This window comes from Talpa occidentalis, unplaced genomic scaffold (assembly GCF_014898055.3).
Source record: "Talpa occidentalis isolate TD23 unplaced genomic scaffold, MPIMG_talOcc4v2.1 talOcc4.3, whole genome shotgun sequence".
Classification (NCBI taxonomy): Eukaryota; Metazoa; Chordata; class Mammalia; order Eulipotyphla; family Talpidae; genus Talpa; species Talpa occidentalis.
In genome coordinates, this window is record NW_023603184.1 from 146636442 (window position 1) to 146918440 (window position 281999).

At 51.8% G+C, this 281999-nt stretch overlaps 6 protein-coding genes, 1 long non-coding RNA gene and 4 other non-coding genes across 22 annotated transcripts; 3 read left to right on the plus strand and 8 right to left on the minus strand.

Annotated features, from left to right (window-relative positions):
- The first annotated feature begins 5050 nt into the window (after positions 1-5050).
- Positions 5051-142034, plus strand: ARMC9 (armadillo repeat containing 9). 4 transcript variants are annotated; one of them, XM_037524215.2, is made up of 26 exons: positions 5238-5384; positions 5877-5958; positions 8065-8152; positions 9451-9576; positions 14278-14448; positions 15827-15982; positions 19872-19964; positions 23358-23382; positions 29595-29752; positions 36614-36712; positions 50717-50751; positions 54048-54159; positions 56444-56536; positions 59448-59538; positions 61071-61194; positions 62776-62915; positions 63998-64074; positions 66695-66769; positions 74351-74441; positions 79376-79431; positions 114038-114142; positions 125360-125475; positions 130764-130900; positions 134953-135142; positions 138040-138212; positions 139764-142034. In XM_037524215.2, the coding sequence occupies exons 3-26, from the start codon at positions 8102-8104 to the stop codon at positions 139784-139786; spliced, it is 2517 nt and encodes an 838-aa protein (XP_037380112.2). In that variant the 5' UTR covers positions 5238-5384; positions 5877-5958; positions 8065-8101; the 3' UTR covers positions 139787-142034. The 4 variants fall into 4 exon arrangements, with proteins under 4 accessions (XP_037380110.2, XP_054556130.1, XP_037380112.2 ...); XM_037524213.2 differs by lacking the exons at positions 5238-5384; positions 5877-5958 and adding an exon at positions 5051-5098; XM_054700155.1 differs by lacking the exons at positions 5238-5384; positions 5877-5958 and adding an exon at positions 5051-5098 and having other exon boundaries at positions 135013-135142; positions 139764-142033.
- Positions 26601-53661, minus strand: LOC119256299 (uncharacterized). 2 transcript variants are annotated; one of them, XR_005127694.2, is made up of 4 exons: positions 53520-53661; positions 49187-50140; positions 34422-34576; positions 26601-27119 (listed from the first exon to the last, which is right to left on the minus strand). It is a non-coding gene; the product is annotated as an uncharacterized LOC119256299 (long non-coding RNA). The 2 variants fall into 2 exon arrangements; XR_005127695.2 differs by lacking the exons at positions 26601-27119; positions 34422-34576 and adding an exon at positions 41642-41908.
- Positions 130640-137990, minus strand: LOC119256300 (proline-rich antigen-like). 7 transcript variants are annotated; one of them, XM_054700156.1, is made up of 6 exons: positions 137864-137990; positions 137586-137742; positions 135799-135859; positions 134184-134356; positions 131662-131696; positions 130640-131274 (listed from the first exon to the last, which is right to left on the minus strand). In XM_054700156.1, exons 1-6 carry the CDS (start codon positions 137922-137924, stop codon positions 131096-131098), a joined length of 666 nt encoding a protein of 221 aa, XP_054556131.1. In that variant the 5' UTR covers positions 137925-137990; the 3' UTR covers positions 130640-131095. The 7 variants fall into 7 exon arrangements, 6 of the variants coding, with proteins under 6 accessions (XP_054556131.1, XP_054556133.1, XP_054556135.1 ...); XM_054700161.1 differs by lacking the exons at positions 130640-131274; positions 131662-131696 and adding exons at positions 133902-134106; positions 137026-137090; XM_054700158.1 differs by lacking the exon at positions 131662-131696.
- An 8319-nt stretch (positions 142035-150353) lies between the features above and the next one.
- Positions 150354-150458, minus strand: LOC119256388 (U6 spliceosomal RNA). The gene has a single exon (XR_005127728.1). It is a non-coding gene; the product is annotated as a U6 spliceosomal RNA (small nuclear RNA).
- Positions 150459-159629: 9171 nt separating this feature from the next.
- B3GNT7 (UDP-GlcNAc:betaGal beta-1,3-N-acetylglucosaminyltransferase 7) lies at positions 159630-163922 on the plus strand. The gene is made up of 2 exons (XM_037524222.2): positions 159630-159661; positions 161278-163922. Exons 1-2 carry the CDS (start codon positions 159651-159653, stop codon positions 162470-162472), a joined length of 1206 nt encoding a protein of 401 aa, XP_037380119.1. The 5' UTR covers positions 159630-159650; the 3' UTR covers positions 162473-163922.
- Positions 163923-181549: 17627 nt separating this feature from the next.
- On the minus strand, positions 181550-191004 carry NCL (nucleolin). Of its 2 annotated transcripts, none has more exons than XM_037524223.2 (14): positions 190829-191004; positions 189720-189836; positions 188087-188567; positions 187601-187789; positions 187414-187500; positions 187075-187216; positions 186442-186566; positions 185479-185602; positions 184882-185039; positions 184432-184555; positions 184110-184243; positions 182753-182879; positions 182197-182423; positions 181550-182057 (listed from the first exon to the last, which is right to left on the minus strand). In XM_037524223.2, exons 1-14 carry the CDS (start codon positions 190844-190846, stop codon positions 181981-181983), a joined length of 2130 nt encoding a protein of 709 aa, XP_037380120.1. In that variant the 5' UTR covers positions 190847-191004; the 3' UTR covers positions 181550-181980. The 2 variants fall into 2 exon arrangements, with proteins under 2 accessions (XP_037380120.1, XP_054556137.1); XM_054700162.1 differs by lacking the exon at positions 190829-191004 and adding an exon at positions 190223-190267.
- Positions 182570-182704, minus strand: LOC119256424 (small nucleolar RNA SNORA75). The gene has a single exon (XR_005127759.1). It is a non-coding gene; the product is annotated as a small nucleolar RNA SNORA75 (small nucleolar RNA).
- Positions 183915-183994, minus strand: LOC119256437 (small nucleolar RNA SNORD20). Its single transcript, XR_005127770.1, has one exon. It is a non-coding gene; the product is annotated as a small nucleolar RNA SNORD20 (small nucleolar RNA).
- On the minus strand, positions 187305-187377 carry LOC119256436 (small nucleolar RNA SNORD82). Its single transcript, XR_005127769.1, has one exon. It is a non-coding gene; the product is annotated as a small nucleolar RNA SNORD82 (small nucleolar RNA).
- Positions 191005-236210: 45206 nt separating the features above from the next.
- On the minus strand, positions 236211-243201 carry NMUR1 (neuromedin U receptor 1). The gene is made up of 3 exons (XM_037522153.1): positions 243073-243201; positions 238879-239746; positions 236211-236599 (listed from the first exon to the last, which is right to left on the minus strand). Exons 1-3 carry the CDS (start codon positions 243199-243201, stop codon positions 236211-236213), a joined length of 1386 nt encoding a protein of 461 aa, XP_037378050.1.
- Positions 243202-271653: 28452 nt separating this feature from the next.
- On the plus strand, positions 271654-273875 carry TEX44 (testis expressed 44). Its single transcript, XM_037524224.1, has one exon. The coding sequence runs from the start codon at positions 271691-271693 to the stop codon at positions 273746-273748; it is 2058 nt and encodes a 685-aa protein (XP_037380121.1). The 5' UTR covers positions 271654-271690; the 3' UTR covers positions 273749-273875.
- Positions 273876-281999: the final 8124 nt, after the last annotated feature.

A 281999-nucleotide genomic window follows, 5' to 3' on the forward strand; every position in this document is an offset into this window, starting at 1 on the left:
CTTAACCCCTTGCGCCACCAGGGAGGCCCACATAGCCCATCTTTAGGTTTTGCTTTTGTTTCTAGTTGAACACCCACGGCAGAGTGGGCAGGTCTGGAGTCCAACTCCAGCAAGATGCGCCGACACACGGGTGATCCTGATACACACTCTTAAGGCCACAGGGGAGCACCATCCTACCCAAAGCTGCCTCCAGAAGGACCGAGTCCCCATGCTATTTAAGGGGGAGAGCGAGAGCCGCGGCATGTCTACAACAGCATCACCGCCAGCCCAAGCCCTCCAGAGGCAGGACCTGACTCCCCACAGAGGGGTGCACACCTGGAGACAGATGTGTTTGCCAAAGGAGTGGCCCCATGGGCAGATGCTGTCCTGTGGCCTTCGGGACATGTCTCCGTCCTACACATGACACCTGGCACTGGCCTGCTGGTTTCCTCATTCCAGACTTTCCCAACTCACAAGGCAATGGCTGTTCTCCATCAAAAAGGATTTTGGGTTTGTCGAACTCCCTTTGCAAGATGCTTCTGCTCTCTTTCCCGGGGTCCGGTGGTTGGCATCCCAAGAAGCCCAGAGCCTCAGAGAATCAACAGGGGCAGCCACCATGTACCCCTGACCCTGGGAAGTGACCCACCCTAGCCCCCCGTCAGAGGGTGACCCAGGGAAATCAGAAAACACTGATAACCCCCAGGCAGAGTGTGGGCAGGCGTCAGGCGGGCGCTCCTTTCCCAGGCTCAGCCCAGTGCCCCGGCAGGGCCTCTCCTCTTCCAGTGCTTTTCGGGGGAGCGGGGAGGGGGGGCTGCGCAGTCCATCCATCAGCTCCTCGGCCAATGCAGGGAAGGTGGGAAGGCTGCACTCTAGGTCAGGCAAGGCCAGGCGAACGGCGTGCCTGCTGGAGCCAGCAAAGCAGAGGCCCAGGACTAAATGATTTCATTTTTCTTAAAATAATTTGATCAACATATATTTGTAATTGAAATAGGCTTTATGGGGAAAATGAAGAAGTTGTTAGACATCCTTGCATATATTTATCTTATAGCTTAGAAGTGTATCTTTTTAATGGAGGCAAGGAGATGGGTGGGTGGAGGCGCCATCATCTTTGTCGTGCTTCGAAGTCTATAGCGGTCCTGATCCACCCCAAAAAGGGACCCGTGATCTGCGCTCAGGCCAACATCCTTGAGCCACTGGTTCAACACAAAGTCAGCTCTGGCTGGTGAAGCTGAATCTAATGGGCAACATGGAAAAGCGCCCGAGGGTAAGTCAATCAGTGGGACCCACCTCCTCCTCCCCCCAGCAGACCTGGCCCCCACGTGCTGTCCAGGCCTCAACCCTACAAGGTCATGTGAGAGCTCAGCAGCCAGAGAAAACAAATGGGCTCCCAGCTGGTGCCTGCAGCTCTCTCAGCTGCCCAGAGCAGAGCGTGGGGGTGTCAGAGGGCGGGGGCTCCTCCCAGAGTGTGGGCTCCACTGCACCCCCTGGAGCCAGTCAGCCTTTCAAATGTGAGCCAGGGACATTGCCTGTCCACAACTCCTGTTATTTCTCTTCAGACAGGTCCACACACTTCCACGGGCAGATGGATCTAGAAAATGTGAGTCAGGGCAGACATCGGCCTGAGGCCCGAGACGTCCAGATGGATCTAGAAAATGTGAGTCAGGGCAGACCATCGGCCCGAGGCCCGAGACGGCCAGTCGGGAGGGCATCTGTTCTTAGTCTTGACTCCTTCCTTAGACCTGTGTCCTGGGTGTGGAGCAGCTAGCAGAGCTGGCCAAAGGCTTTTCCCATGTGGTCGTGTGGTCACAGCCGACTTGCCTGAGACCTGGCCTTACAAAGGCCTGGACAGCTTCAATGCGGGGGTGAGAGGGTTGGGGTCAGACCGGGTCCTGGACACTTTGGGGGCAGGGCAGCCCTAGCATACTACCACCCAGGGGACCTGGGTGCAGCGGTGGGTCAGCCAGCAGCACTGCTGTCTGGAGGGTCACTTCCTAGAGCCCTTTGGCACTTCCTGTGGCTCCGGGGAGAAGGCTGATGGGGAGCGACCCTGCCCCTCTTTCACAGGTGTTCTGGAACCGAAAATGTTAATTTCCCAGCCTTTGGGTGGTTTCTCCCGGGAGGGACATTCACAGGCAGGTTGAGAGGAAATGGAGGTGCAAGGCAGGGCAAGATTCACCCCAGTTTGTCCCATGCCTCCCTGCTCAGTCCTGCTGTGTGTCACAGCGGCCTGGCTCCCAGGAGCCAGTGGGGCACCTGCAGAGGATGCGGCCCTGAGTCCCAGAGAAACTGGGAACTGTGGTTTGTCAAACTCCCTTTGCAAGATGCTTCTGCTCTCTTTCCCGGGGTACGGTGGTTAGCATCCCAAGGAGCCCAGAGCCTCAGAGAATCAGCAGGGGCAGCCACATGCACCCCTGACCCTGGGAAGTGACCTGCCTGCTTTGCTGGCTCCAGCAGGCACGCCGTCCGCCTGGCCTTGCCTTGCCTGACCTAGAGTGCAGCCTTCCCACCTTCCCTGCATTGGCGGAGGAGCTCATGGATGGACTGCACAGCCCACCCCCCTCCCCCGCCCCCCGAAAAGCACTGGAAGAGGAGAGGCCCCGCCGGGGCACTGGACTGAGCCTGTGGACCTTTGCTGGACAACCTCCGGGACCTCACATCAATTAGACAAGGACAGATGTGCCAGGCAGGGTCAGGCTACCAGCATCATGCCTCCAGTTCTGACGCAGGGCCGCGGCTTGTACCCCCAGGTCAGCTGGTCTGTGTGGCCCACAGGGTGTGGCCTGTAGCATTTCCCCCAGGCTGTGGGGGTGACCCAGTTTGTGATAATTTGTTGTGGTGGCCCCAGCAAACAGACACAACTAGCAGGCATGGGTGCCTTTCCCAAGGTCACCTTAAGGTCCCCTGTGGTGTCTGTGCCTCACACAACCCACCTGCATCCCAGGCATCAGGGTGAAGAAAGCAAAGAAGGTGCATGGGCCCCTAGAAGGGCCCTTCCCTGAGCTCCTACTCCTCATGTCTGCTTTCACCCTGCTACCAATCACTGTGGCCAGAAGGATGGAGGGAGTTGAGTCCAGTCTGGGCTGGGTATATTATCAGATGGAAGAGGGATGCTAGGTGGATAAAAATAATACCCACCACGATGGCCGTAATCCTGGCAGTCAGGCAACGCGCTTGAAGGGAAAGCAAAGCAGGAATGATTATTGTAGGTAAGAGCCCAGAGTTCACAGGCACAAGGACCTGGGTTCAGTGCTCGTTCCACAGCTCCCCAGCTGTGTGACCTTTAAGTTGTTAACCTCTCTGTGGCTCAAGTTATTTAGCTTATCAAAGACAAAACCTGGACAAGTAACAGACGATTTTATGGGGACTATCGCAATAGGGAGTGCTCTCCAGATTATACACCAACATGTGCATTACCTCAGGTAATGTACATTGTTCATCTGTAAAAGGCTGAAAATATCCATCTTATAAAGGTGTGAATAACCTATGTAAGTAGCACAATGCTGGGCACACACAGGGTTGCCCTACTTAGCAAACAAAAATGCAGGACAATTTAACCTCCCGTGTAAACAGTAGATAAGATGATCTGTAGAATATACGTATATGAAAAATTCACCTGAAGTTCCAATTTAACCAAGCACCCTGTATTTTGCCTGGTAACATTTGGCACACAGTAAGTTGACAAGCGTTAGTATATTAAGTGGGGAGATTTACCCCCACTTAATATACGGGGGTAAATGATGTCTCTTCCTGCTAAACAGCGCTTTTCTTTGAAGACCATCTCTGATCTCACAAGAGCACGGGCACAGCTGGGGGCGGGGCAGATGGTGACCACAGACACCACCCAGGGCTTCTGCAAAGACAAGTTCACCTGTGTTCTCCAGCCCTTTTGTTAGGGGGAGAGGCTGTCCTAAAGCTAATTCCATACAGGCTTTGTGGACTCCACCCCCACCCCAGGCCAAAGCCACAGACACTGGGAACTCCACATCCCATCACCACCCAAGGGAAGGTGGCTGGGACCTGAGGGTGGGGTTAAGCAGCCCGGTGGGGATAAAGCCAGACACGTTGGTTTTGGGGGGTCCCCCATTTTGACTCCCCGCCAGCTCGCAGCGTCTGGCCAGCTCTGAGAGTGCCTTTGGGTTTCCAGGTCGGCGGATCGGGTAGGACGCATGAAAGACTTTATTTCCCTATTTTCTCCCTGAGTTGTACATTTTCCTTATTAACTTTTCCCTTGTAAATAAACCTTTTATGAACCTTCTGTGTGTGCCTGTAGTGGAGTATTCATAAGTCCCTTGTAAGCGCGGGTGAGGACCCACAGCCAGGAACCCGTTCAATATCGGGGCTGCCCTCTAACACTCTCTCAGAACCTCACCGGCTGGAAGGGGGGCCTTTTCCCCACCTGTAACCCCGCGTCCAGGGCGGTGAAGGTCACCTCAGAACCGAGTGAGGCGATGCACATGTAGTTGTATCGTCTGCAGCGCGCGCCCTGTTGCAACAGTCCCAGTAAAACCAGCCTGTTCCTGGTGCGGGTTTTGTCTCTGAGGAGTTAAGTCACTTGGGCGCAGAGAGGGCAGGAAACCACTCGCTCGGTTTGGACCTGAGCGTCACACGCTCCCGTTTTATTTCGAGAAACCCAACATTCACGCAGGCGGAGGGACGGGTTCTCGAAAATCCCTGGAAGCCGCTGCTGTGAGGTGGAGCCCCGGAGTCTGGCGCTTTGAAACGGATCTCGGGCGACGCTTTTATTTGCGGGGGGCGCGCCCGTGAACGGGGTAACAGCGCCCCTGTTCCAACCGCACGGCCCTGTCACCTCGAAGCGGGTTTTGTTTCCCGGTGAGGAAACGAACTCGCCCCCCGGGCCGGCGGGCCCGGCGCAAGGCTGGCGGGAAGGCGCTGGGAGCTCGGGGGACCGCGGGGTACCCCGGGGGGCCGGCTCCGCGCCCGCACTTCACTTCCGCCAGCAGGCGGGCGGCCTTTCCTCCCGGGATGCCCCGCGCCCGCCGCGCCCGCTGATTGGCTGCGCCGCCCCACGTGACGCGGCTGGCGGCGGCGGTTGCCGGGGTGACGACGGGAGCGGCGGCGGTCGGCCGGCCAGGCGCGGTTGCCCGCGGCGGCGCTGCAGGTAAGGCGTCTCCCGCCGCCGCGACTGCGCCCCTGAGGCGATCGGGACCCCCGAGCTCGCGTCCCCGGGCGCGAGGAGCCGCGGGGGCCGCCGCCGACGCTGCTGAGCGTGCGCCGGGAGGACAGTCCGGGGGCGCCAGCGCGGCGCCGGGTGCCCCCGCCTCTCGCCGGCGACCCAGGCCCCTAACTCCGACTTCCGTTAAGGACATCCCAAGGTCACCCCGCAGGCAGCCCCTCGTCTTGGCCTCTTCGGGCCAAACTTGGAGGGTCCCGCGTCGTCCAGTTGGGTAATGGCGGCTCCAGCGAACGGCCGGGGGCGTGTGGACCCGTCCCGGGCTTCTCCCCGCCCCTCGCCCTTCTCGCGGGCGCCGCGGGCCGGACTTCGTGTCACCTCAGCACGCCCCGGACGCCTGCGGAACACTGTCCTCCTCCGGACGGCCCCCATGTTTCCCCTTTACTATGCAGCTTGTAGGCCCCAAACTCCTTTCATAGACCTTAAGAAGAGGCCGCTGCAACTCGCAGGAAACTGGAGAGTCTCCCCCAGTTTCTGCGCGAGGTGGAGCCGGGGCCTGAGTGGCCTGGAGCCGCCCTGAGCGGTCCTGAGACGGTCGCCGTCTCTCTCGTGGCTCCCTGCAGACCTGGCGAGCCTGGAGCTGGCGGGCCGCGGGGTCCTCGCTGCTCCTCCAACACCCCCAGCGCCTTAGACGTGGGCGGCATAGGTTTGGAGCAGGGAGAGACTACTGCGTTCAGTCTTCCTGACCAGTGTTCACATAATTCAGATCAAGTGCACTGTGATGAGTGGACAAAATGTCAAGTGCCGGATTCTGGGATTCTTAGAATTGGAAGAAATCTGATAAACTGGTGAGAAGAGTTGCAGTGATTTGGCCCAGGTCAGGGGTCCATGTATGGCATATTAGTCTTTAAATTCCTGTGGGGTCAGAGCTGGGGAGTGGCCCAGAGAATGGCTGCTTCTGCGACCTCTGGGGTGTGTTTGGGGGTGGGGGTGGGGGGCCGCGGGAAGAGTAGAAAGAAGTACTTAAAAGAAAAACAGGTTTATGAGTTTTGCAGTGTTTCATTTAAACATTTTGGAAATGTAAAGAAGATGTTGGCCATTTTTTTTTTAAGATTTATTTATTTATGCGTACAAGAGCTGGGGCACAGTCAGAGGTGGTGGGAGGGAGGGATGAGAGGACCCACCAGAGACAGAACTCTGCATCGAACTCTGCTGCAGTGGCTGCGGATGGTTTAACAGTGCTGTGCTTAATCCCTTGCACCACCAGGGAAGCCCGATGTTGGCCTTTTTTTTTTTTAATTTTTTCAAAGATTTATTTATTTTTATACAAGAGCTGGGGTACAGGCCAGAGGCGCAGGAGAGTGAGAGAATTCACCAGAGACAGCGGGGAGCAGAACAAGCAGACGGACTGAAATACACTGCTGAGGGGAGCAGCGGGGAGACAGGAGAGGTCTACCGCGCCATTTGGGCAGCTCCTTGGCCAGGGCTCAAACTCGTGCTGTGGTGGCTGCAGATAGCTTCATAGGCTGTGTCTTAACCCCTTATGCCACCAGGGAGACCCTGGATTTTTCTTTTTAAGATTTATTTTATACGTACAAGAACTGAGGTGTAGGCCAGAGGTGTGGGGGCTGGGTGGTGAGAGGATTCATCTGAGACTGATTGGGGAGCAGATCAGGTGGATCTACTGAAATACCTTGCTAAGGGCAGCAGTGAGCGAGACAGCAGAGGTCTGCTGTGCCATATGTGGGTCAGCTCCTTGGCCGGGATTGAACTCACGCTGCTGTGGCTGGCGATAGCTTCATAATGCTGAGACTTTTAACCCCTGCTCCACCAGGGAGGCCCCCCTTTTTGTGAATTTTTAATATTTCTTACTTAGAGGCAGAATGAGAGACTGGTGATTTTGTCTGTTTACATCAGATTCATTCTAATGTGTATCCTTCCTTAAAGTAGCTGAATTAGGCCCTCCTCTGGTGGTGCGGGGTTGAGTCAGCGCTGTCACCCCAATGGCCTGACTGATCCTGGACCAGAGGGCTAGCCCACATATGGTACAGCAGACCTCCCTTGTCTTTCCTGCTGCTCCCCTCAGCAGTGTATTTCAGTAGATCCACCTGTTCTGCTTCCCACTCTGTCTCTGGTGAATCCTCTCAACCTCTCGTACCTCTGGCCTACACCCCAATTCTTCTATGCATAAATAAATAAATCTTTTAAAAAAAGAAATCAACGGAATTAACCAGCTCATTACTCCACTTTGTTTAAATGTACATTGTCAACTTGCTTATGTGAATTATTCATCATCGTGGTACTTTAGGAAACCCCAAATAAGAAAACTTATCTCCCACACTTTCACCAGCGGTCCTTGACTATCTCGTTTTCACCGTCCTCTCGTCCTGTCTGCGTGACCGTCCTGCTGTAGTTGTCCTGGAAGAACAAATTACTTTTGACGTTGGCCCCTGTATTTCCCGGCACTGCTGTAATCAGTGAGCGTAGACTCAGCAGCGCAGATGTACTGTCTCAGTGCTCTGCAGGTGAGGGGATGAGATTCCTTTCACTGGACCAAAATCAGGGCGTTGGCAGGATTTGTTCCTTTCTGGATGCCCCAGAGGAGAATTTCTTCCTTCCCTGATGCCTGGTCCTCCGCTTCTGACCAGCCCTTCGTCTTCAAGGCCACAGGGGCCTGTGGAGGCTTACACAGCAACCCTCTGACCCCTGCCTTCTTGCTGTGCTCTTCCCTTGAACGCTTGTGATCACGTTGGGCCCACAAAATAATCCAGGATAATCTCCCATTTTGAATTCAGCAAGATTAGCGTCCTTAACCCCCCCTGGCACAGTCTGACATATCCAAGGCGTGGGGCTCAGGACGTGGCCATCTTGGAGGGTAACTGTTCTGTCCCCACAGACAGACCCTTCATGATAGTTGAAATGAAAGCTTTTATCTTATTATTTTTGCCTTGTAGAGATTTTTGCTGTGAGAATTAACAGCGACGGTTCGATATGGGAGATATTCTGGCTCATGAATCGGAATTGCTTGGGCTAGTGAAGGAGGTAGGTGTACACACAAGAGGCCGCAGAGAGAGAGACCTCGGAAGTGTGGGAAGTGGGCGTTTCACAATGCAACAGGCTGTGTGGTCCCTTAGGCTGTTTTCTGTATCCTTACATTAGAGTTCTCTGTTTCCATTGTATCATTTTCCATGTGTTTATATTTTGTTTTCATCACTAAACGAAAATCTTAAAACTACTTTTGAAAAATCTTCTAAAGACTCTCATAAAAGCATCACACATAAAAAGCGAACGTCCTGGCTCGCGGAGTGACCACCATGAATGGTTTCGTGTGTGGTCTTTCCAGACCTTTTTCTACGAATATTCATAATATATTCACATGTCCGTAGTGTGTTTCCCAAAGTGGGGTGACAGTGCTGTTGTGTGGCGCCTGTCACCTGTCAGCAGTAACCATGCGGCGACACATGTGCTCTGCCTCGTACTTTTCAGTGCTGCTGGCATCTCACCGCGTGGCTGTGTCCTGACTCATTTCTTGCCTCTCACTGGACATATCGGCTTCCCGTACTGAAAGCTCTAAAAGGCTGGCACCCACATCTTGTGCCTTTTGGTCTTGGGGCCTGCACGTTCCTGGTGCTCATGAAGCAGTTGCTCCTTTTCCTGTGTGACTCAAGTGATCACTGGGCAGCGAGACACATGGCACAGGGGCCGGGGTGGGCACACACCCTGGAGCTGCAGCTCTGTGGTTTGTTAGTTGTCACAGCAGGGGGCGGTGCCCTGGACCAGGGGAAATGGCCTGGTGGGGGGAGGGGGGAGAGAATGGTGGGGCAGCCTGAGAAGGAGCCTGCAGCTGTGTGAAGAGCAGCCATGGAGCAGGGGTTCTAGAACCCCAGGCAGGGCTCTTTTCAAGATGCGGCTGAGCCTAGTGCTGTGCTTGGAGGTCGCTGGTGACATGCCCGTCTTTAGCTTCTGTTTGTAGGAACAAGCGTTATTTCTAGTCCCTCCATGACAAGGAGCAAATTCCCAGAGACCTGCTAGGCCCAGAGTCCTCAGGCCTTCTGCTGACCGCTTGCCTTGTTCAGATCACCGCACACAGTTAATGTTCTGCTATTCTAATGAAGCAGGCAGACCGCTCACCTTTTCCTTCTGAAAGCAATTTCTTTTCTGGAAATATTTCTTTGATTCCGTCTTTCTAGGCTTTTAGTATGAATATTGATAAGTAAATCATGGATTTGGGTGCCCAATTACCTCTCCCTTTATAAAGTGATTATAATATTGAGCTTGTGCAGTTACTTTGTTGATGTCGAAACATACAGCTATGTATACATTGATGTTCTTTTTTATAGTATTTAGATTTTGCGGAATTTGAAGACACCTTGAAAATATTTTCAAGAGAATGTAAAATAAAAGGAAAACCGTTATCTAAAACAGCAGGTGGCCCCTTAAGGGACTCCAGATCATTGATCATCCAGGTAATATTTTGCTTTTTTTAAAAATCTGTGTAAACAAGATGCTCCCAACTTGTGAAACTTGCTGCCAGTAGAGAATGTTGAAGTTTTTTTCTGGGGATCTGGTCAGAGTGCCTTGCAGCCTGCACAGGTGATTAGGCATGCACTAGTAATGTCATCTGCAAATCTCTGCTCTTCCTAGGAAATGGGTGGTCACGTAAGGTCTTTCTGTACATTTATAGAAAAGAAGAAAAAAGAGGAATCCCTACAGTGCTAGGAAAGAGACAAATGTGATCCTCAATTGGGTGATCTTTAAGTGTTGATTCTGGGCACTAGGAAACAGTGGTGAACAAAACCCAACCTAGCCCAACCCAACTCAACTCAACTCAGTCCAACCCATCTCAACCCAACTCAACCCAACCCAACCCAACCCAACCCAACCCAACCCAACTCAACTCAACTCAACCCAACCCAACCCAATGTCTGCACTCATGGTGCTTGCTTTCTAGCTTGGGGTGCTTGGAGGGGCAGAGAATGTGAGACTGACATGGCAGTGTCCTGTCAAAGGAAGGTCTGAGCAGCTTGGGAACAGCAGTGGGCTGAATGGCCTCACTTCTCAGTCTTAGGAAGGCCTTTCAGAATCCTCCTCTCATTGTCAGATGTCTCCACTTCAGGCAAGTGATTGGTTCACTGTGAGAACTTCCAATGACAAGAGAACCAACATGTTGTTTCAGCTTTGCCTGATTTCATTATTTTTTAATAAATGTATTATGTATGTATGATGTATTTCAACCTAGCACCTACTTCCATAAACAAATTGGGACTTGATTTGCGAGCTTCACCCGAGGAGCCAAAAGTCAGGCCCATCTGCTTGGGGCCCCTGACTCCCAGGGGCAGGCACAGGGCACCGTTGGGAGGGACACTGTCCCAGTGGCCTGTGGGGCTGCGCCCTCTGCCCTGCTAGGCCTCAGGCACCTGGACACTGAGTTGCCACCGCTTCAGACCCAGGCACCTCTGTCTGTGCTGCCCCAGGCAGCCCTGTGGACACCTCCCAAGCCCAGAGCAAACTTTCCAGACCAGGAAGCAAAGATGTAGTTATTTCTAGAGACGGAAGCAGGGGCTGTTCTTAGTCTGCATGAAGCTTGGTATTCAGAAAATCAGCCTCACTCCCAGACACTGACAGCAGCTGGTGTCCCAGGTCCCTTTAGCGTGGATGGCACCTACATTTAACCTCGAGTTGGGGAATATGTAAGCATCTCTCAGTGAAGGTAACATTGGAGGGAATACAGCAAATCCTCAGTAGCTGACTAGTGAACATTCAGCATCTTTTGTAATGCTCACACTAACCAGATTGTGTGACCTTATTGGATAAGGTCAAAGAACTCTGTGTCCAGAAGCTTCCGCATCTATGTGCTGTCTCCAACATTGGTGGCTGTGTACATTTTGCACTAGGTTTGACATCACATTTCAGTTGTAGCTGTGTCTGAAAACAAATACCTCTTTGGGTCTTTGTTTTTTTCCTAAAATGTCATTTTAAAAAAGCATGTAAATTTTACCATTTTAACTATTTTCAGAGGTACAGTCAGTAGTGCTAAGTATATTCACATTGTTGTGAAACCAACCTCCAGAACCTTCTCATCTTGCAAATCCAAAACTCTGCTCCCATTAGGCAGCAACCCCCAGCTCTTGCTCCCCCAGCCTGGGGAAACCACCATTCTGAGTTCTGTTTCATGGATTTGACTCCTCGAGACACCTCTTGCAAGTGGAGCCAGTGTCTTTTTTGTGACTTGCTTGTTTTACTTAGTGTAATGGCCTCCAGTTTCATCCATGTCGTAGCCTGTGCGGGAATTTTCTTCTTTTTGGGGGGTGTATGATATTCCACCGTGTGTCTAGACCACATTGTGCTTATCCACTCATCAATGGACACTTGGGTTGCTTCTGCCTCTTGGCTGTTTTGAATAGCGCTGCTCTGAACATGGATGTACAACTGTCTGTGACCTTCTGTAGAATTCTCCAGGGCACATGCTAGAGTGGGAATGCTGGATCAAGTGGAAAATGTATTTTTAAATTTTTTGAGGAATTTCCATATTGTTTTCCACAGCACTTGCACCATTTTTCATTTCCACTAATGGTGCCCGAGGTTGCAGTTTCTTTCCAGCACTTGTTATTTTATGTTTATTTGTTTATTTTGCTTTGATTGCGGCCATCCTGGAGGGTGAGAGGCGACATCTCATTGGGGACTTGGCTTGCATATCTCTGATGTCTCTGAGCCCATTTCAATAGAACTTGAAAGAGCTGGAAACTTCCCGATTGGCACAAGCATGTCTACTCTGCTCATCCCCACCAGCTGGGCCCCACCCTGAAAAGTTTCCCAAACAGGAGTACCTGGAGCAGGGGCTTAGCAAACTCTGTGACGTGTCAGTGGGGCTCAGCAGATGGGGCATTTCCCTAAGCTCAGTCCCACAGAAGAGTGTGTGTGTCTGAGCGTGGAGATTCTGGCTGTGGTCACAGATTACACAGTTTAAGATCGTTACTATCTGTGATCACATGAGCTGTGGCTCTGGATTGCTTTCGACATAGATACTCTTTTAAACCATTTCCAGGAACAGGATATGAATCATAAGTTAGGATGGATGAGAGATGTGATAATAATGACATAGCACGATTTATCGTCCCAGGTCTGCACTATAGAATTTAGAACAAGCTGTCCGTGGGCCCTTCGCAGTCACACCGCAGACACCAAGAGTCTGCGCCCCGTTCATACAGTCGGAGGGCGCTTGTCACGGGCCCTCCCTGGGAGGACACCTCCCCCAGAGCGGCCGCAGGGTCTGTTCGGCGCTCAGCAGGGGATATAGGGCTGGGCTCCCCATCACCTTTGTGTCAGTCAGTAACAAAGCAGGGGTCCTCAGGCCGGGTGTCCCCAAATTCTCCAGAGGTGACATGCGGGGCTGCCTGTGCTTTGCTGTGGCAGCCCCCTGTCCACGTGGATGCCAGGCTGTCCTTTCCCATGTCCAAGGCCCACAAAGGGAAAGAGGCCTTTGTTAAGGAGGACAAAGCTCATCCGCGTGCTGCCTTTGCAAAATCGGGAGTTTTGTGAAATGTATGCCAGTTCTTCTAGAATAAGGATCTTCAGAGTCGGATGATCTTGCTCACATGACATTGAGATATGACATCACCTGACATTACTGTGATGTTGTCACATCTGAAGTTTCCTTATTAAAGAATGTCTTTGGCTTAAGTATCATAACACCTTGCACATTGTTCTCCGTGCTCTTGTTTTTATTCTTATGCTCATTTTGGGGGAACACAGCAGTGCCCCATGGTTTACATACAGCTACTGTTGTAACAGACTCTGATGATTCACAAAGTCTACGGTATTTATCACCTGGCCCTCCTGGAGGAGGTGTGCTGACCCCTGAGGACGCAGGTCTGTACACATGGTACCTGCCCCAGCCAACTGCAGGGAGCGTCGGAGTCCAGGGAAACAGCACACTAACCTGCGCTTCCATCTGTTTCTTCAGCACGGAGTGTCTTTAGGAGTTTGAAGATCGGTCGGCAGCATCGGTCTTCGAGAATAATGCAGACAGGCGTCTTTTATAAATCAGCTTCGCTGTGTTTTGTTGTTTTGTTTAGTAAGCGCGAGCCCTTAGCAGTGTTCCCAGCCTGAACACTGGCGTGTCGGGAGAAACACATGCGCATCATATAGATAAACAAGACTCTTCGGGTTTTCCTACTGCCTGTATTCAGCCGATGCATGTATCTAACTAAACTGGATTCCTTCTTAGGCAAACGTTTTTTGCATGTGCTGCCTTCTCTCTCTTTCTGAGCCTTTGTCTTTTGTTTGACTTTCCGTAATTCTGCCTGGATCGCTTGATCTGTCTTGTCTCCTGAGCTTCCTTAAGGTCTGTGGTGTTTGTGCTCTCTTCGCCCACGCATTCCTTGAGCTCGGCGCTGCAGTGCCTTGGTATTTGATGGGTCTCTTTCAGGAGCCTCCAAACGACAGTCGCTGCCTGCCAACTCCGCTCACAAGGCCCAAGATCCAGCATGCGGCTTAGAGCTGCAGGCTGCAGCCAGGCTTACTCTGCTTTGTCAGTAACAGCCCTTGGCCCTTCCACCCACCTTCACACTTGTGGATATTGTTTAGTGTCCATCAACAGTTCTGCGATTTGGAAAAAAATATTTCTGATTTTTTTTTTAATGGCTTCTCTGTTAATAAAGTTATATCTGCATCTTTTAGATCATATCTGCACAGGGATGTGGTGGCTGCCCTCCTGGCCAGTTTCCACCTGTGTGAGGCATGTCCTGCTGAGGCCTGGTGGGGTTCTTGGTCTGGCCCGTTGTTACCATTTCATGCTGAGGGTCAGTGGGTGACATCCAGGGGGTGATGTCAGTGTGTTTATATACTCATGAGTTAGTGGCCTCAAGTGTGATTTCTTCCAGTTCAGAGGCCTTATGTGCCTCGTCTGTTGTTTATAATGCCAGCACCTGGTATTACAAAGGGGTAGGGAACCGGGGTCGGTCTGAGGGAGCCCATTCTAAGAAGCTTGAAGCTCTCTGGTCTCCCTTTTCCTGCCCTTTATTTCCAAAAAAGGCACTTGGTTTTCCCCACACAGGAGCCAGGGAGTTTATGGGATACACAGTGTATTAGGGGGTTGTAAGAATTTGGGGTGTTGGGAGAAGGGATGTCCCTTATGACTGGGGTTCAGCCTGGTGTCTTCTCCACAGAAAGACCTCGTTGCTGCATTTGACAGCGGAGACCAGAAGGTGTTCTTCGACTTGTGGGAGGAGAACATTCCTGGCTCCGTCCGAAACGGAGACTCCTTTGCCCAGAAGCTGGAATTCTATCTTCACATCCATTTTGCCATCTATCTTCTGAAACACTCCGTGGGGAGACCAGTAGGTTCACCTGGGGATTGGGTCTGTCCAGATGATTTAAGGAGTGTGTTAGCTGGTTGCTTCCCAGACGAGCATCGACCTGGTCTTGTGGCCATTTTATCACACCCCCTCCCGGAAGGAGGTGTCTCTTGATTTTCTACCTCGTTCCCAGCAGTTTCTTTTTTTTTTTCCCAAGGTTTATTTATGCATACAAGAACTGGGGCACAGGCCAGAGGTATGGTGGGGGGGTGAGAGGATTCACCAGAGACAGAGTGGGGAACAGAAGAGGCAGATTGACTGAAATACACTGCTGAGGGGAGCAGCAGGCAAGTCAGGAGAGGTCTGCTGTGCCATGTGGGTAGCTCCCTGGCTGGGGATTGAACTCGTGCTGCAGAGGCTGCGGACAGCTTCATAGATTGTATCTTTAACCTCTTGTGCCACCAGGGAGGCCTCCCCCAGCAGTTTATTTTCTAGCTTATTTGGAGCTTCAGTCATTTCTGTAACAGAAGCGCCATTATTTTCTTGAATGCCTCATGTTTTTGGAAACTCAGCACTTCTCTGGGGAACAGCAGCTGTGAGCCGAGTGGCCATTCTCGCAGGCTGCTCACGTCTCGCACCCACGTGGGTGAGATCATGGAAACTTTTCATTTTCCTTTTGTTCCTGTTTTCTCATTTTTCCATTTGACCTAAGATTTAAGAAAAATCAAAGTTGTATCGTTTTTAAGTTTGGTGGTCAGAAGAGGGCTAACAGCGCAGGTGAGGTGAGGTGTATTGCAAGAGCATGCTTCTTCCAGGGCCAAGGGTGTGAGGGAGATACCTGGTGAGGCCAGAGGCTTCGGAGAGGGAAGAACCAGCTTCCAGGCTGAGCAGCTCACAGAAGCCCCATGAGGGCATCTGCCCAGCCGCAAAGGTGGCGAAGCGGGCAGATCCGGCCTCGGTTAGCTAGACAGCAGGCTGGCGGGATGGAAGCTTCTGTTTCCAAAAAATAGGAAGGTTCCACTCACCTGCAGAACCCTCTCCTAAGGGACCCTCAAATGCAATCCCATATTCATTTGTGATGTAGCTCACCCTGGGGACCTGCTTCAGTAAGTCAGGACAGACCCACAAGAGGAGGTTTTGTCCTGCCCTTCAAAACGATGTTACGAAGAAGGTTAAGGACGTGAGGAAATGGTAATAATACAGTGAAGAAGCAGCCTAATGAGCAATATGTCTAGTTCTCTGAGCTTCCTGACAAAGTTCATCAAGGGGTGAAACAGGGTGATGCTAGGTTGGCTGGACAGTGGGTCTGCTGGGCTGTGTGGGCCAGATGGAGGAGGCTGCCCTGCGTCTGCAGAGATGGGGTCAAGGGGCTGCTGGTGGTAGCCAGAGGCCTCAGACGAGTGTCTGTCCTTCCTCCTAGGACAAAGAGGACCTGGATGAAAGGATTTCTTATTTCAAAACCTACCTGGAGACCAAAGGGGCCGCCTTGAGCCAGACCACGGAGTTCCTCCCTTTCTACGCCCTGCCTTTTGTCCCTAACCCTCGGGCACACCCCTCGTTTAAAGAGCTCTTCCAGGTAAGCCAGGGCCTCTGAATCCTACCCAGACCCTGCGGGTTCACCTTAAATGTGCCCTCGGTGTCTGAGTGATATGGTAAAAGCTTAAATCTGCTGACTTTTGTATCTATAGCTGCTGTCTTTTATATTTTAAAAGAGTGTTCTGCCAATTTGCTTTAACAAACTTATCTTGGGCCATCAAGTATGATATTTGGGTGGCACTAAGACTTTGTTAACCACAACTACCATAAATATTTTTAAAGGTAAATGCCGCTTAAGCCATTCTGTGTGTACTTTTTTAGCTACACCAAGAATTAGTAGCCTGAAAAGTAACTAGGGGACTTTACGCAATTACTGGTCGTGCATATTTTAATTTGTATTAAAATTTCATTCACCTGGTGTGTATGTGATCATCTGAGTGTACACTATTATTTCCACCAGGTTATTTGACTGTAGCTCTTTGAATTCTTATATTTCAACTCAGTTGGCATTCCAGCATAACATTCATTATTATTAACGAGCTTTATCCATGGTCGAAATGATTGTTTACTTGCTAAAATTAAGATGTCCTGCTGAGAGGTTTATTGAAATGTCTTTAGAGACTGAGATGCTTTGGTGTAATTAGATTGCTTTTTCTAACAAGTGCACACTGTTTAAAAAGATCTATTGGGTTGTTGGAAAAGTCATTATGTATTTTTTTTCCTATGTTTTTCAAACAAAAATGCGTCATGGCTTGTCTGACAACGCAATATATGGAGCTTACTCACCTGCCGCTGAAGAACAGACACAGTTCTTGCCCACAGCCAGTTCCATTATAACCCGGGAGCACTGCCTCACCGCTCCTGAGTCTGCACTGCTACGCCGATTTGACGTCAGCAGAGCAGGCATATGGAAGGGTAGCCTGAGTAGAGTTCCGTGTTTGTTTGTTTTTTCCCTGAAATTTAGTTTTACTCCCTTCTTCTCCTAGAAGGTTGAAAATATAAGACAGGAAGGTGATGAGACTTGAAAAGGGACATTAGATTCTTTCGCAGCAAAGTCTTCTGTTGTGAACATTGTGACAGAGCAGTGTGTGTGGCTGCAGCAGAGTTGGGGCGGGGAAGGCTGCACAGTCAGGGAGGGTCGGCCGAGGCTGCACAGGCAGCTTGGCCCACTCAGGATTGGCATTCCAGCATAGTCCAGGGTCTCCAGAGTCCAGGGATTTAGTAACCATCAGGAATCATGGGGAGTCATTTTATTTCATTTCACCCCTTTGACTATTCTTGAGGTAGGTTCATTTAATGGTCACCGTGGATACTTTTGTATGTAAACACGAGAAAGTCTGAGTTTAGTGTCTTGCAAAGGCCTGAGGGTACATTAACCTCATTCATCCCCTTCCCAGTCATCTGCTGCCATTGCAGGTGTGTCACTGCCATGCTTTAACCCTGTCAATGAAAGATTTGTCCTGTGGTATGCAGTCCGTGTGGGGCCAGATTTCTCCTTCTGTTTGCTGGTATTTCCACTTCCTCTTCCATCTTGCCTGGGAGACCTTCCTTCTGGGATCATTTTCTCCTTGGCTTTAAGAACATTCTTTTAAGGAGATCTTTCAGTTCTTGTTTGTCGAATGGAGTGTAGAGAATAAGGCTTATTACAGTTGCGTCCCTTAGACCTACGGTTGCCATCTTGGTGTTGCTGTCTATTTGGTTGCTGGCCCCTGTGGGTGGCCTGTGGTTTTTCTTCTGGCCTTTAGCATTGTATGACTTCACAACAGGGAGTCTACAGAGATTTATGTCTTTTTTTTTTTCTAAAGATTTATTTTTATTTATGCATACAAGAGCTGGGGTACAGGCCAGAGGTGTGGGGGGTGAGAGGATCCACCAGAGACAGAGTGGGGAACAGAACAGGCAGATTCACTGAAATACACTGCTGAGGGGCACAGTGAGTGAGTCAGAAGAAGTCTGCTGCGCCATGTGGGTTGCTCTCTGGCCGGGGATCGAACTCATGCTGCAGTGGCTGCTGATAGCTTCATATGTTGTGTCTTAACCCCTTGCGCCACCAGGGAGGCCCTCTTTTTGTTTTTTATTCAAACTTGCTGGATCATTTTTGTCATCTCTTATTCCTGGCTCATGTTTCCAGGCCTCTCTATTTCTTTGACGTGTCAAATGTATTTGTTTTATATTCTCTGTTAGCTTCAGCATCAGAAGTCTGTAGACTTCATCCTGCTGTGTTTTCTCTCATTCGTGGTACTTTTGGTTTTTCAGGTTTTTAAATTCTTAATAGTGATTTTGTTTTACTTGTGACTTGTGGGAGGTTTTTTTTTTGTTTGTTTATTTTAAGGCCTGAGTGGAGTTTGATTCTTCCAGAGAAGGTCTGCATTTCATCTCTTGGTCACCTAGGGCATTTCCAACTCAGGGCCATTTTAAATTCAATTGTTTGCTCGAGGTCTGGGAACTACACAGATAGTGTCAGGAAAGGCCCCAATCTTTTATGAGACAGGTTTATGCTTGTGAAGTCCCACGTGAGGTTTTCTCTCGCTCCCACCCAGTGCCCAAGTCCAGAGAGATGTTCTGCCTGACTGTTCCCTTCTGTGCGGTGGATTTGTTTGTCTCTAACTTTTTTCTGATGGCTTAGGGGCCCCTCTGGGGTTCCTGTTTTTTGTTGAGTTCTCCTACTGGCTACTTCACCACAGAGTATCCCCTGTCTTCTGTGTTCTGTCCCTGTGATGGCTCTCAGCAATGAAGGTTTTTTTTGTTTGTTTTTTTTTTTTTTTCTTTCAAGATTTATTTATTTATTTATACAAGAGCTGGGGTACAGGCCAGATGCGCGGGAGGGTGAGAGGATTCACCAGAGACAGAGCAGGAAACAAAACAGGCAGATTGACAAAATACACTCAGCAGTGAAGTTTAAGGTCTTCACAAATCTGCTGTTACCCTGAGGGCCCAGCTCCAATGTTTGGTCTCTGTAGTTCTTTTCTTCTCCCTCAGGGAGGCACTAAAAAGATGGTCTCTATTTTGTACAGCTTTTAGTTGTTTTCCTTGCTTTTTCAGGTTATCCCTTCTGCCCTGCCACAGGAAGGAAATCCTTTGTGGATATTATGATGAGCTCTTTTCAGCAGACTCTGTTTGCTAGTGAGAACCTTCTAAGTAGAAATACTTAGACAGCACAGGTGGGAAAGGTCCACTGATGTACATTTTTAAACTTCTTTTCTGTGGAACTTCTTGGTTCAAGTAGTAGGTATTTTTGTGTGAAGATTATAAGGAAAATTATCCTGAAAAAGATTGTTGCTTTTTTCTTTTTTATTACTAAGTCATTATTTTTACCTGCTCAATGAGTATTATTTGAGGTAAATAATTTATCTTTAAGGAAAACATCAACCTGAAAGTGTATCATAGTTCTTGATATCATGGTTTTTGAGGCAGATAACAGCATGTGTCTTTTTTTCTTCTCTAGATGAGGATTATGGGAATGAGGCTCTGTCTTCTGGAGACTTTCAGTGACTTAGTGATAATTCCTGCCAAGGCTGTGTGTGCCTGAACTGCCCTGAGCTTTTTGGGTTCAACCTGATAAGGTTACCTGTCAGGCTTGTGTTTAAATCACATGAAGTAACACATCATGTTTTTTTCCCACTGTTGATGAAAGAGCTCTATTCTTTCCTTCTGCGAGCAGTTACTTGCATCCTTTATAGTGAGTCGCCAGATGTCCTAATGCTACTTTTCACACCATCACAACCCTGGCAAGACTCCTTGCTGCTGACATCATAGGTGCAGGGCATAGTTTCACGTGAAGGCCACAGCCTGACAATCCCGTTGGCCTCTCGCGACCCAGCACTTTTGCTTTTCTTCCTTCCAGGGGGATCCAACAGAAGAGTTGCCCAGGGAACCCACGGCGTTGTGAGAAATAACATTTTTCTCTGTCTTTTGTTTTTTTCTTTCAGGATACGTGGACTCCAGAATTAAAGTCGAAGTTGGAAAAGTTTCTGGCTCTAATTTTTAAAGCCAGTAATACACCAAAGCTTTTCACATTATATGTATCCTTCTAAGGCCAGGAACCCACTGGCGGTTTCAGCCAGATTTTATGTGGGGGCCCGCCTCCTCTTGGGGGTAATTGTCGGTGTTGCTTTCATACTCACATGGTGAATAGAGCATTTGTGGGGAGTATGCCCAGACCTGGGAAGGGTGGACTTCTGTGGCCTTAGTCTCTGAGACAGGGCTAGGGTCTTCTCTTTACCTCATGAGCCTAGAAGCTGTCTCAGTTGGGAAAAAAAAAAAAGGTCTGTCTCTTTGGAAAAGAACTCCTTGGAGTAATTGTCCCTCTGCGGAATAGCAGTATTGATCTTTCTGGCCAGAGGCAGAGCAAGGCCTCATGGACCGAGTGGTCGTCTAACTTGTCCTTTAAGTGGGACTTTGCCGGAAACTTTATTGAGGTGGAATTGTACACCGTAGCATTCACCCATTGTAAGTGCACAGTTTGATGATTCTAGCAAAGGTACGGAGTTGTATGGGCATCATCACTCTCCAAATTGGGGTGCTCTTGAGAGTGAAAGGGGCAGAATGCCGGGTGGCAGATGCAGAAGGAGGCCCTGGGCAGCTGATCCCAAGAGCTGGCTGCTCTTTAAGGATCTTGTCTCCTTTTATTCTGAACGTGACTGTATGAGAAGTTATTTCATAACGAGAGTGTGCCATTTTGCATTATAAAGTCGGTATTTGTTTTGTTGGATGTAATGACAGATTTAGGCCACTCTGTCGCATGATTCCTTCTGCTTCCTTCCTGTCTCGGGAGGTTGGGCTCCCTAAGTGAACTCTTGTCCTGGAGATTCCGTGACACACTTCCCTCGGCTTCCTGAGCCTTCACAGGCTCCCTGGTGCCTGCTCAGCCCCCTGGTCTCACATGGAGACTGTCCACAGCCGGCCCGAACCACAGCCTTTCTCTCTGCTTTACCTCCTGGAGGCTTCTGTTCAGATCCTTCCTCCACCACATACCAGGCTCGCCCAGCCCATCCTCTGCCTCTCAGTTGCACATAAAATGAGTTTTAGTAAAAATAGGACTTGGCCAACTTGGCTTATGATTATTTTAATAATGCTTTAAAAAACATTTCTCAGCTTAAACATAATGGATGCCATTATGTTAAGAATTTAGAAGAAATTATTTGCATAATAAGTGAGGTTATGGTAACATTAGTGCCACTTTTAGGGGGATTTTATGAGGATTCAGTTAATACATGAAGCTTGTTTAAAACAGTTGCCACATGCTGAAGACTCTTCTCAAGGAGGGCTCTTAGCTCTTAGTATTGTAATTTGCTTGTACTTGTCACCTTTCATCCCTTTCAACGTGCTTTGAAGCAAAGAGACTAAAATAGAGCAGGATACATAAACATTATTCCTTTCCTTGTTCCATGGAAATATTTCAGCCAGTTCAACCCACCTATTAAGTTGAATATTGAATTAGGGCTATGAAGTAAGGCCAAGACATAGTTCCCTTAGCCAAGTTGGAGTTTTGAGTGATAAGATGGGAGTCTGTGAGGCAGACAGAATGAGGAATAGGGATTCCAGGTAAAGGGAACAGTTTGTGCAAAAACAGTGAGACGCTTTGTTTGGGGAATGGCAAAGAATTCAGCATTGCCGGAGTAAGGGCCAGGGCACAAAGGTCTGAGTGAGGGCTCATAAGTCTCAAGGAGCATTGGAAGTTTTTTAAGCAGGAGAATACCATGGCCATGTTACATTTTTCCAAGAATCTCATTTTTATTCCCGATCATAAAATTGATCCTATTCCTTATAGAAGCCCTGGGAGGCACAGAAATGCATCTGAACACATAGGCTTCAAAGCATGTAATGTTTGCAGTAAATATGGATGCCTGTACCTCTGTGTGTTTCTTAATATTATCAGATGAAGAGGGCGCTTCCCCATACCACTGACTATTCAAAACTGGATCATATATCATCAGAGGTTTAACATAGTTACCACAGGACCCAGCAATTCCTCTCCTGGCTGTGTACCTGGGAGAAATGCAAGTCTGCCTACATGATAGCTGTTGCACAAAGGCTCCTGGCAGCCTTTCTTAAAATAGCCTGAAAGTACAAACAGCTTAGATACCTGTCAGCAAGAGATGGATATGCAGGAGGTTATGTATTGCTCGGTGGACTAGTCTTTGGTGAATGAAGTATTGAGGCTGTCACCTTGTCAAACATTTGCCGAGTGGAAGAAACCAGGCCCAAAAGTCACAGGTTGTGTGGTTCCATTTGTAGGAAAGTTCCAGAATAGGCAAATCTAGAGAGACAGTAAATGAGAGGCTCCCTTGGGCCTGGAGGCCTAGGGAGAATGGGAAGGATTGATAGTGGGTAGAGTTTCCTTTTTGGGTGATGAAAATGTTCTAAAAAATGACTGTTTACACAACTCTGTGAATATACTGAAAACTGTGAAAACGTGCACTTTAAGTGGGTGAATCATAACATGGGAATTACATCTCAATAAAGCTCCGCCAGAAGAACTAAGAAAACTCAACTCCAGCAGGTGAGGTACCTGATCTTCATTCCTGCAGCCATGGGGAGTGAGGCTCAGGCCTCACAACCTGGCTCCAGAGCCTGCTCGTAGCTACTAGCTACCTTGCGAGCTATTTCCATCCCAATCTCTAATTCCTTGGGATAAAGTGTTAGCACTGACATTGTGAACTTAGAGGATAGGAGCTCAGATTTGCATTTTTAGTTGAATGTTTTGGTAGCAGTGAGAAATATCTTTCGAGGGGGGCAGAGGCCAGTTAGGGGCTGTTGAAATACATAGTCTCCCCTCATCCATGGAGGGCATGTTCCAAGACCCCCAGAGGATGCTGGAAACCACAGCTAGTAAAAAAGGGCTCTCAGAACAGTGAGGGCCGCTTCTTACTGATGCTCTAACTAGCTAAGACACCTAGTTCTCAAATTGGATGACACACTCTCATAAAAATCCCCTTGTCTTCATCTCAGTCACTGAACCTGTTGTGCCCATTTTCCCTGTGCATACACCCCTACGAGAAAGCTTAATTTATACATTAGGCACAGTCAGGGTAATAGAAGTAATAACTAAGTAGAACAATTATAGCAATACACCATAATAAAAATTATGGGAATATGGCCTCTCTTCTCAAAGAACCTTATTGTATGTAATAATTTCAGTTACTGGGTAACAGCCCACCCACGGGTCACTGAGCTGGGACGCTCCTGGGAGGACACAGTGATTGAGAAGAAGACAAGGGGATTTTTAGGAGTGTGTCATCCCACTTTGAGAACTGGGTGTCTTAGCTAGTTAGAGCATCAGTAAGAAGCGGCCCTCACTGTCCTGAGAGCCCTTTTTTCCCAGGCTGATGTGCCCTCTCAGGTGGCCACACGGTGGGAGATTTGCTGGGATCTGTATCCTGAATGACTTTTCCTGAACGGTTTCCTCATCCCAGAAGGAGAATGGTCAAAATAACAAAGGTAAATCATCAAGATTAAAAAATGTTTTCCATTGAAGTAACAGGTTAGCAGCACCGGGTGTATGATTTGGGGGGTAGGCTCACACCCCTCCTGATGTATATTAGAAATTTTTGAATAACGACTTTGTCAAGTTTCAAGTAGTGAGACAGGGACAGATTTGGAGATGATTCCACAGGTTTGGCAAACGAGGGCTCTGACAGTCTAGACGTTTATGAAATGCTCTGCACTCATTTTTAGCAGCGATTCCTGGAGGCCCGTGTTTCAGGTTGGCCGGGCCTGTTACCTTGCCAGGACCCGGGCAGGCAGGCCGGGAAAGCAGGAGAATCCGGCGCCCCAGACGGCACCCTCGGGTGGGGACGGTGCCCGTGGCTTTGCCCTTGGACCAGCGCCGGGTCCCGGCAGCAGGGAGGCCGCGCGTCCTTATGGAGCGCTTCCCTTTTTCACACTCAAGATAAGAATTATAATCTGAAGTTTTTAGCATAAAATGATAGTTTTCCATCCCCCGTGACTGTTACCGGATCTGTCTGTTTTTCAGAAAGGCGAGCGAGGCTCAGTGACCCAAACTCTTGGCTTCGCCGCCCGCGGGGGGCGCCTGGGCCGGGCGCCCGAGGGGGCTGGTGGCAAAACCTTCCTGGCATGTTTTTCCAGGCTGCTTTGTAGAGCGTTCGGGTCGTTTTAAGGAAAGGAGCCCGTTCGCCAGTGCCTCGGCCGGGCCGGGAGGGCTGCTCAGGGGCTGCCAACCCCCACAGCCGCGCCCTCCGGCTGGGTCTGCACAGGGCAGGGGCCATGGCTGGCTGCGGGGTGAACCTGGGCTGCCCTGAGGGCCTCCAGGCTGCACCCCGGAGCTCCCGCTCTGGCGCCACCCCCTCCCCCCCCACCCCGCACCCCCCAGAGCTCTCCGGGGCTCGGCCGTGTCCGCACAGCCGGCAGAGTGGGTCTTCCCTGCCGCCTGACCCCTGAACATGCAGCTTCCCCCCCACCCCCCCTTTTCCTTTTCTGCTGCTGCCTGGCACACCGCCTGGCACACCACCTGGCACACCACCTGGCACACGGCCTGGGGCTTCCATAGCCGGAAACAATGTCTGCTGCTATGTGGTAATACTGCCGTGGTCATTACCATCACCGCTGTCCTGTCTGGTCTGATGGCCGTGGGCCGAGTTAGGCAGCTCTCCCCAGGGGCTCCACAGTCCATGGAGACAGTGGGGCCATCTCCAAGGCCCCCTCCCTGTCTGGTGGCCGATGCTGGCTGGGATCCAGCGGACGCCCTCCCCGGGACACATGAGTGGCCTCTGTGTGGCCGAGCTTCCTCAGGGTGTGGTGACTGGGTTCCCAAGGTGAAGGTCTGCAGAGAGAACTGGGTGACTTGTCACCTTCCCAGCCTCTCAAGTAGCTCCGTGTCATTTCTGCTGAGGACAGTCAAGCATCAAGTCGGTGGCCTCCATTCTGGCAGGCTCAGCGTGTGTCTGCAGCTGGGCAGACCACCCAGTGCTGCAGAGGTCGGAGGTTAGCACCCCAGGTTATGCGTCCCAGAGACTTGGACCCCGGTGTCATACCACTGCCCCCTCCTCCCAGACTGGCTGCGGTGATCACCAGGCACAGACATGCGCCCAGTTTAATTCTAGACTCAGATGTTGAGTCTAGAATGTTCTTTAAATTGAATGCTTGGGTAATACTACTCCATGTTCCTTGATGGGAAGGTTCCATGCATAAAGTAGGATTTCCTCAAGTGTTAAAGAAGGCAAAAAAGGTGCTTGCTGAGGAAAACTCTCTCAAAAGGAATTGCATCACAAATGGCGGTCAGAATAAAAACTTAGTTTGCCGATACAGCCTATGGCTTTATTATTTCACCTCTCCATTTAAAAAGGATATAGAAAGAGTATCTCTCAGCCCCTCTAACCTGAATTGATTCAGGCCCTTCAGAACATGAGCAGCTCATTGTTTTTCTAGAGTTCAGACCCTTAACAGTATTTTTTTTAAATGGTGACCTATGTTCAAGTTATAAGTCATAACTCTTTTCACCCAGTGTTTGTGGATTAGCAACATAGCAAGGAGTGATTCATGTCTGAATACACAGAAGAAAGAGCACATCAAACTGTAAAGAGAGTGATTGATTTTAGGGGTTTTTAAAATTAGGTTAGAAAAATAATTCTACACATTTTAAATATATATCATTTTATCTTGAGAAGACACAGAGTTTCTAAAATTAAATCTCATCTACTCTTAAAAAAAGGCTGTGTACCCAAATGAAGTAGGAATGTTAACAAGAGAAACTTGACTGTTGGCTGTTGGGGGCGGGGAGGGGGGAGCACCATCCCTCTTGTTATTGTTTCATCTCATGCTGGAATTACAGGAAATTTTTCTATGATCTTAACTGACCTTCCTTTAGTTGTATATATCACTTGTTTAAAACTTGGGATGCAGTTCTTTGGACTCTTGTACAAATTATGTCAGTAGTTTTGATATATGAAGTCTCAGCAAATCTCACCAGCTCAACTAAGATCTTATCATTAAAACAGCATGGAATTTCTAATAAGCCATCGCCATTAAAAGTTGAGATCTTGCATGGCAAGGCACCTTGGCTCAGTTGTCCTTATCTCATGAAACTATTTTAAGGAAGAGTCCCCAATGTGATGCTCAGACATAAAGTTGATACCTTTGAGCTGTGACCCAGACACTTGGCAGCAAAGACCAGGTCCTGTCTGGAGCCCCCCAGCTGTCCACAAGGGGATGTCTCTGGATAGCAGAGGCTGTTCTGCTAAATGATGTGTTTGAACCAGTCACAGGGTGTCAGCGTGTTGGAGGCAGCCCCCTGCGTAGTGAGCAGAAGGGCCTTGACCCGAGTCCCTAAGGCATGTGAAAACACATGCATCTCAGAGGAAAACCCCTAAGTGACAGGACTTGGTGTTGAGAGCCTGGAAAGTGACCTGCGTGGAGTCAGGCTTCTACATCTCAACAGTCAGAATAACAAAATGGAGAGACCCTGCGCAGTGAGCAGAAGGGCCTTGACCCGAGTCCCTAAGGCATGTGAAAACACATGCGTCTCGGAGGAAAACCTCTGGGTGACAGGACTTGGTGTGGAGAGCCTGGAAGGGACCTGCGTACATCTCCACAGATTGACAACAACAAAATAATGAGCGAACTTCCCAGGCTCAGGCTAGGAGGCGATAAGATTATGTGTGTGAGAACTAACCACCTGGTACCCTACTGTCTGAGGTAAATAGATAATAGTAAGAAAATAGACTAATCACTCATGCATGTTATCATTATGTGGTATGCTTTGATGTTACACCTGCTGCAATTAAAATAGTGTATAATGAGCACTAAGACAATAAAGATTTACTGCATGGTGGACATGACAGTCCCCCATGTCTGATTTCCCTCACCATTGTGTCCCAGGTCTCGGACTCACTAGAAGTCCACATCAGCCCAGTCCCCACTTCTTGCAGGTTGCTGGCGGTCAGGTCTCTCCCCTCGGGCATACCTTACAGTGAAATGTGCTAAGTCCTGAAGCTGGTTTCCCAAAGCCAAAGTCCCACAGGTAGTGCCTTCAGTTCATGACACAGTGGGGTTCCGAGGGAAGAGGGCCTTCTTGCAGCCCCCTTTAGGGCAGGACGACTTTGGTGACATCATCACTGGTGATTTGGGAGCTCACTGGACCCAGCTTGTGGGCTTTGGTAGTTCAGTCCGCATCCGCCGTGGTCCATGCTGAGAAAGTTCTCAGGTACCCGTATTCATTACTGTGAAAACAGGATTATGAATATTCTGTAGAATTTTCATTGTTGGATGTTCTCGTTTTTGTTAACTTTAAATTTGTACATAAGACAAAGCTTTAGGGCCTCCCCAGTAGTGCAGCAGTTAAGCGCTGGGTTGCGAAGCTGCCCGCAGCCTCTGCAGCGCCGGTTCGATCCCCAGCTGCTCCCCAGCCACCGGCGGAGGTTCCCACATGGCGCGCAGACCCCTCCTGCCGCCCGCTGCTCCCCTCAGCAGTGTGCTTCGGTCCTTCTGCCTGCTCTGCTCCCCGCTCTGGCTCTGGTGAATTCTCTCACCCTTCCGCACTTCTGACTGTACCCAGTGCTTGTATAAATAAATAAATAAATAAAAATCTTAAAAAAAAAAAAAAAGACAAAGCTTTAATAGTACCTAGTGTAGGAAGAAGATAATGACTCCTTCTTCCTAATAAGACTTAAGGAGAAGCTTAATGGTTTCCAGGGATGATTCCAGCAATTGGAGTCCTAAGTGTAAATTCCCCCCAGATGACTTTTTAGAGGTAGTTTTTCAATACTGACATTCGATGGGTGCTGAATAATAATATTTAAGTTCATTATGGGATTTTTGGGTTTTCACAGTTAGACTGTTTTTGCTTAAACTGTTAAACTGTACATCAACAGTTGTGAAACTTAAAAAGTTTTTGAAGTGCAGTTGGAATGTGAATGATCCTCATAGCTGTTTGCCTTCTCAGAGTCATGAATACATGGCCCACACGCCACAAAATCCATCTGTGAAAGTGAGGCTTGATCATCTTGGTTTTCGGGTATATTTACAAATTTGCATTCCACTGCTTTAGCATGTAAGCTCTGCCCCTTTGTCAGGGTCTCTGTTCACATAGAAATACGTGTAGGTGGGCCTCCCCTGGTGGTGCAGCGGTTGAGCGCTGGGCTGTGAAGCTGCCCCCTGCCTCTGCAGCGCCGGTTCGATCCCCCGCCACCAGTGAGGATCCCACATGGCACGACAGACCTCTCCTGCCGCACCTGCTGCTCCCCTCAGCAGTGTATTTTAGTCAGTCTGCCTGTTCTGTTCCCCGCTCTGGCTCTGGTGAATTCTCTCACCCTCCCGCGCTTCTGACTGTACCCAGTGCTTGTATAAATAAATAAATAAATAAATTTTTTAAAGATTTATTTATTTATACAGTCATTTATTTATACAATCAGAGGTGCAGGAGGGTGAGAGAATTCACCAGAGCTAGAGTGGGGAACAGAACAGGCAGACTGACGAAGTACACTGCTCAGGGGAGCAGCGGGCGGCAGGAGAGGTCTGCGCGCCATGTGGGACCCTCGCCCAGTGTCCGGGGATCGAACCGGCGCTGCAGAGGCTGTGGGCAGCTTCACAGCCCAGCGTTCAACCGCTGCACCACCGGGGAGGCCCAATAAATAAATCTTTAAAAAAAAGAAAGAAAGAAAGAAAGAAATACTTGTAGGGAAGCTCTCCATGCAATAAAGTCGTAATTATAGCTGCTGTTTACTCTGTACCAGCATTGCTAAAATACTTTAAGCATTTTTGTTATTCCTCATTACCAGAACTCTTCATGGTACTTACTATTATTCTCATTTTATAGGTTAAATGGAAATAAAAGAAATTATATGTTACCCCAGGTTACCCAGCAAGAAAGTGTTAGAGTGGGGATTTTAGCCCAGGTCTTTAATTTTAAAATCTCTCTGCATACATGAAATGTGCTCTAAAATGGAGGCTACCAGTGTCACCCAGGGCCGGTTGGGACAGTGCAAGTTAAGGCGGGTTTGGAAGTAGCATTTCCTTCCTGCCAAAATATAGCCTTCAGGGGAAGGGGAAAGATGGGACAGGGCAAGGGATGTTGACAGCTGGGAAGTGCTGCCTGTCCCACCTGTGCCCAGGGAACATGACCGGAGGGGGAGGTGATTCCAAGAACAGAGCCCTAGAACCTGCCCTGCTGGCTCCAAGGCCTGGTGGGGTGGCTTCTGTGTATTCATCTCTTGAATCTACCCTCGCTCTGGATTCTAGCTTTCTCCAGCATCAGCCCCGCAGCCCTAGCTTCTACCCAGATGAAGCGCTGCCCTGCAGATAGGAATGTCCCCCTTGGAGCTCTGCAGGGTGAAAACAGACGAGACCTAGGTTGGTTCAAGTGGTTTGTGAGCTGAGCAGAGCAGAGAAAGGAAGGTGGAGTTTGTTTAGTGTACAGAGAGAGCAGAACTAAAAGAAAGCCACTGGGCTCAGTCACTGAAATGGAATCCATTGGGAAGCCAGCGATGATTCTTTTGGACCCGGGTGATTAAAGAGCACCTGTAATTAAATGTGGCACGAGGTAGGCTTTTCACACAAAGCATGTCAAGGGCGTGGTTCCAGCAGAATATTCTGACTGCAGCCACAGTAGTTGCTTGAATAGAATGTAATTTTGTGTGTGTCTGTGAATTTACCACTTTTTTGTCACTATTCTGTTTCACTCTAAATTGCTCCCCTAGAGGTGCTGCAGCAGCTCCACCAGCAGCTGCTCGAGGCCGAGCGGAGGTCCATGACTTACCTGAAGCGCTACAACAAGATCCAGGCTGACTACCACAACCTCATCGGCGTCACGGCGGAGCTGGTGGATTCTCTGGAGGCCACCGTCAGTGGCAAGATGGTAAGGAAGCCCCACAGTGGTTCCCGTGTCTGTTTTGAGATGAAGGGTGACAGGCACGGGCTGCCAGGCCTTCTGGGCACTCCCAGCCAGTGACACCCCCATAAGCACCAAAGGGCCAGGCTGGCAGGTCACCCCACTATCTGCAGTAGTTCATCCACATGCCCCACCCCCCTAGGTCTTCATTCCCCCACTTTATTCTTTTTTTTTTTTTAATTAATAAATTTTATTTTTATATTCCCCATACAATTGCAATCCCCCCATTCTGACCCCAATCCCTCCCCTCCCGCCCCCCACCCCCAAAAAAGTGTCTCTGGTTCATAGTTTTTGTTGATTTTGATTTTCACTTTCTTATAGTTATTCATTTTCCTGGTCCCTTATTTAAGTTTTCTAGATTCCTGCTATGAGTGAGACCATCCGGTATTTTTCTTTTTCTTTTTGGCTTATTTCGCTGAGCATGATCCCTTCCAGCGTCATCCATGTTGCTGCAAATTGCATGTGTTTATCTTTTTTGAATGCTGAGTAATATTCCATGGTGTATATGGACCACATCTTCTTGATCCAGTCATCTATTTTTGGGCATTTGGGCTGTTTCCAAAGCTTAGCTATTGTAAACAGTGCTGCTATAAACATAGGGGTGCAGGTGTTCTTTGGAATTGATGTTTCTGTGTTCTTTGGGTAAATACCTAGGAGTGGAATTGCTGGATCCTGTGGAAGCTCTATGTTTAGTAGGTCCAGAAATCTCCACACAGCTCTCCATAGTGGTTGGACCAGTTTGCACTCCCACCAACAGTGCAGAAGAGTTCCTTTTTCTCCACACCCTCGCCAACATTTGTTGTTGCTAGTTTTTTTAATATGTGCCATTCTCACTGGTGTAAGATGGTATCTCATGGTAGTTTTGATTTGCATTTCCCTGATTGCAAGTGATGTTGAACATTTTTTCATATGCCTGTTGGCCATTTGCATTTCCTCTTCAGAGAAGTTTCTTTTTAGTTCCTCTGTCCATTTTTTGACTGGATTATTTTCTTTGTTGTTGTTGAGTCTCATCAGCTCTTTGCAGATTTTTGTGATCAGTCCTTTATCATTAGTGTTGGGTGCAAAAATTTTCTCCCAGTTGGTGGGGTTTCTCTTTGTTTTTGTTATTGTCTCTTTTGCTGTGCAGAAGCTCTTTAATTTGATGTAGTCCCAGCTGTTTATCTTTGCCTTCACTATCACTGCTTTGGGTGATGCGTCTGCAAAGATGTCTTTGATATGCAAATCACGTAGTGTTTCGCCTATATTTCCTTCTATGTATTTTATGGTTTCAGGTCTTATGTCTAGTTCTTTAATCCATTTTGAGTTGATTTTTGTTCTTAATGGGAGCAGAAATTAAATTGTCAACAGATAAAGTTACCATTTGGTGGCCTAAGAATGAGGGGATCCCCGGGGCATCCAGGAGAGCTGCAAGTTTGCATGTATTGATCTTGAATCAGTCTCCTTTATCATCTGTTTCTAGAGTGTTTTGTTTTTTGTTTTTGTTTTGGGTTTTTTTTTAAATATTTATTTATTTATACAAGCACTGGGTACAGTCAGAAGTGCTGGAGGGTGAGAGGATTCACCAGAGCCAGAGCGGGGAACAGAACAGGCAGACTGACGAAGAAATACACTGCTGAGGGGAGCAGCGGGCGGCAGGAGGGGTCTGCACGCCATGTGGGACCCTCACTGGCAGCCAGGGCTCGAACCAGCGCTGCAGAGGCTGTGGTCAACTTCGCAGCCCAGCGTGCAACCGCTGCGCCACCAGGGGAGACCCTGAGTCATGCATTCTTGACAGAACATTAAATATCCTTCTGCTTCACCCTTCGAGCTATGGAGTTTTCCACCATGTGGCAGGGCCTTGCTTTTGCAAGTCAGGTCCCTGTTGGTGGAGGTTTAAGTTGTTTCCAGTTTCACGAATTATAATACAGTGGAAGGTATCCTTGGAGATGAGTCTGTTATGTTTTTTAAGGTTGATATTCCAGATTGAAATCTGTGCTGAGTTCCTCCAGGATGGTGCCGCTAATCTGATTTGAGGGTGTAAGTTCATTTCTTACACTCTTGCAGATCCTGTGCTTCCTCATTAAAATGTTTATATTTTGCAAATTTGACTAATTCCATATGAAACTGAATGTTTTTATATGCTCCTCTTATTCATTTAACAGATGCTTGTTGAGTGATAACTAGTGCTAGGCCTGTTCTAGGCATTTACGTTCATCTGGCAAAAATAGATACCATGAACTCACGGGGAGCTCATTCCAGTCAGGGGAGAGGCGACAGGCAGTAGACATAAACATAATAGATAAGTAAATTATGATAGAAAATGGTAAGTGCTGTCAGAAAAAGAAAGTGCAGCCAAGCAAAGGGGATCAGAGCTTGGGGGAGTCCATGGAGAGGGTGGTGTTCAGTGGGTGGTCAGGGTGTGCTTCCTTGGTGATGGACATTTGAGTAAACCCTTGAAAGAGGCAAGGGAATTCGTTACGCTGTTTTCTGGGACTGACCCAGGACTCAAAGCCAAAGAAACAGTCAACACCAAGGCTCGAAGGTGGGAGTTTTTGAGGAGCGATAAGAGGAGCCTCCTGTATGGGGAGCTCAGGGAGAAGTGGGGAGCGGGACCCAGCAGGCCCAGGGGCCTGGCAGTGATAGTGAGGAGGTGGGGGTGAAGGGATCGGTGGCCATTGTTAGTCCAGAGATCGTTTGGGGAACACTTGGAGGGGAGACCGTGGTGGAGGCAGCAGCTGAAGTGGGAAGTGCTTGCTGGGAAGCGTCGTGAGGCAGAGCCAGCTGTGTTGAGAGAGCGAGAGAGAGATCAAGGATCCAAAGTTGTATCCCAGCTTCGCACGTTGCTGTTTAGACACAGCCCTTTACTCATAATTCATCTTTTATAAATATTTTCCTCAGTTTGCTGCTTTTTTCCAATTTAGCAAAATTTGCTTTTGTCCGGAGTCAAACCTATCCATTTTCCCCTTTATCATTCTGCCTTTTCATAGTGTTATTAAAGAAGCTTTTCCCACTGAAGAAACCAAAATAAATTCTCACCCAAATTTTCTTCCACTGTGTTTTTTCTTTTTACTTCCACCTTTTAATTAAAACTTAACACTAAAGTCAAATATAATGTTGAACTTGAAAACTCTAAGAGGGAGCAGTCCAATATTGAGAACACTTCAACGACAAGGAATATCAACAATTATTTGCCTATAAGCACTCAAAATTGAATTATGTTTTTTCTTCTAATTCAATTACCTTCCTAACTTCTTTCCACTAATAGTTTCAAATGTGTTTTAATATGTTAGCATATATTTATAATGTAAAATGAGCTGACTGTTTACTATTTATGACCAAGGTTTCCAAAATATTGAGAATGATAACATTTTCCAAAATACAGCATTTTCTAAGATTATAAGAAGATGATCATGAGAAGATTTTTGAGAGCATATACCTCATTGGTCCACCCATCATATTTTTTCATTTTGTTCTGACATCTTTCCACAGTTAATATGCCCAGGAAATAAAACAATTTTTACATAATAACTGTATTTCACAAACAGTAACATCTGTCACAACAATAACATCTGTCAATTCTTTTTTTTGTGGGACCCTCGCTGGCAGCCAGGGAATGAACCGGCGCTGCAGAGGCTGCGGGCAACCTCGCAGCCCAGCGCTCAACCGCTGCGCCACCAGGGGAGGCCCAACATCTGTCAATTCTCTTGAGCTCCTGTCAGTGCTAAATTTATCTACACTTTGAGACAAAACCAAACATAAAAATGGTTGCTTACACAGCCAGAGGTTTTTTTTCCCAATTCAGTATATTTACTAAACGTTGTGCCAGGTTCTGCGGTGGCCCTTGAGGGGTTTTGCTCTGGTAGCCCCTGGAACTCAAACTATGCCACAAGACAGAAGACATACTCCGGAGGAGAGAGACAGACAGTTCTACGGGAATGTGGTGGAGGGAAGCGAGAGTCCAAGTCAGGGCGAGCTCCGCGTGGGGGAGTTTCAGGTCTGTTTGGAGAGCTGTTTTATGTGTTTCATACGATGTTGAGATGAAAGAAAGCATTTGGTCATAACCACCTCATCCCTCTCCCCCTAGTCTGCCGGACTACCTGTGGCTATGGCTTTCATCTTGCCTTTATTCTTCACCTATCCAATGACTCCAAAGACTAAATCAGGACTGTGGACTTCCCACTGCAGACGTCCCTCGGAGATCACCACGTCTCAATAAACAGCACCGCCAGCTGTACAGTGACCTAAAAATCTAGGCACGAGGCTGGGCCCTTTCCTCCTGCCCGGCCATCTCTCATGTCAGCTGTCACCTCCAAAACATGCCCAGAATCCACCTGTTTCTGTTCCCAGCACTGGTAGATGCGGCCTCTCTGCTGGATGGCTGACGTGACCTCTTCATTGGTTTCCCCCCTTCTACTCTCGCTCTCTGCAATCCGTGCTTCACCGAGCAGGGGAAAAAATGATCTTTTAAAGATATAAATCAGAGCCTGTCATTTCTGCAGCTTAAAATTCTTGCCTAGCGGCCCCTTCCACAAACTTTCACTCCGAGCTCTTGACGTTGGCCACAAAGCCATGATGACGTCCTGCTTCTGACCTCATCTCCACTTCGGCCCTCGCTAAGCTTATTTGTGTTCCTTGAACAAACTGAGCTTCTCCTTACCTGAAGGTCTTTGTAGGATCTGTTTTCTCCTGTTTTCCTGGGTCTTCCTCACCTCTGAAGTGCAGCCCCAGTGTCCTCTCCACAGAGACACTTTCCTATCCACACATGCAGGCCATTCTCTGTCCCAGCACGCCCTGCTGGTTCTCTGCATCTCCCTGTCACCAAAAATTTTTATTTATTTAGTAAATTGAAACTAAAATAGGAATAAACTAGATACTGAAATGATATCACCATAAAGTTAAGGGAGGAGAGAGATTTAAGGGGAACTTAAATTAGCAGTTTTCAGTGCTCTGCAGACACTGAAGATGGTGGCAGTGGCGGGGACAGCTAACTTTGTGACTGTGAAGCTGGCATTCTGCGGGCATTATCTAATTTAGCCCTATGTCCCTGTGCGCAGGAAATGTTAGTCCTATTTTTAAAATTAATTTATTTTTAACTGAGGTGATATTGGGGTACCACCATCAATTATCACCACCAGAGTGCACCCACGGCCCACTCATCCATAGTCCAACACCACAGGCCAGTGTGCTTCCGTCCCTCTTTCTCCTGGTGGTTTTGTTTGTTTGTTTGTTTGTTTGTTTAAAGATTCATTGATTTATGCATACAAGAACGGGGGTACAGGGCAGAGGTACAGGTGGTAAGAGGATCCACCAGAGACAGTGGGGAACAGAACAGGCAGATTGACTGAAATACACTGCTGAGAGGAGCAGCGGGCGAGTCAGGAGAGGTCTTCTGTGCCATGTGGGTTGCTCCCTGGCCGGGGATTGAACTTGTGCTGCGGTGGCTGCTCTTTGCTTCATAGGTTGCATCTTAACCCCATGCGCCAGGGAGGCCCTTGTTTGTTTTTAATGTTTCATTTTACTTTGAATCTTTGATCCATGTGGAAGTTCTGTTGGTAGGTGATGGAAGGAAGAAATCTACTAAAATCATTTGAATCAAAACCATTTACTTCTTTCTTTCTTCCTTTATTTGATGGCCGCCTTTACGTGCAGTGGATTTTAAAGTCTCCATTGACCTCAAGTCATGCCTTATAGGGGTAGGGAGATCAAGGGGAGAGGGAGCAGCCCATTAACATCACCATGTGGAGGGAGGTCACCCCAGGAATCTCCAGGCTGGGGAAGAGTGTGTGCTTCTCCAACAACCAGGTACGTGTAGAGAGACATCTGGAAGGATGCAAAGTTGTTAAAGGCAGTGACCTTTCGGGGTTGGTTTGGGTAGGGTGACGGATGGTCTTGGGGTGAAGTTGTGGCCTCTGTGCATTTTTTAAAAAAAAATTTAAAAAGATTTTTAAAAATTTATGTATACAAGAACTGGGGTGCAGGCTAGAGGTATGGGGGGCGGTGAGCGGATTCACCAGAGACAGAGTGGGGAGCAAAACAGGCAGATTGAGTGAAATACACTGAGGGGAGCAGTGGGGAGACAAGAGAGGTCTGCCATGCAGCACGGGTCAGCTCCCTGGCCAGGGATGCCGCAGTGGTTGGCGATAGCTTGATAGCGCTGAGACCTTAACCCCTGTGCCACCCGGGAGGCCCCCTCTGTGCATTTTAAACAAGCATGAATTATTTTGATAAAATGAAAAGAGGAAATATCACACATTATGACACCTAAATCACAGTAGCTTGTGGGAGAAGAAGGAAAGACTGAAGAAGAAGCCACTGTAGAGAGCAGGGAGGGGCGGGCACTCAACCTCATGTTGTCAGGCCCTCGGTGATGGATGACAGCCCCTGTCACCCCACCAGAAGCATTTCCCCAGCAACCTGTCACGTAGGAGACGTCCCCCTGTCCCCTGCCCGCCGTGACCTGGATGGGGTAGCCGTTCCCCCCTCACTGGACTGATCAGGAGAGCAGGAGGCAGAGCTGTGGTTTTCTCGAGTCACACACAAGAGCCACACGTGCAGATTTGAAGCCCAGCGTTCTTCCCAGCGCGTTGCAGGCACCCAGCGGCTTTATTGCTTGAATTCACAGAAAACAGTCGAGTTTGTTTCACATAGCAAGGGAACCACGTAGAATCACACAGCGGGTGCTGTTCGGTGATCAGAGCTAGGGTCGGTCAGCATTTTCCATGTCCGCTCAACACTGTCACCCCAGAGCCCCTGGGAGAGCAAAACTACCCCCTATTTCTTGAGAGGCCAAGCCCGCCTGGTCCCGCTGAGCTGGCTGTGTCCTCACGGCCCGCTGTGCTCTCTCTGCAGATCACTCCCGAGTACCTCCAGAGCGTCTGCGTCCGCCTCTTCAGCAACCAGATGCGGCAGAGCCTGGCGCGCAGCGTGGACTTCACCAGGCCCGGCACGGTGAGGCCCTGGCCCTGTCTGCCCCCAGAGTAGACAGGCCGCTAGGCCCGCGTAAAAGTACCCTTGGGAGGCTGCGTAACAGCTTGGCTTTGGGGGTCGCTCAGCTCCTAGAAGGAAAAGCTGTTTGTGAGACGGAGCAGCTAAAGAAGCCCCGGGGTGGGGGACAGGCCTGTGTGCCTCGCCGGGTGAGGCCCCCAGATGGGGCTGGGGCTGGGACATCAGCAACAGATCAGTCGGCGCAGAAGGAAACTAGTTTCTTTTTAAAATGACTGCCCTGTGGGAAGTTGTACGGTCTAAGACAGGAACTCTGTGTTTTCTTTTTCTTTTTTAGCTTTTTCTTGGAATAATCACAAATTTACAGAAAAGTTACAAAAATAGGACAAACATTACTCATATACCCCCCAAACGTTACTCATATACCCCCCCAAATTCATGGACTGTTGGCGTGTACCCATTTATTTACTTCCTCACCCTGCACAGTCTGTCTTGTAAGCCATTTGCGGAGAAGTCACATGTGCCCTGCCCTTTCCTCCTGAATACTTCAGCACGGCGTGGATTTCTTACTAGGAATATTCTCTCTCTCTCTCTTTTTTAAAAAATTTATTTATTTATGCATACAAGAGCTGGGGTACAGGCCAGAGATGCGGGAGGATGAGCGGATTCACCAGAGACAATGGAGAACAGAACAGGCAGAGTGACCGGAGTACACTGCTGAGGGGAGCAGCGGGCGAGACAGGAGAGGTCTGCTGCGCCATGTGGGTTGCTCCCTGGCCAGCCGGGGATTGGACTCGTGCTGCAGAGGCTGCGGATTGCTTCACAGTGCAGCACTTAACTCCTTGTGCCACCAGGGAGGTCCTGGAATATTCTCTTATTATAAATATGGATTCCAGGCTAATTTACATTTTCCATTTTGTCACTTGCACCGTCACTGGCCTATGTGCCACACCTCCCCGCCGACTGTCAGGTGGTGCATGGAGCTGACAAGTCCTTTAACCTCCTTGAATCTTAAACACGTGTCAGTCTTTCTTTGCCTTTCAAGACATGGGCCTGAGGAGAATATAGTCCACCCTCCCCTTTAAAAATAGAGCAGCTAACAGCTGAAAGAGTCACTAAAAGCTGCCCTCATGCTTGACGTTTCCTTGTGATTAGCTTCAGGTCTGCATCGCGCACCACAGGGTGACGCAGGTGATGATGTGTCCTTCTTGGAACATGGGGGACATGGTGTGGAGTTGGGGTTTGCCACCAGGGGCATAAGGACACCAGTATCTCCCGAGGGAGTTTTCACACTTGCCAAACCCATGCCCCTGATGCCATATCAGCCCGCTACCCGGTCCAAAGGCTGAGCAGGTGACAGGTGCATCTGACAGGGTATGGGGGCCAGGTGACCCTGAGGCTTGCGGGACCACAGCACGGCTTACTTAAGGTTGCGTCTTCATGTTAGGGGCTTCACAGGGGCCTTTTCAGTATTAAAAAAAAGTATACCCTCCCTCATTCTCAAATAGATTTGAATAACCTCATGATTACAATATGAGAAAACACACACCTGAGAAATGGAAAAATAAAAACTAAAAAGAAAGAAACTGGTTAGATCACGGAGGAGCAGGAAGTAGATGGTGATCGTGGGGCCAGGGCGAGGGGTGCAGGCCTCCATTTGTGAGAAGGACAGGCTCAGGGGTGCAGGCACAGCTTCTGACTGTTGTCGGCAACCATGCTGTGTGCTCAGGCTGCTGAGAGTCCATCCCGAAGGTTCTCACCACACATAAGAAAGACGGCTCCGTGTGGTATGGGTGTGTTACCCGCCTGGCTGTGTGGTGCTCCCCCAGTGCTGCGTGTCGGCATCACCCCAGTGACACTGGGGCGGGGAGGGAAAGCTTGTGGCTAAAGGAAATGAGAGGAGGAGAAATAAAAGTCAGCCGGGGCTCAGTGTTCACTTGGAGAGGGAAGCCCAGTTTGGTTCCGAAATTCCCAGCAGCCTGTGAGGGAGGGATGTGTGAGCAGCTGCTTGGTGCTCTTGTGAGGACAGAGAGGGAACTTATAGCAGTTTCCTGCAGCTAAGACAAGGGCGCTACATTTGCAAGCTAGGAAGTGCAGGGGCAGGAGGACCCCCCAGGAGACAACCCCCACTCCATAGCCACGTTTCAGTGCCCTGATGTTCCCTAGCTGACCCCGTCATTCTCTGGATATTTTCCAGGTTGGCATGGCACCCATTTAAATACATGCCTTAAGAGACTGGGTGGTAAATGACGGTCACATGCTAAAAAGGTGGGGTGGGGCGCTCCTCTCGCAGATCTTTATAGAAAGGATGGGATAATGGGGCGAAGAGGAGTGTGTGGAGTCACCGGACTGGGAGGTTTCCTTTTAGATGCATCCAGATTTGGGGACTGAGCCTCCTTTCGTCATCGACTCCAAGTGGCGGCCTTGGAGATACAAGTCCAGATGCTTCCGGGGTGGCGGCATTAAATATGCTAAAGGCCCAAGACTTGCAGTCAGCCTTCTTGTGAGCAGTAAAAACCTGGGGGGAGAGGGATTGGTTGGTAGTCAAGGCCTTGTTCAGGATAGCCACGGGCAATTGTTCAGGAAGCGTTGCTGTGGTGTGTCTTCCTGCTGGGGAGGATTCTTCTAGAAGCTTCCTCATGTGAGGACTATGGCTCTGGCTCCAAGTTCCACGTTTTCAACCCTTGCTTTCGCCCTGATGTGGCTTTCTTAAGTCTTGGCAAGGGGCCTTCCCTTTACCCTCATTTCCACTGCCTTCCCAGAGCCTTTCTGGGCCCAATGCCCTGGGAAGGCGGGGGAGTTGCTCACCAGGCCCCTCTCCCAGGACACCATGCACCAACGCCTGTCACCTGCCTGACTGACCCTGGTGATGCGAGCCTTGACATCTTAGGCCTCAGCCGGCTGGCAGAGCTGCAGTTGGCAGAGGGCGCTGTGCCTTCCGCCCAGGCCTTCCCCTGAGCTCCACACCTGAGGGCTGGGCCTTCCCCCATGAGTATCTTACAGACGCACCACCTTCTCTGGGGCCACACCTAGGCCGTCTTTCCCTCCAAACAGATGGTCTCAACTCCTGTACTTGGACTCTGTGAAAGACTCATCCCAGCACTGGGAGCCCCCCAGGGGGCTTGTTGAGGCCCTGTGCTCAGCAGTCATTGGTTTCCTCCCTCCCTGCCCCCATCTCTGTGGCTTTGTGTTTTCTTAGCCTCTCCTCGCTCTGTCCTGGCGCAAGTGAGATTCCCTAACCCAGCTCCGTCTCCAAGCTCTCGCCTTTGGCTGGCTCCTTCACATGGGAGCTGGAGTGACCCTTCTGGCGGTGGTGTACCTGTTTATGCCTCAGGTTGCAGGAAGAATCGAAGTTATGTACACAAGTGTCCGATCATGTGCTCCCTGGCCTAATGCCTGTCGTGGCCTCAGGTCCAGAGCACTCCGCGGGGAGCCACAGCCCTTGCTCCGATGCCTCTCCGGGCTGAGCACCCTTTCCTCTGCAGCCTCCCCAACTGTGTTACACCCCTGCTTGTGGCGTGCACTACCCCTTTCTCTGCCAGACTGGGCCACGGCTCCCTCCTCCGCCATGTGGCTCTTCAGTGGGTGACTGAGGCTCGTCCTTGCATCTCCCGCTGTGGCTATTTAACCTTGTGAGATAATCGTCTCCTCCATATGCCGATGCCTCGTCCAGGGGCCGGCTTCCGCTGTCGCTCACTCCTGCACAGCACAAGTCCACACACTCAGTGTCATACCCATGGGTACAGGGCTGGCCTAAGAGGGGCCCAGCCCAAGACGGTGCCCTCCTGCCCCCCGGGGCCTCAGCAGCCACTGTGGGGTCCCTTCTCTGTTCTTTCTTTCTTAGCGTCCCTGGGCTGACCCACCGGCTGCCACACGCAGAGCAGCATTTCCAAAGAGTGGGCCAGGGGCCCTGATCCCACAGGATTTCCATCCCCTGTTGAACTGCCGATTGAGTAGGGTAGACCCAGGTTATTCACTCACCTCTGCTCAAGAGACTCTGGAGACACCCCACGGCCAGGGCTGCTCACCCCAGCTTCCCCAGCCAGTCTCCGAGCACCTCCTGACCTCACATGTATTAGCAAAGCCTTTGGCCTGCTGTGCTCACCAAGAGTGTCCATGGTCCTCGTGGACCATGACGCTCTATGGTCGGCCCATCCTGTGCACTGCAGGACGGCTTGTGGCCTGCCAGGCTTGCACCCATTCCATACCCAGTAGCACCCATAGTGGTGACAACCAGATGGTCTCCAGACTGTGCTGGGGCCCTCTGGGGGCAAACTCTGGTCAAGAACCACTAGGGAGAAGGAGAAATAGCATCACACAATGTCAGAACGCAGTGGAGGCTGCCCAGGGCTGGGAGAGGAAGGTGAGGTGAAGGCTGAGGCTGGGAGGGGGCGCCCGGGACTGTCTGAGCTGAGCCTTTTGGGATGGGCAGTTAAGGAGACTGGAGGGTGGGCCCAGGCCCAGAGAGCGAGGGCTGTGGGCAGGGCATCCACCCCCACGGGGCGTGTCTGAGGAGATGAGTGGGCCTGGGGCAGGGGCAGGAGCAGACTTGGCCCCTTGGCTGGATATGGAGGGAGCTCAGAGCCCGAAGCCCTGGGGTGGAGCAGGGCAAAGAGTGGGCTTTGGAGCCAACTGCCTGGTTTGACTCCTGGGCCAGGGCATGACCCTTAGCCTCTGTTTCCTCATCTGAAAATGAGAGTAACAGTGGCTGACAGGGCTAGGGCTAGGGCTAGGGGTACATGCAGAGCTCCGAGGGCAGTGTGCCTGGCAGGAAACACTTGGTCACTGTGATTTCTGTCACTGAAGTCTTTTTTTTTTTTTTTGGAGATGTGTTGGGTTCGGAGGGCGGGGTCCTTGGGTTCACTCTGGGAAAAGCTTCCCCAAAGCTCCCCGTTCAGCGGCACGGAGCAAGTTTCCCAGGTGAGCTTCTCCACGAGACGGAGACGTTAGTTGTATCCAAAAGAGCAGGTTTATTATGAAAAGGGGGAGAAGGAAAGGACACTTGCACGGACACAAGCAGCAGCAGGAGCTGCCCCCAAAGGGACAGGCTTGCTACGAGAGACCTGCGTGGGCACAGCCTGGCCGCCTTGGGAGAAGAGCAGCCTCTGCTGAGGGAGGTCAGGGAAGGGACACACCAGCAGGGTCACAGGTCACAGGCAGGCAGGAAGGCAGCTGCCCTGCAGAGGGAGCGAGTCGGGGGCTCTGCAAAAGGAGAAGGTTGGTGCAGAGAAGCGCCTGCGTAGGCACAGGCGGGCAGAAGGGCGGCTGCCGCTAGCCAGAGCAGAGATGGCACCGGTACCATCTTCCTCCACTCCTTGTGGAGTGGTTTATTTTTGTTGATTTCGAACAACTATGTAGAATTTGAAATGGACCAGAGAGTCTACAATGGCCCCCCGCACCTCCCCGCGCCCGCAGGTGGTGGGCAGTGATGAAGGCCTCCTGGCTCCTTCACAGCGAGGGGCCCATTCCCTCAGCGCAGCTCCGCTGTTTTTGTAACTTGTTGCATAAAAATCTCAATCATGAGGGCGGAGCAACATGGCGGCGAGGAGACGCTGCGAGTAAGATCTCCCATTAAAAAAAGTGAATAGGGAGGAAAAGCGGCAGGTCCCAGTGAGAAGTGGGACACGGAAGATAAACGGGTGACGCCAGCGAACTGCCCGAAGAAGAAAGTGGCCATAAAAGAGGACTAGAGGGGAGGGAAGCGCAGAACCCTGCTCCCCTCCCCCGCCCACAGAGGCGGCACTCTCCGACCGGCAGAGGGGAGGAAACAACAAACCAAAACGGCCAACAAGAAAAATGGACGCAGCAAGCGGGACTGTGAGTGGAAAGGAACTATTTCAGCCACCACACCCCGTGAACGGGAGCTGTGGAGAACCCTGCAGGATCCGCCGCGGCGGTGAGGGAACGGCTCCGGGCGCCATTAGAGAAGAACAAAGACCCCGGGAGACGCACACAGCCCTGGCTGCCGGTAAGCTTGCGCGGATAGCGGCGCGCTCGGCGCGCTTGAAAAGCAAGTGCAGACCAGGATCGTGGCTGCCCAGGTCCCCGAGCCTGCGACCTAGGCTTGGGAGACGACCTAGGCTTGGGGGGAGGCGCGGAGGTCCTCACTGAGGTGAAGGTCCCTCCCTGAGTGAGCAGGAACCAGGCGCCCAGGCACGGGAGCGGTGCAAAAGGCGCCATTCCCGCACCACTGAACTGGGCTACAGCCCGCGTCCTGGAACTGAGGGCTTTGGAACTGAGACCCGGGGCACGAAATTAGGGGCGTGGGTTCCCCACGACGGTGGGGCACAAGGCAGACACAGCACCCCAAAGCCGTTGAGGTGTACCCTACCATCCCCGCTTTGCTCCCTGTCCCACGGCGTGGAAAATCAGCTCCCCAAGGGCTCTAGGAGAGATCTTTGGCGCCACCTAGCGACTTGAAGCCAGCACAGGCTCCTGAAGGAACTAGTGGCCAGCTGGGGAGTTAGCCCACACCCAGCCCCTTCCGAACAAGTAGTCTGAGCCCACAGGGAGAGCGAGCACCCACAGCCAGGGCAGACCAGGCACGCAGAAGAGTGTGCCTGACACCGGACGCGCAGGGAGTGTGTCCCGCATCACCATTTTAGAACAGGGACATTTCTTCAGTAAAGACTACCTGCAGAAGGCTTCCTCAGGAGCCAGAGGTGAGCGGGGGAAGTTCGCCCACACCAGACCCCCTCTGGCCTGCAGTCCAAGCCCAGAGGGGGAGCAGGAACCCACCGCCGGGGCAGACCAGGCGCACAGGGGAGTGTGTCCCCACATCGACATTTTAGGACAGGGACCTTTCTCCAATAAAGACTGCTTGAAACTGACAGATGACTCCAGGAGGAACCAGAGGGGAGAAGAGAAGCCCACCCAAGATGCCAGCCAGTCCCAACAACACAGTGTCCCAACGCATACGGCAAATTAGAAAACAGACAGTAGGGAGGAGAAGAACCACACGCAACCTAGCAACTCTCCAGAGAAAAAGCACACCACAAAAAGAAAACCAGCCCCCAGATTGCAACGACAGTAACTTGGAAGAACTTCTGAGCCTTCCAGAAAGAGAATTTAAAATTGCCGTGATTAAAAAACTGACAGAAGTCATAAAGGAAAACAATGATAAGGGAAAAATAATCAACGATCAGAAGAATGAAATTGAGTCCCTAAAGAGGGAAGTAAAAGAAATGCAGGAGATCAAAGAATTAGTGGAAGAACTAAAGAATTCTGGGAAAAGCAATGAAAGCAGAATTGATGAAATGGAAGAACGAATAAGTGCTCTTGAAGACACAGAAATAAAAAGAACCAAAACAGAAAAGGAAAGAGAAGTACGAAGGAAAAAGAATGAAGAAAGACTTCGGGAACTATCTGACTCCATGAGGAAAGGAAATATAAGAGTTATAGGAATACCAGAAGGAGAGGAGAGAGAAGTAGGAACAGAGAAAATATTCAAAGAGATAATTGAAGAGAACTTCCCAAATGTGAAGAAGGAGCTGAAAATTGATATACAAGAAGCAAGAAGAACACCAAACTTCCACGACGAAAGAAAAAATACAGCAAGACACATAATAGTAAAGCTCCCAAGAATCCAGGACAAGGAAAAAATAATGAAGCTGGCAAGAGGGAAGAAACAGATAACATTCAAAGGAAAGCCAATCAGGCTGACATCAGACTTCTCCGAAGAAACACTACGGGCAAGGAGAGAGTGGACAGTCAACAGACTCCAAGAAAACAGATGCCAACCAAGAATACTCTATCCCGCAAAGCTCTCCTTCCTCTTTGAAGAAAGAATATGGACCTTCCCAGACAAAGAGAAACTCCGGAATTTCATTGCAACTAAACCCCCACTCCAAAAAATACTACAAGGAGTCCTAAAGCCAGAACCTCAGAGGGACGAATAACAATGAAAGAAGGCCAAAAAAAAAAAGTTATTAAAAGAATAAATAAATAAAATCAAAGGAAAGACAAACACAATGGCAAATACAGATGTTAACATATCAATATTAACTCTAAATGTAAATGGACTAAACTCTTCAATAAAAAGACACAGAGTTGCAGCCTGGATTAAGAAACAAAACCCAACCTTTTGCTGTCTCCAGGAAACACATTTAGCTACAAAAGATAAAATAGGCTCAAAGTCAAAGGATGGAAAACAATCCTACAAGCAATGGCCAAAAAAGAAAGCAGGAACAGCTATACTTATATCAGATAAAACAGATTTCAAACTCAAAAAGATAAAAAGAGACCCCAATGGTCACTACATTATGATCAGGGGACAATACTTCAAGAAGAAATAACACTCATTAACATATACTCACCAAACGAAGGAGCACCAAAATATATCAGACAACTGTTGTCTTCTCTGAAAACAGACATCAGAGAAAACACATACGTAGTGGGAGACTTCAACACACCACTATCAACAATGGATAGATCAACAAGACAAAAAATAAGTAAAGAAACCAAAGCTCTAAATAAGGACCTAGAGCAATTGGGCTTAACAGACATCTATAGAACACTAAACCCCAAAAAAAACGGAGTACACATTTTCTCAAGCGCACACGGATCATTTCTCCAGGATCGATCACATACTGGGGCACAAGACAAACATCAACAGATACACCAAGATTGAAATCATACCAACCATCTTTTCTGACCATGAAGGCATCAAACTAGAACTAAACCATAAAAAGAAGGCAAGGAACTTTCCTACCTCATGGAGATTAAAAACCACACTACTGGAAGACCACTGGACTAATGAGGAGATCAAAGAAGAAATTAAAAAAATTTTTGAATTGAACGACAAGGAGGACACCAATATAAATGTATGGGATGCAGCAAAAGCAGTAATAAGAGGAAAATATATAGCAATAGAAGCTCACATCAAGAAACAAGAAAGAACTCAAAGAAACACCTATCTCGAAGCTCAAAGATCTAGAAAAAAAAGAACAACAAAAAAACCCCAAAACCAGTAGAAGAAAAGAAATAATAAAAACCAAAGCAGAAATAAATGAAATTGAAACTAAAAAAACAATCCAAAAGATCAATGAAACCAAGAGCTGGTTCTTTGAAAAAATCAATAAAATAGACAAACCCCTAGCCAGGCTCACAAAGGAAAAAAGGGAGAAAGCACAAATAAACAGGATCATCAATGAAAGAGGAGAAATCACAACGGACACAGCAGAAATCAAAAGAATAATCAGTAACTACTATGAACAGTTATATGGAAATAAGTTTAATAATCTAGAGGAGATGGACAAATTCCTACAACTCTACAATCACCCAAAGCTAGATAAAGAAGAAATAGAACACCTAAACAGACCAATTACAATTAGCGAAATTGAAATGGTAATCAAAAACCTCCCCAAAAACAAAAAGCCCAGGACCTGATGGATTTACAAATGAATTCTACCAAACATTCAGAGACGAATTAGTGCCTATCCTTCACAAACTCTTCCAAAAAATTGAGAAGGAAGGGACAATACCAAACACGTTCTATGAAGCCAATATTACACTAATACCAAAACCGAACAAGGACAACACTAAAAAGGAAAACTATAGGCCAATCTCCCTAATGAACACTGATGCAAAAATCCTCAATAAAATTTTAGCCATCAGAATCCAACAATGTATCCATAAGATAATTCACCACGACCAAGTAGGATTCATTCCAGGGGCACAAGGATGGTTTAACATCCGAAAATCAATCAACGTTATCCAACACATCAACAAAAAGAAATATAAAAACCATATGATAATATCAATAGATGCTGAGAAAGCTTTCGACAAAGTGCAACACCCATTCATGATAAAAGCCCTTGAAATTCTTGGGATACAAGGAACATACCTCAACATCATAAAGGCCATCTATGACAAGCCAACAGCCAGCATCATTCTCAATGGTGAAAAGCTGAAAGCAATTCCATTAAGATCTGGAACAAGACAAGGATGTCCACTCTCACCACTGCTTTTCAATATAATACTGGAAGTCCTAGCCAGGGCAATAAGACAAGAGAAAGACATCCAAGGAATCCAAATAGGAAAAGAAGAAGTCAAACTATCACTATTTGCAGACGATATGATATTATACATAGAGAACCCCAAAAACTCCACAGAAAAGCTAGTTCAACTCATCAATCAGTTCAGTAAAGTGGCAGGATACAAAATCAACATGCAAAAATCAGTAGCCTTCCTATACACAAACAATAAATCTGAAGAAGAAGAAATCAAAAAAACCATCCCTTTTGTTATTGAAACAAAAAAAATCAAATATTTGGGAATAAATCTAACAAAAGAGATAAAGGACCTATACAAAGAAAACTATAAAACACTGTTAAAAGAAATAGAAGAAGACACAAAGAAATGGAGAGACATCCCCTGCTCGTGGATTGGAAGAATAAACATTATTAAAATGGCCATCCTTCCAAAAGCAATATACAGATTCAATGCTATTCCAATCAAAATTTCAATGTCATTCTTCAAAGAAATAGAACAATTATTGATGAAATTCATATGGAATCACCAAAACCCCGAATAGCCAAAGCTCTCCTGAAAAAAAAAAAGGGAATGGAGGCATTACACTCCCAGACTTCAAACTATACTACAAAGCCATAATCATCAAAACTGCATGGTATTGGAACAAGAACAGACATACAGACCAATGGAATCGAATAGAAAATCCAGAAATAAATCCACAGATTTATGGTCAACTAATCTTTGACAAAGGAGCAAAGACTATGCATTGGAGCAAAGAAAGTTTGTTCAATAAATGGTGCTGGGAAAACTGGGTCGCTACATGCAAAAGAATGAAGCTTGACCACTACCTCACACCATACACAAAAATCAACTCAAAATGGATTAAAGAACTAGACATAAGACCTGAAACCATAAAATATATAGAAGGAAATATAGGCGAAACACTACGTGATCTGCACATCAAAGACATCTTTACAGACACATCACCCAAAGCAGTGATAGTGAAGGCAAAGATAAACAGCTGGGACTACATCAAATTAAAGAGCTTCTGCACAGCAAAAGAGACAATAACAAAAACAAAGAGAAACCCCACCAACTGGGAGAACATTTTTGCACCCAACACTAATGATAAAGGACTGATCACAAAAATCTGCAAAGAGCTGATGAGACTCAGCAACAACAAAGAAAATAATCCAGTCAAAAAATGGGCAGAAGAGCTAAAAAGAAACTTCTCTGAAGAGGAAATGCAAATGGCCAACAGGCATATGAAAAAATGTTCAACATCACTTGCCATCAGGGAAATGCAAATCAAAACTACCATGAGATACCATCTTACACCAGTGAGAATGGCACATATTAAAAAAACTAGCAACAACAAATGCTGGCGAGGGTGTGGAGAAAAAGGAACTCTTCTGCACTGTTGGTGGGAGTGCAAACTGGTCCAACCACTGTGGAGAGCTGTGTGGAGATTTCTGGACCTACTAAACATAGAGCTTCCATATGATCCAGCAATTCCACTCCTAGGTATTTACCCAAAGGACACAGAAACATCAATTCCAAAGAACACCTGCACCCCTATGTTTATAGCAGCACTGTTTACAATAGCTAAGCTTTGGAAACAACCCAAATGCCCAAAATAGATGACTGGATCAAGAAGATGTGGTACATATATACCATGGAATATTACTCAGCATTCAAAAAGATAAACACATGCAATTTGCAGCAACATGGATGGCGCTGGAAGGGATCATGCTCAGCGAAATAAGCCAAAAGAAAAAGAAAAATACCGGATGGTCTCACTCATAGCAGGAATCTAGAAAACTTAAATAAGGGACCAGGAAAATGAATAACTATAAGAAAGTGAAAATCAAAATCAACAAAAAACTATGAACCAGAGACACTTTTAGGCGGGCGGGGGCGGGAGGGGAGGGATTGGGGTCAGAATGGGGGGCTGCAATTGTATGGGGAATATAACAATAAAATTTATAAAAAAAAAAAACAAAAAACAAATAAAACAACATGTTATCAGAAAAAAAAAAATAAAATGCTAAATTTTCTGGGAGGGAAAAAAGGAAAAAAAAAAAAAAAAAAAATCTCAATCATGTTGAACGTGCTGGCTCTTCTCATGCGAGGGCCAGTTACTGCTTTTCAGTTAATTCCTTCACTGGGCCAATAAAACGATGTAGTTGATTAACAAAAGAGAATTAGAATTTTGAAAGAGAAAACAATTTTAACTATGAAAAAGGGAGTTTTGGTGGATTTTCTTTGTGGCAATATGAGTTTGCCAAGATCACTGACTTAAAAATAATCTCTGTTGATGTCTCTCTTATGTTAATAATTCAACAGAGCCATGTCTTCCTTTGCCTCACCTTGTCTTCTTAATGTTGTAATTGAGATGACATTTCAAACTTACGTGCTGAACTCCTTACTACTTAGTGTCAGTCGGAGGAATGGAGAGGTAATTCCCTTAATTAAGAAAATCAAGAGTTAAAAAAAATAAAGGCATACCTGGTCACGAGCCGTTTGAAAGCGAAGGGAGTGTCTTTGTGGTTTGTGAGTACCGCAGGGGACAGCCATAGCGGACGAGGCCTCTGCCAGGGCAGGCGTATTATGTTTACTTATCAAACCGGTCAAGGATTCTGAAGTGACCTCGTCTGGAAGTCAGTCTTCATTCATTCAACAAATGTTGCTGGAGGGCCTCCTGTGTCCAGGCGCTGTGCCAGGTGCTGGGCCCGAGGGCTCTCAGCCTCTGGACCTCAGTGTCTGATGCAGGAGAAAGGCAGAAATAATTGTAAAATGCTGCCGTGCCCCATTTGATTGCAGATGGTGCAGATTTTGCACACAAGGGACCTGTGGCAGCCTGTGTCTCTTGGTGCCGTTTCTAACCTTGTGGGCTCACGTGTCCCTGTGTCGTGTCCGGCATCATGCACTTCATAGACTGCAGTGTGAACATGACCCCGACACGCACTGGGAAACCAGTCTGAGCGACCGTTGGCGGCCTGGAGCTAAACCCGCTGTGTCTCTGAGATAGGCCTCTGTCACCGTAGCTTAATACGATACAGTTGTGGATGACGTTCTGTGTGAGGACGTGGTGACGTGGGAGGGACAGGACCACTGCAGGAACCTTCTCCACAGATGCTGAGATTCCCTCTCTTCTCTGCTTACTTTATTCTCATGGAATTTTTGAAACTGATCCCAAACATTTTATTTTACAGATAAATAATCCAATCTATATCTCTAACAGATTAGGGCTTTGAAAAACAAACAAAAACTAATCACACGGCAGGGACAGGTAACACTGATTCCTTCGCATCGTGTAATAAAATCGGTGCGGCCCAAAGTCACACTTCCCTGATTTTCTCAAACGATGGTTTTACGGTTGGTGTGAGTTGTCAAAATAGGTGGCACACGTGTGTTTGGCTGTTGTTTCTCAAGTCCATTTTATGCTTTCTACAGCATTGCCTGTAGTAGGAAAAAAAATTGAATAACTGGGACAATAGTCATGTCCATTAAGTAGGCAATGGGTTGGTCTATCACCAGGATTAAAGGGGAACGGGTGGGAGGGGTTGTTCATTTCTCCATCAACACCCCTATAGTCGTTGACTTGTACAAAGCAAGTGTTATTTTTATACCCAGAGAGAAACTCTGAATGAAGATGGAGCCAGGATAACTGAACCGCTTCCACTGCTGTGCTCCTCGTGAGGTCTTTGATGAGGCAGCTTTGCATAGGCAGTTCCCCTGGGAATTTGGTCAGGATCCCCCCCCTGTTTTTTTTTTTTTTTAATAGAGTCTTACTTGGTATGGGGTAGCAGTGAGCCGGGGCGGGGGGTGGGGGGGTGGCCTGGAAAGTGCATCAGGGGTTATTGCCTAACATCTTGGGCCAGTTTCTGAATCATGCACGACTATGGCTGGAGAATCCTGGTCCGTCCCAAACTGGGCACAGATCTGTTGGTTCTGTGCTGTGTTGGTGACGTGGGACTGAGCATCACTGTCTGCGTGTAACACGGTCTGTTTTCTTCTGTCCCCCTCTCCCCGCAGGCTTCGACCATGCTAAGAGCCTCATTGGCACCCGTGTAAGTAATTGCTCTTAGGAATCACTGCTCAGGAGAATTCCAAGCAGCTCCAGTCAGCGCGCCTCTTAGCAGCCTAGCTTGAGGGAATGCCTCTGAGCACCTAGAGCTCGGTGTGGCTATTGGAGAAAATAACACCAATTTTATTTTTATTTATTTATTTATTTTTTTAAGGTTTATTTATTTATTTATACAAGCACTGGGTACAGTCAGAAGCGTGGGAGGGCGAGAGAACTCACCAGAGCCAGAGCGGGGAGCAGAGCAGGCAGAAGGACCAAAGCACACTGCTGAGGGGAGCAGCAGGCGGCAGGAGAGGTCTGTGCGCCATGTGGGACCCTCCTCCGATGGCTGGGGAGGAGCCAGGGATCGAACTGGCACTACAGAGGCTGCGGGCAGCTTTGCAACCCAGTGCTCAACCGCTGCGCCACCGGGAAGGCCCTCCAATTTTAAGTAATGTTGCTCAGCTAGAAGTATCTTTTAACATTTACTCGATTTTGGAGAGGTGGCATCAAATGGAAAAAGCTGTTGAATTGTTCCTGTGCTACTCTAGAGAAATCATTTTAATCCGTTGTCCCCGAGCACAACACAGCACTGCAGAGGCCTAATTTTATGCTCCCTGCTGGTCCACATGGGGACCAGGACCACAGGCAGCTTTTGTACACCTAAGCATTCCTGTCCAGATTTGAGGGGTGTCACCCAGGAGGGCACCCAGGGCACGGGAAACTCATCAGGTGTGAGGTTGCAGAAGCAAGGAAGTTGAGAACCTTTGTTTGGACCAGAGGACTTGGGTGGGTTCTGGGAGCCTCTGAGCCAGCCATGATGGGGAAGGATTTGCTATGAGAATATTCAGAACCAAGAGAGATGCCACACCCTTCCCTCTGCTCCACCTGCGTCCGACGCTGGCCCGCACTTCATTCTCTCCCGGGGCTCTGTGAGGTAACACTCTCGAGCCCAGACTGCCCAGGTTAAAATCCCACCTCTGACACTGGCTCTCGCACCCTGGACATCTTTGATAGCCTCTCTGTGCCTCAGTTTCCTCACTTGTAAAGTGAGAATAGTCATAGTAGCTTGACTGCTAGATTATTGTGGGGACAAAAAGAGTTAATATGTAGAAAGCACTTAGTACAGTGTCTCGCACTTCAACTGTTGGGAAGTTTGTCATTGTCCTTCCCAGTGACAGAAGAGGCGGGGTCACTGCAGAGAGTAAAAGGGCCAGGGGAGGACGGAGTAGATGGTGTGATAGTCTCCTGGGCAGCGGGAGAGTGGATGGACCACACACAGGGGTTGCAGAGCAACTTAGATGGTGATATTGCCACTGTTGGAGAGGGTAATGGCCCAAATCTGGCATTTTCCTCCTCTTCAGTAGAAGATTATCAGAACATTATCAAATTTGGCTTTACAGTTGGAACTTATTTTTTAATCTAGAGCAAGAGCTTGTTTAAATTTTAAATTATTTTTTTATTTTGAAATAATTTGAGTTGCAAAAATAGTACAAAGAACTCCCCATATCCTTCGCCCAAGATCCCCCAGTGTTAATATTTTATGCAAGGCAAGTAGAATCATTAAACTCAAAATCCTAGTGTCTATACAGTTATCTGATCTGCAGACCCGATTCCTGCTTTCCCGACTGGCTCTGCTCCGGCAGGCAGCCCAGAACCACGCACAGCCTGAGTGTCAGCCCCCAATCTCCTCTGATCCACCTCTCCCGGTCTTTCATGGCCTCGACATTTTTAAAGAATACCGGCCAGTTATTAATATGGGGTTGTCAGAAAAGCCATGGCGCGATTTTTCAAAGAATAAACATGTCATGACTTTTCCGACGACCCAATAATTGGCAATTTAGTGTCTGCCTCAGGAGGAAACACTCAAAGGAAGTGGGTTTATCATTGGTGTAAAAAACACATGAAAACAGGAGATTTCATCTGTTGCCATCTTTTCTTGCCATTTCTTCCAGACCCTCTAAAAGGATCTCATTTTGTCTTTTAAAACCAACATTAAAAATAGTTTGTAATTTTTTTACTACATCATAGGAGCTCATTACAGAAAAGTTAACGCTGAGAAACATAAGGAGAAAATGTAAGCTACACCTCGGAGGTGTTATCGCAGTTTCCACCCCACCCTAAAAACAAGCCAAACCTCCTATCTTTCATCTTTTCACCTAACACTTCATAAAATCCCATTTACTGTTGTGCAGGGACTATTACTTGGTCAAGATTATTTCCAAGTAAGGTAACCAAGAGCAAAAACATGCTCCTTCTCATATCGTGCAGGTCAAGAGGGGGGGTGTCCCTGTGAGGCAGGTGTAGCTCAACGTGCAAATCTCCTCAGGGGGCTCCCCCACTCTTGACCTGCACAGTATTAGAAGGAGCATGTTTTTGCTCTTGGTTTTCTTATTTTGAAATAATTACAGATTTGCAGGTGGTTAGGCTGCAGCCTCCTCACTGGTGGCGTCTCCACACTGGAACCAACAATGACACAGTGCCATGAACAGGCCGCGGAGCTCACAGCTCCCCACATGCGCCCGTCTCCTCCCCTACAAAGCAACAAAACCAAGCGGGAAGGCCTTTGATTTAGCGACAGGAATCTGAGGAGGCGCCTTTGTTTCTGACTGACCAAGGGCAGGTGTTGGCCCTTCGCACTGGGTCGAGCTCTCAGCAGAGGCCTCTCTTAGCTGGAATGACATCCCCGAGGCCTGTGACTGGGCGTCCCCTGAGGAGGGTTTGCAGGGCGGGCTATACCTGCCTCACAGGGACCCCCCCCCAACTCCTTACCTTGGAGGGTTGTGTGCCGCACCTTGGCCCCAGGCCTGTCCCTCACATGCCCCCAATCAGGTCCCCAGGCTCGGAGGCTCAGTGGCTTCACATTGTTAGGTAGACCTCTCCCTTGGGGCCTCCCGAGGCTAGCAGTCCCTGGGCTTTGTGCAGCATTCTAAATAGAACTCAGGAAGTCACAGTGGCTCCAAGTGACCTCGTCCCTGTCATATGGAGCCCTGGCCTTATGTGAATGCAGCGCGTCCAGCCCTGTTTAGGGAAAGACCCTCAGCTGAGGAAAAATGTCATGAAAAGCCCTCATATGTACAACCCAAGTGGCAGGGCTTTGCCCCGAAGCTGCAGCGGGGAGCCCGGAACCCAGCCCTGACTATGGAAGCCTTGAGTGCACTCCAGAGCACAGAGGAAACAGCTGGGCCCCTGCTGGTCATTCAGTCAGGGCAGCTCCGGGTAGGGCCTCGCTCCTCAGGAGGCTTAGTGAGCGTGCCCTTCTGCCCTCTCCTTTCTCTTTGAACTTGTGTTGCTGAGCAGGAAGCTGAAGGATGTGCCATTACTGCCCTCCTTGGATTATGAGAAGCTGAAGAAGGATCTGCTCTCCGGGAGTGACCGCTTGAAAGCCTTCCTGTTGCAGGCTCTGCGCTGGGTACGTGCCTTACCCTCCACCTTCAGAAGTCAGCCGTGCTGGCTTTCCTGGCTGGCTGCCATGCGGGTACCTTCTCACTCACCTCCTAAATATCTTTCCTCCTCCTGCTGCTGACACCAAGAGCTGAAGTTAAAACAGCTTTTGCAGATCCCCCGCGGCACCCTCATCCTTGCCATTGGCTTTGCTCGGTAGCTGGATAACTGGACACATGCAGCGTCCAAGCCCAGGCCATGCTGATCACCTGGTCTTTGCAGGCCATGGGCCGCGCTGGCTCCTGGCCAGCAGGGCACCTCTAGGGGGACACGAAGACCCTATGTCCTGCCACAGGGCAGACAGCAAGGGTGAAACCTGTCAGCCAGGCTTTAAGGCAAATGGCGCTCAGTTGTCGCTTTTCTGACCATGTCCACAGTTTAAACCACTCACAGTTTAAATCAGTGGTTCTCAGGCTTTTTAGCCTCAGACCCCTTCGTTCTCTCAACCTGAGGACCCCAAAGAGCTTTAGTTTCTGTGAATTTTTTTCTGTCTGTTTACAGTATTAGAAATGAAAACTGAGAACACTTTACATACACATTTTAACTATATAAAATATAATTTAATATATCACAGATGATAATAACATGAAAATGTAAGTATCTGTTTAACTCATTTGAGATGAGCAATGCTAAACCCAGCACATAACACAGATCACATTTTTATAAGAAATAACTATTTTCCAAACTCTCGAAAAACATGAGAAGAATGCCGTTGCTTTTCGTTTTTGCAAATTTCTGTCAAGTCTGGCTTACTGGACGAAGCTGGGGCTCCTACCTGCTTCTGCGTTCCCTGTCACGCCATCACACTTCCCATAGCCTCTGGGATGGGTCGTGAAAATAAGAGTGACCCAGCAGATCCCCTGAAAGAATTCTGGGGTTCCCCAGGCAGCACGTGGAGAACTGCTGGCCTACGCCAACAGTGGGTGACTCTTTAACTTTCACCCCTTCACGATCCCAGAATTTCAGGTATCTAGGCGTCCAAATGCCTTTCAGCACTTTCCCCATCTCTGGATAGAGAAAGGAGTCCCCCCGTACTTCCGAAGGCCCTAGGCCTTCCTGGAACCTGGTTTTGAGCGGTTTTGAGGAGCGCTCAGAGATGGCATCCAGGTTCAGCAGAGGCCTGGGTCCTTTGTGAGGCAGCTCTGTCTTGTTTGAGCTGCATGTTGGGCTGAGTGGGGCAGCCACCCTCCCGCTCCCGTCAGCAGACCAAGCTCTTCCTCTCAGTGCAGGCGACTGAGCCGTTTGGAGAGAGACGTGTTCCTGTACAGATTGGGTGACATCGTCAGAATAACCAGGAAAAACAAGTTTCCTATGATTTTGTCTGTCCCCGTCCAGCGCCCCAGCCTCTCCCCTCCACCCTACTCTGTGCCTGCCCTGGCCTCAGTGTGCACGACAGAAAGTGGCAGCTGCCAGATGAGACCCTCCTGGCACCACCACCTCTCGTGTACCCTCTTCCTTGTCAGCAACGCCTGCTCGGGAGACCCCTCCCTTGCAGTTCTGGGGGTCTGCTGTGCTCCCATCTCCCTACACTGCTCTGTACACCGACGCTGCTCTTCAGCAGGGCCTGCACGCTTGGCCCTTTGTCTAGTCAGATTTTCCCAGAAGAGCAAGGACATTTACTCAAGTTAATTACACAGCTTTCAGGTGGCGTAACTCAGGCTGCACAGCATGTGCTGACGCAGGCTCCCACTCGATTTTCTTCTAGCCCCGTGGATGTCAACTAGATTCTTAACAGACCTATGGCTTGTCAAAACCTATAGACTCTGCCCCAACCACCTCTTACACACACGGGTGCAGACACACACACACACACACACACACACACACACATACACATACACAGTGTTGCTGAGCCCGTCCTTGTTGGAGAAAGTCTCATCTGTTGGCACGGCCCTCCTTCAGGGCCCGCTCCTGTCTACCCTGTGCCTCCCTGAGCTGGGCCCTCCTCCACCCCACACACCCAGGCCTCTGCTCCTCCTCCAAGGGCCAAGTCTTGAGCCCCAGGCACTGGAGAACGCCCCCTTCTGCACTCACTACCCAGGCGTTTGGTCATTTCCCTGCTCTGGTGACTTCGTAAGTTGACTCCAGCCTCCCCTCTGTCCCTTGAGGAGGCACACTGGCAGTTCCTGGTCAGCTGACTGGTTGGCTGGTGTAACCAGGTCTGTTAAATGGGTAGTCGTGGAACTGCCGTTTCAAACAACCCCACTGTGCTAAGACTTCGGTCTGATCACTCTTGTTTTCCTTCATCCCAGCGCTTGACCACGTCCCACCCCGGAGAGCAGCGGGAGACGGTGCTGCAGGCCTACATCAGCAATGACCTCTTGGACTGTCAGAGCCACAGCCAGGTGGGTGGGACGCGGTCGGGGCGCAGCGGGGCCTTCATTCCCAAGGAATGAGCTTGGCCGGCCCGGCGGCTTCTACGTGTATTCTCAGCACAGTGACCGTATGTCAGCCTGGAGCTTGTGTGAGCTAGTGAGGTCTGCTTTCACCCACCTCTCACTTCCAGTAAAGTGCCCTGGCCTGGCCAGTTGGGATGGGTGGGCTCCACGCTGCAGCCCTCTCTGCCCTTTTCATTTTTCTCAGATTTCCAGCTCTTTCCCTCACCCCACACTCACCACGAGTCCTGAAACACCAAGCGTGACTCATGAGGAGCAAAGTCGGTAGCAAGCCTGTTCACAGCTTCATCTGGGCCTGACTTAAAATGCTTTTCCAGGAATTTGTGAGAGCTGAGGACCAGGCAGGCCTGCGATGCAGTGGGAAAAGTGAGGGTTTTGGGGGGAGATGGTGGTGGCACGCCCCTCCCTGCCACCACGGCCAGGTGGCCTTGAGCAGGGCCTCCTGAGCTGTGGGCTGACTGTAGGCAGCCGAGCCAGGACCTCACTTTAGTCACGATCTACACCAAAAAACTTGAATCAAATTAGATCAAGTTGCAGTGAACTGAATTTTCATTTTTAACTGGTCGTTTGGACATCTTGGAGCTACTGTGATGTCGTTTTCCACATTTCACACCTTTACCGGTCTCATACACACACACATTTATGCAAAGACACGACTCCTTATATCTAAGGAATTTTGTTTTATTGTCCAGAGTAGATTTTAGTTATGAAATACGTGATTCACACAGATGAGTGTAGAAAACAGGAATATTTTAAAGAATAATTATAAACAGATCGCTGATGTTATGAAAAAATAGAGACCAGGAACTTGGAAGCTTCTAGATTATACCCCCTTTCCTTTTAGCAAGAGGTAACCACCCTCCTGACTTACTTTTAAACTGTGGTAAAATACACAGAACATAAAATGTACCGTCTTCACCATCTTTAAGGGTTTGGTTTTAGTGGTATTCATCACACTTAGCATTGTTGTGCATCCCGTCTCCAGAACTCTGTCCTGCAAGACTGAAACTCTGTACCCATTAACTGAGTACTCTCATTGCCCCTTCCCCACCCCTGCCACCACCCTGCTTTCTGTCCCTGAATCTGGCTGCCCCGGGTACCTCATGTCCATGGAATCATACAGCGTTAGTCTTTTGGTGACTTGTTATGCTTAGCACAGCGTCCTCAAGGTTCATCCGCGTTGCAGTGCGCGTCAGAGGTGGAATGTTTCTTTGGGTGTGTGGACCACATCTGGGCCCCCAGTCATTCGTCAGTGGCCGCTGGGATGCTTCTGCCTCTTGGCTGCTGTGAATAGTGCCGTGTTGAATGTGGTGGACACATCCCGGCCTGTGTTAGTCATCCCCTGTGTTTCCCCATCTGTGTGTGTGCCCGAAATAATAAAGGGCTTGATTTTGTGCTCGCTGAACTGCGGGCACAGACCCTGCCCTGCAAGGAAGGGACTCTGTTCCCGTGACAGAGGACGACACCCAGGAGAGAAGGACGTGAAATCCCAAGTCATAGCCAGACGCAGCCGCCTGCACGCTCGCTCCTCTCCGGAGCAGTGGTGGTGAAGGTGGAAGAACCCGGCAGAGTATATGGCATGTGCAGGGCCGAAGGGTCAGTCAGGTTGCAGAATCTGTGGCCAAGGGCACCGGCAACTGCTGTTGCTGGAGGGAAAGGGGGTGTAATCTAGAAGCTTCCAAGTTCCTGGTCTCTATTTCTTCACAATATCAGCAATCTGCTTATTTTAGCTTTTAGACTCACCTGGTCTCGTTCTCAGGCGCTGATCACTTGAGACACTTCTATGGGGGCAAGAAACTGTCTACAGGCAATCCTCACAGCAGGACGGAAGGGGGCTCCGGAATTTTATCAGTACAAGGTCAAGGCTGTCCCAGCACAGACGAGAGTTGGGCTCACCTTTCCCCTGTGTGTTGAATTCTGTTCAAAAATATGTGTGTGTGTGAGGGTAGGGCCTGTAGACCTAGCAACGCACCCTGGGGGGCCCAGGTGGCCTTCTGCTAGGGACCTCTGATTTCAGAATCCCCAGTTCTCTCCCCTCCCGACTATCCTTTCCCTCTGAGGAGCACCCTCCAGTCTGCCTCAAGAGTGAGGGGCCGGCTGCAGTGTGCTGAGCCTGGTAGGGGCAGAGGACGGGGTGCTCTCTGCTCAGCGTTCATCTCCCCTCTTGCTGTAGCACTGCACTCACCTGGCCCCCGTCCTTTGTGACCCTTAGTGTTACCCACAGAAGAGAACACCCCAGACGTGTGGGTGGTTCCAAGAGGATGGTGCTGAGGCGCCTGAGGGGGACCCAGCTGCGTCTGTAACCACGCGCACTCATTCTTCTTTGTTCTTGCCAATTCACCAGCCTTTTGAGGCCAGTGATATAACCTGGATCCCTCATCGCCATTGCTGCCTTGGGATCTGGCTTTTTTGAGTCGGCTGCATCTGTTAGCATCTGCATCGCTGACTGCGAGATTGAGTTGTTCCAGTTGCTTGTCTGTCCTCTGTCCTGGGGGGCGTACGCGGGGCTCAGACACCCACTGCCTGTAGCCGCAGGATGCCGGGAGGCAGCAGTTTCAGGTGTGCGGGTTGGATGTTGTTCTAAGCTGGGAAAACAGCAGCAGCAGCAAACAGCGCTGCTGCTTCTGTGTGAGTCGCCTTCCCAGGGCCCATGTCACCGAGTCTCTTAAAAGTCCGAATAACTCTTCTGGCCAATCTCGTAAAACACCCACTGGAAATCAAGCTCTCCACACAGTTCCCTTGGCTGTTGTCTGTCTCTGTCACTTGTAATGAATTCAGAAGAGATCACCAGGCCACAGAGGGGATGTTTCTCTCTCGCTCCCCTGAGCCTCACTGGTTTCCCTTTTGCTGTCCCCCACAGAAGAGCGTGCTCCAGCTGCTGCACTCCAAGAGCGAGGTGGTGCGGCAGTACATGGCCCGGCTCCTCAACGCCTTCGCGTCCCTGGCGGAAGGTAAGATGGCAGCTTCCTTCCAGGGAGGAGCTGGGTCTGCCGATGTGATTTTTTTCCCCCTCTGAAAATGGACATTCCTCTCCCAGCTTCTTAGAAATGATATGTGTGTCCACCATTTATTAATGTCTCTAGGTCCTTTGTGAAAATTATTGTCGTATTTCTGTAGTTTACATCAGGGTGATTGTGTATGGTTTGGAGTCTTTTTTTTTTTTTTAAATATGTATTTATTTGTGCATACAAGAACTGGGGTATAGGCCAGAGGTGTGGGGTGGGGGTGAGAGGATCCACAGAGACAGAGTGGGGAAGAGAACAGGCAGACTGACTGAAATCCACTGCTGAGGGGAGCAGCGGGGAGACAGGAGAGGTCTGCTACGCCGTGTGGGTCAGCTCCCCGACCGGGGATTGAACTCATGCTGCAGCGGCTATGGATAGCTTCATAGTGCTGCGTCTTAACCCCTTGTGCCACCAGGGAGGCAAGCCTCCTGGTTTTGTAAGTTGGGATTGCTTTCAGGTATGTAACTGGTGATGCCTTTCTTGAGCTTTCTATTTCAGGTAAAATAAGATCAGCAAAACAATTGAAGCTGATCTCAACAAGCATTGCCCCATTTCCTCGACAGTCTGTAACTCCTTAAATTAAGAGGATTTGAAAATTGCAAAGATAGCCTGCCGTCATAACTGAAAGAAATCAAGATGAATTCACAAAGTGCCGTTTTAGTCCATAGGTTCTCATTAGCTTGAGCTCATTTTTTCCCAAGTTGAGATATAGTTGACATTTAACATTTGTTTCAATTTACAGGGTGATTTAGTTTGTATATATTGTGAAAGGATCCCCACAGTAGGGCTATTTCACATCGCCCCACTGAGCTTTGTCACATGACTAGAGAGAGTTTTCAGATTAAGAATATATGCTAGTCCCAAAGTTTGTTGATTCGCTCATCTGCTCATTCCATGTAGCTGCATCGAAGTAACTGGCATTTATTAAGCCAGGGGGCGTGCCCGGAACCATTCATATAATTCTATGGAAATTTATGGCTGCATCAGTTTTGTCTGTATCAAGACACAAGGCCACAATAGCCCAGTTACGATTTGAGGCTTGTTATAGGCTCCCAGGAATGGCTGCCAACTTCATCTCCCGGCCGTGGGCTTGTCTAGAAGGAGAAGGAAGGAGGCCAGAGAGCGTTACTTGGCTGCCTCTATTGTAAACTCTGAGAGGCTTAACCCATGGATTCCCCTCCCCCTCTCCTTGCAGATGTGACTTAGGGGTTCAAGATTGCAGGTAAACAAAAGATACCATTCCCCACAAGAACACAGCAAGGAGTTCAGTTGAGATGACAAGAAGAGTGGGCTTCGTTCATTAAATAGATGATTGAATAAAACCAAGTTTGCAGAAGAAAATAGCTCTTAAGACTTTTAAAACATAAAATTACCCAGATGCTGCATGTGTTACATGCGAAGTCTTCATGGAAAGTGGCTTTGAAGTATGAACTTAACTCAGATGAATCTTTGACGCGCTCATCTCTGCGTGTTTCCAGGTCGCCTCTACCTCGCTCAGGACGCTAAGGTGCTGCGGATGCTGGAGGAGAGGCTGAAGGAGGAGGACAAGGACGTGGTCACCCGGGAGAACGTCCTTGGGGCCTTGCAGAAGTTCAGCCTCAGGTGCGGTGTAGAGGCGCTTGGTCCCTCCGTGCTGCCAGACGGCGCTCCATCCCGCGGCGGGCCCCCGCTTTGCTGTCCACTCGCTTGTCAGTTAGGAATATTTGGGGTGTTGCCCCTTTTCGGCTACTATGAACGATGGGGCCAGCAACACTCGTGTCCAAGTCTGTGTGTGGACGTCCGTCTTCCTGCTTCCCGGGCGGTGTCTGGGACGCTCGCGGCCACCCACCCTCTCTCTGACTTAGTGAGAATTCCAGTGCTTCGGGCCTTCGGCTCCTTCTCACTGTCCCCCACGGCTGACACTTTCCTCCTGTCGGCTGTGGTCGCCATTTCACCAGTCTCCTTAGTAACCTGACGCCCGCGCGTGACACATTCCGAGCGTGTGTGCTTAGTGGGGAGAGTGCTGGGCCCTGAGTTCCTACTATTGCCAGGTCCCTGTTGGTGGAAATTTCTTGTTCTAACGTATGAGCGGAAGGGAACTGTACGTAATCTCTACAGTTAACACTTCCTCGGGTGGCCTGAACGCACCATTTCTGTTTATCATGGCAACTCAGTTTGATGCGGACTGTATTTGGAAATGTTTTAGAAATTCGGTAACTGTAATTAAGGAACAGAGATAAGATATGGTGAAGAAACACTTCTTTCTGGAAAGGTGGCTGTTTCTGCCAGTTTTTTCTTTTCTTCCAAACGGTGATTTAATCTCTTCTCTTCTGGGAACCTGCTTAATGTGTTTCCCAGGGTCCTGCGCTGAATTGGAAGCAGCCAGGTTTGCCAAGAAAGCAGTGTCAGTGGTGTTCTCCTAAGTTCTAGTGCGGTCGGGTGGGTGCAGCACCTCAGAGCAGCATGGCAGGCTCAGTCTGGGGGTCTCTGTCGCCTGCTAATTGGGGGGTGTGCAGCAGTGATTCCTCCATGGGGTCTGGGTTTTCAGATAACTTCTTGTGGTGATGCCACCCGAGTCCATCCGCTCCCTAGGGCATCACGATGCCCCGCGCCAGAGCGCACTGATGAGGCACTGGATTTCTGACATTTATACCTGGGCTTCAGGAATAAAATAATTCCATGTAAATAATTCCATATAAATTGTATTACCCAGGTCATTAAGCTACCCTTAATTTGTAGGGAGCTGAATCATAATTAGGAGTGGATTGTTTGCTTTTGTTTCTCTTGATTTCTGTACAGTTCAATGTACCTAAGCTGGATTATATAGATTAGAATTTAGTAAAAATCTGCTTTCCCATGAACTATTCTGTGGCTGCTTCCTGGGCTCAGTAGCCTAAGAACTATCAAACAATATTTGTTAAATATTTAAAGTAACATTTTACTTACTGCTTATTTTGAATATTGACAAGGAAACATTCAAAGTGGGCAGCCTTCTTACTGCCTTGTCCTTTCTTAAGCCCTTAATAATATCCCCGAAAGGAAAGAATTTGTGGTTGTAGTTTATGGTCTAACAATTAACTACTCCTCAAGCCTGCGTCTTCTGTGCAGTGTAGCCGTGCTCACATGCTTCCCCATTGCTGTGGCCCCTGCGCGAGCCGTTGCTGGCCAGCGCTCGTTTACCTGCGGGCTGTCATTGCGTCCCAGGCGCCCGCTGCAGACGGCGATGATCCAAGACGGCCTTATCTTCTGGCTGATCGATCTCCTGAAGGAGCCTGACTGCCTGTCCGACTACACGCTGGAGTACGCCGTGGCCTTACTCATGAACCTCTGCCTCCGGGGCGCAGGTGCGGTCTTCTCAGCTCTGACCCCCCCCACCCCCAGGTGCTGTGGGGGAGGGGAGAGCCCGCCCCTCCTCTGGCTGTGCAAGGAGCCTGGTGTGGCCTCCTTTAGTGTCCCTCTGGGAAAGCTGCAGACAGAAGGAGAGTGTCGAGCATTTCCAAGTACAGTTAAAGCTGTTGAATCACTGACACCAAAATACCATTCTGGCCTCAGAAAGAATATTTTATGTACACGTAGTGCTCACATCAAGAGGAAATGCGTTTACACTCTTCTTCCTCTTCACGGCATTGGTGGAAGATAGGAAGTTGGGCAGGCTGAAGATTCAATGGGACTAGGCTGGTGGCAGGGCAAGGATATTAAACTACGCTCCCTGCTCTCAGTCACTGCGTCTCCCCATCTCCCTTCCACCTGCAGATCAGGGTTCTCACAGGGGCTCACAAGTCCCTGGTCTCCTTGACCTTTAAAGGTGTGATTTTAGCACTTCTGCAGCTTCCGTCCCACTTCTGTGACCTGTTACCTGTGTGAGGGAAGTGTCTTTAGAAGGGGTGCCGGTTCAGCCTGTGGCTCCCTTGATCTAAGAGGCCTGTTGGTGTTGGGAAGAAGCAGCACCTGGACATGTAGCTCAGGGGTATCTCTTCGAAGCTTCTTCACCCTCAGATGCTTAGTCACATTGACAGGAAATAGCTATTCTTTGAGTCTTCTCTTTTCACAAGCAGCACATGCAGAAGCATCTATCAGATTATAATCCACTTTTCTTAATTCCACGGTCTGCTGGAATCTCCACCAGAGTGTCTGGTTTCTAGGACGGTGCCGCATGCACCTGCATGGCGAGCTCTTTCCCCATCTCGAGGAGTTCTAGGCCTGCCCCATGCCCAGCTCTCAGTGCCAGGCTATTCCGAGCTAAATCCGCATCTCCCTTGGAGGCAGGTGTTAGGAATCCCCATTATAAAGAGGCAGAAACGGGTTCAGTGATTCACCAAGTTCACAGCTCCTAAGTAGAGGAACCCAGATCTCTCTCCCTGTCTGCACAACTTGAGGCTGCTGAGTTAGACATGTCATGCTTTGTTTTACTGTTTCTGTCCTACAGGGAAGAACATGTGTGCCAAGGTGGCAGGCCTCGTGCTGAAAGTTCTTTCGGATCTGCTTGGTCATGAGAACCACGAGGTACTCAGCACCGCTGGCCCTGGGCGGGGTGGAAGCTGGAAGCTGCTTCCACTCTTTTCTGATTTCGGTCCTGGAGCTCAGAAGCAGGGTTTGTCCTCCGCTCCCCGCCGACCAGCCCTCCGCCATCACTGGCCTGTGCCGGGCTGCTTTTCTCCTCCTCCTCTGCCCCTCCTCAAGCCTCTCCCCAGTGACATCCTCTGTGTCTTTCCTATATGTCTGTGGTCGTGCATGTTGCCTGGAAACATGCATCAGTGTGAGTGTTTAATTTTTAGGCAACATTGCACCCCAGGTCCCATTCTTTTATGGTCATTTTCCACAGTGTTTTTAGGACCTTTCTCTGTCCTTCTACCTCATTAATTTTCACGACTTCAAAGCGTCCCCTCATGTGCCCCTCCCTGTCTATTTACCCAGACCTCCAGGGATGTCCACTCTGGTGTCTCAACTCTCTGCTGCCCCAGGGGTCTGTGGTGCAATGGCGGCGTCTGACCCATGGGGCCCATGTGCAGCTTCCCTGGGGCGCCCCGCGCTCAGCACTGCCCCCTCACCCCACGTCAGCTGTGGGTCTTGCCAAGTGGCCACAACGACTTATGCCCTCATGAGAGTCCACCCCAACACTAGTGTGATTTTCTAAGTTTTCTAGCCCTTTTTTAAGTAGAGGCTTGGATGAACTCAGTAACCAAAACTCACACACAGAATGATATTGCCTCTCCTGCCTTCTGCAGATGCCTTTGCAGCAACCACGGCATTGCTTTGCATCTGAAGTCAAAACCTCGACAGAAATCCAACCTCTTTAACCAGATGAGGTATAGGGCGTCTTAGCAGGACAGGACCGAGCACCTGGGGTGAAAATGAAGCACTGGTCTCCCATGTCCCCATGTCAGTCAGACAGAAGGAGTGTCAAGCATTTCCAAGTAGGAATAAAGCGAATTGCTTTCACCCCTTCCGTTCCTGCGGCCCGTCCACCCCCATGCGGGCTGCTTGAGCCAGTGACCTGAACAAGGTCCTTCTCTGTTTTATTCAACCCAAGCACAGGAAGCCTGCAGGAAATACACTCTTTTGACTAATGGTGAGGGCTGGCTGCAAGGCTGGATCTCCTGTGCTGGGCCTGAAACTGAATAGGCCAAGCCTTCAACTCATGCCATTAGGTGTTGCCAGTGCTTTTGTTTTGAGAATGAGCGTGATGATCTACCTACATATATACTTCAGAGATGTATTTACTGTGCAAGCACATACTGCCTGCGTGTGTCCAGTACAACAGTGTGGCTTTGAGAGATGAGGCCCAAAAACCATAAAGAAAAAGAAGGGTATATTTGGCTATATGAGCATAACTGTTTTGTAGAGAAGAAGAGGCCATCATCGAAGCAAGAAGACAATGAATGACATGGCAGAAGTTTAGCATCCCTAATATATGAAGAATGCTTTTAATTGATAAATAAAAGTCAAACCAAAAAACATGGATAAAGGACAATTTACAGAATAGTAGATCTTGGTGGCCTATAAACATGAAAAGATGTTCCACCTTGCTAGTAGTCACGGAAATGAAAATAAACACAAGTTATGAATTATAGTTTGCTTCCCCCCCCCCACCTTTTTTTTAACTTATTTTTTAAAACTCAGTAGGTTGGCAAAAATTAAAACCCAGGGAGATGAGCCCCTGGGTGGAGAGGCTGCAGCACACAGCCCATCACGGGGGCTGGCATTTACCAGATACTGCATGTCCCGTATGCCATGCTGGCTTGAGAGCGGGGTTACTGTTGTGAGTAAAACAGTGGTCCTGTCTTCAGAGAGCTCAGAATGGGGCAAGCAGAAGTAGAAGTCTGAAGTGACGCTGCATCCAGGGGGGTGGGGGTAGAGGCCGGAGGGGATGGTGATGTCTAAGAGGTGGAGCACAGAGCCCGCTGGCTGGTCAGGAGAGGCCCCAGGGGGTTCCTCTGAGCTGAGTTTTTAAGGATGGACAGCGTGTCCAGATAGACGGGGGGGGGGAGCCCTCCCAGCAAAGGGACCTGCAGGAACCAGGCCCCAGTGTGTCTGTGTGGCGGGAGGATGGCCACTCCCTGGCCAGGCTCTGTGCTGTGCTGTGCTGGGCTGCTGGGGCTTTCCAGGTGGGCTCCATTGAGGTTTCCCAGGTAGAGAGAGGGCTGAGTGGGCACATGGTGTGGAATTTTGGCCACAGTATGATGGTTGAAGTGTGAACAGGGAAGGCAGGGGGCTGCGTCAGGAGATAGCTATAGCCTAGATCCTGGACAGCAGTGTCTGAACAAGGACAGGAGGGTTCTAGATGGCTCCGAGACTTATCTGGGAGAGGGAGAGAGAAGCAGAGCTGGTGCCCCCACAGGGCCTGGCCTGAATGAGCGCAGGGCTAAATGAAGATGCAAGTTAAGCAATGAAGCACGGCAGGACCAGGCCTGGGAGGGGAGGGTGGATTCAATTTCGAACTCTTCGTTGTCACTGGGAGGTGCAAATCGAGTGTCCCTGGAAATGCACCCGGAGCTCAGGAGCGCTGAGAAGAGGGCGGCTCCACGCTGCTGCTCAGCCAGCTTGCTGTCAGGTGTGGTGGTTGATAACTGAGGTGCACAGTATTTGAGAACCTGCAAATGACTGTTTTTTTCTGCCCTTAAAGATACAGCCGTATGTGAACGGAGCCCTCTACAGCATCCTCTCCATCCCGTCCATCCGTGAGGAGGCAAGAGCCATGGTAAGGAAATGTGCCTGAGATGTTTCAAAGCTTTTCTTAGTGCCAAACACAGAGACTGTTAGATAAGGGGCTGCAGGGAAGGGCTTCAGATAGTTTATAGACTCCCTGGAATTGTCTGCCAAGTTTTCTGAGGAGAGAGTCTGTTGCTTTTATCAGCTTTAAAAGGACCCTTTCGCTCCCACATGATTTCAAACCACAGTGTCAGAAAGTTCCCAGCAGGGAATTTTTGAAAAAAAGTAGACTCTTTTTTTTTTTTTTTTTTAATTTAGTTTAAATGACTCATTTTGATTTGGGCCTTTGGGGATGCTTAGGGATTTTCAAAGCTTAACAGGAAAATGAAGCAATGGAGTAAATCTCCACTCAGTGTCCCCTCCAGGTTCCTGGACGAATGGCGGCCACAGTGAGGATGGGCACAAACAAGCAAAGCACTGGAGCCACAGACATATGGTAGTGACCATGCGGGACAGAAAAGCTGGTCAAGATGACAGAACTACCTGGTGTTTGGTTAGGTTGGTAGTGAATTCACGTTAAATACAGCTCGTTAAGACACGTATTTAAAGTATAAAGCCTCAGGTGATCGACCTCACCTGTTTCGATGAAAAACGTTTGCACATCTAATCAGCAAACCCACAAAAGTTGCCCTTTTCCTCCCCTCTGAAGCCAGGTTAGCAGAGTGTGCGTGTGAGTCATGCTGCAATGCAAAGGTCGTGTATGTTTGTGAAGCCAAAACACAAGCTGAATTCACTTTGAGACCCACAAAACATGTTCTTCCAGTCGCTTTTGTTTGTTTGGAAGAATTACTAAATCTTCTAATTGGTTTAATTGGTCATCTATGGTTACACCAGATAATACTGGCTTAAGAACCATTTTGTGTGGTCACAGTAAACAGTGGAGCTTAATTGTTACTGCTTTTAAATAAGAACTCTGCTTTTTCAATACAGAACAGAGGAGAATAAACTTGATTAAGTTCCCCATTGTGATTCAGGTGAAAGAGGGATGGTCAGCCAAGTCAGAGAATAAAGAAGGGAACATATAGACCGACGAGAAAGAGTGGAGGCAATACGGAGTCAGAGTGGAAGGCAGCCTGGAGGACAGACATACGGGGCAGAGGGACGGAGGTGGCAGGAGGAAAGGGCAGTAAAGGGGCAGGGGCTCAGTGGGGCAGCACAAGAGCACGACATCCTTAGAGCCCCTCCAAGCCAGGAGAAAAGATGGAAGAAAGGCTGAGCCTCAGAGACCTGTGCCGCAGTAACGAGAGGCCCAATACATGTGTAACTGGAGTCCCAGGAGGGGTGGAATGAGATCAGCCACAGAAAGAGGGCTGAATCAATGACGGTAAAATTTATTGACAAAGAGAAACATAATAATGAGGCTTCTAGGAAATTCCCAGTGTTTGGAAATCAGACCACATACCTGTAATAGCTACCTGCTGCTGCATAACAAACGACCCCACAGCTTAGTGGCTGAAAAAAAAATTTAATATCTCGTAGTCTCTGGGACAGAAGTTGGAGAGCAAATTAAACTGGATGGTCCTGCTAAGAGTGTGTCCTTAGACTATAATCAAGATGCCCACCAGGACAACTGAGGCTTCACTAGGGCTGGAGACTCCGCTTCCAAGCTCACTCACATAGCTGCCTGTGGGTGGGGGACCTTTCTGCCTTGACACATGGGCCTCTCCATTCAGATGCTCCAGACATAAGCCCAGGCTTCCCCCTCTCCCAGTGAGTGATTCCAGAGAGACAGAAAGTAAGAAGATGGAAGCCTCAGCATCCTTTATGCCCTAATCTCAGTAGTGTCACCCAGTCACTGTCATTCTGTCAGTTACATGGACCAACCTGGCACAGTGTGGGAGGCGACCACGCAGGAACGTGAATTCCAGGAGGTGTGGGGAATCTTTGGGGGCCTTCTTGGAGGCAGGTTCCCACAAACTCCTGTCACACAGGGGTCAAACAAGGAAATTAGGGGTTCTTAATCTGTTGACATATAAATCAAGTATTTACTGGTAAGTATTTACTAAAACTTTCATTTGTTTTTGTTTTTTTTATTATGGTTTTTTGGGGTCATATGGCAGCTTTAATAATTGTCAAATCTGCTAACATTTTCCTGGCCTAAGTTTCTAGACAGCCTCCAATTGTTGATAAAGTATAAGTAGCACAACCCTCCCTCTGACATTTTAACAGGGATCAAAGATAAGCTAATGAAGGAGCTTTTGGATGTTCACCAAAGCTGTTGCCTATTTCTTTATAAAGCGGGGCCTCTAGGGGAGGCTGCAGCCTCAGTAGTTCTTAAACCCTGAGATTTCCTTGTTTCGCTCTTCCCCTTGAGGAGTTTTTTAGATCGACAAAGGTGTGGCATTCTTCTGCATATAAACAATAATGAAGGAACCCAGGCATGAGGAAGATGTCCTCCACTCGGGGTGCATGCAGAGCTGGGTCTGACCCTGTGGTGCAGCCTTCCAGAAGGCAGTCAGGCTGCACATGAGAAAAACCATTGAAACCTCCTCTTTCCAGATTCTTCCTTTTCCCCTGGTTGTTAATGTGGAGCAGAGCCCTGTCATGAAGTTACTCATTTCAACATTTTATAATAGCAAAAGAACAGAACACAAATGTCTGGTACTAGTGGAATTGCTAATGAAATTATGGCTCTTTTGCCCCAAATATTAATAGCTATTGAAGATGGTAATTAGGAAAAGCAGTATGGAAATTTTTTTATTGTATAATGAGGGATAAAAGCAGATTATGACATAAGAACTGTGGAAAACATTTGCATGCTTGTGGAAAATGACAAAGAAGACAAAATTATATTAGTACCAAATGCTTTCATGGTGGCCTTAAAATAATACCAAGAAAATAAGATAAATGAGGACCCTGAGGCCAGCCAAGGTCTGGTCTGGAGAGCAGATCCCAAGGGTGCCCCATGCCCATCAAGCCTCCCATGTCCAGGGCTGGAGTAGATGTTGGCCATGGAGCTCCTCCCAGGGCCCTAAAGCCCAACATCCCCCCCAGACTGGATCAGACCAGAAGCTCTGTCAGTACTGATGGCTCCTAAGTCCCTGGGAGAGCCAGGAGCTAGGATCAGCAGCCACACGGCCAGGAGGGATGCCCCACAGCCCACTCCAGTGTTGCCGGATATCCTGTCTCTGCTGTCCCTAAGTGTCAGATGCCACTGCCACCCGCCTGCCCAAAAGACGTGTGTCCCCATGTGAGGATTCTTCGCAGCGCCCATTGTCAGGTCTATCACAGATGGGTATGTTTGGCAGGACCTGGGCCATGTTACTGCACCCTAGCTGCAAGGGAGGCTGGGAAAGCTAATATTCTGGCTGCTGCTTAAAAAATGGGCACAAAGTTGGCCTATGATTTTAAATACATAATTTGTTCCTATAAATTGTCAGTAAAAGTAATAAATCAAAAAAAAAAAATTGGGCACAAGGGACAGAAGCTGTTAAAATGTGTTTGCCAGCTACAGTCCAGCAAGGGCCCTACCACTGGTGAGCCTGTTTGCTGGATTCCATGGCATACATTCTGGGGCACCTTTCAAGATTAGTGTGGAAACCTTACCAAGAGGATTATAAATTGGTGTAGCTTTTTTTTTTTTTTTTTGACATGTTTAGCAATGTGTATAATAAGCCTCAAAAATATTCACAGTTTTGGCCCCGTATTTCTGCTGCTCATGGTCCATACAAAATATGCACAGAGGTTTATGCACCAGGATGTTTATTACAGCATTACTGAGCATAGTGGAACATAGGAAATGACCTAGACATCACACATTAGGGGAATGAGGGATGAAGTCAGGTCGGGGGAAGGGAGACATGGGGAAAGGCAGGGCTCTGAGCCTGAGGCCACTTTTGACTGTTGCCTCTAGGTCTTCCCAGTCCTGTGTCACTGGGCCACTGACTTAAGCTCTCAGTGTCCACAGTTTTCATGTGTAGGATGGGGAGGATCGTAACACCAAACTCATAAAGTTATTTTGAGAATAAAATAGCTAATGCATACAAAATGTTTAAAATTGTGCCTAATACATAGTCAGCATCGAAAAACATTAGCTATTACTACAGTTATTAGTATATTATTTGTAAAGTTTATATTGACACATGGAAATGACCATAAAGTTGAAAAATAATGAGGAGCATTACATTAGCAATAGGATCTTAGCTATGTAAAGTGATAATGAACTATCTGGAATGTTCCCAATGATCTCTGAGTGTAGGAGCTTGTAATTTTTCTTCTTTTTTTTGATATACTTACAAGATTTTCTACAGCGAACCTGTGTAGCTTTCATAACTAACTGAATACCTACTTGAAACAGATACTTCCATTTCAAGGGGGAAATTTCCTTGAGGACCTTTCATGATATAAATCTAGACTGTTCAGGCTGGTAGAGCGCTGGCTTGCTGGGGGTGGAGCAGTGAGTTATGAATTAGCTGGACTGTTGGTGTATGGTAGGCTCTGTGGAAGGTGCTTTATCTCATTTAATCCTCCCAAAGCCTCCCTCCTGGCCTCCCCTCCACCAAGGAGTGATGTGGTTGGTCCATTCTGCTGCTGAGGAAATGAGGCCTAGACCCCAACTCCTTGGCGGAGTCACCTGGCCGCCCTGACTGCCCAGCCCAGCAGCTGCTCCAGAGCACCCCACCCATGCCAGGGGGCGGCTGCAGACTCTGGCCGGCATCCCCTGGGCATGCACCTGCCGGGAAATCTGGACGCTACCACTCATTTCTCTCCTTCACCGCGACAATGCAAACATTCTTCTGTATGACCATCTTTATGACGGTCTTTATCCTCGGCGAGCTGGCGGGAGCACCACTTCCTTATTTGCTTTGGCTGGCTGTCCACCTTCCTGTGCACACGCGGGCCTGGCGCAGCCACCTGACACCCTTCGCATCTGCCTTGGTGCTTTCATTTGACCTGGCTTATCTGAAGTGACAGCTTATTACCTTCGTGATAAAATGTTATTTTAACGACTCATTATTCCTATGATTACACTTCAGATGAAACCTTTTCTAGTATGGATGGCTTTTTAAAAAATGTGTGAACCATCTCACTGGGGAATTTTCTCTTAAGAAATCTTCCCCCAAGAAATGCAAATCAAAACTACCTTGAGATACCATCTCACACCAGTGAGAATGGCACATATTAAAAAAACTAGCAACAACAAATGTTGGCGAGGATGTGGAGAAAAAGGAACTCTTGTGCACTGTTGGTGGGAGTGCAAACTGGTCCAACCACTATGGAGAGCTGTGTGGAGATTTCTGGACCTACTAAACATAGAGCTTCCATATGATCCAGCAATTCCACTCCTAGGTATTTACCCAAAGGACACAGAAACATCAATTCCAAAGAGCACCTGCACTCCTATGTTTATAGCAGCACTGTTTACAATAGCTAAGCTTTGGAAACAACCCAAATGCCCAAAAATAGATGACTGGATCAAGAAGATGTGGTACATAGATACCATGGAATATTACTCAGCAATCAAAAAAGATAAACACATGCAATTTGCAGCAACATGGATGGCACTGGAAGGGATCATGCTCAGCGAAATAAGCCAAAAAGAAAAAGAAAAATACCGGATGGTCTCACTCATAGCAGGAATCTAGAAAACTTAAATAAGGGACCAGGAAAATGAATATAAGAAAGTGAAAATCAAAATCAACAAAAAACCATGAACCAGAGACACTTTTTGGGGGGTGGGGGGCGGGAGGGGAAGGATTGGGGTCAGAATGGGGCGTTTGCAATTGTATGGGGGAATATAAAAATAAAATTTAATATTAAAAAAAAAAAAAAAAGAAATCTTCCCCCAAGCAATACTTCTAATTACAGAGAAGGATTCCCCCCCAATTCCACCCCAGTATATAGTAATTGAGCGAGAGATGCATAAAAGAGAGCAAATGAGAATAACAAGATCTTTATCTGAGCAAGTCAATCATTTGCACAAGTAGCCTCTGGGAAGAAAGTGCCAGAGGAGGGCCTGACTAAATTGTTTGTCTTGCTCCACTGGTGACAGTGGTAAGATATCCACCGTGATCCTGACAGTTGGCAGTTTGCATTAGCAAATGGCGTTCACTTGCTGGTGATAGTGTTCTGTCCTGCCTGGCCTTTATTTGGCCGGGGATGGAGAACATGGGAGGACATCAGCTGATGAGGTAGAGACATGAAATTCAGCTTTCCTGAGATTGGAGGGCCTGTTTCCTCAGTCAGACAAACCCGGGTGTCTAGTTGTACAGGAGCCCCTGCCCCTGCTGGCCACGACCTCTCTGAAAGGCCCCCCACTGGACACAAGGGCCTCCGAGGCCACTCTTCACCCTCCCCTCTGAGGGCTAACCTGTCTCTGCGTGACAGTGAAACATTATTTTTCTCTAAGGCTCTGTTACCTCTGCAGTCACCAGGGCACCTGCTTATTTCCTTGCCTTTGGTTCCCAAAGCTGTTTTCTGAGCCACCAGCCCCTTCCAGACACAGCAGGGACAGTGTTGCCCATTATTAAGCATCTAGCCAGTGCCATTCGGTTAGATGCTGGTTTTCTAGGTGTAACTAATGAACAGTAAAATACTCAGGCTTTACAATTCAATGCATTTGACATATGTGTACAGCTGTATAACCAGTACCCAATGACATACTTTATCTTTTATTGTATTGTCATCCTCATTTGATAATTGAGGAAACAGGCTGGGAAGAGTTACTTGACCCCAGTCACCATTAACTCATGGGGGAGTGAGGTGATGAGAGCTCACCATGTTCAAAACTGCACTTGGCACATCTGCTCTGATTCAGTTAGAGCTTTGATTCCAAACTGAAAAGCCCAGGGATAGGCTTCAGGCACAGCTTGATCAGGATTCACACTGACCATTCTTTTGCCAGTACTTTTGGACTCTGTTTTCTCTGCTTTGCGCTCATTATTTGATACTTTCAAATACGGTAGCAAGAAGCCTTATCAGCTCCAGCCACGGTTCACATTCCACAGGAGGAAGGAGAGCAAATAGACTCTTGTGCTTAAGTTAGTATCTTACTTCTACAGTTCCCTGGAATTGTGTTTGTCAGTGTTGATAATTCTGTCAGAATTTTGTAATACAGAAATAATGTATACTCTACTGACAGAGTTCTTTTGCTAGAAAAGGAATGCTGGCCATTTAAAAAGAGGTTCTGTTGTTTACTTACTTCTCTGAACAGACGGTTTTACATTTCAAAGACTGTATTTGGTCCCGAAATCCAGAAGGCAGTGTATAAAAATCTAGGGGACACACAGCAAAGAAATCACCTCCCCACACAATATACTGCTGAAACTGAAGGGAACACTTACAAGGTAAAATTTTACAACAGTTTGGTTTTTTGTTAAATATGCTGTAATTAGGTCAGATAGTTAACCAATAAAAAAGTCATTTCACTGTGAATTATAAAAAGAACAAAAAAATGTTTAGTACTGAGTAGAGGAATTTTCATTGTATACATCCCTTCTCCCCAAGAAAAAAGAAAGGTTTTTTGATTAGACGAAATTTAATGAAATTACCACATTGAAGAGTAATCCTTCCCTCCCCCCCCAAAAAAAAACCCCAAAATGTTAACTATTATGCTCTCCAATGCATCTAGGGAATGGAAGACATCCTTCGCTGCTTCATCAAGGAAGGTAACGCTGAAATGATCCGCCAGATCGAATTTATCATCAAGCAGCTCAATTCAGGTTTGTTGAATGCAAAAAAATCTATGCTCTATCTTTTGAATTTTCACATATGCCAGAAAGATACATGGGATTTTTTCGAGGCACTTGTCGTATCTTGGAATTCATTCAGGTGAGCCCAAGTGAACCCACACACAAAAGTTGGACGAGGTGGTCAAGGCCAGGTAGTCCCGAGTTCAACAATCTCTCAGCATACTTTACGCTCACAGTCAGAAAAAGAATTTCGAGCCATTCTAGAATACACATTCGCTCTGATTCTCTAAGTCTCTCCCCTCCTCGTGACAGTGCCTTCCCCAGACACCTGGGATCAGATCATGAAAACAGATTCTGGTTTTTCCAGCACCCACGTGGACAGTGTCCTGATCTCCCCACATCCATTCACTCCAGACAAAAGCAGATTGCCAACTAAGAGGAGGCAATGAGAACCCCTGCTCTCCAGCTTCCTCCGTGACCATAACAACCCACATTCCATACCGAGCATGAAAGGAAGTTGAGGGAAGCCTTGGGCAGCACAGGTTGGTGGGGAAGCTCTTTCTGTGAACTGACACCTTGGTCCTGACCCGCAAACATGCCGGGGGCACCTGGCACTGCCAGCATCTGGGGCCAAGTTTGCCACTTGCAGCTCCCTCCCGACACCCAGCAGGTAAATCCAGGTAAATCTGTGCACATAAATCCAGGTGCACAGACGCTGCCCAGCATGAGGAAAGTAGCCAGTGAGGCTCCTGACCTGTACTCTGCACTTGACAGCTGGAGCAAGGCCAAGCAGAAGGGAGCCAGCCGCCTGTAGCCCTCATGTCCCGGGAGGAGGCCTGCGGGTGGCTCTTCAAACCCATGTTCACAGCCGGCTGCACAGGGCAGTCGCCTGGGGGATTTGAACCCCTCCCCCCCCAGCCCGCAAATTAAACCAGAATCTCTGGGAACGACCCAGGTGCGAATAGTCTTTACAGTCCCAGGGGACACCAACAGGCAACCGAGGGGACACATCCTGCCTCAGCCCAAGCAGAAAGGGGGAGACGATGTTGGAGGGGGTCCTGCTCCCCCGGAGGCCGTGGGTGCAGCGGCCTGTGTGGGCTCCCTGTCGTCACGGGCCACCCCCTCTGTGGCTCACGGAGCAGGTCTGCTTTGACCCAAGTTCCGGTGGGCGAGGAACAGAGCTTTATTTTCTACGACTTTGTCTCTAACTTCGAGCCCCATCCCGCTGGCCTGCATGATAAAAACAATGAATGGAAATAAGCCCTTAACCGCAGCCCTGGCTGAGGTGGCTCCCTAACCTCTCTGCGTGGGCCAGGCTTTGGGAGGCAGCGGGATGTGGGGAGAAGCTGTTCCCTGTCTGCACCGGGCCGCTGACTGTCCTGAGACCTCCCCCGGGCCAGGGCCCTGCAGCTTCAGGGTCACGTTTGGGCTGGGCGTTTGCTTCAAGCCGACCCTGTTCGCCCCGTGGAGACACACCACACACGTGTCCTTGCCAGTCTCCCTCCTTCCTGGCAGCCACAAAGCAGAGCGAGAACACCTTTGCTCTCCAGCCAAAAGCCAAAAAACTGCTCTTTTTTTTACCTAAGGCTGGTCCTCAGACCAGTGAGCTGAAGAATGTGAAGTCAGTTTACCATTTGGTCAGGGACATGCCTTGGCAAGTTCTTGTGGGCAGAGCTAACGCTTAACCACTTGTGTATTCAGGTAAGGCCCAGCTCAGTGGGTGCCAGTAACCAGAGTGCCTAAGGTTTGGGCTTCGTCATCGCAAACATCTGTATCCACAGGTCGTGGCAGGACCCCAGGGGCCGTTGCCCAGGAGTCTGCTGCTATGACCCCAAACTAGAAAGTCATTGAGCAGTGGGTGGGGGCGGGGGGTGGCCCAGATGCACACACACCTCCCTCATGCTGCGCCATCCACGTCAGGTCAGATGGAGTCAGTCAGTGCAGTGCTGAGACCTGGAGGAAGGGGTTCCCATCCCATCGAGTCTTCTCAGTGGGAATCAGCGGCAGAGTGTGAAGCTGTAGTGGTTTATTAGTCAAGGCTGGAAAGACATCGCCATCATCTGTGTTTAGAGCATTGACTTTCTTGTTTCAATTTAGTGAACATAAAACATGTGTTTGGGTTTTTGTACATTCAAGGTCAACCTCAATCCCCTAGAGCTATTTTCCCAAGGCAGTTTTAAAGTCTTCAAGTATAAAAATCCCAGGTGAGGTACCTGGAGCCACAGGGAGGAAGGACTGCTCTGAGGAAACCTGAGGCCCCAGGGGGCACAGGACAGGCAGAGGGGAGCCGCTGACACTGACCGGCCACCAGAGGGGACAGGGAGACCTTAGAGGTCACGGGGCAGGAGCAAGGTGGCAGGTCCCACAAGCAAGGACTACCCTTGGCCCATGCCTGTTAGGTGTTGGATTGAGGGCACCTCATGGGGTGCTACAACCCAGGCAGCAGTGTGGAAGCAGGGGTGGTGTCCCCATCATCCCAGAGAGCAGGGGCTGAGGAGCTACTTCAGGTATCAGCCCTGGAATGTTCTGGGGAGCTGGGTGGGTCTGGACCAGCAGGCTTAGTGGAGAGGATGTGGCTGGTCTGGCCTGTGGCCTCGTGAAATGTTTGAGATGCATTTTAAAAAAGGGTTTTTTGGCCTCCCCGGTGGCGCAGCGGTTGAGTGCTGGCTGGATTGCGAAGCTGCCCGCAGCCTCTGCAGCGCCGGTTCGATCCCCGGCTGCTCCCCGGCCACTGGAGGAGGGTCCCACATGGCGCACAGACCTCTCCTGCTGCCCGCTGCTCCCCTCAGCAGTGTACTTCGGTCCTTCTGCCTGCTCTGCTCCCCGCTCTGGCTCTGGTGAATTCTCTCACCCTCCCGCGCTTCTGACTGTATCAGTGCTTGTATAAATAAATAAATAAATCTTTGGGGGGGGGTATAAATAAATAAATAAGGGAGTTTTCTAATATGAAAATGAGAGGTTTTGGTTGGCGAGTATAGCAGCCACACCGTTTCGAAAGCCAGTCACTGAGAGTGAAATGGTGGCTGTGTCGGGCAGGCCGGGAGTAGAAGCTTGGCAATTACGCATCAACCCAAAGGCAGAGGACGTCACATCACCATCTGCAAAGTGGCATTTGTAACTAAATAACATTCCAGGAAAATGGCACAGCCCACAAGAGGCGTGGAGGTGTCCCCAGAGAGTGGGGACAAGTTAGTGACCTGCTGGCCTTGGTCCAGCGAAGTCATTTCCTTGAGAATAAAAGTCTCCACAGAGGTCAACGGGTGTTCTGGGCCTTCTGCATACTCCCTTCTAGGACATGCTTTGGGTGCTTGAGTCAGTGAGTGACTGCTGCCTTCTTGAGTGTGCCAGGCAATCCCAAGAAGGGCCTTGGGACCTTCTTCCCACTTTCTGTTTGACTTTCTTTCCTGCTCTCTCAGACTTTCTTCACTTTGATGTCACCCATTCAAGAAGTGAGTGATAAAGAAGAGATGAGGAGGGTACCAGTAATTCAGGTGTCCCTGGGGACTCCCAGCCCAGCGCGGTGGGGGAGAGGCCCAGCCTGGCCAGCCTCGTTCACTCGGCAGCGGACGCGCCCGTCATCAAAATCGCTGCACACGCTCAGAGTGTTCTGGATAAAACGCTGAGCATGTTCAGGGAAAAGGAGACCTGCCAGTGAGGGGATCAGGGAAGCCTCATGGAGGAGGAAGGAGCCACCGTCTGGGTGAGGCGTGCTGTGTGCCTGCCCCGGGGCCAGGGGGGCTGAGTTCAGCGTGTTGTCAAGGCCCCCCGACCGCCCTGGGACGCAGCCTGGGTAGTAGCCACTTTACACAGAGCCTCATTTGTTCTCTGAGCCCTCGGTGCTTCCAGTGTGTCCCTCCTCTGTGGGATCCACCTTTGTAAGGTCTACCAGTGAACCATGACCCCCGCCGTCACCACTACCCCTGGCCTCTGTAGGAACATCATGGGACTTAGAAATAGACTCAGGGGGCCTCCCCGGTGGCGCAGCGGTTGAGCGCTGGGTTGCGAAGCTGCCCGCGGCCTCTGCGACACCGGCTCGATCCCCGGCTGCTCCCCGGCCACCAGAGGAGGGTCCCACATGGCGCGCAGACCTCTCCTGCCGCCCGCTGCTCCCCTCAGCAGTGTGCTTCGGTCCTTCTGCCTGCTCTGCTCCCTGCTCTGGCTCTGGTGAATTCTCTCACCCTCCCGGCTTCTGACTGTACCCAGTGCTTGCATAAATAAATAAATAAATCTTTAAAAAAAAAAAAAAAAAAAAAAAAGAAATAGACTCAGGTTGAATGTCTGGCCCGTCTCCCACTGGGAGTGTGGTCATAATCCAGCTCATTACCCTTGTTACCCTCTCTGTGCTTCCGTTCACATCTATAAAAGGCAGAGAAGAGTCAACAAACCTTTGTGAGGGTGCAGTGAAGTAGCACGTGTGGTGACCTCCAGCAGCTCTGAGCTCTGATTCCAGTTTACTTGCTTCCCTTGAATTCCTTTCAAATTATACATTGGTTTTAATTTTTCTCACACTGCTATAAATGTGTCCTCATAGAATTAGGGAGATTTGTTTAAAATTGCTTAGCATGAACTCTTTTTTTTAAAGATTTGTTTGTTTATGCATACAAGAGCTGGGGTGCAGGCCAGAGGTGTGGGGGGTGAGAGGATTCACCAGAGACAGAGCGGGGAACAGAACCGGTGGCTCTACTGAAATCCTCTGCTGAGGGGAGCAGCGGGGAGACAGGAGAGGTCTGCTGCGCCATGGGGGTAGCTCCCTGGCCAGCAGGGATCGAACTCATGCAGCAGTGGCTGCGGACAGCTTCACAGTGCTGTAGCACGATTTTAAACTCTGGAAAGGCACCAGGGACACAACAGTTTGCTGTCCCGAGGTCTCGGGTGGGGCTTGCACGTGTCAAGAGAGGCTAAAGGACTTCTTTGACGAGGCTCCCACGGTGTCACAATTATCTCTTGATTTTTTTTCTTTGTAGAAGAGCTACTGGAGGATGCTCTTGAATCTGATGACGACGAAGATGAAGATGATGAAGTAAGTTGGAAGTTCCCCACACACACACCAAATCTTTTCTGAATGTCCTCCCTACCTTGAAAAATGAGTCCGGAAAAGCGGGTTTTTAATCCGGCTGCACAATTTCCCACAATTCTGCCAGTGAGCCAGCATTCAGCTGGGTGGTTTTTCTGCTGGTGCCTGTCCGAGCTGGCTTCACCACCTCCGCGTGACCTCTGATCATTCAGTGGTCTGGCCTGGACTTCCTTCGAGGCTGGCAGCTGGGCTCTGAGAGGGAAGAAGTGAAGCTTCCCGTCCTCTTCTGGGTTCAGCAGTCCCACAGCTGCGTCTGCTCAGGGCACATCATGGGGCCAGCCCAGACTCCACCTGCAGGAGGGCTCAGGAGCAGGGCTGGCCGATGCCATGACTGAAGACCACACGTTTGGGCGGGGGTGGGGGGGGGGGCTTGTGGTCAGCAAAGAGAAGCAGCACATTTGGGGCTACGGGAGGCTGAGAGATAAGTTGTTCACCTGAGCCTCCTTGAGGGCCTGAGCCTCTGCCAGCTCTCGCAGGCAGGAATGTTGTGCGTGGAGGCTCCAGGTGAGAATCTCTGCTGTAGGATGAGTCCTGGGCTGGGTTCAGAACCCGTAAAACCGAACACTTTACTCTGTTGTTTCCACTTTTCTGGTATGGGTTTCCTCAGCTGTGAAAAATCTGCTCACCTGGTTTTTAGAGCGTGAAGATTCAGAAGTAATGTGCTGGGTCCTGTAAAATGGCAGAGAGAATGGCCACTGACCGGCTGTGGAGGGGTTTTCGGATGATGAACCTCTGACCGTTTTCCCGGCCTGGGAAATGCTCGCAGGCCGACCTGTAAGAACAGACCCTGGTTCTCTGTGCTGACACGTGACTTCGTTCTGTGGGGAGACTGGGGGCAGTTGCTGCTGAAGTGAGTGCTCGAAAGTGGATGCCTATTTGGGGCTGTGGTCTGTCAGCTCAAAGTTGCGTAAAAGCCAGGTTTTTCCTCACTGGCGGCATCTCTGTTAGGAGCCTCCTCCCCCCTCAAAGATCTGCAGGTGCGGCTCCGTGCCTGCTCTTTTCTCTGCGACCTGAAGGTGGCGGCAGCGGGTGTTCCTGCTCCCGGGGCCTCGTCGGGGCCTGGCGGGTGGGCCACCTTCTCCCAGCCGGTCCTGCCCAGAGGGGACCCCAAAGGGAACAGCCTGCGCTCACACAGAGAGCTGGTGCAGTAAAATCCGGTTTACAACCGGGGTCAGCAGACTTTTCTGTAAAGTGGAAGACATTTTTGGTTTCGTGGGCCACATAATCTGTTGTAGCACAGAGTAGCTTTGGGCAGCCCATAGCTGGGAGACCCCAGCTGTGCGTCCTTAGGACTTTCCTTATGGACACTAAAATTTTAATTTCATGTGATTTTTCTGCTTTGACCCCACTTTGTGCCTGGCCCTTCAGTACTGATTTAAGTTATATATATTTTTTGTTTGTTTGTTTGATTTTAAAGATTTATTTATGCATACAAGAGCTGGGGTACAGGCCAGAGGTGTGGGGGTAGAGGATTCACCAGAGACAGTGGGGAACAGAACAGGCAGACGGACTGAAATCCACTGCTGAGGGGAGCAGTGGGCGAGTCAGGAGAGGTCTGCCTCGCCATGTGGGCAGCTCCCTGGCCAGCCGGGAATCAAACTCATGCTGCTGCAGAGGCTGCGATTTTTTCATAGGTTTTGTCTTAACCCTTGCGCCACCAGGGAGGCCCTTAAGTTATATTTTGGGTTAGCATCTTTTTATTTAATTTCAGTAACTTCTTGTCATGGTGTCCAAAAATTCCTCTTAGTTATTTCCCCTTCCTGTGTTATTCTTTTGGGGTTTTAGTTTTGTTTGTCTGTTGTATTGCTATTATCCCTTTGTTTTGTATTTCAAGTGTTCAACCATTCTGCTAAATGCAGGGAATTCAACTTTTGGAAATTTTCCTGTGGTAAAATAGTATCGTGGTAAAATGGAAAAACCTACAGGTTTTCTCTGCAGTGTAGGGAAAAACCCAGTTCTTTCCTACTGTGCATGTCTCCCCTGTGAGTCTCCTTTACCTCACACACAAAACATTTCCCTCTGGTCACCGAACGTGTAGAAGTTTGTCCCACCCCGAGCAATTGGCTGCAGCACCAGCCAGGGGTCCCCCAGTTTAACTCAGTGCTGGCTCTGGCACCCCGCCCTTGGGTTCACAGCCCAGGGAAGCACTGGTTTGCCCGCTCATCATCGAGGACGTGATGAAGGGTGCGGGTGAATACTGAGGTGGAAAAGGTGCACAGGGAGGGCTTGTGGGGAGGCCCGGGGGGCTTCACACCTTCTCCTGTCTTGCCCCCACCCCTCCATGTGCTCACCCGCCTGGAGGCTCTTGCAACCCTGTACTTGGGGGCTCTTAGGGAGGCTTCACCCCATAAGCATGAGCTCCACTTTCAGCCCTTCTCCCTTCATGAGAGAATGGGCAGGGGGAGCTGAAAAGTACAGGCTTCCCACCATGGCTTGGTCTTTCCAATGACCGGCTCCACCAGGAGCCCCCCGCCATTCCCCCCTGGCCGCCACCCTGGACACCCCCCACACTGCCACCACCCAGGACAGGACCAGGACTGCAGGAGAACTGTGTCAGGGACAGAGGCCAAAGATCCAATGTCAGAACAAAAGACGACCTTGGTGATCTTATCACCCAGGACAGGGCAAGGGTTTTACGAGTTCTCCGCCAGGAGGAAGGCGTCACTTAACAAACCTTCCGGCAAGGGCAGGCTGCACACGCGAGGGTGACCCCCGGCAGCGCTGCACAGCCCCGAGCGCGGCGCGCTGTGCGTCCTGTGTGTGTGTGATCGCAGCCTGTGACGCTCGCACAGTGACACAGCAGCGAGGAGCTCGCCCCCGCGGCGGAGCAGTGCATGACTGTGTGGTTCTTATCACACATCCAGCATCTCAGTAATCTTCTGTAGGTGGAGGAGTATAGGATCCTTTCCTTTTGGGAATTTTTGCTACTCCACAGATTTTTTTCTTTAAGAGAGTGGTGTTTTTAAATGTTGTGATACCTAGAATCCAGAAGATTCCTAGAAGGGGTTGCATTAGGAAATCATAAGGAAAGGATCTGCCATTCAGGGTCCAGACTTGACTCTTTGTGATGAACTTGGATCACAGATCCCTGAATCTCCCCCATCACCATCCCGCTCAGGCACTGCAGGCCTCAGGGAGGGGCTGGCAAAGACGGAGGTCACCCAGTTTTCACCCAGGGCAGGTGTTACTTTTTAAATTAGAAAGAAAAAAAGTGACAGACTAAAGGAAATTTTCCAAAGATTATTTGAGCAAATTGCATGGTCATTGGAAATGCGGCTGCCACCTCCCAAGGTGACAGCCATGAAGGAGAAGGCAAAATCATTCCAGGGCCTTAGAGTTATTCGTCACCTTGCTTAGCAATGTAAAATGTTTCTAAAAATTAATATTTAGATCCAAAACAAAGATAATGGAGCCACTGTTTAGAGTTAGCTGCCGAGGGCCCCTAAGGATAAAATAGGGTGGGTCCAGAGGCCAGGATGGATTTTGCTCCTGGGCCTCACACTGAGCTGAAACCTGTGCCTTGAAACGCGGGCCCCTGGGCCTGATGCCCCAGAAATTTCTCAAGATTCCCCCACAAATGCAAGCTCTTATTTTTCTAATTTTTTAAAATGCAATTGCTAGTTCTGGTGTGTTATGTGTTGAACATACGTGTATTTATATGCAAAAAGAAGATTTTTTCCTGACTTGTAGACTGTCTAGGATGCTGTCAAATGGAGAAAGGGAAGTTGCAGAGTAACAGGAGCAAATTGGTTCTGTATGGGGAAAAACAAACATATAAACACATACCTTTTGAGTTACAGATGTGCTCATGTACACATACCTCAGTAAGGTGTGGAAAATTACATCCTCTCTGTTGACATCAGAGACTTCCGGCAGGGACTAGGGCTGAGGAAATGAGAGTGAGATGAGGAGAGGCTCGGCCGATAGGGCTGAGAGCTGCAGACTGTCTCAGGAGTGAGAAGTGAAGATGGGGGCAGTGGCCAGCGGGCAGTGACTGTACTGTCCACTGAGAGGAAAACAGCCACCTGGGCCTTAGGAGTGGGTGGGAAGCGAGAGATGGCGAGTCTTTCCTGCCCGTCCCACAAACTTGGCCTTGAGCCAGAGAACAGAGTTGGATGGTGGCTAAGGGGGCATTTTTGTTTTATTTTGGGACAAACCTAAACCTGCTCAGGGAGGATCCAGCTGAGGGGGAGAGGTTGGCATCAGAAGGATGGGTGTTTTCATTATTTTTTTATTTTATTTTATTTATTTTTGTGTAGAACTGGGATGTAGGCCAGCGGTGCCGGGCGGGGGGAGGGGGCGCAGGGAGGCGGGGGAGAGGTGAGAGGATTCAACAGAGATAGAACAGGCGGATCCACTGCGATACACTGCTGAGGGGAGCAGCGGACAAGACAGGAGAGGCCTGCTGCGCCATGTGGATCAGCTCCCTGGCTGGAGATCAAACTCAGGCTCTTGAGGTGACAGCACTGACTTAAGTTCTGCGCCACCAGGGAGGCCCCGTTATTTTCTAAATCTCTTCTTATGCTCTCTCAGCCCACAAGACCCCTGACCCATTTAAACTCCCAGGTAATAAAGCCATCACTAGACACGCTTAGTGGTACACACCAGACACACGCAAGAGAGCGGCAGCTGAAGCCCAGTCCCATCCAGTGCTTCGGAGAGACTTATTACCTAACACAATGTATTTTTATATTAAACATATGTAATATGTTACACAAAGACCTGTGGTAAATCCCAAGGCTCAGGGGCCCTGGGCTTCGTGCTCCAGCACCAGCAGCTCTTGTTTCCTCATTGCAGTTTAAGGCGCGGTTCCTTGCGGCCAGCTCATAAATAGCTTTGTAAGTGGAGACGACAGACCGTCCCATGCTATTCTATTCTGATTTCAAGACAAATATTCTCTCTTCTTAACAAAATAGGTGTAGGTTCCCCAGGGAGGCCGGCCGTGGCCTTGGCTTGCTGGTGGCCTCACAACTGACCGCCCTCGGCTCAGCAGCTTCCTTCTCTACAGACTCCTCAAATCTGAGTCATTCGTTTATTTAATCAACAAATATTTGACACTCTTGAAATAGAATTATTCTAGGAAGTAAGAGAGAAGGGATGCAAATGAAGCAGGACGGAGGTAGAGGTAGTGACCATCCTCTGCTGTGTGGCTTCACGCCCCGCTGGGCTCTGCCCTGGCACCTGACGTGGGGTCACACGTCCCTCCCCGCAGCAGCCCCGAGGTGGGTCCCGTTGCTACCCCACTCCACAGATGGGGAGATGGAGAAAACTCTTCACTTACCAAGTCCACGCAGCTAGTAAGTAAGCAACGGAGCTGAAGACTGTGCACGCCGGAACCCCTGACCAATCTTGTTTCTTTTGAGACATATGTAAACATTTGGTAAATGATAGAAAATAAACAAATGAATATAGATTCATAAATGTGATAGAAACAGGAAGTGCTACGGAAATTCCAAGCACTCAGAAAATTCTGGAAGATGGTTGTCTCAGCAGGACTTTCTTTGCTGGTTTAAGGGTAGGGGTCAGTGGGATGGACTGAAGAGGGGGCTGATGGGGAAGGCAGGAGAGGCAGCTTCCAGGGGAGGCAGTGCCGGCGTATCCGCTGCCTTTCCTGGGATCCACATCGCCACCCCAGAAACCCCTGTTAACAACCTAACAAGTATATTTACTTTTAGACTTTTCTTTTTTTTTTTTTTAAATTTATCTATTCATGCATACAAGAACTGGGACACGGGCCAGAAGTGGGGGGGGGGGCAGGGGGACGAGAGGATTCACCAGAGACAGAGCGGGGAACAGAACAGGCAGACTGACCGAAATACACTGCTGAGGGGAGCAGCGGGCAAGACAGCAGAGGTCAGCTGTGCCATGTGGGTTGCTCCCTTGCGGGCCAGGGATAGAACTCGTGCTGCAGAGGCTGTGGACAGCGTCATAGGTTGCATCGTAACCCCTTGCACCACCAGGGAGGCCCCAGACTTTTCTTATTAGATATACTCACACAGTGCACACACATATGTGTATTTTAGAAAACCAGAGAACATAGATACAGATATAGGCAGGCATGTTTGTAATGTTGCTTTTTTCTCTTGTTAATATTTCCTGGAGATACGTCTAAGTCAGCCAGGATAACAAATTGGTTCTTTTTAATGCTGTCAATGTACAGTTTTCCAGATTTTTGCCTCTTCAAACAGTGCTGCAGAAAATGGCATTGTAAATAGATCCTTATGTACTGCTGCTTTTATTCACATGGGCTTCTGTTGCTGCGTTCAAGTTGTTGTGTGCTTTTAATTGTAATAGATTTTGCCAGATTTCTTTTCAAAAAGGCTGTAATAAATCAGATTTCACTCACATTTCCACCCGCAGTAGGTGCTGTTATTCTTTTTATGTTTTATCAATCTAATCATGGCAAAGTGTGATTTCATTGTTGTTTTAACTTGGCATCTCCATTGACTAGTGAATTTGAGTGTCTTTGTTTATTTGATTGGACGTTTGGATTTGCCATGCAGTTGTTTCCTGTCCATATCCTTTCTCTATTTTTAAAATTGTCCTTCCATGTCAGTTCATATGAATTTTATTTATATTATATATTGAACCTTTCTTGCAAATATTTTAAAGATATATTTGAAGATATATCTTTTACTTATTGACCTATTTTTATAATGCTTTTTGGCATAAATCTTTTAAAAAATCTTTTTTATGATAAATATATTGGCGTTTCTTTTATAGCCCCTGGGTTTGCTGTCCTGATAAAGGTTTCCCTTAACCTTTATTTGTAAAGATAGTCTCCTAGATTTTCTTCTAAGACCACTGCTTCATTTGAATTTTAATTATTAAATATTTTATCTGTGGAAAAGCAAATGTAGGTAATGCTTATGTGAGGTTTGAAGTAACTGTTCTCAAAGTTCTCATTTTATGATACTTACACTCATAATTATTGAAGACTTTTTGTTTATGTATATTGCTTGTAGTTACTTGCTGAATTAGAAAGAATTTAAAACTGATAAAACGTTCAGGTTAGAGAATAGTTGTATTCTCATATCTGTGTTGTATTCTCATATCAAATAGCATGTTTGAAGGATATAAAGAAAATCCAGCCTAATGCATGTTTGTTCTTAGGGATATTTTAATGGCCTTTTCAATAGAGATTTTTTTTAAGATTTATTTATTTATGCATACAAGAACCGGGGTACAGGTCAGAGGGGTGGGGGTGGGGGTGAAAGTATTTACCAGAGACAGAGCGGGGAACAGAACAGGTAGACTGACTGAAACACACTGCTGAGGGGAGCAGCAGGCAAGACAGGAGAGGTCTGCTGCGTAATGTGGATAGCTCCCTGGCCGGGGATGGAACTCGTTCTGAGTGGCTGCAGACAGCTTCATAGGTTGCGTCCTAACCCCTTCCACCACCAGGGAGAGCCCGACAAGTGATAGTTTAATAAAGGATATTTGCAGTGTGGCACCAGAAACTGTATCAACAAACCTTTTGCATTCCGCTATTTAAAATCAGTTCTTCTAACTTGCATATTGTTTATTTGATTTATTGCCTGTTCATTGTTAGTGTGTAGAAATACAATTGATTTTAGTATATTGATCTTGTATCCTACAACCTTACTATTAGCCCTAAGAGTTTTTGTTTGTTTTATTTTGTGAATTCCCTAGGATTTACTGTATGTAACACTGTGTCATCTGTGGTTAGAGCAAATTTCTTCCTTTCCAGTCTAGATGTTTGTTTGTTTGTTTGTTTTCCCCAGTTCCTCCATGTGCTCAGATGTCTGACAAGATGGTAGCAGGTTCTGTGTAAATTAGACATTTTAATATTTTCTTACTTTTCATAGGCTTTTTAAAAAATATTTATTTTTTGAAGTTTGATTTATTTATGCATACAATAACTGGGGTACAGGCCAGAGGTGCGGGAAGTAAGAGGATTCACCAGAGACAGAGTGGGAAACAGAACAGGCTGACTGCCCAGTCTAGATGTTCTTTAATATCTTTTCTTACCTTAATTGTTTTGGGTAGAACTCCCAGTTCAACAGTAAATAGAAATAGGGAAAGTTGACACCTCTGTTTCTTTCCTCATCTTAGGGAGAATGTTTTCAGTCTTTCACTGTCTAGTATGACCTTAGCTATCGGTTCTTCATAGAAGCTCATTATCGGGTTAAGAGAATTCCCTTCTATTCCTAGTTTGCATTTTGTCAAATGATTTTTCTGCATCAGTTGAAATGATCACATAGGGTATGTTTGCTTTTGTTCTATTACTATAGTATACTTTGTTGATTAATTTCCATATGTTGAACCATCCTTGAATTCCAAAGATAAATCTCACTTCATTGTGCTTTATTAATCCCTTTTGTACATTGCTGGATTTGGTTTACTAATCAAATCTTGTTGAGGATTTTTTTAACTTTATTCATAAGGGCTGTATTTTTAACTCTCATGATATTTTTGTCTAGTTTTGATATCTGGGTAATATTTAGCTATCTGGATAATACTGGTCTCATAATGAGTTGGGAAATTTTACCTCCTCTTCAGCTCTTTGGGGGAGTTTGCAAAGGGCTGATTTTAATTCACCATTCATTCAGTTAAATGTTTGGAAGGATTCACCAATGAAGACTTCTGGATCTGGACTTTTCTTTCTAGGAAGTATTTTAAATTACTGACTTGATCTCATTACTTTTAGGTTTATCTTTTCAGATTTTTTACTTCTCTTGAATTAGTTTCCATAATTTGTTTCTTTTTCCATAACTTGCTGTTTTATAGTTGTTTATCAAATTCTCATATGATCCTTTTTATTTCTATAAGGTCAGTAGTGTCCCATCTTTTATTTCTGATTTTAGTAATTTGTGTCATCTCTTTTTCTTGGTCAGTGAATATTGACTGAACTTTGTGTCCCCTACCATTCATATGTTGAAGCCCTATCCTCCAGTGTGACTATATTTGGAACTAAGATAGGACCTATAAGGAGATAATTAAGGTTAAATGAGATCCGAGAGCTAGAACCCTGATCTGATATGTCCAGTATCCTTAAAAGAGGGGACACTACAGAGAAATCTCTCTCACCACCTCTTGAAAACATAGTGAGAAGGTGTCTGTTTGCAAACCAGAAAGAGAGCTCTCATTTGGAAGCAGATCAGTCCACATCTTGCACTTCCCAGCCTCCAGAACTGTGAGAAATAAATTTCTGTTGGGTAAGCCTCCAACCTATGGTATGCTATTATGGCAACCCCAACTGACTGAATACAGTCAATCTAGCTAAAGACTTGCCCATTTAGTTACTCTTTCTAAAAACCACTTTTGTGTTTGTTAATTTTCTCTATTTTGTTTTTCTATTCTCATTTATCTTTTTTATTTTCTTCCTTGTGCTCATCTTTTTCTGGGTCCTTAAAGTGTACAATCAGGTTATTAATTTAGAGATCTTTTTAATTTTTATCTTTTAGATTGTTCTCCTTTTCCCCATTATTTTCTATGCCCAACAATTTTTTTAGTAATTCAAAAGTAATTACTAAGGTTATTCAATTATAATTACTATACTGAACAATCATAGGTTCCTTGCCTACCACTACCTTCTCTGATATCTCCTTGTCCCTTTCTCTCCCCCCTCCTTCTTAACCTCAGAACCCTCATGGGCACTGATTAATATCCGCTAGTTTTCATAAGTATTTTACTTTGTTGAATCATCTACTATGTAAATGTCCAGTATTTGTTTTTATCATTCTGACATACTTTATTACAATAATTTTCTCTTTTTTTTTTAAAGATTTATTTATTTATGCATACAAGAGCTGGGGTGCAGGCCAGAGATGCAGGGGGTGAGAGGACTCACCAGAGACAGAGTGAGGAACAGTACAGGCAGACTGACTGAAATACAGCAGCAGGCGAGACAAGAGAGGTTTGCTGCGCCGTGTGGGTTGCTCCCTGGCCGGCCAGGGGTCGAACTCGCGTTGCAAAGGCTGTGGATTGCTTCATAGTGCAGTGCTTAACCCCTTGTGCCACCAGGGAGGGCTCTGCAATAATTTTCTTTTTTTTTTTTTTTTTTTTTTTTTACTGATACAAACACTGGGTACAGTCGGAAGTGCGGGAGGGTGAGAGAATTCACCAGAGCCAGAGCGGGGAGCAGAGCAGGTAGAAGGACCGAAGTACACTGCTGAGAGGAGCAGCGGGCGGCAGGAGAGGTCTGCGCGCCATGCGGGACCCTCCTCCGGTGGCTGGGGAGCAGCTGGGGATCGAACTGGTGCTGCAGAGGCTGCGAGCAGCATCGCAACCCAGCGCTCAACCGCTGTGCCACCGGGGAGGCCCTGCAATAATTTTCTTAATCTTCCTCCGTTTTGCTGAAAATGACTGTCCTAATAAAATGGACTGAATTGTCTTCCATAACGTGACAGACCACATCTTCTTGATCCACTCATCCATTGCTGGACATTTAGGCTGCGTCCATGCCCCAGCTATTGTAAATAATGCTGCTATGAACATTGTGGAATAAGTGTTTTTTTGTGTTGATGTTTTCATATTCTTTCATTAGATGCTCAGAAGTAAGATTTCTGAGTCCTATGTTATTTCTTTCTTAGTTTTTTTTAAGTTTAATCCAGGTGATTTTCCACATTGGCTGTACTAGTTCACATTCCCACCAACAGTTTAAGTGTTCCTCTTTCTCTGACTTCTCTCCAGCACTTGCTGGAGGTGTCTATAAATTTCTCTCTGTGTACTGCTTTTGCTGTATCCTGTATGTTTTAAAATTATATTTTCATCTTCGTTCATCTCAAAATATTTTTCTCATTATTTTTCTTTGACCCATTGGTCAGAGAGTGTGTTTTCATCAAAGCCACTAAGAACAAGGCTGTTGACACTGAGCAAACTCTCAGGCCAATAAAGACTGGCCCTGTGAGAGGAGTTTCCGAGGAACTGCCGGGCAGGTCAAATAATGACCATTATCTGGGGATGGTGCTCAAAACCTGTGCTGTTTTCGCCAGTAACTGCCTGTCTGCTGGTTTTCATTTTGGTTGCAGGGCTGGTGGGTTCTTTTTTTTTTTTAAGATTTATTTATTTATGCATACAAGAAGTGGGGTACAGGTCAGAGGTGTGGGGGTGGTGGTGAGAGAATTCACCAGCGACAGAGTGGGGAACAGAACAGGTAGACTGACTGAAATACACTGCTGAGGGGAGCAGCGGGGAGTCAGGAGAGGTCTGCTGTACCATGTGGATAGGTCTCTGGCCGGGCATCAAACTTATGCTGCAGTGGCTGCGGATAGCTTCATAGGGTGCATCTTAACCCCTTGCACCACCAGGGAGGCCCAGGGCTGGTGGTTTTTAAGGAAACAAAGAGTAAGGGGGCCGGGGAGGAATACAACAAGAGAAAGAGGGCAAATTTAAATGCCACCTTTGCCTTTACCACTGAGAACCATCCTTTTTCTTGAATAAACACTCCTCAGATTGTTATAAACCTTTGGTTAATTTCCAGAAGTCCAAAAAAATTGATTTTGGCGATTTTTGCCAGTGCTCTCCTTGCTTTTCTGGAGGAGTGGAGTTTTGGAAGTTGCTACTTCACAGTTCCTGTTGGGGAGCTGCCTATTTTGCACTGTCAGTAGCTCTTTTACCTGTGCATGATTTTGTATCATCATATACTGGTCATTTGGAAAATATGGTTTATCAGGTTTTGCAGTGCTTCCAAATGTTGATATATTTCATTATAAACCACACCCCCAAATTGCAGTAGTTAATATTGTCACCCATCTCATTAGAAAAGTCTTTCACTAATGATAATAGATATTAGCCATTATTTTTCTTGAAATGACAGGCTCACCTCATTAATTTTTGAGAAAACATCTGTCTGAATAACCATAATTTGTGTGTCATTCTTTCAAGTAAAAATTGGTGTTCCTTAAAAAATAGTACGTAGTTGAGATTGCAGCTCAATTTTACAGAGGTTTTTCCTCAAAATAACTATCACATCCATCCCATTTTGTTACAGAATGTTAGAAAGATGGACCACAGGAGTTGAGATTTAATAAAAGTAATTCCTGCTGCTTCATCAGACATTCTTAAATGAAACTCTATCTTTCTATTACCTTCCGACCATCTATCATCTTTCTGTTATCTTTTTATCTAACATCTGTCATCTGCCACCTATCATCTATCTGTCATCTATCCTCTCTGTCCCTTCCCACCCTTCCCCTGCCCCTCCCCTCTTTAAGTCAATGCTCCATCCTTAAAATATATAAGATAAAATACATAAATGAATTTTCTTTTATTTCAAACAAATGAGTCTTAAATTTTTTAATAATAATGGTGTTAGAAAAAACACTTTAAATTAGAAATTTTTGGAAAAATTATAAAAGTACTTTTGCAAAGTAAGATTACTGCTAGCTTATGTCTGTATAGGAACAAGAAAGACTTCAACATTCCAAAATAATGATATATTGGATGGTAATGAATAGTTTTATTTAGTTCTGGCAGGTATAGTCAAAGGTAGCCAGTAGAAGTACTGAGAACAAACTTAGTTCTGAAAATGCACATACCCTGAACTGCAGAAATTTCTAGAAAATAGTAGAATATGCAAGCATGCCTTCTGCCTTCTGCTAGTGATATCACATTTCAGGTAGCCTCTATAAAACATACCATAAGCAAATGAGTGAAAAAAGCAGGTATTATTACTATTAATACCCTCCCAACACCTGGGAACTTTGGATTCAGACACAAGGACCAGAGCTACTGCACAGTTTCCCCAGGTAGTTCTGGGTTTGCCACTACCCTCCCAACACCTATTATTACTATTAAAACAATTATATATTCTTTTACATTTTATAAATTATAATTTAAGCATATTATATGTATAATAATAACATAACAATAATTGTTGTGAACATAGTTTAGATTTCCCAGGCCTCCCAAAGGAGTCTTGACTCTCTGAAGCGTCCCCAGACAACCCACGTGTCTGGGCAACTGGCTTATAGTTTTGTAAAATCTTAATGTATTTGAATATCAACAAATACTTGACTTCTTGAAACAATTCAGGAAGTTTTCCTCTTTTCCTAGGGTCAGTAATTTGTTCTGTCTTTACAGTTCTTCTGCCCCCTCCCATCCCACCTGATCCAATTGCACGGACATGTGACCCCCTGAGGAAATGGAGCTGCCAGGTATAGGAAGGAAGGTGCTGGGAGTGCGGTTGCCTGCCAGGCGGCCGCACTGAACTCAGACCCAGTGGCCATCTGGTGTGGTTCCTAAACCATTAATGTAGAAGGCAGAAAATTTTGCCTTGTTTCTTTAAAAAAAGATTTTTATACCACTAAGGTAAACCTTAATGTGATACTCTCTCTGGGTGTATTTTGCCAACACAGGACCCCAGGGGCTAAACATTGTGTGTATCCAAAGGCCAGGCCCAGGCCATAGAAGCGAAGCAGTGGCTTTTCTAACAGCCCAGTGTATTCTGACATCACTAAGGGATAAAGAGCAGGAAAGCATCTGGTGCAGTTCCTGGGACACTTGCACCCACTGAATGTTAGCTCCAGTATCATGATGGTAACTGATCATTACCATCAGTGTCGCCACTGTCATCAGTTCCAGCACCATCCTGGCGGTGGAGAACCACAGCAAGGACTGTTCTGCACCTGGCAGGCCCATCTGGGATGCTGGTGGAGGGACGGGCACCATACAGAGAGCGTCAGGCAACGATATGGCCTCAGGTGTTTTCAAACATAGTGCGTCAGTAGAAAATTTAAAGTTCAGCAGGGGTAACAGATCAGAGGCAAGTGTCTTTGAACAGTATTTGTTACATTTCTCAAGAGGTGGGGCACCCGGTGATGGATAGAGGGGTATAAAGGGACACACCAGGGACAGCTAAGAGGCAGGAAGATAGAAGGGAAATGTGGCCAAGGGCCTTGACTATGGTTCCCATGGGAAGGGACAGGTGAGGCGGGGAAGCAAGTTTAGGGTTGGCTAGTTTAGATAATTTCAGTGCACCCTGGACGGTAGGACTGCCCCGCGCTGTCCGGGCTGAGGGCAGGGTGCTGTTCTGCAGGAAGCCCCGTCAGGTAGAACCGTCAGGTAGAACCGGAAGGTCTAGGTAACAGCGTGTCAGTCGGAACCGGAGGCTGGTAACTGTGTACCCTAGTAGCTGGGAACATGGTAATCCTTTAACAAAACCGGGAACGGAGGCTTGGGATCGGGAGCCTTTCCTGGGTGGGGTGGAACTTGACTGTATAATGGGGAAGCATGTTTCATTTTCTGGCTAGAACAGAAAATGCTGGGGCCGCGAGCCAGACTGTTCTGACCAGGCTTCCCGCAAGAGACCTAGCATGCCGCAGACATGCCATTCAGCGCTGGGCCACAGCCTCCTTTTTCTCCAGCCACCTTGACACATAACCGTCCAGACGGCTGACTCGCCTGCACTGCTGCAGGGGGGCGCATCCACACAGCCCAGGGCAAACTGCCCTCCATGAATCACCTCTCATGGGCACCCCCCGAACCCCCGGGGTTAGCTTGCTTGGTATTGGTGCAGTATACGCTCATTAGCAAGGAAACATCTGGCTCATGTCTGCATTACTTGCAGGGCCTTTCCATTATTTAACCAAGTCAATAAAGAAACCAGTGTTCCCCAGCTACCGCCTGGGCTTTTCTCTGGTTCTAAATTCGTTTATTTCTCTAACATGGCTCCTGTGCTCTCAGACCTTGGCTGAAATGAGCCGCCGGGCGCGCTGACTCATGGCTCGTGGCCTCATTTCCACTCTGGTTTCTATGGTGATAGACACGAGGTGGCTCAAAACAAGGTGTGTGCTCAGAGACCCCTCCTGATTCTGAAGCATTTACCAACCTATTTGTCCACCCTCTGTTTCCATGGAAACAGATACAGAAAAGGTCAACCAAGGCTCCCCAGTAAACATTTTTCTCTTATCGAATTTTTTGCAAATACCAAAGCAGTGCACGTCTTTCCCCTTTTACCTTCGGTTTAGGGAGTAATAGTTCATTTTATGTAGTGAGGCGTGTACATTTCTAGTGTCTAAGTATCCTTAGGCTGAAGTTCATCCTCCATTATTCATTTAAACATTTTTATTTAACGAATGAATTTGTTCCTGCTTACCCGATCAGAGCCCCATTCCTTGACACTCATAGGCCAGTCGCTTGGGTCTTAGGTCAGGGAATCTGGGACCTTTGGATTCAGACACAAGGACCAGAGCTACTGCACAGTTTCCCCAGGTAGTTCAGGGTTAGCGACTACCTTCCCAGCACCTAGGGGAGCCACGATCTGGGGCCTGCAGGTGAGGGTGCCTGCAGGCCTCACACTTTACCAGGGCGGGATAAAAGGCCCAGGAAGACATAGAGGCTTTAAAAAAAAATAAAGATGAATCAATCCTTGTGTTCCAGCTTTGGAACCCAGGCCTCAGTGCTCCGGCAGCTGCCGAGGGCCTTGCTGCATCCTTGTGACTTGGTGGGAAGGACTTGGGTTCCATTTACTCAAACTAGCCCATGGGTATCTAAATTCAGTGTGCGGTCGATAAAATATTGACTGTCTGCTCTTTAAAATGTAGGAATAGGGCCTCCCCAGTGGCGCAGCGGTTGAGCGCTGGGTTGCGAAGCTGCCCGCAGCCTCTGCAGTGCTGGTTCGATCCTCGGCTGCTCCCCGGCCACCGGAGGAGGGTCCCACATGGCGCGCAGACCTCTCCTGCCGCCTGCTGCTCCCCTCAGCAGTGTACTTCGGTCCTTCTGCCTGCTCTGCTCCCTGCTCTGGCTCTGGTGAATTCTCTCACCCTCCCGCGCTTCTGACTGTACCCAGTGCATGTATAAACAAAACAAACAAACAAATAAACAAATAAATAAATAAAAACATGCTCTATAAAAAAAAAATCTTTAAAATGTAGGAATAGAAGCGACATTCTCTTTGCAAGCAAGTGAACAACCGCCCACACTCGATTCTGTAGAATGACAAGAGCTACAGCAGTGACAGGCCCCTGTGCTCTGCAGCACGGTGTATGGTATACTCAGGGTAGGCTCTGAGCCGCCACCCCGGGAGTGAGATGGCTGCAAGTCAGACTTTCAAGGGAAAAGCAGAGAGAGGTGACTTGACAGAGAAAACCAGAAGCAACGTGAGAGTTGGCGTCGCCGTGCGGCAGACGCACCACAGTCATCACGCCCCTCTCCGAGTGTGTGCGGCCTTTTGCCATATTTCAGTATATTTTCTCTTTCACTATTGATTCATCCTTTTTTTTTTAAGCCCCTATATCTTCCTGGGCCTTTTACCCCACCCTGGTGAAGTGTGAGGCCTGCAGGCACCCCCACCTTCTCCCCAGGCTGTGGCTCCCCTAAGTGTTGGGAGGGGAGTCACTAACCCCGAACTACCTGGGGAAACTGTGCAGTAGCTCTGGTCCTTGTGTCTGTAGGATTCTTCCAGAGAGCTGGAACCGGGCAGATTCCCCACATCCAGCCCCCTAGGGCCACATCTCAGGAGCCCCTGAGTGGCACCTTGGAACCAGGCAGCATGATGTACTCTGTGTTGAGCTCATTCACTCAGTGTTACATCTACGCTTACCCCAAGCCTTTGCTAACTGGAGCAGGCCACCCCAACACCAGTGGCTTAGAAAAACAAGTCTTTTTCTTCCGCTTCTGTAGGGGCTGGCAGGGCCTCAGGCTTCCACTGGGACTCCCTCCGCTGCATTTAACTGGGGGGCCTGCGCTGGAAGGCCCGGGGCCCTCACTCAAGGTCTGGCAGTTGGTGCTGCTGGCAGCAGGGCCTGTCCTTCTCCAAGTGACCTCTCTCCGTTGGGGGTATCCTGGGGGGTCTTCACTGCCTGGTGTCACCAAGTTTCAAGCGGGGGAAGGCTGAACTCTCAGGGCCTCACTTCTGTCTCATCCTGCAGGTCAAAGTTGCAGGGCCAGCCCAGACGTGTGAGGAGTGAGGGAAGAGTACTCTCCGCATGGCGCAGAGGGTGGGGGTGGGGTGGGGGGCATGCTGCATGGAAGTGATGCTGGGCAATAAGGGGCAGTAAAAAGTGGCCAAGAACAGTGCCCACATAGTTTACCAATCGCTGTCTAAGTTCTTCACCCACTTGCACAATTGCAAGACCACTCAGGTTCAGCGTATAACAGTAATGGTATCTATTTAACAACAAGGGAAAACAAAGAGTCACTGAGGCCATAAATGATCGGTTTTCTCACCCCAAATAGTGTCCAGTGTTCTGAAGTCCTAAACAAAAGGCGCCCAAGATGGCGTCTTCCCGCCATGAAGACCTGGAACACGCATTCCAAACAGGGTCAGGATGGCGTCTTACCACCACTGAGAGGCTAGGGTGCTGGGCACGTAGCAGCCAGACAATAGGCCGAGATCCAACTCACAGCAACAACAGACGATGCAACAGGAGATGCTCACCGGAGCTGCCGAGATGCACCAGCAAAGTGTCAAACAAGCAACACTAGAAATGGCAGCAGGCAAACAACCTGACAAACGCCCACACACACACTTCAGCGAGGCCCTCAGTGCCAAGTCTTCACCTTCCCCTCCAGGCTGTAATAGCAGCAAAGCTGGGAACAGGTTCAGTTGCTTGGAAGCCTGCAAATTCTCTCAACTTTTCTCCTCTGAGGTTAGCAGCCGGAAGCTTCTCCACATCCTTTAGAGGCCCACAACAGCCTTCTGGAAGATCGGCGTGGTAGGTGCGGGAATGGCTAAGGATCCGGGGGCTGCTTCTGCAGTCCCTTATGTTTCCTATCAGTCTGCACTGCCACTGGTTCTTTTTTGTGCGGACATATTTTGCCTGGGGCTATTCATCCTCACCTGTACCCGCTCCAGGGGCTGCATCCTGTAATAGCCTTTGGCTTCAGCCCCTGGTTATGGAAGGAGTTGGTGGCTGTTAATCTACACAGAGAGATTCATCTCAGAACAAACCTTTTTAAGATAGCCTTTGTATACAAAACAAAATAATGAGGGCCTCCCTGGTGGCGCAATGGGTTAAGCACCGCACTATGAAGCAATCCACAGCCTCTGCAGCACAAGTTTGATCCCCGGCGGGCCAGGGAGCTACCCACATGGCGCAGCAGACCTCTCCTGTCTCGCCCGCTGCTCCCGTCAGCAGTGGATTTCAGTCAGTCTGCCTGTTCTGTCCCCCACTCTGTCTCTGGTTAGTCCCCTCACCCCCCACATCTCTGACCTGTACCCCAGCTCTTGTATGCATAAATAAATAAATAAATAAATCTTTTTAAAAATAATAATTTAAAAATTATTTTATTGTGGTAACGTTAGTTTATAACACACTATATGATTTAGAGATATAGGTTCACACTCCTTTTTTTTTTTTTTTTGAAGATTTATTTATTTAAGGATACAAGAGCTGGGATGCAGGCCAGAGGTGTGTGGGGGTGTATGTGAGAGGATTCACCAGAGACACAGTGGGGAACAGAACAGGCAGACTGACTGAAATATACTGCTAAGGGGAGCAGTGGAGAGACAGGAGAGGTCTGCTGTGCCATGTGGGCAGCTCCCTGGCCAAGGATCGAACTCGTGCTGCAGTGGCTGCCGATAGCTTCATAGTCCTGAGACTTGCCCCCTTGCACCACCAGGGAGGCCCAATACATTCCTTTAGATGTATGTTACACCCACCACCAAAGGCTGCCCCCTCCCCGTAATCATCCACCACAGTCCATTGGGCCCCCTGCCCCCTACTCTCTCTCCCTGCCCTCCCCCCCTCTCTGGTAGCCTCAGTTCTGCAATCAAATTTCTGGGGTTTGTTTTGGTTTAGTTTTATCTTTTCCTTTGCTTGGTTTCTTTAACTCCATTTCTGAGTGAAATCATCTGCTGTTTTCTCCTTCTTACTTATTTCACATGACATCATCCCTGCCAGGTCCAGATATGTTGTTGCAAATGGCAAAATTTCATCTTTTTTTTTTTTTTATAGCTGAGTAGGATTCCATAAAACCAAATAACCTTTGTGGCTTCATGCACACATACAAACCACTATTTTGGGGTGTGTGTGTGTGTGTGTGTGTGTGTGTGTTTGACAAAAAAGTAAGAAAAAGTTCTTTCCAACTGAAGTTGACTTTCGGTGATTTAAATTGACATCTGCTATCATATTACACCTCACCAAATGGGAGAAGCCAGCTGCCCCGTCTCGTACTATTGTAGCCTGACGGGATCTATTCTCAGTTCTTAATTTCAGAAACTTAATTTTTTTCCTAACAACCAGATGGCAGCATTATGAGGAGTGAGTAACCAGCACCAAGTCTGACCAGAGTGTCTGGTGTGGGCCAAGCTCCTGTGCCCTCCTACTTCACCCACGTTGACTAAACCTGGCATCCTTATAAAAACTGACTTAGCAGAACTTCATCTACTTAGCAAACATTTATGGAACACCTTTTATATGCCAGGAACAATTTATTTCCTTCCTGATTTTTCTCTCTACTTGTTCTACCAGTTACTGAGAAAATATAGACGTCATAGAATATGATCTCCGCTTATAATTGTAGCTATGCCTGTTTTCCCTTCCAATTCTGTCCATTTTTACTTTATCTATCTTGGAGTTCATTTGTTTAATGCATATCTAATTATAAGTATTACATCATCCCAAAGTGTTGAGCCCTTCTTCATCATGAAATATTCTCTTTGTCTCTAGAAATGCTCCTTATATATGTTGATATTGATGGAGCCATTCCAGTTCCCGTACACTTACTGCTTACGTGGTATAAATGTCTCCACTCTTTTACTTTCAGCCTATCTGAATCTTTGAATTTAAACTGCCTCTCCTGTGGACAGTATCAAGCTGGATTCTGTTCTTTTAGTCTAATCCGACCTATTCTGCCTTTGATTGTAGTGTTTATTTAGTGCATTCACATTTTTAATTTGAGATGTAATGTATGTACCATACAATTGATTTGTTTTAAACGTATAATTCAATGATTTTTAGTAAATTTACTGAATTGTGCAATTATCCCCACTATTCTGTTTTAGAATTTTCCATCAGCCCAGAAAGGTCCTTTATACTCATTTGCAATCAAGCTGTGTCTGCTTAAGGCTATCCCCTCAAGCGCCAAGCAGCCACTGATCTGCTTTCTCTCTCATAGATTTGCCTTTTCTGGACATTTCATAGAGTGCGTAGTTTTTTGCATTTGGGGGCTCTCATGTTGTATAATGTTCTTGAGGTTGTAGCATGTGGTGGTCAGTCCTTGTCATCACTGAATACTACTCCATTGTGTGGCTTGACCACCTTTTGTTTATCCATTCACTAGTTGATAGATACTTGCATTGTTTCCACTTTTTTTGGCTATCTCAAATCATACTGCTCGAGCACCATGTTCAAGGCTTTGTCTGGTCATGTTTTTTCATTTCTCCTGGGTAGTTACGCAGGAGTAGAATTCCTGGGACCTATGGCAAATTTAATGTTTAACTTTTCTCAAAAATCGTCAAACCAGTTTCCAAAGGGGTTGTGCCCATTTTCACATTCCCACCAGCAATGTATGCAAGTTCCAATTCCTCCACATCTTCAGCAATGTTTGTTAATGTCTGTCCTTTTCATTGTGGCCACCCTGGTTGGGTGTGAAGTAATATTACATTGTTTCCCTAACGACAAGTGAGGTTGAACTTCTTTTCATGTGAATATTCTATCTGCATTAGCTTCCTAGGGCTCCATAGCAAAGTGCCACAAGCTGGGTAGCTTCAAACAACAGAAATGTATTATCTGACTGTCTGGAAACTAGAAGTCAAGTCCAAAATTACAGCATTGGCAGAACTGTCCTCTCTCAAGGCTCAAGGGAAGAAGCTGTTCCTTGCCTTCCTCTGAGCTCCTGGTGTTGCTGGAGGTCCTTGGCAGACCTTGCCACGGGCATTCTTCCCTGGTGTGTCTTGGCATCATCTCATAAGGGCATCAGTCATCCTGGATTAAGGGCCACCAACTCCATTGTAATCTCATTTTAACTGATTACATCTGCATCAACCCTATTTCTAATTAAGGTCACATACCAGAGGGCTGGGGGATAGGACTTCAACTTATCTTTTGGGAAGACTCAATTCATTCCCTCACACCAGCCATTCATATATCATCTCCGATGAAAAGGCTAATCAAATCTTTTAAAATGTGGGTTGTTTGTCTTTTTCTTAAGTTGTGAGAGTTCTTTATATAGTCCTTATACAAATCCTTTATCAGATAAATGACTTGCAGATTTTTTCTCCCAATAATGGAATGTCTTTTCATTTTCTTACGGAATTTTTTGAAGCACACATTTTTTTTTCATTTTGATGAAATCTAATTTTTTTTTTCTTTTGTGGTTTATGCTTTTGCTGTTCTATCTATACGAACCCTGTTCCCAGGTTAGTTCATCAGCCTTGACATTGTCCATATTTTGGGTCAGATAATTCTCAGTGGTGGGGCTGAGCTAGGCATTCTAGGCTGTTTGACAGCATCCCTGACCTCTGCCCATTAGATGCCTGTTGACAACTAAAAATACTTCCAGATGTTGCTAAATGCCCCCTAAAACAAAATCACTCCCAGTTGAAAAACACTCACCTGAACCAACTTTGCAAAGATGTTCTCCGTGTTACCCTCTGAGTTTTAAACCTTTAGCACTAACGTTTAGATCTAAGATCACTGTAAATTTTTCTGTAGGGTGTGAGGGAAAGATCTCAACTTATCTTTTTGCATTTGAATATCTAGTTGCCCTAGTTTCATTGTTGAGAAGACTATGCTTTGACCTACTGAATTACTTTGTCAAATTGCGTATGTAGAAAAATGAATTGTGGGGCCTCCCCGGTGGCGCAGCGGTTGAGCGCTGGGTTGCGAAGCTGCCTGCAGCCTCTGCAGCGCCGGTTCGATCCCCGGCTGCTCCCCGGCCACCAGAGGAGGGTCCCACATGGCGCGCAGACCTCTCCTGCCGCCCGCTGCTCCCCTCAGCAGTGTACTTCGGTCCTTCTGCCTGCTCTGCTCCCTGCTCTGGCTCTGGTGAATTCTCTCACCCTCCCGCCCTTCTGACTGTGCCCAGTGCTTGTATAAATAAATAAATAAATAAATAAATAAATAAATAAATAAATAAATAAATCTTTAAAAAAAAAAGTGCTGTAAAAAAAAACAAAGGGAAAAAAAATGAATTGTATCACTTAGCATTTATTTCTGGACTCTCAGTTCTGTTCATTTGATCACTGTGTCTGTCTTTCTGTTGGTGCCACATGATCTTAAATTGCTGTGGCTTGATATAGTAGGTTAGAAATATGAGCCTCCAACTTTTCCTTTTTCAAAATTGTTTTGATTAATATTCCTTCACCTTTAATGTGATTACTGATGTGGTCTGGTTTAATTCTGTCATTTTGCTTTTTCTATTTATCTCATCTATTTGTTCCTCTGTTCTGCCTTCTTTTGTATTAAAAAAATGATTGCCCTCTTTCATATTAAACAAATATTTTCAGTATGCCAACTCAAACACTGTTGTTGGCTTTTTGGTTGTATTTCTTTTTTCTAAGTTGAATTTAAGCATTACAATTTGCATCTTTTGCTTATCACCGTCAACTCACTATGAGTTAATATTGATTTGTTTCTGGCTAAGTAGGACTTTGTACCAGTATCGCTCATTTCTGGTCGTCATTTGTACCCCAGTTCACATATCCCCATCTCTATTCTTTACCAACCCAGTTTCAAAGTCTGCTTTCAATAATCAAGTATCTTAGAAGTACTGGGGGAAAGATCGTGCCTGCATCTCTACCCACATGCCCCCACTCCAGCGTCCTCATCCCTTGGAGAAGTCCAAGAAGCACATTGCATTAAGCATTTCAGATATTTCAGGTCTTTTTTTTTTTTTTTAAGATTGATTGGTTTATACGAGAACCAGAGTACAGGCCAGATGTGCGGGAGGGTGAGAGGATTCACCAGAGACAGAGCGGGGAACAGAACAGGCAGACTGACGGAAATACACTGCTGAGGGGAGCAGCGGGCAAAACAGGAGAGATCTGCAGCGCCATGTGGGTTTCTCCCCGGCAGACCGGGATCGAACCTGTGCTGCAGAGGCTGTGGACAGCTTCACAGTGTGGCGCTCAACCACCTGCGCCACCAGGGAGGCCCCTATTTCAGGTCTTAATAAATTACATCTGCATCACCCCTATTTCTAATGTGCTTAGACTCCAAGATTGTCTTTATTTCACCTCCATTCTCGAAGGACACTGTCACTGCATATCTGCCTGTTGGTCCGTGGGTTTTCCTCTATCACTTCAAATATGTCATTCAAGTGTTTGCTGGCTCCCATTGTTTCCGATGCAAAGCCAGCAAGTAATTGTACCACTTATCATTGTTTCCCATCGGACATGAGTGGTTTCCCTTGCAGCTGAAGATTTGTTCTTTCATTTTAACCCTCAGCAATTTGACTATGGTACGTCCAACTGTTATTTTCTTAATACTTTTTAGGGTTTCTGGAGTTTCTTGAATCTCCAAGTGACCAAATTTGGGAAGTGTCCAGCCATAATTTCTTCAAGTACTTTTTTTCTGCCCTCCTAGAAATCCAGTGACACACACATTAGAGTCCTTGGGGGCTTTCTTCATTCTCCTTCGGTGTTTTTTCTCTCTGTTCTTTGAGCCGGGCCCTTCCTATTGTTTCATCTTCCAGTTAACTGACTCTGCAGTTGGGGCCACCCTCTGCATTTTTCATTCAGTTATTGTCCTTTTCCCCTCTAGAATTCCCATTGGGTTCCTTTTTATAGTGTCCATTTCCCTGCTGAGATTTCCTGTTTTTCATTCATTTTTAAAGTGTATTTCCTTTAACTCTCGAGCACATTTTCATTCTCTGGACGTTTTTACGATCATTGCTTTGAAGTCTTTGTCTCTAAATCCAACATCTGGGTCCAGTCAGCGTTCGGCCCGCCATCTGCTCTGGGTCACACTTTCTGCTTCTAGTCTTGTCTAGCCGCTGGTTGAAAACCAGCCTTGGCAGATAATGTTGTGGTGATGCTGGATACTGTTTTGCTCCTGAGTATTGTTTTGTTTGTCTTAGCAGCCAGTCTCTACTACGAGATCTCTCTCCTCTGAGGTGTGCCGTCACTGGTGTCTCTGGTTATTATTTCCCCTACGCTCACTTTAACTATTCATCGGAGATTTGGACAGAGATTATGTTTATGCACCTCAAGCCAGTAAGGTTTCCACATCCTACCACTTGAGCTATGTGGAGGTTGAGAAATGCATTGAGTAGTCCAAAAACATTTGCAAGCGTCCCCCAGCTTTTGCCTTTCTCTGGGCTCCCTGGGATTTTCTGCATGCCTCTGCATGTAGATTAGCAGGCTGGAGTCTGTTATCTCCATTTTTTTATGGCTCTCCTGCTTCCAGAAACCGCTCCACCCCTTCTCTTCCTGGCCGCACCACCCCTTGCCCACTACCAAGTCCACACCTTCAGCCCATAGAGCTGTGGTTTTTACTGTCTGAAACAGAAACTCCCACAGGCGCGCCTGCCGTGAGGTGCCTTGCCTGATAGCGGTAGCACTGACCTTAAGAGCAGACGCTTCTCAAGCCCCTGCCTTTTGGTCATTTCTGGGGTCCCGAAATGACTGTTTTTAATACTTTGCTTAACTTTGGACTTGATTTGTGGGGTGGGGAATTACCTGCCTGACCTACTCATGTGTCTATTGCCAGAAGCCATCAGGCACTGTTGTGACAGAGCCGTGAGCAAGAGACAGTCTATCGGGAGAAAGCTGACCTTCCACAAAACGGCAAATAGAAATGTAAGCCCAGGGTGGGACGTGTCTTTAAAATTAGTGAGGCAGGAAGGGCATGGCAGCGGGGTCAACAAATGTGGAGGTCCTGAGGTAGGAGCACATTTGGGGAGTTCCTGGCTCAGCAAGAAGTGGTGAGCGAATAGGACATGGGGTCAGAGAAGGTAGGGCCTTAGGGAGGACGCTGCTTTATTCTGAGTGCAGAGGGAGCTGTTACAAAGTGTGGCATGGGAAGCAGTCACTCCCCTTGCAGGTGATCACTCAGAGGCCAGGTCACAGCCTCACAATGAAGACATGACACCAGCAGAGGATCCCGTAAGTCAGCCACAGGGCCTGCTGCCTGGACTTCCGGGAGCTTTGAGGCCCACTTGAGGTGACCCATTTGAGCTTAGCCAGACATCCCCCGTCATAGCGTCAGGGACTCTCAAGGGGTTCCTGATCAGCCACCACATCTGCTTCCTCTGAGCGGGCCTTTCCCAGGTATGGGAATGGGGGTGCTGCTGAGCCCCAGGGCTGACACTTCTAATACTGGTGACCTGTATTCAGGAGGCGGGTCTGAAGCCCTTGCAGACCTGAACCAGAACCAGTGCTGTCCCAGTGACCGGTGTAAGTGTCTGGCGAGGGTTCCTGCTCACACTGGGTCATCTCCCAGACAGGGCGGCCCGTCGTTCTGAAAGTCACTTTCAGCTCCCCTTTCATTTCCTTTTCTGCTCCGCATCCTGGCTGAGGCCTCTTCTCGCCTCGCTACTACTCACAGCCACAGCCTCTTCCCCTCCCAGCCTGACCTGCCTGTGACACCAGCTGCCCTTCCTGAAGCTTGGCGTGGGTCATAAGGGGACGGGATCACTTCATTTTTGTTGGGGAATAATTTAAACTTTGCATGAAGTACAGAAAATATGATACCAGACACCTGTAGGCCTGTTCCTTTAGCCCTTCCCCCCACCCTCCCCAGAATTCACCACCATCCTGAAGCAGGTGCACAGGATTCCACAGAGCAGCCTGTGCTTTTGTAACATCTTTATGTTTCCCTAAACTGTGGACTTCTAGTGAGTCCGAACCTGAACTGCGACGGTGAGGGAAATCAGACATGGGGGACTGTCATGTCCAGCATGCAGCAAATCTTTATTGTCTTAGTGCTCATTATATACTATTTTAATTGCAGCAGGTGTAACATCAAAGCATACCACATAATGATAACATGCATGAGTGATTAGTCTATTTTCTTACTATTATCCATTTACCTCAGACAGTAGGGTACCAGGTGGTTAGTTCTCACACACATAATCTTATCGCCTCCTAGCCTGAGCCTGGGAAGTTCGCTCATTATTTTGTTGTTGTCAATCTGTGGAGATGTACGCAGTTCACTTCCAGGCTCTCCACACCAAGTCCTGTCACCCAGAGGTTTTCCTCAGAGACGCATGTGTTTTCACATGCCTTAGGGACTCGGGTCAAGGCCCTTCTGCTCACTGCGCAGGGTCTCTCCATTTTGTTATTCTCAGACTGTGGAGATGTAGAAGCCTGACTCCACGCAGGTCACTTTCCAGGCTCTCAACCAAGTCCTGTCACTCAGAGGTTTTCCTCCGAGACGCATGTGTTTTCACATGCCTTAGGGTCAAGGCCCTTCTGCTCACTACGCAGGGTGGCTGCCTCCAACACTAAACAATACACACTTTTGTTTTATGGTCTTTAATTTTACATAAATGGCAGACTAGTATTATGAATCATTTACCAACTTGCTTTTTTCATTAACTGTTACGTGTTAGAGATTTACTTACATCAATACACGCAGTCCTGGCTCATCCTTTTGACTACTCAGTAATATTCCACAAAGTCTCACCCACCACAGTGTATCCCTTCCTTCCTGCGGACAGCAAGTTGCTCCTTGTACTCCATAGTGCAGCAAAGAGCTGACAAGGCCGCCCTTCCTCCAGCACACGTGGAGCCTGTGCCTGGAGTGACACCTCCAACCTGAGGGCTAAGCCACGGCTCTCGTCTTTACTAGGTACTCACAGACGGCTTCCAACGTGGTCACCCCATTTATACATTTATACACGATCCCTTTGAAAAAACATGTCTGTTCCCCATCACCTAATAAAAGTAGGGCGCTAACAGTGGAATCCACAGCCCCTGAAGGAGACCCCAGCCCACGTTACTAGCTTTGTTTCCTCACCTATAAAAATAAGGATCGTCATTTTTGAACTGTGAGATCAGTGAGTAAATCCACACATGATGGGCACACACACATTTAAGAGTTTCCTTCCTATCTATCCACACCGCATCTGCTTGCTCCTTCTTCTGGAGCGGTGCAGAAAAGCCTAATCCAGAAACACTAGCAGGTGGGGCCGGGTCAAAGCTCAGGCTAAAATGTTATCCTGATCCCAGGTAGAGATGCCTTAACGCATTATTGTGTGCACCGGGTCATGTTGTGCGTGGGGTCATATTGGTGTGGGAACGGAGGGTCGAAGGGAGGGAGGCTGGAGCTAGGCCCTGCCAGTGCAGACTTCTGGGATCCGCTGGCCTGTGAGGTTTTCCTGAGAAACCAAAATCAGGCCTCCCCGGTGGCGCAGCGGTTGAGCGCGGGGTTGCGAAGCTGCCCGCGGCCTCTGCGGTGCCGGTTCGATCCCCGGCTGCTCCCCGGCCACTGGAGGAGGGTCCCACATGGCGCGCAGACCTCCCCTGCCGCCCGCTGCTCCCCTCAGCAGTGTACTTCGGTCCTTCTGCCTGCTCTGCTCCCCACTCTGGCTCTGGTGAATTCTCTCACCCTCCCGCGCTTCTGACTGTACCCAGTGCTTGTATAAACAAAACAAACAAACAAACCAGCAAACAAATAAATAAAGCATGCCTCTATCAAAAAAAAAAAAAAAAAAGAAACCAAAATCAGATTCCTGCTTCCTCCATCTCCTACTCTGGAGCTTTAGAAATGCTGATAGAGTCTGATGTTTCAAATCTCCTTCATCTAGATTCTACGAGGACTTTGGGGTTCATCAGAACATAATTTCAGAACGTGCGCAGTTTATTGAATACTAGTTTTTCCTTGTGACGGTCTTGCTGACGTGGAGGAAAGTGCCTTCCGTGTGTCAGGATGTGTTTCCAGTTCTGGGGTGGTGGTTTCATGTGATCTGACCCCACCCCTACACGTTCCTGGGGACTTGGGGGCACAGGGCACCTGGATCTGTCTCCTGAGCATGCTCATAAGGCTTCTATTCAGAAGGAACTGAGATCCAGCCCTGCCTGGTGCTCTTGCCTATGTGATAACATGACTGTGGCGTTCACTTCTGCTCCCTCTGTCTTTTCCTTCCATTCCCGTTGGGCCTGTCCATCTCCTCCCGTCTGTATATTATGGGGCCGGTTTGCTGTCATCTCTCCCTATCTGTTCTCACTTAGACATTAAGCAAGCAAATTGAGCAGCTAAGGCCTTGGATTAGAACTACCAGGGAAGCAGGGGTGTGGGGGTTTCTCAGGTTTCCATCTTAGACAGCCTTTGTTAACCCAGAAGCACTTTGCATTCGAATGAGGAAGTTCCTGCCTAGAACAGCTTGGCACATCCCCGTGGGCCCTCCGGGATCCAGAACCTACATCCACCCGAACTTCAGGGCGCACAGCAGGAAGGAAGCTGCAGAAAAGGGGGGGGGGGCCCTCCCACTGGTCACCTTGGCCCACCCACCCCTCCCAGGTGAAGTGTTCTCCCCTATTTTCACAAAGAGTGAGATTTACAATTCAGTCTTCCGCGAATGTGTCTCAAATTTAAACTGCTGGTAGAAGTCTTGTAATTATTTCAAGTGGAAAACACACTCGATACCTTCGCTTGTCGTATGTGAAACCACTTGAATGAATTCTGCTCTCTGCATTATAGCTGGAAGAATCAAATGCATTTAGTGGTCGACCTCAGTTTTGTGTTCGGGTCAATTGCTTCCAATCTGGTTTGTCTGGAGTATTATGTATCTAATGCCTCCAGTTCAGAATCCTGGCGGGTCAAAGATCCAGGGCCGCAGCGGGGAAGCCTCGCATTAGAACCTCTCCGTTTATCTCAGCTCAAGGTCCTTTTGTAAGGGGCATTCTTAATTTCTTTAATTAATCTGTTATCGCAGAGCCCCACCTTTGGTAATCTGATGCCTGCTGCCAGCTGGAGTGCGGGAAGGGCAGTCATTTTAGCAAAATTCCTTCCAACAAAGGTATTTAACCCCGCCCTCCTGAGACGTTTGTTCCTGAGGCGTTTTCTTGCCCATCACACGTTGCTGCCGGGAGGAGATTCCGCCTGAGCCTCCCCTGGAGTTGGGGCCCTGCGCCTCGCGAGTCGGGGGCGGGGAGGGCCCTGCGGCTGCGGCTGCGGCCCTCGTGGGCGCGGGACACCCGCCGCCTCCACGTCCACGCCGGGCCTGTCGCCGGGCACCCCCCTGAGGGAGGTGCTCGCGCGAGGCCGTGGGGGCATAGGGCGCGGCGCCCCCGACCGGTGCCGCTGGGGGCCCCTGTGGCCGCCGCTCCCGCGCGGGGGGCTCGCGCTCGGGGGTGGCTGAGGGCGGCTGAGCGTCCCCGGGCGTCGCCCCCGTCGCGCGTCCTTTCCGCCTCCGCCGCGGCCTGCTCGCCCCCCGCCCGCCGCCCCCTGAGAGGCGCCCCCAGCCCGCGGGCGCCCCGAGCGCGGTGCCGGGGTGCCGGACAGTGGACCTCGCAAGGCCGTGATGGAGGAAGCGCCGGGGTCGGCGGGTCCCGAAGGCGCGAGAACAGGCGCCATAGGAACCCGCCGGAGTCCCGGTTCCAAACTCTCCCGCCCGAGACGATCGGTCGCTCCCGTGACTCCCGGGATGATTCTCGGGCGGGTTTTCCGCCCCCCCCACCCCCCGCGCAGTTCACGGTCACGCCACAGCCTCGCGCGCGGGCGCGTGGGGGGGGCGGCGCCCCACACACACCCCCCCCAGCTCCCCTCGAGCTCGCACCGCGGGAGCAGCCTCGGGTGCCGGAGCCCGGGCGGCCTGTCAGCTGTCAGTGAGCTTCACTGTCCCGAGCTTTTAATTTAAAGGAAAAAAAAAAAAGCTTGTTTTCAATAAAAAAACAATTGAGGCAGCGCTTCAGCGACTCTCCGGCTCCTGGCTTCGCGCTCGGCGGGCGGCGGGGGACGGGCCGGCGCGGCCCGCACATGCAGGTGCCGTCCCGGCCCAGAAGAGCCTCCGCCGGCCGTGCCCGCCGTGCCTGAGGTGACCGCTGGCCGTTTCTTCCTCGGGTCAGGGGAATGTGGACGTTTGTTTTGCTGTTAAGGTTGCCCGTGTCCTGCTGGCAGGGAGCGCTGTGCCTCGGGTCCTCCGGGAGCGGCGTGTGTGTGTGTGTGTGTGTGTGTGTGTGTGTGTGTGTGTGTGTGTGTGTGTGTGTGTGTGTGTGGCTTCCAGGGGCGCCTCCAGGCTGCGGTTCCTGGAAGAGATGAAATACCACCCCGCCGCACCCAGCTCCCTGCCGCTCTGGGTGCTGGTTCCCGGGGATCAGTCATTTCCCCAAAATAATCACCTCATGTCCACAGTTTGATCACCAAAATGTAAAGTGAACTCAAGCCAAGTGGCTGCAGGGATCCTACCCGGCCCCTCCAAAGCTGACCTTGGAGCAGGGCCTCAGGTAGGATTCCCTTTAAGGAACCCGGGGTGTAATTTCAGCATGGTGGGGACCCCAGCCTTTGGCAGAGCTGCTGACTCAGGAGAAGTAGCAGAAGAGGCGGCTGCCCCTGGCGCAGAGAATGAGTCGGGAGGAAGGGCCAGATCGCCCGGGCACCTGGCAGTCCATGTGGGACAGTGGATTCGCCGCCGTTTGGGATCAGATGGGGCGGGAAGAGCAAGGGGTGAGACTGTGGACTGACTCCAGAAGGCCACACAGCCCTCCTCTTCCCACGGTGCCCACCATGCTCAGCCTCGCAGGAGCCCGGGGCCCAAGAGACCCGTCAGTCCAGCCCGGCCTCCTCAGAAGCAGGCTTCTCCGCGGCGCCCACATGGCCAAGGCTGGATGATCTGGGTGGAAAGGGGCTGCCCAAGCTCCAAGGCCAGGCTCTCCCTGTGAACTCGTCACCTCTCTTAGACTGTTTCCACCTCAGAAAAATAGGTGAGGTGTAATGAAGAGAATCCCCGCGGTGTCATTGTGAGAGGTGAGGTGGACCGAGCTGTGGGAACGGAGGTGCTTCTCAGTGGTGCAGGGCGTCTGATCAACAGCCACCGTCAGCCCCGGGAAGACAGCTGCCGTGCCTGGAGAGGCCTCCGGGTGGGCCTTGAACCTGCCTAGCTCGGGCCTGCTTTTGGACCATCCAAAATAGATCAGGCCTCCTTTTCTCGAGATAGCCCACCCCGGGGTAACACTGCCTGGTGATAGCAAGTGGTACTGACCGAACTCAAGAAAGAGGGAGCTGCTCCCCCTGCAGCAGCCCTCCCAGAGGCAGCCTCCAGGAACTGAACCTGCCCTTCCTGTGAAACAGACTGGGTTAAATCGAAATTCACAAAAGAGGGGGTGTCCAGAATGACTAAAAATTAGTTTGAAGATGAGGACAGAGTCGAGGTCTTCCTGTTGGCAAGGATTGGTTAGATGACCTCAGGAACCACTGTGGCCAAGTCCTGAGGGCCCAGGGCACCCCCCACCCCAGATGGGACCAGCACGTGAACTGCCAGTTTCTGCCAGGGAACTCCCTCCTCTTCCTCACTTCCGTAGCACATCACCTCCTGCAGGCGACACATTCTCTCCTTACTTACTGCCCCAGGCGGGGAAGGTCAGTTGTGTATTGATCTTCAGCATTTGCCTGCAGAGGACAGTGGGGCTGCAGTCCCGGCAGTGGGCAGGAAAGGGCCGAGGGCGGTGCCAGTGGATTTGATCACACACGGGCTTGTCACATCTCCTGCAGGCCGCCATCCGTTTCACGGCGCTCTTCTCTTCGCTGTCGCATTTGAACACTTTGTTTTGAGATAATTACAGATTGGCTTGCGATTGTCGGAAATGATACAGAAAACTCCCGTGTCCCCTTGACCCAGTTCCAAGGGTTCCTTCTTGCAAGACTTTAGCATAACATCACAAGCACCCAACTTACAATTTTTTTTTCATTAAAAAATGACCTTTATGGAGGCCTCCCTGGTGGCGCACGGGGTTAAACACCGCACTGTGAAGCAATCCGCAGCCTCTGTAGCACAAGTTCGATCCCCAGCTGGCCAGGGAGCAACCGACATGGCACAGCAGACCTCTCCTGTCTCACCCACTGCTCCCCTCAGCAGTGTATTTCAGGCAGTCTGCCTGTTTTGCTACCCACTCTGTCTCTGGTGAATCCTCTGGCCTACACCCCAGTTCTTGTATGCAAAAAATAAAATAAATAAAAAACCTTACAATAAAGGAGTAATTATTTTTTTAAAAAAGCACATATTTGGGGCCTCCCTGGTGGCGCAGCGGGTTGAGCGCCGCACTGTGAAGCTGTCCGCAGCCTCTGCAGCACTGGTTCTCTCCCGGCCTGCCGGCAAGGGTCCCACATGGCACAGCAGACCTCTCCTGTCTCGCCCACTGCTCCCCTCAGCAGTGGATTTCAGTCAACCTGCCTGTTCTGCTCCCCACTCTGTCTCTGGTGAATCCTCTCACCCTCCAGCACATCTGGCCTGTACCCCAGTTCTTGTATAAATAAATAAATCTTTAAAAAAAAGCACATATTTGGGGGTATATTGTATAGGTTTCTTCTGCTCCGATGAGCTATTTGTCTGTCGTCTCCACCCTTAGCATAGTCATAATTCCTATATCTAGACCGTAAGCCTTGAAATCAGGTAGACAGATTGCTCCTACCTTCTTTTTCAAAATTGTCTTGTTATTCTAATTCCTTTGCCTTTTCCATATAAATTTTAGAGCCGTCTTGTATGTATCTACAAAAGGCTCTTGGCCCTGACAACCCTATTCCCCATGTGGCGCCGTGGCCTCCCTTTCTCTTCCAGTTCCAGCACTTGGGCTGCAGTGCAGACAGGGCCAGTCTAGGAACCACGCACAGCCCATCCCGGAAATGGTACCAAGAAACCCCAGTCAGGATGATTGGAATTTCTTACAGAGGTGCGTCCCAAATTCCTGAGGAACATGCGCTTTGCCAAGAAGCACAGTAAGAAGGGCCTGAAGAAGATGAATCAATGCCGAGGCCATGGGCGACCTTGGCAGGCCTCAGGAGGTTGAGCCTAAGATCCCAGGGCGGGGCCGCAAGCTCAATCCATGGGCCTGCATCACTCTCCCCAAGCTTGGGAAACGGGCCTGGACTCACATGACCTGTGGTCTCAACCTCTGCCAGCCAAAGGCCCAGGCTCAAACCAAGGCCCAGGCTGGGACAGCATCCAGAGGTACCCAGCCCCCAAGAAGATTCTAGAATAGTGAGGACAAAAGCACTGGTATGGCCCCCGGCTTCTTTTCAAAGAGCCAGCCTTTTGGTTCATCCATTTTTTTTTTTTTTTTAAGATTTATTTATTTTATTTATACAAGCACTGGGTACAGTCGGAAGCGCGGGAGGGTGAGAGAATTCACCAGAGCCAGAGCGGAGAGTAGAACAGGCAGACTGACTAAGTACACTGCTGAGGGGAGCAGCGGGCGGCAGGAGAGGTCTGCACGCCGTGTGGGACCCTTGCCCGGCAGCCAGGGATCGAACCGGCGCTGCAGAGGCTGCAGGCAGCTTCGCAACCCAGCGCTCAACCACCGCGCCACCGGGGAGGCCCTCATCCATTTCTTTCTATTGTTTTCCTTGTCATTGATTTCTGCTCTTTTCCATTTCCTTCCTTTTGCTTGCTTTGGGTTAATTTTGTTGTTTTTCTATGTTCTTGAGAGTTTCTGTTTTTTAATTTGTTTCAAGAATGTTTATAATTGTTTGCTGAAGCAGTTTTATGGTGGCGACTTTAGAATCTAGGTCAGATAATTCGAGCTTCTCTGTTCCCTTCTGTTGATGTCTAGATTGTCTCTCTCTGGTCAGTTTGAGACCTCCCAGTTCTTGATGTAATGAGGGATTTTTTTTTTAACCGTGATGTTTTAGCTATTGTGTTGTAAGACTTTGGATCTTATTTAGTCCCTGTATTTTAGCTGCTGCTTCTAACACAGTGGGAGCAGGGGCTCCTCATTATGGCCAGGTTTGGTTAGAAGTGCAGGTTCCACCCAGCAGCCATGGGGGAGAGGGGACCCTTTTCATTACCCCAGGGCAGAGTAGGCGTTCTGGGCCCCTCCCAGGTCTGCACTGGTGCCTCGCTCACTGGACAGGGGCAGAATGCCTGGTTACTGTGTCCCACGAGACTTCTCTGAAACCACAAGAATGTGGCGGGCAGCAGCCTTAACTCTCCACCAGGCTCCTCTGACACCCTCCCATCAGGGAGGGGGTACGTCTTGCCACTGCTGAGAGAGCATGGAAGTGCAGGCTCTCCCCTCAGGGTTGGGGCCCTCATTACTATCCCACAGGGATAAAACTCCTAGCCCAAATTGGGGTGTTGGGTGCCTCATGGCAGCCTGTTGAGGCTAGAAGTCTCAGTGCCTGAGGCCCTCACTGGTGTGGCTGGGGTAGGTCACAGTGTTGTTTGTGGTGTCAGGTGCTTCATGGTTCTTTGAAGACTGACAATTTCCTGCTCACATGGCGCCTTGACTTCACTGAGAGAAAAATTCTGTAAACTTGGACTGGGAGACTGTTGAGGGCCATCTTGAGCCTCTTCACACCCACAGCCCTGGAGGTGCTCCCCAGAGGCCCAGGATCCTGGAGTGACTGGCTGGCATTTTCCCTTTTATCCCCTGGAGAAGTTACGAGTCCAGGCCAGGCGGGCCCTGAGCTCCTTGGAAATGTAAACCCACTTTGCTGGAGTTGAGCCAGGGCCTTCTCTCCATGGCAGCTGCACACTGGGGGCCTCCTCTCTGGGAACTGGTGGCTGGGCATCCAGAGCACTCACCCTCATGTCTCCTTGGAAACAGGAGGACCATGATACTATGGAAGCTGATCTGGACAAAGACGAACTGATCCAGCCCCAGCTTGGAGAGCTCTCGGGCGAGAAGCTTCTGACCACGGAGTACCTGGGAGTAAGTGCCCATGAAGGGGGCGGGTCTGGAGTAGCAAGGAGCCGTGGGCCTGAGATGAGTCGACTTGCGAGTCCAGTGACACTGGATTAGGCGGGTTTGTTGTGAGGGTGAGCAGGTCTGTGACGTGCGCCGTGGCCCTGCTGCCTGTCACCATGGACCTGCTGGTGAAGAGAAGAGGGATTAGGATGTAACTCAGAGGAGCCTTCCTAGAAGGGGCCAGGCACCTCCCTAACACCCGAAGTGTTAGAAAGTGAGCTGCTCAGTGGCATCTACCCATGCAGCTTCTTAATCCCGTGTCCGCCATCCTCGGAAGGGGAGGCTGCGGTCCACGTGCAAGTCATCCCCACACGTGGTGGCTGAAGCCATCAGGGCGGAGAGTGGAGAGGGGCAGAGCGAGGCCCCGAGGACGCAGGTAAGGAAAGGGAGAGAGGAAGGGCCCCGGAAGGGATAGAAGGTGAACAGAGGCCGTGGAGGGCCATGTGGGTGCAGAGCCACGGAAAACAGGCAGGGGTGTCACAGGGCGGTCAAGGGGTCGTCAGCATCCAGAGGCCTGTGCGGCCACATCTCTGTGATGGGCCATAATCTGAACTCCAGGAGCTCCCGATGCCGCTGACGCTCAGCCAGCCCTGGGAGCCATGGTCACAACCCACTGGCCAACAGGGAAGCCGGGGGGCAGCCAGGACGAGCTGCCCATCAGCCCGGGAAGGACGGCCCGCAGGTCCTGGGAAACCTGGATGAGAGCCTGTGGGGTGAGCAGCTGCTTGAAGGGGGCCGCAGCTGTGAGGGACGAGGGCCTGTCGAGCCAGAAGCCAGCCGCACATACGGGGTGAGGCCACTGGCATTAGAAGCAGCTCCAGGAACTCTGACTCGGTCGGTTCCAAGGACCTTAGAGTCTCTCTGGTGAGGCGGTCGCTGTTGGGGCAGAAGGCTGGGAGCCAGTTCTCAACAGCTGGCTGACTGAGGGAGGGAAAAGATGGTGGGTGCAGGTGGCATGAGCCTTTCCAGGAGCGGATAGAAGCAGAGAGGGCCTGTCCATTCCTACTGCTGCCCTCAGCCCAGGCCCTTCTCATCTCCCCCTGGACACTGGTCTCCCTGGTCGCTGGCCCTGGTCTTCCTTTCATTCAAGGAGTTCCCGGGGCCCCGGCCTAGCGCTCAGTATGTGCAGGTGGAATCTGAGGTGGAGGTCAGCCAAAGGCCCAGTGTGGCAGGGCTGAGGGGTTTCACCGTACCGAGCTGGGAAATGACTGGAGTGTCAAGAGCAGGGGTGACTGTTTGACTTATGCCTCATCTCTCCACTCTGCCTCCCCTCTGGCTGCTTCGTGGAGACTGGACTATGGCTACCAAGTGTGAAAGAGGGGAAGGAGGCTGTGGGCAGGCTCACCACCACACCCCCAGTCACAGACGGGCCACTTGGAACCCATCACTGTGCTTAGAAGGTCTGGACGGTCAGAGGAATCTCACCGTTAGGGAGTCTCTGTTTACCTTAGGTCAAGGGGGGGCTGGGGGGCTGGTGAAAGGTCAGGAGTGAGGCTGTCTGGCCTTGAGTCCTTGGTGGAAGTATTGGGCCCAATTGGGCCTTAGTTCCTTCTGGAAGAACACTGGCTTTGTCCGTTTGATAGGACACGAACTTTTAAAAGCAAGACACTCCCGCTTTATGAGCAGGAAAACAGGCGGCTGAGTGTCTTGGAGGCCTGCCCATCCACACAAGCCCACGGGCCTGTGGGTGTCAGCTAGGACACTCCTGTGCCTGGCCTCCCAGAACTTGGTGGCCCCAGCTCTCTGCCTCCTGCTCCTCCACACTGGGAGTGCTGTGAGATCCCGTGTTGGCAGGCGACGGTTCTTAGCAAGCACAAAGCCAAGTGCAGAGCATGTGGTTGGTGGGTGCATTAGAGACACAAAAGGACAGCCTCTGTCTGACTCGATCAACAGCCAGGTGAGTGGCTCCCAGAAGTGGGGTCATTCCCCGCACAGCGCGCAGGTCTCAGCCTCCTGAGCAGAGGTGTCAGTCCTTTGCTAGGGGTGGGGGGGGGGGTTCTGAGTCCACGGAAAGGCTCGGTGTCCACTCCTCTCCCTTTGGTGGAGATGTGAGTAGTGAGAGTGAAGTCCAGAAAGGATTCACTCTCTCGTTGTGAAGGCCCCGGCTACTTGCTTTTTCGGGCTACAGTAACAATTTACTGTAAACTTCAAGCAACAGAACTGATCCCTCACTGCTCTGGGAGCCAGAAGTCCAGCGTCAGAGGTCAGCGCAGCCTGTGCCCTCCTGAGGTGCAGGGAGAGCCTGTCCTGCCCTCCCAGCTCTGGTGGCTCCAGAACTCCAGACTCTGCCTCCACCTGGCCTTCTCCCCTTCTCTGTGTGTTCTCCTTTGTCTCGTATAAGGACACCGCCCTTGTCTCTAGGAATCTAGAATCGTCTCTTCATCTCAGGATCCTTGACCTCTCTACATCTGCAGAGACTCTTTCCAAATATTCACTGGTTCTAGGGGGCCTATCTGTCTGTTTGGGGGTGCCACCATTCAACCCACTACCCCAGGTAGAATCTCATGGCAGAAACATTTTTAAGTTTTCTTAGTAAATTTACTGTGGAGCAGTAATCTCTGAGGTTAGCGGGTGCTCCTCGTTTTGCTGCCTTTGATCATTAGGCATCCTCTGCTGCCCTCAGTCACCCTGTTTGATTTGAAATTGACAGCATGCCACTGTGTGTGCTGGGTCCGGGATTTCAGAAGAGGGTCTTCCCTGCAGCGCCTGTGGCTCCTGTGGTGCCACAAAAGGATCTTAGCTCTTGTCTTCATAACTGTACCAAAGGAAGGAAGGAACCGGCCACAAGAAGCCGTCTTGCTGGGGCCACATGACCGGAGCCGTGATTCACACCTCCCCTTTGGACGTGCTAGATCCGTCAAAAGAGGTTGACTTTTTGAAACATCATGTCAGAAAATTGCATTCAAAAAGTTTTTATTGAACCTGTGCCTTTTGCCTAACACACAGCAGCATGCTGAAAAGACCCAGCCATTATCTTCAAGAAGTTTACAAAAGTCACAGACAGAGCAGAAAAACTCTTCTGTTGAAGAAGGATGCAGATAACAAAGAGCAGGGCCAGGGCTGGCGGGCTTGACCCCGTGACTGTGAGCGCAGAGCTGGCCCACCCTTTCACAGTGTGGGCTGAAGACAGTGTCTAGGACCCACCCGAGCCCCTTGCTATAATGACTTAGAAACTTGGGGGTGAGGGTGGAGGTGCCCTGGGGTGCCCGCCAGGTGTTCAGGATGCAGGATGGAGGCCCTTCCCAGGAGCCCTGCCCGTTGCTGGGCGTTGGCAGCCACTTCCTTTCTGCAAAGCCACCTGCCGGCCCTGCCCTCCCGAGAGCTAGCCCAAGGCCCCGGGGGCAGTGAGCGGGGCATCGCTGCCGACAGGAAACACGGCCAGCCGGCTGCGGTGCAGGCCGCCCCTCCCAGCTTGCATGGCAGTGGTCACGTCACATGCACTGCTGGTCACTCGGGAAGCCGCCCACGTGTTTCCTCTGGGCTGTGAGTGTCAGCAGCGCGAGAATGAGGACTTCTACTTTCTCCTTCCTCAGGGGCCGGTGGATTTTTTAGCTCAGCCATTCTATGCTGAATAACGTGTCCCTCCTTCCTAAAAGAATGCCTGGGGCGTAAATACCCCATCACCTGGTTAGAGGGGTGCAGACCTTCATGACAGGACCCTAGAATCCCAGTTGTGTTGTGGCTGTTTGATTTGGAAGCTTGAACTCATTGTTCACCTGCCACTTGCGACAGTCACGGCATGTGCTACAAGCAGCCCTGGGCTGCCCGGCTCGCCCGGCTGACTCGTCCCATGTCATCCCCCAGCCGCCTTCTGGGGCGAGCTCCGCTCCCACCGCGGCGCAGATGAGCTGAGGCGGCGGCGGTTAAGCAGTGTTCTGGGGTGTTCTGGATCTTCTTGATCTTAACCGCTGGGCTGGCCGCCGCCCTCCTGGAAGGCTTTGGTTTCTCTGGGAAGCCTGGTCTACTGTGTTTTAAAGTTCTGAGAACCAGCTGCAGCATTGTCGCGGTTGCTGTGTGGTTGCTTCTGAAACAGCGGGTGGGGCTGGGGTGGCCATGCAGAGGCTGACTGTTGTGTCTGTCCTTCCCCCTCCGCAGTGCACACCCACATTCACTCAGCTCCCCAGACAAGGTCCCGGCACCTCAGACAGCCTGTGTGTGCGGAGGTGGCCCGGGGAATCTGCGTCTTTGTTACTCAGCTTGGGGCTTCTGAGGCCGGAGTTTGACCCATGGAGATGCTGCCACTTGGGCAGAACTCGGGTTTATGTGCTTCTGCAGGGAGAGTAGGGGTGGGGGGCGGAGGGGCCGGGGGCAACAGGGCACAGCGGGGGGCCTCCCCGCCCCCTGGAGACAGGAGGCCTAGGACCCTGCCACCCACCATCCCTCGGAGCCTGTTCTACTCACAAGAGAAGCCAAAACCAGAGAAGGAAAGGCCTCAGTTTCCAGTTTTTGCTTTTAGATTTTTTTTCTTCCAAATGTGTTTCCACTTGGGGCCTTTTTCTGATCACTTTTCAATCAGTGATTCCTGCTCTGCCTACTAGCTTAAGGGAGGGTGCCCTCCTCATGGCAAGGGATTCTCTCACCGTGCATGGAGACAAGCAGGGGGGAAATCCCAAACACCCAAATAGTCTACATTGTTTTCTTTTGCAGTTTGTGTCTTGTATTCTTTCTGTTAGTTATAAGAGAAATATCTGCAGATGACCGAAAAGTCAAGCGTAAACAGTGTAAACAGTACCCGGCGACAGCCAGCTACCTTCACCCTCGTTTCATCTGTTGTCTTCCTTTATCAGTTAGGAGCCCTCCCCTCCCCCCCCACCCCTTGGCAGAGAGAGAATCCAGCTTTGTCAGCCCTGCCCGGAACACTGGGGCAGTCAGACTGTTATAGGACAGGGAGAGGGGCAGCCCAAACCCCGCAAACCTGCCTATTGTCTATTCTAAATGGGTTCTGCCATCCGCCGCATCAACACAAAACATAGGACACTTTAATGGGAAGGAACTTTAATAAAACTAGGAAACAATACAGGAAAGGCAAAGAAACTAGTTTCTAAATCAAGCACCCAAAGTCACCCGTCCCCTCGTGGGTAAAAGTCCATCCATATGGGATCGGCCCAGAGCAAGGCCCCAAAGCCTGCCCCAAGTCCAAAGCATCTTCCAGTGGGGACCCACAGAAAAGGGTCACAAACAACCGGACAAGCCCGGAAGGAAAAGAGCAAAATCAACATCAAGACAAAAGCTGCCATGGTCACCTCCCCACGGGTCTCACCCACATCTGTGTCACCCAGTCCACGACCAACAAAAGACAAGCGCAGTTTCTTCACGTGTCTCTAGGCTCCATGCGCCTCCTCCAGGTCTCCTGGCTCCATCCTGCTTCCTTCCTCCGTCTCTTCTGCAGCTTCTCCTCTTCCTGCTCAGCAACACCCTCCCTTGGGTGGGGCAGGGAACCTCCCCCTTTCCTGGGGACCACCCTGTTACAAGACCCCGACTCTCCTCATGGCCTTCCTTCCCCTGCCTCTGGAGCAATCTCTAGCTTACAGGGCTTGGGGTCCTTCTTCCAAATTAAGGAATTCAAAGTGAGCTATAAAAGCAAACGCTTGAGAATGAGAACATAAATCACCGTCTAATTCAATGTTTAAGATCTGACAGACACCACAAACAGAAATGATGACCTCAGAGTTTTATCCCAAAAATATTTTTTGCTTTACACCTTTGCTGGCTTCTATATTGTGACAAGTTTGTAATGTTTTCTGCAGAGACAGAGAAGACTGTTACATGTTTGATTAACTTTTGTTTCTCATCATGGACTAGAAATCTTGAACATGTTTAGTTTTTCTTTTTTTAAATTTATTTATTTATGCATACAAGAGCTGGGGTACAGGCCAGAGATGTGGGGGGGTTGAGAGGAGTCACCGGAGACAGAGTGGGGAACAAAACAGGCAGACAGACTGAAAGCACTACTGAGGGGAGCAGCGGGCGAGACAGGAGAGGTCTGCCGTGCCATGTGGTTTCTCCCTGGCCGGCTGGGGATCGAACTTGAGCTGCAGAGGCTGTGGATCACTTCATAGTGCGGCGCTTAACCCCTTGCGCCACCAAGGAGGCCATGTTTAGTTTTTCTTAACACCAATTTTTTAGAATTGTTATTCAATTTAAGAAAACCTTCCTCTCATCAATAAATTGTAACATTTGGGGGCATTTTAAGTTTTCTTGTGCGCTGATTATGTTGTAGAGCAAGCCCGATACAAAACGGGGTGCCTGACTGTGGGTCCTCACCCGCGCGCTTAAAAGGACTTATCCATGCTCTACTGCAGGCACACGCGAAAGGTTCATAAAAGGTTTATTTACAAGGGAAGGGGAAATGAGGAAATGTACAGCTCAGGGAGAAAAGTGGGAGACAAAGTTTTCAATGAGTCCTACCCGATCCGCCGATCAGGAATCCCAAAATGGCGCTCTGAGAGCTGGCCGCCAGCCAGGAGCCGTGAAGCCAGGAGGAGAGCGACAGTGAGCCAGCCCAAGGCCCACGTGTTTGGTTTTTATACCCAACCTGGCTGCCCAACTCCACCCTCAGGTCCCAGCCACCCTCCCTTTGGTGGTGATGGGATTTGTCTTTCCCAGAGTCCTGATGGCTTTAGTCTGGAGTGGGGGTGGGGTCCACAAAGCCTGCATGGGGTTAGCTCAGGACATCCTTTCCCCCTAACAATTACTCACAAATACTCTGACAACACTGGGAATTCCTAGCAGCTATTCCTTCCTGCAGTTCAAAATTGCTTGGCTGTGCGCAGAGGTGACTGGGATCATGTCAGTGTGTCCCTCTAAACCCAAATTAAATGTCATCGGAACTCAGCCAGCATCCTTATCTAAATCCCTAACTGAATTCCTAATTCCCTTAACTAAATTGCCCTTGGCCATTCTGATACCATGCGGCCAAGGGGAAGTGTAATAGGGAAGTCGGAGTGGGAAGAAATAGCAGAAGGGAAGTGGGATTAGGAAGGAACAGCAGTATTAAGTGCTTGCAGTTAAAATAGCCCACCTTTGCACATTTTACAGAACCAGATGACCAAGGGACCAGGGGCTGGGCCCCCACGGGGTGTGAGAACTCGGGCTCTGCAGGCCCCGAGGTGGCTCTGCCTCTGTGAGTGGCCCTTCACACAGGCTCACTGCCTCCCGGGCTTCAGACGGCAGATGCAGCTCCCGCACGGCTCCGGGAGAGCAGGGAGAAGGCCGAACACCAGGCCTGCAAGTCTGCTCCATCTGGTAGCTCTTCTTGCCTCTTCCTGGTCAGATCCGGTCACATGGCCCTTGGCTGCAAGGGAGTCTGGGGAGGCGAACATTTTTCAGTAGACACATTTCTGTGCCAACAAAATCAGAGTTCTGTGGGTCACGAAGGAGAGAATGTGGCTACCGAGTCAGCAGGCCTGCTTCCGTTCCCAGGTTACTTTTTACTGGGAGACAGGTATCTTATGGGCCCGTCCTTTCTAAGGAAAATTCATGCGACTTCATAACTTGTCATCATTTTGTTAAGTGATTCAACCAATACTCAGTAGCTTATAAAGGGGAAATGTGTTCTCTACCTCGAGTGGCATATGTTGACCACCTTTTACCAGTTTACTGAGTAAATTGCATTCAGCTAAATCATATGCTGCCCCTTTTATTTTTTACTGTGCTTAAATATGCTGCATATTTTAGTAGCAGAACGCTCTTTCAAAGAAAATTTCCATCTGTAACCGATGAAAGCTGACTTCCTCTGGAATGAGCAAGGCAGGTGCCACGAAACTACCTCTGTTCTCTCCCAGCAACCCCTGAGCTTTTCTGCAGAACTTAGTGTAAACACAGATTGTTGAACTGGATGCCTGTAAGAGCTTTCCATCCCCCAAAAGGCTCTTTTGCAGCTGAGGGGCCAGAAAGGGGCCTGGAGGCCTTGTGGCCCCTACGGCTCAGCATGCGCACAGCAGGCTATGGGGTAAGCAGGAAACAGGCCTCAGGAGCACAGCTGCACTCAGAGGCTGGGCCCTGCACACTTCACCCTCCCCACCAAGGTCCTTCCTCAGGCCCTCTGATAGCACACTGGGCAGCTCTGACTCAGCACCCTCCCGCACTGGGGAGGAAAAATACCCCCACCCACCTACAATTACTTGAAGGCTTCTGACGTCTCAGGAGATGTGAGGCTGACTGGCTTTTGCAGAGTCTGAAGCCCCTCAAATATAAGGGATGTCCTCTGGGAAGGACTTGGGGGTGAGCTGGGAGGACAGTGGGGCGAGGAGGAGGCAGAGGGCTGGCAGTGGACTGGAAAGGGCCACATGCTGTCTCTGCTTCCCCAGCAGCCTAAGCCAGGCTGCATGGCCCTCAGTGGAGAGATCCAAGTTTCGGTCACATTCGTCGCCCTCAGGCACCACTGGAAGGTGTACTCACAGCATTGGGAAAGTACAGTTAAAACACCCTGCTTCCCAGAACTTCACAAGGAACGTGAAGGTGTTGTAGAGCAACTCCGATACAAAACGGGGTACCTGACTGTGGGTCCTCACCCGCGCGCTTGAAAGGACTTATCCATGCTCTACTGCAGGCACACGCGAAAGGTTCATAAAAGGTTTATTTACAAGGGAAGGGGAAATGAGGAAATGTACACCTCTGGGAGAAAAGTGGGAGACAAAGTTTTCAATGAGTCCTACCCGATCCGCCGATCAGGAATCCCAAAATGGCGCTCTCAGAGTTGGCCGCCAGCCAGGAGCGGTGAAGCCAGGAGGCGAGCGATCGCGAGCCAGCGAGAGAGCCCAAGGCCCACGTGTTTGGTTTTTATACCCAACCTGGCTGCCCAACTCCACCCTCAGGTCCCAGCCACCTTCCCCTTGGTGGTGACCGGATTTGTCTTTTCCAGTGTCTTGATGGCTTTAGTCTGGAGTGGGGGTGGGGTCCACAAAGCCTGCATGGGGTTATCTCAGGACATCATTTCCCCCTAACAAAGGGAGTGGAGACTACATGTTAGTTCTTACTTGGGAAACTTAATTGTGCTCTATTTCCTTCAAGAGGGCCAAGGCTACCCACCTTCTCTCCTCCTGCCTTTTCCCTTCACACTCCCTTCCATCCAGCCCAGCCCCCCTTACCTGTGCTGGTTGGGCCCTACCTGTCCCCTCCAGCCTGGGGCTATACCCTCAGCACAGGTGAAGCCCACTGGCTCCCTCCCATACCTCAAACAGGAGATAGATCCAAATAACTTCTCAGCAAAAACCAAGAAATTAAAGATATATTTCCATATAAGCTGGGGGGAAACCCTACTTTGAAAGAATTATCGATCCAGAGGAAGTTGAAAAGGCAGTACAGAGGAGTCCCGCACCCCCTGGAAAGTTTCCAGGTGACCGCCCAGAGCAAGGTCTGCAGCAGGACCTGGAAACAGAAGTCGGTGCTATCCACAGACTGCTCCAACCTCACCTGTTTACAGCGACTTCCTTTTTTAAAGATTTATTCTTTTATTTACTTATGCATACAAGAACTGGGGTACAGGCCAGAGGTGGGGGGGCGAGTGAGAGGATTCACCAGAGACAGTGGGGAACAGAACATGCAGATTGACTGAAGTACACTGCTGAGGGGAGCAGCGGGCGAGTCAGGAGAGGTCTGCTGCGCCATGTGGGTAGCTCCCTGGCCAGGGATCCAACTCATGCCACGGTGGCTGGTGATAGCTTGGTTAGGCTGAGACTTAACCCTTGCGCCACCAGGGAGGCCCCTCAGCAACTTCTTTTGCAAATACTTTTTCCTAACTATTAACATACTACAGCCATATTACAGAAAACTTGGAAAATAGGGAGGAGAGAAAGGATTCTGGGTTCTGCTATTTTGTGTGGTCACCGCAGTCAGAGGGTTCATTTCCTTCCAGTCTTTGTGGGTGCTTTTAGGATAATTGAAAGCACCATACATGTACAATATTATAACCCCATTTGTAGTTAGTGTTTTAAATAAACATCATCATAAGCTCTCCTTTATCATTGTAAATGGCCATATGATACTTCAAATGACTCTGCCCTCTTTTACATAATTATTCCCCTATTACCAGACACTTAGGTGGTTCCAGTTTTACTCTATACTAATTTTGTAACATTTGTTAATTATTTCCATTTTTTTTTTTTTAAAGATTTATTTATTTATGCATGCAAGAGCTGTGGTACAGGCCAGAGGTGCAGGGGCTGGGGAAGGGGGGAGCGGGGGAGGGGGGGAGAGAAGAGTCACCAGAGACAGAGTGGGGAGCAGAACAGGCAGACGGACTGAAACACACTGCTGAGGGGAGCAGCGGGGAGACAGGAGAGGTCTGCTGTGCCACGTGGGCTGCTCCCTTGCCGGCCAGGGATCGAACTCGTGCTGCAGAGGCTGTGGATTGCTTCATTGTGTTGTGCTTAACCCCTTGTGCCACCAGGGAGGCCCTATTTGTTAATTATTTAACATTTTCCGTATTTTGGATTCTTCACTAAGATTTATATCCAGGACTATGAACATTTTTAGGATTCCTGCTATAAAATGCCAAATTACTTTCCAAACGAGCTGTGTCAGATTTCGTGCCACTAACATTTTAAACTCTTGCCAGTGGTGTATGAGATCGTTTCTTTAATTGTCTCTCATTTAATAGTTGAAAACTGATAATGTCTGTGTAAAGTTGTGGATTCGAACTGTCAGAAAAGTTGGTTTTCTCTTGTTTACTGGTGATATTTTCTATTCCATGTCTTACTTGATTTGTAAGAGCTCTTTATTAATGAAAATGTTAACCTTTAATCTGTTAAAGTTGCTACAAATATTCCCAGTTTGTTGTTTGCCCATTGATTTGATTTAAATTTATATATACCATGTATGAGAATATGTTGATTTTTTTTAATGCAACCTTATCTCTCCTTCCCTTTTCTGCTTTTCACTTTCCATTTTCAAAACTCAGTCCTCTCCAGAAGATTCAGCAGCTTTCTGTATTCAACTGCTTCTCCTTTTTCCATGGTTTGATTTTTTTTTTTTTAATTTATAACTGTTAAGTGGTATAATATACAAACCAGAAGGAGATTTCCCCGAAAATTTCTGTTGGTGGATAATCTGTACCATGATCCTTCCTCGCTTATCTGCAAAACCTCTTGTTAATCTAGTTTAAGGAAGTGTTAAATTCTACCTCTGTCAACTCTCAAGTAGATGATTTCTAGAGCCCTGTTCCCTCTTCCCTCCCCCCAGATCATGACCAACACGGGGAAGATGAGGCGGAAGGGCCTGGCCAGTGTGCAGTGGAGCCGGGACGAGCCCCTGCGCCGGCCCGTCACCCCCAGCGGCCACAGGACGGGGTGCCCAGTGTAAGTCGGGCGTTTGGAGGTGGGGTTGAGTTTCTTGAGCTTTGTTCTGGTTGACTGCAGTGTAAGACGCGTGTATCTTAAAATCCTAAATAAAACATTAATAGTGAAAAGCATTTATCTCTTCATTGTTTATCATTTGAGGATTTTTAGAGGGAAAGAGGTTGAGTCTCCCTTCCCCCTCCAAGTGAAGTGGTTGGACTCAGGGTCTCCAGGGCCACTTCCGGCCTCTGACTAGGAGAAGCCAAGTATTGGCCAATGTCATTCCGAAAGAAAAGACTCTTACTCTTTTCTGCAGCCTCTCCTGGTGGCACCAGGCACTTTTTTTTTTTAAAGATTTATTTATTTATTTATTTATTTACACAAGCACTGGGTACAGTCAGAAGCGCGGGAGGGTGAGAGAATTCACCAGAGCCAGAGCGGGGAGCAGAACAGGGAGAGGGACCAAAGTACACTGCTGAGGGGAGCAGCGGGCGGCAGGAGAGGTCTGCGCGCCATGTGGGACCCTCGCCCGGCGGCCGGGGATCGAACCGGCACTGCAGAGGCTGCAGGCAGCTTCGCAGGCCAGCACTCAACCGCCACGCCACCAGGGAGGCCCGGCACCAGGCACTTTGTTGGGATTGGGGTGTCAGTTTAAGATGCCAAGTCAACATTTTTAGATGAGTATTTCAAGAAATTATGTGCATTTTGAGCTATTCTGCCTTATTCATCCTTCATAACTTTGCTCTACGCTTCTTACATATACAGAACTGGAGTCTGGTTACCCACAGCCTCTGGTCTCCCTGGGCACCTGGGCCCAAGCAGCTCTGTGGTTCCTGAGGGAGTCCCAGGCTGGGCAGGCCAGGCCAGAAGCCTCTTCTGTGGCTGGGGGGCGGCGGTGGGGGGAGGTTCCTCTCTTTTCCTGTCTAGAAAGATCACTGGAGAGAGAGAGGTGCAAACCAGGGAGTAAAGATTACAGGCAAAAAACCTACAGCTAGTCACTCAACAAATACTGGCCATAATATATTTCAAGTGGATCGACCTATTTTACTTAGTTATCCCCTTCACCTGGGCGATTTGGTTGTTTCCAGTTTTACTCTATGATAATTTGGACATGAACAGCCAGTCGCTGGAGATAGAGCAACCAACAAAGGGAAATACCCAAAGAAATGGTGGAGATGTACCCCAAGGCAGGGGACGACAGAGCCCCCACACCCAGCTCCTGCCTCGTCCTGTCACCCCTCTGGGACCTGACCAATGACATGGATTTATATTTAGAGACTGAGTCATGGACTTCAGCGCTGGGAGTGTTTGACTTGATTTCAGAGCTCATCATCCCATGCTTCATATTTCAGGGCTTTTAGTCTTACTGTTTTCTTAATGTATGCGTACAAAAGCTGGGGTGTAGACCAGAGGTGCAGGGGGTGAGAGGATTCACCAGAGACAGAGTGGGGAACAGAACAAGTGAACTGGCTGAGATCCACTGCTGAGGGGAGCAGCGGGGAGACAGGAGAGGTCTGCTGCGCTGTGTGGGTTGCTCCCTGGCGGGGGATCGTGCTGCAGTGGCTGCCGATAGCTTCGTAGTGCTGAGACTTAACCCCTGTGCCACCAGGAAGGCCCTGGCTTTTAGTTTTAATTACTAATATACAAACTGAGAACATATCTTTACCCCCTAAACCTACAGAAAAGTTTTTAATCTACAGAAAAGTTGAAATCTGTTGCAATGAAGAGCTTCCCTTAATGTCTTGCCACACTTGCGCCCTTTCTCACTGTGTGAGTGATGCAATTACACACATAAGCGTTTGTTTCTGCTGAGCTGCCTGAATAAAAGTTGCAGAGTGAAATATTACAGTGGTTATAACTAGACAGCAGCCACTAGAAAGCGTGTCTATAAATAGCCTTCTGAATGGAAGTACTAACAGGAGTCAATAAAATTCATCTTGCTTGAAATGAGAACGAGGACACCAAATGGTGATTTTAAAAGATTATTTTAAGATTCTATCTTAAAATTGTTCAAACCCTGGCTTCACAGAGAGGCAATAATGACCTGAGGATGTTTGATCGGAAATAAAGACAAAGGACTCTGATAAATATGAAATCTAACCTGTGGGCACAGCTCCTCCTTGGGCCAGACCTTCTGCGTTGTAGCGAGAACAGACATGTTCCACGCCTGGGTGGGGGGGCTGTCCCCCAACTACAGCAAGTGGTCCTCGCAGGGAGGGCGGCACCTCTTTCTTCTGAGGCTATGGGTGTTCCCGCTCTGACGAAGCCATTGCCCATCCCAGCCCCTTCCACTGAGGCAGTTCAGCAAGTTCCGCCCCCGCGGTGGGCTGGGTCCTAGGATGCGGAATAAAGCAAGTCACGCTTCTCCACGCACGCTGGGCAAGTCGCTGGGAGGGGAGGGACACGGTCATCCAATGCGCGTGGGTGATGGAGGGTCCAGGGGCGCTTGGGGCAGCCTCTTAAAGACCTTTCTATGACTCTCCATTCGCAACAGCGCCTCATAACCCAGAGTTGCGAGTGGCTGAATCGGGAATCTCCGTGGCCTTGGAGACACCGACGGCGTCACACACCCAAGATCCTAGTGCTTTTGGGATCAGTCATTCCACCTCTGCTAGGGTCGTAGTCTGAGAAGTTTCCCGGGCAGCCATACAGGGGTATTTATTTCTGCAATATTTATGAAAGGAGAAATCATCTAAAGGCCCAAAGCCGGGGGCTGGTTACATAATTATATATCCACACACGCGCCATCGGGAATGATGTTTTAGAGGAACAGTGACTGCTTGGAAAGAGCCTCGGGATATATTGCTTAGAGAAAGAGTAAATTATAGAACAATGTGGACCCAGGCCACTTAGGGTGACCCCGGGCTGTAGGTTTGTTTCAAGCATATATTTGCATTTCAGAGAAGAGGGAAAAACTATCACGTGTTGGTAGTGGTTGAGTCCAGGTATGGGGAGGGCAGAACACTCTCTAAATTCTATACATCGTCCAGATTTTTCATGATAAACACTGGTTTTATAGTCAAGAAGAGAAAGGTTGAAAATAAAACGTACAGTCGCCCCCATGCAATGCAGGGATCCCCTCACCCCAGCCTCAGATGCCTCCCCCCCCCACCTCCCCTCTGCCCAAGCCTCCCCCACTGTGGGATCTCACCCCCTCGCCTCCCATCTCTGTGTGAACTTGCTCTATCTCTTGCTGCCTCCTCTGCTCTGTCTTTGCCCTCCCTGCCTCCTGCCTTCCTTCTGGGCCTTTTCACCCTCCAGCCTCCTCACCCTCCAGCCTCTCTGGCTACTTCCCTCCCTATCTGCCTCTCCCATCGTAGCCCACATGGTCTGGTGGAAACCGTAAGGATAGAGCAGCCGTTTTAAGAGCTTAACGGACAGTGAGGCTGCAATTCCTGGAATCCGAGATTCTGAGAACCGGCGTCTGTAGCCATTAGATTCCCCCAACAGTCGGATTCCTAGAATCCACATCTGAAGCTGTCAGGTTACCCAAGGGGCCTGTTCTGTAGGCCTATTTAAACTGCTTAATCTTAGTGCTCGGGGTCCAACCCTGTCTGGGCGCGGCCGCTGTGTCGGTTCCACTCCGGGGGTTCGGACCCTAGCTCGGGCTAGCTAATAAAGGCCTCCTTTGCTTTTGCATCCAACTTGGGTCTCGGTCGTTCTTGGACTCGGCGCCGGTGTGCTCTAACGGAAACCTCAAGGTATTGCTGCCTTGGCCGGGGTGACCTTGGAGTGTCTGACCCTAGAGGACATCAGCATCTCTCCAGGTCGCTGTGGGGGCCGCCCTCCTCCGGGGACTCCCCCGCCATGTCCACTGCCACACGCGGACAGGCCTGGCAGAACACAGCGTCTTTTTAGGAGGAAGCCCTCTTCCTCCTAAGACGCTGTGTTCTGCCAGGCCTGTCCTGTGTGTTCTCCGGTTTCCAGTGCACCATATCCCAAGTGCCAGAGGCGTCCCCACAGCACCCCCCAATTCAGCATTTCCTAGATGGACACCTTTGCCTTCTGAGCCACTGTTTCAGGGAATGGTGTAAGGCCCCTGGACGCCTGACCTGGAATTGCACCCCATGACCTCAGGTCCCCGCTTTCCCACCTGTTCTAGCTCTGCCCCTTTTCCCCGGCCGCCTCTGGAGCATTTTTCTCCCGGAGCCCTGAGAGAGACCCCATACTCGTTCCCCTGCTGCCCCCACCCTCCCCAGCCACTGACAGGGCAGTGGGCCTAGCCCACCGCGAATTGTGACCAGTTTCCCCTAGGGGACGAGAGTCTAACCAAATCCCCCTCGCCGCCCCTCAGCCCTGGGGTCCCAGGGCTTTAATTTTTCAGTGACAAAGTGATGTACTTTTCTGCCTCTCCCCTGGCTCCTGGTGTGGGCTCTGCTGGAAACGTCCCCTTTGGGCCCAGGTGGCCCCAGCCCAGAGCTCAGGGCTTGCCCAGAGCCACATTTCCACCCCAGCCTTTCCTGGCCCCTCAGGGGGCGAAGTGCCCCTCTGGCACTAACATTAGGGGGCAGGTTTGCCTTGCACTGTCCCCCCCAGGCCCTGGCTGGAGCAGGCGGCCGGTGCCTCCTCGTTGAAGGGAGAGCCAGAACTTTCCTCGGGATCAGTTGTAAAAACTGGACAGGGCCACTTCCCACCCCCAGGGCTATGCACTGGCCTGGGGCCCCTGCGCCTTCTCTTAGATGATGGAGTCTCCGGCCCCGGCCCCACCCCCCAGGTGCACACATGAGAAATACGTGTGCCATGTTGGTTCACAGGGAGTAAGCTCCTCCTGGTCCTGTCTCTGTCTAACGCTTGCTGTGGCTGACCTGCCCTGGCCTGTCTCTTCTGACTTATTCTCCTTCACCGCCCTTGGAGACGAAACCAGGAGATTTGTTTGGTTGCAATGTCAAGCTCCCGGGTCACCGCAAGCTAAAAGATGCCATTGCCGTTGTGTGTCACAAAGACGCAGAACCAGGTATCGTGGCAGTGTATAGGCAGTAACACCGGTGAGGTAAGGCGCTTCCCAGCCGCTGCCCAGGCCCTTAAAAAGATTTAAAAGCTGGGCCTCCCCTGGTGGCGCAGCTGTTGAGCCCTGGGTTGCGAGGCTGCCTGCAGCCTCCGCAGCACCAGTTCAATCCCCGGCCACCGGCAAGGGTCCCAAAAAAAAAAAAAAAGAAAGAAAGAAAAAGATTTAAAAGCTGCCAATATCATTTAGCAAAAGCATTTCAGGTGTTTCCACTTCCTGTATTTGTATTGGATGCTACTTGGTCATCAGTCGCCAACTGTCTCCTCCTATCTGTATTTATTGCTGTTTTCATGTTTCCTTCCAGGCCGGAAGACCATCCCTTCTCTCTCCAGATGACTGGACATGCCAGGAACGGCTACCTCTCGTGCCTGTCCAATGCCCACCTTCCTGCCTCCAAGGGGGCCGAGCCTGGCGTGTCTGAGCCTCGCGGCTCCTCTTCAGGTAAGAACGTGGGCAGCCGAGGGGGTCCGCTCTGGGGCTGGTGAGGCCCAAAATGTAGTGAGCAGGAGTTCCCCACTCAGAGAGGCCTCACCTGCCCATTGTCGGCCTGGAGCCCTGACCTGAGCTGGGCTTGGGGCTTAGAGGCCTGGGGCCTGCCGAACACGGCCTGGGGAAAGCCATGATCAGTGGGAGGTTTCAGAGTAGGCGTCTCAGAACAATGTCACTCCACGACCAAAGCTTCCCGACGTCAGATTCTGGGATGAGGTGGTGAGCCGCAGGCGAGAGGCCGATGGAGTCCAAAGTGCGTGACCAGGGGCAAAAACAACTCTGGAATCCTAACGTGTGCCCAAGCCGCCAGTTGAGTTCGCCAGAGACTGGTGGAGGACATAAGTTATATTGGTTTTTTTTTTTTTTTTTTTCAGATAGGAAAAATTTTATATGTTTTCAACAGAAAGTATTTTTTTTTTTTTTCAAGAGGAAATGAAAGGGATGTGAGCAGGCCGGATAAGACTCTAATCTCCATTCAAATAGGAAAAAGCAAGAGAGGAGCAGGTCAGATTCCAGGATGAGACACAACCTAGAGCCTTAACAACCTGCGCACGGTTGGGTTCCGAGGCTCCCGGCCCCGCGATGGGGGGAGTGGAAAACAGGGTCACTTGGGGCTGGGGGTGAGGGTCTCTGGATAAACAGTGCAGAGTCTTGCCAGCTTTGATCATCTCTTACTTTACATGTGTCTTATAAGAGCTGGAAACACGATGTACCTTCCAGGGGTGCTAACAGTTTCTGCCAACTTGACCTGTTGCCATGGAGATAAAAATGATTTGGAGTTCTGTAAGCCTGGACTTGCATAAAGTTGTATTCAGGGTCCCATGTGTTAGCAACATGCTTGTTTTACCCCCATGGCAGCCCTCTGGCTTGTCCTGGCAGTGGGCCTCGCCCTGTCTTGGGGTGAGCCTTGAGCTTGTCCTGAATAGTCACTGCTGAGTAGCAGCTGTTGCTGCCTATGTTGATGTTACAGTTATTTTCTAGAACAACTGATTTTCAACCTGACCAAGTCAAGGCCTTAGGAAATTCTGGTTCCTCTCAGAGCACTAAGAGTGGGTGCCCACCAGGGGACTCAGCCTGGCGGTCACCAGTGCCTCTTCCTCAGAGGCGGCAGCTGCACCCCAGCCCTCCAGGATGACCTGGTGCCTCGTCACACTGTCAGGTACATCCCGCCAGTCTGCTCCCGGTCGAGGCCACAGTCCTCGTGTCCCCGTGTGCATCCTGGTGGGGGCCCCAACTCCCACTCTGCCCATCAGCTCGCCTGTGGCCTCGGTGGACTCCAGAACACTGACTACTCAGCCCTCACTGCTCCTGCTAGAGACCCACATAGTACCTGCTGTCCCCCACCTGCCAGGCTTTTGTCAGCCACGGGTCAGCACCCTCGTATCCCCTTTAAATCCTATCGCCACCCAGTTTGAGAAGGGACCTCGTTCTTGGCTTGGCCGGGAAAGAACTCAAAGCCATTTCCAAGCAAAGCAAAGTGTGATTTAGCGACTCGGCATGGTCCGAGCAGGCACAGTCCAGAGTGCACAGGCAGAGTGGCGGGGGACGCCTGCAGGCATCTGCTCACTCAGTCTCTTTCTGGGGTGTACTGCGCAGGTTTTCCCAGGGTGGTCTTTTGTCAGTCTTGGCAGGTTGGGGTGGGGGCTACCTCCCCCCACTAGGCACTTCTCCCTCTCCCCAGGCTTTATAGCCCCTTCAGGTTTTTCCTGGCGCCCTGGACACAGTTGGCCATTGATTTTCTGTAGGCGCCGCTCTCCTGCCCTAACAGCCTAAGACCTCTGCTTGGCAAACTGTCCTCCCCGTGGAGAAGCCAGGCCTCCAGGCAAGCGCCGATTCTCCTTCTGGTGCCAACGTGGTTCTTCCTCCTACCTCTGTCAGACTTGCCCAGCTGCAGCCCCTGGCCCCTCGTCTCCTCTGCAGGCCCGCCAGCTCCCCAGTGTTCCCCCACCTCCGTCTCATCCTCTTCTCACCCGCCCTCCACACGAGGGATGGACACAGGCTTCGGGATTTGTGCCTGGAGGGCTGTGTGGACGCGTTCTGAGGCTCAGCACTCAGAGTGGATGAGCAGGAGGCGGAGAGGAGCCGGGGCTGTGGGGTGTCGGGGGGAGGTGCGGGGGGCACCCTGATGCTCTCTGTCTGCTGTTTCACTCCTTCCCTGCTCAAGGGCCTGACCCCGCTGCCTCTTTGTCCTTCCACCCTAGAGTCTTGCTTCTTCAGCCCTTTCTTCCCCCATGTGCCCCCTGCTCACCGTCTCCCCGTCCCCATCCGGCCACATCCAGCTGCACCCCACAGGCCCCCTCGCAGCCGGCCTTACTACTGAGGTCGGCTCCTGGCTTCACTCATGCTGGGAGCAAATGCCCCTGCAGACCCGTGGGAGGCGCCGCCACGGCCCACCCAGCGGTCCAGGGAGCCCCTCACACCTGCACATTCAGTGGTGCTAAGGGTAGGACCTCGGGTGGGGGCCCCGGGATCCTCCAGCAGCTTGAGAGGCTGGATTGAGGGAAAGTAATCTCAGCGCCACAGACCCAGACGGAAATCGTTCCCGAGGGAAAAAACCAAGACCATTACTTAGAATTTTGCAAGACCTTGGCCCAAGGGAAGTTATTCTCATTTCACCTTGGCCAGACTCTCTGGGATTTCAAAATCACATGCCTTGTCAGTGGACCCAGGAGGTTCAGGGCACAGCCCTGTCCAAAGCAGGCCGGCAGGTGGAAAGCAGTGTCCGGGGAAGCCTCAGGCGCCTGCCCGCTGTCCTTCTCCGCCCAGCTCCCGGTGCTTCCTGAGGCTGATTTCTGGTGCCATTTCTGAGTATCCGGGGTGGCAGAGGAGGAAGCGGGGAACAGGGGTGGTAACTGCTGTTAGGTCTCAAGGAGCTCAGCTTAGTTGCCCCCATCGGCACCCGGAGGACCGTCCCACCTGCCCGGGAAAGCTACAGATGCTTGAAGGCGGCCAACTCTCCCCCCGCCCCCCGCCATCATGGTGACGCCATCACGTGCTGGGCCTCTCCCCTGTGTAGCCCTGCGCTGTGTGTGGTTCCGCTCAGCTGTCATCTCCTGCACCCAAGTTTTGTCTCCTGGGCCGTATATAAGCCAGCTGGGCAGAGCGCACAGGCAAGTTGTCCACTGAAGGATGACACGAAGATCTGGTCTTGGTGGACACTGGTGTGGATTGTAAATAAAGCCATCCGTGGGTTCTGAACCCAAAATAACTGCCTTGTTTGGGTTAAAAGAGTTACCTGGAAGCGGCAGTGGTGCAATGCTGCAGACACCGGCAGGGGAGAGTCTTTCCGAGAGGAAGCAGAGGTGATGTGGCAGAGGGCTGCAGAGATTCTTTAATGAAATTGCTGAAGGAGGTTGGGTTAAGAAGCGGGGAAGTCAGTGTAGCCCGGCAGTGCCCCAGGCCCCTGGGCTGTAGGTGAAGAGGAGGAGAAGACAGTGGAGCCTGGGCGGAGGGGTTACCGCATTTGAAACAGACTAGATCAACCCCCCCCCACCCCCCCCCACCCCCCCCACCCCCCGCAAGCACTCCTCTGTGGTGTCGTCTGGGGTTCCTGTCACTTCCCGGAAGCTCCCCGGGGTGACTGCAATGCCCAGGGCTGGCCATGCATGTCAGCACAAGCTCTGCTAGTTGGGAGGAAGGGCAGGCTGAGAGACTCAGGCCTGAGGGAGTGGGGCAGATCCAGGTGAGGAGCGCCCAGCCTGGGGTTGTCACGTTTAGAAAACAGAGGCACCCAGCTAAGTTTGAATTTTAGATAACAAATGATATCTCCGTGGGCTCCTGTGCAGCGCTGCCAAGCAGCAGCCCTGGGACAGTCCTCTCTGTTTCAGCTCTTTGCAGAGAGGCCTTGGGGCCAAAATCTGTGCTCCCCTGGGCTGCGCCTGTCCCAGCTGCAGCCAGCCGGGCCTCTGGGTCATAAGGACAGCCAGGCTGCCTGGGAAGCTCCCAGCTATTCCAGGGACAAGTCCCAGAAAGGCCCAGTTGGTGCTTTCTTTGCCTTTGTCCAGCCAAGAGCACCTGCAAAGGGTTCCAGAGCAGAAGTCGACTGGGCTCTCTCTCCTCCCCAGCTGCTGTCCTCACCAAGCCTGGAGCGTGGTTGCCAGTGGGACGTCACGGGGAGCCACACCTGCCCGCCTCGGGGCCCCACATCCAGCAGAGGGAGGTGCCCCGACCCCCAGGCAGTGGAGAGACCACCAGGTGGGTATGGGCAAGTGTCCTGAGGCCTCATCTGCTGCTGCAACAGCGGCCTCCAGGCCTCAGAGCACAGAGGCAGAGTGTCCAGGGGACCTGGGGGCGCCACTTGGAGGCCTGCCTCTGACACGGAGTATTTCCACAGGCCTGGTAACCCTGTGTCAGCACAGGGAGGGGCCTCCGTGCAGGCCTTTCTGACAGAAAAGGCAAGTGCATTCGTCATGCCTGCTGTTGAGCTGGGAGTGGCAGGTTCACACCTCAGCTGAGGGCACAGCTGGCCTCGGCCAGACCAGGGTTCATCAACAGCAGGACAGTGGGGATCAGATGAGACAGTGGGAAAGTGCGGCCTAAAGCCACCCGCCCCTGCAGACACGCCCCTCCACTGTGTAGCAGGTCGGGGCACCCTCCTGAAATGGGAGGTTCGCGTGGAAGCTCTCAGGGGTGGCCCAGAGCTGAGCCTGGGCCCCTACTGCCTTCACGCCTGCTGCCCACATCTCCACCAGGCCAAACATGCCCTCCGGGCCAGCGCCATTTCCTTTTTCTCCCTGCAAATGCCACTAGGAACAATCTCCCTCCAGAAATCCTAATAAGGACCCCCAAAGACTCTCTTCTTAGAAGAGAAGTGGGGTTGCCCCTCTAAGTCAAACCATGAGTGACCTCACCTTAATGCCAATGGCTTCAATTCCACTCTTGGGGGTGGGGGTGGGGAAGCCCCGGGGGGCTCTATTTGAGGAAAAGAAGGATAGAAAAAAAGGGAAAATTATTTCCCCCCACAACTCCCCCACTGGCTAGCTGACCTTTGCCTAGAATATTCCTTCCCCACCCCACGTCTCAGCTCAGCATCATTTCCTCCCGCTGACCCCAAAGTCCTGGCCGCACTGCGGCCACAGCACCCTCACACAGCACCGAGGCCTGTGAAGCCACGAGGCCCATGACTGTCTCCCACTGTCTTCAAAGAGGGCACCATGTGTAAGGGGCTCGGTCTGTCCCTGTGACCCTGCATCTGGCCCAGAGCGGGCCCTGGTGATTCTTGTTTCGCCCCCTAGCTCCCTGCTCTTGGCCTCCAGGGTGAGGACAGACCTTTGTCCCAGAGCCTGTGGTTTGGGTAAATGACAGGCTGGGCCGATATTACTCGCTGCGAAACTGACTTGGAAATGGTTTCAAGATAATTGCAGGCCCAGCGCCAACCCAGTGACTACCAGCTGCTAGTCTTGCTGTGAAATTTCCTCCCCAGAAATCAGGGAGCAAAAGGTTCATACCCCATCATCCTACTGCCCCCTCCCCCACTGCACCCAATGCCAAGTTCTCCTTTATCTTTTTTCAGTCTGCTTCTTAGAAGCCTTAGCATTGAGTAGCTGGGGAGAGATACTATTAACCAGGCTTAAAAATTCATTTACTTAAAGAAGAAACAAAATAAACAGCATTTATCCTTTAAAAAGCCAAGGTGAGGGCCTCCCTGGTGGTGCAGGGGGTTAAGTGTCAGCACAGTGAAGCTATCACCAGCCACTGAAGCACAAATTAAATCCCCAGCCAGGGGTTAGCCAGGGAGCTACCCACATGGCACAGCAGACCTCTCCTGCCTCACCAGCTGCTCCCCTCAGCAGTGTGTTTCAGTCGATCCACCTGTTCTGCTCCCCACTGTGTCTCTGGTGAATCCTCCCACCCCCCACACCTCTGGCCTGCACGCCAACTCTTGTATGCATAAATAAATAAATCTTTTTTTTTAATAAATAAACAAAAAGCCAAGGTGCCCCGCCCCACACCCCACGAATTCAGGCAGTCCCGACTCAAGGGCTGACTGCCTCTTGGACCAGGCAGGGCCTGGATTCCAGGCGTGGCTCCAGGAAGGTTCAGGTCACACTGCCCAGCCCAGCCTACAGGCCACGTACCGTCTGCCGGTGGGCCCTGGGCGTGGCCGCCCGGAGGAGCCCAGCTGGCTGGAGAGGGCATCTGCCTGGAAGACAATCAAGGAAATGGGTCTCGCCCGCACACAGTCCCCTGCTGGGGCCAGTGGCACATGGGTCATGGTGCCCATCCTGCCACAGACAGGAAGCAGGACTCTGCTGGAAGCCTTGTGGCTTCTGAGAAAATAAGGAAGAGATTTAACATCTCTGTGCATATATGCTTCCCTCCCGCCATACTCATCCCACATGACAGACACAGCGCGTTCAGCTAAAAAAGCTACAAACTTTGACAGAAAAACAGAAAGAAGCTTCAAACTGAGAACAAGGAGGCCGGGGAGGTGGCACGGATAAGGGGTGAACGCACCCCGGCGTGTGGCCGGGGCCAGCTTTGCCTGGCAGGCTCTTCTTCCTCGGCCCGGGCCCAGCCCCTCTCTGGCTTGGTTGCAGCCAAGACGAAGGGCACCCACGACGACAAGAGGCGTAGGAGCCCCCGGGAGCGCCTAAGGGACCCCCCTTAGGGAGCCCCTGAGCACCTCTGTCTGTACCTTAATACAAGTGGTGGCTCCGAAGAGCCGCGGGACCCCGGAGCCTCTGCTGCGGGGCCTGTCCGCTGGGGATTATGACTCAGCAGCCAGGCTGGCAGCAGTAAAGACTGAGTATCTCCAGGGCCTTTTATTGCGCTTCCTTTCCCAAGCAATGTTCCTGTTGATAAGCAGAGATACTATAAGCTACTGGTGCTTTCCCCGTCAGTAACTTCCTGTCTCATTGGCCACCTCCCGTTTTGCACCTACACTGAGATTGACCCATTTTCTCACCCCAGCACCTGGCGTGCCTACGGCAGATTGCTTTCCTAGGTCATCAGTGAGGCCGCCCTGATCTTTCATCCCACGTTCTTGCCAGGACAGTGCCCGTGGGCACCCATCAGGCTTGAAAGGGGTGTCATCCTCCTGTGCCCCGACCCTACCCTACTGTGACGTCAGCGTGCGCATTCTGTTCCAGGGAATGTTCAGCTGCCCTCGCCTGCAAGCCACGGGCGCTCCGCACCCCGGAAATCCTGGACCTGAACACACCCAAGGCCAAGGCGTCGGCTCTCACCCCTCAGTTCTCGTCCTATGGCCCTCAGCCAGCCAGCCGCCCCGGCTCCACAGCGTCCTCCACGAGGGGCCTGCATAGTAAGTCCTGGCGAGAAAGCTTCCCACTCGGACCCCCGCTCCTCCTGTGCCCGCCAGGCCCACGGGAAAGGCCTGCTCCCCTTCCCTGAAGGACCAGCCCCTTGCTGGCAGTTTGCTTTGGCCTAGGGGCCAGTTCTTGGTTAATCCTTCTATTTTTAAATTGCCCTTGGCCTCAGTAGCCCATACACAAGCTGCTGGAGTGAGACCCTCCAGGCAGGGCCTTTCTGAGATAAGATCCCCTCTGTGGGGCCACCGGGGTCAGCCCTGAAGCTGTGTCCCTACTCTCCCTACTGGGCCCAGCAGCTGCTCAGGCCTCCGAAGAACCAGACAGAAGCAGGTTCCTCCTTCAGGCAGGGTGGAGGGGTAGAGGGATGACGGTGGGTAGGCCCTGGGGGCCCACTCTGTTCCTAGGGCTCCCCTCCAGCCCTCTAGCTCACTGTAAAGACCACGCCTCCCCCATTCGGTCCCGTCCCAGCCTCCACCATTGACCAGCCCCCCGCCACTCCCCAGCTGAGCCTGGGTCTTTCTAAAGGGCTTTACTAAAAATAAGGGAAAATAAAAGAGAAGCAGAACAAAAGAACGTCAAACGGCCGGTGTCACACTCAGGATACAGCATCTCTTTTTTTTCTTTTTTGTTTTTTTTAAAAGATTTATTTATTTATTTATACAAGCACTGGGTACAGTCAGAAGCGCGGGAGGGTGAGAGAATTCACCAGAGCCAGAGCGGGGAGCAGAGCAGGCAGAAGGACCGAAGGACACTGCTGAGGGGAGCAGCGGGCGGCAGGAGGGGTCTGCGCGCCATGTGGGACCCTCCTCCGGTGGCCGGGGAGCAGCCGGGGATCGAACCGGCGCTGCAGAGGCTGCTGGCAGCTTCACAACCCAGCGCTCAACCGCTGCGCCACCGGGGAGGCCCAGGATACAGCATTTCTGTGACTCCAGGGCCCCCAGCCCTCCCTGCCCGTCCTTCCCTATTGGCTCACTGGGGACCCCCAGCCCTGGCAGTGTGGTTAATGGGCCCTGCCTTATCTCCCCCCTTCCCCACTAGGGGCAACACCCTGGCAGCCCCAGCCCCATCTCCCCACCTCCCCCAGGTCAAAGTTTCCCCACGAGCCCAGAGGCGGTGCCAGCAGCGAGGGACTGCTGGGCCAGGAGAGGCAGGCAGGCCTCTGTGACCCGCAGGCTTCCAGGCCCGGCTAACAGGAGTCACGGCAGTAGCAGCCGTGGCTGAGGAGCTGACCTGGACACGCAGCCGGTGACCCTGGCCGGCCTGAACAGCTCCTGAGCAGCGGGTTTATGTCCTGTGGACTCAACAAACACATGAGCTATTGCCAGCGAAACTCGCTGAGCTCCCAAGCCAAGCAGCCTGCTTCCTGTGAGGAAAGCCTGGCCCAGTGAGTGATGGCCCTGGGCACAGAGCAGGTGACCCGGGGAGGGAAGGTTCTCTCTTCTGCGTGCACAGAGCCAGCTGAAAGGCGGGATTGTGTGGGACAGAGGGGTTCTGTACCGAGACCGCCTCGGCCCTGGCAGCCCACTCTGGCCTTCTTTCTCCAGGCAGCCAGTCGTACAGGAAGTGAGGACGGCTCTTGCTCAGTGTCGCCGTGCCGCTGCCCGAGGACCAGCCAGCTTCCGGGTCTTCGCCAGCTGCAGGCAACAGACGTGAAGAGACAATGTCGGCGAGTCGCCGGTGGCCAGGGCGCTGCGGAGAGGCAGCCCCAGGACACGGGCCCAGAGGACGACCCCTCTCCCCGGCTCCCGACTGCGTGGACAGTGCCTGCCCAGGCAGGGAGCTGGACCTTCTTGGGAGCACTTGGGGGCCTGGCGGGGGGGCAGAGGGCTTAGCCGCAGGGGAGACCCTGGCCTTGGGGCACCCAGCTCTCCTTGCTCAGACCAACTAGGAGGAAACAGAGGGCCGGAGTCAGGGAAGCCAGTCCTCGCTCGTGGACCTGAGCAGCAGTTCTCAGCTTCTTTAAAATCTGGTCAGAAAATGGCGAATCCCCACGCAGGTTCAAAGCAGGTGCGCTCTGCCAGGCGGGCCTGTTCCCCTCGCTCCACAGAGACCTTAAAGGCGAACAGCGCTGCCACTGCCACCGGCAAAGCGACCGGTCTCCACGGGGGGATGCCTGGGCTCCCTCCTCGGAGGGCAACACCCTTAGGAAGGACAAAGGAAGGACACTCCCGGCAGAGCCAGCAGGACTCAGGTGTCCTACATGTTTCCCGAGCTGGCAGCAGGGTCTGGCCTCCCCTAAAACAGGAGCACCTGAAATAAAAGGAATCAGTATTTAGATGGTTCGTGTGTGCGGCCACAGCATGTGTGAGTGCCAGGCACTCCGGCCACCCGCTGTGCCCGGTGGGCCTCTGTGCCCCCCTGGGCACACTGGAGGATAAGCTTTGTGCTTCTCAGCGGGTTCTGAGCCTCAGGAGCGCGGGCAGAGAATGAGGCGCTTGGGAGCAGGCGAGGTCGAGGTTCCCCACAAGAGGCACGCGCCCCCATCGACCCTAGGGGCGTCTCCTGAGCTCCTGGCAGCGGTGAAGGCTGGCACGGCTGGACCCTGGCCCACGGCACATGTCCATGCTCTGGATGCCCCTCTCTGTCCCTGGGGAAGCCCTTCTTGGGCACGTCCACCCCTTGGCACTCTCTGAACTCCTAACTTAACCTGGGAGGGAGAAAGGGAAAGAGGAAATGCGTGTCCAGTGTTGCCAATGCGTGCAGACAGGAAGCGGAGACTGGGGCCCGGAAACGGAGTCACCCCAGTGGCTGCAGACCCAGAGCAGAAAAACAGGATAGAAAAAATCTCTCCTTTTCTCCCCAGTAAATCCACTCCTCCTCAGATTCCTGAGATGCCACCAGCAGGCCCTCAGTCCAGGGGAGGGAGCAGCCCCGACTCCAGGAGGCCAGAGGGAATGGGAGCCTCACCCCATGTTATCGCTTTTTGGAGGTGCCCAGGTGAGAGGGCACCTGCTCTTTCTTCCGGGAGCCCGTGGATGAAGTAAGGTCTGGCTTGTAAATGTCTGGCCATTTTGAGAACGAAATGAGGGGGGCCTCTGAGTAATGAGGGGAGGATCCCAGCGTGGCCAGGCTGCACGGAGGTCAGCAGGTGCGGTCAGGGTGGTTCTCCGGGGAAGTAAATACCTCCTGACCTCAGCCACACCCAGAGACTCTGTAAAATACCAGCAGCTTATTCACAAATACTCCAGCTACCTGGGGCCTCGCTGGGTCGCTGGGGCTGGGTACGAACATGATCCTTGGGAGAAAATCAAATACAGAAATAAACCCAAAGGCTTCCCAGGGCCTCTGGAGATGCTCTCAGATTTGCTCCGAGGCTTTGCAGGGGCGCCAGGGTGAGGGACTGGGCTTCCGGAAGATCACAGCTCCTCCACCCACTTACGCTCACCCCGTCTCTCTGGCTAGGCCCCCGCCTTTTCTCCTGACTGGGAATTGATCCCATTTGCTTCACTCACAGCAACATGTAAATGTCTGGCAAGAGCTGAAATTATGGCGGGCATGTAATAGGCAGGTAGACATTTAAGATCTAGTAGCTTAAGAAGGAGCTAAATAAAAAGCAAAAACACAGATTAATGAAAAAAAATCCATGACAAACAAAATACTGAACTGGTTAATAAACACAGGCCCCTTCCCTGCGCTTGGCTGGGCCTCCCTTTCACTCAGGGCCCTCGTCCCAGCCGAGGCCAATGAAACACCAATGAAACAAAGGCTGGGCAGCCGCCCCACCCAGCTACAGTCTGCAGGCTTGGTTTTTTTAATATTGCATTAAAATACGACTTATCTTGGTTACCGAGCTTTGTACCCTGGTATTTTGTGTGCAAGGTGACTGCCTCACCAGCCTCACCCACGTGCCCACAGGCGGAGGGTCCCCCTGCCCTCCTGTGTGCTGGTGGCACAGCCTCAGGGCGGGCAGCAGGACCCTCCTGCCTGACCATCTTCACCCTGCAGGCACCAGGAGAGCTGTGCGAAGGAGGGTCCAGTTTGCTTTTGCACGTAACAGACTATCCCCCGAGACCTGGCAGCTTCCACCAGCTCACTAGCTTTGAAACCTGCGGCTCAGGCGGGCAGTTCTGGGGGTTGGCTGGGCCGGGTGTGCCTTCAAGTTCAGAGGGCGATCAGGCACCCTGTGTCTGGCCGTCACCATGGGGTTCCCTCCGTGAGGCCTCTGGCGCCCCGGCCAGCAGCGGGCTCCGGCGCAGGTGACGTGACTGCCAGGCGCCGCTCAGGATTCCTCTCCCGTCAGGCCTGGTAGGCCGCACCGCGGGCTGAAGTGTGAGGAGGCAGGAGGATGCGGGGAGACTGAACAACGGGCACGACCTCCACACTCTACCGCCTAGCTGGTGTTCAGACCCGAACCTTTCAGGCTTGCCCTGTGGTGCAACCTCAGGTCAGTTCAGTTTCAATTCAGTTGTGTGCCGGGATGTTGTGTTGAGGTTTTGTTAATGCTGTGACGTGGAGCCAGGGCAGAAGACCACAAGGGAAAGTGAACAGGGAGGTTCCTTTTCCACGGGGCCTGGAGGGCAGGGCGCGGGCCGGGAGAGACAGGACCCGCGGCCCTACCTCTTGGGGGCTTCAGGCCCGGTTGATAAATAAGGCAGGGGCTCTAGTAAGCTCCCTCGGGGTCTTATCTGAGGGGCCCACCAGGGGAAGTTCTTGGGACACAGGACAAGAACTGGTGACCATCAGGACAACTGTCCATCAGCAGGGGCTTGGGGCAGTCACATCGGGAACTCGACCTGGGGCCAGCAGTTGTGGGAGGCCAGTGCAGGTCCGGGGCCCAGCACACCACTTGCCACACAAGATGGCGGAGCAGTTTAGCTAAACTCTCAGCGGAAAGCCATTTCCTCTGTCCGTCCGCGAGGGAGACGCCTGGCCCTTGCCGATGGCCATAGTTCAGGGCAGGGCACCAGCCCAAAGCCCTGCACAGACTTCCCAGAGGCTGTGGAACTGGGAGGAGCAGGAGGAGGGCCAGGAGCACCCCAAGGAGTCATTGCTTCAAGATGGAAGTTGAAGTGTGGGCGTGGAAGGGGCTAAAGAAATGAGAAACTGAAGGAGATAGAAGAGGCTAGGGCAGGAGACACTCCCCGGGGGAAGGTTCTGGCACCTGGAGGAAAACAGTGCATGGAGGGCACTCGCCCTCGTCAGAGCTGAGTGGGGGAGATAGAGGAGGAGATGGGCCACCTGGAGCCCGTTCAAGAGAGCTGTGCCCCAGGGTGTTGTGCCAGAGGTCTGCCTGGCACTGGGAAAAGCTGAAGTCATGAGTGGATGCCAAAGGCAGGGAGGTGGGGAAGGTCTTGGGTAAGGAAGAGGGGCCAGGTTGACGGCGTGAGCTCTAAGAAGGGAGGTTGGAGAAATAACCCGGAGCAGTGATCTTGCGGGGTACTTAGGAGTGGGGTGGGGGGCACCTGAACATGGGCAGAGGAGTGGCTGGATCCACTTGTACCTGATGCTGCATTTTCAGGAATTCTTTATTTTTTTTTTAAAGATTTATTTATTTATACAAGCACTGGGTACAGTCAGAAGCGCGGGAGGGTGAGAGAATTCACCAGAGCCAGAGCGGGGAGCAGAACAGGCAGAAGGACCGAAGTACACTGCTGAGGGGAGCAGCGGGCGGCAGGAGAGGTCTGCGCGCCATGCGGGACCCTCCTCTAGTGGCCGGGGAGCAGCCAGGGAGCAGCCGGGGATCAGCCAGGGATCGAACTGGTGCTGCAGAGGCTGCGGGCAGCTTCGCAACCCAGCGCTCAACCGCTGCGCCACCGGGGAAGCCCCATTTTCAGGAATTCTCTGAGCCGGTGTTAGCCATAGTCATTACCAAAACTTAAATTATTTAAACTTACAATTAAATGTATTCTGCTAGAGCAAGGTAATAAGTGCTCAAGCATCACCCCTTCTAATTATTTTGCATTTACCATTGCCTGTGTCCAGCAGGACATTTTTTACATTGGTTCTATCCCGAAGGGGGAAATACCCCATAATGACGCTTACTTGACACCATTTTGGTAACTTGAAATCTGGTAACTTGTAATCAGCTGAGCTGGAGATAATGGAACCAGAGAAATTGGCAAAGGCCACACCCCAGGGCTCCCTGCTACCCCCACCCCCACCCCGGAGAGCTGGTTGTCAGACATTCCCCAGCATAACACTGGGGGTGCAGCTGGAATGGTGGGTGCCATGCTGGGCAAATTGGGAGGTCAGTGTGTCCCCGGAAGGGCCCAAAGGGCGGGTGTGGGATGGGCAAGTGGCAGCTGCCATGGGATGCTCCCCTGCGACTATTTCTTTTTTTTTTAAAGATTTCTTTATGCATACAAGAGATGGGGTGCAGGCCAGAGGGGTGGGAGGTCATAGGATTCACCAGAGACAGAGTGGGGAGCAAAACAGGCGGATCTACTGAAATCCACTGCTGAGGGGAGCAGCAGGGAGACAGGAGGGGTCTGCTAGCCCCCTGCACCTTTTCTACACAGTCCCGATCTCCGACCCCCGCCACAAGTGCCAGCAACATTTCATGTCCAGGCCTTCACCTCACGGGAACTAGCCTGGGCCTTTCTACCCTGATTGCCTGAGGATTTGGTCAGTGAACCTGCATGCTCCCCACACACCTTCCATGTGGCACACACCTGTGTTATTTCTCTGAACGTGCCAGAAGCACCTGCCCACGTCCTCTGGGGTGAGGCACTGCCCACCAGCCACATGGCCACTCCCGCTTCTGGGAGGTGGGGCGAGCTCCCTGGGTACACAGTTGACCTCCTACGACTCTGGGTTCTGGTTCTTAAACCGCCAATGGCAGGGCACTGACTGGGCCAAAAATGAGGTGAGTTGGGGTGCCCCCCTCTCACTAGAGGGCCCTGCTGCACCAGGCCAGGCTTGTAGGCACAGGTCCTGGCCTTTACCTGTCCCAAGGGCAGGGCCTGCTGGCCTGGGCTTACTGGTGGGAGGTGGGGCAAGGAGGTAGATGAAGTGCCAAAGGGAAGGAAAGTGGGGCCAAGAAGGGCCTGGGCATGAGGTTGGGATGCCAGCACATTCCCAGCCCAGGCCAGGCTTCAGAGGCCTCACATGGGAGCAGCGCGGGTAAAGGGTTTGAGGGACCCCAGGGAAGCCACCCTGGCTCCATGGAATAGGGGGGATTTAAGAGGGTGTGGCCTGAGGATAGACTAATGGCCTCGTGGGGAGTGTCCAACTGGAGCCTCCTGGTGGGCCATCTGCAGGGGCACCACAGACACCTGATCACCGTGGGCCCAGGGCAAAGGGCCGGAGGCTGGAAGAGTGTCAGGGGCCGGCCCTGTCAGGAAACAGCATTGTCCAGACCTGGGGTCCCTGCTGATTCTCTAGCAGCAAACACCTCTCACCTGCTGTCTAAACATCTCCATCCTTCACCCCCTGAAGGCAGGTCTCTCCACCTCATTGTTATTTCAAAATGGCGAGAGGCGTCTCTGACATGTGTAAACGCAAGACAAGGAAGCTGACCGCAAGGCCAGCTGGCTGGGGATCAGCCATGAGAGAGGTGGGCCTGCTTGTGAGGGTTCCTCTGAGGAATCTGAGGTCACCAGGAGACAGGAGCAGCAACAGCCTGGACAAACTGGCTCAAAAATCATAGTTGGGGGCCTCCCTGGTAGCACAGGGGTTAGTCTCAGCACTGTCAAGCCATCACCAACCACTGAGACCTGAGTTTGCTCCCCGGCCAGGGAGCCGACCTCCATGGCGCGGCAGACCTCTCCTCAGCAGTGGATTTCAGTAGATCTGCCTGTTCTGTTCCCCACTCTAGTGAATCCTCTACCCACCACACCTCTGGCCTACACTCAAGTTCTTATATGCATAAATAAATAAAAATAAATCTTTAAAAAAAGATCATAGTTGCAGTTCAGCACCATTTCTCAGAAACTCAGTCTGGCCCAGAGATGAAATATGCCGCCATTTCTGTCCTGCAGGTGGTTTGGCTGACGCAGAAGTTTACTGTGGGAATGCCAGTCTCCTTGGGTGGGGACGGGCAGGGATGTCCCCCACTGGGAGGTCTAAAGAGGTTAGATGCCAAAGCACATCCCCTTCACCAGGCGGTGAGACATAAAGCCTCACAGCCTGGTTCCCTCACCAAGTTCTCTCGGTCACCAGGGGCCCCCAATCTCAGGGGTCCTTGGCAGCTGTAGCACCAGCCAGAACTGACTGCTCACTCCTCCTTTGTGGGTTCTCAGACATCTGAAGTGGCCCTGCCCACACTGTAGTGACCCTCCACATTAAAGACCCTGGGTCCCCTGCTCTGAACATGCCCTCATCTGTCCCCGCCCTCATCCCCTGCCCTCACTGACCCGCTGGCCTCCTGTCTCCACTGGTCTCCCAGCTCAGGCTCCAGCTCCAGCCAGGGGACAGCTGGGGAAGGGAGGGCACCAGGGGCTGGCAAGAGGGCCTAAGTAGAGAGGAGGGGGCCTCCCAACTGGTCCTCCTTCCTTTGTCCCGGGGCCTCTGGCTCCGTGAACTCTCAGAAGCAAGATGGCGTCATGGGTCTACAACCAGCCCCAAGCCAAGACTGAACTTGGATTCAGTGATAGGCTGTGATTGGGTGAGATTGGCCCGAGTTGCAAATCCCAGAGAGGAGGCTTCCAGAGAAGAAAGGAGCTGCTCAGGGTCTCCCCTCCCCATTTTGAAGGGAAGGTCAGGACTGGGTAGAGGGTGGGCGGGGAGCTGCACTCAGAAGTGAAGGGGGTCCCTTGAGGCTGTGGCTTCCCTCAGCCCCAAGGCTGCTTCTCTGGAATTGGGCTCAGCTCACCACAGGGAGCCCTTGGCTGTTCACAGGGGGCCGTGCATGGAATGTCCACTCTCCAGGTGGCCTCACCACTCCATGGCCTGGCCTCCAGATGGGCAGCAGCCTGCAGGCTTCCTGGCATACAGCGGTGGCGGCATCACTTGGTCAGAGCCCAGCTCTCAGCCAAGCGGGAGGTGTGGTGGAAGAGTCGCCGCCACCACCCTCCAGCCTCAGCTTCAGTTCCTGCCTCCATCTCCCTGGCTGACTTCCCAGCTGTGCCTGCTTGTCCTTCCCCAACCACCCCACTCCCTCTTCAGGCCTTTGCTGGGACATCAGCCCCAGAGAGACCCTTCCTGCCTCCAGCTCCCCCAGGTCTTAGTGTCCTCTCACAGCACAGACACAGTGGGGCCCTCACCCTGAATTCACAAAGGGCAGGAAGGGGCAGGGACGAGTCCAGTCCAACTGGAATGTGCGTGAGTCACGCCCACGCCAAGGGGGGCCTGGCATCTGCATTGAAAGAGCCCCCACCACACCCTGAGGATCAGTATCCAGGGCCTGTCCTGAGCGCCCCACATTCTGGAGCTGCTCCTGGCTGCGGCCTCCACTGGGCCACGATTCTGAATTCCCCACAAACCACAGCCTCCCCTGGGGAGACTGTCTCATAGAAGTCTTCTTGTTCTTAACAGATTTATTGAGGTGTATTTGACATAAAATCTACTGTATGTGTCCGGGGCTGGCAAGAGGGTCTAAGTAGAGAGGAGGGGCCTCCCAACTGGTGCTCCTTCCTGGTGAATTTGATACATGTAAATCTGATATATGTAAGCAGCCACCACACGGCACCGCAGTCAGCAGAGTGGACACTCCTGTCACCCCAACCACCTAGTCGAGTCCTCTTGGGAGGTCTCCCTCTCCCTTCCTGCCCACCTCCCTTGTCTCTAGGCAACTGGCTTTTCTGTCATCATAGATTTGTTTGCATTTTCTACCATTTCATTTTTGTAATATAATCACACCAAGTGTATTCTTTTAGTCTGGCTTCTTTCACTCAGCATAATTACTTTGAGATTTAGTCCTGTTGTGGTGTTCCTTTTAATGGTTGAGTAATATTTAGTCATTTTAATGGTTGCATAATATTCTATCATAGAGCTATCACTGCAAATAAAGCTGCTGGGGACAGTCACATGCAAGTCTTTGTAGGAACATGCCTTTGTCTCTCTTTAGTAAATACTGAGGAGTGGAATGGCTAGGCCAGGTGGTAACTATGTATTTAACTTATTAAGAAATTGTCTCACTGTCTTCCACAGTTGTCCAAACCCAGGTTTCCAGTTTCCAGTTTCCCTGCCCTCCAGCAGTGTTGTCTGAGGGTTCCAGTTGTCCATCACTGTTTTGGTCAGATGTCCCGATCCATGTGTGTGGGCTGTCCGCCCCATGCCCCCACTTCTGTTAATTAATAAGTCTCAGCAGTAGTTAGAGCAGGAGATTATCAGATAATCAAAGTTTCTAACCTGGCAATCAGTTCAACAGATTTTACTCTGTGAGAGCTGTTCCAATAAGCACAAGTTGGAATTTAGCTTGTATAGGTAGGAACGTTAAGAATGTCTTTATTCTTGATAGGAGGAGCTTCTGGTAGATTGTTCAGACCTAAAGATATGCTGGTGCTGGAGGAAAGCTGTACAGGATTTCACTTTTTTCCTTGAACACACAACAGACCTGCCAAGGCTGGGTACCCATTGTTAATTTTTATTTTTTCTGAAAAGATTCAGGCAGCAGGTTCCTGGATGCAGGATGGAGCCTGTGCCGATGACTTTGCCCTCTAGGAAGGCAGCTGGACCAGGGGCAGGGTCCCCAGAAAATGTCACAGTATATTTATAGATATTTAAACTGTGTATCATTGTGATTTGCTGTCCATATGTATTGTGAAAGAGCTCCCCTCTCATACGTCATCTCACATATTTATCTTTTTTTTTTTTTTAAAGATTTCTTTCTGTATTTATACAAGCACTGGCTACAGTCAGAAGCACGGGAGGGTGAGAGGATTCACCAGAGCCAGAGCTGGGAACAGAACAGGCAGACTGACGAAACACACTGCTGAGGGGAGCAGTGGGCGGTAGGAGAGGTCTGTGCGCCACGTGGGACCCTCGCCGGTGGCCAGGGATTGAACCACCGGCGCTGCAGAGGCTGCGGGTAGCTTTGCAGCCCAGCGCTCAACCACTGCGCCACCGGGGAGGCCCTCACATATTTATCTTTTTCCTTTTTTGTGACAACATTTAAGTTCTACTCTTAGCACATTTCAATGACTCGCTGCGCTGCCATCAACTGTAGTCACCACAGTTCACTTTAGCTCCTCAGACCTTATTCATCTTATAGCTGCAAGTTTGTCACCTTTTACCAACCTCTCTGTTTCCCCCAGCCCCGGCAGCCTCTTTTTATTTTCTCTTTCTATGAGTTTGACTTTTATCATTTTTTTCTTCATTTTTTAAAATTCCACTTAGAATGAATACCATGCAGTATTTATCTTTCTGTTTGACTTGTTTCACTTAGAATAATGCCCTCACTGCCTACCCATGTTTTCACACATGGCAGAATTCTCTTCTTTCTCATGACTATTATTCCATGGTGTAGGTGTGTGTACATATATGTACATATGTGTGTATTATGTGCATATGTATCACATGTTTTTATCACCCTTCCATTGATGGGCACCTAGGTTGTTTCCATATCTTTGCTGTTGTGAATAATGAACATGGGGGTGCAGCAATGAACGCAGGGGTACAGATAGCTCTTTGCTATCCTGATTTCAATTCCTTTGGACGGACACCCATAAGTGGAATTGCTGAATCATATGGTAGTTCTAGCTTTAATTTTCTAAGGCTCTCCCATACTGTTTTCCGTGGTGGCTGTTTTCCATGGCACCAATTCACATTTCTTGCACACAGAGTAGAGCTCCCTTTTCTCCACATCTGCCCCAACATTTGTTTTCTTGTGTCTTTTTGAGAATAGCCTTTCCAACAGGTGTGAGGTGATATCTCATTGTGGTTTTCTTTTTTTTTTTAATTTATGAATTATTTTATTTTATATAATTCTTACATCATTTTTCATTTTTGCATAATGTATGCATTTTCATTTTGGTTATATTCCCCATACAATTTCCACCCCCTTTTTCTGACCCTAATCCTTCTTCTCCTCCCACTACCCCCCCACTGTACGGTGTCTCTGGTCTATAGTTGCTGGTTGATTTTGATTTTTACTTTATTGCAATTAGTCTTTTTTCTGGTCCCTTATTTAGGTTTTCTAAATTCCTGCTATGAGTGAGACCATCCGGGATTTTTCTTTTTCTTTCTGGCTTATTTTGCTGAGCATGATCCCTTCCAGCGCCATCCATGTTGCTGCAAATTGCATGTGTTTATCTAAAAATATAGAACGCTTTACAATTTTGCGTGTCGTCCTTGTGCAGGGGCCGTGCTGATCTTCTCTATCGTTCCAATTTTAGTATATGTGCTGCCGAAGTGAGCGCTCGCATTGTGATTTTCATTTGCATTTTCCTGATATTAATCATTCAAGTGTTTGATCCATTTTGAATTAATCTGGGATATGATGTAAGATAGGAATCCAATTTCATTCTTTTGCATGTGGAAGTCCAATTTTTCTAACACCATTTATTAAAAAATGGGTTTTTTTCTCCATTGCATATTATTGGCTCCTTTATTGTAAATTAATTAACCATATATACATGGGTTTATTTCTGGGCTCTCTGTTCTGTTTCATTGCTTTATGTGTCTATTTTTTCCTAGTACAATGCTGTTTTGATTACTATAGCTTTGTAAGAGACTTGAAGCCAAGAGGTATTATGTCTCTAGCTTTGTTCTTCTTCCTCAGAATCGCCTTGGCTGCTCAGGGTGTTTTGTTGTTCTTAGGGTTGTTCCATTTCTACAGAAAATGCTATTAGAATTTGCTAGTAGAGCCCCAGGGGGAGAGCAAGTTTAGAACTATTTCTTTGTTTGCTAGTCTGATGGGTTTCATCGATGGAAGCCCCATATATAAAGTCTTCTAGGGGTAAGTATCCTGGGGACCCTTCCCTCGGGTGGAAATCTTAAAAGTTGGAGCACCAGAGGTTGGGTCAAAACTCTTCACTCCTCAAGAAGTCGTGAGTTGTAGTTCTCTCTGAATAGTTGAATATATCTCAGTCTCTCCTACCTTTCCCACCCTTATGAAGTGGGTATTTTCTCATTTCCTGATGTGTAGGAGTTACTCAGCTACTTTCCGGAGTTCTTTCAGAGGGAATTGCTCTGTGTATGTCTGTAGATCCTGTGTGTTCATGGGAGGAGGTGAGTTCCACAGCCTCCTGTGCCACCATCTTGGATCAGAATCCCCTTGGATCGGACGCTGCCAACCTTTACCACAACAGAAACTTCCCAACAAGTCACCCCTCCCTGGCTTGTCAGCACTGGCCCTCTCCCTACTGACCTCATCCCTGCTGGAAGGAAGAAAAGGATCCAACTTAATCAGGAAGGGGCGGAGCTGGGCCCTAGAACTGCCTCAAACTTTTGAAGGCTCTGAGGTCTGAGAGGGCCTGTCCCTCCCACATCCTTTGTTGGTCCCACCAGGTGACTGCCCAAGTTCTAGGTGCCCATCTCCTACCACCAGTGAGGGCAGGCTGACGGAAAGAGAAGGCAATGACAGCACCAGTCAGGGTCGTAATTGCGGGTGACAAAACACCAACAAAAAATGATTGGGTCCTGTTAACCTATCATGGGAGGCAGACTGCATTGGTCCTCGAGGCCCATGTCATCTTCCTAATGCTGCTATAACAAATTACCACAGACTTTGTGGCATAAGACAACTGAACTACATTCTCTCATACTTGCCACGAATCCAGGTTGAGTTGGCTAGTTTCTGTGCTCAGAATTTTTCTAGGCCAAAAATCATCGTTTTGGCCAGCTGTGTTCTTACTGCGAAGTTTCATGAAGAATCTGCTCCTGAGCTCATTCGGGTTGTGGGCACAATCCCATTCCTTGTAGACTGAGGTCCCCATTCCTCACTGGCCATCAGCTTGGGGGGCCACCCTGAGCTCCCAGAGGCCTCTCTCTCTCCAGTCTCGGGGCTGCAAGTGGGTACCTCTATTTCAGAACCAACAGATACACGCCAAATCCTTCTCGCTCCTGGCATCTCCGTCCGTTCTGCTACATCTCCTCTGCTTTCAGCCAGAGATGGGTCCACCCACATCATCCAGGCTCATGCCCTTTTTCCAGGTCTGTAACCTTCATCCCATCTGCATCCCCTTTGCCTGTAGTCCCAGGCTCTGGGGATTAGGGTGTGGGCATCTTTGAGGGGGCTGACCTCAGGGACTCCGGAGCCACAGTCCTGGCTTGTTAAGAGCTTGGTGTTTTGTTCTCTCCCACTGTAATGAAGGGGACCTGGGTAGCAGGTGGCACAACATTTCCCCAATTTGTACCCTTAAATGCCCCATGATCAGGAAAGAACAGGGAGTACCCTACCAGGTCCCCTTTGAAACTGCCCAGGCAGAGCCCAGATTGGCCCAGCCCAGGTCACAGGCCCACCTTGGCTCAAAGGGGGGAGGGGAGGCTACCTAGACTACCTTGGCCTGGTCAGAGCCCACCCCTGCAATGAGCCCAGCACTGAGTCTGTGAGATCGCCCCGTGGTGCCCACTGCAGACCCTTCTACCAGGTGGCTGGCACCACCGTCCCACCAGGCCTACCATATCATAGCCCCTCTTGACAGAGGCCGGCCCCAGCTCACGGCAGGCTGGCCTTCCCCTGGGCCTCAGCTGTCTCCTGACTACAATGGGGAAAATAGTCCAGGCCTGCCGGCTACTCAGCACGCCGGGAAGCAGACCGAGGGAGCAGGAGGAGGAGGCTGTGGGTGTGAGGAGGTCTCTGACCAGGTCTGGGAGGGGAACTGAGGCTGACTCGGGCCGGTCCCCCCTCATGCCCACACTAGAGTGGTACTGACTCCTGGGGCCACAGCTCCCCAGTGGGCCCTGGTGGGAGCAGGGCTGCCCAGAACGCACCTGGCCAGGCTCTGGGCCCTAAAAGGCCAGCCATTCAAGACAGGCTTGGACAGGAGCCGGTGAAGACAGACAGGGAGCCTGTGCTCAGAGAGGAAGGAGGCCTCCGGGCGGCCTCCCCTCGGGCTGAGCTGCCAGGCTGGGAGAGCCAGGGGCTCATGGGGAGGGGGAGGCGCCCGGAGGGAAGACTAAGCCAGTGTTAGAGACCCAGGGGCTGAAAGGAGGCTGTGTGTGTCCAGGGGCCGCCTGGCCTGGCAGGCGGGGATGTGAGTCATTGGTGGCCTGGGGGAGGGGGCAGCCCAGCTGGCCAGGACGAAGGGGTACAATGCCCACCCTCAAGCGTGTGAATGCAGGTCAGTGTAAGTTTGAACGTGTGGGAAGGTTCTGCAAACCAGTTGGGGCCGCCCAAGCCTCCCTGGCGTGGCACACCCTGTCACCTTCCGACGATGGATGGCTGAGGCCGCTCCTCCCGGCCAGGGTCTCCACCCGGCTGCCATGCAGGCCGGCCATTCCCCGCTCACTCATCGGCAGGCGTCCATGCCTTGCTCCTCTGTGCTGCCAGGAGGAGAGGAAGGCCTGTCCCTGCTCTCAGTTGTGCCCAGTGTGGTGGGAAGTAGAGGACAGACAGACGTGATCTGGCCAAGGGAGGGAGCACTGCTTCAAGGGAGGGTTTTAAAAGATTCAGAAAGGGGAGCAAAGTTGAGCAGAGGAAGCTGAGATGGTGGTGAACAGGAGAAGGTCAGGGTGGCTCATACTGGGGCGGGGGTGACTCAGGGCACCTGCGGCAGGGCTGGAGGCTCCTGGAGGCGGGGGTGAGCACAAGCTGGATGACCTGGGCTGTTCGTCACTGTAGCAGGAACTGCCTGGCCCTGGGCCCCTTCCCAGGGGCCTGCCAGAGGGTCTCACCAGTAGCAGATGAGCTGCGGGGAGGTGGGGGAGGCCCCCCGACCCGGGAAAGGCCATGGGCATGTGTGTTTATGTGTGTCTCCGTGTGTGATGAGTATCTGGGGGTGTGTGTGCATCTCTCTCTAAAAATGTGTACGCTGTGGGTATATGAGCATATATTTCTTATGGGGTGTGAATGCACCCCATAACTGTGAGTGTGTACACATATAATGTATGTCTCTCTCCAAAGGTGCATGCTCCTGTATGGATGAGTATGTGTCTGACCTACATGTATGTCTCTGAACATGTGTGTTCCTGTGCATCTGTGTGTGTCCCTGTGTCTGTGTGTCCCTGTGTGTTGCTGTGTGTGTCTGTTTTCCCATGTACATATGTCCCTGTGTGTCTGTTGGATCTGTGTTGCTCATAGGCCTGTGTGTCTGCGTGTGTCCATGTGTGCCCATGTGCCTGTGTCCACGTGCATGCATGCCTGCTCTGTGTTGTTTAGAGGCCCATGTGGCTCTGTGTGAGTCTGGTGTGTTTGCCTGCCTGTGTGTCCGTACGAGGGATTGTGTGTCAATGTGAGTGTGTTCACCCACGCCCGACTGGCAGGAGCCTGGGTGGGGCCCAGCTGGCCTGCATCTAGACAAGCCTGTGACAGTGCCTGCCCCTTCCTGCCAGGTCCTTTCCACCCAGCTCTTCCAGGTGCCCAGACCCTGGTTTCTGGGCTTCCTCTTCACGTCCAGTTCCATCCCCACCTGCCTGGCTCCGCACCAGTCAAGCCAGCTGTTGGCCAGCCAGCTTTCACCCAGCTGAGTTTCATTAGCAGCAGTGCACTCGGGGAGGGGCAGAGCCAAGGGAAGAACAACTGCACCAAATGGCAGGGAATTCCTGGCTTAACTGGGGTGTCGGGCTGCCACTCTGTCTTTTTCTGGGGTTTACTGGGCAGGTGCACCTGGGGCGTACTTTTATTAGCCCCCACAGGAGGTGGAGGGTTGGGGGTCTGCCATCCCCCCTGGTACCTCTGGACTTTCCTGTAGATCGGGGTAGGGATCCTTTAGGGTCATCACACACACACTCTCGGAGTGCTAGCCTGTCTGCCTTAGGAAGGGCTTTCTCCCCTCGATCAAGCAAGTGCATCCGGGTGCTTGTTTGTTTTTTTTTAATTAATTTATTTATTAATACAAGGACTGGGGTACAGGCCAGATGCGCGGGAGGGTGAGCGGATTCACCAGAGACAGAACGGGGAACAGAACAGGCAGACTGATGAAACACACTGCTGAGGGGAGCAGCAGGCGAGGCAGGAGCGGTCTGAGGCGCCATGTGGGACTCTCGCCGGCCGGCAGGGATTGAACCAGCACTGCAGAGGCTGCGGACAGCTTCACAGCGCGGTTCTCAACCGCCTGCGCCACCAGGGGAGCCCCGGGTGCTTGTTTACACGCCCGAGGCAGGTTGGGTGGGTGTCTGCCTTCCCAGGCGTTCCCAGGTGTTGGGGTTTTTTTATTATAACTGCATGTTCTTGGCATCCTGGGGGCAGCTGGCCATTAGCCATCTTTAGGCACTGCTGCCCCTGCCCTAACTGCCACAGAGCCAGGTGGCCATCAGCCCCAGAGGGGCTGTGTCCACCCTCCGCCGGCCAGGCTACAGCCGCCCCGCCTGGAGAGTAGGGCTTCTCCCTCCATCCTTTCTTCTTCCTTCTTGCCCTCCTGGTCTTAGGGGCTGGTCCTGGAGTGTGACTAACAGGCTTGGCGTGAGTGGGACGGCCAACCGGCGCGTCTCTCTTGGTAACTGTGGCTTCCTCTGAGGGGTCTGCCACCTCCAGGCTGTCCTGTGGGGCTGCCCATCCCAGGACCCTGCCCTGACCAAGCAGAGAACACATGACCCAGTCCGTCCAGTCACCGCACCCAGGCCCCTGACGTGGACACCGGGCCAGGCTGGGCACGGGGCTGACGTGAGCCCAGCGGGAGCCCCTCCCTGGAATTTTGTACGTGGAGGTTGTGAGGAAAATTACTCTATCCCCGGGGTCCTCAAGGCGGGGGTCCACTCCTGAGGCCGTCTGCAGACCTGCCTATGTCCCACTCCGCACGGGGGAAGCTGTGGCCGAGACAGGTGGACATGGGTGGGGGCCCGAAAGGGGGCGTCCTGTCATGTGAGCGAATTCCTTGCGCTTGCGCCTCACTGAGCTGGGATTCTGTCACTCGCACCCAGAAGAGCCCTGGACCACCTGGCCCGGCCCCGAACGCCCCTCCTGTCTGCTCTGGCTTTCTCAGACCCCGCGCAGAGGCCGCCCTCACCCGTCCCACTCTCCCCAAGCTCCTAGGCCACCGCTGCTTCTTCAGCTGCCACTGACCTCCACAGGGAGAGGGAATTCCTCCCCGTCTCCCTCCCTGCCCCCGAGTCCCTCCCTAGCTTCCCTCTCCCCAGCCTCACTGAGGTGGAGGCCATGTCCCTCCCCTGACCCTCCACCCTCCTCCGCCCCACCGCTGACCAAGGCAGCTGGAACTGGAGGACTCAGCGCCAGTGGTTCCCAAGCCTGCCTGCACCTGGGGCTCATCTGGGAAGCCTGGAGAAAGCAGTTCCCAGCTTCCCTCAGAGTCTGCAGAAGGCTCTGCCATCAGGACCTGAAGCATCTTCACTGCCTTCTTGGTGGTGGTCTGGCCTTTGCTGGATCAGGACCGGGCCGTGGACGGGCATCCCCACATGGAGGGTCGGTCCCCTCAGAAAACCCCTCGCGAGGGCGCCTCCAGGCCGGGTGTGTACAGCTTACTGGGCTGGTCAGGTTCTCTTCGGGGGACACAGAGGTCCCCCTGCCCCCAGGGCCAGAGGCAGGTGAGGACATGGACACCCTTGACACGGAAATGCAGCGCATTCTGCCACCACAGTACCAGTCAACAGGCCGCTGGCGCCAGCATAGGTGCCGCCCTCGATGGCCCTGGGTGGCCGCTGTGGCCTGGGGCCTTGAGCACCAAAGCAAATCCCCACGCGGAAGTGGTTTCCCAGGGCGCTCCACGCCGCAGGCCCTGCCCAGCTCCCGGCACCAGCTCCGTCCTGGCCCCCAGCGGCCTCGCTCTAACAAGCCCCGGTGGACCAGGGCTGACCCAGGCACTTCCCAAACCCAACTCCACGGGGGTCTGGGGGTTGGGATAAAAGACAGGGGTGGGGGTGGGGACAGGGACAGGGGAATGTGGGGGAGGAGCGGGAGCAGAGGGAGAGGTGGAGGAGGGAGGGGGAGAACAGAAAAGGGGGTGGGGTCCTGAGAGACAGACAAGGCGCTTTTTGGGGTTCTCTCCCAGGACTCACCAAGTTCCCTCTTCCAGGGCACAGCACCGCTGAGGGGGCCAGAGGACAGCCGTGCAGCAGGGACCCACCTCTGCCACTGCCCGGGTCTCCAGCAGTCTACCCGTTCGCTCCTGTTTCCCCCCTGCCTCCAGGGCCAGACACTCCCACCCCACCGGAGCTGGGTCTGCAGGTCCAGCCTGGACTCCTTCAGCTGGGGCCACGGGGCGGGAGGAAGGGCCAACCTGCAGACCCACCCTGACCTCCGCAGAGGCCTTGTTCCACCGCCCAGCAGGGAGTCTGCACAGCGTGCTTGAGGCTGGGCTTTGCAGGCAGGGCCAACACAGGGGGAGCGGACAGGGCTACGGGCGCCCAGGGCACTCCCTGAGAGGAACAGGCCACTCAGCCCCCAGGGGCGACGGTCGGACTGGCAGTGTCAGCTGACCAGGACCTGGCCCTGCTCTCCCACCCTCCGCCCCACCCCACCTTCTGGAACTGACTGTTCAACTGTCATCCTTTCCCCAGTCTGAACTGGGCACAGGCACAGATCAAATGAATCCCTGATGACAAGCCGTTCCTCTCAATGGACCAGGTTCCCCGGGCAAACCCTCAGCTGGCCTGGGGCAGCTCTACCCTTTACCCCTCCTCCAACCCCATGGCTCCAGGCCTGCTGGGTGGGGTCAACTATTAAGTGTTAACAGTAACAGCAGCGGGCCTGGAGTAATGTGCCGGTAGGGGTGTGCCCCGCACTTCATTCACACGCATCACACGCGCTGCACACACATCACCTGTGCTGGCAGCACCCTGGTGGCAGCGGGAGCTACAGGGCCCTGAGCACACAGGGCGGTCTGGCTCCCAAACCTGGGCTCAAACCCCCTCCCAGGGCACAGTGTGCCCACCCCTCCCCCAGGCACCCAAGACCCCACAACTTCCAGGTGAGAGGTCAGTGTGCTGGCCACAGGGTGGGGGGGCCACTAGCCCTCCCTCCAGGCTGCCATGCTTGCGGACAAAGGGGACCCAGAAGCCGGGACGGTGGAGTGGGACAGGTGACCGGGGCCAAGCTGGGGGAAGGCGCCAGGGGTCTGTGTGTGGCCCTCCGCGTAGGCAGCCAGGCCCTCCTCCAGGTACGCTCCCCAAAAGTGCCCCGACAGGGCAAGACCCCAGGGCTGGCATATGGACTTCTGCCGGGAAGGCCCTTCCTTTTCCCTGATAAAAGCTTGTGATAACCAGAAACTCCTACTGCCTTTGGGTGTCTCCTCCCCTTCCAGAGGTCCTTGAGCCTCGAGGAAACCTTGATTTCGAGTCTCAGGGGCTGGGACCTGGCTGGGCAATAGCACCCTCCTGAGGCTCCTTCCCACCAGCCTCTCGCCACACCTGAGCGCCTCTGGTCCAGCGGCAGGGAGAGGCTGGGGCTGGCCTCGGAGAGACGCGGGCCTCCTGGGTGTGCCTCTTACCGTGAGGCCTCAGGGCACTTCATGTCCGTCTTTGTAAAGCGGAACGAGGCTTAGAGGAGTGGTTAGTGGTTCGCAGGCCTGGAGCGGCTCTGGGCGTCTTACACCTGCCCGACCAACACCAGCTGGCCCGTGGAAGACCTGCGAGGCTTCCTTTCAGCGCGAGCGGCGCTTTGGAGCTCCTGCTGTGTGCGCGGGCCTGGGGCTGCCGTCCGCGAGAGGATTCGCGGTCCCCGGGGGGTGGGGGGGTGGGGAGCCCGTCCCCCAGGCCCGGCCTGGCTCGGGAGGCCACGTCTCTGGGGGCCCCGCCTGCAGGGAGCCCGCTGCGCGCCGCGGCCGACGACGGGAGGCCGGGGCCGGGGCCAGGCAGGGCTTGGAGCCTGCGAGGCGCGGATGGAGAGAACGGCGGCTGGACCCGGCGGCCCGGCCTTCCCGGGGGCGGGGGGCCTCGGGCGGGCGGAGGGGCCGCCGGGCAGCGCAGAGACGCCTCCTGCCGCCCCCTTCGGGGTTTCGGTTCTGCCCCCGGCCCGGCCCGGCCCAGCGCGCCCCTCTCCCGCGCACGCACCCGGGGGGCCCGGCCGAGGCGCAGGCGGCCCGCGGAGACGGCGGGGGGCGGGGGGGACCCCTCTCTGCCTCTGCCACCCCGACAAGGAAACGTCCGAACCGGCCGGAGGGAAATGGCGGGGCCTCGGGGCGCCCGGGGGCGGGGGGGCGGGGAGGCGAGCGCGCCCGCGGACTCGAGCCGGGCGACCCCCTCGCGCCCCGAGGGCCCGACGACGCGGCCGCCCGCGGCGGGGCCGGGCGACCGGGGCGGCCTCAGGTTCCGCCTCCGAGAAATGGGCGGCGCCGGGCCGGGCGCGACCCCGGGCGGCGGGGCGCGAAGGGTTAAGGCACCTGGCCCGGGCGGCCCCTCCTCCGGCCGCGGGGAGGTCTCGGCGGGGGCGCGGCCGGCCCCCGCCCCCCGCCCCGGCCCCGCCCCGGCCCCCGCCCCGGCCTCCGCCCCCGCCCGCGTCCCCGCCGCGCCAGACTGCGACCCGCGCGCCCCGCTCCGCCGCCCCGGCCCGGGCCGCCATGTCTCAGTGGTGAGTGGGGACCCGGGGGCGCGGGCGGGCACGCGGGACCCCGGCTCCCCTGCTCCCCCCGGCCGGGGCGCCCTGGGCCGGCCTCAGCCTCGGGGACCGCGGGGCGCCCGCGCGGCGGGGATGCCGGGTCCGCGCGCCCGCGCCGGCTGGCGGCGCCCCGCGCCCGGGGGCCCCCCCAGCCAGACCCGCACCCCAGCCCCAGGGCTTCCTGCGTCCTGGGCGACTCCGGCCGCTCTCGCCTCTCTCCCCCCGGGGTGGCGGGGTCTCCCTCCCCTGCAGCCTGGGGCGCACGCGCCTCTCCCCGCTCCTCCCCGCCCCCCAGTCCCCTGCGAGCCTTTTGCCTAGAGTTGGGGGGGGGCGTGCAGGTGGAATGGGGCCGCCCTTCACCCTCCTCCCCTGGGGTGCCCTGGCAGCACCTCCACCAGCCCTGGCCTCGGGGAAGAACCCCTAAGGCAGGAAAACCAGCCCGAGGCTCGGGGGCCCGGGCTTGGGTCACCCTCCGCGGGCTTTTCCCCTGCTGCCTGCACAGGAACCTCGGGGCCCCCTGGAAACGTCGCCCCGTGGCGCTCAGCCCGCTGCACCCGGGCCACCCCATCCTTCAACCACCAGCTCTGCAGCGCCCCCTCCGCGCCCCCCCCCCCCCCCCCCCCCCGCCCCCAGGCTTCTCCAGAGCCCCGGCCTCCCTGTACTGCAGTCAGCCCCGTTGACCTGGGCCCTGAGGCCCGGCTGTTCTGCCTTCTTTGGAACCCTCAGCCCTAGTCGCCATTGCAGAGGCCACAGCAGGCGGCCTGGCCACCCCTAGAGTGTGGGCTCAAGGCAGAGGGTCCTGGGGTCCAGGGGCGCTATCTTCCCAGCCCAAGTCTGGCCAGCACCCCTGGCAAAAAGCTCTCATTTCTGCTTCTGAAATGGGTGTGGTGGGGCTGCCTGGGTAGGGAGGGTGTGTCCCCCCCAGGACAGTAGAGCTGGAGGACTTCGGGTTACCTAGTGGGGGTCAGAGGACAGTGGCCATGGTAGGAGGAGGCCATTTTCAGGCCCGAGGATGGGGTAGATCAATCTTCAGGTCTCACAGTAGAGCCTGCTCCCCAGTGTCCCCCCAATTACTGAGCTCCCAGGCTCAGAGCAGGTGCCACCTCTGCCCCTCCCAAAGGTTCACTGGGTTTACACAGGGAAATGAAGACAAACGGGGTTCCTCGCCTCCCTTTTCGGGGGTCAGAGAACAGCAGAGTTTCAGACATTGATGACCCAGCCCTGGGTTATTGCCCTCATTTCCGGGAAGAGGACAATATAATAATATGCCCTGGAGAGAATATGCCCTGGAGATAACATGCCCTGGAGGTAATATGCCCTGGAGGTAATATGCCCTGGAGAGAATATGCCCTGGAGAGAATATGCCCTGGAGATAATATGCCCTGGAGGTAATATGCCCTGGAGATAATATGCCCTGGAGGTAATATGCCCTGGAGGTAATATGCCCTGGAGAGATTGAGGGAGGCCCTGGCAGTCATTACGTCCAGGGTCCCCCCGCCCTTGTGGGACAGCAGTTCTGGGGCTCCTGGGAGAGTCATGGAGACGCATCCTTTCCTCTCTCCTCTGCCTTTCTTCCGCCCCACCCCCAGGAAGAGAAAGGTCTACAAGAGTGTGTGCCTGGCCCTGGCCCTGCTCGTGGCCATCACGATATTCCAGCGCAGCCTGACCCCCAGCCAGTTTCTGCAGGGCCCCCCGCTGCTTACCTTGGGGCTACAGAAGGCCGAGAAAGACAGCAGTCATCCCATGAGCTCCAACAACTTCTGGAAGAGCCCCAAGGATGTGGCCCCCCCCACACCCCTGGCTCCAGAGGCACCTCAGATCTGGGACGTGACCACCACTAACTGCTCAGCCAACGTGAACTTGACCCACCAACCCTGGTTCCAGGGCTTGGAGCCCCACTTCCAGCAGTTTCTGCTCTATCGCCACTGCCGCTACTTCCCCCTGCTGCTGAACCACCCGGAGAAGTGCACGGGCCGCGTCTACCTGCTGGTGGTTGTCAAGTCGGTCATCACGCAGCACGACCGCCGTGAGGCCATCCGCCAGACCTGGGGCCGCGAGCAGGACTCGGCGGGCGGCGGCCGCGGGGCCGTGCGCACCCTCTTCCTGCTGGGCACAGCCTCCAAGCAGGAGGAGCGGGCCCACTACCAGCAGCTGCTGGCCTACGAGGACCGGGTCTACGGCGACATCCTGCAGTGGGACTTCCTCGACAGCTTCTTCAACCTGACCCTCAAGGAGATCCACTTCCTCAAGTGGCTGGACATCTTCTGCCCCAGTGTCCCCTTCGTCTTCAAGGGCGACGACGACGTGTTCGTCAACCCCACCAACCTGCTCGAGTTCCTGGACGACCGGCAGCCTCAGGAAGACCTGTTCGTGGGTGACGTCCTGCAGCACGCGCGGCCCATCCGCAGGAAGGAGAACAAATACTACATCCCCACAGCTCTGTACAGCAAGGCCAGCTACCCCCCCTACGCCGGCGGCGGGGGCTTCCTGATGGCTGGCGGCCTGGCCCGGCGCCTGCACCACGCCTGTGACACCCTGGAGCTCTACCCCATCGATGACGTCTTCCTGGGCATGTGCCTGGAGGTGCTGGGGGTCCAGCCCGTGCCCCACAATGGCTTTAAGACCTTCGGCATCTCAAGGAACCACCAGAGCCGCATGAACAAGGAGCCCTGCTTTTACCGAGCCATGCTGGTCGTGCACAAGCTGCTGCCCCCTGAGCTGCTGGCCATGTGGGGGCTGGTGCACAGCAACCTCACCTGCTCCCGCAGGCTCCAGGTGCTCTAACCCTGGGCTGAGGGGAGAGGCGAGGGCTGGACCCCGCTAGTCGTGGGTTGCAGGGACAGTACCCAGATGAGATGGTCCCTTACAGGAAGGGAGAGGGTTTGGGCCTCTGTGCCCCTAGTGTGGGGAGGTGCCGGTGGACAGATGGGGCCTTTCTGTGCAGACACTTTCCAGAAAATGGAGCTGAGGCCCAGGAACATTTGGAACCGCCCAGACCAGAGAAGGTCATCCCAGGAGCAAGGCTGCTGGCCACCCTCCAAACCTAGATCGGTTGCCTGGGCTCCCTCTCACTCTGTGGGAGGCCCCGGTGGCCTCTGATGGTGTGTGGGGGCTACCTGGGCAGCCCCCAGGAAAAGAGGAGGTTGCAGAACCCTGTGCTCAGGTACTGGGCTAGGCCATGGGCCCATGGCTGCCCTCTGATCTCTAAGAAGATTCTCCTTTTCCCCTGAAATGCCTCAGTCTCTCCACAGGCCCCAGGGGCTCTTTCAGGAGAAGCTCAGCCCTGTGCAGGCTCACAGGCCCCCTGCGGCCACGCCCTGCGTCTCCTGGAGCCAAAGCCTCAGAAGGCCCTCCTGGCACTCCCCCGACCTGCCTGGTGAAGGTTGCCCTGTCTCTGCTCCCAGGTGGCTTCGCTTCCGTCTCTGCCCTGGGACGCTCCACCAGGCCTGGGCGGAAGCTAGACCCACCTCTCTGACTACCTCAGCGACCCTCAGAACCTCTGGACAGGCTGTGGCACCCCCGCCCCTCCCCCGGCACAGGGCGAAGAGCAGTGCTCCGCCCCCAAGTCATGGTGCTGCTGACCAGCCCAGGGCCTCCAGCAGCCCCACACGGGCCTGGCTCCTTGGCCGGAAACCAGCTGTTTGACCCTGAGGTGGACAGTCCCCTGTTACTGTGAAGCTTTATTTATGAAGAATTTAAAAGCACCAGGCATAGGAGTTCTTCCCTCTCTTCCAGCAAGACAGCACGTCCCTCTGCCTCTCCTACCCCCCCAAACCTCCTACCTGTACCCCACTTCTCCAGAGCCTGAGTAGACCAGCATTTGCCCCTTGGAGGGATGGAGTGACCCTCTTGGGACACCCCCAGGCTCGGGTCCTTGGAGGGTACAGAAGGATCCCCCCTCACATCTCAGGGGTCCACCTGGGTGAAGACTGAGGGATTAACTGCTCAATAAAAGGGGGCTGTTTTTTCTGGGGTGAAACTTCCAGTTGCCATTTCCATCTGCGGCAAGTGGGGGGCCAGAGATTTCTGAAGACAAAGCTTGTTCCTTGTTCCTGGCTGGGGGTGTACAAGGACCCCTTAGGGGCGCTACAGGGAGGTGAGTGCCAGGATTAAGGCAGAGGCTCCGGTGAGAGTGAAGAAAGATGCCGCCGGGCTGGCTGAGGAGGCCGGAGAGACCTGCGAGCTCCCAGGATGTTCCCAGGAGGCCCCAGCAAGTGGTCCCCAGCTGCTGTTAGGGCAGGTGGGGTTGCTGGGCTCCCTGGTACCCCTTCAGTCAACCTGGAAGATTGACAGGCTGACAAGAAGCTTTGAAACTGGCTCAGGGTGGGGTCCAGTGTGGGGAGGGGCAGGGTGGGGAGGCTGTGCTGGGCCAGGACCTTGGGGAGGGCAGTGCCCCCTGGAGAGTTCCCAGGACAAAGGGAGCAAGCCAACAGCTCCTGCCTGCACCCCTCTCTGGCACCCCCCAAAACCCCTCACTGAATGTCTACACTGGGCCTCTCCCAGACGAAGGGTAGGAGTGGCTGGGTCCTGATTACAATGCAGCGTCTTAGAGCTAAGAAGGGGTGTTGAGGCTAAAAATGCCCATGATGGCTCCAGCCGCCTGGGTCCAGCCTCCAGAGGAGGGGGGAACATGAGGTGGCTGTTTCTTTCTCCCGGGTTCGGATCCCGCCCTCCCCTTTCAGTCAGCCAGCTGCGAAATTCACAGAGCCCCTTGCAGAATGAAAATGGCGGCCTGGCTTCCCAGTCGGCGCCGCATCTGAAGTTTGCCTCCGCAGAGAGGAAGCTGGAGCCCTTTGCAGGTGAGATGCCTGGCGACTCCGTGTCGGAGGCATGAGGAGCCCCCGGCACCAGCTCAGTCCTGCACCGCCCCAGAGCACCCTGGCCAGGACGGCAGAAAAGCAAAAAGGAGCCCTAGGGCCTTTGTCTTCTCGGAGCTCGGTCCAGCGCAGGCAAGTGCAGTGAGGGGACACCCAGGAGGCTTCAGGGTGGAAGAGTCACCAGGCCGGGTGGGTGTCCAGAAAGCCCGAGGACATCCAGGGGCAGGGGATCCTCTGCGGCCTGAGGCTGCGTGGGCAGGCGTGTTTTGCAGCTGCGTCAGCAGGCAGGGCCTGTTCTCGGGGATTTGGGGTGCAGGAGGGAATGCAGACTCCATCCTGAGGGCAGAGGAGCACGGCCCATGGGCCCTGGGTGGACACCTCTTTCTCTGGGTGCCATGGACGCACCGGCTGGAGCTCTGAGTGCAGGCGTCAGTCCTCAGCCTCTGCCCCACGCGGGTTCTTGTCCTCACCTCCCTTCAGATCTCGGGGCCCAGCCCGAGGCCAGAACTGTCACCTCGCAGGGCAGCGGCACTGGGAGTGGCGCGGGGGCGGGGGGCGACTACTCGAAGTCCGCGTGAGGCAACGGGCAGCCTGGAGGGGCCGCACTCCCCGCGGGCAGGTGTGGGGTCAGCATGGAGGGGGGCCGGGAGGGCGTGAAGCGTCCTCTGCGGCGGGTGCCTCGCCCTCCGCACGGCGGCGCTATGGAGCTCGCGGGCCCCCGAGTCCTTGGGCGCGTCCCCCGCCCGGGGGTGCCGCGGAGCCCAGACGTCCGACCCAGAGAGTTGCTTCTCGTCGTCACCCTCAAACACCCGTCCCCAGAGAGCGCCCCTCCCCGGAGGGCAGCAGGGCCCGCGGGGTGCCGCGGCGGGCGGCTGGGGAGCCCCCGGCCCGCGGCCTCCTCCGGCCCTCGCGCAAGCGGCCGCGGTCCGTCCCCGGCCCGGCGTTGGGGAGCGGCCGAGGAGGGGGTGGCCCTTCCCCCCAGGCCCTGGGTTCTCGTGCAGAATTTCCCCGCGCCCGGCCGCCGGCTCCGCATTCCTGGGGCCTTTGTGCGGCCACAAAGCCCGGCCCCCCTCCCGGCCGCGGCGAGCGCGCACGCATTTGCACAACTAAAGGAGCCCCCCCCGACCCCCCCCCCCCGCCCGGGAGCCCCGCGCCTTCTGACAAAGAAGGCCTGTTCCGAGTAGCTGGGCCTCTCGGGCGAGGAGGCGCAGGGAGGGAAACTTCTGGAACCCCGTTATAAATCATTGGGCAAACGAAAAAACGGCGGCTCCCAGGAGGGGGTCCCTCGGGCCCGCGCCCCGCACTTGCTGCCCCGCGAGCGCTGCGGCCCCGCCCCGGTGCCTAGAGGGGTCGCGCGTGTCCGGGGCTGTGTCTGGAGCCCGAAGAGCGGGGAAACGCCGAGCCGTTGGGACGGGGGTGCCGGGGGAGCCCGCGGAGGCTGCACCGAGGGGACGGGTCTCTCCGGGGTCCCTCCGAAGGCTGCGCGGCGGGGGGCGCCCCCGTCTCGGAGCCCCGCGCCCCCGGCCGACCCCGCGCGCGGCTCCTGCGGCGGCCCCGGGCCCGACGGCGCGGCCGGGCGCCTCTGCCCGCGGCGGAAAAGCCAGTTTGGCCTCGGTTTGCAGTTCGAGTCCTTCGCCCGGCCCGGGAGCGCGTGGACGGCGGCGGGGCGTCCGCGGGCACGTGCGGCTCCGGAGAGTCCGCGGGGCGTCGCGGCGCCTCCGGAGTTTGCGTCTCGGGATGCGCTTCGCGTCTTCCAGGGAAACTCGGGGCTCCACCCGGGGCTCGAGCCCGCCGCTGGTCTGGGCGCCCCCATCCTCACCATTGTCCCCCCGACTCGCCTGACCCTGCGTCTCTCATCCGCCTCGCGGTGGCCCTGGCGGCCCCAGAGACAGCCCTGGACTCTCCCCAGCGCAAGGCCACTATGGAAAGTTCCAGAACCCCGTGATGTGCGCAGTCTTACTTCCCCGTGACAACAATTGCCATTTGGCGGGACGCGGGATGTGCCTGGTGCGTGGCGCGCCCTGGACGTGCAAAATTTCGACGTAATTCAAGTCGAAATTCTCCTCACTGAGCCTCGGTGGCTCTGGGGGTGACCTTCCCGGGAGCCCCGCCGGGCGGGTCACGTCCACCCCGGGGCGCGCGGCCTGGGGGTGTCGGCAGGCGCGGGGGGGGGAGCGGGGCGGGCGGGGCTGGGGACGTCGCGGGGCCGCGGGGACCGCGGGGAATCTGCGCGCTCGCGTTTCCGCGGGACGCCCGGAATTGCGCCCCCGGCCCCGCTGTGGCCCGTGTCCCCAGGGCCCCGCCCGGCGCTCCAGGCGCTCCAGGCGCCCCCGGTCCCGCGCTCCTTCAAGGGCGGTCGGGCCCAGAGGCCGCGGCGGCCCCGCCCGGGGCTCCCCCGGGCCGCGCGCTTTGCCGTCGGGAATGCGGCTGGGGCTGGGACCCCGGGAGTCCGCCGGGGCCCGAGGTGGGGCTCTCGCCCCGGCACAGCTTTCCCAGCGGGACCTGCCTGCGAGGGTCGCGGGGCGCTGGGACGACCCTTCCCAGCCGGCGCGCCCAGGCAGGGCCCCCAAGATCGATGGCGGGGGGCGGGGCGGGGGGCCGGTGGCGTCCCCTGCGCTGCGTCCTCCCGGGAGACGGCCGAGAGCGCCCCCCGCTGGCCAAGCAGGGCATCGTGTGACAGAAGGAAGTTAACGGTTTTGCTGCTTCTGGGAAATCTGCGCCCCACGTCCGCCCCGTCACCTAAGGCATGTGCGCCTCAAAATCCTGGCACAAGGGCCTCCCTGGCGGCGCAAGGGGTTAAGTCCCAGCACTATGAAGCTGTCCGCAGCCTCTGCAGCACCAGATCCGTCCTCAGCCGCGGAGCTACCCACAGGGCCCAGCAGACCTCTGGAGTCCCGCCCGCTGCGCCCCTCAGCAGTGTATTTCAGTAGATCTGCCTGTTCTGCTCCCCACTCTGTGTCTAGTGAGTCCACTCACGCCCCCCGCCCCCATCTCTGGCCTGCACCCCAGTTCTTGTAGGCATAAATAAATACATAAATACTTTTTTTAAAATGCAGGCAAAACTCCTCTCCAATCTGTTTAACAAGAATTGTTTCCTGGCAGGAAGGGCCCTGGGGATTTCAGCTTTTGAGGGGCGGGGGTGGAGGGGGGGGTTGCCTGTTTAAGGAAGATGGTCTCCCGAGCAGGTGTCTCCAAGGGGAGGAGCAAAGTCTAGGAGAAAGAGTGTCAAGATCAGGACAGACATGGTGGCCTTGGATGGATGCAGGTGGCGATGAGGCCCCCAGAGCCACCTGAGGGGAAGGAGAACTGGTTTTCCTTCTACCCGAGTAGATCAGTGCAGCCTCAGGTTGACAGAGCTCTCCCTTAAGGGCCTTTTGAGTCAGAAGCAAGACCCTGGCCATCAGGAAATGGTTTGCTGCCAACCGGCTTAGTGCCTGAGCTCTCCCAGAAAAGGGGGCACAACAGCCCCCCTTTCATCGCGCAATCACACGTGCAACCGTGCTTAAGTGTTTGGTTGCTGGCGATACAGAATTCAGGCCGAATTGGGTTGAAACCTTGAAGATTTGCAGCCCGTGGGAGGGGAGGGTCAAGGGCACCGCCGGGTCCTGCTTCTCCAGGACATAGACACCAGCCCAGGCAGTCACCCCACTTTCCTGGGGCCCCCCCAGGTCCTGAGGAATGGGCATATGATACCGTAATTTCAGGCCTAGTGTCCCAGCCAGGAATGGATCCCAGGCTGCGGGCTGAGCCCCAGCCCCGAGACCCCCAGGGGTTGGCGTCTCACGAAGCCGCAGCAGGAACTTCGCAGACGCTCAGGCAAGCACGCGAGAAGAGCAGATTTGTTTAGAGAAAGGAAAGGTTTATTAAGGAGGAGAGGAACAGAAGTAAAGTGGGACTCCCGGGCCATGGAACCAGGCCAGGGAGGGGCGAGGAAGCCGAAGTGGAGTCGGGAGTCAGACCTTCCTTCCCTGGTGATTCTACAGCCCCGTGAGTCCCCTTGTGATTGGAGCTCGGTGGTCTCACCCGCTGGGCCACAGATGTCTCTTGCCCAGCACTAAGTCTCTGTGTCCCAGCCCTTATCTTAGCGCCCTTTTTCTTTATCATCCTCGTTCCGGAATGTCCTGTTGCCCCTAGTCCTGGGTGTTTGATTAGTTCCCTGTGAAGTTTGTTGCCCTGATCTCTGGAGCCTTCCTTATTCCTCTGAGGCTTTTCCTTTCTATCCTGACCCAAGGAGCTCTCCCTTGCCCTATGACTCACCGAGACGCAGCCAGGTGCCAAAACTGTACTTTAGCCGCCATGCTTAGCCTGCTGCAAATAGTCTGGAAGACAGGCCAGAGGAGTTCTGGGCACAGGTGGCTGTCCCCCGAGCTGCCTGCACTCGGCTCAGTGCCGCTGCCTGGAAACACCCAGATTCAGCTCAGGCGGCTCTTCCAGATCTAGGTACGTGCTTCTGACTTGATTTATTTTATGTAATTTCAAGCGATATGTCTGGCACTGGAAAAGAGAGTTTCTTTTTTTTTTTTAAAGATTAATTTATTTTTTTATTTTTTTTTTTTTTTTTTTTTTTGTGGGACCCTCGCCGATGGCCAGGGATCGAACTGGCACTGCAGAGGCTGCGGGCAGCCTCGCAACCCAGCGCTCAACCGCTGCACCACCAGGGGAGGCCCAAGATTAATTTATTTTTATACAAGAACCGGGGTACAGGCCAGATGCGCGGGAGGGTGACAGGATTCGCCAGAGACAGAGTGGGGAACAGAACAGGGAGACTGAAGAAATACACTGCTGAGGGGAGCCGCGGGCGAGACAGGAGAGGTCTGCTGCGCCATGTGGAATCCTCGCGGGCCGGCCAGGATCAAACCCGCGCTGCAGAGCTGCAGACAGCTTTACAGTACGGCGCTCAACCACTTGTGCCACCAGGGAAACCCTGGAAAAAGAGAGTTTCTGATGCCATGTGTCTTTCATACAGATCAGCCTCAGGTGCAGCCAGTACCCCAAAGCTGTCCCCCCTGCTTCCGGGCCCCTGTGCAGATGATGACCCATCCTGTCAGGATCTCCTTGGTTATACGGCACAGTTGACTTAAAATAGGGAGATGGCCTGCATGGGCCTGATGGAACCTCACGAGCCCTCGGCCGCAGGCAGCTTTCTCTGGGTACCGAGAAGCCAGGGCCTGGAAGCCAGAGGAGCCCACATGTGCTTGCTGACTTGGAGATGGAGGAGGCCAAGTGAAAAGAATTGCAGGCCATCTCCAGAAGCTGTGGGAGCCCGCTGGCAGCCAGCAGGGACGTGGGAACTTGGGCAAGGAACTGGATTCTGCCGGTAACTTAGAGGAGCTTGGAAGGGGAGGCAGAGTGAGGCAGGTGAGACTGCAGCTGCCAGCACCTGGGCGGGGCAGTGGGTTCAGCCCCACAGTGCTGGTCCTGTGCCCGCAGCCCCGTGGGGGTCACATGAGTGTTGTGTAAAAAACAAAATACTGGGCCTCCCTCGTGGTGCAAGGGGCTAAGTACAGCACTGTGAAGCTGTCTGCAGCTTTTGCAGCACGAGTTCAATTCCCAGCTGGCCAAGGAGCAACCCACATGGCGCAGCAGACCTGGCCTGTCTCGCCCACTGCTCCCCTCAGCAGTGTATTTCAGTCAGTCTGCCTGTTCTGCTCCCCGCTCTGTCTCTGGTGAATCCTCTCATCCCCGCCCCCCCATACCTCTGGTCTGTACCCTAGTTCTTGTATGCATAAATAAATAAATCTTTAAAAAATAATTAAAGGGGCCTCCCCGGTGGCGCAGTGGTTGAGCACTGGGTTGCAAAGCTGCCCGCAGCCTCTGCAGCGCCAGTTCAATCCCCGGCCTCCAGGCGTCCCACATGGCGCGCAGACCTCTCCTGCCGCCCGCTGCTCCCCTCAGCAGTGTACTTCGGTCCTTCTGCCTGCTCTGCTCCCCGCTCTGGCTCTGGTGAATTCTCTCACCCTCCTGCGCTTCTGACTGTACCCAGTGCTTGTGTAAATAAATAAATAAATCTTTAAAAAAAATTTTAAAAAGTAATAAAAAACCAAAATACTCATAAAGCCCTCAGGAATATAAAATGTTGCCAGAAACATATGAGAGTCTTTAGCCTCCTACTTAATTAAACTAGAGAAGATTTAACTGATCAGAAGCAAAGACTCAATACGATCATGATTAAGACTGAATCAAAGATCCACACCTAACTAGACCACACACACCTTGTACCTTCCTTTTGCGCATGAAATGAGTACCCTTTACATGTCTTGCAAAGAAAGAAGACATCAAGTATCCCCCAAAGGAGAAATTAGACAGGTTCTACTTCCATGATACAATAAACCAGAAATGATCTGCAAAAGTAAGCGAAACAAGGAGAACAATGGCCTCAAAACTTGCCCTTTTCTTACATAACTGTTGAGTCAAAGAGAAAATAAAAACTATAATGGCTGATTGTTTTGAAATCAGGAATACCGCATAATTGTATTCATGGGGATAATGCCAATTTACATCATGATGACTTCAAGGATGTTCTCTGTTAGACTAGTCCTAAAACTACAGCTGTTGAGTACTGTGAAATTTAATCAATTTCAATGTATCCAGTATTTTAAGGGGAAAAAGTATAAATAACTCAAAATTTCAGGGAAAGACCTCAAAAACAGATTAAAGACAAGCCAGAAAGGGTCTTCCCTGGTGGTGCAAGGGGTTAACTCTCAGCATTATGAAACTATTTGCAGCCACTGCAACCCCTGCCAGGGAGCTAACCTATGTGGCACAGCAAGCCTCTCCTGTCTCCCGGCTACTCCCCTCAGCAGTGGATTTCAGTAGATCTCCCTGTTCTGCTCCCCACTCTGTCTCTGGTGAATCCTCTCACCCCCTGCCTCTCTGGCCTACACCCCATCTCTTGTATGCATAAATTAAATTAGGGCCTCCCTGGTGGCATAGGCGGTTGAGCACAGCGCTGTGAAGCTGTCGGCAGCCTCTGCAGTGCCAGTTCCATCCCGCCGGCTTCGAAGCAACCCATGTGATGAGCAGACCTCTCCTGTCTTGCCCGCTGCTCCCCTCAGCAGTGTACTTCGGTCCTTCTGCCTGTTCTGCTCCCCGCTCTGTCTCTGGTGAATCCTCTCACCCTCCCGCGCTTCTAACTGTACCCAGTGCTTGTATAAATAAATAAATCTTTTAAAAAAATTGAGCTAGTTATATCTATTGCCCAATAAAAGAAAAGGAGAAAAGACAAATATAATTAGCAAGATGATATAATTAATGAAGAAGTCATGTGATCTTGACTTGAAATAGTCTAGAGAGGCTGGATTTGCTCTTCAGGTTTGCGGCTGCGCTGGCCAGCTGGGGAACTGGCCCCAGAATCATGTAAGGCATGTGCAGGGCCGCTGACCCGAACCCACAGTCTAAACCCAGCCCCAGTGAAAGGTCTGGGGGGAAGCAGACAGTAGGGTGAAAGGCATCTGGTAGGAAGCGCACCTAAGGGTGAGAATGAGGAAGCCCACTTGGGGGCGAGAATGAGGACCTGCTGATACCATCAGAAAACAGCTGTTCCTCGTTACCTGCAGGCCGGGTTTCCCCTTCTCATCCTATAAAACCTGCCTTCCCCTGACAACAGGCGCGGCTTCACCGACCCCCACCTTGGGTCCGTGAAGTTCCCCCGGGAACGCAGTAAAGCCCCCTAGTAAACTTATTCTGTCGTCCTCGCCTTTCCCTCCTTGTCTTTCCTTCCTGGTCTTTGCCTGCCGAACCTTTCCCCCAGCTGCCCCAGCCAAGAGAGTCAAACCACAGTCAACCCAAAGATGCGTGATATGTAAATAATTGTTCTTTGTTATAATCCACTGATTTGGGGATTTTTTTAGGAGACATTAATGTGGCAACACTTGACTAAAATATTCTCTTACTTCACAGCATAATTAATCAAATTAAATGTCTGAACATGAAATGAAAATTTTTAAATAAGCAAAAGTAAAGGAAAATATTTTAAGAATGTCTTGAAGAATAAACCAAAAGCACAAAACGTAAACCTTATTGATTGATTTTCCTACATTTAATTTTAAATCTCTGTTTAGCAAAGGACGTCAAATATTTAGATAAATTACAAAGTGCAGACTGAGAAGACATTTGAGATGCTTATTGCTTATGCTCATTAAAATAGTATTTTAATACTATTAAAATAGTATTATTGCTCCCTGGTGGAGCAAGGGGTTAAGCACCGCACCGCACTATGGAAGCAATCCGCAGCCTCTGCAGCACAAGTTCGATCCCTGGCCTGGCCACATGGCGAAGCCGACCTCTCCTGTCTCGCCCGCTGCTCCCCTCAGCAGTGCATTTCAGTCAGTCTGCCTGTTCTGTTCCCCACTCTGTCTCTGGTGAATCCTCTCACCCCCCCCCACACCTCTGGCCTGTACCCCAGCTCTTGTATGCATAAAAAAATAAATCTTTAAAAAAATATAGGGCCTCCCTGGTGGCACAGGCGGTTGAACACAGCGCTGTGGAGCTGTCCACAGCCTCTGCTGCATGGCTTCGATCCTGGCTGGCCGGCAAGAATCCCACATGGTGAAGTGGGCCTCTCCTGTCTCGCCCGCTGCTCCCCTCAGCAGTGTATTTCGTCAGTCTGACTGTTCTATTCCCCGCTCTGTCTCTAGTGCATCCCTCCCATGCATCTGACCTGTACCCCGGTTCTTGTATAAAAATAAATAAATCTTAAAATAATAATAATAAAATATAGTATTATCCAGAATATATGGTGGGCTGGTGGCACAGGGGTTAAGTGTCAGCACTATTAAGCTATTGCCAGCCACTGTGGCATGAGTTCAACCCACCCCCTCAGCGAGGTGACCCACATGGTGCAGCAGACTTCTCCTGTCTCCCCCTGCTCTCCTCAGCAGTGTATTTCATCTGTCTGCCTGTTCTGTTCCCCATTCTGTCTCTGGTGAATCCTCTCACCCCCACCCGGCACCTCTGGCCTACACCCCAGTTCTTGTATGCGTAAATAAATTTTAAAAAATGAAATAAAAAGAAGTCACACAAGCAATAGACAGATGGACAAAGGATACGAAAAGCTAGTCACAGAAAAATGCAAATGACCAAGAGTCACGTGGAAAGATGTCAACTCCCACAAGCAATCAAGGAAATAGAAAACAAAATGACGGAGAGATACGTCATAGCTATCAGATTGGCAAGGTTAAGGAAAGACCCGGCCATCCTGAATCTTGGTGTGGACACAGATGGCGTCTCTCGTGTCTTGTAGCGGCAGCATCATGACAAAGGAAAAGGGGTTTGATTTGACACCCAGGGCTGAGTTAAAAACTTGCTGATGATTCGTGAGGCAAATTATTCTGCAGTCCTTTTGAACCATTAGTGGACAACGCAAAGCACCTGGGAATTGTGTTGATTCGCAGAGCCTGATCAGAAGTCCAGGCCCAGGCCCGGGAGCCCACGATGCTGACAGAAGCTCTAGCGCTGCTCACGGTGCAGATCAGAGCACGGCCTGCAGGTCAGCAGCTTCAGCGCTGCCAGACGTATTTTAATTGGCAAGGAGAGGAAAAGAAGGAAGCCTTTAATCTGCCTACTCTGCAGGAGTGCTCGCTCGGGATGGCCAGCGAGTTCATGAGACGTCTTCCTCCCAGAAGACTGTTAAATGAGGACAAAAATGCCGCCATTTCCTACTCCCTCGTGAAATGCCGGATCCAAGCCACGCTCATCAGAGACTGCTCACGCCTCCAAGGAGAAGCTGACATGAATGAAGCGGATAATGATGGATCAGGCTGACAACTGCCGAGCCCACCGATCAATCCTAACATCGTGAGCGAGATGGCCAGACACTGCCCCTGCATGTGATGCAACAGGGACCCAGCAAGGCCACCAGGTTCTGACGTAGAGACTGTGCCGGCATTGCCCCCGCTGCTGAGCCTGCCTGTCTACTGCTGCCTCCAGGGCCCTCCCTGGGGCTGTCACAGGCTACACCCCCACCCCTAGGGGCCCACCTCCAAAGACAAGCCAGAGGACAAAGCCCCGCCTCTTTCCTCCACCCCAAACACTGAGGGGCTGGCCCAGCTCCAGAGCCCCCAGTGCCAGCTGCCACCTTGGTTCCCAGTGTCATCGCCCATCCCACTCCCCTCCCTAGGGGGTGATTCTCATGCTCCCCAGGAAACCTCCTTTTGCCAAGCTCCGTCCATCTCCAAGTCTGGGGCCTGGCAACCTGACCTGTGACACCACCTTGACATATTTTTGTTCAAGAAACCAGAACTCAACCTGACCAGTTCTCTGAAATATGCAGTCAGAGAAACAGGGCAAACAAAACTGCCTCTTTCTTTTTTAATGATTTATTTGTGGGTCTGCTACTCTTAAGCAGCCTGTTTGGCCACCATTTTGTTCTAAATCCTAAGCAAGGTCAAAATGGCCTGGTCATTTAGGTACAGGAGCCCAATCCTGCAAGGTGCCCTTCCAAATCAAACAAAAGCACAAAGCTGGATCACCCTGGAAGGGTGTGCATCACGAGGTATGACCAGGAACGCCTGGAGGGCTGAGGGCATGTATGACAAGGGACCCCAGAAGCTGATCAGTGGAAGGCCTTGTTGATAAGATTAAAACCAGGGTGGGGGGAATTAGGGCTTGGTCTCACTAACAATACCGAGTCATCAAGCAGATGAGAAGTGCCTGGAGGGCAGACTCACAATCCCTGATCTTCTACATCCTTCCCCTATCTTTAATCTCCTTCCCCTTAATCTCTTTCCCCTTTCCTTTTGCTCCTTCCCCTTATAACCGATGCTGTGACTCAATAAAAAGGCTTCAGCAGCATCCTGCATTATGTGGCCTGCTCCACGACTCCTGTGTCTTTGTCAGTGTGGTGTTGCCCGATGCAATATTTATTTATGCATACAAGAACTGGGGTGCAGGCCAAAGGTGTGGGGGGTGAGAGTGTTATAGGACAGGGAAAAGGGTCAGCCCAAACCCCGCAAACCTGCCTATTCTAAATGGGTTCTGCCATCCGCCGCATCAACACAAAACATAGGAGACTTTAATGAAAAGGAACTTTAATAAAACTAGGAAACAATACAGGTAAGGCAAAGAATCTAGTTTCTAAATCAAGCACCCAAAGTCACCCGTCCCCTCGTGGGTAAAAGTCCATCCAAATGGGATTGGCCCAGAGCAAGGCCCCAAAGCCTGCCACGAGTCTAAAGCATCTTCCAGTGGGGACCCACAGAAAAGGGTCACAAACAACTGGACAAGCCCGGAAGGAAAAGAGCAAAATCAACATCAAGATAAAAGCTGCCATGGTCACCTCCCCACGGGTCTCACCCACATCTGTGTCACCCAGTCCACGACCAAAAGACAAGCGCAGTTTCTTCACGTGTCTCTAGGCTCCATGTGCCTCCTCCAGGTCTCCTGGCTCCATCCTGCTTCCTTCCTTAGTCTCTTCTCCTGCTTCTCCTCTTCCTGCTCCGCTCCACCCTTCCTTGGGTGGGGCAGGGAAGCTGGAACCTCCCCCTTTCCTGGGGACCACCCTGTTACAATCCCCCCTTTTAATTTTTATTCCACCATATCTATGGTGGCACAGATCTCATGGTGTAATCTTAGGAGACAGTCTTTTTTTCAGGGTGCTGTCTTGTTTTGGCTAACGCCTCCAGATTTTTTTTTGGCTTAAACTGATGAACTATTTTTCCTGGAGTGGAGGACTTTTGCTTTCCACAATGGACAAATACCTGGAGAGACTGGTTTTCTTTCACACTGGAACCTGACAAAATGTTCATCTGAGACTGCATCCCAACCTCCATATATTCGATCTTCATCACCATGGAAATGGTGGCAAAAAGTGAAAGGGGGGAATTGTTAGGGGAAAAAGGCTGTCCCAAAGCTAATTCCATACAGGCTTTGTGGACTCCACCCCCACCCCAGGCCAAAGCCAAAGACACTGGGAACTCCAAATCCCATCCCCACCCAAGGGAAGGTGGCTGGGACCTGAGGGTGGGGTGAAGCAGCCAGGTGGATACAAAAGGCAGACATGTGGGCTTTGGGGCGCTCTCCATTTTGGGGCCCTCGGCCAGCTCGCAGCGTCCGGCCAGCTCTGAGAGTGCCTTTGGGTTTCCAGGTCGGCGGATCGGGTAGGACGCATTAAAGACTTTATTTCCCTATTTTCTCCCTGAGTTGTACATTTTCCTTATTTCTTTTTCTCTTGTAAATAAACCTTTTATTAACCCTTTTGCGTGTGTCTGTAGTAGAGTATTCATAAGTCCCTTTAAAGCGCGCGGGTGAGGACCCACAGCCAGGAACCCGTTTAATATCGGGGTTGCTCTATAACAATTCCACCCCTCGCGGCAGAAGGGCCTTGCGGAGTGAGAGGCCCTCCGGAGGCAGCAGCCTTCGGTTTGCGCGGGGAGCGTCTGGGATGCCGGGGCGGCGTCCGCGACCCGCGCAGCAGCGGCCCCGGTGGTGAAACGGGAACCCGCCCCGGGGTGGTTTCCAGTGAAGAAACCGCCGCTGCCCGCCGTGGTTCTGGCCCAGCGCGGAGGTGAGGCCCGAGTGAGGCCCGAGTGACCCCCGGGCGCCATCAGCCGCAGAGACATAAAATCCTCGCGGGACTGACTGATTTCACTGGGAGCTTGAAGGCAGGAGGCCGCGCCGCCACGTTCAAGCCGTTAGAGGTGAATGTAAAAGAAAAACAGGGCCTCCCCGGTGGCGCAGCGGTGGAGCGCTGGGTTGCGAAGCTGCCCGCGGCCTCTGCAGCGCCGGTTCGATCCCCGGCTGCTCCCCGGCCACCGGAGGAGGGTCCCACATGGCGCGCAGACCTCTCCTGCCGCCCGCTGCTCCCCTCAGCAGTGTCCTTCGGTCCTTCTGCCTGCTCTGCTCCCCGTTCTGGCTCTGGTGAATTCTCTCACCCTCCCGCGCTTCTGACTGTACCCAGTGCATGTATAAATAAATAAATAAATAAATCTTTTAAAAAAAAAGAAAAGAAAAACAAAGACAAGCTCGTTTTTTTCTTTGTGTGCGGCCGGCGCGGCCCCGCGGAGGGAGGCCCGTCCCGCGGCTCCGGTGGTGACAGGAACAGGCCTGAAGCTGAGGCGAGGGAGGCCACGTTCAGTCATGGCGGTGCCCCGGGCCGGGGTGACAGCCTGGCGCTCTCAGACAACATACCCCCAGACCTGCGTCCAGGAACAGATCGCCAGGAGCACCCCAAATCCGACAGACCTGGGCCCAACGGCTAGCTTCACAAAAGGGCAAGCGGCGAGTGTGTTCAGGCAGGAGGCGGTTGAAAACCACAGCGGAGGGGCCTCCCCCGCAGTGAAGGGGGTGGCGCAGGGGTTACGTCTCAGCACTTTGAAGCTGTGCGCTGTCGTTGTAGCAGGAGTTCGATCCCCGGCCAGGGAGTTACCCACAGGGCGCAGCAGACCTCTGCTGTCTCCCCGCGGCTCCCCTCAGCAGCGTATTTCAGTGGATCCACCCCCTCTGCTCCCCACCGTCTCTGGTGAGTTCTCTCACCACCATCCCCCGCCTCTGGCTGCACCCATTTTTGTATGCATAAATAAAATAAATCTCTAATATAAAATTTGGTCCTTCTGTCACAGAAAAGCTTCAAGTGTTTATCAACTCCTGTAACTGGACTGCACTTCTGCCTCTGCAGCACCTGGCAGCTGCAGGCGTCTTTAACCTTCCCGCTGCTCTCCCCTGGGCTCAGGAGATCTTGTGCTGAGCACACAAGTTAGGGATCAGTTAAGAATTTTAATTTGTATGCAAATGGCTTTCTCCTACATCACCCTCCTTTCATGGAAGTTCTAACACAAACTCCAATCTGACTCCTCAGTGCCTTCAAACCCTGAGTCTGCTGGCTCTGGAAGCCTGAGCAGTCAGCGGGTGGCCTGGGGACCTGGTTGAACTGTCCCTTCACCCAGTCCTTGCCTTCTTTCAAGGATGTCTCGCTCCCTTTTCTTTTTTCTTTTTTTTTTTAAGATTTATTTACACAAGCACTGGGTACAGTCAGAAGCGCGGGAGGGTGAGAGAATTCACCAGAGCCAGAGCGGGGAGCAGAGCAGGCAGTGATGAAACACACTGCTGAGGAGAGCAGCGGGCGGCAGGAGAGCAGCGCCCGGCAGCCGGGGATTGAACCGGTGCTGCAGAGGCTGCGGACAGCTTCGCAACCCAGCGCTCAACCGCTGCGCCACCAGGGGAGGCCCCACCCTTTTCTTTTTTAAATATTTATTTATACATACAAGAGCTGGGATACAGGCCAGCGGTGGGGGTCGGCGGGGGTGGGGTGGGGCCTTGGGCAAGGCAGGAGAGGTCTGCTGCGCCATGCGGGTTGCTCCCTGGCTGGCCCGGGATCGACTTTGTGCTGCAGAGGCTGCAGATTGCTTCACAGTGCAATGCTTAACCCCTCGCGCCACCAGGGAGGCCCGAAAATTGACTTTTAATACTTTGTCCAGTTTATAGTTGCTATCAACAGGAGGATAAGCAATAAGCCACCTCATCAATACCAGAACCAAGTTTCCTAACTTAACTGTATTTTAAATGTAATTTGTACCTAATTAATGGAACACAAATATAATTCTATCATAAAAGTGCTCAAATATTTTAGTAACTTTAATGTAATTCATTTCCCTTCTTTTTCAAAAATGATCCTGAAAAAAAAAATTTTAATAGATGAGTCTGGGCCTCCCCGGTGGCACAGTGGTTGAGTGCTGGGCTGCGAAGCTGCTCGCAGCCTCTTGCAACACCAGTTCAATCCCCGGCCGCTGGCGAGGGTCCCATATGATGCACAAACCTCTCCTGCCGCCCGCTGCTCCCCTCAGCAGTGTATTTCAGTCAGCCTCCCTGTTCTGCTCCCCACTCTGTCTCTGGTGAATCCTCTCATCCCCCCACACCTCTGGCCTGTACCCCAGCTCTTTTATGCCTAAAGAAACCTTTAAAAAATAATTTAACAAAAAAAATAAAAAATAAAGAGCACAAGAACTCCTGACCTACACACCCCCTACCACCACCACTGTGCGCACCCTGAGGTTGGGGGTAGTTTCCCCAAGGGGTACCATCAGGTACACTCCTAGACCGCAGCACCAAGGCCCTGCACACGCCCAGGACTTTGAGCCACTTCTGGGCCCCCTGGCCCACAGCCCACATCTACAATGGAAGTTGTCTGCTGACGGGCTAACCCCAGGGTTGTTCTCCTTCTGCCCCACTCACCCTGGTGGCAGAGCTGCGTCTGCAGTGTCTGCCCAGGCCTCCGCAGGACTCTCAGCAGGGAGGAGGTGGTGTCGATGCTGCAGGGAAGTAACCTGAGGAACTAGCCAGGGGACTTGCCATTAGGCCCACAGGAGTGAGGGGACAAAAGCCACAAAGCAAGGTTCAAAAGGAGTGGGAGGAGGCAGGGGCCAGGGGTGTGTGAGGGGACATTATGTCCGTGGTGGGGGGCGGTGCGGGGAACAGACTGAGATTCCAGAATGGGGCGATGCCCAAGGGGGCACAGGATAAGCACTCCATTTTAGGTAGACCCGGTTAGAATCCTCTTCCCTGGGGGCCCCACAGCAACACACGCGTCTAGTGGGCTCCCAGGACTTGTCACTTAATCTGAGGGTGACTTTGCTTAAAACCAATCTAGGTCTCCCTGGATGCCACCCATCCCAAGCGCCACATCCCGTGGGTGTGCTGCCACCTGCTGGAAAAAGGACAAAAGTGGTGACAACCATTTGCTGAAGGGAAATCAACTTTCCTAAAATGGCTGCAAAAACCTCCCTCAACCCAAACCAGCCACTGGCACCAGGAAGGCACCCAGTTGAGGCGTGTGCAAGACTCTGGTCCCAAAAGGCAAGCCCCAGCTCCGCCCTGACCCCGCGTTTATCCAGTGAGGCTGGCATTAGCAGGGCTGCAGTTAGCGCCTCCAGCAGGGACAGGAGCACAGACCCCTCCGCTTCTGGCCTTGCCTTTCCCCCACAGGTTCACCGGGGTGGAGGGAAATATCCAGACTGTGGGCAGACCAGCAGCGCACGTACCTCAGAGCACCTGGCGGCAGTTTGGGAGCACTTGTATCTCTCACAAGAGTGGACCCAGGCTATGAGCCAATAGGCCTGAGCCTCCCAACTCCCCCCAGCAAGGGGGTCCACACAAGCTTGAGGCATGGGCTGCGCAAGGTTAGCAGCACCCCCATATTGTTAGTAGAGGGCCAGTGCCTTGCTGCGTTCCAGGTCTGCTGGCACTCAGAGGGCCTCCCCCAAAGTCTAGCAGAGGTTGGCCAGGGAAGGTACCCACTTGGCCGAAGGTTCTGAGATGGGTCCCTGAGAAACCAACCCTCCCAGGTTTCGAGTTCACCTCAGGAGACTGACCTGGCACTGAGGTACTGCGCCCAATCCTGACTACCCACTTGGGCCAGATGCCCTCCACTGGCACCAAATGATCTGAACTCTTTCTCCATCTGCCTGTCTGGGTTTTTCTCAGCAGCACCCAACCTTCAGGACATGCGGCCCACTTAGCGCTTGTTAAGTGCCAAGTCCTAGTCTTGCTGACTTACCCATCTGTGAAACTAGTGGGGAAAACTATCCACCATCTCTACCCTCCATGGTTGCCACCTTCCTATTTTATTTCATGATTACACACTCCAACACCCCCACCTTTTCTGATAAGGGCTATAGGTCATGAGAGGTCTAGATCAAGGTATTTTGGGTTGAGTTTTGCTCTCTTAACAGTGTCCTCCTGAAAAATTAGACCTTTTGTTGGTGTCACTAGAAGCATGGACTCAAAAGAAATACCCAAGAGTTCACCTGCTAGAATGGAAGTTTTCAGCCCAGCCTCCGTCCCCAAGTTCCCTTGGTCTACTCATCCAGCGTGTATTCCGAGTCGTGGCCAAACCAGACCTACGTCCTCCAGCTGCTGGTCTTTGAGACCCGAGCAGTGAGCCCCTCCGCCTGCCGCACATGGGCCACTTCCAACAAGCCTAGTGTCACAGCACCCAGGCAAGAAGTGGGTCACCACAGCCTTCATGGGGGGGGGGGAGGGGGCGAGAAGGGGAGGACTGGAGAGCCATTGCTGCTTTGCCACATCCCCACCTTCAACCACATCCCAGGAGAAACACTCTAGGAAGTACCAGTCTGGCACCAGAGTTTAGGACTTTTAATTTGTCCCAAAGTTGCTGAAGCAAAAATCATAAAACATTCTGCTTTCCTTTACACCCCCCAACGCAAAAAAAAACCACAAAACAAAAAACACCTATTTGTAGGAAAAAAATGGTTTTGTACATGGGAAGGAACAATATAAATTCAAAACTTACAGATAAGGGTTAGCGCTATCGCTCATCTCTTTAAAAAGTTTATATGAACATCCAGTCAAAACCAACAGGGTATCTCCCTTGAAATGTTATCTCTACGGATTTCCAAGTAGACCACGGGACCGCACACTGTCTTGGAATGTCCTCAGAAGGCTCTGTCATTGATCAGGTAACAGAGTGAAAACCCCAGAGTCCTTTCTTTCAAACGGAAGGGGGACAGAGAGGGACAGAAGAAACTATTCGAACTTCGTCTTCTTTCCTTGTGGCTTGTGGTCTCCACCTCCGCCTCTACCTCCTCGGAAGCCTCCCCGGCCTGCAGAAGGCGAGACAGCACAGGTGAGTGACCGTCGCAAAGCTGCCCCGAGCCCCCCCTCCCCTGCACAGGTGCTGCAGTGTCTGTGCCGGGTGGGGTCCAGTGTGGACACCCAGGCAGCCCCCCATTCTCGCCTTACCTCCAAAGCCTCCCCGACCTCGGCCACCAAATCCACCGCCTCGGCCTCCTCTGCCTCCACCTCTGCCTCCAAAGCCACCTCTGCCTCCACCTCGACCCCCAAAGCCGCCTTCGCCTTTAGGTTTGGCCCAGTCCAAAGTGACTTTGTTTCCATCAATTTCACCATCTTCCATGGCCTCCTTGGCAGCTTTGGCATCTTCCTCACTGTTGAAATCTACAAAACCAAACCTGAAAGACCAAAGGAGATGACCCATTTACAGACAGAAAACAAGCATCAGCCTCCTATGTTGGCCTGTGCAGCCCCACTTAGCTGAGAAAAGACCAAAAGACAGTCCCCGTAGAAGAGACAGACCGGCCTTACTGGTAGCTGTAATGCCTGTCCCACAGGACAGCAGAGTCTACCTCTGTGAAGACAGAGGCATAACAGTGCTAGTGCTGTGAATTGGCTCTTCTTCTCTTGCGAATCCATAAACTGTCACTGATGGACAGAAAGGAGCTCACGAGAAGATGTCAGGAGGAAGGGCGCACTTGGGGTGCTGTCCACCCCTACATCTTACCCTTTGGAGGACCCGGTCTCGCGGTCAGTGACTATCCGCGCCCGGACAGAGCCATCAAATGATTCCTTCAGTGTCTCCTCTGTGGTCTCCTCAGACAGCCCTTTGACGAACAAGGTTTTGGATGGCTCTGGAATAGACAGAAATCACACTGTATGTAAAGCATTCATAATGGGGCCTACACTATAGCAGTATAGTCTTTGACATAATAAATATATTAGAAAACAAAAATAAGATATCTAAGAAAATCCCTAAATATTTGGATATTGAATACTTCTGAAAAACACTTCTGAACTGGCCAAACTAGAAAACAAAAGAAATAACATAATTCGAATCATAGTGAAATACGTTTGGGATATGGTTAATGCAGTGTTTAATGGAAATTTATCTTTATTTATTTTTAAAAAAGACTTATTTATTTATTTATACAAGCACTGGGTACAGCCAGAAGCGTGGGAGGGTGAGAGAATTCACCAGAGCCAGAAGTGGGAGCAGAACAGGCAGTGACGAAATACACTGCTGAGGGGAGCAGCAGGAGAGGTCTGCGCGCCATGTGGGACCCTAGCCAGTGGACAGGGATTGAACTGTGCTGAAGTGGTGGGCAGCTTGACAGCCCAGCGCTCAACCGCTGCGCCACCAGGGGAGGCCCTGGAAATTTATCTTTAAATGCTTTAAAAAAGGTTTTAAATGAACAATCTTGAGCCTCCCTGGTGGCACAGGGAATCTCAGCACTATCAAGCTATCTGCAGCCACTGCAGCACAAGTTCAATCCCCAGCCAGGGAGCTTGACCCACATGGTGCAGCAGACCTCTCCTGTCTCCCCACTGCCCCCCCCAGCAGTGTATTTCAGTATATCTGCCTGTTCTGCTCCCCACTCTGTCTCTGGTGAATCCTCTCACCTCCCCACAACACCTTTGGCCTGCACCACAGTTCTTGTATGCATAAATTTTTTAAAAATCTTAAAAAAAAAAAAAAAAAGACCCATGCTAAATTTGCACAGGCTGAAGTATCCCACTACTGAAAGCAACTCAGTTAACTGACTGCCAAGAGCACTTCTCAGAGCTGTACCTGGAAGCAACTTAAATACCTGAGACTCAACCAGGCAGCTACCCCCACCACACATGGTGGTACAACACGGGCAAACTATTGCTCAGAGTTGACACAGCTGGATCAGAACTTGACTATCTAGAGGAATTTTCTTAAGATTTCATCAATTGTTTCTCAGATAATCAATCATCATATCCAGTTATTGGTCACTCAGCAGCAACATTAAGTTATCTCTATAGCCCTGAAGAAGTTCAAGAGCAGCATGGAGGACAGCTAACCCCCAAACAATACCCTGTTAATTCAAGTAACTTACGGCTTCTTGCATTGGGCGATCCTCTGGGCCCTTGCAACTCCAGTCTGATGGCTCGGCCCTCAATTTCCCTTTTATTACAGGAATTTAAAGCTTCCTTAGCATCTTCAAATGAAGCAAATTCTATAAATGCATACCTGAGGATGAAAAGTTAACATGTAAAGTTACCAAGCACAGAACTCTACTGCCTGACGCCAACAGATATTCCAGCTCTTCTCTTTGCACTGATGTGTGCAGCTAGACATTGATGTGTGTAGCCTGAACCTTTTTAAAAATACAGGCAAGACACATATAGCCCCCAAACAGTAAGAAAGACACTAATTACCCTTTAGATTTGCCATTTTGATTCTGGGGCACTTTGATAAAAGTTGCCTTCTCAAATACTTCCTGAAGAGTTTCTTCTGTTGCACTGTAGGAAAGGTTGCTTAAAACCAGTGTTTTTGATTCACCTACAAAGAAAGAGATGCCAAGATGTTAAGATGGAAACTGACTGCCACGCTCTACTTTCTCCCATGCCACTGTTCAATGTTTAAGGTGACTACTAGCCTATGTCGTCCTAGAAGTTTTAAAAATTAAAAAGTCTAAGTCATTTAAAGCATAAAACCTCCTCATCAAAACAGCTAAACCCGTTTTTACGTTCTAATGCAAATGCTTTCATCGAAAGCCCTGAATTACACTACTACAAACAGTAGTAACATCTACAGTCAACAATCTAATGCAAAGAAATCCCTCTTCCACCAATCCTGGAGAACTACAGGTGTTCCTTGATTCTTACCACTCCAAGTGCTATTCTTTCCACCTCTATGGTCTTGATTTTGACCTTTCTCTCCCGTATAGTAAAGAGAAATGGATCGTCCATCTATCTCTGTTCCCTGCTTTTCTTCCAAGGTTTTCTCTGCGTCAGCTTCTGTCTTAAATTCAATATAAGCAATCCTGCAAGAGGAAAAAACTTTAGAACTCAGAAGACTTTTAAGACCATATTAAGTATTCAACACAAATATTTCATTTTCAAAACATGATAATCTGATAGATACAAAAATGTGCTTTGCTTTACACTAATTGAAACGTACTGAATTTTCAATTAAAACTTACCTCGTACTGTTTGCTAAACACTCCTAGAAAATTTACTCATGGGGTAAAACACCTTGTTCTAGCAGATGTGACTAACAAAGCATCTACTAGAAAGTAAGCATTTTGCAATGCTTTATATATGAGCTCATCTGTGTAAATTTTAACTCAATGAACTAGAAGTATGCTATCCCCACTGTACAAATGGGAAATCGAAGCATATGCCCAAATCCACACAGCTAGGAAACTGGATCAATCTTTCTATTACAAAGCAGAGAAGCACATTTTAGTGACACTAACATACCCTTTACTTTTCCCATCCTTGCTGACTAATCTGATCTCCATAGCATCTTCAAATACTTCTTTTAATTCATCCTGAGTAACTTTGTAAGGCAGATTTTTAGCCAAAAGTGTTCTTGCGTCTCGATCTAGGAAAGAAACAAAGGTGAACTGTACAGTTTAAAAGACCCCTGCCTGAAGAGCAAAATATTAAGAGTTCCATTCAAGAAACATCTTCAGACTCTCCAATGCACACAGCATCCAGTTAGTACGGAGATACAGTGACACAACACAAGTCACTGTCACGACTGACACCAAACTAGGTGCTGGATACTCACAGAACTCTGAGCAGAGTACTCGTATTTTTCAATTTAAAATAATTGCACACATTTTGAAACATTTAAAGCACGGAGAGAAAAGGTTATGAATATAAAAAGATTAGGGATCTATGGGCCTCCCCAATGGCGCAGCGGTTGCACGCTGGGCTGCGAAGCTGCCGCAGCCTCTGCAGTGCTGGTTTGATCAGCGGCGAGGGTCCCACATGGCGTGCAGACCTCTCCTGTCGCGCCCACTGCTCCCCTCAGCAGTGTACTTTGGTCCTTCTACCTGTTCTGCTCCCCCCTCTCTGGCTCTGGTGAATTCTCTCACCCTTCTGTGCTCCTGACTGTATACCCAGTGCTTGTATAAATAAATAAATCTTAAAAAAAAAAAAAAAAAAAGGGATCTAAACTATAAACTAGTTCAAGCAAGACCCCTCTATGTTTAAGCACACTGATAATTTAACACCAAATAGTACCACATTCATAAACAACCTTAAAGTCTTAAGACTCTTAACAACATACGTAACTGTTAAAACATTATGCAGAAAACAAGGGGAAAAGGTGATCAAACTACTTGCCCTGACAGACTAGGTTCCTAAAGTACAATCGACCAGCCACACATGTATTGACAAGTCTTCAATAACGTCACTAGCGAAAGCCTTACGTACCTTTCTTACTGTCTTTTCCCTTTGGTTTTTCTAGTTTGATTTCATTGCCAAAGACTTTTAAACCAGTGAGTTCCAATGCCTTTTCCAGGTCTTCAGCAGATTCAAAATCCACATAACCAAACTTCCTTTAAGGTAATAAGGCAAAAGACATTACAGGTGAAAAAACCCGAGGCACATGTGTTCTGGGCATCTCGCAACATTAATGTGGTAAACGGGGACTAAAAAAGCACCTACAGTTTACTAGTGAGGGTGCTGTAAGCAGCTGCACAGCAAGGTCTAAGTACCAAAACCTTATGCCAAGTTCACCTGTCTTCTCGATCACCTACACGGCTTGTTAACCAACTGACCAAAAATAAAAATGCTCTTTCAAGACAGGAGGACCCCATCTGGCTAAAAGCATTCACTATTATAGTCTTATTAATTTCTAAAGTAAGTGTCAACTCTCCGACATTAAGATTTTGAAACATAATAAGTAAAAGACTGAAATTATAATTTGGGGATTTTTCAGTTTGATAACTTTTTCACGTTCACATTTAAGGATAGTGAGCTATGGTTTAGAAATGAGAGGGAATGTCATTAGATGATCCAGAAATGACGTGCACAGGTAATTTTCACTAACTCCCCCATACCTACCTAGACACGCCAATCCTGACATCCACAACAGCAAGATCATTTTTAGCAAAAAGGTCACTGAGACCGGTTTTTAATTCAGGAGCAGATTTGCTGAAGTTGAGGTTTCCAACAAAGAGATTGAAAGATGTAGTTGGTTCTGTGGCTATATTTGGAAAAAAAAAAAAAAAAAAAACTCAAATTAGTCTGATATGGCACAAACAACTTTTGGCAAAAAACGTCTATACACAGCAGCACATCAGCCACCTAGGTAACATCAGGGTGCGTTCAGCATTAAGTCCCTTTGGTTTGTCCATCACTTGTGCCATCTGGTGTCACCCCCACCTCTGCTCCCCAAGTTACCTTCCACCTTTTGCTTCTTGGCTTCAGGAGCTGCTTTCTGTTTGGCCATTTCCTTCTTCCGTTTTCCAGGTACTTCTTTGACAGGTTCTAAATGTCAAGCAACTCAAGTCACCCACAAGTAGCCACAGTCAAGCGCCCCTTAAAACACAACTCCAGGAAATGGTTTCTGAGAAATGAACGCGATTACCTTCTTCCTCCTCCTCTTCCTCCTCCTCTTCGTCATCATCCTCCTCCTCGTCATCTTCATCCTCATCCTCGTCCTCATCGTCGTCCTCGTCCTCCTCCTCAGCCACGGCCTTAGCCTTCACAGGAACAACTTTTGCGGGAGCTTTCTTTCCTTTGACTGGGGCAGTCTCCATAGCTTCTTCTTCAGAATCTGAAAGAAGACACCTAGTCAAACCCCAAGAGAATTCTCCAAAGCCAACTTTACCTTAGGGACATCGAAAGGAATGAAAACCCATCAACGTCACTGCACAGCGGTGATGGCCACACTAAGAGATTACTTGGAAGCAGAACCCAACAATGTGAGAAATACTCCTAGAATGTACAGAAACCCCCTTCCAAGGATCTCTACCTCCCCCATGCTGTCGTGCAACGAGTACGCAGAATGCTCTCACAAGCTCACCCCTCTTGGCTTACAAGATGGAGCCCAGGACCCCCAGAAGTGCCTCACCCTCCTCCTCGTCATCATCCTCGTCATCATCGTCCTCCTCATCGTCATCGTCGTCGTCCTCCTCCTCATCGTCCGAGGCTGCAGCAGCTGCTGCTTTGACCACAGTCGGCTCAAATTCGTCCTCATCTTCATCCTCATCGTCTTCATCATCCTCCTCACTATCATCCTCTTCCTCCTCCTCACTATCTTCCTTCTTGGCATTCTTGCCATTCTTCGCTCCCTTGGCTGGGGTAACTGCCCCCTTCTTGCCAGAGGTGGCCACCAGTGCCTTGCCTGGTGTGGTTCCCTTCTTGCCGGGTGTTGCCACTGCTTTGGCTGGTGTAACCGTCTTCTTGGCTGGTGTGGCCATTGCCTTTTTGCCAGGGGTAACAGCTGCTTTCTTAGCTGGTGTGGCAACCACACCCTTTTTTACTGGGGAAACCATCACCTTCTTTGCTGGAGTTGGGGTGGCCTTCTTGCCCTTTTTCTGAGGGATAACCACCTTGAAAACAGATGAAATACATTAAGCCTGCTTCCAAACCCAAAAGTCTTGTCCCATGAATTTTAACACTGCCTGTGGCTGACCATCAGGTGTACTTAGTACAAGGTAGCACCATGACATCATGTCACATGTCCTTCTATATTGCCAGGAAGCTACTATCCTCATCTTCAAATAATCAAGTAGAATTCCCAAGCATAAGAATGCTGTTTAATGCCTAAGTTATCTGACCCAGAGCCCTGAATTCCTCTACCCTATTCCTTATAGCTGGTTTAGCTCTGAAGCAGTAGTATCTCCACCCCACCCAAGAGACACCCATCTTTATCACCTGAAAATGGTATCAGCACCAAGTTTACATGTCACTCTTATAAGATCTAGAATTAAAAACCTTGTATGTGTAAAGCTTTAAACTTTACATTTTCCACAACTGTGTAAAAAGCTGACTGAAACCTCATTCTTAGATCAGAGAAAAAAGTATCAAATAGGCTGGTCAATCCCAGCAATATTAATATTAGCACAAATCCAAGTGGTGACGCTCAGATGGATAAAAACTATCACATATTTACACTTAAATCATTCACATCCTGGTTCAATTTTTGTATAGTATTAGTTTTGTCAAGTACTATTGGAGAAAAATCTTAAATTCTCAACAAAAATCTGAGCACAAATATAGTAATTAGCTGTCTAAAAACAGACTATTAAACAGGATCAATGTTAAAAGTGGCAACCCTCAATCCAGTTAAGTGACAAGGTTATAAAACCCCTGTGATGGAATGAGCCCTGCTCTGAGGCTATGAAGTTACCTGGTTAAGGCTGACCTCAGACTCAACTATGCTCAGTGACACAAACCGTGGCGGCTGCTACCTAGTGTGGGAGGACACTAACATGTTGAAAATGGAAAAATGATTTTAAGCAATGTTATCACCATCAAGACTGGCAGAGGACATACAGAAAGGAGACTCCAGACCCCCTCAAAGTCAAATACTTACCCTATGATACCCTCACATGTCAAAGAACTTGTATAGCTCTACCATTCCCAAAGATTATATAGAAAATGAACTTCACCTAAGTTTTCCCAGTTTTCAGACATCCCATATCCCACTGCATCTGTTTTAATGCTCCATCTTACTTGACACAGTAGGTTGTAATAATTACCTCTTCTCCACTGCTGTCATCATCTTCATCTTCTGACATTTCCTCATCTTCACTATCTTCTTCCACCTCCTTTGGGGGAGGCGCCATTTTCTTGGGGTCACCTTGATTTTTACCAGCCTAAAAGACATAATTAGCACATTACATCTCCAACACTTCAGACTGCTCAGGGCTTGCTGTCTGTCCACTGCAGTCCTCTCTCTTAAAACGCATTTTCCATAACGTTACCGGACAACTCCCGCTATGGGTCTCCTGACTGCGGGTCCGCACCCGTGCGCTTTAACATCCTTACCCCCAACAGTAAAAACCAGGTGCCAGTTAACCCCGGGGTTAAAGTCAACTTCAAGAAAATTATCTCCCGTTTTCTGTCGTCTCCGTTAAGCTCGCCGTGCTGAAGAATCTGTCCTTCCAGAACCCAGCACAGCACAACTCAACACGCACGGTCTACAACGAACATTTTTAATAGGAGCCCCCGGCCCTCGTCTCGGGTGAATTCGAGCACTTACCCCACGGGGAGGGCAGCTTTAGAGCCACTGTCTCAGGAGATCACGTCTCAGGCCCGCAGCACTTTCCCCGGGAAACCCCGCCCCCGGGCCTGGCGGGCCACGTGGGGGCACCTCCCGGGCACCATGTGCGCGCCGCCGGGCGCGGAGCACGCGGCCAGGCCGCCCCTTCCGGAGCCCACCACGTGTCCGCGCCCGCCGCCGCGGGAGCGACCCCGCCGCCGCCGCCCGCGGGGCCCGCGCCCTCCCCGGCGGCCGGCCCGCTCGGCGCGGCCCACGTGGCGGGCCGGGGCACGTGCGTCGGGAGGCGGGGCCCCCTCGCGCCGGCCGCGGGCGCCGGCCCCGCGCCCCCCGCCCGCGCTCGGCCCGCCCGGCCGCCTCGGCCCGCCGCGGCGCCCCGCGCGCCGCGGCACCTGCCCGAGGCGCTGCCCCGCGCCGCCCCGCCGCCAAGAGCCGCGAGAGCTCCGCGCTGGTCGCGCGAGACTTCCCACAGCATGGCGCCCTCGAACGCGCCCGGGACGGCGCGCAGGCCCTCCTCCTCGCGGCGCCGCGCGCGCGCTCCTCGGGAAGCAGGCCTCGGCCCCGCGCCCGCGCCGCAGGGCCCCTCACCTTTGCGAGCTTCACCATGATGGCGGCCTAGACGGGCGGAGTGTGCGGCGGGCGAGTGGCGCAGATGAGCCCAAGAGGAAGCCAAGCGACGGCGATGGCGGCCGCTGGCTCGAGATCCCGGAGCGCGTACGCTGGCTGCCAGCTAGGGCTCGAGACTGAGTCGAAAGACTGAGCCTGCCCAGTAATCGCCCCTGGAAAGGCGACGACGGCGCCCTCGTGACCCCCCTGGGCCAATCATGGTTCGCGTCCACCCCGTGAACCAATCGCGAGCCTCTGCCCGAGAACGGCGCGGGGCGGGGCCTAGGCGGGAGTGGGCGGGTCGAGGACTGGGGAGGGGGAGGGGATTCGGCGGCGGCGTCCTGGGGGCGGGTCTCGCTTTGTGCGAGGAAGGCGCCGATTGGGCGGTGGGCGCGCGAGCGCCAGAGCGCCCCCCTGCGGCTCGCGCTCACGGCGCTTGCGCGGTGCGCCGGACTCTTTTTGGCGCCGCGAGCGGCCGGGCCCGGGCCCTGGGAGCCTCGGCCCGGCTGGGGGTCCGGAAGGTGCGCGGGTCGTGCGCACGCGGGCGGCCGGCACTTCCTGCGAGGCCCCGCGTTCGGGCCGGGCCCGCGGTCCACGCCGAGCCTCGGCGGCCGTGGGAAGGGGCGCTCGCTGCTGTCTCCCTGCTGACGAGCCCGAGCGCTCCGGAAGTTCGGGGGCCGCGAGGTGCCCCTCACGCCTCGGGGCCGCGGTAGCCCGGGGGCCGCGCCCCCCGCCGAGGTGCCCCCCTCCGCCGCCTCCCGGCCGCGCGTCGACACGCTCGTGTGTCTGAGGCGAGGGGCGGGCGGGCTCCGCGCCCCGTCTGGGGGAGCCGCGTGCGCCGCGCGCCTCGCCGAGGGGTCCGGCCGGCAGGGAGAACTTCGCGGCGGTCGCGGCCCTTCTGGCTGCCGGGCGGGGGAGGCCCGGGCGGGGAGGCCCGGCGGGAGGGCCGCGGGGCCGGCTGTGGCCGCTCGCCAGGGCCCCTCCTGTCGTGGGGGTGCGGCCCCCACTTGAGAGGTGGTGGCGAGGCTGGTGTCGCCGCCGGGCCCGGGAACCGAGGCGCGCGCTGCGCCTCGTGCTCTGCGGCTCCCTCGGCTCCGTCGCCGGCGCGCTGGGGCCGGAGGCGTCCCGCGGGTGGAGCCGCTACCTCGTGGCTCCTCCGCAGCCGGGACACCTTGGCCGCGACGCTGCTGCCCCGGCCGAGCTGATTTCAGAACCGCGTCTGCGGGTTCCAGTTACAGAGGTCTGGGGCCCCGGGTTTTGTCTTTTAACAAGGGCCCACGGGGCTTCTTGTGAGCGATCGAGTTACTTGCAGTTCTCGCCAGCACATCCCGGGACTGCGAGGATGGGAAGCCCACAGCCGCCCGCGGGGGCGCCATCAGGGAGGATGCTGGCGCAGGTGGTGTGGCCTGCGCGCTGCTCCCCGAGGCGCCTGTCTGTCTGCTGAGCTCCGGGATGAGGGGCCAAGGGACACCTGGTGATGGGGACAGAGAGAACAGCGTGTGCCAGGGCATGGCAGAGTAGGCCGGGTCTTTCTGTTGTAGAGCAACCCCGATAGAAAACGGGGTGCCTGACTGTGGGTCCTCACCCACGCGCTTGAAAGGACTTATCCATGCTCCACTGCAGGCACACGCGAAAGGTTCATAAAAGGTTTATTTACAAGGGAAGGGGAGATGAGGAAATGGACAGCTCTGGGAGAAAAGTGGGAGACAAAGTTTTAAATGAGTCCTACCCGATCCGCCGATCAGGAATCCCAAAATGGCGCTCTGAGAGCTGCCCGCCAGCCAGGAGCCGTGGAGCCAGGAGGCGAGCGAATCGCGAGCCCGCCCAAGGCCCATGTGTTTGGTTTTTATACCCAACCTGGCTGCCCAACCCCACCCTCAGGTCCCAGCCACCCTCCCTTTGGTGGTGATGGGATTTGTCTTTCCCCATGTCCTGATGGCTTTAGTCTGGAGTGGGGGTGGGGTCCACAAAGCCTGCATGGGATTAACTCAGGACATCCTTTCCCCCTAACATTTTCAAGCCCAGAGGCACAGAGCAAGCGTCAAGCACTCCTGGGAAGAGGCTGGAGAGATGAATGCTGAGCTTGATCAAAGGACAGGATGTCTTCTAGAAATACAGGCATGACGGGCTCCTTGTCATTCAGATCTCAGTCTCTATATCCTCTTAAGCCTTTCCCAGGCCTCCCTGGTGGCGCAGGCAGTTGAGCACAGCGCTGTGAAGCTTTCCGCAGCCTCAGCAGCACGGGTTCAATCCCGGCTGGCCGGGGAGGGTCACACATGGCGCAGCAGCCCTCTGCCCCCCTCAGCAGTGTACTTCGTCAGTCTGCCTGTTCTGTTCCCCGCTGTGGCTCTGGTGAGTCCTCTCACCCTCCTGCGCATCTGGCCTGTACCCCGATTCTTGTATAAATAAATATTTTTAAAAAAAAAAAAAAAGACTTTCCCAACCCTCCAATGAAAAGGGCCGCCCAGAGACTCCCTGTCACATCCCCCTGAGTTCTTTGCAGGTATTGCCCACTGCCTAGTATTTTTTCTTGACTGTAACCTATTTGCCCCTTCCCTAGCCATGACAAAACCTGTTTTTGGTGTGTTCCTGCACTTAAGGCATTGCCTCGTACAAGTAGTGTCAGAAGTTACTTGTTAAATGGGGGCCTCCCTGGTGGCCTAGGGGTTAAGTCTCAGCACTACCACCATGAAGGCCCATCTCAACAGCCGGAGTTTGATCTCTGGGCAGGGAGCTGGCCCACGTGGTGCAGCAGACCTCTCCTGTCTTGCCCACTGCTCCCCTTAGCAGTCTATTTCAGTAGATCTGCCTGTTCACCATCACCACCCCCCTACTTCTGGCCTGCACCCCGTTCTTCTATGCATAAATACTTTTTTAAAGTTACTTTTTAAATGAATGAATGAAATATTTAGGTAGAAAAAGCAGTGGGGAGAATTGGTATCATTTAGTGTTCAAGTACTTTGCTTTGGAATCAGTCTGGGAGAGAAAAATGGTGATACCTATTGCTTAGAAAATGCTTAGGAAGTTCTCAGCACTATTCCAGTCTTCCTACCTGAATTCCTGTACTCTTCAAAATCACCTTACAAAAGTTCATCACTTTTTTTTTTTTTAAGATTTATTTGGGGGCCTCCCCGGTGGCGCAGCGGTTGAGCGCTGGGTTGCGAAGCTGCCTGCGGCCTCTGCAGCACCGGTTCGATCCCCGGCTGCTCCCCGGCCACCGCAGGAGGGTCCCACATGGTGCGCAGACCTCTCCTGCCGCCCGCTGCTCCCCTCAGCAGTGTACTTCGGTCCTTCTGCCTGCCCTGCTCCCTGCTCTGGCTCTGGTGAATTCTCTCACCTTCCCGCGCTTCTGACTGTACCCAGTACATGTATAAACAAAAATAAATAAATAAAATTTAAAAAAAAAAAAAAGATTTATTTGGGCATACAAGAACTGGGGTGTAAGCCAGAGGTGCAGGGGGTGAGAGGATTCACCAGAGACAGAGTGGGGAGCTGAACAGGAGGATCCACTGAAAGATACTGCTGAGGGGAGCAGCGGGAGAGGCAGGAGAGGTCTGCTGCACCATGTGGGTTGCTCCCTGACAGGCCGGGGATCGAACTCATGCTGCAGTGGATGGAGGTAGCATGACAGCGCTGTCTTTAACCCCTGTGCTACCAGGGAGGCCCAAAAGCTCATCACTTTTATAGAAACTGGGAAACAAGTAAACTCACTTGTCCAGCCAGGTTAGTGAGGGGAGAAGCTAGGATTGTAGTGAGACCCCTATTCTGTCACCCCAGTTTCTTGTTCTATAAAAGGGGGTGATCTTAGTATCTGCAACTTGCTATAAGTATTTTATTAGATGCCACATATACTTTATGAGGGCACATTGTAAGCCCTCAGTTAATATAAGCCATTGTTATACAAATGGGGTGACCTGGCTAGAGAGGGAGAAAGAAGTATCTATTTCCATTATCCGGGGATTTTGAACATAAGCAGAGTGGAGGGCTGCAGGCCTGGGGGGAAGCTCGTGAGCTCAGTGTTGGACACATGGAATGTGATTAGCTCTGTGGAAGCAGACACGAGGGGTGAGGAACCTACCCCCACAGCAGCCAGGTGAGGAGAGGAAAAGTCTGGGCAGCCGAGGTGGGGAGACAGCTGTGGGGGAGAAGGTCCAGTGCAGGAACCGAGCTAGACCAGGGGCGTTTGGAAGCCAAGGGAAGAGAGACTTTTCAAGACGGGCAGATCAGGGGCCTCCCTGGTAGTGCAGCGAGTTTAGCGCAGAGCGGTGAAGCTATCCGCAGCCTCTGCAGCGCAGGTTTGATTCCTGCTGGCCAGGGAGAGTCCCACATGGCGCGGCTGCTCCCCTCAGCAGTGTTTTCAGTCTGTCTGCCTTTTCTGCTCCCCGCTCTGTCTCTAGTGAATTCTCTCACCCTCCTGTGCCTCTGGCCTGTACCCCCATTCTTGTATAAATAAATCTTTAAAAAAAATTTTTCAAAGAAAGGATATTAAAAAAAAAAAAAAGGGGGGCCTCCCCGGTGGCGCAGCGGTTGAGCGCTGGGTTGCGAGGCTACCCGCTGCCTCTGCGGCGCCGGTTCGATTCCCGGCTGCTCCCCGGCCACCGGAGGAGGGTCCCACATGGCGTGCAGACCTCCCCTGCCGCCCGCTGCTCCCCTCAGCAGTGTACTTCGGTCCTTCTGCCTGCTCTGCTCTCTGCTCTGGCTCTGGTGAATTCTCTCACCCTCCCGCGCTTCTGACTGTACCCAGTGCATGTACGAACAAACAAATAAATAAATAAATAAAACATGCCTCTATAAAAAAAAAAAAAAAAAAAAACCTTTAAAAAAAAAAAAAAAAAAAAAGGAAGATCAGTGTCCAGTGGCACAGAAAGGTCAAACAAGGAGGGTCCACCAGATTGTTACTGGAGATGGAGATTTGGCGTCTGTGTGGTGGGAGCCGCCCCGCTGCTGCGGATGGAGGAGGGGACAGGAAGCGGCCCTTCTAAGTATAGGGTGCCCTTGTGGGAAGCCTCCTGGGAGCAGGCGGGTCCTGAGGAAGAGGAGCCAGCTTATAGCCCGTGGGGAGGGAGCCAGAGAGGGAGAGCTGGAACTTCAGAAAAGAAGCACGAGGACGAGATCAAGTGAGAAAGGATTCCTGAACTGAGGGGCAGCCCTGGTCCAGGCCAGTTGGAGACTAAGGCAGAGAGCACCGCGTCACCAAAGGCGTGTCACGGGGAAGCAGGCTCAGGACAGGCCCGGGACGGGCCATTGCTCCACCTCAGAACGCGCCTGCCAGGTGCCAGGCAGCGCCTGACAGACATCTGCTAGGTGGTAGAGGTGTGGGCTTGAGAACAATGGTCAGCGTACTTACACACACACAGCAGCGTGTCCCTCAGCTGCTGGAGAGGAGGTCCTGCCCCGATGACACCGTGAGTGAACTTGAGGGTGTTCTACTAAGTGAAACAAGTTAGATGGAGAAAGACGGTGCTTCACAGGGTCACTCGCACATGGACTCTTTAAAAACAAAGTCAAGGTGGGCCTTCCTGGTGGCACAAGGGGTTAAGACGCAACCTATGAAGTTATCCACAGCCACTGCAGCACGAGTTTGATCCCCAGCCCGGAGGCTACCTACATGGTGCAGCAGACCCCTCCTGACTCGCCCGCTGCTCCCCTCAGCAGTGGATTTCAGTCCGTCTGCCTGTTCTGTTCTCCACTCTGTCTCTGGTGAATCCTCTCACCCCCTGCACCTCTGGCCTGTACCCCAGTTCTTATATGCATAAATAAATAAATATAAAAAAAAAGTCAAGGTGACAAATGTTCAGCTCTAAGATGAATAAGGTCTGAGGCACTAAGGTGAAGTACGGTGACTGTAGCTGGCAAAAGTGAGTCCTTGACAGGAGCTGAGAGTAGAACTTAAAAGTTCTCACACACACAAATGATAAACAGGAGGCGATGGATGTGCTAGTTAACTGGTTGCGAGGAGCCCCTTCACAATGCAAATATATGTCGCATCACCACAATGGACACTTCAAACGTATTACACTGTCATATGTCAATTGCACCTCAAAGCTGACGTTCAACAGAGCATCTAAAAATGAGTAAAGAAAAGCTAAGTAGGGCCTCCCCGGTGGCGCAGCAGTTGAACGCTGGGTTGTGAAGCTGCCCGCAGCCTCTGCAGCGCCGGTTTGATCCCCGGCTGCTCCCCGGCCACCGGAGGAGGGTCCCGCATGGCGCGCAGACCTCTCCTGCCACCCGCTGCTCCCCTCAGCAGTGTACTTCGGTCCTTTTGCCTGCTCTGCTCCCTGCTCTGGCTCTGGTGAATTCTCTCACCCTCCCGCACTTCTGACTGTACCCAGTGCTTGTATAAATAAATAAATAAATAAATAAATAAATAAATAAATAAATAAATCTAATTAAAAAAATTTAAAAGAAAAGCTAAGTAAACAACAGAATAAGCAAACTGTCTGCAGCCAGAACAGGGAAGAGCAGATGACTGCTTTGACCTAGAAGTTGCCCATGAGGATGGCCTCCCCACCAGGTGCTGGTGCTGTGGATCTGGGGCAAGAGGATGATATGAGATCTGAACCTGTTCTGGAACATGATGGGTGAACAGTCATGACCTAGGCCCTCTGCTGGGTGACCTGTCCCTCCGTGCTTTTCATCCATAGAGGGAAGGTCGGAACATTCCTAGGACAGAGTTATCCACTGAGGGTTCAGATCAGGGGGCAGCCTGGGGCTGACCCTGCAGTCAGTTCCCTTACCAAGGGTATGTGCCTCAGGCATAAGGAAAGAATCAGGTGCATGAGAGCCACAGCCTCGAGGGCGCTGACCCTGAGATTCTAAAAGGAACTAATGGTGGCTTCACCACTTGGCCCTTCTCAAGGCTGCCCAAGTGCCCAGAAACGGAAGTTAAGCTCCCTCCGGCTTTGTTCTCTTTCCACCAGCATCCACGAGCTCTCCCCCAGCCCCAGCCTAGGACCAGGACGCAGAGACCTGGGCAGAGTAGATTGGCCAGGGCAGAAGGAGGCTTGCTTCCAAGTGCTGGCCAGGGTGGGGCGGCGGAGGCTTTCTTTCCCGCCTAAAATAGAATTCTTTGTGGAACTGTAAGGCACAACCATGAAACGAAGTTCAAAATGATACAGAGGAAACTGTCCCTCGCTGTCCCCTGGCCATCTTGTCCCGGGACAGTGCCAGCACCCTTTATCCACAGCGATATCTGCGACAATGCCCACGGGCCCGCTCTCTGCACTGTTCTGAGCGCTCCCTTCTTTTTCATCAGCTGGCTTGATCTCGTACCTCCTCCTGCAGCAGCCTTTTGATTTCATAGCTGCAGAGTGTTCTTCTTGGGTGTCTAGTTCACCTGTCCCCTCTGCGGGTGTTTCCTATGCTTCACTCTCATGAACTGCTCTGGAATTCACCTTCACGCCACTTTACTTTGTATGTGTTCGCATTTGATCTGTTGACTCCTGGGATGTGGAGCAGCTGGGTCGAAGGGCATGGCCTTTTAAGCATTTTTATTTTCTTAATTTGTGTTCAAGTCACATCGCATTATAACAGCACGCAGGTTTCAGGGGTCATCTCTGAGAATCAGCCTGTGCATGGCCTGCCTCAGCTTCACCGCTGAAAGACTGTGGCCTTTTACCTCCTGGCAGAAGCTCTGGCCAGGGCAGCCTTGGCGTGGGGGCTTCCCAGGCAGTGGCGGCTGAGGGTGGTGGTGCCTGCCCTCGCCTGGGGCTGAGCTGAGAGACAGCCCCAGACCTTTCAGCAGAGGATGGGCTAGGTGGGCCAGGTAGGTGGTCTCTGCAGCCTCTAGAGGGTTCCCTCCCACCCCGCCCCCTCAGTTTCCACACTGAGGAGGAGTTGGACCAGCTGCTGATCCCAGCCCAGGGCCTCAGGGGTCCTTCTGCCCCCACTGCAGCTGTCTGTTCTGAGGCACCCATGCTGGACCCAGCACTCCAGGGCCCTGATGCTGTGTCAGCCACGTGGGCCTCACAAGGGTGCAGGCCCCATGGCCCACGAAGGATGTCTACACGCCAGGAAGGGAGCTCCCAGCCCACCTCCACGCCTCCAGGAACTGGGCCTCTCAGGCTCCAACCAGCAAAGGAAAATCATACCTGGTGATTAAAACAGGGGGTTTGGCGCCTGGAACCGGTTAAATCTCCACAGATTTGCCAGGAAGCCAAATGGGACTAAAGGCAGATGCTGGCAGCAGCTGGCTCCCCTGGAAGGCTCATCCATGGAAGGTGGAGCCAGGGTGGAGAGACAAGCGCTGCTGCCAGAGAAGCTGGCCAAGGCACACCCCACCTGGCCTGGAGGGGGATTCACAGCCTCAACGCCAGGGCTTCAAGTCAGCCGGCGCCCAGAGGCTGGCTGTCAACAGGAGGTCGTGAAGATGGTATGAGCCAGGTCCCCTCTACCAGCCCAGCCTGCTTCAGTCTTTGGGCTTCCGTGAACTTTAGATGCTTTCCAGAACTTCCACCAGAGGCAGAAGGGGGTTCCCGGCATGTCCTCCTTGCTGGGCTGGTGTTTCCTGCCTGAGGCAGCCAGTACTTCCTGGGCTCAGGGACCAGGATCAAAGCACCTGACTTCTGCCTCCTGGAGGCCGCCTTGAAGTCTTCATCTGACTCTGGGGTCAGCCCTCCGCTTTCCGACTGTGCCCTGAGGGGAAAGGCCCTGAGCCCAGAGGAGGGCAGGCTGCCCCGAACTCCCAGGCTGCACCTCCAGCCGGTTCACCTCCTCCTTTTCCTCCCCCCTAAGGTGGGCCCTGCTGGAGACAAATCCCATCACCGCACACAGACCTCAGGGTTCCAGCCGCCCTGCCGTCAGCCGCAACCAGAAAGTCCCCCCAGAGCTCCCTGTGGGGTCCTGAGCTCTCGTGGCCATCTCCCAACATCTATTCCAGCCCCCTCCACACGCCCCTCTCCCTTCCCGCTGCGAGGCTGCAACAGGGTGGTCCCCAGGAAAGGGGGAGGTTCCCTGCCCCACCCAAGGAAGGGTGGAGCTGAGCAGGAAGAGGAGAAGCTGGTGAAGAGACTGAGGGAGGAAGCAGGATGGAGCCAGGAGACCTGGAGGAGGCGCATGGAGCCTAGAGACACGTGAAGAAACTGCGCTTGTCTTTTGGTCGTGGACTGGGTGACACAGATGTGGGTGAGACCTGTGGGGAGGTGACAATGGCAGCTTTTATCTTGATGTTGATTTTGTTCTTTTCCTTTTGGGCTTATCCGGTTGTTTGTGACCCTTTACTGTGGGTCCCCACTGGAAGATGCTTTAGACTTGTAGCAGGCTTTGGGGCCTTGCTCTGGGCCGACCCCATATGGATGGAGTTTTACCCACGAGGGGACGGGTAACTCTGGCTGCTTCATTTAGAAACTAGACTCTTTGCCTTACCTGTATTGTTTCCTAGTTTTATTAAAGTTCCTTTTCATTAAAGTCTCCTATGTTTTGTGTTGATGCGGCGGATGGCAGAACCCATTTAGAATAGGCAGGTTTGCGGGGTTTGGGCTGCCCCTCTCCCTGTCCTATAACAAGGCTGCCCAGGCTTCCGCTTCCCTGAGGAGAAGGACTCCCCAGGGCATTCCCACCTTCTGCTTCCCCTACAGTTGGAATCCTTAGCTTTCCCCTCCAGACCTGGGGAGGCTGGAATCTCTAAAATCACAGGGTTTTGCCTGCGCCAGGGAGCCCCCAATGCTCACCTGGGCCACCCCTTCACGGCGCGACCACCTTCCGGGACTGGAGCACCGGAGCGAGCTTCTGGGGAGAGCTGAGCAAAGCTGCTGCCTCTCCTCTCAGGCCCCGCAGGCCCTCCGGGCCCCCTCTGGGAGGACGCCACCTCCTCGCTGCTAGCCAAAGGGATTTTAGACTTCACCTTTCTGGACTCCTCTGAGGCTTCTCTCTCCGGCAGGGTATGTCTGCCTGCCTCCTCCCTCTTCACTACCTTCCCGAAGATAGTTTCTCCCCTTCGGAGAGGAGAATGTCCTCCTTTGGCCCCATGGCTTCAACTCCTTTCCGTATGTGCCCCACCTCCTGCCCCACTGCTCCGGGCCCCTTCTCTGGTGGGGGTGCACCTCCCAGTGAACAAGTGCCCCCTGCTGACCCCGAGTCAGCGCCCACGTGTTGCTGCTTGCTCCTGGGTCCCAAATTCGTTCCCCCAGTGGCCTGTCTGACACCTCCCCTTGGTGTCCCGTAAATCTTCAAATTCAGAGCGTCACACACTGAGCTCAGCTTCCCCCATCGCCCTGAACTGCCATCTCTCAGACCTCAGCAACGAGGCACAACCGCCAGCCTTCCCGGCCCAAAGCCAGCAGGGCCTCCAGAATGTTCCACCCCTCTCCTCACTTCCGCTCCCCATGATTTCCTGCCTGGACTAATGCAGCAGCTGTGAATCGGCCCCCGACACGGTCCCGCTGCTGCCCGTCTTCACCCACCACACTGTAGCCACATCAGTTTTCTTCCAATCAACAACTACAAACACATTCTTCTAGTTAAAAGGCTTCAATGACTTCTCATAGGCCCCAGGATAAAATCCAAGGATCTTAGGCCTTCCTTGAAAACCCACTTCCTTCCACAGAGAGGGGGACAAAGGTGATGCCTTTGTCTCAGGCACAAAATTGAAAGAACAACAGAAACCTCAGAATTCAGTTAAATAATATTTTTTAAATTAATGCCAAAAACCCACAATAAACACCAAATCAGGGCCTCCCTGGTGGCACAAGGGGTTAAGCACAGCACTGTGAAGCTATCCACAGGCTCTGCAGCACGAGTTCGATCCCAGGCCGGCTAGGGAGCTGACCCACATAGTGCAGCAGACCTCGCCTGTCTCCCAGCTGCTCCCCTCAGCAGTGTAGTTCAGTCCGTCTGCCTATTCTGCTCCCCACTCTGTCTCTGATGAATCCTCTGTTCCATCCTCCCCCCCACCCAGCACCTCTGGCTTGTACCCCAGTTCTTGTATGCATAAATAAATAAACCTTTAAAAATGAAACCCACCAATTCAAAATCTGAAATAAACACAGGATCAGCATTAGTTAAATTTCTTTTTGGGCCTCCCTGGTGTCACAAGGGGTTAAGTCTCAACACTATGAGTTCAGTCCCTGGCCAGGGAGCTGCCCACATGACACAGCAGACCTCTCCTGTCTCGCCCACTGCTCCCCTCAGCAGTGGATTTCAGTAGATCCACCTGTTCTGCTCCCCACCAGGTCTCTAGTGAATCCTTCTACCCCCTGCACCTCTGGCCTGCACCCAGTTCTATGCAAAAATAAATTCTAAAAATCTTTAAAAAATTTTTTCTTTGCCTCAGATGTTAGTATGACTGGGCACAGTGCATTACTAATCCTATCTTTACTTAATATTTGATATTTTGTTCCTTACAGATTTTTAAAAAGATTTATTTATTTATGCATACACGAGCTGCGGTGTAGGCCAGAGGTGCAGGGGGTGAGAGGATTCACCAGAGACAGAGTGGGGAGCAGAACAGGCAGACTGACCGAAATACACTGCTGAGGGGAGCAGCAGGGAGACAGGAGAGGTCTGCCGCGCCATGTGGGTCAGCTCCCTGAACGGGGACTGAACTCAGGCCACAGTGGCTGGCGATAGCTTTACAGCGCTGAGACTTAATCCCTGTGCCACCAGGGAGGCCCCTCATTACAGATTTTCTTGCACTAATTTTAATTTTAGAAGCTTGCACTAAAACATTAAGTTGATTACTGAGTTTTTGACCTTAAATTTTGCTCTCAAGGCTACTGCCTCACTTACTTAATCCTTGTCCTGGTCCTGTGTCTTGCTGGGACCTCCAGGTTTTAGCTAACTGAACCCCTGGCCTTCTCCCAAGGGGCTCTCTGGGCTCTATCCCACCCAAACCTTCTCCTGTGCTCCTTTTCCTGCCAAGGCAACTGCCCCATCCTCCTCTATGCTCCCAAAGCCCCAGTCATCACAAACCTTATAGGGGAGCCTGCCTGCGTTTCTAGGCCCCAGCTCAGCAGTGAGCTTCTTGAGGTCATGTGGAATCCCTTCATTTAGCCCTAAGCTCTGTGCAGTGTTGGCAAACAGTGGGTGCTCAATAAACGCTGACTCAGTGAGTGGTGCCCACATGGCTCAGAGCTGTTGGAGGAACCTCAGGACTAAGCATAGAAATTCCAGGAACTCTGATGGGTATTCCAGACTGTGGTGATTCCAGATACTCCAGAGAATAAGGCAGCTGTTTCCAGGTCCTCCACGCCTCAGCTGGGACGCTACCTGAGCCTCTGCCTGCTCTTGCCCAGTCCTCCAGCTGCCCGCCTGTCTGCAGCCCTGCCCCACGCAGAGGATGGAAGATAAGGCTGGAAGTAGCTAGGAGCTCAGCTCTGTGGCTTCAGAAACCTGAACTTGTAAAGGTAATTTATCCTTCACACCCATTAGGCTGATGGCTATCAAAACCAAACCAAACCAAACGACAGCAGCAACAGGAAACAAAGAGGTGAAGGAACAGGAATCTTTGTGCATTGTTGTGGGACTGTATGATCCAGCAACCCCACTGCTGGGTACTTATCCAAAAGTATTGAAAGCAGGGACTCAAAGAGATAATTGCACACCCGTGTTCAATAGTCATATTTGGCCATTATCTACAATAAACAAAAGGTGAAAGCCACCCAAGTGCCCCCCAGTGAGTGAATAAACAAGATGCAGTACATACATCGAATGGAATAGTATTCAGCCTTTAAAAAGGAAACACCCTAAAACCTGCTACAGAACATGAATGAGCCTTGAAGACATTATGCTGAGAGAAATAAGTGAGTCACAAAAAGATGACTACTATGTGATTTTTGTGATAGGAGGTATCTAGAGCAGTCAAACTCATAGAGACTTAAAACAGAGTGGCAGCTGCCAGAGGCTGAGTGGGGGAGGGGTGGGCAGTTGTTATTTAATGGGCATAGAGGTTTAATTTCGCAAGATGACAATGTTCTAGAGACGGTTGCACAACAATGTGAATATATTTCATGCTATTGAACTGGACCCTTAAAAATGTTTATGTTTATTTTATATTATGCTTATGTCACTGCAATTTTTGAAAATGTAACTTTATTTTTTGAATAAGAAATACATTCAAGAAATTAAAAATGATAGAAAGATATATGGGAAAAAGTCTCTTGCACTCCTGTTGTCCATTTTCCTGAATCCTATTCTTCAATCCCGCATAAGTACTGCTTTTAAAAATGCATCAATCATAAAGGACAAAAAGCCATATTCTCATCTCAATAGACACAGAAAAAATATTTCATAAAATTCAACATACTTTTGTGATAAAAACACTCAACAAAGAAATAGAAGGGTACTTCCTCAATCTGATAAGGAGTATTACCAAAAAACCCACAGCTAACATACTCAATGAAAGAGTGAAAGCTTCTCCCCGAGAGCAGACATGAGACAAAGATGTCTGCCCTGGCCGCTCCTCAGCATGGTGCTGGAGGTTCTGTCCAGGGTAACTGCCGGGAGGGAAAGCACTTAATTTGTAAAGGAAGAAGTAAAACTATTTCTGCTTGTGGATGACATCATCTTTTTTTTTGTTTAAGATTTATTTGTATTTATTTATTTATACATACAAAAACTGGGGTGCAGGCCAGAGGTGCAGGGGGCTGAGAGGATTCACCAGAGACAGAGTGGGGAGCAGAACAGGCAGATCCACTGAAATACAGAGCTGAGGGGGCGAGCCAGGAGAGGTCTGCTGCGCTATATGTGGGTCAGCTTGCTGGCTGGGGATTGAACTCAGGCCACAGTGGTGATAATATGATAATGCTGAGATTTAACCCCTAGGCCACCAGGGAGGCCCCAGATCTTGTATATAGAAAATCCAACACGATCACAAAAAAAACTGTTAGAGCTAGTATTCACACTCTGAGTTCAAAACTTACCACAAAGCTACAAGTAATGATGACTATGGGGCCTTGACATAAGGGGAGGCACAGATAGATGAAACAGAACTGAATGGTCTAGACATAAACCCATACATTTATGACAAACCGATTTTGACAAAGGTGCCAAGACATTCAATGGGGGAAAGAAGCATGTCTTCAACAAATGGCACCAACACAACTGGGGAACCACCTGTAAGAGAATGAGATTCTGCCTGGCCTCACACCATATACATAGATTAACTCAAATGGAATCAACCACCTATATGTAAGAGTTAAAACTATACAATTCTTAGAATCCTTTTTTTTTTAAAGATTATTTATGCAAAAAGAACCAGGGTGTGGGGGGTAAGGGGATTCACCAGAGACAAAGTGGGGAGCAGAACAGGCAGACTGACTGAAGTACTTGCTGAGGGGAGCAGCGGGTGAGACAGGAGCAGTTTGCTGCGCCATGTGGGTTGCTCCCTGGCCAGCCAGGGATCGAACTCGTGCTACAGAGGCTGCGAATGGCTTCAAAGTGCTGTGCTTAACCCCTTGTACCACCAGGGAGGCTCCGATTCTTAGAAATATTTAGAAGAACCATAGGTGTAAATCTTCCTGTTCTTGGATTAGCCAATGAAATCATATCACAACAAAAACATAAGCAACAGAAAAAAATTATACAAAAAGGTGACAAAAAATAAAAAGTTCTTCAGCAAAATAAAAAACTTCAGTGTTTCAAAGGACACTCTCAGAAAGTGAAAAGATAGCCCGCAGAATGGGAGAAGAGATTTGCAAATAAGAGATTTGATAAGGGGTTAGTATCCAGAATACATAAAGAATTTCTACAATTCAACAACAACAAAACCATCCAATTAACAGAAGATTTGAACATGCATTCTCCAAAGAAAATGTGCAAATAGAAAGCACATGCAAAGATGCTCAACATCATTAGCATCAGGGAAATGCAAATTAAAACCACAATGACCAACAGCTGCCTCTTGGAGCCCCAGCTCTCAGCAGCTGCAGAGGCAGAGCCCTTTCGAAAGGCCAGCTATCTGGGTGCCAGAGTGAGGGGAGGGGTCTGTTGCGCCATATGTGCGTCAGCTCCCCATATATAGCTACCTCATACCTACTTTGAAATGAAAATTTCTATTCTGTTGACAGAAAGGGAATAAAATATAGATACCCCCCAAAATGAAAAAATCACGCACACACACAATGAAATACATCTGCACACTTGACTATCTAAATGATAAGTGTTGAGGGATGGAGAGAAATTGGAACCCTTATATATTGCTGGTGAGAATGCAAAATGGTTCAGTTGCTCTGGAACAGTCTGTCAGCTCCTCTATGGTTAAACATGGACCTAGCATAGATTCCAGCAAGGTCACCCCAAGGTCCGTGACCAGGAGGAATGAAAACATGTGTCCATGAGTCAACTGGACATGAAATGTCTACCAGCAAGTGGATGGATAAACAGACGGTGCTCTGCCCATCAATGGCATTTATTCAGCAATGAAAAGATAGTACTTCTCTCCACCACCTGGTGGAACATTGAAAATATTATGTTAAGTGAAAGAAGCCAGGGCCTCCCTGGTGGCTCAACCGCTGCGCCACCGGGGAGGCCCGATCCTGCACTTTAAAGGAAGAACACCATGGCATGCAAATTTTATCACAAGAAAAAAAATGCATATAAAAAACATATTAGTTTTCAAGAAGAAATAGAGCCCTCCCTAGACCCGGTTGGTACTAATTACAGAGACCGTAGAGGCTGAATCAAAGTGGGGTGGGGCAGGGAAGGTCGGTTGGCTGCTTTCACAGTCCATCCAGAATCCTGACCCTCCACACCGCCTCCACCCCAAGTCCCCCTGACTCTGTTCCAGTCTCACTAGCTTGCTTGAAAGTTCGATTTGCCTGCCACACTCTCATTTCTTGGCCCGGGTCTTCTTTCTTTTCCCCTGAAGACATGAGTGTGACCATCCCACTCACATTGCCTCCCCTGAACTCACCAGCCTCTCCAGGGCTGCCTGTGGGTGCCGGGCCTCACCCGGAGTCCGTAAAGCAAGAGTTCAGCAAGGGTTTCTGTAGAGAATAGGAGTTAGAGAGAGGCTCAGAAGAAGAAAAGCCACTGGGGCTAGGCCCAAAGGAATCCTGGGATCTGTCAGCTCAGTAGGACACCCTGGATATTCCAGTGCAACAGCATGTGCAAAGGCTCTGGGAAGAGGGTTGGTGCCTTGGAGGACTCCAGGCCAAGGAGTTTGAAGATGCCAGATCAAGGGGAAATAGGGGGGAGCCATAGTGGAGGAGGTTAGAGGCAGACAGGGTTTTGAGAACTTCTGCATTACTTTCTATTTAAGATTTTATTTATTTTATTTTGTAGAAGAACTGGGGTGCAGGCCAGAGGTGTGAGGGGGAGGGGAGAGGATTCACCAGAGACAGAGTGGGGAACAGAACAGGCGGATTGACTGAAATACACTGCTGAGGGGAGAGGTCTTCTGTGCCATGTGGGTCACCTTCCTGGCCAGAGATCAAACTCAGACCACTGCAGTAGGCTGTCAAGATGTTAGGGTTGAGACTTAAGCCCTAGGCCACCAGGGAGCCATACCTTTCATTTTAAACAGCTCCCAGGATACCTTAAATACTCAAGTGCAGTCAGGCCTGCAGGCTGCCTTGTCCTAGCAGCTCAAAGACATCATCCTGCACTTGTTATTCATTTTCTTTGCCCCCATCTCCCTGTCAACTATGTGCACAGACATCCTGGTGGCAAGTCCCTTGCGCTGTGAGTCAGACAATGAGCCTCACGCCTACATCCTGAGTCCACAGGGAGCTAGAAAACACCTTTTACAGAAGTCCCAGGCACAGAGATGTACTCTCACTGTCCTTGGATTCTAGGCCCACCCTGTAGCCTGGGATCATGCTGATCTGCTAGGCCTTGGCTGCCTGCCCTAGCCCCAGGCCCCCTAGGGGTCAGCACTTGGGCCGGTGGGTTCCTGAAGAATGAGCAGGAAGGTGCCTAGACAGCAGCGAGGGGTGTGGAGGGAACCACAGAAGCCCGCAAACTCAATTCCTAATCTCACGTCCTTTTCTGCAGGGGCATCACTTCTTTTTTTGTGGGGTAGCGAAGAATGGAAGGGGTTTCAAGTGCTGCCATAATTATTAGGGTGCTGTGGCAGGTGTCACCCCCTCACACACACACACACACACACACACACCCGGCTGTTTATTCTCTTCAGTGTCAGGACAGCTTGGTCACTGGGCCTTGGCCAAACCCCTCCCTCACTCTCCCCTAGGTGCTTCTCTGGAGGGAGGGGCAGTGACTTAAGGTGGCCAGCAGGTGGCAGCGCTGAGACATGTCCCAGGTCAGCCTGCCCAGGAGCAGGAGTGGGGACTCTAGTCAATCCTGGAGCCTCTCTGCTTCTTTGGGAACCCCAGTTCTCAGGTGGGGTTCATGGACATGGGGCCCGTGCTTTAAAGAGCCCTGGAAATAGTGTACTCCTCTGGTGTCTCCATCTTAATTATTGAGCAGGAAACCTGCATTTTCACTTTGTGCTAGGCCCCCAATTCGGGTGCTGGGTGGCAGGACTCAGCTACCTTGGGGGGGTCTCACCACTGAGCTCTCCTAGAGATGTGTTGGGCTTCCCTGTGCTGGGCCTTCACTCGGTCCTCCTGGGCTCCCGCTCATGCTGTCTCCGCAGCTCAGCGACCACAGCGACGCCTGGAGGATGGACCGTGATGGAGCGGGCGCCACGCAGGGAAGAAAAGGCCCTCGCCTGGGGAGGACAGAGACGTGACCGGGGGCCAGGCGTGGGGTGGGGTGGGCAGGCTGCTGGTGCTGGGCCAGACAGGGGATGGGCAGATGGAGTCTGGCTGGACACGGGCCATCTGGAGAGAGGGCAGGCAGGGCTGTGAGGGGAGGTGGGCACTCCTGGCTCAGGCCCAGTCTTCTGCTGGAGTTACGTCCACCCACAGCGCTCCGGGAGAGGTGATGACTACCTTGGTTTTCCAGAGGAAGAGATGGAGCCCAGGAGCTTCAGATGTATCTGTTGTCAGGAATGGGCAGAAGCCATGCCGGGAGCTACCTGGACAAGGAGAGGGATTGCCTCAGGGTGACCTTTGACCTTCCACTGGAGGACCCCAGGGGAGGGGCCCAGCAGGAGTTAGCAGAGGCCTCTAGTGAGTGTCATCAGGAAGGGAAAGCCACTGTGTCCACCTGGGCCTGGGCCCCCCCAAGGACCCCACATGAGAGGTCCCCGGGACCCAGCCCCATGGGGTGGTGGGATGTCAGCAAACGTGGCCAGTGAACCAGGAAGCAGCCTTCACAAAGGTCAAGTCCCATTTGCTGCCCTCTTGGACTTCCCGAGCTCCTGGGCTGTGAGAAGTGTTCCTGTCGCTCATGGTGGTGTCGCTCCAGCAGCCCCCTCAGACCAAGGTCCTCCCAGCTCCCTCCCCTGCAGAATGGGGAGAATGACATCTACCCTGCAGGACTTCCCGGGGATGCATGATCCACAGAGCACATAAAAGGTCGCTAAAAATAAACGGAGGCAAAGGAAATTAGGAGTGAGGACTCAGGCTGTGCGGGAAAGCGGCCCCAGTGGTGAGCTTGTCCCTGAGGAGTTTTATGCAGATGGTTGAGCTGGGGCAGTTATTTGAAGAATTTTCTGCAGAGGCCAAGAAAAGCCAGGTAGGGGTTGGCTCAGGTAGCTCTCAGTTGTCTATGATCGAGGAAGACAAAGGGCACTGTTAAAATTTATCACCTATTTAGAACCTTATCTTGTGGGAACTGGGAGTTTCATAAACCCTGCAGTCTGCTGTCTTTGAAGTTAGATTCGCGCCCCAGGGCAGCTGTTTTCAGGTGCTGCTTTTATCACACAGGCAGCTCTCAGGAAGCAGCCCCTTCCCAAGACCAGGCCAGCTGGTCAACACTCCTTGGTTGCCATCAGGGAAAGGGGCACCCTCTTAATTGTTGGTTTCAGTTAATACCTCCCATGAGAGAGAGGATGCTTTTCTGCCTAGATCTTCTAGTTTCTTTGAATCACAACTCCCAGTGTTTCATAACAAGACCTCTACTGCCTTTAGAAACAGCAGCATCATGATTAGTGCTTCTGGCTGTGGCATCAAATGTGGGGGACTGAGCCTGGGAGCCGGGGAGGGCTTTGTCTCCCTGTTCCTGTGCTCCCCACGCCCCACCTGACACAGCCATCCACCCCTATTCAAGCCCCCTCAAGCCCTACGGCATTTCACCCCAGACACCGCACAGATACCCCCACATCTGCTTGGGTCACCCTGTTCCTGACTGACCCATCCTCTCCCTAAGAAACAAAGGGGCCCTTCGTCCTGAAAAATGCTGACCCCTCACCTCTTCTAGAAGCCCGTCACACCCATACTCCTTGAGGCCTGTATTTACCAAGTCATCTTCTCCTTCTTGTATCATCAACCCTCTTCCATTAGATAGAAATTCTCCTAAAACAGCCACCCCCAACACACAAACCCTCACCTGGCGAGCAGGCCCTCTCCTCTCAGTTCTGCCTGCCTTCTCTCCTCCAGGTCCCCAGGGCCTCCTATGAACACCTTCTGGGTCTCACCCTTCTCAGACCCCTCATTTGACCCTTCACCCTCCTTCCTTGTTGTGGACCAAGACAAGAAAACGGTATTTTTGTTCTGTTAGCAAATGTGTCCCTCTACTGGGGCCACGTCCAGAGGCTGGAGTCAGTAGAACAACGATCCTAGTTCCCTGTGAAGAACCCTAGGTGGAAGGCCCGTCTACAGGGTTCATAGACCCAGCCCCTGTCATGCTTTGAGGGCAGGAAGGAGCAGGAGAGCAGGGACGCCTGACTGCTGCGCCCATCTCCTTAGGGCACTTTTAGGAGGAGACTCCAGAGGCCTTTGGTCCTTCCATCTTCCCAAACACAGACCCCACCCGAATTCAGATCGAGGGGTGGCTTTGAAGTTATGCGCAGAGTTTCTCCTACATCAACTAAGTTGGTGAGAACCAGTCTCCTTGACTTAACTGAAAATGTTAAAAATTAACCAGACGCTTGCTTTCCTTTGCTAAGAATAGCAGTTAGGAATGCTTCGGTGCCAGCACCTCACCTCTATAAACGGAGGCGCCACCCCAAGGGCGGGGCTGGACACTCAGAGAACCTGATGTTGGTCTCCCCGCTGCAGGCTGGGCAGTCGGTTTGGCGCTGAATCACCTCTCCAATAAACTTCTTTTACTAAATTTTGAGTCTGCTTCACGGAGGTGATTATTTCAGCAGACAAACTGAAAACCTTCATTCTAGGACCGGGAGCCCTCACTGTCCCGCTCCGCACTGTCCCGCAGCCAACACTTAGAAGGTGTAACTGACATACAGTAAAACTCACCTCTTTAGGGGTACAGGTCAATGTGTTTTGGTAAACATCTACAGTCATACGATCCAACCTGTCCATCCCTGGCCAGGCACCCCAATTCCTTCATGCCCACCCCAACAACCACTGACCCATTTTTTTTTAAAGATTTATTTATTTATGCATACAAGAACTAGGGTACAGGCCAGAGGTATGGGGGTGATAGCATTCACCAGAGACAGAGTGGGGAGAAGAACAGGAGAATCTACTGAAATATACTGCTGGGGGGAGCAATGGGCAAGACAGGAGAGGTCTGCTGCGCCATGTGGGTAGCTCCCTGGCTAGGATTGAACTCATGCTATAGTGGCTACCAACAGTTACCATAGTGCTGCGACTTAACCCCTTGCACCACCAGAGAGGCCTCCACTGATCCATTTTGTTTCCATGGTCTTGCCTTTTCCAGAATGTCATAGAAATGGAATCACATGGCAGGAATCGCTGACTTTTCCCACTTCGTATCAAGCCACACTTTCTCTTGTTTTGTTTTGGTTTTATAGATGTATTTTCAAAGGGCCAAAAACCACTTAGACAATTTAAATACAAGCCAAGACAGAATTGGCTCTGTCAAAGCTGTCGAAGATGCCAAAGTGCATTCTCGCCATGGGACGATTGTCAGTGCTTTCTGCCTCTTCTCTTGGTAAAGAAAAGGGCCTGATGAATTACATCTCTCTTACATCTGCAGCGTAGTCTAGTTTCTTGAGGACACATGAACGTTTCCACCTCTTCATCAGATGCTGCGCACTCATTTTGAAACTTCTGTCTTTGGCAAACCGGGGAGGCCACGGTTTCAGCACCCTCTGCCGACGAGCACCTTACCACTGGCCTCTGCCAAGCTCTGCCTGAAACTCAGTCAGCACCCAACCTGCTCTTCTGCCTTTATTCTCTCCCTTGCTCCCCAGACTAGAAGCCTGGAGGCAGCTTGAGCCTGAGGTGGCTGAGCGCCCACATCCCTCTAGTTCCCATTCACCCTCTCCTTCTGCTCCTCTGCCCCTTGGCTCAGGCCTCTCCAGCTGCCTGCACAGGTCTCCTGGCTGCCTCCTTGCCAGTTCGCCCAGCCTAGCCCTGTCCGTCCTCAACCAAGGCTCCGGGGCAGCAAGCCAGGGCACTGACCAGGATCTGGCTTCTAGCTACGCCTCCAGCCTGACTCCCTCCACGCCCCTCTGGAGATAGACCTGGGGCCGGTCAGACCCGCCGTCCTTCTCCCCACACATTCCACGCTGGTTTCATGCACAAGAGCCAAGAAACTATTCAACAGCTTCACAAACACTGGCAGGTGAAGGTGTAGAAACGAGCCATTGGGGAGTAAGCCGCAAGCAAAGAACAGCTCCCAGTGTTTCCTCAGGACTCCTTCCGGGGTGCTGGTTGGTGCCGACAGCAGTGCCAGCCCGCCACGGAAGGTGCTGCATGTGCAGGGCCCAGAAAACACACACTTTCAGAGAGAGGCACGGAGCGGATGCGCAGACCCGAGTGCGCGGCCTGCCCGGTAGGTGGGGCAGCAGGGGGGTGTCTGGGCAAGGCCACACATCTATTTCTTTTTTTTTTTTTTAAAGATTTATTTTTATTTATTTGTACGAGCGCTGGGTACAGTCAGAAGCGCAGGAGGGTGAGAGAATTCACCAGAGCCAGAGCGGGGAGCAGAGCAGGCAGACTGACGAAGCACACTGCTGAGGGGAGCAGCGGGCGGCAGGAGAGGTCTGCGCGCCATGTGGGACCCTCCTCCGGTGGCCGGAGAGCAGCCGGGGAGCAGCCGGGGACCGAACCGATGCTGCAAAGGCTGCGGGCAGCTTCGCAACCCAGCGCTCAACTGCTGTGCCACCGGGGAGGCCCCACACATCTATTTCTTTGCACATTTCTGACTTTGGGGATGCTTACTACGTTACACATATTTAAAATAACTTTCTTTTAAAATAACTTTTCTAACCAACACTGGGGCGCTGGGGAGGGCCGGGTGGAGACGGCCCACCGTGGAGCAGGACAGAAACACGGGAACCTGCTTGTCCCACACAGGAAGAACAGAGCCCCGGACCCTGGGCGTGTGCGCCCACATCACCCCAGAAAAGAGTATTTTGACTGACTACCCTAAAAATAGAGGGAAAAGCCCACACGGTGTCGTACGCCAAGTAGTAGGTTCGTCCTGCACAGAGGAGAGTCAGGCGCTGGGACGGTGCCGTGAGTCCTCCCGCACCAGCAGGCAAGCAAATACGCTGCTCGTAAGCAGAGCCGGGTTTCTCGCTGTCGGAAAAATGAGTCGAAACTAAGAAAGGGGCTTGCGAGAGAACAGAGGTGTGGGCTGGAAGAGGGGCTCGGTGTTGGAATACACACAGACACAGACAGCGCTCTGGCCGCTGCTGACTGCCAACGCCTCCAAGCAGGAGGTGAGGGCTCAGATAATAGCAGTGGGGACAACAGGTGGGGACAAGGTAAATGGCCACAGGAAGCAGCTTGAATGGGACTCCAGGCCAGATCTGGCACATTCTGAGAGACAAAACACATAGTGAGAGCAGCGGATTGTAACCCAGAGCAAGAACCTATAGAATGAAATAAAATAATAGAACAAATAAAGAAATAAGTGAATGAGGGGGGAAGGGAAAGGCCTTCCTCATGGCAGAGTTCCAAACAATAAATGTAAGATGAGGAAGATTAAAAAACTACCATTTGGCAAAGCCAGCTGTGTTTTAGGAAAGGATGAGATGCTAACATTAGTGAACAACTGCAGAGTAAGAAACAGGATATTTAGGGCCTCCCTAGTGGCGCAAGGAGTTAAGCACCGTATTACGAAGCAATCCCCGGCCTCTGCAGCACGAGTTCGATCCTGGCCGGACAGGGAGATTCCCACATGGCACAGCAGACCTCTCCTGTCTCCCCACTGCTCCCCTCAGCAGTGTACTTCAGTCAGTCTGCCTGTTCTGTTCCCCACTCTGTCTCTGGTGAATCCTCTCATCCCCCGTCCCTTCCGCCCCCCCTCAACCCCCCGCACCTCTGGCCTGTAACCCCAGCTCTTGTATGCATAAATAAATCTTTTTTTAAAAAAAAGAAATAGTGTATTTAGAGAGTCTCAAGGTAGCCACAAAAATTATAAACAATGAACGTTATGAAAGAGAGACCTGAAACACATCCTCTTAACCACAAGATCAAAAGGAACATCACCAAGACTGAAGAAAATCACCATCCGGGGCCCTTGAAAGGATGTGCAGAGAGGGATACAATATTTTGGGGTAAGACTATCACCTAAGTGGAACCAGAACAAGGAGAGACAGGAGCTGACAAGTGTAGGGGATCAGGACAGGCTTCCCAGAGGAGGCATGATTTAAACTGTGGCTTGAGGGGTCATATCTGGAGAGGCGTGTTCCAGGTGCAGGGAACAGCAACCTCAAAGGTCCCCAGGCCCAGGTATCAGGTGTGGGGTAGGGAGCAAAGTGGAGAAGAAATCAGGGCTCTGGAGCTCCAAGGCCGGTGAGGAGTTTGGGGTTATTACCAATTAAAAAAAATTATTTGAGGGCCTCCCTGGTGGCACAGGGGTTAAGCACAGCACTGTGAAGCTATCCGGAGCCTGGCCAGGGAGCTATCCACATGGCGCAGCAGACCTTCCTGTCTCGCCCGCTGCTCCCCTCAGCAGTGTATTTCAGTCAGCCTGTTCTGTCTCTGGTGAATCCTCTCACCCCTCGCACCTCTGGCCTGTACCCCAGTTCTTGTATGCATAAATAATCTTTAAAAAATTATTTGAACAGGGCCTCCCCAGTGGCGCAGCGGTTGAGCGCTGGGTTGCGAAGCTGCCCGCAGCCTCTGCAGCACCGGTTCGATCCCCGGCTGCTCCCCGGCCACCGGAGGAGGGTCCCACGTGGCGCGCAGACCTCTCCTGCCGCCCGCTGCTCCCCTCAGCAGTGTCCTTTGGTCCCTCTGCCTGCTCTGCTCCCCGCTCTGGCTCTGGTGAATTCTCTCACCCTCCCGCGCTTCTGACTGTACCCAGTGCTTGTATAAATAAATAAATGAATGGATAAATAAATAAATAAATAAATAAATCTTTTAAAAAAATTATTTGAATAAAAGACACTAACAAAACTTATCACATTAGTTATTTTAAAGTACAGTTACTTTTTAACTTACAATTTATTTATTTTTTATTTAGAAAAATAAATTTGTGGCCTCCCTGGTGGCGCAAGGGTTAAGACACAGCCTATGAAGCTATCTGCAGCCACTGCAGCATGAGTGTGATTCCTGGCCAGCCACATGGCGCAGCAGACCTCTCCTGACTCGCCCCACTGCTCCCCTCAGCAGTGTATTTCAGTCAGTCTGCCTGTTCTGCTCCCCACTCTGTCTCTGGTGAATCCTCTCACCCCCTGCACCTTTGGCCAGTTCCTGTATGCATAAATAGAAAAATCTTTAAAAAAAAATTTTTTTAAATAAGTTTGTACACTGGGACACGGTGTACAAACACCTCTTTGAGAGCCTGCTTTCAATTATTCTGGGTATATAGAGGTGGAATTGCTGGATCACACACTAATCCTATTTTTAATATTTTGAGGAAGCACCACTCTTTTCTAGAGTGACTGTACCGTTACAGTCCCACCAGTAACACTGGGGCTCCAATTTCTCTCCATCCTCTCCAACATTGTGTTTGTTTGCTGTTTTTATAGCAGCTATCTGCTAGGGGTAAGGTGGCACCTCAGCTTACATTTGAGGTGATTTACATTGTTTTGATTTGCATTTTCTAATGGCCAGCGATATTGAGTACTTTCCATTTGTGCATCTCCTTTGGAAAAATGTCTCTGCATTCTTTGCCCATTTTTTTAATGTGGTTGGCTTTGGGTTGGTCAGTTAGAGGAGTCTGGGTTTATTATAAAAGATGCAGGGCATCACTGGAGAATGTTAAGCAGGTGAGTAAGGAAACCTAATTTGGGTTTTATTTTTTGTCTTTCTGACTACTGGCTAGAGAATGTTTTCAAGGCAGAGGGGTGACAGGTGGAGAGGCTGGAGGGAGGGAGCCCAGAGAGGGGCTTCGGCAAAAGTTCAAGCAAGAGATGATGGTGGCCCCAAGGAGAGCAGCAGTGCTCACTGCTTCTGGGACTGTAGAGGAGTAGACAGACTCGCATGCTGTTTAGTATAAACGAGGGACTTGGTAAGTAGATGGAAATGGGGAATGAGTAAGTGGAAGGAGTCCAAGATGATTCCCAAGTTTCTGGCTCAAGCCAGATGGTGGATGGCGGTGCTATTAACTAAAATAAAGCCAGGTGAGGACTAGTTCAACTCAGGAGAGAAGTGGTGAATTCGATCAGTACTGTACACTGAGGGGAACTGTGGGATCTCCATCGCAGAGGCCGGGCAGCCTACAGGCTGGAGCTTAGAAGGGAGGGCAGGGGGGAGTGTCCATCTGGAAGCCTCGCATGTAACTGCAGCCATGAACTCGATGGGATCACCCAGGGAGCAATGGTGAGTGGCCGTGTCCCCACTTCGCAGTGGAAACGCTGCTTTGGGTCTCAGAGCTCTTCAAGGACTTGGGGGCAGCGAGGGGCCTCTCCCTGCATGATGCTGATAGACTCCCAGGCATTTCCATTTGCATCCTGCATCCCCTGGGCAGCCTGCTGCCACGGAAATGTCTGTCCTGCTTGTAAAAGGCAGCACAGCTCCCAGGCTGTAAGTTGATGGATAATACTGGATTCAAAAGGAATGAGTAAATCCATAATGGAAGTGCTGAGAAAGCAGCCCCAAGGCCATTATATTACGCCAGCTCTGTCCAGGGGAGGGCGGACTCTGGCCTGAGTCCCAAGATCACCGTGGTAGTTCTGTTATCCTTGGGGGTACGCCAGGCATCTACACATCCTGCACCAGCTGGCTTGCACATCTGGCTCACCAGTGCCGTCAGGACAAATATGGCTGCTTTTAGGGCGAGTTTTATAAACTTGAGTAACTCTAAGGTTATTTATAGGAAAAAATAAACAGCCAGGGTATAATCAAACTTAATATATCCTAAGGTACAACATAAGATGCCAGAGACTGTATTTTAAATATGACATTGAAAAACATAATTATTTGGAAATAGAAGGAATTATTCAGTTTCATGACTGTGACTCCTCAGATGTGGTACCAACACACCTTTCTGCGCCCCTGGGTCTCCGTCAGCGTCAGGCCGTGAGTCTCGTGCAGTAATACACAGCAGAGAATTGGTCCTTGGGGCCTTTAACTGGGAGCCATACTTAGTCTTATTTAGTTTCGTAATAGAAAATAGCTGCTCACAGATGCAGGTCCTTCCAAACATGGACAAAATCTTGCACTGTGGTTTTTATATTTAGGGTGATCATTCCCAAGCCATCTGTAGAATTCTGGGGCTCGGGCCTCGTCACACAGAGCCTGCAGCACTGTGCTGCGCCGCAGCTCAGTAACTTCATCTACAGTTCTGCATCCACATTGCTAATGTCAGCTGCGGAAGGTAAACTGAACATTAGGTCGCTCCACACAGTCTGAAGTTAGAAGACTTTTCTGGAATTCAGTCTTCAATGCTTTAGTTCTTGGTATGTGGCCAGGCCGTCACTTCCACTTTCAGAAACCAGCTTCAGCGTCAGGAAGTGGGTCAGACTGATCCTTGCCAAGTGGGTTTCCCAAAGACACAATTTCCCCACGAAGGAGTACACCGATCACACATGTGCTTGACCACTTGCGCATGTCCTTGCAGGGACACCTCCCACGTGTTCAGATGAGTTGTAACATCCACTAAAGAGGCTAAATCTTTGACCCAATCTTTGCTACTAAGTTGAGGTAAGGTTTTTCTTTAGAAGACACGAAAATGTCAATTTCTCCCAAAAATTCAAAAAACTGCCTGAGCCCCGAGCCAGGGCTGAGCAGGACCGGCTCTGTGCGTCTAGACGGCACCACGTGTCCAGCTCACTGAACAAGCCCCGAGCTTCCTGAGGCTTGAGCCTCAGTTATGGCGTGAACACTACGTCCACGAATGGTCCATGTTTCACTTATTAGCACAAAGTGACTCCTGGAGAATGGGCCACACACAGACTTAAGTTCTCGTCTTGGCAAAGCCCTGACACTGCAGATTTAAGTTTTGTGACAAGCTGTATCACACCAACCGTGGCAGAATTGCCGTCTGTGCTAACGCTTACTAACCTTGACCATGTTAAACTTTTTCAGACTTTTTCGACACCTGATAACTCACTTTCCAATATTATGTTTGTCCTGGGTACAAGGCCCAAAAGTTCTTCAGTCACATCAAAAGCTTCATCAACATCACGAATACAGCCAACCAGGTGCGTGGCTGACACCAGCGCTTTCGTGAGCTGCTGGAGAAAGGCAGCCACGTGGGGCCTTCTCACACTTGTGCTATGAGCTGTCAGTCACACTGTTACAGGCTGCACCGTGGTGCCACCGGTCAGCTTTATACTGGCAAAGGCCCCTCTCCACTCAGGGCACACAATTTCTACAGCTCTCCACAGGGGTCCTTTACAAACTCGCCATCCAGAAGAGGTTTGGCTGCCCAGGTGATTTTCTTGTGTAATACAGAACCACGTCTCACAGCAGCATCACTTATTCACATTCAGGAGCAAGTCACGCTGAAGCTGCATCTTTTTCTCAGCTTCCTAAGCCTTTATCACCATCTCCTCCCTGTGCCACCGTGGCTCTTACTGTGGTTGGCTTCATGATGGCGTCTCGGGGCATATTCTTCCCACACAGACTCTGTTTGCGTATTAAACATGCAGGAAAACTCTATCTCCACAAAGAAATAAGCTCTCTCCCATTTTTCTTGAAACGTGTGGCTTTCTTGTTCTGGCTTTCATTTTACTACTTTTAAAGAGATAAATGTGTAAAAAATATTACAATGTCAACTTTACTGTAGGCAAAAACTACAGTAAGAGGAAAAATTATTAACTCTAATTTCTCAAAGTAGAAATGTCATGTTCACTCTTTCAGAGTTGGGAAGAACTTGGAAGCCAACCACAGCAGGGAGGACTGTAGCAAATGCCTCAGGGAAGAGGAAGCCGCTGCTATCTCCAGAGTGACTGCAGGAATGGAGTTGTACAACCATCAGAAAACCATAGGTGTTCTGATCTAGCAAAAGGAGCCAAAATCCCAGATTTTTATATGAAATTTCTTGATTTTGAAATAATTCATAATAAATTTGACTGCCTTTTTTTTAAGATTTATTTATTTATTGTAGAAGAACTGAGGTGTAGGCCAGTGGTGCGGGGGTAGGGAGGTGAGAGAATTCACCGGAGACAGAGTGGGGAGCAGAACAGGTGGATCCACTGAAATACACTGCTGAGGGGAGCAGCGGGGAGACAGGAGAGGTCTGCTGTGCCATGTTGGTCAGTTCCCTAGCCAGGGATTGAACTCAGGACATCACAGTAGTAACACTGAGCCTTAACCCCTAGGCTGCCATGGAGGCCCCTCGATTGTCTTTTCCTGTAAGTACTGCATAAATCACCACATCAGCCATCATTAAGGTTAGGGACTCTGGTTTGGGCTCTCTGGTTTAAACCTGATAACATGATGAGAATGAAGAGAATTAAGTACCTAATTCTGAAAACACATGTTTAAGAGCTTGTTCAAACAGAGTCCTAGAGGGTGCCTTCTCTTTTCCAGACATCAAGGTTATAGGTAACTAGGACGATACTAATTAGTTTGCTATAGTTGTGAGAATGATTTAGATATTTTTGATACAGGAAGAAATTTAAAAATGCCAAGTGCCCCAAGTGCCAACTAGCCCCTCCTTGGGCACCCTGCTGATGAACTTGGAAAGTCTCAGTCCACTGGACTTTCGCGCCCTTACCCCTCGAGGGCCTCTCATGGCCTCTATTTTAGTGACCTTAGCTTTTCTTTCCAGCGGGGCCCAGAACTATAGCAAGCCAATGATTTCTGCTCCTTACTTCTCTTGCAAGCCTCTCCGTATTGGCTTGTGACTCGAAGTCAATACAGGCAGTCCTGCAATGGGCACTGCGGGGGGAGGGAGAAGAGAGAGCAGTCAGCAAGTCAGCATTTAGCAGATGCAGGCCCAAGATTCAAAATGCAGAGCAGAAGAGGATATAGTGACGTCTCCCTCGCATCCAGTTTCTATCCTCAAAGGCAACAGGCTGCACACAGAGAAACTGTACACACAAAAAGCTGCTATTTAGAAAAAAATTCTGAGCTATAACCTACATGTTATAAAATTCACCCATTTAAAGAGCACAGGGGCCTCCAGGATCTTTACAGAACAGCACCAGTATCAGCATCATCACTGACTTAGAACATTTTTATCATCCGCAAATGTGCCCATCAGCAGTCGCTCCTCATTCCCCGAAATCACTCCCATGCCCCAGCCGCAGGCAGCCACTCTACCTTCTGCCTCCCTAGATGTGTCCATTCTGGGCATTTCACACATGTGGGATTACCTGGTACGTGATCTTTTGTGGAGTCTCTGGCAACTCCACTCCAACTAATGTTTCTGAGACTCACCCATGCTGTTATGCATCAGTATCTCATTCCTTTTTATCGCTAATATTTTGCTGTATGAAAATACACTTTGTTTATCCGCTCATCAGCCAATGGATTTTTGTTTCCATTTTTGAATACTATTATGAATAAAGTTGACACGACCATTTGTAGAAAGGTATGACTTAGGTTTTCATTTTGAGGCGGAGAGGATACTTACCCAGTAGCAGAACTGCTGAACTGTACTGAAACTCTTTTTAACAATTTGAGAATCTGCCAAGCTGTTTTCCAAAATAAACTATTTTACATTCCCACGAACAATGAGTGAGGGTTCCAATTTCTCTAAATCCTTGCCAACGCTTGTTATTGTCTTTTTTATTATTGCCATTCTAATAGGTACAAAGAGGTATCACATCCTGGTTTTGATTGGCATCGCCTTAATATCTACTGCGAGCACTTTTCATGTGCTTACTGACCAACTGTATACCTTGTCTGGGGAAGCACTATTCAAGTGCCTTATCCCATTTTTAATTGGATTGTACTGAGTTGTAAGAATTCTAAAAACAAATCCCTTGTCAGATATATGTTTTACAGTATTTCTCCCAGTCTGTAGTTTCTTTTGACCGTGTAGTACAAACATTTTAAATTTTGATAAAGCCCAACTTTTCAATCTCCTCTTTATCACTTGTTCAATACCTTAACCTGAGACTGTAAAGATTTACTCCTGTGTTTTCTTCTAGATATAATCTTTTAGGGCCTCCCTGGTGGTGCAGGGGTTAAAGTGTCAGCATTATTAAGCTGATTACCAGCCACTGCAGCCTGAGTTCGATCCCCAGCCAGGGAGCTGACCCACATGGTGCAGCAGACCTCTCCTGTCTTGCCCACTACTCCCCTCAGCAGTGTATTTCAGTAGATCTGCCTGTTCTGCTCCCCACTCTGTCTTTGGTGAATCCTTTCACACACACACCCCCACACACACACACCTCTGGCTTACACCCCAGCTCCTGTACGCACAAATAAATAAATCTTTTTTTAAAATGTTATTTTTAGTGCTTACATTTAGGTCTTTGATCCATTTTGAGTTTATTTTTGTGTACGGAATGTCCTCCATTATGTTTTTACACTAAAAGTAGGGTATCATACACATTGTCAAAATCCACCCTTCTTAATAATGTGCATTGAGGTTATTTTCCCCCAGTATACAAAATGCTGTTTCATTACTTTTTACAATAGCATAGTACAATACCTTCTAGACCCATCAGAAAATTTTAACCAGTTTCCTACTGATATTCATGTAAATTCTAATTCTGTTATCTGTTATTTTCTCCTTGCCTGAGGCATTCTATAGGATAAAGTCTTAGGAGTAGACCTACAGCTACAACTGAGAGAGGCTGCAACTGAGACTCTCTGCAGAGACTTCACCAACAAAGTGTGAGCATGCCAGCTCCTCCCCACCCTCTTCCTTTTGATGTGTGAACACCTGGCAGGCAAAGTTACATCTCAGGATAGCTTTTATTTACAATCCTGCCAATAAGGGAGGAGGAACACCCTTTCCTACATTAAAAGAAAACTACTTTCCTATGATCTGTTTTCCAGTATTTTTACTGTGTTATTGGTCTTTTTTTTTCTTACTCACCTGTGAGTTCACCTTACTCTCAGGGAGATTAGCTCTGAGTTTTTGTTGTGTTTTTTTTTTTTAAGATTTATTTATTTATGCATACAAGAACCAAGAACGGGGGTACAGGCCAGAGGTGCGGGGAGTGAGAGGATTCACCAGAGACAGAGTGGGGAGCAGAACAGGTGGATTTACTGAAATACACTGCTGAGGGGAGCAGCAGGGAGACAGGAGAGGTCTGCTGCACCGTGTGGGTAGCTCCCTGGCCGGTGGGGATCAAACTCATGTTGCAGAGGCTGAGGATATCTTCAGTGTTGTGCTTAACCCCTTGCGCCACCAGGGAGGCCCAGCCCTGAGTTTGATAGGAATTACAAACCTTTCCTCCTGGTTTGTCACTTGCCTTTTGACTTTGCTTATGGGAATTTTTTTCCTCTCATTAGAGTATTTTATATTTATGCAATCAAATTCATCTACCTTTTCTTTTAGGATTTCCAGGGTCCTGAAAGAAAGGCCTCCCCCTCCTGAGATTATTAAAAACAAATGAACAAAACAAAAACATTCTCCATGTCTTTCTTTAGTGCTTGTTGGCCTCATGAGCTCAAAAGAAGCTCACTGCTGAGGGCCTCCCAGGTGGTGCAAGGGGTTAAGTCTCAGCGCAATCGAGCTATTGCCAGTCAAAGCAACATACCTCCTGATAGCCTTTCACTAACTGATTCCAGCAGACCAGTTCAGGGGTTTTGTTTTGGCACCTTTCAGGGCAAGTCACCAAGGGTGTTTGTTTACTGCTGTCAGCCCTAGAGACGCAGAGCAACAGAAACAACCTATGACTGAAATCTTCCACACTTCAATCTCATTCTTGATAGCAGAACAAGTCTACTTCTCTATGATAATGCTAGCAGTTTTTGGCTGTTCATTTATGTTGCCTCTTTCAACTTTTTATACCCACTAATAGAAAGGCTCGGTAACTACTCTTTTCTAAAATCATGTGTAAGTGATTTGGGAGACTGCAACAAAACTGTAACAGTGGGACACAGTCAACAACATTCTTTTTCAGCACAAGGTACAAAACATACCTCATACTCGTCCCATCTGGGCTCAGCAATCTGATTCGTAGAGCATCCTCGAACACGCCTTCTAATCCATGCCGAGTGACTGTCTCAGGCAGGTTCTTGATCAAGTGTCCTGGCACTGCTATCTACACCAACAAAAAAGAAACACTCTTCCACTGGAGAGTGGAAAGCACAATACATATTCCTTCTTTTTTCCTTGCCATTAAACCATACTTTTTTGGCTATAGAGATGATGGTTCATTCTGACACTTTTTTTTTTTTTTTCTCACAATTACCATCTACACTGTGGTTTCTCATCAGAAAGCTGTATCAGAATCACAGCCTTTCAGTTAACAAAGATTTGAACACATATTCTGGGTGGGAGCCTGTGAAAATACGGACTGGCCTCTGCTCTCAGGAACATGACCGTGTCTTACATGATGCCTGCCACAAGTGCTCAATCAAGGTTTATTATTATTAAATGATTAAACCTTTATATTTTTACGTAAGAAATGCTCACATCCAAGACATACGCTTCTGATGAGAAAGCAGTGAGAAAGGATGAAATTCAATTTGGTAAAAAAGCAGAAATGATATGGAACATCTATTTCAAGCTGAAGGTAAGGGTATTGTGATTAAATTTGTAACTTTAGTTTAAAATAAACCTAGGCAGGACCTCCCTGGTGGCCCAGGGGTTAAAGCTGCAGCGCTATCAAGCTATCACCAGCCACTGCAGCCTGAGTTCAATCCCCAGCCAGGGAGCTGACCCACATGGCGCAGCAGACCTCTCCTGTCTGGCCTGCTGCTCCCCTCAGCAGTGAATTTCAGTCTGTCTGCCTGTTCTGCTCCCCACTCTGTCTCTGGTGAATCCTCTCACCCCACCCCTACCCCCACCCCTCTGGCCTACACACCAGTTCTTCTATGCATAAACTAGACTATTTTTTGTCTTGCCTCGGTGGATGGCAGAACTATTTAGAGCAGGCAGGCTTGGGGTACCCCTCACCCTGACCATTAACATAACTAATATATATATAGCTCTCAACACAAGAAGAGATCATTATAATATGATGTGACTAGCATTACAGGTAATGGACAAAATTTTAAAACAGGGAACAATGTGGGATCAAGAAAGGCACATGAAAGAGAATAGAATTTGAATGAAATAATTCTGAGGCAACGTTAGGACATGGGTACCCTAAAAGTTGATCTGTGATAGCACTGCCGTATGCTGTCCCATCAGAGCAAACTGTTACAGGTATCACATTTAAAGCGCAATGACCAGGTCTGACAATGTGAACATTCTAGAACCAGATCTACACGTTCCAGAATAAGGAATCTATCACAAAACTACTCCTGTCTTCCTCCAACTTAACAAAGTCTGGGTTTCACAATAAAAGCTGCAGTCACCACGGGCTTTCTGATTCTGACGGCTACAGAAGGCTAATGCAGTGTGTTGTGAGTATCAGCATAGCAGATGCTCTCTTCAGTGTGTCTACTTAACCATGTCAAACCAAATGATGTCTATGCTGGATTAAATGACAGCCTCAATTCCACATAGGACTCATTAACTTGAGGCCCAGATAATAAGCAAGCACAAGAAGCTAGTGGGCTACTGAGGCACCCCTAGTCCAGGCAATTCTGTACCCTTAACAATTGTGTCCTTAATAAGGATCAGCTGTATTCATTCACACCTCTCCATGACCAACTGTTGTATTTGCAGTTTCAGTTACATAACAAACATCATATAAACCAATCAAATTAATGCAGAGAGCCAGTTACTAAAATCTATGAAAACAGAGTTGAACACTTGGGACATGGTGAAACTTAAAAAACTGTGGCTGGGCCTCCCTGGTGGCACAAGGGATTAAGCAACGCACTATGAAGCAAGTCACTGCCTCTGCAGCACGAGTTCGATCCCGGGAGGTCAGGGAGAAAATCACATGGCGAGGCAGACCTCTCCTGTCTCGCCTGCTGCTCCCCTCAGCAGTGCATTTCAGTCAATCTTCCTGTTCTGTTGTCCACTCTGTCTCTGGCGGATCCTCTCACCCCCGCATCTCTGGCCTGTACTCCAACTCTTGTATGCATAAGTAAATAAACCTTAAAAAAAAAAAAAAAACTGTGGCAAATATTGTGTGGGTGAGCCACCATACAAGGATGGGAAAAACAGCCCAAATGTAAGAGTCTGAATTTAAATTGCTTTACAGTGTGCTTAAAGTTTTACTCAGCTTTAAAGAAAAGAACTTGAAATTAGAGAAAACATACTATGCAGGAAAGAAACTATTCCAACAGTGAGCCTGAAGTCTAAGACAAGGCCCTGGTCTCACCTGAAAAGATCGGCAGGGGCCTCCCAGGTGGCGCAAGGGGTTAAGACACAACCTATGAAGCTGTCCGCAGCCACCAAAGTGCAAGTTCGATCCCTGTCCAGGGAGCTGCCCACACGGCACGGCAGACCTCTCCTGTCTCCCCGCTGCTCCCCTCAGCAGTGTATTTCAGTCAATCTGCATGTTCTGTTCCCCACTGTCTCTAGTGAATCCTCTCACCCCCCCACCTCTGTTCTTGTATACATAAATAAATCTTTAAAAAAAAAAAAAAAGACTGGCAAATGAATACAGAGCTAATGTTTTAAACTGAAGTCAAAAGGCAGGGATGGGTAATTTACTTTTGATTAAAACAATGATTAGGCTGGACAGGGATGAAGAAATGAACTAGGAAAGAGAAAGGGGCGTCGGATTTGGCAAAACCACATATAATCCCAGCGCTGACACTTACTAGTTGTGAGACCATGCGTGAGTTCATGGCGAAATCTGTCTTCCCGCCTGTAAGTGGAGTTGATGCTGTGTAGCTAACAAGGTGGCTATGAGGAAGGGTGACGGCACATATGCAACATCAACCGTGGATCCACTCACCATCTCAATTCTTTCTGGCTTTTTGTTTGTTTTAAAGATTTATTTTTTAATTTGTTTATGCACAGAAGAGCTGGGGTGTAGGCCAAAAGTGCGGCGGGTAAGAGGATTCACCAGAGACAGAGTGGGGAACAGAACAGGCAGATCTACTGAAATACACTGCTGAGGGGAGCAGCAGGGAGACAGGCGAGATCTGCTGTGCCATGTGGGCAGCTCCCTGGACGGGGATCAAAATCCTACCACAGTGGTTGGCGATAGCTTGATAGCGCTGAGACTTAATAATCCCTGCGCCACCAGGGAGGCCCTCACTGATCAATCTTAACATTGTGAGAGAGACGATGAGACACTGTCCCTGCGTGTGATATGACAGGAAGAGCCACAGCAACGCCACCAGGTTCTGACGTGGAGACTGTGCGGGCATTGCCCCAGCTGCTGAAGGTGCCCGGTCTACTCCGGGGCCCTCCCTGGGCTGTCACAGGCTACACCCCCACCCCTAGGGGCCCACCTCCAAAGACAAGCCAGAGGACAAAGCCCTGCCCCTTTCATCCACCCCAAACACTGAGGGGCTGGCCCAGCTCCAGAGCCCCCAGTGTCAGCTGCCACCTTGGTTCCCACAGCGTCATCGTCCATCCCACTCCCCTCCCTAGGGGGTGATTCTCATGCTCCCCAGTAAACCTCCTTTTGCCAAGCTCCGTCCATCTCCAAGTGTGGGCCATAGCTTGACAGCGCTGAGACTTTAACCCCTGCGCCACCAGGAAGGCCCCATCTCAATTCTTCTTGGACTCAAATGAAAGTGATCTATATATTCCAAATATGACACAGGCTCCCCACCAGTGGCAGAACACAGCAGAAACCTAAATATTTGGGGGAAGAAGACATACGCAAACACGGGTTTGGCGGGTACAACTCGTGGAACTTCAGTGAGCAGTAATAAGAATGAAGAGATTTTCTTTCAAACCAGTATTTTCAGACAACCCATACCACCTGTCAAACACAAAACTTTTGCACTCCCCCAAATAAACCACAGCCATGATATACTACTATTCTTCTCACACACCCTGAGCTTAAATCTGCCAACATTGTGCTTGGAATTTCTGCACCGAGGGTCACTCCAAGGGGAGTGGCTTGTCATTTTTTTTCTCGAGACGACTGTCAGATTTTGGTATCAAGCTGAGGGTGGGCATATGGAGCTCACTGAAAGTGCTCAGAGTATCAGTTTTGCCATCAAACGGCACCGTTTATCTGTGTTTCTCTGGATTTTGATTGTTGACACTAAATTATTCCGCCACCATTACCTCGTCTCTACGCCACAGTCCTCATCTTCTGACATCACATCTTCCCCACCTTCTCTCCCCTTTGGGGGAATCATTTCCCTCAGTTCACCTTAAATTTTTCCTGCTTAAAATAAACGCGATCACCAGCCTCATCCCAAAGCCTCAGCGCTCGGCGCCGCGCGTTCCGCCTCAGCGGCTGGAGGGGGCGCTCCGCGCGCAGCCACTTCGCGCCAGGCCTCACCCTCGCGGCGCTCACTCGGACCCCGCAGGCGCGCCGGCGAGCACGGCGGGGCGGGAAAGGGATTCCTGGTTCCCACGGGCCGGAGAGGTACAGGACGAGCGTCCAGAACGTCCTCCCGGCGCCGTCGCTCCGCCCCCCCAGGCGTTTTCACAGAAAACTTCCGCTGTCCCTGGACACGAACCCCCGATGGCGGCTCCGAGGGGCGCACCCGGGCCAAAACGGGAAAGTCCGTTTCCAGGGGGGCCACCTCGCCGCGGCGCCCGCCCGCGCGCCGGCACCTCCCGCGGCCGCGGCGGCCCTGGCGCCTTCCGCCCCGCCCCGCTCGCCGCCCGCAGGTTCGGAGGCCCGGGCCCAGGCTCCGCCCCACGCCCCACGCCCCACGCCGGCCCGCACAGGCGCCCCCAGAGCGCCCCCGCGGCGCCCCTCCCGGCCCGACGCCCGCAGGAGCGACCAGGCCGCGACCCCGCGCCCGCCCGGCCGACCGTCCCGGGGGCCGCGGACCCGAGCGCTCGGCGCCCTCGCGACTCCGCCTCGGCCAATCAGAGCCCGCGCTCCTTCCGAGCCAATCCCGACCCGCGACGGCCGGGGCGGGCGCCTGGTCTGCGCCTGCGCGCGGGCCGCCTCGTGGTCCCGGTCCCGCGGGGCGCTGGGGTGGCCCCAGGCCGGGGGCGCGGGGGGCGCCTGCTCGGTGTCCCCGGTAACGCGGGAAGGCGCGGGCCCCGCGGAGTCCGGGGCCTGGCGGGACCTCACGCGATCCCGCCTTCCCTGCCTGACGTCTGTGGCGCGCAAGGCGCAGGCCCCGAAGCCGTCCCCTGAGGCTCGGCGCGCGGGGCTGGCCGGCCGGGGCCGCCCCGCGCACCTGCCCGCGCCGGCGCCCGGAGAGCCGAGGCCGCGGGGGGCGGGGGGCGGGCGGGGCGGGGGGGGCGGGCCCGGGCGCGGCGGGGCGGCTGGAAGGCGCGCGTCGTCCCTTGCCGTCGTCCCGTCCCCGCCGTCTGAAAACCTGCCTCGAGGAGAGCGTTTCGTCTCGCTGTTGCGGGACCTGAGGCGTCAGCGGAGGTTAAGCCCCCGGGGCCTTTGCTTTGCACCCTCACTTCCTGAACGCCCTCGCCTCGTTTCTTTCTCTATTTTTTAATGCAGAATTTTTTTATTGCAAAATAAAAAACACGGGTAAGACTCGTTACCCACAGGAGCGCCAACAACCTCCACTGCTCGCGCCCCCGCGGGCACCCACGGGCCCGCAGCGCACCCGCCTCTCCCGGTTCCTGTGAGTGAAACCACCATTGCCTTGTGCGCTCTCCCCCGTTAGCACCAGTGGGCTCAATGGGATCAAAATCCCAGGGATCATCCCCGCCTTGTTTTGGAATTGGGGACGGGTGGTCTTGGCCATAGCTTCAGAAAGCCCCGAATTGGAAAAGAAAAAGAATCATTTGCCTACGTGGTTTCTATTAGGTACCGCACTGTATATTTTTACCTGACTGATTTTACAGACTAGCCAGGTTTTCTAAAGAAAACTAACAGACGACAACTCAAAACAAAAGTCTTTATTATTTAAGAACTAGGATGCAGGATTCACATAGAATGTTAGCACTGGGCAAATTGCATCAGCAGGGCAGCAGTGTGGTAATGAACGCTGACTCAGGATTTATCTTCGGGAGTCAGGATATTTCAAGGTAGGGAAATGTGTTAATTTAACTAAGACTAAAGGAAGAAAAACATTGTTTTAGATAAAGTGTATCTGTCTAAACAAAAATTTGATAAAAAGTATTATTAATGTCAGTAGTAAGAACTTGGGATGTCAATGTCATTCTTAAGACATAAAAGCACAATCTGCAAGTGAAGTTATGCAGAATTGACCACATTACAGTTTAAAACTTTTGGGTGCAAGAATCTCTACAAATCTCTACAGCATTTTCTGCACCCACTTATTAGCTGGGGAGAAATTTGACAATTATCAGTGGAGGTAAATTTCACTTGCGAAGGAATTTCACTTGCAGGTATCTAACCTGGAGAAGCTGTCACGCTGAGAGACAAACAACTCTTTATTGCGAACTTGAAAAAATGTGTAATGGACATTTTCAAACATAAAGCAGGGAGAGTATATAATGAATCCCTTTTTGCCTGTCACCCAGGTTCGGCACGTCAGTATGCTTGCCATTCTTTTTGTGCCCTACACGCTCCCTCTTTTTTCTTTTCCTTGAGCATTTCAATGTGACTCCCAGTGCATTGTAGTTTTACCTATAAACACCTCAGCATGTGCCTTAACAGGCTGTCAGCCTTGGTATTATTTAATGCGTAGTGTGTGTTCAGTGTCTGTCTCTAAGTGTCTTGCTGCTGATTTGTGTTGGGACTCAAAATCTTCCACACATTCCATTAGGTCTCAAATCTCTTAATCTGAAACAGAGATGTCCTTTTATGTGGTGTTTATTTGTTGAAGAAAACGAGTCATTTGTCGTGTAGAATTTGTCCTTCTTCTGGATTAGGCTGACACCTTTGAAGAATCTGGAACTTATTTCTCCAGCCTCAGTGTCCTTGAAATTGGTGGAGCTGGAGGCTTTCTCAAGTTCAGGTTCAGTTTTTGTCAAGAAGATTTCATGGTTAGTGCCAAGTGCTCTGTCACATCGCTGGAGGCACTTAACATCCAGTTGCCACGTAGAGATGTCAAAATTACTCAGACATTAAGGGTGTTGTCCGCTTCATCCATTATAACCATTGACCTTCTGGATGGTTCTGAGAAGTAGCTTTATAAAGCAGATGATTGAAAGTCTATTATTCATTAATGGGCAAGAGGATGTATGTGGGGAAATGATCACAATCAAATTGCCAACAGTGGTTGATTTAGGTGTTGGCAGTAGAATTGTTTTCATTTTATGTATTTAATTTTTTTTTCAAATTTACTGTAATGGAAACAAAGGAAATCCTGCCTATGCATGTCTAACCAAGCTGAGACAGACAGAGGAAAAACTGGAAGGAAGATTGAAAGTCTAGATTCCAGGAAGGACAGCCAGCGATGTTCAGAGAATGGTGGCAATGACTATGGGCGCCATGTCTGCTTCCCTTGACAGCCCCCATGGCCTCTACGGCCTCCCCCACCGCCCTGGGCTGAGTTGTGGCCGAAGCTGAGAAGCCAAAGACCCTTTCTTATAGGACTTGGGGTCTTGAACATAATCCCTTCCTCCTGGAAGTCTTCTGTACACTGGAGCAGGTGCCTCTCTTCTGTGCCCCCAGAGTTCCAGCAGTGAGCACTTCATGCCAGCATGCTGGTGCCCCTCGCCCTGCCTTGTATGGTGCCTGGCACATGAGCTAAATAGATGTTTGTGGAACGAATGTGCCCACATTGTTTAGAGCGGATGAAGGCAATTAAGTACTAGATAAAAAGATCCCAGACACTCTTGTAGATGTTCCAGAGAATGTGCTCACAGCTTCCAGGCCCTCCAGTCTAGCCCTGCCTGTGGCCACTTCTTCCAAGCCAGGACATTCTTCCCCAGCTGGAACAGCCTTTCCTGAATCTCTTCTGTCCCCCACAGAGACCTCCACTCCTGAACAGGACTTCCACTCCTGAACAGCCCCCTACCCGCCCTGCCCTTGCAGAATCTCATGAAAGAGGGGGAGTCAGGGTGTTGCATTTGAAGAAGCCACACAAAGGGAAATTTACCTTTGAGCACAGCTGCCATCCTCCCTGTGGGCTTAGGAGTCAGACGCTGTGTGGGAGGATGCTGTTGTCACCAGTTGGCCTGAGTCTTATTTGTGTGCAGGCAGGTCGCATGTTCTTTCTTTAGAAATGTTGATACCACTTTGTCAGTCTGTCTCTGGCTAAGGCCATTCAGACTTTTAAGGGTAATTAGTGGGGCTGATGGAGGATTTGAGGTGGGGCAGCCTGCTTCCTGAGTCCTTGCTCCCTGCCTCTGTATCCTACTGCTTTGTCAGGGGAACCTCACGAAAGTTCTTGTGCTGCAGAAGCTTAGACTGTTAGAAAAAGGTCAATGTGTTTCCAGGATCAAATTCCCTAAATCAGTCCTCATCTTTTTTGTCTCTTTTTAAAAAAGGTTTTAGAGTGTGAGTGAGGGGCCTCCCTGGTGGCACAAGTGGTTAAGACACAGCACTCTGAAGCTTCTGCAGCCACTGCAGCCTGAGTTTGATCCCTAGCCAGGGAGCTGACCCACATGGTGCAGCAGACCTCTCCTGTCTTGCCCGCTGCTCTTCTCAGCAGTGTATTTCAGTAGATCTGCCTGTTCTGCTCCCCACTCTGTCTCTGGTGAATCCTCTCACCCCCTGCATCTCTGGCCTGCACCCAAGCTCTTGTACACATAATAGATAAAAAATACAAATAATAAAAAATAGTAAGTGTGAGCAAGAGATAAGGAAAATGATTACTATTATTACAGACTATAGTTTTGGTTTTGAAAAATTAATGATAAGGCCTCCCTGGTGGCACAAAGGGTTAAGCACTGCACTATGAAGCTACCTGCAGCCTCTGTAGCATGAGTTTGATTCCTGGCCGGCCAGGGAGAAACCCACATAGTGAGGCAGACCTCTCCTGTCTTGCCCATTACTCCCCTCAGCAGTGTATTTCGGTCAATTTGCCTGTTCTGTTCCTCACTCTGTCTCTGGTGGATCCTTTCACACACACACACACACACACACACACACACCCTGCATTTCTGGCCTGTGCCCCAGCTCTTGTATGCATAAACAAATAAATCTTAAAAAAATAGTAATGATAATATCTGCTCACCTTAGGAATGTGTGAAGATACCCTCTAGCAGAACGAACAGAATGTTAACCTTTAAGCCAGTAAAGGGATGAATCTGCTGAGGGTCTTGGTTGCAAATAGCAGCAAAAGCCTGGCAGAAAAAACCTCGGGGAGCTCAGAATATCCACAGGAAGGTTGGAAAAACTGACAGAAAAAAAAAACTAGGCAGAAACCAAGAAAATTGGGGCAGCCACGAACCCCAAGAGTTGCCTCAATGGATGCAGCTGTCGGCACTGCTGCCCGCCCTGCCCACCCCTGCGCCTGGGCCTTGGGCTCCCGCGTCTGGCTAGGTGTTCTCCTTGGATCGTTCTCTGGCTGAGTGCAAGTCAGGGCCAGACAGCGGACTCCTCGGTGGCGTGTCCCGAGCCTTTCAGCTTCTGTAGTGGGGAACTGGGCTTGATCTGCCACCAGGAGTCACCCATGAGGGGCCCGCCACAGTGGGAAGCAGTGCGCATGCAGGAAGCTCCTCACTGCGGGGGTAACTTGGGACGAGGAAAACCTGGTGGACGCATTAGAAGGCAAGAATGGAGGATACCAGGATGTTCACCTGGGCCTGGGAAATGCTGGTGCTGAGGGTTGTGTGTGACGGACCGTGGGATCTAGGCCCCAAAAGGAGATGAAGACTCAAAGACACTGATGGACAGGGGCCTCCCTGGTGGCGCAATGGGTTAAGTCTCAGCACTGTGACGCTATCCATAGCCACTGCGACAAGAGTTAGATCCCTGGCCAGGGAGCTACCCACATGGCACAGCAGACCTCTCCTGACTCACCCACTGCTCCCCTCAGCAGTGTGTTTCAGTCAGTCTGCCTGTTCTGCTCCCTACTCTGTCTCTGGTGAGTCCTCTCACCCCCGCACCTCTGGCCTGTACCCCAGCTCTTGTATGCATAAAAAAAAGAATCTGGACAGCTAGAAGAGGATGAAGGCGGCAGCAGGAAGGAGGCAGCTATGGTCAAGAGTTCACATCCAGTCAGGGGAAAAATAGATGATAGACAGACAGATAGACCTATAGAAATACATAGGACATAAAAAAGAAATGTCATCATTGAAAAAATAAATACAAGGGTTCACACTTGCAGAAATGGGGAAACTCTTGGAGGTGCTGGGAGTGAAGAGTTAACCCAAGGACCAAGAGGCCAGGGTGCAGGAGGGGCCCCCAGAGTTGTGGGAAAGATCAGAGTGGACCCCGGGACCCCCAGAGGGAGTCCACATTTCCCAGGATGATGGCATGAGTGGAGCAGACGGGAAGTAGGGAGATGTGGGTGACCGCAGTCGGGTGGAGAGGTCATTTGAGCTTTGGATGAACCAGACACTCAAGTAGCTTGGGGCACTCCAGGCCAGGGAGCAGCCCAGGGACTCAGGAGAAGACTGTGTGTCCATTTGCCATGGTAACCAGTGCCTGTGACAATGGGACCCGCCTGCCGACTTGCTGTGAGACACTTGCCAGAATCCAGGGCGCTTACACTCAGGAGCACGGTCTGAGAGATGCCTCGTAGGTGGTTCCATGGTCGTGCGGGCGTCAGCGTGTGAATGCGTGCCGGGCCGAGGCCGGGGGTAGTCTGCGTCCCCAAACACAGTCCTTCCTTGTCCGAAACGATAAGCAAAGTTCCCTGAGAGTGTAACTCACTTAAGAGTGTCCCACGGAACTACGGGCCCAGCCTGACGTGTGGGGCCTGGCCACTCCCTCCACGTTACCCCAAAGTCCCTGGGAGCTGGCCCCTCTGACAGCCTCTTCTCACGGCTCCTTTCTCCAAAGAATTCCCTTCCGCCCTACAGACAGGGAGCAAAACTAGGGATGTTTTTTCTTTGTTTTTCCCCTTAGACTTAACCATTTCTATTTTTTAAAGGTGGTAAAATACACACAACACAAATGTACCGTCCTCGCCATTTATTGTAGGGTCATCGCTCTGCGAGTGTATTCACAGGCCGTGTAACCAACTCCAGCCCTCTTCCATCCTGCAAACCTGAAGCTGTACCATAGAAACAGCTCTCCCTTCCCTCCCCCAGGCCCTGGCAAGGGAGGTTTTTAATATTTTTTTTTTTTAGATTCATTTATTTATTTATTTATTTATACAAGCACTGGGTACAGGGAGGGTGAGAGGATTCACCAGAGCTAGAGCGGGGAACAGAACAGGCAGACTGATGAAAAACACTGCTGAGGGGAGCGGTGGGAGCGGCGGGAGCGGCAGGCAAGGTCTTCACACCATGTGGGACCCTCGCCTGGCGGCCGGGGATCGAACGGGCGCTGCAAAGGCTGCGGGCAGCTTCGCAACCCAGCGCTCAACCGCTGCACCACTGAGGAGGCCCTAGGTTTTTAATTTTTAAAAATCCTTTTCATTTTTTTTTTATTTGTACTTTCCAAATTTTCGACAATGAGCATTTGTTTTTGTAATTGAATTTCAAAGCTCCAGGCCACTACCTGCAACCTGCACGGGCTCCCCGACTTGGCAGACAGGGAGCCTTGGGCCTGGGCTACAGCTGCAGGTGTGCAGAACTCAGGTGCCAGCTCACCAGGGCCCCAAACTCTCTGCCAGGGAAGCCAGGCTTCCTCCTGTGGTGTCCTGGAGGAGGAGGACCAGGTCCAGGGATGTGGCAGGGCAAGTCCAAGCCTCTGAGTCCTGCCCGAGCCCACAGGGGTTCAGAATGTGGCTCCACTTCAGGATTCTCTTGTCCTTGTCCCACCTCATTGAGCCCCAAGCAGAACTGTCCCTCCAAGGTCACTCCTTTGCCCTTGGTTGGCCGGTGTCTCTTGCCCCCAGAGCAGGCCAGTCTGGGGGCAAGGAAGGAGGCAGGCAGGCGGGGCCTCTGCTCACATGTGGGCCCACACAGGTGCCCAACCCCACCTGTACTGGGACAAGCACAGAAGCTCCTTGAGTGGCTCTGGGGCTCGGGATGGGGACACAGGAGGTCAGGGACGGGGCAGGCGTTGGGGAGTGGTGAGGATGTACAGTCATTTCTGCATTGGTAGTCTGAGAGTATTAGTGGGTTTTGTTACGAGCCACACCGTTGCACACGCACAGAAAACCGTGACCAAGGTGCCAAGTGTGACACTGCAGAATGTCAGGGCCCCTTTCAGTTTGCAAACGGGGCTGGAAAGCGGCTGGTTTGCTGCCAGAGGGCCAGATGGTGGCAGCAGGGCTGGGACAGGAACCTGGTCCCTGGATGCCTGGCACATGCCCCCCGCCCCCAGCCAGCAGCTCCTCCAGGTGGAGATGCCGGAACAGAATGTGCATCACAGGGGCCAAGGAGGGGTCCCGGGTGCAGCTGAGAGCAAGGACTAGAACGCACACAGCTCGCGAAGGAATGACTGGGCTCCCTGGTGGCCTAGAGGTTAAGTCTCAGCATTGTCACCACAACAGTCTATCCTGGCGGCCTGCATTCCCTCCCTGGCCAGGGAGCTGATCCACAGGGGCAGCAGACCGCTCCTGTCTTGCCTGCCGCTCCCCTTAGCAATGCATTTTAGTAAATCCACCTGCTCTGCTCCCCACTTTGTCTCTGCTAAATGCTCTCACCCCCACACCCCTGGCCTGCACCCCAGTTCTTCTACACAAAAATAAAATATTTTTAAAAAAGAAGAAATGGGAAGGGAAGGCAGGGCCCCTTGGAAATATTTCAGAAGCTAGCGGTGGCATGGGGGGGGTTGTCCCCAGACGGAGGGTTGCTGTATCAGTGACCAACAGCCATGCTTTGCAGGGGAAAGTCTTTAACTGGGGTTTGGGGGTGCGGAGGCCAGGCAGCAGCTTTCTGTCCCTCCGGTGTGTGTGGGGGGTTAGTGAAATGCTGGTATGTCTCTAGGCTGAAGTGGGACAGGCACAAAGGGGCATCATGAAGCATCGCTCTTCTCTGGCAGGTGTGGCCCCAAACCGTGCCCTCCAGGTGAAGCCACCTTGAGGCCCTCTCAGGAGGGGTCCATCTCTTGCTGCCCCGCCGCGCCCCCATTCTCAGCCAGGGGGTGGATCCTGTTGCTTGGGGAGCCCAAGTCACACAGGGTGCTGCCCGTGGCCACCCGGCTGAGGCTGTGGGAGCTGCGGTGGGGCCTGTGGCGGCGGCACCGGCTTCCCAAGCACAGGGCTTCCTGGAAGGTCTCCCGGAAGCGGCTGGACATGAGGCTGTAGAGCACGGGGTTGGCAGCCGAGCTGAGGTAGAAGAAGACTCCGGAGACGACGTGCACGTAATGGTAGGCGAGGGCCAGCTGCTGGTCGTCGGTCTGGTGGGGCAAGAAGCTCCACATGAGGCGATCGATGTGGAACGGGGCCCAGCAGATCCCAAACACCACGACCAGCACGACTGCGGGCAGAGAAGGGGGTCAGTACCCGCACAGCCCACCCCGCTGCCTCCACCCGGCTTCCGTCTGTCCTCTCCTACTCCACGGGACACCCACTCCCAGTGGCCATCTGGAAGTTCTGGAAGTTTGCCTGCCCTGCCCACGTCCCTTTAAGATGCTCTGCTCTCACCGTTGCCATTGGTGCCCAGCCCGGGTCACGGTCAGCTGGGCCAGGCTGATCTCTGTGTGGACTCAGCTGTGACTGCTGAGCCCCAGCAGGGCACAGATACAGGTCCCCCCAGGGGCTATGCCCACTGATACATAAGCAGAGAGAAACACAACAGAGCCCATGCTCCCAGAGTAAAACGGGGTTTAGGGGGCCAGAGAGCAAGACAAAGACCCCCCGAAGCTAAGCCTGCCTTGGCCCCCGATGACTCCTCAGGCCCAGCCCCTCCAAGGCCCCTCTGAATATCCCGCCAGCGTTAACTCCCTTTTACTGAGGTCCCTCTCTACCCCAGAAAATGGCAAGAGGGACTGGCCAGGCCCTCTCCAGAGCTTCCCCAGCCCTGGTCTACCGAGCCTGGCCTTCCTGGGGTCTCAGCCACCAGCCTGCTGTGACTTTTGTGTCCTGCGCCTCAAAAGCCACCTTCTCCAGTGGTGTCATCCCATCACATCCCAGGGGCTCTCCACACTTGTCGCCTGGGTTTCATTCAGGAGTTGCTTGGGACATCCCCAGCACCCAGCAGGTGCACAGCAGGCCCTCAGAAAAGGTAGAGGTGGGGGAGGGAAGACAGCCCAAGCCCCAGGCCAGCAGGCAAGGTGGCCTTAAGGAAACACCCCACCTTCCCAGGGGGAAAGCTGACCGAGCTGAGCAGACTTGGGGCGGGGCGAGGGGCTGAGGAACAGACTTCACGGCCCCAAGCTCTGGGGTCCAGTCCTGAACAAGTGACCCCAGGCCCTGAAACACTGTTCTAGGGGGGTGAGAAGAGTGGGATGAGGGACCCGCAGTTAGTTCTTCTCCAGGGCTTTGCCCAAGATCTGTCCTGCCCTGGCTCACCCCACCTTCCTGACTGGGCGTCAGCGGGGGCCAGGCAGAGGAGGGAAGGGCATCAGTGATTTGCTGAGCATCAGTTTGTCTTGCTTCCCCAGGATCTGAATCAGGTCTAGGACACAGTAAGATCCAGAATCTTGACCCAGCTGGGCATGCCCTGGCCTGCCGCAATACGCACTCCAGCCCCGGTCCTCTCTGCTCTGCACACTGACTTGACCCTCGCAGGCACGCCTCCTGATGAGCCTCTTTCAGTCAGCAGCCATCCTGTGGCCCTCTCGGGACCACAGACAGCACTGAGGAATTCATTATTTTGACTCTCCAGCATCCTGCTCCCCTTCTTCTGGGAACTTTGCTGCTCCCCCCAGTATTCAGGATCCCACCACGTGGTTCCATGGGGACTGCACACCTCGGCCTCCTGCCACTCTGCCGGGAGTGGGCCATAACCTAAGCCCACCAATCAGAATCCTCCTCTGGGGCTTTTCAACAGTCACTGAGGGAGGAGGGCAGCCAAGCAGGAGCGGGGAGCGCTGTGCCCCTGCCCGTGCCTCAGGCTGCTGCAGGGACAGACTGGGCTGAGACAGGCTTAAGAGCAAGGTGTGAGATCTGGAGGGTCCAGGTTCCTGTTCTGTCATCCTGGAGCCCAGCCACATGCCCTGCACTATCTGTGGCTCTGCCCCATGAGCAGGGCTGGCTTCGTGGGCCTGCCACGTCTGTGTTGACGCAGGGTCTACGTGTAGAAGGGCCTTGGGCTTGGTTTACTACTCTGCTGTTGCTGTCTTGACATTCTTAATGTTTTGTTGAGGGCCTGGTGGTCTACCGTGTGGGCTATGGGTGATTTGGTGGTAGATGTGGTGTTGCAACATCTGAAGAGATGTGCGCCTACACCATCAAGCTATTTACAACATTGTGAACCACTGGTACCTCAATGAAATAATACAGTGAAAAAGTTTTTGAACAAAGGATGCCAAATTTTCACTTTGCATTGGTCCCTATAAATTACAGATCCAATTCTCCCCTGACCCATGAATATTAATCTTTGGTGTGAGTTTCTCCCGAGGTAACCTAAAAGGGTATGCAAGCATGCACACACAGGCTCGTACACACACACACAAACACACACACAGTGACTCCAAGCCTCACATGCAGCCTCCATCAGAAACCCAGGTGCTTAGACCCTTCCCGCACGTCCCGAAAGCCCCCGCCTCACCCCCAGTGCCTGGCTCAGCCCCTCTCCCCGGCAGCAGCACTTACACAGCATCTTGGTCACTTGCGTGTGGCCCTGATTCTGCAGCTGCTGGAGCTTGCGGGTGTCGCTGGCCCGGGCCCGGGCCCTGGGCTCCTGCCTGAGCAGTAGCTCCCTCTCCCGCCGCAGCTGCAGCCCGATGAGCAGGTAGAGCACACTGATGGTGGCCATGGGCAGGCAGAAGAAGAGCAGTGCCGTGATCTGCACCACCAGCTTGTAGAGGACTAGTGGGCGCACCACAGTGCATATGGCCGAGTCGGGCACCACGCCCCAGCAGGGCACCTCCAGTTGCTTGATGCCATGCAGGCTGGTGTTGGGCAGCGAGCACAGCACAGCGAGGCCCCAAATGGCCCCAAGCACGCGGCGCACGTGGGCCCGTGTCACCAGGGACCGGGCCTGCAGTGGGTGCACCACGGCCACATAGCGCTCCACGCTGAGGGCTGTGACATTGAGCACCGAGGCCAGGCAGACTGTCTCGAAGAGCAGCGTGCGGAAGTAGCAGCCACTGGCGCCCAGCAGGAAGGGGTAGTTGCGCCACATCTCGTACAGTTCCAGGGGCATGCCCACGAGCAGTACCAGCAGGTCCGACACGGCCAGGCTGAAGAGGTAGTAGTTGGTGGGCGTGCGCATGGTCTTGTAGCGAAGGATGACCATGCAGGTCAGCCCGTTGCCCACCGCACCCACCACGAAGATCAGCAGGTACGTGGCACACATGGGCACAAACAGGTCTGTCTGCTGGGGCCCCAGGTGATAGAGTCTCAGCTTCTCGTCTGTCAGGTTCAACTCCTCCCTACTGACATTGCAGGACACCAGGATCCTTGCACCCTCCGGGGGCAGATCTCCGGGGAGGTCAGAGCAATTGAGGCAGAGAGGAGCCTGTGGAACAGAAGAGAGAGACACCTGGAAAAATCACCTGCGGAGGCCTGGCTCTGTCATGATGCACTAACCAAGCTGCCATCGACACCTCAGGGACCGTCACTCTATGTGCCGTGAGAAGGAAAACCCCGCCACCATTGTAACGATGATTACGGTTTCAAAGATGGAAAGATTACATCTTAAGAATGATAAAATGGGGCCTCCCTGGTGGCGCAAGGGGTTAAGACACAACCTATGAAGCTGTCCGCAGCCCCTGCAGCACGAGCTCGATCCCCGGCCAGGGAGCTACCCACATGACGCGGCAGACCTCTCCTGGCTCGCTGCTCCCCTCAGCATCTGCCTGTTTTGCTCCCTGCTCTGTCTCTGGTGAATCCTCTCACCCCCACGCCTCTGGCCTGTACCCCAATTCTTGTATGCATAAATAAATAAATCTTTTTTTAAAAAAAGAATGATAAAATGTCAGCTTCTAATGTCAGAATCTATAGAAACCCGTGAGTAAATGACAGTTCCCTCCGCAAGGGCTTTGCCATCAGCCGTCCCCGCTGGGGTCTCGCCCTGCACGGCCCGTGACCTGGGAGGGACAGCTGGGACATGGACCTAAGGTCAAGTATCACAGGGTCTCTGAGACAGCTGCCTGGATGCAGGCGCAGCCCCTCCATCTCCACCTTGTGACCATTCGCGTTGTCACCGCTGTGGCTGTTACCTTATTGGGGATCAGGGCGTTTCATCCACAAAAGGGATTAACACCGCCTGGCTGACACCCAGAAGGGCCTCGGGAGCATCAAACGAAGTGGGGGGGCGGGTGTAGGGTTAAAACCTGTACTGCTGACACGAAAGCTGGTTGGTCTGTTTGCTGTTAGTTGAGCTTCTGGAAGTCGGGATACTGACACTGAGTGTGGGGGACCCCGCGGTCAGGCTCCCCCTCCCTCACCCACTTTAGATTTAGTGGATAAAGAGTCAGTCCAAACAGACTGGCCTGGGGTTACATGCTGGCTCTGCCACACTCTGTGCCGGTCCCTCCATGTGCCTCAGTCTCCCCATCTGTAAAAGGGGGGTGTCCATAAGATTAAATGAAAGTCTACATGTGAAGATGTCAGGGGTGTGTACAGTCCCCTCAAATTGCTCAATTTCAATCTATAGGACCAAGATCCTTACTTCCCAGGTGGAGAAGCAGAAACAGTCCAGGGGAGACAGGCAGGGCTGAGAGGGGATTCCACTGGCAGTGGCCTGGGCCCCAAAGGCGGGAGCTGCCCCCTGCGGCAGCCCTGCAGGCTCCCTGGCCACCCCCCAAGCCCACCGCCCCACGAGCCCGCTGGGACCCCACCCCGCCCCGCCCACCACCTCCCCCCTGTTTCTTCAGTTCTCCATTCCGTCTCCTCTTCTCAAGGCGGGTTGGGGGACCACTCACCTGCGCACCCCCGCTCAGCTTTTGTTTCCAGGTCCTTCCCTCTCCCAGACCCCAATCCCCCCCCCCCCCGCCCCGCGTCCCTGGCTCTCCCACACCTCACTCCCGAGTCTGGGGAATATTGGGGTCACGGGGCATTTTCATTTACTCAAGCGTTCGTGCGGCCCCCCAACCCTGCCGGTGCCGGGAGGGGAGCGGAGGAGCCGGGAACCGTTCCAGGGGGTCTCCCTAGGCTTGGGGAGCGGTCGCCGCCCGGGACCCCAAAGCCCGGCAAGGTTCTAAAGGCAATAACGCGGGCGCGAACCCCCAGCGTGGAGAGACGCCCCAACCCGGTCCCGCAGCCGGGACGCCCCGGGGAAACCCTGCCCCGCCGCCCGCGCCGCCACCTACCATCAGCCTCGACCACGGGCAGCCGCGGGCGCACTGGGGACCGACCCGCCGCCCGCCCCGACGCCCCGACGCCCCGACGCCCCGACGCCCCGCCTGCCGCCCGCGCCCGCGGGGGCCGCCCCCGCAGCCCGCCCGCCCGCCCGACGCGCGTCCCCCTCCCGCCGCGTCCCGGGCGAGCGGAGTGTTTCCCGGAGCTCCAGCGCCGCCCCCCGCCCCGCGTCCCCCAACCCCCCCCCCTCCGCCCCCCAGCCTCGCCACGGCCGGGCACAGGTGGCCACGCGGAGCGCAGAGCGGAGCCCCAGCGCGGGGCGCTCAGGTTGTCCCTGCTTCCAGCGCGCCGCCCTCCTGCCCCTCCAGCCCCCCACCCCTCCCCCGCCCCCCTCCGCCCCCCGTCCCCCTCCACCCCCAGCCCCTCAAAGTCCGCGAGCCCAGAGGGTCCCTGGTCCCCTCCCAGGCGCCCCAGGGACTCCTCCCTCTCCCTCCACCGTCCCTGTCCCCTGTCCGGGCTCTGTGGCGCCGCCGTCCCCTCCGGTCCCCTCCCGGCGCTGCCGTCTCCCCGACCCCGTCAGCTCACTCTGCCGGCGGGAAACCGCCTGTCTGCAAGAGAAGCACCAAGGTCCAGCCCGGGGCTGACCTTCCCCCCAGCTTGGCCTCCTGGTCTCCGGGTGGCCCCTTCAAGTCTATTCCCTCACCCCCAAATACCCAACCCTTACCTCCGCCCACCTGCCCAGGAGGGAGCCACAGGGAGGGACTAGGGAGGGTGCCGGGACCCTCCCCCCTCTGCCCCCAGCTCCTGGGGTGGAGGTTATTCACCTGCAGCTTGCCTGAGAGTCTCCCCTCTCTATGCCGGCCCCTGGACCTCTTTCAGGGTGTGATCTTTACACTGGGTACGGCCCAGAACCTTCAGCCTCTCAGGGAGCCCCAGACCCCAGATTCACACTTGAGAAGCACTGGAAGGGCTTAAGCACTCACAACCCCAGGACCCAGAAAGGCTGCTGGGGAGCTGCAGGTCTCCAGAAAGAGACTCTGCCTCCCTGGTCTCGCTCCCGTCTTGCAGACTGTGCTCACCATGGTCACCACCTTTGTGCGGTGCTGGCAGCCAGCACTCAAGAACACGGGGTGGGACAGCACCCTTTAGTGTCCGCTGGAGGGGAGACCTTCATGGCCCCGATTTCCCTGCTCCCCCCCCCTCCACGTGAGTGAGTCAGCATTTGGTCTGGGACTGGAAGCTGGACCCTCTTCTTCCCGGGAACTCCAAGAATAAACAGCCTCAAGCACAGAGGGGGTTGCAGGAAGTGCCAGGGCAATGTCCCCCAAGCCCTTGGTGGGATGGCCTGGAGGGCTCATTACTCAGCCCCACGTGAGTGAGCGCAAGGCGGGGGCTTGAGGACTGAAGTTGCTGTTGATCAGAAGAGCGGCAGGCAGCCTGGCTGGGGAGCACCTTGCGCTGGGGTCGCAGCTTCCAGCCTGTGACTAACGCGTCCATCTCTACCCCCCTCACTGGGACACACACACACCTCTCTGACCATACTCTGCACGGCCTGAAGGCCACAGTGCCCTCTGGAGTTGCTCGGAGCCTGGAAAGGATGTGGAGGATCCATTTCCGCCTCACAAGGCAGGGCAGCTCCTGCCACTCAGAAATCCCAAAAGTTGGCTGCATCGCTCCGGCATTAAGAGCAATCAAAGACCATGTCAAGCCGCAGGTGTGGCCCCACCCAAAGGAGCAGACTGGTGGCCACGGTGGCGCTTGCCATCCTTGCACCAGGCGACCTGGGTGCCCTGCGTCTGGGCCTGCGCTCAGGGCCACCACAGCCAGTTCCATCCCCACAGATGTCATCCTGCTGCCTCCCTGCTCCATCCTGAGACAACCTGGGCAGGCCCATGGCCCCCGGGGACACCCCAGGGCTGAGGCTGGGAGTCAGCGCACCCGGTTTGGCTAGTGGGCATCTAACCAGACCAGGGCCCAGCTCTGCACAATGGCAGACATGCTGGGAGAGCATTACCGGGCCTGCGGGAGCGGCTGGGACACCTCCCGGGTCCTGGAGCTTGTGTGTGGCTCTTAGGGCGGGGCTAGGTGAACAGTTCCATAACCTCACCCTGGTTACTCCTGAGAGCCTGCGAGGGCAGATGCACCAAGCCTGGTCTTCGCCAGACCCCGGCAGCAGCCCCTGGAACATCCACAGTTCACCTAGAACCCCTCACCACCTTCCCTGCAGAGGCAAGACAAAGAGGCACATCTCAATGGGAAGAAGAAAAACCCTCAGTGTGCAGAGCCTGGCCATAGTGTGGGCAGCCCTGGGTCCTGCAGCTGGGCCTCAGGGACCAGTGACTGAAGAGGCCTCCGGGGACCGTCGCCTCTGCCTCTGCCTCTGCCTCTCCTGCTGCAGACAGGGCTTTTCGGAGTTAACTCTCCAACCCCTGGGTGCCTGAGGGCCATGTGGCCTTGTTCTGAGCCATCCCAGTCTCTCAGGCCGGGCCTGGGACCTGGAGAGTCAGCTCCTCCTCTTAGGGACTCACCAATACCCCGACCTCCACTGCTGAAGGGAGGACAAGCTCAGGTCACACAGGGAGGCGAGCAAAAGCTTGGGGGTATCTAGTCCCGAGTTGGGATGTCCCTTGTGCCATCGGCAGTGGGCGCGGTGTTACTGAAACCCGCAGTGTCCCGGGCACCTGCCCATCCACACAATCTTCGAGCTCTCAAGCCAGGCTTGGATGCCTTACAGGGGTTCCTCCGGGCATCTTCCCTTTTGTGAACTCCAAACCCAAGTGCCTGACCTCCTGCTGATGACCCGTGTCTGAGGGCTCAGGCGCTCACTAGTCACGCCAACATCTGTGTCTACTTTAGTCCAAAGCAATGGGGGACTCTGGGGTAAGGATCTTGGTTTGCAAATGTGAAAATTGGCAGTGGCTAATGCAGGCAGGCTTTCCTGAAGGACAGCTGGTCGCTCGAGGACCAGGAGCTTGTGTGGTGGGAGCTATGGCTCCAAGTTTGCAGCTGGAAGGCCAGGTGGTATGGCCTGTGTCCCCTGGACACATGTCCCAGGCTGGCACTGCATTCTGTAGGCCCTTGCCTGGACCCCTGTCCTGGGCAAGATTCTGATGCCGGGTCCCCCCCCTCAGAGCCCATTCTGCATAGACCGGCAGGTAAGTCGCGAGCCTTCTGAAAGGAGGAAGGTGACTCCCAGCCACGGCAGGCACCACAGTTCCTGGAAGACAGCCAAGCAGCCAGGACCAAGCACACACATCCCTGCCACCCCTGCACCCAGGCTCCAGGCCTCTTCAAACACAACAGCGTCAGAGAGAAGGGCTGGCGCCAAGCCGGCACCGTGGAGTCCAGAGTTGGGGTGGCTTGTTGTCCCAGCAGCTCCCAAAGTTGACGACATCTTTCTGGAAAAAAAGATGTCACGGAGAACATGTATCTTTAGGGAAGACAAGAGAGTCCAGATTTTTTAAAATGAGAAGCAGGGGGGGATACTCCTAGGGGGAACCCACATCTGGGAACTGAAAGTTTAAACACTTCTTGGTCCATTTGGACAAAAACTACCAAACTTATAAACAGCTTGTTCTCACGTAGAGACTCGGGGTCATGCCTCCCATCTGCCTTGGACAGAGACTATGACAAAATTAAACACTAGGGAGCGGCCAGTCTGAGATGCCAGGTAACGGCCCGAGATGCAGGGCGAGTAGGAACGGAGGCTGAGCTCGAGTTGAGTTCCTTGCAGTGAGCGCTTCCTGCCTCTACTCAACCCTGACCTCGCTCGCCCATTTCCAAAGAGGGTCTAATTTCCAGAGTCTAGTCTTCACCCCAAAAAAGTCCCTGGGAGTATTTACCCCTGCAGAGACTAGGTTTTGGGGGGACACCTTTGTCCTGGGTCTCCTTCTGAAGCCCACCCTGTGTTTCCTCCAAGGACAGCCCCACCTTCCTGCTCTTAACAGTCCCCAAACCGCTTGTGGGTGGCACTGCCAGTGGGTGCCCCCCTGGGGGACAGCTACTCTGTGGGGACATGCCAGGCCCCCAAGTGCCCAATTACTCTGGAACTTTGGGTAAAAATTCAGGCATTTCCCAGTGAGGGCTTGGTGCCTTGCAAGGGGGCCCTGTGAGCTTCCAGAGGCAGCAATTTCCTTATCTTTGTCCTTTAGCTGTTGGGGGTCCTCTGGCTGTTGCTTCTCTGCCTCAGTTTCCTTCTCTATATAATGGGGTGACCACGGGCTATTTCATAAGGCTGCTGTGAGGAAGAAAGGAAAGGAAATGCAGAGAACCCAGAAGCACTTAGCCGGCACTTAACTCTTTTTCAAATGAACGTGAGCAGACACAGACGCATGTCTCCGAAGCTGGGTACATTTTCTGAACCAGAAGGCAGTGAGTGTTCACATTTTCCATCCAGGCAGCAAGAGAAAATAACATAGAGGAGCAAGAAGGGGACCAGGCCAGATCCAACGTCCCCCGAGGGGGTCTCCCCAGGGGTCTGCCTTCTAGCCACGCGTGTTTCCAGAAGGCTCTCAAGTGTGTTTGTGTGGTGGCGCCGGGAGTGAGCGCAGGAGAGAGCGCAAGGAGCAGGCCTTTATTAGGGCAGAATGGCAGCTGGCCAGGCCTGCTCCACCACAGGAAGGGATCCCAACCCTGAGGGCCGAAGCAGAGGCCCCGGGGAAGCCAGCCCCCCTCTTTCCCTGTGCAGAGTTCTCTGCGGAGCAGAAGGACAAGGCCTCCTCTGCAGTGAGGGGGGCTCGAAGAAAGGACTTGGGGGGGGGGCCTAAGCCGGAGGCCTGGGCCGCCCCTCCTCTTCTCCTCCCTTATTTTCCTCACTTCCTGGGGCAGATGAAAGGAGATGGCTGCTGGGCAGCCCTGCGGGAGGGGCCGCCATGTCCCTGTGAGACCAGACTGACGTTAATGGTGCTGTCTGGGGGGGTGTTCATGGGGCGGAAGGAGGGGGGGATTTTTTTTGCTTTCAGTTTAAAAAATGTGTTCAACAGGGCCTCCCTGGTGGCTCAAGAGGTTTAGATGCAACCTGTGAAGCTATCCGCAGCCGCTGCAGCATGAGTTTGATCCCCGGTCAGGGAGCTACCCACATGGCGCAGCAGACCTCTCCTGTCCTGCCCGCTGCTCCCCTCAGCAGTGTGTTTCAGTCAATCTGCCTGTTCTGCCCCCCACTCTGTCTCTGGTGAATCTTCTCATCCCCTGCTCCTCTGGCCTGTACCCCAGTTCTTGTATGCATAAATCAACCTTTAAAAAAAAATGTGTTCAACAGTCCACACTTGCTCGCATGGTAATTAAGTATGTCGAAACACTTTCATTTGAAAAGGCTGTTCCTTGTCAATCCTGGGGCTTGTTTCTCAGGTCAAGGCCTCTCCTTAGCCATCCTCCAGGTCAGGCTGAGCCTGGATGAAAGCCTGGTGAGGGGGAACCCACACATAGAGGCGCTCACCACCACCTCCAGCCAGTCTACTTCCCGGACCACCTGAGGTCCCCTCGAATTGCTGCCATTTTGTCACCCCAACTATCAGACTCTTCACCATGACCCGAGTTCCTCAGGCAAGTGTGAGGAATGAGGGGTCACAGCCCACTCTCCTCTCCACTTACCCGCTCCCCCGCTGTCCAACAACCCCCCTAACCCCGAGCTGGTGAGGCTGGGTGGAAGGGCAACCTTGCCCAGGCCGGCCCCTCCCAGTCACTAGGGCACACAGGGGCTCCTGTACCAAGGCCCTCATCATGCTCCTCATGTGGGGGGCCCGGCCCCCACCCTGAACATTTACAGGCTATTTCAGTTCCTCCCACCTCTCAGAGGGGCATGGCTCACACCCACTGCCCCTGCAAAGCCTGTCTCTCATCTGACCCCCTGCCTTGCTGGATGACCTAAAAGGACAGGGCAGTCCTGCTGAAGGCTCGCTGCCCCAGCTGCCCGTGTGACCTGGGGCTCCTCCGGGGCATAACCTCTCTCATGCACCCCACCAAGAGGTGGTGACCATCCCAGGGTGGTTGCTGTGAGGATTAAAAGGGATCATTCTAATAGACTACTGGGAACACATTCCAGAAAAAGTCTGCAAGAATGACCCCAAGCCATTCTGGCCCTCAACCACTTGAGAGTAGTTAGCTGGCCTGCAGCCCAGGCTCCTGGACACTTCAGTAGGTATTTCCTGCCAGTGGGGACCCTCTCTCACATCGCATGGACAGAGCCACAGCACATGGCACAACCACCCACTGTGGAACTGCCATGGAGGTGTGGCTGCCAGCACAACCTCAGACCCTGGCGCCTTCTGCCTGGTGCTGGATCCAGAACAGACCCGGGCACATATCACAGCACTGACATGTTTTAAGATACAGGCTTCTCTGTCAGGTCTGTCTGCTGTTGCTGGTGGTCGTTCTGGGTTACAGAATGTCACACCCAGGCGATGTGCCCTTGCGTGGCTTTGGTCTGTCCCAACACTGAAGACAGGAACTTCATTCCTCTGGCTCAGGTGGTCCCTGCCAGGCGTCCTCTGGAGAGTGATTACTGTCCCTCTGGGGAGTCACAGGTGCGTGAGACTATGTAAATATCCCGATTCCCATCAACTGGTCCTCAGGAATGTTGGCATCATATAGGACCCGGGGTGGAGTGATTATTACCAGGAGAGTTGCCAGAGGGTGATTCTGTCGTTCCTTCATTTATTAGCTGGCGGGGTGCTGGACGGAAAATTTTCTCCTCTCACTATTTATTGTTCAGATCCACGTGGACTCAGGATTTTTTTATTCGGATGATAACGTGCATTATCACCATGTATGTGGTTTAAACTGCCCCAGCTTTGGCAGGCGGGTCCCCCTCCGAGCCGGCTCCTGGGTCCTTGCCACGTGTCCTCGTCATGAATGTCCTCTCTGCATGTCCCGGCACAATGAGATGGTCCAGGTGCCTCAAGTTTCCCTGCGCCAGCCTGGGATAAGGCATTTTCCAGGGGCTCTGCTTCCTGTTAGGTGGAGAGTGGTATTCAGAGGCCCAGGTCTGGGTGCCAGGTGTGCTCACACCTCAGGGGTGCTGCTCCCAGGTCCTGAGCAGAGCCAGGGATCCGTGCGTGGACAGTCACGTGGGGCTGAGCTACAGGATCCTGTGGGAACCCCGGGCTGTGGGGGCGGCCTGCTGGTCCACATCATGCCTGGTGACCCAAATTCCACTGAGCAAAGCATGGCTTGTATAAACAAATATACGAGTATAGATACACATGTCAATATTTATTGTGACAGTATCCAGAGATATCCCCAAACGCGTCCTGACATCAGTATCTGCCCACCCCTTCTGAGGGAAACACGCCTCTTTACTCCTTGGGTCGGCCCCCCACCCAGTACATAACTAACTTCCATCACCACCCACCCTTTGAAGATCCCCCTGCACCCACTCAGTGCCCCTGCTCTCTGGTGCCCCAGCCTTCTCCGCAGACACTCTGCTCACTGCGCCAGTCCCCCAGGTAGAGGGAGGCAGGCGCCCTCACCACGGTGGGAACCACAGTGTTTCCTAAGTGCAGGTGTGGCAATAGCTACCAAATATTGATGTGTATCTGGCCCTGCCACTTTACCTCTAGAATTTTTTTTTTACATGGAACTGGAGTGTAGGTCAGTGGTGTGGGGGGTGAGAGGACTCAACCAGAGACAGAGTGGGGAACAGAACAGGCAGATCTACTGAAACACACTGCTGAGGGGAGCAGCGGGGAGACAGGAGAGTTCTGCTGCGCCATGTGGGCCAGCTCCCTGGCTGGGGATCGAACTCAGGCCATAGTGGTGACAGGGCTGAGACTTAACCCCTAGGCCACCAGGGAGGCCCACCTCTAGAAATTTAGAGATAGTAGCTCAAATATAGAGAGGTAAGTATGAAAGGACACTGATTATTTGTAGTCATGAAAAATTGGACACAACCCCAATTTTCCTTGTCTCTGGTCCTGAAAGAAGAGTGTCCCACAGACACACCCCTGAAGGACCAAAAGGCAGGACCAACTGACCTCCCAGGCAGCTGGTGCCCAGCAAGGCTGGGTGTGTTTGCGTGCATGTCCAGAGGGCTGAGTGAGAGGTCAGAGAGGTCCCGGGGCAGAAAATGGAGGGTGCCAGGGGTAGAGACCCTTCCTCCAGAGCTGGGCTGAAATCAGGGTCAGGTCAAGGGGAGGGGACACAGGACCCCCGAGGCACCTGCTAGCCCCATCCTGGGGTGTATGCAGAGTAACTGCTAGAGTGCAGTGCAGGGGGTGGCATATGGGGGCTGAGCCACATGTGCTGACCTGGAATAGCGTCCAAGCCAGATATGCTGCCAAGGAAAAGCAGTAAGAACACAGCATGGGGGAGGGTTGGATCCCAGGTATGTGAATTACTGACCAGAAAATCATTGAAGAACAGATGTCAACAGGCAACAGGAGTCATTTCAACTGGACAGTAGAGTCACCAAGGACTTCCACTTTCTAAGAAATACATTTTTGTGTGGTTTGTATTTCCATTAACGTGTATTGCTTTTGCAATCATAAAACAAGAAAGAAAATCAAGTAAGAAGTAGTTAAAGCAGCCCTGGGAAATCTGCTGAAGCAGCTCTTGAGCAAGGAAGGAAGAAGCAGATAAGAACTAGAACAAATTCTAACCACAGGACGGGTAACAGCAAGGGGAGGAGACGGCTATTGACATCCGCACCGGTGTTGGGGTGGCGGGGCCCTCAGTGAGATAGAAGGACATGGGAGAGCTGATGTGGGATGGGGTTGCCCACTGGGCCTGGCCAGGTCAGCTCCTGCCAGGTTTCCCACAGACGTCAGCAAATCTGGCTCATACATGTGGACGGGTCCCTGAAGCTCGCGCTCTCTGCCTGACGGCATCCTTTCAGCAAGACTGTGTCTTCGATGTATTCTGATTTAGGCCCAAAAGTGCCAGGGTTTAACAGCCAGAAGCAACCTCCTGGGGACAGAAGCAGGTGGGTAAAGCCCATGCAGTAGGCAGCTTCAGGATGGCACCAATGGTCCCTGCATCCTGGAATCAAGGCCCGGCGCAGCTCCCTCCCACATCGACAGGACTGAGCCATGCACCTCAGAGCATGACCTCCAGCCTGAGCTCACAAACTCATGGCGACGTCTGCCTCATTCTGCTTGGGATCACCAGCTCTTGGTGGACGCCAGCCGCCACGTTATGAGGACACTCAAGCAGCCCCCAGGCAGGTGTTGGTGACAAGAAGGAAGGCCTCCTGCCAACAACCAGCACCAACGTGTCAGGCAAGTGAGTCAGCCACATTGGAAGCACACCCGCCCGCCCCTGCCAAGCTTCCAGATGATTCCAGTCTCATGAGAGGTCCTGAGTCAGAATCATCTAGTCCGGCTTCTCCTGGATTCCTGATTCTCAAAAATGGTGTGATATGACCAATGTTTTAAGTTTTGGAGTCATTGGTTGTGCATCAGTAGGTAACTCATGGTCTCGTACACTGCTGGCTGGTTTGTAAAATGCTGCGGTCACTGTGGAAAACCATGTGGCAGTTCTCCCGATGTTTAAACACAGTCACCACTGACACTCCAGCCACCGCTTGCACAGACCTAAAAAAAATGAAAACCTGCATATGACTTTTCTAGCTGCTTGGCTCCCGAGAGTCCAGAGGTGGAAACAATGCAACGTCCTCCTCAAAAAGCACAGGTGAAGGCAGCCAGTCCCTTAAGTCCACTTGCCATGTGATTCCACTCCTGAAGTGCGCAGGACGGGCAGCCTGCACAGGTCGAGGGGGTTGACTAGTGGTTGTTAGGCTGTGGTGCTGGTGGATTAGGGGTGATAAATGGTGTGAGGTTTCTTTTCAAGATGACAAAAATCTCCTCAGCTGACTATGGTGATGGCGGCAAATACCCATGACTATGCCAGAAGCCAGAACATTGTACATTTTGAATTTTTCTTTAAAGATTTATTGTGCATACAAGAACTGGGGTGCAGGCCAGTGATATGGGGAGGGGGCAGTGAGAGGATTCACCAGAGACAGAGTGGGGAGCAGAACAAGCAGACTGAAATACACTGCTGAGGGGAGCAGCGGGGAGACAGGAGAGGTCTGCTCCGCCATGTGGGTAGCTCCCAGGCCGGGGATCGAACTCGTGCTGCAGTGGCTGCCCATAGCTTCACAGTGCTGAGACTTAACCCGTTGTGCCACTAGGGAGGCCCAACATTGTACATTTTGAACAAGTGAACTGTACAGCATGTGAATTACATCTCAAGAAAACCAAGCTAAAAAGCAGATAAGTAACACCCCAGAGCTTCCAGCCCCGGCGGCCAAGGCTGAAGCATACCCCATGGTCTCCTGAGGGTCCCCAGCAGGGCGGAACCCCAGTTTCCCATAGCCGTAACACATCCATTCTGCTATGCTCTCTCCTCGCTCTGTCTCCCTCCCCGGCCCACGTTCCCTGCGATCACATCTTAGACGACTTCACCTAAGTCTGCCTCAAGGTCTGCTGCTCAGGGAACCCAAACTAGAGCAGCCAGGTCTCTCGGGCTGGGGGTCAAGGTCCCCTGGTGTGGAGTCAGGTGTGAGCCCTGTCATCAGGGCCCGGCTGGGGGTCTGGCCTCCATGGCCTGTGCTCCAGGCCTGGGAACTGTGGAGGCCCCTTGAACCCCCGGGCCAGCCGCTGCCCTATCCCCCAGAGCCGCCTGTGTGGGATGTCTCATTTCCCCTTTAGTTTACTTTGCCTGCCCCTGTGGCCCAGCTTCACCAAACCACACAAACCACCAACACAGAGACACGGGAGGTCACAGAGGCGGGTGGGGGTGGAGTTCAGCCGATTCTGTGGGAATCTACTGGAGGTCAGCCCTCCACCGTGACCTTGAGGTATCCGAGTAAGGGAGGGGCGCAGCAGGCCCAGGCCCACCCCCAGGCCCCCTGGCAAGGACCTACATGGAGAGGCAGCTCCTGCAGCGAGGCCCAGGCCACTTTGACTGGGACCTGAAGGCCTGTCCCTGTCAGCACAGGTCAAGAGTGGAGCCGAGCACTGAGGTGTGGGTTGGACACTACTCTTCACACCTCCACACCTAGATTGGGAATCGGGCACCCAGAATTGTAATCTTTCATAAATCCAGGCCTGCTCGACTTCCAGGCCCTCATCTTCAAGGAGACTTGGTAGGGTCAATACGCCTACTTTTACACACAGCGTTACCTGGAGCAACAGAATGGAAGAGGCCTCTGTTGGCTCAAAGACGTCATGATCCTAGAATAAGAACTTTGATTTGGGCCTCCCTGGTGGTGCAGGGGTTAAAGACAGCGCTATCAAGCTATCAACAGCCAATGCAGCGCGAGTTCAATCCCCAGACGGACCTCTCCTGCCTCGCCCGCTGCCGTGTACTTCAGTAGATCCGCCTGTTCTGCTCCCTACTCTCTCTGGTGAATCCGCTCACCACTCCCTCCCCCCCACACCTCTGGCTTACACCCCACTTGCCAGCTTCATCTGGAAGCTTTAAAAAAAATAAATAAATCACAGTATCACACCACCCAATGCTCATTCTCTCTCCCTCTTTTTGTTTTTTAAAGATTTATTTATTTATGCATACAAGAGCTGGGGTACAGGCCAGAGGTGCAGGAGGGAGGGTGAGAGAAGTCACCAGAGACAGAGAGGGGAGCAGAATGTGCAGATCTACTGAAATACACTGCTGAGGGGAGGAGCAGGTGAGGTCTGCTGCGCCATGTGGGTAGCTCCCTGGCCAGAGATCAAACTCGTGCTGCAGTGGCTGCAAATAGCTTCATAGTGCTGAGACTTGGCCCCTTGCGCCACCAGGGAGGCCCCTCTCTCCCTCTTTCTTCTTGGACAGATCCTAGTTTCTTTTTACAACTGACCATGTACACAGCATGTATTCAGCTAAATGACTGTATTTCCCAAATAGTGATAAGGAATGCCATTGAGTAGAAACTGCTGAGTGGAATAAATAAGGAAATTCTTTAAAGAAGGACAGACAGGGGCCTCCCTAGTGGCGCAGGGGTTAAAGTCTCAGCACTATCAAGCTATCGCCAGCTACTGTGGCCTGAGTTTGATCCCGGCCAGGGAGCTGACCTGCACTGCGCAGCAGACCTCTCCTCTCTCGCCCGCTGCTCCCTTCAGCAGTGTCTTTTAGTAGATCTGCCTGTTCTGCTCCCCACTTTGTTTCTGGTGAATTCTCTTACCCGCCCCCCTGCAATTTTAGCCTATACCCCAGTCCTTATATGCATAAATAAATAAAAATAAATCTAAAAAAGAAACAAAGAACTTCCTTGTAGTGAAGCATGGGCAAATACTTGTCCTGTTTAAAAAAAAAAAAAAAAAGACAGCTGACAAGGGCCATTTTTACCCCTGGAATATAGCTGTGACAGCTGGAGCTCTAGCAGCCACAATGGACCCTGAAGTCATCTGGAGGCCAAAAGTCACACCCTTAAGGATGGCAAAGCTGAAAGACATCTGCTCAATTCATAACCTCAGTTAGTGTGGCTAGATTTGGAGAGAGTCTTTAAAAAAGGTAACTTCTCAGGGACGGCTCACTCAGCCCCTGGTTGCACACGGGGTTAAGTTGCAGCACTATGAAGCTATCCGCAGCCACTACAGTATGAGTTTGATCCCGGGACAGGGAGCTGACTCATATGGCACAGCAGGCCTCTCCTGCCTTGTCCACTGCTCCCCTCAGCAGTGTATTTCAGTCAGTCCACCTGTTCTGTTCCCCACTCTGCCTCTGGTGAATCCTCTCACCTCCCACACCTCTGGCCTGTACCCCATTTCTTGTACGAATAAATAAATCTTTAAAAAAAAAAAGGTAATTAAGATCAAATGAGGTTCTCAGGATGGGACCCAATCCAGTGTGCCTGGAGTCCTTCCAAGGAGACAAGACTGAGGCACAGACATACCACAGAGGTGATGACACCTGGAAAGATGCATCTGCTCGCCAGGACCGCAGTCTTGGGAGAAACAAGGCTGCTCACACTTGCTCTTGGATGTCCAGCCCCCAGAACTGTGAGAAAATAAATCTCTGTGGTTTCAGTCACCCAATCACTTTGTTATGGCAACCGCGGGAAGTAGATACACCCCCGACTCCCTCCCCACCCCCCGTCCCAGCATCCACCAGTCAGGACACGTGCACACGGGGCACCTGTGAGGCAGAGGCTCGCTGGACACTCGAAGCCTGGAGCAGGCTGCCTGGTTTTCCCAGTGAGGGCTCAGTCAGCCCCAGTGGGGCTCCGGGCCAGTTGGTCCCCATGGGCTATTTATAAACCTTCCCAGGCTCCTTGCCTACCCCTCCTCTGCCTCATCCCTTAAATAAATCTCTCCGTGCTGGGCCTAACCCCCTGCCCTCCCTTGCACGCTCAGGTTCTCCCTCCCTGGTCCTCCCCAGGATCTCCCCATCCCTCAGCCTGCAGCACCCAGGCTCCACCCCAGCCCTGCCTCTGCACGCTGCTTTCTGGATGCCCACAGGCTGGCCTTCAACACACTCACCATGAACAGCTTGTCACGTATCCAGCTCTGGTGGCCAGGCCTGTGTCCAGGCCCTGCCGACTCATTCTTTGCTGTGCCTTCTCCTCATCACCCATCAGCACCAGCTCTATTGATTCGGACTTCCAGCTCTCTCTTGTGTCTGCCCTCACCCTCGCCCAGGCCCCGCGAGAACATGGCTCCTCCTCCCTGAAGGTCCTTCTGAGGAGAACTCTGAGGGTTTGCTGATAAATGAAAGGAAGAATGGCAGAGCAATGGCTAGAAGGGGACAAGGTCTCCCCTCCCCCGTTAGAGGACAGGAGGGAGAGACAGGCCAAGGGAGGACAGGGGGGATGAGCCCAAGAGCAGAGGCTCCTCCCCTGGGTCCTGGCAGTGCCCCTGGGGAGGCCAGGCCCAGAGAGGCCGCATTAGCATCACCATTAGCCTGAAGCACCAGAGTATCCACCCCAGCATCACATACGAGTGGAGCCCACAGGCAGCCCGAGCTCTGGGGAGCAGCCACCTTCAAGGGAGACACAGACTGACAAAGGGGGTCTGGCGGGGACTGCCTGAGGCCCTCTGCTCACCCACCCTTGCCGCACAGGTGGGTGGAGGCCTGGAAGGGTGGAGGGGAGACTCCGCAGAGCAGGATTTGGGGTCCAATTGTTGGGAAGAAAGGATGTCCTGAATGAACACCACAAAAACAGGTTTTCTGGACCCCCCCCCACCCCCACCCCAGACCAAAGAGACCCAAGGCACCAAGGACTACAAATCCCATAACGCCGTCACCATCGCAGGGAGGATGCTGGGAACCGAGGGTGGAGTCAAGAGCCAGGCTTGGTGTAACCAGACATGGGGGCCTTGGGGGGCCTTGGGGGTTTTTCGCCGGCTTTCAGCGTGCTGTTGGGCTTCCAGCTCAGCAGAACTGCAGGACACATTCACCAATTTATCTCTTTCTTTCTCCCTGAGTTATTAATTTCTTCATTTCCCCTTTTTGTAAATAAACCCTCTCTTTTGCGTGTGCCTGAGGTTGAGTCTCAGTATAAGTCCCTTTTAAGCTAAAGCACAGGTGAGGACGCCACCTCCCAGCGGGGTTGCCTGTAGTACAACCTGCACAAGTCAGCTGAGCTTTCTACCAGCTAGAGCTCGGCTTTGGCAAGTTCTGACACTCACAGGCTTGGTACTTTTCCCGTTTATTTCCTAGATGGCAAATGCAGATACCCACCAGCTGGCTCCGGATCAGACATCAGTGACAGAATCCGGCACAGGGACGCAGAGACCTCCCTGAGCAGCCAACGCTGTCTGGCCCCCTCTCAAAGCGGGGAGCGAGGAGCTGCCCCCACACCTGGTGTGTGGCTGTCACTGCAGTCTGGCTGGAGGGGGAGTGGGGACCTGGTGAGGGAGGAGCTTGGAAGACTGGGGGTCCTGAGCCTAGTGCCAAAGGAATGTTTATTCGTGTCATAATTCCCATGGGAACAAAATGGGATTAATGAGGATAGTGTGGGTAGAGGGATGAGCACTGTCACCAAGTGGGGTGACGACCTGAGCGAATGTGGTCGAGAAGGGACCGTCCTAGGGATCGCGTTGCCCGTCCTACAAGACCCCTAAGTGACCCAGGGACAGGGCCAGTTCCCAGGTGGCTCACCGTGGCCTGGGTCTCTGTCTCAGCAGGCCCTAGGCTCCCCTGCAGAGCAGGGCCTTCCTCCTTTCTGGGGACAGGCCAACAGGAGCCTCCAGCAGACATCCCAGCCCTACAAGGGCCCCAGTGCTGAGGGGCCACTGGATCCCAGGGCAGTCACCTCAACTACTGTTTCCAAGTCACGCTGGGAGCACCTGTGGCTGGGCCAGAAACGTCCTACCTGACCCCACCTGCTCCTTCCTCCGGACCCAGAACCCCTTCCCTAAACCTTTGGAAGCCAGCCTCTTCCCCTTCTAGCACAGAAGTCGCCCCAACTTGCCGCCTGCCTCTCTGACTCACATTTGGCCTCCTCCTGCCCTCTGTCTCCAGCACTCACAGGCCCCCCGCTGGGGGCCACTCACCACCTTGGAGGGAGCACCAGCTCTCGCTGGGCACCCGGCAGCTGTCCTGCGGGCAGATGGGAGTGGCAAAGAGGACGGCCGTCCCCTGGCACAGGGCGGCACCTCCATGGGCTCTGGTCTGGGTCCAGCACAGGCGGGCGCTCCCTGCCCCGCAGTCACTGCAGCAGGCGAGGGAAGGCCCTGGCTCTCAGAGAGGAGGGAGCCGGACCATCTAGCGACGTCCAGTGACAAAGCTTTAGTGTCCATCTAGCTGCTGCTTGCAGTCCCGGGTTTCCGGGCCAGTAGGGCCGGCTTCTGAGCTTGCATGGCCAGCAAGTTCCCAGGGGACCGCTGCTGCCCCTGAGGACCTTCCTTTGAGAACCGCGGCCTCACCTAACCTGGCTCCCATCGCAAGGCTGCCCCCTGCTGGCAAGGGGCTCTGAGACAGCCGCCCTCGGAGCCGCGATTGCGTCTCTAGCAGATGAGGATGAAGTTGCGATGACTTGGCGCAATTATTTAGCACAGCTCTGGGCACAGACGGAGACTGGGGAAAATGTCCCCCGCTGAGATGTGATCATTTAGCGGGAACATAACTGCTGTTTGGCGGATTCTGGCTTTTTATAAGCCTCAAAGAATTATATATCTTTAAAAAACACGTACCTATACAGTCATTATTAAAATTAAATTTTGGCTTAAAAAATTATATGATGGTGGTGATTGTGGTGAGGTAACATACATATGAAGAGGTGTGGACATAACTATACACCTGAAACATTTATAGTGCTGTAAAACATTACCTCAATAAAAGTAATTTAATTAAAAAATAAAAATATCTTAATCATTGATGTTATGAAATATATTGCCAATGATTTTTCTTCTATAAATTTTAGGGTTGAAGGTCTTATTTCTATAGATGTTTTTGGAGGCCTCCCTGGTGGCCTAGGGGTTAAGTTTCAGGACTGTCACTGCTATGGCCTGAGTTTGTTCCCCAGCCAGGGAGCTGACTACATGGCCCAGCAGACCTCTCCCATCTCACCTGCTGCTTCCCTCAACAGTGTATTTCAGTAGATCCGCCTGTTCTGCTCCCCACTCTGTCTCTGGTGAATCCTCTCACCTCTGGCCTGCACCCCAGTTCTACACAAAAATAAAATCTTTTGAAAAATAATAAAAATGAAAAACTTTCACACAATTAAAGGCGATGTGAGTAGATTTAAAAGACATCCTACTGAATGGGAGAAAATATTTACACTTTACACAACCAACAAGGGGTTAATATCCAAGATACATTAAAAACTTATTCAATTTAATCTTAAAAAAAACAAACAACTGGGCCTCCCTGGGGGTGTAAGGGGTTAAGTCTCAGCATTATGAAGCTATCTGCAGCCACTCTCACGGCCCACCCCTACACCTCTGGCCTACACTCCAGTTCTTGCATGCGTGCATAAATAAAAATAAATCTTAAAAGAAAAACTAAATATGGAAATACACACGACCCAGCAATCCTCTTCTTGGGCATCTCTCCAAAGAGTATGAAACCATCAAAAATTTATATGCTCGGGCCTCCCTGGTGGCACAGGGTTAAAGACAGCACTATCAAGCTATCACCAGCCACTGCAGCACGAGTTCGATCCCCGGCCAGGGAGCTACCGACATGGCACAGCAGACCTCTCCTGTCCCGCCTGCTGCTCCCCTCAGCAGTGTATTTCAGTAGATCCGCCTGTTCTGCTCCCCACTCTCTCTGGTGAATCTTCTCACCCCTCAGTACCTCTGGCTTATGCCCCAGTTCTTGTATGCATAAATAAATCTTTAAAAAAAATTATATTCTCTACCATTTTCTTTTTTGCTGCATTATTTATAGTAGCCAGGAGGTGAAAACAGACTCAGTGTAAGACCAGGGAAAATGTGCCCAGTTGAGGGGACATATCGGGGACAGTGCCCACGGTAGAGGACGGGATCAGATGTGGCATGTGCACACGGTAGACTATTACTCAGCCATGAGGAGAGACGAGATGTTGCCATTCACAGTGGAATGGAAGGAGCTCGAGGGGTTATGTGGAGTAAAGTGCCTTGGAATGACAGACAAATAATGGACATTTACACAGCGGATGATTTGACAAAACACAATACTTATAAAAACTAGCGGACATTAGTAAACAAAGTGGGGCTTTTGAAGAGGGAATTATTTAATAAAGTCAATAAGAACTCTACAAAAAAATTGTGTTTCCCAAACAATTGGTCTGCAAAAAATACTTCTCTATTTTCTAACTAGAAAAAAATGGCATCTTTTATATTTGCTTTTTAGGGCTTGGTTTTTACAATTCCTAGGTTTCCAAAGGGCCCGGTGTGAACCTGAGTGCAAGATGAAAATAAAAAGTATTTTCCTTTTTTTAAGTTTGTTTATTTATTTATTTACTTACTTACTTATGCATATAAGAGTTGGAGTGCAGACCAGAAGTGTGGCAGGGGTGGGGACAGAGTGGGGAGCAGAACAGGCAGATCTACTGAAATACAACTGCTGAGGGGAGCAGCGGGGAGACAGGAGAGGTCTGCTGCGCCACGTGGGTCAGCTCCCTGGCGGGGATTGAACTCATGCTGCAGAGGCTACGGATAGCTTCATAGTGCTGCGTCTTAGCACCTTGCGCCACCAGGGAGGCCCCTGTGCTAGTGATTGATTTAGATGTGGGCCTGGTGCATAGTACAAGTCAATGAGATGTGAGAGGAATATGCTAGAGAGGCCTCTGGGCCAGACATCCCTGCTCTGATAACACAATGAACAAGGATGCCAGAGGCTGGCCACTGATGTGTTGCAAATGATTTCAGGTCTATGTATCTGGCCACTGCCAGGCAGAACAGCACTTATTTTGAGGTCAGTTGAGCTGAAGATCTAAGCACGTAGGTTCCGGATGATGTCATTAAACCAGCGAATACACTGGATGACACTTGAGACTTCAATCCCTGCACCACCAGGGAGGCCCCCCAAAATACCCTTCTTATTAGGCAATAAAAGCAAAGTTTGAACCTGAAAATACAATGGGATCCCAACCTTGCAAATACAAATTTATCTTGTATATATTGGTTGATATATATTGGTTGGTGGTCATTCTGCCAAGAATAAAAAGAACTGGAGGGGGTAAAACAACACCTAGATGTTGACAGTGGTCATCTCAAGGTAGAAGAACTAGGGAGGGTGATCATTTTCCTTTATACTCACCTACAGCCCTACCTCGTACAGTAACCACATCATGCTTTTATCATTTAGGAAAACTATATGCAGCACTGGCAGCAGGGCCTGGGGTCCCTGGAAGCGCCTGGGGAGAGGGGTCGAGGGGACCTCAGCAGTCTCCCCATATTCAGGCACAGGCCTAAACCAGCACTTTGAAGGGTCTGTGAGAATATGTGTGACTTAAAAAATATAAAATATAAAAATAAAAATGATTCTTGGGTTAATACATTTTAATAATAAAAATAAATGTTTTAATGTCTGAGAATTACAACCTCATGTCAAGAAGTCCAGTGCAGTAATTGCTTTGTGGATATAGGATGCCACTTGGGTCAATGAAAAGTTCTGCAATTTGTTAGTGGTGATGGTCATAACTATATTGTAAATTGCATGCTTTAAAATGGTTAAAATGGCAATTTTATGTTTTGTGTCGAGCACCCAAGAGAAAAACCTAATTGCAGTGAAAGGCAACTCTTCTAAGATTACATGGAATTCACATTGAATGTGGGGTCTGGACGCCTTCGGGGTATCTAATATGATGCCCATGGAACCGCAAAATAAAATTGCTCCAGAAAAGGCAGTGATTGTAAGGATCCATGTTCTTCTGTCACAGGAAACTTATGAAGTGACAGCGAATGTGTGGATTTGGGGTGGGGTTAGGCATGAGGCCTGGGGTACAAATGTCCCCCTCATTCTGCTCCCTGGGGCCTGCGGCTCAGGCCCCTACAGTGAGAAATGGGGAGGGAGGTTTTCAGAGACGGGCTCCTCCTGCCATGTCACAGAAGTAACATTGGGGGGCAGTGGAGAGCCAGGTCAGATTGGGAGGGCACCTGGGAGCAGGCCCCAAATCCACTGCTGGCCCCCCAGCCCCCTGCCCCTGACCACCCCTATCACCAAGTCAGTCACTTCAGGTTTTCAGAAAATGACACCAGTTCTTAAAAGAAAAATGCTTTACAGGTAAAACCTAAGTGTTTCATCAGCTTCCGGGGGATTTTCAAGGACATTCATGATAGGTCAGTCTTTACATGTTCAACACATTCTGATTTTTTTTTAAAATGTTAAATGTTCGCAAATCACTTATTCTAGAGAAATGCAAATCAAGACCTCAATGAGATACCATCTCACACCTATGAGAATGGTCCATATCAAAAAGACCAGAAACATGGGCCTCCCTGGTGGCGCAAGGGTTTAAGACGCAACCTGTGAAGCTATCCGCAGCCACTGCAGCACGAGTTCAATCCCTGGCGGGCCAGGGAGCAACCCACATGGCGCAGCAGACCTCTCCTGTCTCTCCTGCTGCTCCCCTCAGCAGTGTATTTCTGTAGATCTGCCTGTTCTGCTTCCCACTCTGTCTCTGGTGAATCCTCTCACCCCCCACACCTCTGGCCTGTACCCCAATTCTTGTATGCATAAATAAATAAGTCTTTAAAAAAAAAAAGACCAGAAACAAGTGAGGATAAGAATGTGGAAAAAAGGAAACCAGGGGCCTCCCTGGTGGCACAAGGGGTTAAGTCTCAGCACCATGACACTATGGGCAGCCACTGCACCATGAGTTCAATCCCTGGCAAGGGAGCTGACCCACAGGGTGCAGCAGACCTCTCCTGTCTCCCCGCTGCTCCCCTCAGCAGTGGATTTCAGTCAGTCTGCCTGTTCTGCTCCCCACTCTGTCTCTGGTGACTCCTCTCATCCCCCACACCTCTGGCCTGCACCCCAGCTCTTGCATGCATAAATAAATAAATTTAAAAAAAGAAAAATAGAGATACCATCGAACTCTCTCTTTCCCTCTCTTCTGCCCTCCACCCCTCCTCCCTGTCAGCATTCTGGGGACTAGAAGTCTCAAGCCAAGTCTTTAGCAGGACTAGTTACTTCTGGAGCTCTGAGGGAGAATCTGTCAGTGCCTCTCTCCTTGCTTCTGGAAGTTGGCGGCAACCCTCGGTGCTCCTCAGCTTGTAGATGCATCTCTGCCATCTCTGCCTCTGTCCTCAGTTGGCTCCCTCTGTGTCTCATTCTCGACTCCTTCCCCTTTCTCTCGGAGGGAGCCCTGGTCATTGGTTACAGAGCCCCCCTAAATCCACAGTGGTTTCACCTCAAGACTCCTTCACTTACTTAAACCTGAAAAGCCCCTTATTCCGAGTAGATGACATGCTGAGCTTGCAGGTACACATGCCTTTGGGGGCTTCCCCTCAGTCCTGATGGGAGCCACGTGGCTGGGTGGGTGTGGACACAGAGGATGAGGGGTGAGGGGAACCCCTCTAAGTGTCTGCAGCTGAGGTCCCTCCCTTGACAGATATGCTTGGGAGATGGTGCTTTCCCCTGGCAGTGCTGGTCCCCAGTCCTCATTTCCTGAACACGCCTGCTTGGGGCAGGCCAGGGCCATCTGCTCTGTTCACTCAAAACCTGGATGGACTTCCTGGCCCTGTTCATCCTGCTCTTTCTTGAAAGATAGGACCTGTCTTTGCTGCAAAAACGGACACTCATCCATAGTTGAAATGTGGAGGCAAGCTCTCATATGGCTGTGCTTCTAGAAGCTTCCAACACCTCCCAGCGGCCTGCTTCCTCCAGGCACTCTCCTGCCCAGAAGTCACCATTCCTCCCTCAGCTTCCCAGACATAAGTGAGGTCTCCTCCTCCCTCCAGAGACCCACAAGGGCCATCTCTCACTGCCTTGGTGTCATCCACCTGCCCACCCTCGCCTCTACCTGTCCCCACACTGCCTATGACTCACACACCAGGTGAGTAGCAGGAGTCTGCAGGTCCCTGGAATGCAAATCACCAGCAGCTCGGATCTCAGAGGCGTGGCCTGGGGAGTGGGCATATTCATCTTTCTGGGGAGGGGCTCATAGCTTTCCCCACTCCTCCAAAGGTCCCTTTCTGACTTCAGGAAGCTAAAAACACAGAAACTCTGGGTAACCCACTCTAAAGTATAAGAGTCTCCCCACCCCGCTTGGTGCCGAGTGGTGCTGGTGGGAGCAGCAGTGAGTTCTGGTCCTGGGAGGCACAGGCCATCCAGACGTGTCAACCACCCCGAGGCCAGGCATGGCGGGTGGTCCACAGGATGCCCTGGGGTGGAGCAAAACCCACTCCATGCAGAGCCTGGTGGCTGAGTGGAGGAGAGGGGGTGCTGCAAGAGCTCTCCCACAAGGGGATGACTAGCAGATTGTTGGGGCAGGGAGAGAGCTGGGGAGCCTGAGGACAAAGCCCTGCGACCCCATCCCGGCCCACTCCACAGTGCGGCCTCTGCAGGCCTATCAATAGTAAGCCTTGCTGACGTGCTGGCCCTGGGGCCTGCTCACTCCTTGAATCTCTTTGGGACTCTAGTTGAGGGCCTAGAACAGTATCCCTCTGCTCGGGCTGGGGGACTTGACAGAAGTGTATCTTCTCACAGCGCTGCAGGCAGATGTCAGAAACCAAGATGTTGGCAGGGGTGGTTCCTCCTGAGGGCTGGGAGGGAAGGAGCCATCCAGGGCCCTCTTGGGCTCTCGCCGGCTGTCTTCATGTCCTCGTGGCATTTTCCCTGGACGGGAGTCTGTGTGCAAATTTCCTCTTCTGAAAAGGACGCCACCAGTCACACTGGATTAGGGCCCATCCTAAGACCTCGTTTTAACTTAATCCCCTCTTCAAAGACCCCATCTCCCAGCACATTCACATTCTCACGCGATGGGGGTGGAGACGCAGTTCTAACAGACACCCAATAATCCAAGAATGGGCAGAGGGATTGAGGTCTGACTTCTGGTCTCTCAAGGCTGGTCTGGGCCAGAGTTCCCTGAGGTCGCTCACATGGCCACCAGCCAGGCCTCAGAGGGCTGTGGAATGGCCAGCCCCTCCCCCCCCCTCAGGTGCCCTGGGGGAGCCCTGGTCCTGCCTGCTCCCACAGCAGTTGGCAGGTCAAACGTGAAGGTGGGGAGGGTTGGGATGGCCCTAGAGATGAGGGTGGGTCTAGAAGAGACCAGGCTGGGGTGTGGGAGGGCTGCAAGCCCCCTTTGTTTTTTTTTTTTTTTTAAAGATTTATTTATTTATTTACACAAGCACTGGGTACAGTCAGAAGCGCGGGAGGGTGAGAGAATTCACCAGAGCCAGAGCAGGGAGCAGAGCAGGCAGAAGGACCGAAGTACACTGCTGAGGGGAGCAGCAGGCGGCAGGAGAGGTCTGCACGCCATGTGGGACCCTCCTCCGGTGGCCGGGGAGCAGCCGGGGATCGAACCGACGCTGCAGAGGCTGCGGGCAGCTTCGCAACCCAGCGCTCAACCGCTGTGCCACCGGGGAGGCCCCCCCTTTGTTTTGGAGATGGAAGCGGGAGGGGTGATCTCTGGGTTCAGCTCCCCTTTCCACTCTGGAGTGGGTGTTTGAATTGATTCAGAATCCTATTTGCTTAGAGGGCCCAGGCTTCTGGAAGTTTAGAAAGAAGAAAACTATTTTAACTTGCAAATGTGTTCTAATAAAGTAGTATTTACTCATTGTGAATAGGGCAAATGAATTTTATGAATCTAAAATTGTACAAAAGTTTGAAAGAAAATACTTACCCACAATTCCACCATGACTAGAAGTCTCTGACACTGGCTATTCATTTGTTATTTGCTAGTATCACATAATTGTGCACTTTCAGGCTTTTCTCTTAATGCAAGTAATAAATATCACTGCAGGAAAATTAGAAAATGCAGTTAGCCAAAGGAAAACAATTTTATTAGGCCACCTATAATCCCACTGCCTAAAGTTTTATTTTTCTTTTATATCTCTTGGATTGCTAATACATTTGAATATTTTTCTATGCTTATTAGTTATTTAGATTTCTTTGGTAAGTAGGCTGTTCTTGTCTTTTGCATATTGTGTTATTGGGCATCTAATGGTGCCATCAATGTGTCTGGGATCTTTATACAGTCTAGATGCCAGTCCTCTGTGGCAATGTAGGTTTTTTTCCTAATGTAGAGTTTGTCATGAAATGTGTTAGGGTGTTATGAACCTATGTCTATTTTTTTTCCTTTGTAATCTCTTCACTGGTTTTAATGTTTAGAAAGTGCTTCTCCTGAAATCAAATCATCAAATCTTTTTTTTTTTAAAGATTTATTTATTTATGCATACAAGAACTGGGGTACAGGCCAGAGGTGCGGGGGATGAGAGGATTCATCAGAGAGAGAGTGGGGAGCAGAACAGACCAATCCACTGATATACATGGCTGGAGGGAGCAGCAGGCGAGTCAGGAGAGGTCTGCTGTGCCATGTGGGTAGCTCCCTGGTAGAAGATCAAACTCATGCTGCAGTAGTTGCGGATAGCATCATAGTGCTGACACCTAACCCCTTGCACAAACAGGGAGGCCCCAAATCATCGTATCTATTAGTTTACTTATGTCTCTATCTGTTTCTTCCTGTGTGTATGTGTCTGTCTGTCTGTCGGTCTTTGCATTTACCTCTTTAAAATCTGGGAGCTAGGAACTAACCCAATATTTTTCTAAATATTTAACCATTTTGTAACTCATCCTCCCATAGTCCCAGGTCTCTGCTGTGTCCCCAGGGCAGTCTGCCCCAAGTCAGCCTACAGGAGAAATCACCAGCCCCTTGCAGGCCCCCGGACGCCAGCACGCTCATAAAGCACTAACAAACAAGCTGTGATTTTTTTGATGTTGTGGAGGGAAGGGGTTTACCTTGGAGACCTCAAAGCAAACAACTTAAAAATTCCCTGTAGATATTTCTGTTCTTCCCAAGCCTCACCTGCTCCACCCCCAGGGAGGCCTGACCTGTCCTCTCTTCTCAGTGCCTGACCTGACTGCCCTCCCTTCTCAATGCCTAGAGCCTAACTGTGAGCCTCTAACTCCAGCATTCATTTCCCTGTTCTCCAGCAGAACAATCAGACCAAACCCTACTTTCTCTGAACAAAGGCCCTCGGGCTGGCAGCATTCTCCTCCATGGAAAGCCGGGTAGCAATCAGCCTCCTCACTTGAGAAGGCCTTTGGGGTCTCAGTTCCCACCCCTTGGGGCTTATTAACCTATTTCTTCCAAACAAATCCAGTATCTCTTTGAAGAATTCCCATACCATCTGCTAATGGAGCCCAGTTGCACCATCTCCTTAGAGTCTTGAACCTGCAAGAAGCAGGAGTTCTGGAAAGAAATAGAATCTGGAGTCTGCCCCTTAAATAGTCCAGAGCTAAGACAGAACATAGCCGAGGAGCAGCCAGCCAAAGAGGCAGACCCCCCCCCCCAGGGCTGCGCCCCCCATCCTCCCCAAGGTGATCTTCCTGGCCCACTGGGGACCCCACAGCAGGACTCCCTTCTGCTTGGGTTCCTCGGCTCTTGGGGGTCAGGGTCCCACACCTGCAGCTCCTCAGGGCAGCCCCATCACTGGGGATCCAGGCAGAGGGAGAAGAGACCTTGGGGAGGTCTATTCCTCCTGTGAGGGGAATGACAGGCACGCCCTGCCTCTCCACACCAGAGGAACACACCGACAGGGCACCACCAAAGTCTGCAGCCTGTGCCCTCTGGAGGGGAGGCCAGCGTGGCCTGTGATGCTCTAGGGCCTGCGGGAGCTGTGTCTGGAGCAGCAAGAATCAAGGCACAAGAGTGTGGGGAGGGCCTCCCCGGTGGCGCAGCGGTTGAGCGCTGGGTTGCGAAGGTGCCCGCGGCCTCTGCGGCACCGGTTCGATCCCCGGCTGCTCCCCGGCCACCAGAGGAGGGTCCCACATGGCGCGCAGACCTCTCCTGCCGCCTGCTGCTCCCCTCAGCAGTGTACTTCGTCAGTCTGCCTGCTCTGCTCCCCGCTCTGGCTCTGGTGAATTCTCTCGCCCTCCCGCGCTTCTGACTGTACCCAGTGCTTGTATAAACAAAACAAAACAAACAAATAAATAAATAAAACATGCCTCTATTAAAAAAAAAAATGAGTGTGGGGAGCAGAGACATGCGGTGCCTGGCAGCCCTTGCTTCGACACCACTCTGAACCACACACATGCATGCACGCACGCACGCACTCACGCACCAGGAATGAAGGACTCGTCTCTCTCTCTGTCACCAGATAAGCACTCCTATTTCCTTTAGTTACCCTCCAGGCTTAACAAATTTTGTTTTCTTACATTCCAAGGGAAAAGAGCATCACTAAGAAGCTACTCAAGCTTGGTGACCAGAGAGAAGCAGCCTGGGGGGTCTTAGCAACAACATCTTACTCATTTCTGGTATGCAACTTAGTTCCTGGTGTGGCTCTTGCGTCATGTTAGACCATGTACCGCCATGAGGCAGGATGGACCTGGGGGGGGGGGTCCTGTGACTACTGACCCTTTACTCACCCCTTGGTGTGCAACTATACGGCCACCTCTTGGTATGTAGCCACGTCCTATCTGACCACGTACAGCTACCAATGCAAACCCACCTGGAACCTTGTGGAAACTGAAAGTGTAGATAAGCCCTGACTTCCTGCAGACGGGGCTCAGCCTTGGGACGCGAATCCACTGAGTCAGCACCGGTGCACTAAACCTGCTTCTCGTCAGCCCTGGTGTCCATGTTTCCTTTGGGCCGTGTAACAGTTCATCTGAATCGCCGACCACCAGGTGACAGCGAAAGCAAGCTGGCAGCAGCCAAAGCCTCTAGGTTTTGCCAGAATGGACAGGCTGACCCTCGCCCACACCCCACTTCCACTCCCTTGTAACTCTGGATAAACACTTCTGTCTCTGCCAAAGAGCAGGACGGTGGTCGTTCAGACACGAGACTCCTGCCCTCCTCAATTTGTCGACAAATTAAACTACTTTCCTTCTCCTCAAACTCTGTCTCCTTTTATTGGCTGAGGGAAACCAAGACTGGAATTCGGTATCAAATTGGCAAGCCAGCCAGGAGACACACACCCCCCGGCCCTGGCACTCCGAGTCTGTGAGGGGAATGACAGCCCCGTGATCTCAGAATTATCTGGGCGTCATCCTTCCGTCGTCCTGAGCAAGAGCTCCTCGGATGTGCGGAGATGGCTGAGCCACACTAAGTTCCCACCCCTTGGTCACTGGGCCACTCGGCGCTCTCTGCCAAGCTCGCGTCCTATTCGTAGCAATATGGCGAAGCTGAGAACTTAACGAAGCTTTAAGGTCTGTGTTGCGTGGACAGCACCATACTGACCAATGGGAGTCGTGGAGCAAGCTGTGCAATGCAGGACGCCTTGGCCTTTATTGATAGAATAATACAGCGTCAATCAGGTGGGATAGGAGAACAAGGAAAAAGCATGGGTGAAATTGAACAAATGTGCATATGAATCTAGGGTTTCAAGGGGAGTCTGCTGACAAAGTATTTTTTATCTGCTTGATCACTCGGTATTGAGATGGAAACCATACCCCAGGCCTCCTCCTCATGGTTCCAATCTTACTGACAAAGCATTCCGCTGACCAGTCTCTGGGAGGGCAGGGTCATGCATCAGTCAATGGCCCCCTGGGCAAGCATACCCATTGTTCCAGGAGGATCAAGCATCCTGCTCCTGTTAAATTTGAAAAGAGCCTTATAGGGCCTGGCATCCAAGTTCTTTGAGATAACCAATTGACCAGTGTGACTGGCCTTGTATTTGAATGCAGAACTGCACGTAATGAAGATGGTGACTGAACAGGCTGTTTAAGTTGAGCAGATGCCCAGTTCCAGTTCCTTGTAGCTTACCAATTCCATCTTGAAGTTAAGTCTCTCCTCTTGCCTGTTTCTGCAAGCGCTTAGGGGGAGCCAGGCCACACCTCAACCCTATCTTAGAGATCACCTCTACATATCCTATTTCATGGCTCTACCTTCCATAAAACACTAGAATGGGGCAACTCAGACATAACAGGGATGGCCTTCCCTCCATGATCAGTAAACAAGCTCCTCATTTCCAGCCGAGAACTCATCAGACGGTCTCTCATCCATATTTCTCCCAACGTGCTATTTACTAGGTGTCCTCTGATGAGGTTTTTTCGAGTGCTGGGTCCTTGGATTCACTATGGGAAGGGTTTCACGGGAGGTCCCGTTTTGGTGTCATGCGATGAGTTTCTCCACCAGACAACGACAGTAGCTATATTTAAAGAGCAGGTTTAGGGCCTCCCTGGTGGCGCAAGGGGTTAAGACGCAACCTATGAAGCTGTCCACGGTCTCTCCAGCACGAGTTCCATCCCCGGCCAGCCAGGGCGCTACCCATATGGTGCAGCAGACCTCTCCTAACTCGCCCGCTGCTCCCCTCAGTGGTGTGCTTCTGTCAGTCTGCCTGTTCTGTTCCCCGCTCTGTTTCTGGTGGGTCCTCTCACCCCCCACACCTCTGGCCTGTGCCCCAGCTCTTGCATGCATGCATAAATAAATGAATCTTTAATAAACAAACAAACAAACAAATAAATAAATGGCAGGTTTATTAGAAAAGGGATAGGACAGTAAAAGACACTTGCATAGACACAAGCGGGCAGGAAGAGCTGCCCTGAAAGGGACAGGTTTGCTGAGAGAGGCCTGCATGGTCGCAGGCGGGCGGCCTGGAAAAGAGCTGCCTCCCCTGAGGGAGGTCAGTGGAGAGAAGCCCGGGCAGGTACAGGTCACGGCAGGCAGGAAGCTGCTGCCCTGCAGAGAGGAGAGAGTTGGTGAAAAGAAGCACCTGCATAGTCACAGGGGGGCCGTGGGAGCGCTGCCCCAGCCTGTGCAGAGACTGCACGGATACAGCCCTCTCCTGTTTGGGAGGGGTCACTCCTTGTGAGCCTTCGGTTTGTTGCTGATTTTGGTTAACTACGCAGAGTCCAAAAGGGGCCGGAGATTCCAGGATGGGCCCAATCGCTCTAGCTTTACCTTCAGGTCTGTGCTTCAGACACTTCCTACAGCATCTGCTATCTGCTTGGGCTTTATGCCTTGTGATAAAAGGATCTTGATTTCTATAGCTTGGGTCATGGTCACGTTACTCCCGTCTACCCCAGCCTCCTGTGTGAGTCAGGCTTTAGACTTGTGAGGCCTCCGTTCCAGTTTTTTTCACTCTTGTGAAAAAAGAGGCATCATCCTCCAGCAGACTGAGGCTTTCTTTACACCGTTCTCTTTTTCCTTCCGATTCTCACCAGAGTCACCTTTAAGTCTGTTCACAACAGAGGCTTTTCCTAGCCTGCACCTCCAAACTCTCCTAGCCTCGCCCATCCCCCACTTCCAAGGCTGCTTCCCCATTTTTAGGTGTTACAGCTGCACCCACTTCTTGGTACCAATTTCTTTCCTGGTTCCTGCAGATTGCAATAACAAATGGCTTATAAACCACTGGGTGGTTAATAAACAACAGTTTGTTTCCACGATCTGGATGCTGAGAGGTCCAAGGTCAAGGTACTGGCCCTGTCTGGGAGAGCTGGCCTCCAGGTTCATAGCCACTGTCCCTGGCTGTGTCTTCACATGGAGAAGGGGTCATGGAGCCCTGCAGTCTCTTTCATAAGGGCATTAACCCCATCACGAGAGCTTTACCCTAGTGACCTAACAACCCCAAAAAGGTCCAACTTCCAAATACTATTACACAGGAGAGTAGTTTTCAATATATGAAGGAGGGGGACACATATATTCAGTCAATAGCACCCACACACGAAAGATGATCAAGTCTGGGAGCTGCCCAGGCCCTTAGCCTTCACTTATTTCTCTTCACCCCTGCTGACTGTGGGTCTGCTAGACTTAAGCAGCCTGCTAACTTAAGCGGCCTGTTCAGCCACCATTATGGTTACCTGCAGTTCAGCATTCCTATACAGGGTCAGAACTGTCCAGTCACAGTCATAGGAGCCAAACCTTACAAGGTGCCTTTCATATCAATCAAAAGCAGAGAGCCTGATCACCCTGGAAGGGTGTGCATCATGAGGTATGACCGGGAGCGCCCGGGGGGCCGAGGACTGATGTATGACAAGGGACCCCAGAAGCTGACCAGTGGAACGCCTTGTTGATAAGATTAGGACCACAGCAGGGGGTCTGGGGTCCAGTTTCTATGACAACACTTGGTCATCAAGCTGATAACATGGTCAGCAGACTCATTGTCCCCCAAGCCCTAGATGACTTTCCTGAGTGTCACCATCCTTTCTCCTTGTCCTCCTAACACACGTAGCTGATGCTCTATGATTGTTCTATCAATAAAAACAGCCAGGATCTTGCTCTCAGCAGCATCTTGCCTTGTGCAGCGTGCTCCACGACACCTGTGTCTTCGTCAGTGTGGTGTTGCCCAACGCAATAGCTGATGACTGATTCTCTGCAGAAAGACTGGCCAAATCAGGGTCCTGAGTCCCCAGGGTGGACAGAGAAGTGCTGGGAGTGGTCCCATCTAGCATTCGCTATAAATCAATACCTGCACCCCATCCTTCCATCAAAGTCACATTTGCTGTGACTCCCAGACACCTGCAGGACCTTTTCCAAGATATCTGCCTTTTTTTCCTTATACACCTGCAGACTGGGCTACAAATCGTCTCCTCGACTTAGCCCACTTGGGCAGCCACTCCAGGGGCTCAGGACCCTGGCTCTGCAGGTGCCTGTGACATCACCAGCTGCCCATAGTCCCCTGTGACCTCACTACCTAGACACCCAGGGAGCCCATGGCCACTTCCCCAACAGCACAAGTGGCAGAGGGCCCCAATGACCACCATACCCTCAGGAGAGGCCAGCACTCCCACATATGGTGATGTGGCCAACGGCAGGTCTACAGGCAGCCAGACAGCGGAGTCCCAAACTCAGGTCCTCGCAGGTGGACCGGAGGCCAGCTCAGCTGCACAGCAGCATGGAGGTCTGGACTCTGAAGAGCTAGTCACGTTCCAGAATGCATCAACCTGTGAGGGCACATCAGATCATGAAGACAGGTCAGCCCATGAGACATCAGCACGTAAGGGCTCATCATCCCATAAAGGCAGATCAGGTCATAAGGAGACACTAACCCATGAGGACATATCAGCCTATACAGACGCATCAGACCATGAGGACACACCAGCTCCTGAGGTCACATCAGCCCATGGGGTCCCGCTAGCTCCTAAGGACACGTCAGCCCATGAGGACATGCCAGTTTCTGAGTACATACCAGCTCCTGTGTACACATCAGACTATTCAGACATGACAGCTCCTGAGGTCCCACCAGCTTCTGAGTACGAGTCAGCCTATATGGACATGCCAGCTCCTAAGGACACATCGGCTCACAAGGACATGCCAGCTCCTAAGGACACATCAGCTCCTGTGTGCACATCAGACTATTCAGACACATCAGCCTATATGTACACGGCAGCTCCTGAGGTCCCACCAGCTCCTGAGGTCACATCAGCCCATGAGATCCCGCCAGCTCCTAAGGACACATTAGACCATTCATGCACGTCAGCTTATTCGGACATGTCAGCCTACACAGACACGCCAGCTCCTGAGGTCCCACCAGCTCCTCAGAACACGTCAGCCTATTCGGACATGTCAGCCTACACAGACACGCCAGCTCCTGAGGTCCCACCAGCTCCTCAGAACACGTCAGCCTATTTGGACATGTCAGCCTACACAGACACGCCAGCTCCTGAGGTCCCACCAGCTCCTCAGAACACGCCAGCCTATTCGGACATGTCAGCCTACACGGACACGCCAGCTCCTGAGGTCCCACCAGCTCCTCAGAACACGTCAGCCTATTCAGACATGTCAGCCTACAAGGACACGCCAGCTCCTGAGGTCCCACCAGCTCCTCAGAACACGTCAGCCTATTCAGACATGTCAGCCTACATGGACGCGCCAGCTCCTAAGGACACATCAGCCCATGAGGACAAGGATGAGCATGAAGCTGCTGCAGGACTCAGCCAGCAGCTGGAGGCCCTGCCTGTCCCAGACACGCTGCAGCTGCCCCTGAGTCTCCAGAACCTGGGGCAGGACAGGTTGGGGCAAGATTCCAGGCAGGGGTCTGAGACTTTGAGACATGACTCCCTAGTTAAGGAGGAGACACATGCAGGGGGTGTCCTGGACAGTGAGCCAGACTTAGCTACCCCAAGTGCTGAGGCACTGTCACCCCAGAATATAGAGGCCCAGTCCACTGGGAGCATGGGCGACACCCACAAGCAGGTTGACACTGAGGCTGCCGGCACCCCTGAGGCCCTTGGGGAGAAAACTGCCCCCGATGCTGAAGTTCTGCCATCAGATGAACCCCAGGGAGTGCCAGAGGGGGAGGCTGCCTCAGGAGACCAGCAGGCTCCACCCTGCCCCCACTCCCCAGGGGGCAGCGCCCCTGGCTCACCTGTCCCCCACATGGTGGCCCTGCACAGAAGGTCCATGGACTCCAGCCTGGACCTGGCCAACGAGGAGAACGACTACATGCGCTCCATGACCAGCCTGCTGGGCGGAGGCGAGGGCGCCATCAGCTCCCTGACCGACATCCTGGTGTGGTCCGAGTCCGGCATAGGTATGGCCACGGGCCTCCTGGCCTCTGACCACAGCCATGTCACGGACATGCTGCACAGAACGGGGCCCAGCCTGCGCTCAGTCTCCAGCATCCTGGGCCATGTCCGTGCAGCCTTCTCCTCCCGCCTGGTCGGGGGGACTGGCTCAGCCCTGCACTCCGTCACCCACATGCTGGAGGCAGTAGAGCGCAGAACGATGGAGGGCATCCGCTCGGCCGTGCGCTACCTGACCAGCCACCTCACCCCACGCCGGGCCCGGGCCTACCCCAGCGGGGAATAGAGGCCTCACAGGACCCCCCAAAGGCCTGACTCAACAGCTTCCCGAGACCCTTGGGCCCTTGGGCCCTGCTCCCTTTCCCACCCCTGGCCTGGCTGGCTCTCCCCAGACCAGGCAATAAACTACCAGCGAGCGTTTATTTTCTAAGCGCCAGCCTCATCCCTGGTCCGTGCGGTGGGCACAGGGTGGGGTGCGGGAGGAGGCGAAGGTGTTTGGAAGCAGAAAGGAGGCACTGTTCAGGGTCTGAGGGCAGAAGGAGAATTGAGCATGGCTGGGGATTCAGGCACAGAGGACTCAGATCTGCAGAAATCTTTCCAGGATCAACCCCCAGCCAAGCAAGCACAACCCAAAGGACACTGGCCCTTCCCAGGCCTACTGGCCCAGCAGGCTCCGGCCACGCCGCTGAGGGTCTCAGAGCCTGGGGTCAAGAGCACACAGCCAGATTGATATGGGTTCAAACCCTATTGCTCACCCACACACACCTCCCCACCCCTCACCCCAGCTTCTGACTCACCTGTTGAAGGGATTACCAGTCTACAGGGGGTACCGGCTCAGGGACTAATGCAGGTTGTCTGGAACTCTCGAGCTCGCACACCGCAGCTGCCGTTACCATTACCCTGCAGCCAGGAAACCACACCAAACCGTCCCGAACCTAAGGGGTTCCTGAGATTTTGAGATGGAAAAGAGAAAAACCCCAGACACACCAGGACGAGTTGGCGGCCTCAGACCTAGGTAGGCCTCTTTACACGGTTGTTACTTTTGCCTGTGACTCTGTCCCCCCTGAAAGGGAGCCACTGCTTGGAAAGCCACCAGCTGCCCTCCAGCTGGACACAGTGCCCAGTCCTGAGGCTCGGGGAGTGAAGCTCCAAATCTCGCCCTGGCAGAGCCCCTGACACAGGTGGCACCCCGTCCGTCTTAATGCCGCAGCCCCATACATGGATTCACTCATTTATCCATCCCTCCTCCCCAGCAGCCTCCAAACGGGAGCCCGTGACCAAAATCAGCCCGCTGTTGGGTCTGTTCACTCTACATCATGTTTTTCAAATTGTAAATTAAAGGCTAACTTTTAAAAATGGGGATAAGGTCCTCCCTAGTGGCGCAAGGGGTTAAGTGTTAGCACTATGAAGCAATGTGCAATTATTGCAGCATGAGTTCGATCCCCGGGCAGGGAGCTACCCACATGGCGCGGCAGACCTCTCCTGTCTCGCCCACTGCTCCTGTCAGCAGTTTATTTCAGTCAGTCTGCCTGTTCTGCTCCCCACTCTGTCTCTGGTGAATCCTCTCACCCCCTGTACCTCTGGCCTGTACCTCAGTTCTTGAATGTATAAATAAGTAAATAAATAAATAAATCTTTAAAAAAAGAGAGAGAGAGAGCTGGTGTCCCCCCACCCCGAGGCAAGAACAAGGCAGGTGTGATGGGTGCTGTGGGACAAGGGTGCTGCCAGACACCTCAACATGAGAGGAGCCCAGGCAGAGAATGGGTGATAGACAGTAAACTGTGCTCACACATGCTTCCAACAAATATTTTCTGAACCAGCCACTAAATGCCAGGCACTCCTCGAGACAGACCACAAAAGTGAGCAGAAGACTGGGACAGGCAGAGCAAGGGCAGACGGGACGCGCAAGGGGGATCACCAGGTAGCACAAGTGCCAAGTGAGGGTTGACCCGGAGCTCTGTCTGCCCTTCCAGCCCGGCCCCCTGTTCTGGCTCCATTCTCAGGTGGCCCAGTCACCTTCCTGGAAAGAGAGACGCCCTTGTTCCCACTGGCTCTGGCAGGAAAGTCCCCGGGGAGGATGCTGCCGGGCCTGGCTTAGCTCCCATGCTCTGTCCTGAACCCACCACTGAGGCCACAGCAATGTAATGCCTGGTTACCTGGTCTGGGCCTCATGCCTGCTCTGGGGCCAGCAGCAGCCCAACATTGGGAGTCACCACAGGATGTGCTGCTGGACCAGCACCATCTTGTCAAGGCCCGTAGAATTTGGTGGAACATGACCTTGGTGTCCAGTCCACGTAGGGAATCCCAGCCCCACTGGCTGCTGCTCTCATCACCCTGTGCATCACTTTCCTCACCTGTAAAATGACAACAGACTTTACCTGTGGCATCAGGCTACTGTGAGGATTCGGAGAGTCGAACACTTAAAACAGCCTGGCACATCGTTGGATGTTAGCCGTGATGGTTATTAGCACAGAAGCTTTCCAGGGGGCCACGGGACTAGCTCCCTGCTTTCTCCCAGCCTTCCCCTTGCTGTGGGGTCACAGATGTGTTGGCAGATCTGCCTGGCGACACATCTTCTATGCAGGTGGGATGCCCCCCATACCCCCAGGCGTAGAGGCACCAGCGCGCCTGGGGAGGAGGTCAGGGCAGCATTGGGCTGAGGAGTCTGTGGCAGTGAGAGGACGAAGCTTTGGATCAGACAGCTAGTGCAGAAGAGGCCTCAGGCAGGAGTCCGGAAAGGCCCCAACTCACGGGAAGAGGAAGCTGTTTATCAGACACGGAGTCAGCAAGCAGGAGAGATCCAGGCCACCCAGGCTCACGGGCCACTGGACCAGAGAGCTGACAACCGGACACTGTGGGGAGAGGTAGGACAGCGGTGGTGTGTAAGGGATAAAGAATGAGCATAGTCAGAACAGCCGGGAGGCTGTGTGGAGGGTGCCCTTTGTTACGGAGAGCCGCGACATGACAGAGCACTAAATTCACCCCTCCGGCACCGGGGACCTGGTCCGGCTAAGGTTAACGCCCAACAACCAGCCTTTCTCTAGGACCCTCAACCAACTTTTCAGATGTGTCCTGCACAGAGATGGGCCAGGAACCAAGGATCCTGGCTTCCACAAACTTTTGGGCTGGGCCAGGAGCAGGGGGAGGGCGAGGCACTTAACATAAGTCTAGCAGGGGTGACTAAGAGAAGGACAAGTCCTGGCAGATGACAGAAGGCACAGTGGCCTCCGCCCTGTGGTTCTGTAGACACTGAGATGGGCCCTAAGGCCCCTGCCATGAAGCACTTGTTGCCCATGTACAAGTACAGGGGCCGACCAAGGTGGAGAGAGCCCGAGGCGGGCCCTGGGACAGCCTGACTCAGTGACAGGAAATTCCTGAGGCACTTTTGTCCAACCAGAGGCTTTTTTGTTCCATCTAAGATGGGTGTGTATGTGTGTGTGTGTGTGTGTGTGTGTGTGTGTGTTGAGGGCTGGGGGAGGCTACACATCCAAACAACAGAAAAAAATTGCCTTTTTTTAAGAATCCTTGTTGTAAGGCTTTACACATTTGAGATCATTTATGGTTAACAAAAAACCTGAGTCTTTGAAAATGGTTTTTGTTGTTGTTTTGTGAAGACAACGTTCTGGTTTAGCCCATGGTCACTTGGCGAGCTGGTTAATGTGCCGGTGTGATATGGTCAAGGGGATGGGTTTGGCTGAGGAGGCAGGAGACTGCCCCCAGAGGGAAAGAGATAAATAGTAAAGGTAAAGTAAGGTTTTAGGTGCGTGTTTAAATATTTAAATGAAGACTGACTCCCTTCTGAGGAAGTCCTATTCCTTAGGTCACCCAGATCCTCAACTTGGAGTCCCTAAGAATGGGGCGAGAAGGCGCCTGTGCTGGCGTCCCTCTGCTGGAGAGAAGGCACCACTGCCCTGCCCCAGAAGGGCCCAAGACCGCAGTCCAGCCAAGCAAGGACACTGGGGGCTTGAGGGACAACTGTGACAGAAGTGGGGGTTAAAACTGTCTCTACTCACAATACTACTCACACCAAATACGTGCGTTTTTCGAGCGAAACAATTCTCCAAGTCTCTGGGCACACCTCCCGGGTGTCCTACAATTCAATTCTGACACTAACCACTCAGAGTCAGCGCAGACCCCACAGTTTAAGGGCTGAGCCCCACAAGACTGCCCCCATTCAGACATGCAAATAGTGGGTCCTCAGGTCACCCACACTTCAAATCAGAGGTCCCTACAACTCCTTCCTCAGATAACTTGCTGTATAACGACACACAGAACTGAGGGAAATACTTTACTAGTACTGGTTTATCATAAAGGATACAAATGATCAGTCAGAAGAAGAGGTAACACAGGCAAGGTCTGCCAGGCCCTGGGCATGGGAACTTGTCCCCTGGAGTTGGGGTGCACCCCTCTCCCCGCCCAGGAATGCCTTCCCCAACCTGGAAAGAACTGAGGGGAACAACTGAACCCTGTTGTTTATGTTCCCCACACCAACAAGCAATTCTTGGGCTCCAGGAGGGTGTCCGAGAATTCAGCTCAATTCTGACACTGTCTCCCCAGAAATAGCATCAGACTCCATAGATTAAGGGCTCAGTCTCCAAAGACCATCTTCCCTTTCAGATGGGGCTGCCAGCCCATACATAATTCTAACCAACCAACTATAGATCAGGGGCCCCCACGACCCCCTCCTCAGACTTAAGTTGCCTGTCCTGGATTATCTGTGTTTCTAGCTGCCTGGCTATCAGTCAAAAGTTCCCATGACACCCACATCAGATTCGATTAAATTGCTAGAACAGGAAGCCCATTCACTCACTAGACTTACTTATTACAAAGAACACTGTTGATAGAAGTCAGCAGGACAAGGACATGTATAGGGAAAGGCATGGAGCTTCTAGGCCCCCTCCAGTCACCCCATGCGCCCCCAAATCTTCCTACCCACCTACCTGGGAGCTCCCCTATAGGCTTTTTTGGAGGCTTCATTACATAGCCACAAGTGATTAAATCACTGGCCACTGGCAATTGAATTCCACCTGAAAGCTCTCCCTGGAAATGTCCCACCCTCTATTCTAGTTGGGTTCCCTAGCAACCAGCCCCCTCCACCCCCCCACCCCCGCCAGGTGTTTTCCAAAAGTTATCTTCATTAACATAGATCCTTCTAGAAAACAAGACACCCATTTAAACTTTTATGGTTCTGAAGGTTTCTCAGAAACTGAGGATAAGAGACCAAATATTATGATAAAAGATGCCTTTATTGCTCTAAAGACTCAGGAAATTCCAAGTTCTGGAGCACTGTGGATGAAAACCAAGTAAGTATATGAAACAGAGCTTGGCTATCAAATAACCAATATATATTTCCTGTAAATCGCAGTATCCGCATTGACAGATGTCATTTTTCCCTCTTCCATGGGACAGTCTGCGTTGTCTGGGTATTTATTGATCAGGAGTCTCCTAATTGGAAGTTCTGAACATTCTGTATGTAAACTCTCCTGGAAAGGACTCCTTCCCGCTCGACCAGACAGGAGAGCAAGGCCGTCTGAGCAAACTGAAGTCTGAAACATCCGTACAAACCTCATGCCTGCGGATAAGGCCACTCTTTTCACCTCCATTGACCACCCAGGAGCCAGGTAAAGACGAGGGGCCTGGGCCTCCCTGGTGGCACAAGGGGTTAAGTCTCAGCACTATAAAGTTACTGGGAGTTCGAGCCCTGTCCAGGGAGCTGACCCACACAAGGCATAGCAGACCTCTCCTGTCTCGCCTGCTGCTCCCCTCAGTAGTGTATTTCAGTCAATACGCCTGTTCTGCTCCCCACTCTGGTGAATCCTCTCATAACTCTTCCCTCCCCAACCCCACCCACCTCTGGCCTACACCCCAGCTCTTGTATGCATAAATAAATAAATCTTTTAAAAACAAAAACAAAAAAACAAAGGGAAGGGCAGGCCTCCCCAAGATATTTAGAACAGGCCATCCCAAGATCTGCCACTTTGGAGCAAGGATTTTTCCAAGCTGAGGTGAATCGACACTGCAGTTTCACCAGCACAAGCGGCTGGCACACCCTCAGCCACTCCCCTTCCAGAAAGGGGAAGGTGAGACCTGAGGCAGCTTGTCCCCTCCTGGCTCTCCTAAGGTCCCTCAATGCCCCAAACTCCCTCCCCACTGCACCTGAAGGCTCCCCGACAGATAAAAGCTGTCTGTCCCACAAAAGGAGGCCAGGGCTCCAGATATCAGTATTTGTCCAGGGCCACACAAAGCCCCGTCCTGGGCGCTGAGCCCTGGGGTGTTTCCACCCAGGACACATGAGCTTGTCTGAATGTTCTGCCCACAATCAGAACTTGCTTTAGCCAGATGCCTTAGGAAGATCTGAGGCTTTACATGTATGCTCTCCAATCCCACAGATTAGAAAATGTTCCTTTGCATCTCTGAATTTTTTTTAAAGATTTATTTTTCTATGCACACAAGGGTGGGGGTACAGGCCAGAGGCACGGGAGGGTGAGAGGATTCACCAGAGACAGTGGGGAACAGAACATGCAGATTGACTGAAATACACTGCTGAGGGGAGCAGCAGGGAGACAGGAGAGGTCTGCCGCACCATGTGGGTAGCTCCCTGGCCAGGGATCAAACTCGTGCTGCAGAGGCTGTGGACAGCTTCATAGGTTGCGTCTTAACCCCTTGCGCCACCAGGAGGCCCTGCATCTCTGAATTTTAAATAGCAACCAATGAGGAAATAGGATTCCCCTAAAACACCTGGTCTTGCCTGCATTTTATTAATCTTTGTCTCAATATGGTTTTGGGGAAGGAAAATCACCTCCCCAGATGGCCTCCACCACTTTGGGCTTGAACAAGACAAGCAAAGACCTCTAACAAGAGGAGGTGGTTATGTTGCAGAAATAAATTCTAGCCTTTTACCCAGGCAGGGGAAGAACAAGCGGTACTTCAGAAATGGTGAGGCCAGGAGAAGCTTTATTACTCACGCATGAGGTCTCAGACCTGGGTAGGCCGGTAAGGTCTGAGCACCGGTCTAGAGACAAAGAGTCTCTTTTATACAAAACCACTGGTGAAGGTGGTGAGTGAGCACACAAATTCTTGACACAGGAAAAGGGGCAGGACTCAGATCTCGGAGGATGGCCTGGGAGATCAATCAGCCTAGCAGGCTGCCAGACCTTGCTTAGATATGCTTATTAAGGAAGCAAACTTGTTATTTACTTTACATTTCCAGGTCTATGACTCTTTAAAGGGAAACATTTCCTCTTCTTAGCAGTTCCCTTTCAGTTACAAGACCCTTCACCCAAAATGGTCCTCAGGGGCAGGACAGGGTAAGACCGGGCGGCAGGCTGCTGCTGCCCGCGTTTCTGGGCCGTGTCCCCCGCCTCCGAGTCTTTCTCCTCCCCAAGGTGCGAAGGGGCAACGGAGCAGGTGAGAACAAGGCCCACGCCCCAGGCCCCCCAGGTGCTGGGCGGCGGCCACAGTCTGGCCAGACCATAGCACGGGCGTCGCAGCGCGGGTGCCTGCCGGGGAGGCCAGGAGCGCAGGGGGGAGCCGGGCCTGGGAGCCCGGGCCGAGCAGGCCCCGCGTCTCCGCCCCCGGGGCAGGTGGCCAAGGGCGGAGATTCCCGGGCGGCCGTCGGGGAGGGAATGGAAACGCCGTGCTGCCACCTGTCCTGGCCACCCGAGCAGGAGCCCAAGTTGGCGCCTGGTGAGAAACGAGCCTGAACAGAAAAGGAGCGGTCCCTGGGCTGCGACGCCCCCACAGGCCCCCCTGGCGGGGAACCCCCGCGGGTCGCCGGCCCACTTGGGCCTCGAGCCGGTCCCCCCGGCCGCGGTCCCGGCGGCGCCGCCTCTGCGCTGGGGCGGCTCGGGGGTGGGATGGGGAGCGAGGCTCGGGGGTCGGGGAACGCCACCCCCAGAACTCGGAGGCGGCCGGAGGGCGCGAGGGCCGCGCGGAGGGCGGGGCTGGCCCCGCGTCTCCATGGCGACGGCGGGGCGGGAGCGGGAGGGAGGCGATGGCAGTTGCTACGCAACGGCCGGTGACGTCAGGCCATTGAGTTGGGTTCCCAAGGTAACTGGGCGGGCAGCTGGGCCGGGAACTATTTGTGTCTGTCCCCAGAGGGGCTGCAGAGCCTCCCGGGCCTGGCGCAGCCGGGGAGACGCGCTCCGGGCCGCGGCGGGCGGGACCCAACACAGAGGCGCTTTCAGCGCCGGGGCCGGCCGGGTGGGGCCCGTGTGCGCCCCGCGGGAGGCGCCCCTCCTCCCGCCGCCCTGGTTTTCTCCCCACTCCTGCCCGGGAGGCCCCTGGACCAACAGGCTTTGTCCTACTTAGAAACGCTCTCCTGGGTGAGCTTGAAGAAAGGGGCTTCTGTCTGCAGCGGCTTGGCCCGCAGTGCCAACCTCGCTGGCACACAGTAGGCGCTTAGTTGGGCCTCGTCTTGGCGCGCTGTGGACATGGGCCACCCTTTGAGAGCTGCTAGACGGCCGCCAGGACTCAGAACCTCCATACCTGGCCTCCCTGCCCTGGTGAGCAGATCAGCTGACACACTGCACAAATAA

Bases quoted from the DNA above. Each gene is read 5' to 3' on its own strand.
- LOC119256300 (XM_054700156.1), bottom strand. From the start codon at position 137,924: ATGAAAGATCAGGGCGGCCTCACTGATGACCTAGGAAAGCAATCTGCC. The intron at 135,860-137,585 runs GTACAGACAGAG...TTCCTCAAATAG, and splicing joins GAGCCACCACTTGTATTAAG to AGCCCCCCGGGGCTTCCCCA. The intron at 131,275-131,661 runs GTACATCGTGTT...GTCCTCCACCAG, and splicing joins ACTGTTAGCACCCCTGGAAG to TCTCTGGCGAACTCAACTGG.
- ARMC9 (XM_037524213.2), top strand. From the start codon at position 8,102: ATGGGAGATATTCTGGCTCATGAATCGGAATTGCTTGGGCTAGTGAAG. The intron at 36,713-50,716 runs GTGAGGCCCTGG...CTCTCCCCGCAG, and splicing joins ACTTCACCAGGCCCGGCACG to GCTTCGACCATGCTAAGAGC. The intron at 59,539-61,070 runs GTAAGATGGCAG...GCGTGTTTCCAG, and splicing joins CTTCGCGTCCCTGGCGGAAG to GTCGCCTCTACCTCGCTCAG.
- NCL (XM_037524223.2), bottom strand. The intron at 187,217-187,413 runs GTAACTTGGGGA...TTCCAAATATAG, and splicing joins CAAGAAGCAAAAGGTGGAAG to CCACAGAACCAACTACATCT. The intron at 185,603-186,441 runs GTACGTAAGGCT...TTTCTTTCCTAG, and splicing joins GGGAAAAGACAGTAAGAAAG to ATCGAGACGCAAGAACACTT.
- NMUR1 (XM_037522153.1), bottom strand. From the start codon at position 243,201: ATGCAGCCAACTTTTGGGATTTCTGAGTGGCAGGAGCTGCCCTGCCTT. The intron at 239,747-243,072 runs GTATGGTCAGAG...TCTGTTCCACAG, and splicing joins TGGCCTTCAGGCCGTGCAGA to GCTCCTCTCTGCCTCAATTG. The intron at 236,600-238,878 runs GTAAGTGCTGCT...CTCTGCCCGCAG, and splicing joins GCAAGTGACCAAGATGCTGT to TCGTGCTGGTCGTGGTGTTT.
- TEX44 (XM_037524224.1), top strand. From the start codon at position 271,691: ATGACCACCATACCCTCAGGAGAGGCCAGCACTCCCACATATGGTGAT.